Source organism: Platalea leucorodia (genome assembly GCF_965183815.1).
Source record: "Platalea leucorodia genome assembly, chromosome: 11".
In the NCBI taxonomy this organism is placed as follows: domain Eukaryota; kingdom Metazoa; phylum Chordata; class Aves; order Pelecaniformes; family Threskiornithidae; genus Platalea; species Platalea leucorodia.
Window position 1 is genome coordinate 14,297,895 of NC_138833.1, and position 286,763 is coordinate 14,584,657.

Genomic DNA, 286,763 nt, shown 5'->3' on the forward strand with positions numbered 1-286,763 from the left:
GGGAGAGGACATGGCCTCCTTGCTGTCTCCTCCGGCAGAGAGGGAGCCAGTCCAGCTCTCGACATGTGCTGGAGTGGATGCTGTGCTCAGCTGCACCTTGGGGAGTTGTATCTTCTGGGTGAACAGTAAATGAAGCTGCATTTCCATCTTCAGCCTTCATTTTCTGATCCTGTAGGGAAAAGTGTGTGCCAATTTGTATTTAACTTTTCCTAATAACATGCTTAAATACATATGTTTTACACAGCTTGCTCACATAAGGCAAGGAGATGATTTCACTTGATGGGGGTGCCAACGCTGCGACGTGGGGACCCTGTGCTGGGACTCAGGCTGCCTCGCTCCCTGCGCTGCTCCGGGGCATCACCCCGCTGCTGGCGAGCGGGACCTCTCCGTCCCTGCAGCCCCAGCAGCTGCTCTGCAGCAGAGCTCTGAAGTGAAGCATGATCGCTTGTTTACAGCCGTTAGCTGGCATTGCAAGCAAAATTACCCCTATTTTGACACCTCTCAAAAGCTAGCAGCGGTGAGTGACAGCTCTTCCAGAGGAGCAGCAGCTCCGCTCAGACTGCCGTTGACAGTTGCAGATGACAGGAACATGAGGGCTTAATTATTATATAATTAAGTTGAAGTGATCATCTTATGTCTGTTTAGTGCCTAACATAAAATGAGCTGGTGATCTCGGTCTAGTTTGCAGTGGCCTTTGGATAGAAACCACCAGCGTGCGGGATGCGGATGGGTGCCGGCATCCCGGGGAGAAAAGGGGGGCGGGGAGAGGAGTCCTGCCTGGGTGGTGGAGGCTGCACCAGAGGCTGGGCTCCTGTGGTGTTCTGCCTGGATTTGGGTGGCTTTTTCCCTGCCCCACTCTAGGAAAGTCCCAAGGAATAATTTTCATGCCATACAGCTGTGAGAACAGTGGGTTTTCATCTGTTGTAGCATAAAATGCACATTTGTGCAGGACGCAGGGGATTTGCTGTGCAGGCAGTGGCTGTCCTCGGAGCTGGGCTCCCTGCCTGGCCCGAGGTGGGAAGGTGGGGAAACCCTCAGCCTCAGTCATCCTCACTGGTCCTGAGCACCCAGCAGGAGGGCTCCCAGTACCCAGGAATACCAGCAAAAAGCAAACAGAGTTGTAAAAAGCCACTACTCAACCCACCGATGTATACCCCCGCTTCTTGGTGGCCCTCCGAAATCATATGTCCTTGGAAGCAGGGTTCAGAGGATGGTCCCTGTCCAGGATGAGCAGCTGCCACAGGGGTGAAGGGTCCCCGCTGCCCCACAAATGCCCCAAGGCTGAGCCTTGGCGACGGCTGATGCCTTGTGTCACGACTGTACAGGACATGAGTCAAGGCCTGCCTCTCTTCCCATGTGGAACTGGATTTTTCAACCTTAAATTCTATGAATATAGTTTTTCCTATAAGATATTGAATATAGTTGTGCCTATAAGATACTCTTATGAGGCTAAAAACCCGTTTAATTTCAGGTAAATGTGGATGCTGGCACTGGTGGGGATGCTCAGCCATAATGCCTGAAAAGTTTCTGCACCCGCAGGTGGGAACTGCACAAGGAGATGCTCTTTAATCCGGCACCTTCACCACAGTTTTGCTTTTTGGTGGTTGTTGATGCCATCCTGCCTTGTTTTATTGTTTTTCTTTCAGCAAGAGGGGCATAGGAAACGTTATGGCAGGTGTTAGACTATGTTTGTGTTTTAAAGGCATTTCACATTGCGGTTCACATCTGCGTTAGGAAAGCCAAAGAGAGGTATTGCAGGTTATTGTGGGAAATTTACAGTTTAAGCATTGCACTTAATAGAAACCCCTTCTGCTCAGGCTTGGGCTATTACTGTATTATTCCCAGCCTCCATCTGTGCCTGCTGCTCCAACGCGCTGAGTGCCTGCAATTGCTTCCAGAAGAAGTTCAGCCTCTTTCTGAAAGCACCCATTTCCCCCTGGCTCGAGCTGTCCACAGCTTCCATCTGAAAAAGATTTCAAAGTGCTTTTCAAGCTGTGTGACTCTGAGCCGGGGGATGCGGCAGCTCCCGGGGGCCCAGCGGCCAGGCGGCCAAAACGGAATGCTTTCTCCCATCAGGTGGGTTATGCTCGGTCTCTACAGCAAGTGCTGCTTTATATTTATTTGCTCAATTTCTCTGCGTAAACCACACGGGTAAGTAACTGCCATGCAGCTAAGCAGCATTTGTGCCTAAGAAATGCTGCAAACTTCAGTGTCTCCCCACCCTTCCCCTGCGGTTTGCTGCACCGTTTGCTGAACTAATGGTTAATGTGGCATTCAATGAAAGTGCCAAAGCTGGGAGCTGTGGTGGAGCTGCCCCTCCAACAGGCACCGCAGCGGGCAGTGGGACGGTTTCTTCAGCAGCTCCTAGGCTATCCCAGGGGAAGGAAGCTGCTCCGCAGGCACTCGGTGTGATCCCCATGGCAGCTTCAAACCAGCCCAGCGGCACTGCACTTCCAAAAAATGCTTCTCCCGGTGCTGGGACATCTGCCCGGAGGCGGCAGTGCCCGGGCTGGAGCATGCACTGGCGAGGTGTTCATCAGGACAGACCCTGAGCCCACTTTAATGTCACTTGAAGGCACCGACGAAGGAGACGTCTGGACTTTGGCCCATGACCGTGTAGTTCAGTCTTCCCAGCTAACGGCAGGAGAGGTGACACTGACCAAGGGACATGCCACTGGTCTTCAAAGTGGCAGCAAATAAAGTGAGGATGTGGCACGCTGCCTCTTGCGGGGCACAGGCGAGGTGCTGGAGAGGGAGCGAGGCTGATGGTTTAACAGGCGGTTAAACAGGTACGGTGTCGCTGATGCTCAGCAGCACCAGCCCCGCTGCAGCCAAGGGAGCTTTGCCTGTGACCTTGCTGGGGCCTCGTATTCCTGCAGAAAAGAGCAATTCCCATGTGCTGCTACTGCGAAAGCTGCTCCTCCATGCACTCCTCCATGCACGGCCCCGCATCCCTCTGGGTCGCTCCTGCTCCCGTCCGTCCCAGGGGCAGCTGGGCTGGGTGAGCTGGAGTGCGTTGGAGCAAAAGCTACCTGCAACAGGCTGAGTGTTGCTTTTTCTGAGGGTTTTATTTATTTCTGGATTTATTTTGCCAGGTCCAGCCTAGCTCCCACCCACCGGCTTGCCGGGTGGTGAGCCACCAGGACGGATGCATAGAGACAGCTCAGTGTCATTTGGAGGAGCAGCAATGGCTCCGGTGCGCTCTGCAGCGTGATTGCCTGCCTGCGGGGCTGGAGTGCCACTTTGCCATCAAATTAGACTTGAGAAGTCGTCATATAATTGCGGTAACATCTTCACACTGTTTTCTTCAGTAAGCAAAGAGCACGGCATGCACAGAGCACGGAGAAGCTGACGGTCCTCAGGCTCCAGTGATGCTGAACATCCTGGTGTGCCTCAGGTGTCCCCATCCCTGTCCCCGTCCCCATGCCCCCTGCCAGGGGTGGGAAGGCACTCAGCAGGGCTGCGCTGCCAGTGCAGAGTGGGTGTGCAGCGGCGAGGGGAAGCTCTCTTGGAGCAAAGCCCCTCTCCACCACATCAGGCCCAACACAAACTGCTTGGAGAGCTGTGTGTAACTCAGGGAGGGGGGAGATAAGCCCCTGGTTTTCTTTCTGAAGCCAGCTGGCCCAGAGCGACCACAAAAACAAAACAAAACAAAACAAAAAAAACAAAACAACAAAAAACCAACATTCTGAAAAGCATCCTTTCGAGCAGAGCTGGTGGCTGTTGGGGGGGGGGGGGAGGAAGGAAGGAGGGGGCCGGGTGCTGCCGGGAAGCCAAACGCACTCATTTTGGCTGGCTCTCTTCAGCAGCGTGTGGGCAGAGCGCTGGGATCCTGTGTTGCAGGCTGACACCGGCTGCGTGTTGCGGAGATGACTCATGTGTTTCGCGGGGAAGATGATGCTCTCGGTGTCACCGAGCGATGCCTTCCCCTCCTTTCCCTTCCCCAGGTGAAGGTGCCAAAACTGCATGGAGGGGAGATGACAGCCCTGGGGAACGGAAAGGCAGGGGCTGAGCCCTGGCTGGGACAGGCAGCACCGCGGGCTCCTCGTCTCAGTTAGGAAGGAGAGCTTATGTTCCCTGCCTTGATAATTTGGGGTCATAATTGCACATGCTGGAGCGGGAGCCAGGCATCCCTCTGTGCTGCTGAGCTGCACTGAGCTGCGGCAGGGCTCAGCTGTGTGGGACACTCGTGTGGGGCAAAGCCAGCGTGCAGGGGAATTTGGGCCAGTCATTAGAGGAGCAGAGCTGGGGCTGGGTTGGCCACAGCAGTGTTTCAGTCTGGGCTTTTCCTTTGGGTTTACATTTGATGGTGTCACAGGATGAAAAAAAATTCCTCCATGGAGGAGCTGAGCCTGTCAGTCCTCTTGCTCTGATCAGGTCCAAGAGCATCCTACAAGGGGCTGCAGCACCTGTGGGAGGCTGGGCTGGGGAGAAGAGGGGACCGACTGTCGGAGGTCCCAGGCAGTGAGCCAGCGTCAGCCCTCTGCAGCCTCCCCGCTGCCTTTGCTCCCGGGCACGGGTGCAAACCTCCCCCGGGTTTCAGTGTTTCAGGCCCCCCCCAGCCGTGAGTTTCATTCTGACTTTCGGGTTGGGATGAGTCAAAATCTCAGAGCAAAATGTAGACGAAACTGCTGCCTGTGGCAGGGTTTCTGCTTTTACCAGCTCGAGGGAGCAACCTTGGGGGGGACAGCTCTGCACCGAGTGCCATGTCCCGCAGAGGGGACACAGCCCTGGCCCCACGTACCTTCCTGGGAAAGGCAAAGAGGCACAAAGCGAAGCGAAGGGGATGGAGATGTTTTGCCAGCGAGACCTCTCACCTTCCGAGAGCTCCGAAAATTCATTAGAGCTGGGTTTAATCGACAGCTGAGTCTGGGAGATGTTTCAGTTGCTGCTGGGAACTGACTCCTGGTTCTTTCCTGCCATTCAGCAATGAGCTAATTCCTTGCTTATTTACCCCAGCGGTACAGCCCTTCAGGTCCGCACAAGCCCCACTCAGCAAACCTTTCCCCGTGCCCTGATTCCCTCATTTCCAACAAATCCCTTTCATTGACACATACAGAAACCAAAAATGCAAAATGGGTTTGTAAATGCATGATGAGTTCGCTGCTGCCAGCCGCCAGCATCCCATCTCTTCTTCAGCAGCCAGCAAACACTACCTTCAGACTGGGAAATCAGCCAAAATGTGATTTTTGCAAGGGTCCGAGCATGTTTCCTTCTGGCTAGCAGGCAGCACTGTCCTTGGGCTCACTTGGCCATGCGTTCGTTAGTGTAAGATAATTCTGTTTGCTCAAGCAGGCAGTGTTGTCCACTTAATTGTAAGGAGACGGGAATCCTTAGCTATGCCAAAGATTTTATGAAAGTATAAAAATAAGCCAGCAAGCAGTCTCATAAACCGGTAAATGGCATCCTATGTCCCCCCATTAGAAAGCAGAGTTACATGGAGGTTAATATTTCATTCGGGAAATAAATCTGCTCTTTCTCTGTGCAGTCCATAAAAGCAGGCAGGCCCAAGGTACTCCCTGCAGATTAGCAGTCCCCAGGTGCCAGGAGTTTGGAAAAAAGCAGAGTCCCCGCTGCAATTAATGCAGCAGGCACCAGTGCTGCACCCCTCCATCTTCGCTTGTGCATGGTGCTGGAGGAGCCGGGCTTGGCTTACGGTGCGGACAGGGCTGTTCGCTGGTGATGAGCTATCCCGAAGGTGACGTGTTCTCCTCTTGGGTGTTGGCCTCTTCCTTCTGCACCCAGAAGGGAAAGCAGAGCTACTGGCAGAAACCAGTATCATTGGTGCTGAACGAAAACCAGAGAGGAAAGAAAGGGGAAAAAAAAAATCTGCTGATTTATCCAGGCCATTTCCCCTGAAATGAAGGAACAAATATTTTTCAGCATCTTGTCCAGACTCTAGTTTAGTTTTGCTGATTCTCAGGGCATTAGACATTTCTGCCAGGAGCTGCAAATGCACCCATCCTACCCCTGAGTTTCCCCGCTGCTTGCACACCCTGTTCCAGTCCAAAACAATCCTCTCGGTGAAGTTTACAGACTTCAAAAGTTCATTTAGTTTTGCTCATAAGGCACCTTACCAAAATTTGCCTTCTCTCTGAAGAAGTTCAGAGAAAACCACCATGAAAGCTGAGCAGTTCACCATTACTCTCCTGTTACCACCAAACCCAAATGCAACCTTGCAAGCAGAGCTGCAAAAGGGACATTTTCACACAGGCCTTGCTGGGTTTCCTGGTGGTTTGGCGTATCGTGCCCTGCATTTAACGGGCTCTTTTCCAGCTTTCCTGCTGAGACGCTGCCGAGACCCAGAGGGGAGGTGGGCAGGGAGGGCTAGAGCAATAAAACCACCCAGAGCCAACCTTTTTTTTTCCCTTGCAACTGCTATACTCGTCACATGGGAAACAATCCATTATCTTTTCTCTCTGTGTAGAACAACGCTGAATACTCAGCGCATATTTGCCTCGTCCCATACGCATATTGACATTTTTCATCCTTCTGTTATTACAGATGCTGCAAAGGCAATAACCCTGAAATGTCACAGCTGCAGATTTGTATCACACAGATAAGATGGTGTGGTTAAATAAGGAATCACTCAACATCTAAATATTAGGTAAAAGACAACAAAATCTACAAGAACAAGAACAACAGAGTGTTGTACCTACAGGGTTCGCATCCCCGCTCAACCTGGGAAACTTTGAATGGCCTGAGATAGATAAGCTAATTTAACTGTCTGTTAAAGTGCTGGAAGGTATGTAGAGCTTGACCAGGCTTGGAGAGGGGATCACCCCTCTGAGGTTTAAAGCTGATCTCTGCTCCTTGCTTTGCTCCCAGCAGTGTTTGGCGAGCTGTTCAGCAGAGGAGGTTTGTAAGGGACAGGCTGAACAAATGACTTGATGATAGGAAATTTACTCCTCAGACATTTTCTATCCGTGCTGATGGACCATGTGGTGGGTCAGGTTTGCACCATAGCTGGGTTTCCAGGGATCGCTGGATGCCGCGCCGGGCTGCCGGTGCTGTGCCAAGCACCCAGCAGCTCTGCTGCTCCCAACCCGGCGTGGCTGCTGCCGCCCGTGCTGCTTGGGGGCTTTTCCCCAACTCCCTCCTGAAGCATCTCCCTCCTCTTCCTCAGAGAAGGTGGTGGCCCAAGCAGCCACCTCCTGCTGGGCTCTTGCTAGGCACTGTGGGAACACTTAATGCTCCAAAGGGATTTTCAGTTTACCTGTAACCACTCACCGATGCTGAGAATAATCTATATCAGCACTGCAGTTAAGTCTTTTCCCAGCTTGATGGTGTCTTCAATTCATAATTATATTTAGCTACTGCTGTAACACGTGCTGGTGGCTGGTTGCTCCCAAACCAGCTGCATCTCCGCTCCCTTCCATTCAGCTTCGCCTTTGCTGGACGGAAGGGAGCTGGATGGAAATACCTTTGCAGGGTATTTCCCACCAGAGCTGCTCCTCCTGGTAGGGCTTGGAGGACCAGGTCTGCTGAGTTTCAAAGCTCAGGTCACATTTTCCAACCGTAAAAGACAGCTGTGAGCCGGAGGCGGCAGTGACATCTCTCTTGGTGTCAGGTGGGGCAGTTACTTCATCCTCACTGACTGTTTTCTAATGCTTGGGATGGAAAATACTGCGCGTGCCTGGCAGGCGGGCTGGTGGGATGGTGAGAGGCGGCTGCGGTTGCTGTTGGCACGGGGGAGGCAAGGCCGCTCTCGGCACACTCTCGGCTCCAGCTATGCCGGTGCCGTGCCGTGCCCACACTGCTCCCAGCCCGTGCTCCCGGAGCTCGGCTCTTTATAGTGCTTCTTCCTCCTGGTGTATTTATATGAGCCAGTTTTATAGCTGTTGTCTAGCACACGCGGAGGACCGGGGAGACGCTTGCAGGCTTCTGACTGGAGGAGTGACCAAAGTCTTCATGGCTCGGCACTTGTTTGGCTCTTGCCATGCCAATAAACGGCGGCACTGCTGCCCTGCGGCTGACTGTGCCCTGGCATCCTCACGCCTCAGAAAGCCTAAAAAATCAGCCATGGTGCCTTTTGCTGCTAGAGAAGAGCTGGTGCCAAGGAGGCGATGCTCGGGGCACAGGGGATGATGTGTGTCCCCGTCCTGCCTCTGGCTGTGCAGAGATGCTGCCAGGCTCTGCGCTGCTCTGGAGGGTGCTCTCTGTACGGTGGATTTAAGAAGCTGATTGGAACCAGCTCATTCCCCACAGGTCTCCAGAAGCAGCCCCTCAGGGGGACTGGCCCACCCCAGGTCTGTGTGCTGGTCTCTCCGGGTGTCGAGGCCTCCTGTGTCCCCCAGGATGGCACCTGGCTCAAGCTGCCTTTGGGAATGCGCGGCACACAGACTGGCATCCTTGCTGCTATGCTTTATCCTCCAAACTTAGTCATTTTAAAGCTGGAGCTGTGAAAATTGCTGATTTCCTTCTTTTAGAAATGCTTTATTGATCCTGCTTGCTTATTAAGGGCAGGAATTTATCCCCCGCCTGCCGGTCCCTCTGCGCAGTGTGAGTGTTATTTGTGGTATCCCATACAACAAACACCTATTTTTAGCTGAGCGTTCTTGGAAGGGGTTTCAGTACCTTGTTTTCCACAGGGAATTCTCTCACTTGCAGGGTGCCTGGAACTGCTCATAGCACTCCAGCCTGTGCAGGGGGATGCCTGGACAGAGGCAAAGCACGAGGCAGGGCCAGACCTGCGTGGATGGCCGGTGTCCTGCTCCGATGGCAGCAGCGTCCTAAACAAACACAGCGTCTCCCTCCTGAGAATCGTTTTCCTGGGAGTTATGGCTGCAGATGTGTTATTTTGCTTTTTGACCTGCCTGCCTCCCAGGAAAACTCCATTTCATTGATCAGACCATTTCAAGCTCATCGCAGGGCTGCTAATGACCAAGCCGTAACAGCAATATTTTAACCTCTGTGTTTTCTCCTAGTGTTCAGTGTCAGCATTATAAAGTACCACTTAAACTCCAAGCACAGGCAGTCAATTATTTTAATCTTTATTACATTTGAACATGCAGCAGTTACTCCCGAGCAAAAACACTGCACCTGATACTCAGCAGAGCGGGTTTGGCTGGGAAATGCCATCCCAGCACTTTGGGAAACGCCATCCCACCACTTGCACATAATAGCAGAGCTCACGGACACCCCCAGGGCTCATTTCTAAGGGCAGCCACAGCATGAACACCACCCCTAGCACCCGAATCCTGACTTTGGAGGGGATCTATTCCTCCTACCTCCTTCTAGTGCCCCTATAAATTGGTTGCCATTTGTATGATTTATAGCCCTGTGCAGACAAGGTCCAGGATCAGCGCCTAGAGCACCTTCTCGCAGGTGAAGGGCGGACACGGGCAAAGCTGTGGGCTCATCCTATGCCCCCAAAACCGCTTGGCTAGGGGCTGAGCACCTCCCCACCATGGCTCTGTGGATGGTCTCCAGTGTATGGGGTCACCACGGGAGCAGAAAGAGCTGCCCGCGAGCAAAACCAGCCCCATCTCATCACTGCTACTTCCCCATGCTAATCCTCCACGAAAAAAGGTGCCTGGTTAAACCCCGCACGTCGCATGCATGAGTCTATTTTTAACTTGTGCATTAAATGAACAGCGAATGCGTTTGTCAAGTGGAGTTTGGGACGGGCAAGACGTCAAGGCAGAGGCAGTGCCTGTGAAACCCAGCTGGATCAGCCAGGGTCAGCGCTGGCTGGAGCAGGATTTTTCCCTTGTTTTGTGGGTTAGTCATAGGTTTGTTTATTTTTTTAGAGGGTTTTTTTTTTAATTATTCATCTGTTGCAATCACAGCGGACACATCATTTCACAGCCCTACATGGAAATCCAAGACCAACGAACTATTTTTAGCACAGAAAATGTCTCCACTAAATGTATTAACTTTGGAAGAGTAAATATTAAATACACTCTCATCGCATTAGAGACGTTTATGCAGAAGTGCAGCACCAGTATTTGTAATGGTTAGGAGAAATTATGTTATACCAGTAGCACTTAACCAGACACAATAAAACAAGATCTTACTGCAATTCTTTCAGGATAAGTTGAAGGGAAATTAATTCATTTTCACATCCATTGCTGATGATTTACTGACACTGGGGCATAGTTGTACCATTAGTATTTATGGTGGCACTTGCAATCCTTATGCAAAACATATAGGGGATAGCCTAACATTTATTTTGCAATTAAACTGAAATGATTCTTCGCCTGCTCATTCCCGATCAAGGCATTCAGCACCATCTGTGATGAGGGTACTATGGGCAAACCGCAAGCAGGCAACACAGGGAAACTGTATGTGCCTATAAATATATATATTTTTAGTAAGAATGGCTTTTTGTAACTTTAATGGGGAAGTATTTCTCAGGCTGGGCTGCAGGAGAAGGATGCGGTGCTGCTGGCGGAGGACCGGTGCCCCAGGGCTGGCTGTCCCTGCTCTGTTGGGTGCCTGGAAAAACAGCAGTGACCCTCGTGGCCGGTGGCTCGGGGACCGGTGGCTCTCGCCTGGTGATGGTGACGGGCAGCGGGGGTGCTGCCCGGGTTTGGGCCCTGTCCCCACGGAGCTCCTCGCTGCATCTCATTCCTGCAAGAGCCAGCTGGTTGGGTTAGAAGGTGCTTTCCTAAAAAGAAGGATGCCAGAAACATGGAGCCGAGCTATTGTTGGTTTCATTGTCGCCTCAGTTATTGTCTCTAGTATGGGCTCTCTGGGAAAGGAGGGATGTATAGGGGCGACGTAGTCCTTTTAGATGCCCTAAATTTTCTTCTCTCTTCCTTTACTTCCAGGCATTTGGGTTCCTTTTCCCATGGCCATTCCCACAGCCATTCCCACAATACATCTAGCCAGATCAGCCCAGCCGTCTCTGGTCTAATACAGGTGCCAGAGGCTGGGATGCATCTTCCCAGGTATTTGGCTAGGTCTCTCTTCCATGAGGCTCAGATATTTTGGAGACAAAATCCTTGCCGGTTTGTAAGGATGTTGCCCCATGTTGTCCAGCATCAGATGTCCCAGGCCTGGCTGTGCTGTGTGTCTTCCCTCCTTGGACGTTTTGGGAGTATCCCAGGGCCAGGGGCATCGCCAGGGCTTGAGGGCAAATCAGGAGAGTCAAACCAAAGGGGGTTTCTCAAACCAGGAGCACGGCGGGCTGGCCTTACTCCTGCTTTATGAAATCGAACACTTTAATATCTCCCTGCCTAGAACAGGTGAAAAACTTATTACAGAAGACGACTCTTGAACTGGCTCTGGACAGATGGGCTTATGCGTGATGCTGTGGGCATCGCGTCTGCGCCGTGAGGCTCCGTGGACAAACCAGGAGTTTCAGTTCATCACTGGGGTGCCTCGGGCACTGCGAGCAATAACACAGCCCAGTAATAAAATCCTTAGTTTGCAATAAACTGTTCCTCTGCCTTTTCATTTAAGAGCAAAATATAAGGCATATAAAAAAAAAATATATATTTTAAAGGTGGATTTCCTTCTCTCCTTACCCCACTCTCCAGAAGACCCATCTCAGATTGATGGGTTTAGTGCCGTCTTCTCCGTGCACCGTGATTTCCCTGATTAATCACTTCTTTGGTAATAAATTGAACAAAGTATGTCTATTAAATATCTCATTTTCCTTCAGCAGCTTGGGCACTTGGTCAATTTTACAGAAGAAAAATGTGCCAGGAAATGCCAAAAAGGTGAGACAAAAAAGCTGATGGCCGACGATTCCTTGATGACTAATTGCCTGCCCAGATGAAGTGGCCATGCGCTAACAGGTTCCACACCTCATGGGGGGCGGGGGGGGCGTTCCTGGCACCCAGCCCCACCAGGCTGAGTATTTGTCGAAATGAAGGGACACCCTTGCCCATGGCCTCCGAGCTGCCCGTGCATGTGCAGGGAGACGTGGGTCCCGTTCAAGCGACACTTGTTAAAGCTGTCTGGGTGAGCCCTGCCTCTCCTACCACGCTTGGCACAGGGAGGCGCGATGGAGGGTCAGCCCCGGCGCCCACCTGCCCGCAACCCCCATCAGCAAGCCAACACGCAGCGTGTTACAAACAGCAACACATTGCTGTAGTATTTCGCATTTCACAGCTTGCTTTCGCTCCCATGAATAGCAAATGTAACAGCATGTTTCCCCACACGTTACGCCGGCTGCTGATGCAAGGGGCTGCTCCTCCGAACCTCCCATCTCCCAGCAGGGCCCCCTCTGCGTGTTTTGCTCCAAGTCTGCCAAACAAGATTTAAATCTCCAAGAAAAAGGTTATTACCTTGAATTACAGAAACTTTCAGGCACTGGGCACTTTGTGAGCACCCTCTTGCTTGCGCTCTCCCCTCTAGCACTGGCAAACCTCTCCAGTCGTGTGCCCCAAGGGCTTGCGGAGGTCTGGCAATGGAAATGCAATGGAAATTGGCTGTTCAGGGGCAGACAGTGGCTGCATCAGCAGGGACAGATCAGCTCTGCATCCCCATGCCCAGAGCTGCATCCCAGGGATGCTCCGACGGGCCCTCTGGTCCCTGGGTAAATTTGCTCTGCGTGACCTTGCTCACTACACCAACACAGAGGTACACAGAAAACACTGCTTTATTGACTGCATTTGCCAACACATTGAGGAATGCAAAGGGTTTTTTCATAAGCAATGGGCCATGGTCCCAATGTGTATTAAAGCATACACTGTATCTAAACAGGATGAAAATAATGGCAGACAGAGCTATTCCAAGGCAACACAAATAGCATGCATAATACAGTCTCACACAGAACGAGTTTGATAACATTATATTGCTTTAAGGATTAACTAACATGGAAAATGTACAAAAAGGAGAAATAGGTTTTTGCATTAATGAAAAATACATTTTTTCTCTACAAAGGAATTTCTAATACAAGAAAATAAATATTGCAACATAAGCCAAAAATAATTTAAAATTGCTCTTTTCAATATATTTTCAATATTTCTCTTTTATATTAACAAATGGCACATCACGTTCTTTGAAACAAAGAAAACAGAAGGGTTTCTCCTCCTGCGACATTCATATCATTTCCTGTAACTGATGTGAAGTGGGTCTGGTTTGTATGTGGAATGGCGCAAACTGGGGGGGATTGCCTTAAAGAACAACCAAGCCTCGCCCCTGCCCCGCGGCAGCATCCTCCCGCTGGCGGCTGCTCCCGCATCCCGCTCTCCTCTCCCGGCTCTGTTCCGCACCCTGCCGTGGGGTGAGCTCCGTGGGACAGCAGGCATCCACACCCCATAACATAGGTGCCAAAAAAAAAAAAAAAAAAAAAAAAAAGATGGGTGTGGGGAAAATGGGTGCGTGGAATCGGAGCTGTCCTGGGGAAACCCCGCAGCCGTCGGGGCTGGGGCTGATGTCGGGGCTGTGCTCCACGATCAGGGCATGATGCTATTTGCACCCTCATCTCAACTACAACGGCTGCTGCTTCTCCAAGGAAACGGGTGCTCTTACAGTGCAAATGTCGATTCCTGCAGTTTATACATCTTAAAAGACAACATTTCTCTACTAAAATAAACCCTTTTATTTTTTTTCTTTCTATTCATGTCAAAATACATTTACAGTAACATCAAAAATATTTTCCTTGTGCATTTTCTCTCCTGAACAGCAGGCTCGCCTGCTCCGAGGCGGTGGCAAGGAGGCACCGGGCCGGGGACGCACCGGGGTGGCTGCAGCCGTCCTGCTGCGGTCCAGCCCTGCCGGCCCTCGCTCAGCCCCGCGGCTCACGAGAGCCCCTTTTCTCCTCTCTATTCCCCCCACCCCATTCTTCTCCCCAGGTCTGATGAGCCCCACAACCGCCTTTAGCTTTCCCCACCTAAACACCGTCTCCCGATGGCAAAATACGATGCCTGATGTTTTGGGAGCATTTCAAACTATTTTATTGCCTGGTGCTGGTGGCGCCGGGTTGGTTGTTCTTTAAAGTCTCCCCCTCTTCGCTTTCCTGTACTGAGAAGACAAGTAGTGCAGAAGCTGATGAATGAAGCTGTGTACAGTGAAATTTGTGGATTGCTTTTTTTTTAACCATAATTGAGTGAAGCACACGGAAGCAAGATTCATTAAAAGGCAGCATATTGATTATTGTTATGACTCTTATACTAGGATACTGTAGCTAAAGCTAGCAAGCCTGATAAGATAAACTAAGTCCTATTTACTGTATTTAACATTATCTGAACATACTGAGCCTTAATTAATGAGCAATTTTCATTTCCAACTTCAATGGATTATGCTAATTTATAACAAAGGTGGTTCCCGTTTTGTTGATTTTCTGTTGTGGTTTTTTTTTTTTTTTTCTTTGCTAATAACTTGTGTAACATTTTTCCCATCTGAGGAAGATTCCTCCCCAGGCACGGTCAGTCTCAGCCGCGTTAGTGTTGGGCTTAGCCAGGGCTGGGTGCAGGCGCTTGGCATCCGACCCGAAGCCCCGGCCGCTCGCCATGCCTGGGATGAGCTAGGCTGTCATCGCTTATCTTTGCTGCAATTTTATCAATAATAAGGACTTTGGAAGGCTGATAAAGATGATCTACTCTAAAACATCGATTGAAGGAGTCTCAGAGTTTCAAAAGAAAGCTCACAGTGAAATGAGCAAAAAGCATCGGAAATCAAAACGGCAGGATGCGGTCTCGGAGCAGCAGCATCCCTCGGAGCAAGCTTGGAACCTAACGCCGCAGCAGTGTGTTATGAGTGTGTCTTTAGTCCTTTGTTGCTAAATAACTTCCAATTTTTTCATGACAAGTTTCCGGTTTCTGGCTGTGCTGCTTGACTGTCAAAATATTCTTTGGCATCCACAAAATTATTTGACTGATTGGTTTGACAATTGCAAGGTTTTTTGTTTAGTGATGGGTTTAACCGGTTGCAGAAGTGTCCCAGGTTTGGTTTTTTTTTTTTAGTTTTTTTTTTTTAAACATTTTTTATTTTTAAAAAACAACAACAACAAAAGTTTCAGTGAATTCCTTTTTTTTTGTTCCCTGAGCTCACACTGGGGTCACTCCAATAAAACACGTAGCACGACTTAACTGTGACCTTTGAAGCCAAAACCGAAGTAATGGTGCAATTAAGTGCAAACATGGAAATTCGCCTGACTTGTAGGTAACATGGGCTTTTAAACAACATTTAAGGCTTATTGGGGACATTTTATGCATTAAATTATTGTAATATTTATAATGTCAGCTTCTGTGAATCACCCTCCCACAATGAGTCAACAGCTTGTAACCAGGATTTAAGGAATAAAAAAAAAAGGATGGGGAGGAATAAATTCACCATTTCCATTGTAGCGTTTAGTAGGAAAACAAAATGGTGAAGGCAAGCGCTTCCATTTCCCCTCGGTGACGGTACTTTTGGCCTCGGGGCCAAGCGTTTCATTGTGCAAAGGGGACTTCAAACGTGCTGCCCTGGCACGGTGGGACCACGGCGGCCATCGGAGAGAAGCACGGGCAGAAAAACTTCGCTCAACCTCCCGGGTTAAACCAACTCTGACTCCCCACGGTGTTTTTAAAGGATGCTTTTCTCCTCCATCCTGCCCCACAGTTCCATTTTCCAGCTTGCTAACAGCTGAAGAATTCACCTGAGTAAATCACTTCGGTTTTTCTAACAACCTCAACAGGGTTGACCCACAGGGCAGGACGGGGAGAAACTGTGCACCCTGGATGGATCTCAATCAGATGGAAAAGTGAGGGGAAAAATAATGACCGAGTTTTTTTTTTTCTAAAAATAGAAACATAATGTCGCCCTCTTCCACCCCAAGCGCTTTCCTCCAACAAGCTTTTTGTGCTTTAGTCATTATTTATTTTAGTATCGCTTATTTTGCTTCCTCATATACGCGCACACAGGCAGGTATTTCCCCTCCCGCAGCTGGCCGCTACCGTACCCTCCGCTCGCTCCCTGCTCCGGGGGCAACTGTCCCGGGCAGAAATCTGCCCCTTGTTAAATAATGCCCATTAATTAAACTGTCATCCCTGCAGAAAGCACGGATACCGGCACCCTCCGCCCTCTCGGCACCCTCGGCATCGGTCCTGCCAGGTGCCAGCTCGCGTTCCCGGAAAGTGGGGTCCAGCGGGGATCCGGGGAGGGACCACTACTGTCATGGTCATCGATGTCGGTGAAGCTGAAGCTGTATCTCAGGCGTATAGAGAAGAGAAAGACAACAGTGCCGAATTTCCAACTATATACACATATTAAAAATCCCCCTTGCTATGATACCAGGCAGAAATTGGACATGGCAGTTGTAACTGGGTTGAGGCCTCGTCGAGCCGGCACAGTCGGGAGGAGTTAGGATGCCAGGATGCTCATCCTGACGATGTCCTCGCCGGCCGCATCCAGCTGGCCCCGCTGTGCCCGGCCGCCGCGGGACTCCCCATCCGAGTCGCTCATCTCTGCGTCGGAGAAGTAGCCGTCCGTCTCGGCGTCGAAACGACGCAAGGGAGCTCCGCTGGCACCGTCAGGCTTGGGGGGCTGCGACCTCCGAGTCCCTCGGCTCTCCTTTGGTAATTTGAACCGCACGACGGTTTTGGGGCTACCTACGGAGTCAGGCACTTTGGCCGCGGGGCTGGGCTCCGGCTGAGCGCAGCGCGGCGTCTCCTCCTCCTCCTCCTTGCTGACGCAGCCCCTCGCCCCGGCTGGGGGGTGAGGCTCGCCGGCTTTCGGGAGAGAGCCCTTCTTGGCTGCCTTTTTTGCCTCACCCGTCCCCTTGCGGTCGGTGGGAAGCTTCGCCACCCCTTTCTCTGACTTGCTCGGTCTGGAATTGGGAGTGAAGGGCTTGGCGGTGTCATCCGACAAGTCGCTGGCGTTGTTAGTCCAGGGCTCCGAGCTCTCTGGGTGGCTCCCACCCACAGCGGGGGGGCTGCTCCTGGGCAGCTTTTTCTTAGTGTTCGTTCTCGTTTTGCTTTTCACTTTCTTTGTGGCCTCGCTCTGCTTGAACGGGGACCTGAGGGAATGGTCCATCATGAAGCTCAGCAAGGTCTCCTCATCCTGGAGGAGCTCCTCGGAGAGGCCGGGGGTGCTGTCCTCGTGGTGGGCGTTGTTGAGGGACCACTCGCTCATCGCCATGTTCTCGGCAGTGATCTGGACCGACTGCGCCAACCAGCTGTTGAAGAAGGTCCCGTCGATGGGGAAGGAGGTTGACAAGCCTGGAAAAAACAAAAGGGGAAGATTGCCTCAGGAGCCAGAAACAGCCACGCTGCCCTTTGACAACACCACCAACTTCACCGAAACTCCCCAGCACCGGAGAAACACACAAAAGGTCAACCATAATGCACCACATCAGGACAGAGAAGAGGGTTACTCCAGCACTAATGCTGAATTTGGGGTTCACAGCACAACCACCCGAGTGGTCCCCCACATCCAACACTCTGCGAACCTCCCCAAATCTAAACGCGGCACCTTTCCGCAGTGAAGATGCCCCAACCCACCCCAGCGCGGGCAGAAAATGCATTCCCGTGCAAAGGCAGCAAGACCACCAACCCAGGTGTGAGCCTAAAAATTCAGCAACTGCTACCAGAGCGGGACTTGTGCCCAGGCGAGGGGTGACAGGTCCCCCGGGAGCAGCTGCCACCGTGCCACCACGGGCTGCCAAAACCCCGGGCATCACCCAAGCCAGGCGGTCAGTGGGGTGATGGGAGCGGTGCTCGATTTGTGTGCAAAGGCTGGGAGGGAGGGAAGCAGGTCTAAGAACATCTCCAAATACTCGAGAGGTGTGAAAATGAAGAAGAGGAGCAGAGATGACAGGCTGGCATGGAAAAAGCTGAAAAACTTCCTAATGATTATCCCTGAGAGCAAGAGTGAGCACTACAGGCTGGGCTGGGTCTAACTAGCAACTGGAAAGGCGCATACCTGCACAAGCACATGCAGTTTTAATCCCTGTAACAGAAACCCATGGGTTCAACATCAGAGCTGGTTTTATGGATGGAGGAAAAACTAGGTTTGACTTTTGATTTCAGGTAAGAGCCTTCCTTTTAAAGCAGTCAGTCTAGCAACAGAAGAGGGAAAGAGCAGTGGCACGGGCAGGGTGACTCATGTCCGCAGTGTTTGCCGGTCTCAGTGACAGCTTTGCATCGCCCTTCCCTGTAACCAACGATACGGGCCACGACCCCGTGCCACGCGGGCACAAACAAACACCCTGCGCAATGCCAGGGCTGCTCAAGGGCAGCACTGGGGAGGTTGGCCAGGTTGGATCCCCCCTTGGAGGTGACACTGTTGAGGTGGCAGTCCCGCACCTGCTGGCAGGTCACCATGGTCCTTTTGGAGAAGACAGCCTCCCGCCCTAGCAGCAGCCTAGTGCAGGGGAGGGGAAGCCGGAGCAGGGATGAGCTTTGGGCGCCGCGCGGTACCCAGGCACTGAGCAGCCCAAGGTCTTGCTGGCAAGGGCGCTGCCAAGCTCGCCTTCCCCCAGCCCTTCTCTCATGACTACAGACACAAGTGATGCTTCCAGCCCTTAACAAAATCCAGGAGGTTACAAGACCCTGGTGAAGCTTTGCGTCAGCTGCCTCATTTTCCAGGCTTGCAGCAGTGCAGCTTTTCTCGGAGATGCCCCAGCCCTCCATCATTTGATGGAATTTGCCCCAGAAAATCCAGTTTCTTTAGTGGAGAACAGCGCAGAGACAGGATGAGCACAAAAGCCCCATTTCCAAAGGGGCTCCTGCCTAAAAACCAACAGCTTTGAGATGAAAGCAGCAGAGTTGAGGTGTGCAATGGGCAAAGCAGAGCAAGGCAGCGTGGCCCAGACCTCCCACAGAATCTCTGTGTACCCCCAGGAGGGTTTTACAGCACCCCCAGACTGTCCAAGAGCCCCACAGGACCAGTGCATCCCCTGTGCACCTGTGGGGCAGCTGAGCACGCATGAACTCAGCACCTCCTGCCCCACATGCTGGTGGCGGTGACAGTGCCAGAGGAAGTTGAACAAAAACCCAATTTCATGTAAAAACCATATGCAGTTGTCAAGGATCTTGTCAAAAAAGACCTTTTTGTTCTGTTTTTTTACTTCCCCCCCAGCTCCATCTGCTGCTGAGTGGTGGTAGGTTGTAGCTGATGGGGAAGAGCCGGAGGTGGGTGAAGCATCCGCAGAGCCAGCCTGCATCTCCTCACCCCCCCGAGCAAATTCAAGAGACCGGCTGTGCTTTGTGCCTGCCTCCTGGATGCTCCCAGACCGCCAGCACAACCAGCATGACCGCAAGGTCCTGGACAGTGTATGCCATGAAAACGCACAGCCTGTGTGCTGTATTCACCATCGGTGCACAGCACTGAAGATACGGGGGATCAGCCTTGCTGCAGGGTGGGTAAGTCTGATTTTATCACCGGAAAGCGAAATCACTCTTCAGCAGCACATCACAGGTTTTGTAACACACTCTCCCAATCTGGGCGCAAGCCCTGGGGCTGAGGGGGGTGGATTTTACACCCCCTGCCCCACCAGGGACCATGTGTCCTACATGGTCTTTCCTGTAGGACCTCGGTAATTCAGGCTGATGCCCACAAGGGAGAGATGGAAGAGGCTCCCACGGCCTTGGGTGTAACTCCACCGTGTACGTGCAGGAGGGATCAGGGGCTGGGACTCTTAACCCTGCTCCCTGAAACAGAGAGCCACCAGCGGCACGGGTCAACTCTGCGCCCATAAAATCAGACTTACCCAGTTGTCCCAATACAGTTTCGTTGACTGATTTCCTTTTCTCTTTCTTCTCGGGACTACTTTTTCTACCATCTCTTCCTTTCCTTCTTGGGTCACTTTTCTTACCCTTTGTCTTCTTCCCAGTTTGTTCTGGCATTTTTTAGAAAAAAAGGAAAACGCCGTGTAAGACGAGGCATCAGGGATGCTGCGGTGAGCCAGTTCCCCTGGGGCACACCCCTGCGGTGGAGACCTGGACCAGACCTGCACACAACTCCAAGCCAAAGGGAGAACAGCGGCCGCTTTTTGGCCAACTGTAGGCTAAGGTCTCTATAGGTGAAGAAAATCTGAATCCCATAGGTTATATAAAACAGAGGTTTGGGCCTTGGACACAAACTTAGCATGGCTGCAGGAGCAGTCCCACTGAAGGCAGGGGACTCGCTGGAGACTCTGCAGCCATCGACGTGCCCTCCTGGACCAGGGCTTTGGGGTGAGGACCTGTGGGAGCAGCAGAAGGGAGTAACCCCGAACCCTGCTCAGAAACCTTCCCAGAGACACGGGGATCTCCAGACCTGGTGGTCTGTCACCCACCACTGACAAGAGCATCTCCTGGAGGGATTCAGCTGCAAAGCCAGTTTGACAGCAATGGTACTGGCAGCGTTTTAAAGCAGACCTTGATTTGATTTGACCTTTCGGCGATAGTAACAGCTTGCACTCACACTGTGCCGGGGTGGAAAAACCCAAAGCTATAAAACTTAAGGAGTGTATTGAACATAAGTAAATAGAGTAGGAAAGATGACCAGCATTGCCTATGGAAAGCCAGGGATATAACTCTTAGCTATGTAGACATTCAGCTAAAAATCAATATTTCCTAAATGGCTTTGAACTTCTACTGGATTTATTCCTCTTGGGTAAACAGGACAAATACCCTATAAAAGTACAACTTGTATTGCCAAGCAAAATACTTCAACAGTTTTTACTTACTCCGTTAGGTCACTCTCCCACAGAAGTCCATGCTAAGACCTCTATTAATTTTCAGAGGGGGAAGAATATTGCCCTTAAAGCAAAATGTGGGTGGCTAATGGAAGTGGAGGCGAGACATGCAGTTTTCGAGAGTCTGGCCCATAGGCTGAACCTGCACAAGCTGTGCAGCTGTCGGAGCAATGATTTTAAGAAACGAATGGGTTTATTGTGTCAGCCAGCAGCAGACCTGCAAACAGCCTCAGCAGAGAGGCTGCGAACTGGATGGGTCAGAGGGAATAAACTCTGCTCTCCCCTTGGTGTGGCAGTGGAAATGTACTGGGCGAGCAGGGGAGGGAATTCGCATTGCACCTGCCCGAGCCTGGATTAACAGAGGATTTACAGTCCTGGGGTTGCCAAGCCAGGAACCCTTCCTGACCAAAGGACTCACTGAAAGAAAGAAAAGCAAAAGCAAAATTGGTATTTGCTATGTTCCTGCCAAATAAGTGGAGAAATGCAGACAGATTTTTCACTTCGCTTACAAAATAAAAATCTAACTTTGTTTAGACAGCACAATGCGGCTAAAGAGAAACCCGAGCAGTACTTTTTGAAGAGGAACCTGTCAAAATAGTAGCCGTGTTTCAAAGCCAGACAGTGTTTTCTTTCCACTCCATGCAAGAAAAATGCAGGGAGAGAGGTGGGTTCATTTTACATGGGCAGTTCTCACTAATTTTATTAAAAATCTTCTGCTTAAATGATCATTTGTCAGCGGGAAAAATAAACCCCTCCAGTTTCGAGTTTTATGTGGGAGACATTCCAAAAAAACCCTTTGCGCCAAAACCATCTTTGGAATAACCCCACCAGATTTCAGTCGATGACTACCGTAACAGCAGTTAAAAACTGGCCTCATCCAGGCAAAGTAATAGAGACTTCTTCCTTTCTCGAAGAAACCCCAGGCACACAGAGCAGCTCCGGTCGGCAGCTGTGCGGAGGGGATGCTACAGGAACCGTCCCCCCGCTTTCGAACCAGTCAGCGCTTCGCAATGATGGAAAGTGCAGCAGTGAGTTACCCACGGGTTTGGTCCCGCCAGGTGCCGAGTATCTTTAGCTCTAAGTATCATCAACTGGCATGGAGGAGGCTTAGCAAACGCGTGGGTGTTGGGAGCACTTGGTAGCATTGGGGTCTACAATGGTGCGTATTCGGGATGGGACCAGGATGAGACAGCTAGGAGCTGAAGCAGAAAATAAACACAACGCTGCTTTCCATGGCTCTGCTACACGCTGCCACACACGGGCGGCACGGGCATGGCTGTGTAGCTACTGCAGGAAGGGTAGCTGGAGGCTGAGCCCATCTCTGATCTCCTTTACACCGACTGCCCCTCCGTGCCGTGCTGCTGCTGGCCCCAGGGCTTGCTCCTGCTGTCGGGCAGGACCTGGAGATCAGTGTGAGGACCACATGCTGCCCTGGGGAGGAGGTACCTACCGATGCTGTGCTCTGGCCTGCACTATGACTGTCACAGCTAACCGGGCCATCCTCTCTTCCCACATTTGGGATCCCAACTTATGGCCTGATGCTATGTCCCAGCAAGGAAACTCCTCCTGAGCTCAGGAGACCCTATCCACTGATGCCTAAAGGCACTCGGGTCCCTAATGTCCCCCTGGCGTGGGAAGGACCCAGATGCCCAAACCACCTGGAGATCCCAGGACCAAATTCCCACAGCCAGGCCCTTTCCCTGGCAGCAGAGACTCGTGGGAGCCAGGTCCCAGAGGCAGCAGTCCCTGCTCAGCCTCAACCAAAAAGCCCATTCCGGGAGAGATGAGTAGTCAGCTTGGTCGGTTCAGAGCGGAAAATGAACTGGCAAATGCCAGCCATTTGGGGCAGGAGAGAAGAACATTTGCATCAAAACATATGAAGCAATCCTACAGCCTGCACACCAGTCACTGCCTGAGTCACCCTCTCACCGTGGGTTTGTCTCTGATCACTCACCTTTAGGCAGAACAAACATCACGGTAATGGCAGTCCCGCTTTTCCCCGAGTACACACGTAACATTTTCAGGAAGGGCAATTGCACAGCGCCAGCACTCGGTGGTGCAGGCAGCCCCGAAACGCGAGCAGCAGAGCCCCGACAGCTCCCCCTCGCTGGTCGGCACCCGCACCCCGCTGGGGAGGGTCCCGGCCCACCCGCCCCAGCCCTCCCCGGGGGAGCTGCCGACTCCCACCCCATCGCTGCATTAGAGAGAGGGCTGGGCATGCACCGGAGGTCAGGCTCCCCAAGGCATTTCGGAGAATGCAGGTCCCCAAGGGCATTTCCAGCTGTCTAACACCCCGTTTGTGAGGGAGGTGAGCCCAAAAAGCTTTCCTGCCAACTACCCTGTGCCTGTCTCCTTCTGAGAGCTGCAAATGCTAAACCGGGTTTGCCCAGCTGAACTGAAGAGCATCACGAGGTCCCCTGCGATCCCCCCAAAGCCCGCAGAGCCCAGCAGCAACAGCACATGGCATCTGCCTTCAGGATCCGAGTTTGTTGCTCTTGTCTTTTATCCACCCGTTATTCCTGAGCTGGGCCTCCCCCCTCGCCACCCCAGCCAGCAGCATCACTGCTGGGAGCACCAGCCGGCACAAATTTCCCAGGTGCCAGGGAATGGCCCTTGGGATGTGCAGTGCGGAGTCTCCGGTTGGTAGGAACAGCCGGGAACACCATTTTGTGTGTGTCCAGGCTGGTGACCTGTATCGCTGGTTCAGCGAGGACATATGGAGCAACACACAGTGTCACTGATCTGTGTCACGGGGACCGAGATCTACAGGACCCACACTTCCCCGGAGCAAAACCTGGGGTCCCGGCCACCCCTGCCCCACATTGCCACCTGGCTCTGGGCACCGAGAGGAATTTGCACAGACTCCGAGTCACAAACATCTCAATGTACACTTTTCTCAGCCTCCAAAACTTCAGTCAAAGGAAACTTTTGTCAAGGAAAGCTCAGCCCAGACGGTTCCTGAAGAAACCCCAACTATGTGATGGCTTCAAACGCAACTCCAAAGCCACAAACACAACAACTGTCGGAAGACCCTGACAAAGCGCCAGATGCTGCTGCTGGAAAAACTGTTCTGCAGCCATAGGGGTTGGTCTGTGCTGCCACCGAAGGGAAAGGAGGAGGGATCAGGAGCTGTGGGCTCCGGCATTGCTTGTGCAAAAGGAAAAAAAAATAGGACAGAAGGAAACCAACTTTATTTCAGTTCCGTAATAAAAGGTGCCAGAGGCTTTGCATGTGGTAGGTGTGATGTTCCCCGCTAATAGGTGCGTGGAGAGAACTGCAGCCGACCAGAGCTAGAGTAACAGACATCCCGCCAGCAGCTTAACCTTTGATTCTCGACAGCGCTAGAGGCATCTGCAAAGAGTCCAAAGCGAGGGCTGCTGACCCGTGCCAGGGAGCCAGCGGCCGTGGATCAGCCCCAACGTCAGCAGCCCCGTGCCCAGGATTTGCCATCTCCTCCCAAATAGCTCCATCTCCACAAAAGCCATCAAAATGCTGCCTTAGCATCACCACCTAACCAAACACCCAAACACTTGGTCATTCTGACTGATTCCTGGGGAGAGGAGGATTGAGAGGGATCTGTGAAAACAAGGTGCTCCGACACTCCGGTCACCCAGGGTATGGCTTTATTGTGTGTTTCTGAACAAAACTGGAGATGGGCAAAGAGTCAACATATGAACCGTGCTTAAATAACACTGCAGGGGAGGGGGCAGCTCTGGCTTCCTTGGGGTGGGGGGCTGAGGCTTGGGCACGAGTCTTTGGCTTCAGAGGACGGCAGGGACAGCGTCTGCGAGAACAAGCTCTGGTAAGCGGTACTGACCTGGGTAAAGATCTTTTTCAATAAGCTTCATCTGGAGATGGAAGATCTGCTCCTGGAGTTTACAAATGGTGTGTTTCATTTTCTCCCGTCTCGTCACCATGTAACAGAGATTTCTAACCTACAGGAACAAAAGAAACAGTGTCCGTTTTAGGCAGGGTCGAAGCGGGTGCCCTCAAGCTGTGTCACTGCTTCTGCCGCCCAGGAAAATCCCCGCTCCCCAGGATTCGGTCCTCTTCATCTCACCATCATCCACGCTGCACCAAAACTCCTACCAGGGCTCTTTGGATGCGCCACGACTACAGGTGAGGGCTCTTGATCCAAACTGTGTAATATATATGGGAAAAGCCATGCAGTGAATGATTCAAAGCCTAAACGTCTCCCTTCTGGCTCTGACAGCCAGGACCCCATGGGGGGCAAGGAGGGCTGGCTGGCTTCTCCAGCACGTGCGCTGGGCATACAACAGCCATAAGGAAGCACAGTATCTCCAGAGATACAGCTTTGCTTACCCCAACAGCACGTCTCTTTTGTAGCACCAAGTCTCCTGCCAACGTGCCTGGGGTGCCCACCCCAAAGCAGAGCAGCCACCTTGGAAACCCCAAACACAGCTCCACCAGCCTCTGCCCCGGCACCGGGGACAGCTCGGCCACCACTGCTCCCAGTGCCTCGGGCAGCAGCGAGCTGGGACCATCCTGCCCGGGGGGCTGGGGCAGCCCCAGGTCCAAAGCCCCACGCAGAGGGCCACATAGGATGCTGCACATAGGGGAGTCTCTCTCTCTCTCCCCCCATCTTCTTCTGAACATAAACGCTTAATAAGCAAGTTAATCTTTAACTTCTCCCATCAAAGGCCTGAATTCAGAGGCAGGGTTTGCACTTTGGCATCAGTGCTTTCCAGGGCACAAATTCACCCCGAATAACGCAGCACGCAGGGAGTCAAACTGGGCCAAGTGTGCTGCTAATCTGCTCCCATTAGTCAGGATTAACTTTCAGTACTTGTTGCAGCACATCCTGTAATTCTGCTGTTGATACGCATCAGTGCACAAAGTTACCAAGACCCACAAAATGGGAACAGAGACAGGAGAAACAGGTAAATAATTTTGTGATCGTACTGAGGTATGGCCATGGTGTGGACACAGACTGTTTGAATCTCCTGTTAATTGTTCACAGACCTAACGAAGAAGTTAATGTCTCTAAAGGATTTCAAAAATCTTGGAAGGGAAGATGCTGCAGAAGGAGCATTATAACACAGTTATGCGGAGGGCCAGCAGACGCATGGAGCCCCGAGCATCCGAGCATCGTGCTGTGCCCTCAGCCCCGCAGCTGCATCACGCATGTGCCTTGTTCACACCCGACATAGAAACCTGCACAAAGAAATGCCAAATGCTAAGAGGTACTTTGGTCCCCTGGGTCAACAGGCCAGTCCTCATCCACAAATTGCTCCTTTGGCAGGGAAGGAGAGACGGTCTTCCCACAGCCGGTGCAGGGAAGGGGCACAGCTGGGATGGAGCTGCAGGTATGAGGCTACTGATCTGCTGAACATCAGAGCCTTACAAAACTGCCTGTTGCCCTAAAGCAAATGCCAGGACAGAGCATAGAAAATACAGCAAAATATCCAGGTGATGCTGGCCCAGGTCAGCAGCCATGTACCAGTGTGGCTCCCCTGCCCCAAACCTGGGGGAGCATCCTCCCCTCCGCATGGTTACTCACGCTTGCTCCACATCTCCCTGCAAATCACTGGTGCATTTTGTCCCCCGCTCAAGAAATTTTATTAACCAAGTGGGAAGCCCTAAATGCAAACAGCAAAGCACAAGACATAAATGCTCACATGAACTAGCACAGCAGCAGTTAAACTGTGCTCGTCACACAGGGTTGCTGATAAACACCCCCAGCAGCCCCAGATGACAGAGCTACCGTGTGCTACCCGCTGGCATCTGCCTTGGGATGAATTTCAGTGCCGCGCTTTTTGCCAGCCCCGCATAAGGGTGGCTGGAGAGCAGGGCTCTGTCACCATGGCTGCGGTGGGCATCGCGGCTTTCGGAGGAAACGGAGGGTTTCAGCTGTGAAACAGAAAATGCTAATGGCAGCTAACAGGATTTGAGAGCGTTTACTCAGCTTCCTGATGCTCTGAAAGAGCAAAACTGCCCATAATAAGGTAAGGAGGAGGTGGCCTGAATGGAGGCACAAGCCGTAACGTGCGTGGGTATGTCCACGCTCACGCGTGACTCTGATGTCTCCGATTCCTCCCCCTCAAACCCCTCTCTGCGGAGGAAGGCTGGGGTATTTCCAGGCTTGGCGGACTGTCCCCACGTGGTCGGGAGCCTTTGTGCATCTCACAGTGACAGAGGAAGTCAGGGCCTTGTCCCAGGCTTACCTAATGTCTGCCACCAAAGGCTGTGAAGGCAGCAGCACGATCGTGGCATCGGTCTTACCTAATGGCATCGGTCTTACCTAAGGACAATCTGGAAACACGCAGGAATACAGGAGAAAAAGCTGCTCTCTTTTTTTTTTTTTAATCCCCTAGCTGTAAATACAAAGCAGTGAGCTATATGCTGTGTATTTTACTACATTTTCTTTTTTTGTTCTGGATTGGAGAAAACATCAAACTAAAATTTCTTTATGAGGAAAACAACTGCCTCTGGCAAGCTGCATCTCAAAGTGTTTGGCGGTATCTCTTCTCTATGATTTGATATTCCTGGAAGAAAACATTACTTGTGCTCTGCTTAGAGACTGCTGGTATTTACACACACTTACACAGATAAACACCACCCAGCACTGCTTCCCCAAGCCAAGCTTAGATGCTGGTATGAAAGCCTGGAAACTATAGTTTTTTGTTGAAGCTAATTTAAACAACCAGTCGTTGGAAAAAGCTTCTAAAAAAAAAAAAAAAGAAGGCAAAAGAAGGTTAAAAAAGGCCAGAAACAAAATGGGGGGACTGTATTAGGATTCCCAGGCAACAGCTTTCATTTGCTGACACTGTGAAGTGCAGAAATGACAGTGGTTAAGAGATGGCAGAGGGGCCCTGGCTGTGCCCGTGTCATCTGCCCCGCTGCTTCTGCCTCCCCAGCTCTTGGATCCAGACACCATTACCAGCCCCCAAATCACAACCATGCCTGCCAGATTAATTGCTGAAAACACTAAAATAGCAACGTGCTGCCCCATGGACACCCTCTGAAAGCCACCCCTCCAGGCTGCTCTTCTCCGACCCCTATTTGATGTGATGCCTCACTATTTGCAGGTGAAATGGGGCAGCTGTGAGCGGCGCTGACGGACAGGATCAGATACCTGGGATGCACTGGCAGCAATGGGATTTAAACCCGTATCACCCATCTGAGCACTGGACTTCCATCTGGCCAGTGTTTATTGTTCCTTGTCTTGGAAGAAGAGCAAACAAACAGCTCTTCCAGGGCCAGGCAGTGAAACCTGGCAGGGTGTTGCTAAGCAGAGGCTGAACACCGATGGGGAATGACCCCAGGAAGCCTGGAGGCAACCCTGGAAAATGAGAAATCTGGTAAAACCTGTAGTTTTGACACAAAGAAATCAAAGAGAAGCCGCCATGCCATGTCTTTGAATTAGGCAGCTCCTGGAGCAAAGTGCTGTACCCAGAGATACACAGTGGTTCACTGCAGCTGGGAAAGTCAAGCTGGGAGCAAGTGGAAGCAGAGGGAGGTGGAGCAGCCTGGTTTAGATTTACAACATACAGAAGCAGATGAGGGGAAAAAAGCGAGTTGAACTTGTTGCCCTCGGCTCCGGCAGCTGCAGCTTGTTGCCTACAGCTTGGTGCTGGAGACCCATTAATGGTGGCACCAGCCCAGCCCAACACAGGGATGGAAACATGATGCAGTAAAGGCAGGAGCAAAGGAGGGGCAGACTGGCAGAACGATGGCAATGATGTACGCAGGGATGAAGGCCAATACGGCCACAGAAAAGAAACCAATAGCTTGAAATCCAATTGCTTTTACACAGGAGAATGGTCTCAGGCTCCAGGACCCACACAGGGAACTGCAGTGAGGGACCAGGACAGGCTTGTCCAGTGCTGAAACCCCGCCTGGACAAGAACACCCTGCTCACCCACACCGCTTTTCTCCCCATGGGTTTAATTATGCTGCAGCCCCACCGCGGCGTGGAGAGAGGGTTCGGGGTAAGCAGGGGCAGCATCACCCCCACCTTCGCCTCCCAGGGAGCAGCATGTCCCCTGCAGCACCCTCTGTCCCCCTGCCCAGGGCACCACCTCCGCCGGGTCAAAGCAATGCCATTTTCCTGCTTTCCTCCTTCCTTGCCTGCTCCCAGTGATCCCCTGAGCCCTTCCATGGCTTTCGCACCCTGGGTGGGCTGTCAGGAGAGGACCCAGGCAGGGGCCATGGATTCACCCCTCTGGCAGGAGCAGGACGGGAGGACCAGGCAGGACTTGGGTTTTAAGCACAGGAGGAAAGGGAGCTCGGCCCCTGCATGCCAGACTTGGCAGCCCTGCCCTGCCTGTCCCTGTCCCACTGCTGCCCTGTGCTGTGCCTATGTCCCCCCCAAGCAGCATCACTACTGCACCCGTCCCCTCCCTGGCCGCTCTCTGCCATCTCACTCTGGGTGCTGTGCTTCTTCCCCTGCTTCCCCCCCTCGCTGCTTCTCGCCTTCGCCGCCCCTCCTCCTCTCCAGCCTGCCTCTGCCCCATCCCTGCTCCTGCCTGCTCCTTCCCTCCATGCAGCCATGACAGCCAAATCCGCAGGCAGGCCAGCGCAGTGCGGCAGCGAGCACAACCCAGAGGGTCTCCGGCACCGCTGTGGTACTGCTGCTCCACTGATGTTTGTTCCTCCCAAAAAAGCTGCCATGGAGGCAGCCGCTCCCTCCCCCATGTGCAAGGATGCCCCATGCTGCGGGGAGCTGCGGGCGCCTGCATCCTCCGTCTGTGTCCTCCGGCGCAGCTCTGCCTCTGCCGGCAGCTCCCCCAGGAGCCGACCCACTTTCGGCTGCGGCATAGCAGGGAATGCCCAGTCCCGCTGGCCCTGCAGCTCACTCCTGCCATTCACCCGTCTTTGATGTTTAATGAAAGAAAATAATGAAGTGCCTTGCTGCTGGAAAGCATCTGAGGGGCAGCACAGGATAATTTTGTGGTTTGACTACGAAGAGCTCGGTAGAGCAGCATCATCTGCCTCCCAGCCACCCAGCCCCACCGATGCACCTCTCCCCACAGACATTTGCTCTTTTGAACCCCTGGCTGAGACCTCCACTAACTTACTTCATCAATGTCAGTGTTTTGGCAGTGATGGTACACGCACGCTGAGCACCGTTATTCTTCTGAATAACGCTCTGGATGAAGGGACACAACTGTTAGGGAAGTCGAACTGAGTCACCAGGGAAGAGGGCTCGTTCTGTCTATAGGCGCCAGCACACATTAAAGCAGCCCTGATGGAGCATATGGGTACACCATTGAAGGAAAAGCTGTACTCACCCTCTCCAGGTCTTGCCTGAGGTGCATGAAGAGCTTTAAGCGTCGGTAGAGAACGTCCTGTTCTTGCTGGGCCAAGTTGTCCACTTCATCCGTTTTTGGTGTCAGCAGTGGTTTGTTGGAATTTGCTTTCCTCTTCAGCTTCCAGTACTGGTAGACAAAATCCACCAGCGATTCACTTAAGTCAAGGTTCTCTGCCACCTCTGAAGGCTTCACGAGTTCATAGAAGTCCTCCTCCAGCTGCTGGAGTTTCTGCTTCCGCAGTGTGACCTTCTCCAAGTCCAGCTGGGCTTGGTCAGGCTCTGTCCGTGCCTCCTCGGGCAACTTAGTGGCACCAGTGCTGTGCTCAAGGCAGAAGGACTTGAACTTCACTTCGTCGTTGTCTGCTAGAATAGTCCGCATGTCAAGGTTGTGGTCGAAGGCGCAGGTGACGTGGAACGCGGTGACGCAGGCGGGCATGGAGCACTGCAGGGAGAAGGACAGGGCTTACGGCCAGGGCAAAGCACCATTGGTGGCAGGGACGCTTACCACCACAACACGACCACAAGGCTCGACCCTGGCTTACTACAAAAACTGTGACACCTATCTGAGTGACAACACCTAACATGAAGTGATGGATGCTCCACTACAGGTACTCCTTATGGAGGAACACCCGTATTGCCCAAGTCTTACACACCCATGAGCCGGACACCCAAGCAGAAGAAACCCAGGGTTCACTAGATATGAGTGGGCACCTTCCCACCTTACCTGCTTTAATCCTTCTCTGTGATGGGCCCTGTTCATCTTTCACCTACCATAAACAGAGCTTCCAATGGTTCTTCCAACAAGACATGTCAACAGCCAAAGACAACAGCACGGGCCAACGGGCTACTCTAAGACTGTCAACGAATTTCTCCTGATGGAGAAATTTTCATCTGTATTTCACTCCACTCTTTTACCACATCTAAAGCACCCAATACGCCATTTTTATTGAAAGCATACAGAAGATGTCAAGCTTTATGAGTGAATGTGGTATCTCAGAAGCAGCCAATGCTCCCAGAGCACGATGGCTTTCTCCTCTGGAAATTACACAGCCTCTAATTAGCTCAATTAAAAAAGGAAAAAAAAAAAGGCAACTCAGCATATACAGAGCAAAACATCATGAAATGAACTTTTAAGAACTGGTACAGTGGCTAGACTGTTGTCAAACTTATATCAGATTAATTTTTTAACAATTTCCCTAACTTACCTGAGACTTAAATTACTTTGGATTCCACAGGCAACAAACCTCAGCCTGGTTTCCTACAGAGGAACCCCTCCAGCCAGTGCAGTGCCTGCGTCCACGTCAGCACCTTCTCCCCCTCTACTCATTAACTGGTTTTTAATGGCTCAGAGTGTCAGGTAATTATTTCAACCATAACCCATAAGAAATCAGTCTATTCCAGCTGCTAATGACCAGTTAAACTGCAATAATGAGACATTTTAAGTGGGCTATTACTGTAGGCACCGTATTTCAGCATTTATAGAAGAACTGTTCTTGCACGGGATGAAGATGCAGTTCTGGCCTGAAGGACCAGGTGGAGGCACATGAAATTTCCTGGGCGTGGATGACAAACCATTCGGGATGCTGTAGAGTTTTACTGCGGCCCTGCTGCATTTTAATTCTCAAAAAGCAAAAAAAAAAAAAATTCTGGTAGTAGTTGAGGAACAGAAGTTTTATGGCTTTTTATCTTCAACCCATCAGCCCTGAATTCCTGCTCAGTCACCCCGTGTGTGAACTTTTGACATTGCTGCTTTTAGATATTTTCCCTTGACTTTGTTTATGAATCTGCTGGTGCTTATGAAAGCGAGAGACTTGCGTGGCTGCCAGGGCCAAGAAAAGCATAGGCAAGCAGTGTCCAAGTCCTCTGCTTCCAGGGCCCTCCAGGCCCTGCTCCAAAGGCTCTGAAACCAGCAGGAAGAGCTGGATGCAGCCCCACCACGGCCGAGCCCTGAGCTGTACCAGCATGGGTCCGGGCAGCGATGCTGGGCACTAACTCCTGCAGGCACCAAATGCAAGCAAATTATTAACTCCTACCCCCCGCTTACCCTGTTTAAATATGGCCATTTGATCCTGATTTCAGCCTGAAATCGCTTGTGAAAATAGCTGAGAGCTTGCAAAAATCAGCTCCCTCTGCTATGCTGCTGGCGCTTGCATAGAGCCTGGCATCACGTGGGACCTGTCGGTGCTCCCCGCACCAGCCCGGTGCACCCACCGCAGCGGTGGGCAGCGGGTGCCTGCCCTGCCCATCCCGCGGGACAAGCCTTGTCACAGCCTCCCACACGGCTGAAGCACCGGCTCCGTTCTCAAGTATTTATTTTTGGTAACGAAGGAGGGACAGAGGGACCCCAGCCTGACTTGCAGCATCCACATTTATTCAGTGCAGTCAGTATATCACGCACTGGCTTTTAAAGCACAGGCGCTTGCTCCTACAGCCATGGGGCAAGCATTAATACAAGAAGGAGTTGTGATGCACTTTCAGGTTAGAGGCCTTTGCCAGCTGGAAGTGCCTGTGAGCATTCTTCCCTGGTAGCTGAGATGGTAATGGTACTGCATGGAGCTACGGAGCTCCTGAGGTACTCCTGAGGTACTCCTGAGGTACTCCTGATATACTCCATCCTGTTCTGGCGTAACAGCTGGGCGTGCTTTAAACTACAGCATCCTTTTGTGCTGTTATGCACATGAATATCTACGGTAGAGAAAGCGGACACAGAGAACTCGCCGCCGTCGGTGAACTACGTGAGCTAAGGAAAGCCATGCAGCGATGTCCCCTCCCTCCTGTTTGTGTCACCGGCAGTAATATTGGCATGAGTACCACGGTCATGGCTTCTGCCAGGACAAGGGTGCGGGTGCACCCGCTAACAGGAACAACCATCACTCCACCTTAGGAATAAAGCAAATCAAATGACACCCGTCCTGGATCTCTCCTCCGACAGATGGCAAGCAGCACTTGTCAGAAACCATGCCCAAAATGCAAACAGAAAATAATTAGGCAGTTTGGCTGACAGGGCAACAAAGAAAGGTACCTGGTCGGCCGCTGCTACCCAGGGACCTTGCATAAACTGACAATAAAAACATATTGATCCATCCCAGAACGGTGCTGGAACGAAGCCACTCTTTGCAGGAGGGAGGGATCTGCCACACAGAATAAACTGGGCCCAAAAGACTGGCACAGTCCCCAAGTCTGCTTCGTTATCGATCGTGCTTCGTTATCTTACAGCACCTTTCATTCAAAGATTTCAGCATACTTTGCTTATCCAGGCAAATCCATCCCCAAACAGAATTCCATGAGAGAAGGTGAAAACTGCACCAGAGATTAACATATGCTGTTAATTAGTCCTCAAACCACTCTTACTGGGAAGAAATAGAGGGATGATTTTATTTGACAAGGAAATTCAAACAGTTTACCAGCTTACAGAGGTGCTCTCCTGCAGTTTGGGGCTGGAAGGGAAGGAAACGGCTCCTCCAACAAAACTGCAAGGGGAACTCAGGAAGGAAAAAATAATTACCGGTGCTGAACTCCAGCCAAGCCATCAGCCACGACACTTCTGAACCCTTACAAAGACTACCATGTGATTTTTAGTGACCACAGATGGTCTGGATCCTGGTAGTGTTTCTCAGTCGAAATAGGCAGTTTCAGCATCGCAGACATCCTCGGAGGATGCGGCGCTGAGGCAGAGGATGGCCCGGGGGCTGCCCGGTGCACGTACCCTGCTCTTCCCCTGCTGTCAAGCTGTACATTTTCAGGGCTACAGGCACAATCGGATGACAGCACTGGGAACCACCACACCAGTTATCCCAGTGGACGGGGATCAGTGGCACAAGCAGCTCAAGGGGAGCAGGCAGCAGCGGGCAGAGCAGCGATAATGAATGCGTGAGTGGTGGAGGACACTTCCCAGGGCTTTTTCTCCAAAAAACAACAAAAAGAAAGCTGGAAGATGATGACAGCAAAAGACTGTGCCCTTTGGAGAAGCCTGGCAGCAACAAACAGAGACCTGGCATTTTGCACTGCGTTAAAAGGCCTTGGTGAGCTCTTCCAGTTGCTCTGAGAAGCGAGGAGGGAGTTGGTGAGGAGGGAGCTGGGTCCCAAGCAAGCACAGCTGGGACACGGGCTGTGCCGGAGCCCGGCTCCTAGCACTCTCTTTTCCGTCTCAGCAATGCAAAGGAGCACATTCCTGCTGCATCCTGAGCTCTTTTTGGCATCTCTTGATGTCTGACCACAAGAACCACCATGAAGTCATGATTTCCCCTTAACAGGAGACGGGGGAAGCGTGCCTCCAGGCTGCGCCCCTGCCCAGCGTCCCGCAGCTCTGGCTCGACTACAGCCATGCTGAGTTACACTGGGTTCACAGCTCTGCACCAGAAAAGCAAGGGAAGTAATTACATGCAAGCAGCAAGGTCAGAGGCATGGAGAGCAGTGGGGAGCCCTTCCTCAGGCTTCCCCGGGTTTGTTTCCCTTTTGATGGTCAAATTTGGATAGGGAAAAATACCCTGATGCACAGAGGTGCCTATGCAAAAGTATCTCACACTGGTCTCCGTAAATGTGGTCGAGGTGGGTGTTATCTTAAGCTGCGGTGCTGCCTTTGAGCATCCCCATGCCCTCTGGGATGACAGTCTTCCACTCCTCCAGCTTGCCATCCAGATTTTGTGTCCCTTTTCGGAAAGCCTGTTCCAACCAGCCACCTGGAAACCCCCTCCTGGAAGCAACACCCTTCCTTCCCCTGACCTGCCCCACCTGGAGCACCTGATTCCCACTGCCAAGAATAAAAGCCCAGCACTTTAACAGAAAACAACCTTCTCCTTTTAGAGCTGGCTCATAAACCTGAAACGCTGACAAAGGTAGTTAGATTACACCTGTATAAACAGGCACTAATCAAAAATATGCTCCATAAACATAAGCTTTCAAAACAGAGCTCTGTACCGCTGATGAATATGGAGTGTGTTTGTTTATCCATGGGTGAACTTGCTGATTTACCCCATAAATCCTTAAATAAAGGCACTGCCTGCTTTTTTTTTTCCTTCTCCCCCTTTTCCTTGAAGCAAAACCATCCTGAGTGTGCTAGGGTGGCCTCAGCAAATGCTCCGGTGACAATCTCGTGGAGACTTATAAACCGTGAGCTGCCGGCACAGGAGACAATAAAGCTCCTGTTCCATCTCAGGTGACCTTTAATGCAAATCCATTCAGTCCCAGGGATCTCGCAGCTCCCGTGCCATGCCGGCACTAAGAGGATGAAGCCTCAGAGAAGCTGAATTCTTTTTGATGCTGCCAAGCCTGTTTGCCTCCTTCCCTGCCCTTCCGTTCTTTGAAAGCAGTTGCCGTTATGACACAGTATCTCCATCTGGCAGGGTGAATAAGCAGATCCACCCAGAGCCATTAAAAAAAAAGTGAGTCAACGCTAGAGATTTAAAGAAGTATTGTGAGATTTCATTTCAAGCTAAGGGGATTGCTTTTAAATAGCTCCCTTTCAAGTATTAAACCCAAGGCAGTGGCACAAATGCAGCAGTGCCTGCAGACCTCCTATTCCTATTGCCCTTCTGCAACCAGCCAGCTACTCCTGGTCCCCCGTAGTCACTGCTGCCTACACCGACCTCTGAGGTGCAGCTCCCGTTGCTCCACAGGACCTCATCCATCAGGACTGGTACACATCCCAAACTTTCTCCCAATTTTTCAAAGCTTAATGGCTATTCCATCCCCCCCTGCACACCAAGACTGCTTCCATACCTGGTCTGCCAACGAAAGCAACAGGCACTGGCACCGTCGAGCAGCAGATTCCCCAGTCTGTCCCCAGGGACCGCTGGGACATTACACTGCCGAGCAGGGGTAAGCACAGGGAACCATTTGGTGCAGCAAGGCTCCCCAAATGCTCTCACACCAACTGTGCTGCATTTTGGATGGGAGCTTCTGCTCTTTGCTCCCCAAGAAGAGAGATCATGGCCCAGGAAGCTCTGTCCCACTTTTGTAATATGAAAGCCCAGAGCATCCCACTTTTGGTCTGAAATGAGAATGTCTCACCACCCCTTTAGTATGCTGCTGCTGCGGGGAGAGCAGGCAATCAGATGTCTGCAGTGGTTTGCTTAGGTGTGGAGAAAACGTGGGAATGTAATACGTGGTAAATACTCTATTTTCCAAGCCAGCAGGCTAGTGAGGACTACCCAATCCTGGGGTTTCCCGATATCCCCCCAACAGAAAGGCTTTCCAGCCAGCCCTCACTGGTTTGTGAAATACTTGGGCTACGTATCTCATGAGTATCTCACTGTTGTGGCAGCTAGGCCAAGCCTTTCTGCTGGAGGCTCCTGATTTCAAACCAAGGTCATTTGCAGCCCTGGTAATTAGTGTCACTACAGCAACATCACTGTGTTATGCAAAGAAGGTTAATCTAGATTCTTAGCACTCAATACATTAAATGATTGCAAACAACATCTGACGATGTCTGATGGGTGCTTGTGCTCCCTGTTGTTAGGTTTACTCAGAGCAGGAATAAGACTTGCCAAATCGCATCCACCAACAGCCTGAGAATCTCCAGTGGCTATTACAGGCACAACCCCGGAGGTCTGAGTTTCTTCGGTGCCGAGTTACATACCTGAATACACGTCCCAGTGCACTCCTTGCAGAGGCTGCAGGACAAAGCCCATCTGCTTGCTGGGATATGTGAGATCTTCGTAATGGGTTCCATTTTTTCAGGACATCCAATGCTAACCTGGTCATGAAACAGAAGACAAGTTGTAAATACTGGTTACCATCCCAGATCTCCTACAGGGGGATGTCTGTGTCAGTCTGAATGAGGGATGGATTTATTTGTTATTTTTCAGGGTCACTTGTAATTTGGAAAAAAAAAAAACCCAAACCCCAAAACCCAGAAACAAATCTGGATGAAATGGAAGGAAAAATTGATGTCAGTGTTTCCTCTGAACTAATTCCTCATCTGGATGTTGTTCTGTATCTCAGATGGGCACATGACATTAGCTTTACCCTGCCCAGGCAGGTCCTGGAAATGCCCCCCACCTCTCCACCCTTGCACCCCACCTCTGTGTCCTCCCTTAACGGGGTGCCGCATGGCTGCTAATTAAACACACAGCCCGATGACTGACCGGCATCGTGGCTCTGACCTCGGCACGGCTTGATGACCCAAACTGGACTTGCTATTTAGGCCATTAATGAACATCCTGGGCCCGGATCTGGAAACCAGGTCCATGCCCACCTGTGTGTCAAGAGGAGGCTGGAAAACATCTTACTTCAGGTATCCATAAGGCACAGCTAACGTGGACCCATTTCGTCCCGCTCCGGGTGGGCTTCAGTGCTCCCCCTCTCTTCGGGCACAGTAGACACTTTGGCTGAACCCCGAGGGCGCAGGTCCGGCACAGCCAGCTCCCGATGGGGACCTTCAGGATGCCGTAGCACGCCTGCGCAGACACGAGGGAGGCGGGTTAGCCCCAGCAGCCCGGGAAGAGCATCCTCCAGGGCCTCCTCCTTCACTCCTACCTTTATCACTACCGCTGGCTTATCGCCACCACATCTGGGCATCGCAGTAATAAAGAGCAGATGTGACACAGCTCCGCGATCACAGACAGCGAGGTTAAGTTCTTCCTTCCTTGCTACCTTCCCTATTTTCATGCAGATACTCGTGCCAGATCACTATGTCCTGGGTTTTAATTAAAAGCTAAGTATACAAACGTGCTGTGTATCATGCCAAGCATCCTCCTGGCTCTAGGTCGGGGGGGAAAAGCAACCAGGCTGCTCCATCAGAGCCCCCACCACCGGCAGCTCTGCGGTGCGGACGTCTGCCCGCTCATCTCCTGCCCATTTCTGAACAGCTATCAGACCCACAATGACTCGGAGAAGTAAGAAATGCCACGCGGAGAAAACCTCTGAGGTAGTTGAGGGCTGAAAAGCCACAACCCCATGATTGAGAAAGATGGCCACACTGGTTACACACCCAACACAGCCTGAAGGGGAAGCGAAAATAACTACAGAAAGGTAAAAAGGGGAAACCGATAGTCATGATATAAATGAGAAGGGAAGAACCATAAACGATGACAAATCTAAAGGACAATAAATCTAAAGGAAGGAAAGACAAGTCTACGGCCAAGAGAGTGAGAACTAAAGGACCCGGGTCGCCCACGGAGCTCCCTGACCTGCTGTGATAGCGCAGGATGCAGCGAAGCCAAAGCACTTCATAAATATTTCTCTTCCGTACTTGGGGAAAAGCCAAATGATAAGTCATATCACATAATGATGGTGATAAAATACTTTCCACTTCGGCCATAACTTATGACTGTATTAAACAGCTAGTGCTAAAACTAGACAGTTTTTAACCTGCAGGTCCCGACAACTCGCACTTAAAGGGTTTTCAGAGAGTGGCAGACAACTGCCTTGGGCACCGACACGGGGCTGTGTCACTATTTTAAGCGAGGCGATGTAATTAATTCTAGATCTGGCTGCTCTGACGTCCCTCCAGAAGGCAAGTGGGCAGCGCCGATAAGGACACCCGGCGCTGTTGGCTGTAAATTGAGCCCAGGCATTTGTCCACTCCGCTTTTTGAAGTTTACTCCAAAAAAGAAGAGTTTTTCGTCCTGGTGCTGCAGGTCACCGGCACCACGAGTAACAGTGCTGCAGGTGGGGACAGAGGCAGAGGGGGCATGCGGAGATGCCTGAGCGCGGGAAAAGCCTATCCTCAGTATTTACTGGCCAAGAACAGACTTTATAACACGACATTAGCTTGCCTCAAAGCACAAACTGACTCTGATAGTGATTTCCAAGTGGAAAAAGCCACTTCGTGAACAGATTATTGGGATAATAAGGAATTCAGGGAGGTAATATTATTGCTGCGAGTCTACACGGTTCACAGAGACTTAACTGTGTGTTTCACAGCGCCTCCAAATCTGACAGATAAATCATTTCTGTAACTGAGTTTTATAAAACATCTGATTTAGTACCAGACAAAAATCAGTGTGGTACATACTACCAGGAGAATAAACCGTCTGACTGATCTCAAAATCCAGAGGAAAACAGGAATTATGACCAGGTGTGCATCTCTAGCAGACTCTTGGCTCTCGGTTATTTATTCCTAGAGGTTTTAGAGCAGCTGAAGGTGCAATTCTGCTCCTAGGAGCAAATATCACAAGGCCTCTGTCCCGGACAAGGAGTGGCTCTGCAAATGAGGTAGGTTATCAGCTAAACGTGCTCTCCCAGTCCAGCACCAGCCAGAAGATGCTCTGGGAACATGGAGCCAGAGCAATGCCAAGTAGGAGCAGAGCAGCTATTTTTATCACTGCGCCTGTCACGGGCTCAACGTCACGGAGAAGGGGATGCCAAAACACCGGGGAGGATGCCGAGCCACAGAAAAGCTTGGTGTGGTCCACTAATGGAGGGAGGGCTCGGCCATGTCCCCACACCAGGGAATGGGAATTTCGTAATGACAGGACCACGGCACGGTGGCTGGAAGCTGGAGATGGATCATTCCCGTCCTAAAAAGAAGTGCAATGTTGCCACCGCGAAAGTGATGAACCACAACGATTTAGCAGCAGGGGGGAAGATTCCTCCTCGCTGAAAATTTTAAAATGAAGATTGCATGTGTTTTCTAAAAGCTATGCTTCATAGGAATTAATTAATAGCAAGCCTCATGGCTTGTGTTATGCAGATGAGATGACTACAACAATCCCTTCCAGCACCATAGCCCACCAACGTGTGTCTGAGCACAACCCTTCCTCTGCCCCTTCCCGCTGGGATGGAGGAGGATGAGGCATCGCTCTGGCTGCGTCCCCCGGGACCCCAGCTCCCCTCTGCCGCTGCCCAAATACATGGAGCAGGCGGCAGCGGTACCCAGTTCCCCACAGGAAGGCATCATGCCCAGCAGGTTTTGGACCTGGGGCTGGCAAAGGCACAGGGAAGGTTAGATTAAAAGCATGATGCCACGTAACACCCCATGCTGTGGCTCTGGGCTTTGTGGCTTAGGGCGTAAATCGGGGCAGAGATTAAATCACAGGCAGCTTACAGGCTGGCATCGGGCTTAGGGTTGGACTCTGCTCCCTGAAAACAATGGAAAATCTCCCTTTTCTTTCAACAGTCTTGAAATCCAGCGGGCTGCGTCCCCTTCTGCAGCACTGCTCTGCTCCCAGCGCTGGGGCCGCTGCCGAGAGTGGAGCCCGTGGGGTGCCACGGCCCGTGGTGGGCACAGTCGGGGTCGGTACGTCCCCACGGCAGCCCTGCGCACGCTGATCTGCCTCCCCCTGAGCCCCTGCCCGCCAGCACGTGTCAGCTCACAGCCTGACATGGCCACTTGGGCTTGTTAAAAAAAAAACACAACAACACAGAAAACATCCCAACCCCAACCCTGAACCATCCTGCTATTTTGTGGAATCTGATTCACTGATGGAAACCATTCAAAACACCCACCTCCCGCAACTATAGATATCTCCAATGCTCTCCCACCTCCAGGAAGCGCTGATGGAAAAGCTGCCCAAAAGATGAGCAAATGGTCTTTTCAGAGGAAAAAAACCCAAACCCTTCACACAGAGGGTGAAGCCCAGGAGCTGCCGCTGCCATCCCAGCACCGCATGGCCCTTCCCCTCAAAGCACAACCAGCAAAACCACCCCGGACCCACGTGGGACCCAGGAGACCCCCAGAAGGCTGTGTTCTCCTTGTCAAGGTCTCCCTGCCTTGAGCACCAAGCGCAGGAGCCCACAGACCCCCCCCCAGCAAGGGCTTGAAGCATTAGCATTCAATTCTAAAAATAAAATTATTTTCCTCCAGGCAGCGAAATAAAGTGAAATCCTACACTTGTACAGCAAGGAAGCTGGGACAGAAACCCTGCGATGCGAGACAGCGCTAGTGGAGCTGGAAGGTCCTGCTACCCCCAGTATAACGCTGCGGAGGAGGAGGCTGGAGGTCCAGGCAAGCCCACCCCTCCGGCGAGCGCAGGGTGAGTGCAGGGCTGCAGACCCGCATCCCTCCCAGCCCACCACAGTCCCGCACAGGGTGCTGGTCACCCCTGGGTGCTAAAGGTCCTGCGGCTGCAGTTTAACAAAGAAAGATGGGGTAAAGAAAGAAGAATAATGGAAGAGGAGGCATAAAATAAAATATCACAGAGACCACAGAATAAGGAGGAGGGGGCAAAGCAAGCTCACAGGAAGCGGTTTTCAACCTCTGGTTGTGTATTTCTGTGGGCACTTATGAAGGGCTGGGGCTAAGAAAGTAAGAAAAGCAAGTTTGGTGTCTGCCAGCTATCCAAGACCCCATCTGCTATCCTCGCTCCGCTGGAGACGCGATGGGAATCCATCAGAAAAGCTGAACAGGGTCTACAGCAGCTCAGGGAGAGGGGGACGGTGGGGATGGGAGGAACCCAGAGGAGGGTACAGGAGCGTGATGTGCAGACAGCCAAAACCTGCCGCTCTCCCCCGCGGCGGGGGCTCACCTGGTGCACGCAGACGTTGCACTTGTCGCAGAACACCATCTCGTTGCCGTCCTCCCCCTCCGGCGAGCGGCAGACGTCACACACCACGTCCTCGTCGTACTCGATGCCCAAGCCCTCCTCTGTTTCGATGGCGATGTTCATGTTCTCGTAGCACATGGTCTCCAGCTCCTCCAGCACTCGCTCCAGGGTGATCTCATCCAGCTCGGGCTTTTCTGCAAGGCAGAAGGCAGAGGAGGACACTGAGGCAGCTCCGGCACAGGAGCCCACCCGCCTTCAGGGAGCATTTTGCAAAGGGCTGAGCATTTTAAACTGCAACTCTAGAGGCAAATCCATGATGATGGTAAGAGCGGCAATTCAGAAAACAGCTGCTTCTAACTCGGGATGCAGTTTATGTTTCATAGACAGTAACAAAATATTGCTGCTGGCTGAGAGGAAAGACACCCATTCAGCTGAAGCAATGCGGATAATTAGGTCTGACAGTTTAAATGTTCAAGGAGACAAGTTTTGCAAAGATGCTTTCTGCAGCGAGGGCTCAGCAAGCTTTGGCAACACAAAGTCAATGCTTTAATTGTCAAGACTGAAAATTGACCCCTTTTAAGGCCAATTAAACTGAAACTGAGGACAAATGAGGCTTTTTTCCCTGGTTGGGTTTAGTGGAACCAGAAGGTCAGACCCGAAGAGGGCTCAGATCTGCTGTGCTTATTTCCCCCGTACCAGGATCTTTAGTGGAAAGAAGTGGCAGAGGTGCTTTATCAGAGGTTTATCCAGAGTGACAACAAGGAATACAAGGCCAATAACCAGGAAAGGCTTTTTCAGAGCAGCAATCTCCAGCAGCGGGATGCCCGGTCACCGTTCCGGAGGGGATGCTGCTGCCAGGAGCTCGGCAGCACCAGAACGGTGCCACGCACACTGAATGCTGCTCCCAAACGCACTGCCTCTCACCCGCACACAAAGATCCCGGTGCCACAAACGCAATGTGAGGTCACCCCAGGTAAGGAAAAAAAAAAGGGAAAAAATCTGTCAGCAGCAGGGGAGAGGTTCTCTGCGAGGGATAAGAGGCAGAGTTAAATGCCCACCACGCCCCGTCTCCCCATGAGCACTGTTTCATCACCGGGGAAGGCATGGAGATGGGGATGGAGATACCAGCAGGATGCAACAAAAAACATTTAATCCTTGCATTTCATTTGCGTATATTATCTGTGATAACAGCCAGGATGCTCCAGAATGCACCAGACAGCAGAGGAGCCTGACCCACACTGCTGTCCACCTTTCTCATTGCAAGGCAACAGGAGGAAATATCTCATTTATGAGCAGAGAAGGTGAAAAAAAGGCTTGAGGAAGTCCTAATATGAAGCAGTTATTAATTAAATGTTCAGTGAGACATTTGCCATCCTAGGTGTCTGTTGAGCCACAGTGTGACACCCCTGTCCCGGATGAGCTCTGGGACCCTCAGAGGCCCCCAGGGCTGGGGAGCGAGGGGGCTGCAGGGTCCCGGGCAGCGCTCCCGGCCCCTCCGGCTGGACGATGCTGGCAGAGGCTGCACCTTCCCCCGACGGCCACGGACCGGCTGAAAAAACTCTGTTAAGGGGGAAAGCACCCCGTAGGCGAGCTCGGCAAGCAAACACACCATTGTCTGCCTTTTTAAGCTCTTCCCCAATGTTTTGCATTGGCACGGTTTCCCTTGGCTTGACAAGTCTCTGCAAACATCTAGCCTGGCATTTTACATGTCTGTGTCAAGTCTGAGATACCATCTAAGACAGACAACACTGTTCCCTATCACAGCCCTTTCAAGCGCTCGGGCTGCTGTGCCACAACATGCCGAGGAACCTGAAAATACCTGTTTTATTACCGAGCAGCCCCGGCAATGGGCGCGGGATATCTGCAGAGCCCCAGGCTGGCCCAGGCTGCCAGGGGCCGCTGGGGCTCAGCGAAGTGAAGCATCCTGCGCTGGCAGGGTGGGACAGCGAGCCCTGCGCGCCGGAGCCAGGACTGAGCCACCGGCTTGCTCTTGGCACCGTGCCGGTCAGATGCAACAGGGCAGGGAGCGGGTTACAGGCAAAGCCAGCGCATTATTTTTGCATTAATGGCATCCCTTTATAAACACACCACCTGTGTTGCACTTGCTTGATGGAGAGCTGCAAGCCATGACTTCATGCGAGCATGAAATAAGCTCTCGGTCAGTGTTTCAAGTCCACATCTGTGACTATGATCCTGGGCACTGGAGTGTCAGCCTGGAGTCACTCCCTTTCTCCCAACTTTTCAAGCTCAGCTCTCTCTGCTCTTCTGGAAAGCAAAATGACCACTGAAGTGTTCCTGGTGCTTTTCCCAAGCACTTCCTAGAGCCTCCCTGTGCTCAGGGGAGAGGGCAGGCAGAGAGCCGGCAGCTGCAGGCAGCGCAAGGAAGGAAAGGGAGGGGGGTTTCCACCGGAATCATGACCCTAACCTGCCCGCAGGGTTGGGATCACACTGGCATCGCCAGGATCACACTGGCATCACCACCATTCCCACTTCACCTGGAGTGGAAAGAACCGGCTTCCATCCCACCTCTTCTATTTTCCATCCACAGCGACGCTCCGGTGTCGCCATCTTAACCCTGGGGAGAAAATCTCTGCCGATCCCAAAACTCTCACGCCGGAGCAAGACCAGCACCCCAGCGGGGTTTCCGTATCAGCCTACGTGCAATGTAGTTGTTATACCGTTACATCAAAAAATACAGATCCCTCCCTCCCTCCCGCATGCACACGCGCACGCTCTCACACTCCATTTAGATGTAATTACATTAGGAATTCATTTGCCAAGCACCATTCAGAATACCTCGGAGCTTATTGAATTGACAATTGCACTTGATGGGGATGAAGCGATTAATCGCTTATGAAACACTAAACAATGGGGCCTGGGGGTGAAGTGCTTTTTCCATTTGTGCTCCATTTATCTCCTTCTGCATCATATGAAGTTTGTGCTATTAAACTCCATTCATAAAATTGTCATCTTTTTGGCTGCGAAAACACTATCTGTATTGATTGTGGCCACCTAAATAGCAAAACCAAAAAAATACTCCACCAAAACACTCCCTGTGTACACGCACAAGTGACACTGTTCTTGTCCCCAGGGAAGGAAAAGCAAAGACCCAGATACTGATCTTGGCCACGATGAATAAATCCAGCGACGTCCAGGGGTAAGTCACATTTGAGACCATCACCAGGACCGTGGACTCTAACAGCTGACCAAGAGAAAGGTATTTTTACCTGGTTAAGGTATGCCAAGGTCTTGTTTGAAAGGTGGGGGAGTAAAGGAAGCCGTTCTGAGCCTCCACAGAGAAGGGCAGCGTAGCTGCAAACTTCTCCATAGTTTCTGTCCGGAGGGACATGGCCAGAAGTGAGAATTTAAACTCATGCCAATATAACCACTGGCAATTTGAAGCCATGTTCAAAACACTAACGCAGGAGTGAAAAGCTCCACGTCCCATCACCTTTTCTAGGAGTCCACCCGTATCCTCTCCCCATTAACAACGAGCCTGTTAATTAATGATGACTGGTTTTAATGGGACACCCCTGACATCGCCCCGCGGTGGGAAGGGCTGTCACCTCGGGAGCGTTGCCTCCCACCACATCCCAGCCAGAGAAAAGCTACCCTCTCTCGGCCCAGAGCGGGATGCTGGCGGGCAGCGCGTACCCAGCCAAAGGAAGCATCCCCCAGAGGAGAAGGGGGACTTTGCTTCGGAAATGGAGGAGGAGAAGAGGCACCAGAGGATGATGCACTACAGGAGGTCCCCAGATCTGATTCACAAAGGGAAAACGCATAGGAACCCGGCCTTTCGTTTGAACTTAGCAAAGAAAACTCTTCCCTGTTTCTCTGCCAAAGGGATCTGCCACGATCCCTGCAGCTCCACAGCCGCCCAGCATCCCTGTTATCTCCGGGGGGCTCCCAAGGCACCCACCCCGACCCCACGCACCTCAGCTCCCCCAAACTTTGGAGCAACTGCCCATACTGCAGCTGAAACACAGAATTTAAATATTTTATCCCAAAGGAGCTGGGATCACTGGGCTGGCACTGAAGCCACGGCGCCAGGTCTGGGAGAACCACCAGGCACATTCCTTCACACAACGCTGCTCTCCGTTATAATTATTTCTGTAATATCGCAATTTATGTGGCATGAAGGAGCAATATTCTCCTGCTAAATGAATTCTCAGCTACTCCTTATCGTGGTGTGAGCCGACTCACTGCGTGGGAAGAAAAACGTAGCTGGAGAGCCACCTTTCACAAAGCAGAGACCTATTTCTGACTAAACTGCGCTCCACTAAAATCAATTTACTGAAACAATAAATTCTTTTACCCTGTAGAAGATACCTGGAGATAAAACAGCTTATGAACAGTCATCAGGGCTGCAGGCTGTGCCATTAGCTGATTCACAAGCTATAAACCTTGGAGTCTACTTTTCAGTAAAAATACACATAAACAAGCAAAATTACTGGTTTTTTAATTAAAAAAAAAAGAAGAGCACTTGTGAAATGATGTAGGCTTCTCTCCTAATGTCTCTGAAATACTGAAAGGGGGCCAGCTCCCTGATGGGACAGGGGTGTTGGTGCACGGTAACGGGGATCACGGGCTCCTGAGATCTCCTTCCAGCTCAAAGACCGTCGCTCCAGCTTGACCCAGGCGAGTCACTTCAAACCTGCCTGCCTGTGCTTCTGCCTCTGCAAAGCTGTGCAGAGGATCCTTCCCCCCTCGGAGGCCGGGAGAATGAAAGCAATCTGAAGACAAAAAGCACTGGCTAGATGCTAAAACTGAGTTTAGGCACCGCTGTGCAGAAAGACACTTTGGGAGAAGCACAATTTGCCTCTGAATATGGCCGGGAGCTGAGCACCCACGCACTCAAGGCACCCATGGAGACATCAGGCACCCCTGCCCCGGGCTGGGTGCTCCCCTGGGCATCCTGGGTCCTGTCCCAAGCATCCTTTGCAAAGGTCAGGGGATGATGGACAACCACCCGAACGCCACACCAGACTATCCGGGACTCCCCCAGCCACCTCTAACCCATCACCTGCAGGCACACACACAATGCTTGGGAGATGCAGCAATTGTACATTAATCTTTTATCAATATTATTTATAAACAGAACCTTAAAGTAAAGTGTGACCAACAAAACAAACAACAACACGCAACCTGCGTGAGCTGAGCATCCGCAGTGAAACTTCTAGATATTTTGTTACAAACACAGCCTGCTAATGCACTTAAAAGATCTACAGGAACCAATTATCACCCTTTCTTGCCACCCACCGACATCAACTATTGCTCAAATTTAAGATGATGACAAAATGTTTTAGAAGCCACTTTATATGCTGCTGTCTCTCTCCAGCAATGCTCGGCACTGACAGAGCTGTCCTGGAGCACTTCTGATGAAAGCCTCGTTGCTCCATCCAGCAGCAAAACTCAGAATATTGCTGGAAACTACTGCAATTACTGCGAGGAATTTATGGAAATAGCAAAACAACGGCTTGACAGAAAAACTGATAGTGCTGAAAAACGTGGAGGCAAAATGTCTAAAGCTTCTCCCGCTGATTTTCAACCCTGCTAATCTATACATTAACACGGCTTTTCTGCAATGTCTCTTTCTATAAGGGGTTAAATTAGCTCAGCTTTCCCTTCCAGAGGCTCACAGTGTTTTCACCTCTGCCCACAAATTAAGAAACTGCCACCTGAAAATATCGCTGGATTTCCTTGCTTAAAGATAAGCTTAAAGGCCGAGGCTATTTTCACACAAAATCAGCCTAGATTATTATTTGAGCCTGAATTATTATTCCTCTTCCTCCTCCTGTTCCCTTCAGCCACCCCGCGCCGCGCAGGCAGGCTGCGGCACCGCGGCACACTGCTGCGTCTCATCCCACCGTGGCTCCCACTGCTCCAGGAGCACCCCGGCCGGTGTCGGTGGAGACGGTCGTGGGGGACGATGCTGTTTACCCAGGAGAAGGGCAGCAGCCCTGCACACCCACCTCCCTGCACTCGTGGGGTTACGGCTCTCCAAGACCCCCGCCGTGCTGCTCAGCGGCTCTCCGTGGGCCGGCCACAGCCACCTCTTACCTTTGTCATTTCTAAGTGCCATCATTCTGTGCCTCTTTATCCCCTGGGCTTGCTGACTTACCTGTGTACAAGGTGAGTTCTGCCCTTGCATTAAATCGGGGTATCAACCCCTACGTTAGCAGCAAGAGCCTGCCAGCAAGCACCAGCGTGTCACCTGCCTACAGGCAGCCCAGGTGAATCCTCCTCCCATTGATACCAACGGTGTTAATCCAGATCAACAGCGATGTAATTGAGAACAGCTTCCAGCCCTAAGTCTGTTCCAAAGATGCTTCTATGCCGTACATCGGTCCCTCTATTAAACACATCTCTTGCTTGTAACATACCCCAAGTAGTGGAGGATTTGGTGGTTCATCTCTCCAGGCACCAAACCGGTCTGCTGCCGAAATCATTACTTGTGCAATGGGCTTATGATCTCGGTGGAGAACAAAGATTTCAGGCTATGTGCGGATGTTTGTTGTGGGCTACAGCACAGACATGTTATAAAACAGCTCTAAATTGGCAGGATTTCTTCAAAACAAGAAAAAAAAAATCCAAACAAACAGACCCTGAATTATTAATGGGATAAGCTTTCTCAAGCGATGAGCGGCAAGCAGGGTGAGCCTGGGTGCAGGGGCATGGCGGGGAAGGGGGTGGAAGGGCCATTGCTGGCAGCGGTCCCTTATGGCTGCGGGCTGGGGGGACACTTGGAAGGGGGAAGCCAGGCTGGTGGTTAAAAGAAATGGATGCCACTACAAAAAGGACAGACTCTGTACATCCTCCCGCCAGCCGGCGCTGGGGAGCATCCCCATGGGGCGATGGCAGCCCCTGGATCCCCTGCACCGGGGGGCAGCGGTCCCTGTCGTGGGGCTCCCTCCAGCTGGCGGCACTGGCGGGGAATGGGGCTGCACGTCTGCTACCACAGCCCGGCAGGGAATTGCGCGCCAAGTCATTAAAATAACAGAAAAGCTTCAAATGACAGATATGGGGGTGGCCCTGCAGAGCAGACAGAGCCTGGTGATGGTGATGGGCACCAAGGGGGCTCCCCAAATCCCAAAAGGACACGGTGGGATGGGGGCAGCCTTGGACAAGGACTCTCGGCGATGCTGGGTGGCATGCAGCCACTCTCCACGGCATACAATTAACGGCAGCCTCTGCTCCATTGAGCACATCTTCCCCAGGGTTACTCCACCGACTTTGGTTTATTCCACGTCTACTTGACCAATCTCACCTCCGCCGAGGGAGGTATCATCTCATTAGTACACAGACATATCTCAAGTATGCAGTGATGAATTCCCCCCGGAGCTTCAAAAGCAATAAATGTGACCTTTGCATGTTCCTGCCATAAAATACCAGGAACACCTCCAGCTCCCAAGATAGAAGCTGTGGTGGGCATATGTGAGCAGCATACACCATATGGATTAAGTCAAGGGAATACTTAGAAACTTCGACTCTGCCTTCAGCAAAATTGATTCCGGCAATGTTTTTAGCAATTTCTTGAGGATTTTCCATGTGTTTATGAAGTGCCGATCACCGCAAAGGGATCTTTCAGCCTTGGCCTTTGAAGTCTCTCTAGCCCCACTCTTACAATAGCCTTGGATTTAGTGGAGATCACAAAAGACAGAATAAAATGTTAATATAAAACCAAAGATTTTCCTCTAAAAGGAAAGGCCTGTGCTGCCTGGAGGGGCGTACACATAAATCTGGTTCAGGGTTTCATTCAGACTCACTTTTTTTACTATCTCATATTGCAGCAGCAACAAATAAAACATTTAGGCATGCTTAAATATTGATTTAATCTCTAGTGCACCGAAGTTCTTTAAACAGTGCATTTCTACTGAGTACAGTAACAGCTACTGAGGCATCTTACTGAGGGGTTTAAAACTATTTAAAGCTGTTTTACATGAAAAACTTTTGCTTTTCAGAGCAATTCCACCTAACTGGGAGAGGAGCCGGCAGAGTGCAGAGAGCTGGAGCTATCTGGAGGTTTATCTGATCTCGGCGATAAAATTCCATCCTTGGGGTGACCTAAAAAGGACTGGAAAAGGCATGTGCTATGTGCTACGTGGATCAACGCTGTGCTAACGGCAAAGCAAGACGGATGATCTCATAGGTGTTTTCCAGCTCTCCTCCCCGCAGCTCCTCGAGAGCCAGTCAGAGATCAGGCTCCTTCTTTGTCATTAAATATTTTGGGAATGACACATTGTGCCCCTGGACTGCCCAGTGACAACAGCTCAGCCAAACACCCAGGAGGAATTTAAACTTCTGCATATCTCTTGACGCTGGGAGATAACTCCTGACTTCTCTGAATAGGAGGAGAGGCTGCAATTCTCCAGTTAAGTCATGTTAATGATCTCAGAGATTAGCAAAGCTCGTTTGGAAATCTCAGTATGTCATTAATGTCGAGGGCTTCCGGGAGAAAGCGCTATTTATGGACTAGCTTCAGACCAACCTAGGCAGGCGGCAATCTTCCGCATTGGGTGGTGAAGGGCGCGAGCTCCACGTCCCATCCCTGCTGCACCCGGCTGCATGGCTTCTCCCATATGGGAAGCAGAGGGAGCAGAGCCTCCGCTCTGGCACAGCCCAGGAGCAGCGCTAGATTTGCTGCAACAGCTTTCCTCTACGTGCACCCAAAACCCATCACTTCCACTGGCAGGAAAATGCGTCCCCCAAAGAAGCCCGTTGCCCGCGCAGCCCTGACAGCCCGCAGCCCCTGCGGTCCAGCCCCCCGGGCAGCATCAGGCATGGCCAGCGTGGGGTGATGCGACCGTGGTCCCACAGCCAGGAGCAGCACCCATCCCACTCACTACCCGCCAGACCCCCGGCTCCCCGCGGTGCCAGGGATGGGTTATTCATCAAAGCCACATGTTTTCCCTTTCAAGTCACTGGAAAACATGCACTAGCCTTGCACTGCTAGAGAAGTCGGGAGGGCTGGGGGATGGGGCAAGATAGCAGCATCTGTTGGGCTGAAGCCATATCTGCAGTGGATTTCACAGGCCAAACGCTGGTTTTCAAAGCTACGCTCATATTTAAGGCTCAGCCAGTAATTACAGTGCTCTTTCAGCAACAGAAATGGGCTGGAGAATCAGCTGATGGACAGTGAGGCTCTTTGCGTTACCACTGCTGAAATCCCCTGGGCTCGTTATTACCATCTATAGTTGGTTCTGGCAGGAGGGCTCAGGGGCTTCGTCAGAGACCATGGTCCCATCCAGCCCAGTGCTGTACAAGTACTTCCCAAGGACCATCCTTAAAAAAGGTGATAGAATACAAGAAGCTGGAGGAAGAAAAATATAGCTTGCTCAAAATTGCACGGAGGGTCAGCAGCAAAGCATCACCTGTGTCCCACCATCAGGTTCAGGGTGTGCTTGCTGGGGTGCCGCGATGCCAGCCCACCCAACGCGCCTGCAAGGAGGGGGGCTACCAGGGGTATGTGGCTGTGATGATGCTCAGGCTCCCTCCCTAAATCCAACACATTCCCAAGGCAGTGCCAGTGGTGAAGCCACCTCTCTCCCCCAACACAGCCAGGTTTGGCACACGTCAGCCCAAAGGTGACGTGCCACTCGCAGCCACGGGGGACAGCCGCTCCTGTCTGGCCTGGGGCAGGGCCATCCCTGCCCCGACAGCACCCATCTCAGCTCAACCTTCCAGTTATCCATCAGCATGGGAGCTCCACATCTGAAAGCCTTTGAAGACATTGCATTTGTAACTTAATACTTTGAAGAAATAACAAAGTGAGCCAAATTTAACCCAACTGAGCTGGAGAAGTCAAATCTCTGCCCACTGCCTTTCTAGAGACTTATGACATACGAGGGGAAGTGGAAATACAGACAACCCTTCTCTGGCACACAGAGACACCTCTGATGGCCACCCAGCTGAGGAGAGAGCGAGGGAAATGCAGCAGGAGGTAGAGTGAAACGCAGCAGGAGGTAGAGTGAAAGCATGGTGGAGTCAAAAGGACGCCCAGTGTGGTACCAGCTGGTTTCTTGATGCAGTAACAGCAGCTGTCCAGCTTTAGGAGGGTGGATCCTCTGCAAGGCACCCAAGTGGGACCGAGCTGCTCGGCTTTGCCCAGGAGCCCTGTGTGCTCTGCCCAAGGACTTGGCTGTAGCTGCCAGTATCTCAAAACTCGGGTGTGCTAAGGACAGAGCTGAGGTTGCTCATGCAGGACCAGTTAATGAGGGCAAAGCTGACTGCGATTTGCTAGTGATACTATGGGCTCCACAACACCGAGATTATGAGAAATCCAACATACAGGGTATGTATAATAGATAATTAGCCAAACTCTAAAAGCAGCCTCTACAACTTTCTCGAGGTCCTGGAGACCATGGTAACAAACTTTGGTTGCCAATCATGAGTGCATCAGAAGAACATACCTCGTCCCACCCTTGAAAGACCTTTGCAATGGGGAGTGATGCTTCATGTAGGCACATTTCAGCCTTCACTGACCTCACAAGGTGAATGTTTTATTGCATTGTTATTCTTACCTGTGTAGCAGCAGCCACACCACAGCAACCCTTATCTAACAAGGACTGGAAAATCCCTCCACAGTCTGGCAGGACTACACACCCACGTGTCTGCCAACAGATCTGCCCAGCAGACCATGCTAAGCACTAGTGCCAATGGTCAAATTCCAAGTCCAGGTACTTGCACTCAACCGAAATGCGCTAATGGATTTTGAAGAATGTGCAGTGATATAACAGCAGTGACGCGGGCAATGTTATGCTGTGGTATTTGGACACACCTGGGAAAGGAAAGACAACCCAGGACCAGCATTTCTGAGAACTACACGTTTTGATTAGGAAAACCTCTTTCCTCTGACTCCATCTGCCCAGCTGGCTACAGCTGGAGAAATGTTGGAGAAATGCTTTCAGATGTGGCCAGTCAAAGGAAGTGGAGTCAGGGTCAACGCACCCATCCTGATCAACACCTCCTCCTGCAGTACAGGTGCTGCAGGGATGAGTACGGGAGATGACGATGGTCATGAAATCAGAGCATGGTCGTGAGTGATCTGGACCTATCGGTTCTTCTGCAAACCAGAGCCCTGCTCCACAGGGCACGCTGCACTGCTCCTACCATCGTCTGGTTTGCCCCATTCTTCTTGGATCACGTCCCAAAACCCGTACGTGAGTGAGAGGCACTGAAATGCACTCAAGATCCTGCACTGCAGCAATCCATGTGATTTCTTTTGGAGAGTCTGAACAAAAAATTCTTCTTCAAGGCTTTTTGTTCCACATCATTACTTAAAAAGACTGAATGCCCACTCTGGGATGCCCAGGCAAGGAGAAAAACAACAGCAATACTCACCCATCTCCTTGAGCTCCATATTAACAAGTTCCAACCAGCAAGCATCAAGCTCGTCCAGGTCATAGCGGCTCACTCCTTGCAAGTAAGTCCTCGTAGCTTCCGAAATCTCAGAGCCAGGCAGGCTACTCGGTGAAACCTGTGAAGGCGAGTTCTCCAGCTGGGGTATGATCCTGGAAGAAAAGAAGGAAAGGTTGAGAATGAGCTACAACTCACAAAAGCATCCCGTTTCTTGCCATGGAGGGTGCGACCATACTGTGTACAAACCTGACTCTAAGGAGGAAAGAAAGCCCAGCAAAATCAAAGGGGGTTTGTGGGCTCGGTGTTGTCTCCTGTGCCTCGGATGCTCTGAGGACCACAACCTGGACACAAGCACTTTCCCAGAGACTGCTGCTCTGAGCACCTTATGTGATGGTTTGAGTTGGGATGCGTCAAAACAAGCTGATTTTCAGAAAATGCTGGGCACACCCTGGCTGCCAGATCCCCTTCTTGGGACCTCAAACCAGCTGCAAAAGGCTGGACATCCTCAGTATCATGACCAACTTATGAGAATCTCATTAATCTTTTTCTCCAACAAAACAGTAAGAAAGCTTTTGAGGTCTTCAGAGATAAAAATCATGTAGAACCAAAGAAATATCCACCTTTGACTGTGACAGATGCCTGGTGCTCACGGGCCGGGAGTTTGCACTTTTCCCAGTGTCCCAGAGTAAAGCGGCGTGGGAAGGTGGGAGCACAGCAGCATGGCTCCGGCATCGCGCCTGCCGCTGAGAGCCAGCCCACGTCCCGCTGCAGCGCGGCTCCGGCTCCCGCTGGGCTGGCTTCCTATGCGGTGCCTTGCCCACCCACCTCGGGCTGCGATCAGGAAGGGAAGGAGCGGTCTGGGCATCAGGAATTTGGTTTTTGGCCTGTGCCTCCATCTGCCTCAGTGTATTTTTCCCTGCAGATTGATGACATAACACCAATCCCTTCAGAAATAAAACCGGTATCAGTGCTGGATGCAGGCTTTACCACCGCATCTCATTCTTCCTGAACACCCACTGATGCTTTTTGGTACGCATCAACCCATGCCCCACATGGCTCCATGCTGCAGAGCAGCCCCGGGGAAGCACTGAGCGGGCGGCTCTGTGCCGGGCTCTCCACGGGAACACGCCTGCTTTTCAGGAGCTCTGCAATTCCCCCTCACACCATGAGAAATTAAGCCATTTTTCCACTTTGTGTGGCTCCTTTTCTTCCTTCCCACCTTGCATTACTACCAGCCTGGTGGCAGCAACCTCCTATGTGTTTGGATTCCCGAGTCAATTAACTCGACCTACGGCTACAGCCACCGGCATCAACCTCGTGTTGCTCCCCCTGACGTTAGAGGGTTGTTTCTCCCTGTGGGGGCTTGCGGAGAGGCTCACGCACATTAGGGCAGAAATAGCCTGTTTGGGAGAAATACACTGTCCTGCCTGTGAAACTGGGAAATCTGATGTGGAAAGCGCATGCAAGTGCAAGACCAGGGCTGTTACGAATAGCGATGCTCTTGCCTGGAGCCAGTGGTCCTGCCAGCAACGGGGGGACCATGGCACCAACCCATCCCTGCTCCATGGCCGCGAAGGGGCATCCCATACCCCCCAAAAGGCAGGATGCACCAGAGACACGGGATAAACATGGGGACATGGCTACAGCAAGGGCTTCCGCTCACCACGCTGCTGTCTCTGCCACGCTGCCGACCCAGCTCCTTCCACCCTGCAGGCAGGAGAGCAGCACGCAGGCGCTGGGTTTGGCACTGCCATGCACTCTGCACCCTGTGAATATGAGACTCTTTGAATGATGGATGGATGGATCTAAGCGCAATGCTCTGTCCTAGTTACGTTCGGAAACATGAGCTCAGCCAGCGCCTTCTCCCTGCAGTGCCCTGCCCGAAGTGCTCAGCAGGAGCAGAGGCATCTGTCAAGTCCCTCCAGAAGTCTCCGAGGACTGGAGGAAGCCCCAGCTCTGCCAGTGCTTCCCCTCTTGCCTGGCCTGGGACCTGACTGCGGGAAGGATGAGTTACAGTTTGGTGACCAGAAGTCACCCGGCTTTGCTTGCTGCCCTTTCCCCGACGATGCAGGCAGTCTTGGCTGGGCTCTCTGCTTCCAGCCCCATTCCACCAGTCGACTGATGGGCTCATGCTGAGAGCTGGTCCCAGCATGGGTCCGTGGCAACTTTCCTTTACCTACAGCAATAGTTTTCCCATTAATCTATGGAAATTAACTCTTTACATGAGGAAAATGAAGTCCAATGGATACCATGGTCCAATACTGATAGCAACAGTGACTCCTCCAGCCATCAACTCCTCAGAAGCAGTTACTGCTGATGTACTGGGGCACAACAGAGATCGGATCCTCGTTCTGGGCTGCTCAGATGAGATGCCTGACGCACTCTGTGCAGGTATCCACTCCCCAGGGCATCATTTGCAAGCAGAGCAAACCCTGATTTAAAACATCCTCCAGCCGAGCCCTTGCAACCGAGCCCGACGATGCACGCAGGCTGTCTGCTGCTTGCCGCCGCAGGACGCCTTCAGCATGCCATAGACTTTAGTGCCGCATTCACACCGTGCTGGGCACCCCCTTGGCAGGCTCGGCAATGGAGAACATCCCACAGTGGTCTGTGAGATTTGTTCTGAGCGCTCTCTAATCACGGCCACAGGGACGGGGAGAGGAGCTGCCTCATCTGCTGCAAACTCCCTGCACAGAAAGCGAACAGGCGCTGGCTGTCAGCTCTTCTGCCTTTTCTTGGCAACTCTGCGGCAATATGCATGACACTTGCCATGCACACGTCAACAGTGTTGCGCGTAATGACATGCAAGCAGAGGACGAGCTGGAAAAGAAAAGCAGCCTGTGGTGCCAGCTGACAGATCTCTGCGAAGTTGGGAGCTGGAGCTCGCTGCAGTATTTGCACAGCTCACGTTTCCTCCCCGAAATACCACCTCCCGGCACAAATGTCAACACAGAAAGACACTGCAAAGAAACAAACAAGCAAACAACAACCCGCTGCAGCACGTCACCCCCTTCCAAGCAGCTTCTCTGCCGTGCAAAGCCTCCTCTTGCACCAGCACCAGCTGGGAAGCCCAATGGCCCCTGCAAGACTTTTATCTGCCTTCTGTCCTGATATGTAAGTTAATGTCAGAGCATCGAGTGCCTCGTGCTCTGTGATGCGTCTGGGGCAAAGCCATCATGTCCATCACGTAACCAGCTGAACCGTGGTACCAGATGCTCCACGATCTGTAAGCACCATGGGAAGAAATTCATGCACAGCCGCACTCGGGAAGGGGACCCTACCTGCCTTGCCCAAGGTTGGGAAGGAAACCTGTGGCAGGGCAGGAAAATAAACCTGGAGTTTCTCCGGACCCAGACACATAGTTTAATTGCTGTCCTCTGCAGTCACAATCATTGGAGCCACCACTGGGAGAAGCAATAATTTATTGCTTGGAGAGGGAAACATCAAGAAAGTGGTTCTTTTTGCCTCTTTTGCCTTACTTTCCCTACCACTACATTGAAAATAAAGATGTGCCCCAATGCCCTGAGGATATCTCCAAATTTCAGTTCAGGTTCTGAAAATAACTCCATGAAAAGACAGCTCTCAGTCCCCAGATTTTAAAACAAGCTCACTGTAATCTAGGACAGGGCTTGGGGATTCAGTAGTGTCTGTATTTAATGCAGACAGCAGTAATAACATTGAAACTATGCCTGCTCCGGTCAGGCTTCAGGACTGTCATCTAAGGAGCTCCCAAACCCCTAAAATATACAGAAGTTGCTGGTGCAAAGTGCATTGGTGCAAGGACTGAACTTCTCCTTCCCACGAGCCCAGGTCCAGCTCAGCTTTGCAAAGCGCCAGGCCCTTGGTGGATCCGCAGGCAGGCCGGGCACAGTGGTCTTACAGGAGAAAGCTCAAAGCTGTCGAGAAAAAAAAAAAAATCCTCCAACTGCAATGAATATTCCTGTTGGAAAGAGCTGTCTGAGCAGGCACGGGGACGGCACTGTAAGCCTTCATTAAGCCGAGTTACACAAGCTGCTCGCTGAACAGCCGGCTGCAACAGGTGATAGTCTGACACAGGGCCAGCCGGGGATGCTCGGGACGGCGGGGGAAAGGAGCCGCTATTTTTAGCATGGCATAAAAATGCAAAGATTAATGCTCTGTGTACATATCAAAGGGGCAGCCTGAACAGGCCATTTACTGTATTGACAGCCACTGAAATGCACTTAGTTTGATAAGGATGCTGGTAGTGACTGGAGAAATCTCTCTGGGTTATCTACAATGCGGTACACACGATACCGCCCGCCGAGAGCCGAGCCGTCGCGTTCCCGGTGCTGCCGGCGTGCAGGGCACAGTGCCCGCCCAAGCCCAGGCAAGTCAGCCCCGACGTGCATGTGCAGGCTCTGCCGCCTTCTTGCAGGCATCCCGTGGAAAAGGATTACTGCTGGACCTGATGCTCAGAAATGGGAGACAAGTGACTCCCCCCAGTCACGCAGCCGCCTGTCAAACGCTACCAAGCCCCCGAAACCTGGGTGTGTGTTTAGGCTCTCTCAGGTCCCGGCTTTGCGCAGAACTGGTGATGCAGAGACCACAGGGAGCTTCACAGGGTCACTGATGGTAACAGCACCCCTGGCCCAAAAGCTTAATGTTCAGCCCTGTTAAACAGAGTTTGCTTTGGTTTAACGGGAACTGGAATTTACAGAGCGACTCCTCATGTCTCACCACGCCACTGATGACGACCAAGTTAATTAAAATACAAAGATCTAATGGCGTGCTCCACATGCTCACTGGCGCTCAGTTAAAAGGTTTGAAACGTGCCAAGGCAGCGACGGCAGGTGCCTTCCCCCGTCTGGAAGCACAGGTATCGGGGAGGGCTGATCAAGTGCTGCAGCACCCGGCTGCCGCAGCTCCACGCTGCCTGCACAGCTCCTCTCTCACTGCAGTTTGCTTCCGTTACTAATTATCAGCCCTATAAGGAATAAGTATTAATATGAGATATATCTTCTAAAGAGAACCACTAAACTTTTGGAGCTTCCAACCACTCCACTTCTGGAGTTTCCTCTTCACGGGCAGGACCCCGTACCCCCGCACCCATCTGGCAGCATGGGCCGGCATCCCCTGGAGTTAATTCAGACGTGGGGACGCTGGGACGTGTTCATGCCATATTCTCACCATTTCAAATACCAGCAAATGGAGGAGGTCAGAAATGAAGACACTGCACAAAGAAGGCACCTGGAGGAAAACTTCTAACCCCAAGCCTGTTGTGTGTAACTGAGGGAAAAGATGAAAAAAGACAGACATCCCAAAGGGTCTGCAGCCCACCAAGCCTCTTGGCATGAAACCTGCCCCTAACCAGCCTCTGAGGCCAACGCAGCCACAGGGGAGGAAAATGCATCAGCTGGAGCCTCCCCAGGCAATGCCCACGCGGGGGGACATGGTGCCCCTCAGTCCCAGGAAGATAAACGCTGGCGTCAAGACCATCAAGATTATGCACACCCAGTGATGGTCAGACCCAGTGAGGCTGAAACCTGATGTAGGGTACCTAATCGGAAAGCAGAAACTGCAGGTTCAGGATCTGGCTCCTCTTATACTCATTTTCACTCACATGTATTTTCTGACTTTACCATAGCTATGCCTGATTCGCACCAGTGGGAGGTGAGATTCCAGCACCAGGTCTGCACCTCCATAGGGACAGCAGTGCCTTTCGTCAGGACACTTTGCCCTGTTGGGTGGCTCTGAGCTGTGACTGGAGCAGTGCCGACACCTGCTGCCCAATGGCGCCTCAGAAATAACCGCAAAATTATTTTTTTATACAGCGAGCAGCTTGTATAACTCTATGAAGACCTGCTGGAAGCCTGGTCCAGATCAAACCCCTGACTCATCTGCAGCGCTTGGTTAAACATGAGGTTTTTATGGCTCACACACGATTCAGCAAACCGTACAAGAGGCTATGCCTGCTCCTACGAGTGTCCCTCCTGCCCCGAGGGGTGCAGGAGGCTGCCAGGTGCCGGGGGCTCGCATGGGACACCCTGAGCCTCCGGGAAGACCAAGCAGGATGCCCGGGGTTGCACAGCCTCCCGTCAATTCCTGGATTTGCTTTAGTGGATAAAATCATGTTCCTAAAAAGCAGCCTGTTCCTCCCCAACACATGCTAACACATCTGCAAAGAGCTTCTCGGTGTTCAGATATAAAGATCAATGACTGCAGAGACAGTTGCCTTGGGTTAGGAGAAATGGTAGAAGGAAGAGATCCTACAATTTAATATAAGACAGCAATCCTTTAGAAACCCCCATGTCCTGAGACAGCAATACAGAAAACAGACCATGCTGTGTACCCCTCCTTATCTATAATAACATCAAGAAAATTAGAGCCTGGAAAGCTGTAAGCTTTGTGCTACCCAGACACACTGCAGTGGAGACACAGCTAGAAAAAGGGAAGAAACCACCAAGGTCGCCCTCACCAGCATCTCCTGGCCATCTCCCGGCCATCTCCCGCTGGGCTCCAAGAGCTGGGACTGGCAGGGACGTCATCAGGGCTTCACTTTTGTGCAGGAACGGGGCTTAATCCCTTTGGAAACATCCACATTTCCAAACAGCTGCTCAGTGGAAAAAGAAAAACCCAGGCTGAGTGATGAGGATGTCTGCACGCATGCCACCAACTCACACAAATTTGCACTGAATTTTGCATTATATACTACTATTCTTCACATCCCAGGTTCAGGCATCGGTGATCCCATAGGAATCAACCCTTCCTTCTTATTTCTAGTCTTGTTTTCTAGTTTTCCTCTCCTATTCCAGCCTCAGGCATGGCAGGGAAGATGCAGGACTTCCTACCCACTTCAGGTGCTTCAGGATGGCAAGACACTGCCCATGATGCAGGAGGCGGCAGATATGGGATGCCCACCGTCGTTGTTGGGGCCGTGGCAGGCAGTAGGCGCCCGGAGGAGTCCAGCAATATGCACGTACATGCTCGAGGAGATGGTTTTCTAAAGACTGGTGAAAATACCTGTTCCTCACCCTCGGCGAGAGCCAGCAGCGCAGCCATGCTGTGCCCTGGCGTCTGCCTTGGCTTGGGAGAGCGCCCACACCCCTCCTGCTGACAGTACCAATGCAGCCGCCCAGGTGCTCCATTGATTTTTCCTTTCTTGGAGAGAAAGCAAGAGTCAAGCTCTTAATTACCTCAATTACCAGTTTTCCCGTTTCCCTTTATCTGTATCGAAGGGCTTCTGTTGGCTCGTGTAGAAAATTTTCTCCTTTTTAAAAAACCACAAGTAGTCAGGTAAACGGCAAAAGCAGTGCTATGAAATTCATTGCCAGGGCATTTGTGAGGCTGAGAACTCATCGGCCCAGCTCGTTTGTGCTGCCCTACCGTCTCTGTTGGGGCCGGCTCCTGCACAAGCAGATCTCCACAGCACAAGAGGAATTTCATGTGTCTTCGAGGGTTTCTCCTGTTCCCCCAGAGTTCTGATGCTTTAGTTATTCGTCCCTAGACTCGGTTCAAAGAGAGTGAGACACACTCAGCCCCAGGCTGTATCAGCCCTGGCATGTTCCCAATAAATGGTGATGGTGACACATGAGCATCCCTGCAGCCAGGGATCCTGTGCAGGGCATGACCAACCAACCCACCCGGACCGGGTCTGCATGGAAAGCAAGAACATGTTCCAAAAAGCCCCAAACCTCCTCTCTCAACCTAAACTACAGCAAAGGAGTCTTGGGTAGCAAGCAATGTGTTATGAAGCACATGGACGAGGCAAGATCCTGCGCTTCCGAGGCTCTGTGACGTGTTGAGAGAAGAGAAAGTATCGTGCGTGACCCTGGGTTGCGGATGGAAAGTGTCATGAGCCCGGGTGACCCATACCCCAACGGGGAATGTCCCAAATGCACCAGAATGGGCAGGTGGCAGAGGATAAATAATGCCAAAGCAGGAAATGAAAACGCTACAGAAACCAATGGCATAGCCTGAAAATTCATTAGTACAACATAGGCGCGTTACAGAGAATCATTATCCTATTACAGCAACACAAGTATTTTCTCCATCTCAAAAATACCTTAAAAAAATTCAAGCAGGAATCTACTGTCTGGACCCTGAAGTTTTACTCAGGTAAAAAGCTTGCTTTTACTGAAAGTAAAAAAGAAACACTGCACTGCTGAAGAGCACAGCAAGCACCATGCTCCCCAAATGATGCTGTTCTTGGGGAAAAATGCGGCCCTGGGCAACAGCTTCTTGGGGGTGCCACCAAACAGCCCAGAGAGCTGTGAGGTGCCCTGGCCCTCTGCCCTGTGAGTGCTCTTCAACACCATCCCCACCACTGCCCCAAAGTAACCCCCAAAGCCCTGCTCGTCCCTCCAGCCCCAACCGTGGAGGATGCGGTGCTGGGAAGGACAGACCTGCCCAGCTCCGCAGTGGCACAAGGGCTTTACCTGCATCTGAGCACCATCACAGAGCACCCAAACACAGCAGACCCACAACCATGAGATAACTCACTTCTCACTGATCCAGAGTGAGCGGCTGGTGAGTTTGGTTGCCCTCCTTATGCCAGAGCACTCCAGCAAGGTGGCTTCCCATTAGCACCTCGCTGCTGCCCCAACAACCCGGGACGAGGGCAATGCATGCCCTCACTGCGCAACACACTACTGAGACAACTCATTTTCCAAGCAGGGTTTTGATGGTGGGCCCACATGCCTTCCCATGGCAGCTACTGGTACTGGCGTTTGCTGGTGATGTGCCACCACCGAGATGCTGCGGCTCTCCCTGCACCACCATGGCAAAGCATCATGGAGACAAAGCCTCCGCCAAGTGCTGAACCATTCGCAGAAGCTCAATTTATTTAGCCAGCCAGCCAGAGACACGGCATTTTAAAAAAAAATCTGTATCAATCAAGGGCTTATTTAATCGAAGGGTTGAAAATTGGGATCAGCCTGAAAAGCACAACAAACCTGAGGCCATTAGTCTGAAAGTGGGTCTCAAGGGCACTTGAGAAAAAGGAGTAAGTGGACCCCAACACTCTTGAGGATCACATCTATCCCTGGAGAAGATTATGCGGTAATAAAATATACTCGGCAAATTCCCATGGTTAATCTCATCTCTGTAAACTGAATGCTTCACTTGTCTGAAGGGAGAAGGCATTTTTTTATATATGCTCCCTTTTAATATACTAGATAGAAATAATTAATCCTGCATAGTGTTTCTCTTCTGAAAATACTTAGTTTTATTACAAGGAAGGCTTTAGTCAGTCATCTTTTCTTTACCTACATTCCAACCTAAATCAGTCTTGTCCAGTGTCCATAAATAAATCAGCTTAGGAAAGTCAGTGGAAAGGTAACTCTGCCAGCAACCCTCAGCAGACGCTGACACTGTTCTTACCGCCAGCTCCACTCGCGGCAGAATTCTCCTGTGGCACACGACGACTTTAAAAAGGCAATTTAAAGGGATGATTTTCATTTTCTGTTTATTAAAATAGTATCTGGCAGGACCTTCGGACCAGATGCCCAATCTTCTTATGAACTTAAGCTAATGGATTTTATAGGCACTATTGCTCCTTGATAGCGGAGCAGAATTTAAGATGTTAGAAAAAGAGCCTGGTGGCATAAAGGCGAAGGACGGGGTTGCAGACGGTGCTGGATGGTCACAGTAATGAGCTGCAACCCACAAATAAAATTTTCTGACCCTCAGCACACCCAGGCCCAGATTTACTGACCATGTTACACCTACTTATTCCACTTTTACAGCTTCTAGTAAAGCCTGTAAAACCATGAGACAAAAGCTGGGTTCAAAGAAGAAAGGGAACGCCAAGAAGATATTAAATGGGTTAGGTTTTAAATTAACTGGCCGGATGTTTAGACCAGCATGTAAGCTGGCTGGACCAGCTGGATGAGCCTAAAAGCATCGTTAGGATCCAGGTCTCAGTGCTAACGGGTGCCTGTGCACTTCACCACTCCCCTCCTCGACTGAAGATGCTCCCGGTAACATCGGGATCACCCCCGTCACCAGCGCAGGGTGCTGGAGAGCTCACAGCCCTGTGGGCACCCTGCTGTCACCCCTGGCACAAGCCACTGGCAGGAGACCTGAAAGCAGAGACCCAGGACCCCACGGGAGGGACCGCTGACACCCCGTGTCTGCCAGCGCATCCTCCTGCGTGACAGAGCAGAGAAAGGGCTGGAGTCGGCTGGTCCCGGGGAGGAGAGAGGTGACACAGTGTGTCTGGGCAGGCCACTGGCACCAAACCCTTTTATTCAAAAACAAACAAGAACCTCAACAGACTTAAAGCCCTGCTTTTAGTGGGCACTGCTGGGACTGCTTTGTTCAGAAAAGTAAGAATTTACAGTATTTCCTTATTGGCTGTTGGAGCCAAAACCCCTCAAGATTTGGCAACAGCTTTTGCAAATCCACAAAAATTCATATGTACGTAACAGAGTGGCTTCGGGCGCAGGGCTCAGCCTGGGGGTCACAGGTGGGTCCGGGAAGGGGAACCTGCAGTGGCTGTCCAGTCTGGCAGCCCGGTCTGCCACCCTGCTTTGTGCCCTTCATAGGCTATCCTCATGTCAGGGGCTGTAACGAGCACACTTCTAGCAAAAATAGCTGATGGAGATAACATAAGATCAACCCTTCCCATGGACATCTGTGCTCGAGCAAGCAGCCCGCTATAACGGCAGGGTTCATCACCACTGCTGCTGATGGGCGTGATGGATGGCTGGGCTGGCACTACCCCCTGGTATAACCTAAACCTTCAGTAAACCGCTTGTCCCAAAAACCTACGCAGGTGGTAAACACTTGGTTCAGCTCTGAAGCTCTTGTTCGTCTTCTTGCTGCTGTTTTGGGAGAACAAAGCAGCTGGATTTGGCCCCAGGAGGACGCACCAAGCTCCTGTAACAGGAGCACCAGTGCCCAGAAGGCACCCCCTGACTGCCCAAACACTGGTGGCCAATGCTCAGCCCCGTGAAGGTCCCTTTGTGTTACCAAGTGGCACTCGGGATGCTCAGTAAGGGGTTAACGCCGCTTGCAGCAGTGTCCTGCCCTCCGGGTACCAGCAGCCAGTGAGTGTGGCTCCGGGTGACGTAATGCAATGCCTGGGTGGCTGCGCAGGCTGCACACCCCATCCCTCCTGCGCTGGAGATGTGTCAGGGACCCCGGGATTCGTCAGGGACCCCGGGATGTGTCGGGGACCCCGGCGTCCTCTGCCAGGCAAGGACCAGCCCAGGACAGCGCAGCTCAGCTACACCCACCGTTCCATTAGGTGGTTGTTTTTCCCAGCTGAACCCCAGACGCTTGGCACTTTCCAAGCAGTGAATATTATAAATGATCATCATCAGCTTTTAAAACATCCTCAGCGATCGGGAGGGTACCGCGAGCGGTGCTGTGCAGCTCCGCAGGGCACAGCCCTGGCCCAGCCTCGCCGCCCGCGGTGGCCGGCACTGTCTCAGCTGGAAAACTCCTTTTGGCTCCGGGACTGTCCAGGGTCTCGCTGTTTGGGTTTGGAAATCCCCCTGTGACAACCCCGTTTCTGTGCAAAATGTCAAGGACGGGGTAGGGTGGCCCCTCACGGGCTGCTGGTGGTTGAAGATTTATACAGGCAGGTTCTGGAAGTTTTACACAAATGCAGCTGAAGCTCCAAATTGCAATTAACAGGTGCAGTAAGAAAAATGCTCCATTTTCCCCTCTCCATGTAATACCTCCTCCAGTAACAGCCTGTAACCAGAGTGGGTCCTTCCAGGCCTCTGGAATAATGTAATCCTCTAAGGAGAAAGTGATTCACTCTTCTTTGATGTGATAAAAAGAAGAAAACAAGTGAACAGGAGGCACTAAACAGCCATCTTGTTAAACCCAGACAGCTTTTCCAATTTCGTTTCTGAGCTGTTTATCACCATATAAAAAGCCTGATACTCAGCAGACTAGATAAAGACCAGGGTGTTGATGTCCCTGTCTTTCTCACGTTTCTATTCCAGCCTAAATCTCACTGAGATTTAGCTCAACAAATGAATTATTTAAGTCTCAACTCTGATTCAGTGCCTGGAAAATTATTTCCATGTAGACTGGAGAAGGGACCTGGTAAACAAGCACTCAGGTGCAGTGTTGGGAAGTTGCAGAGCAGCGTCCGCCTTCCCGAGGCGGAGGAGAGGACGGGCACCATTTCACAGCAGGGTTCATCTGCACAAATTCTGTGCAGAGGAAAACCACGGCTGCACGGACAAACAGCAATGACCAGGCAGCGGTTTGCTGGTGGGCCGGTTGGAACAACAAAACACAGATGTTTTTCTGGTTGACTAGACAAAAGCAGTGTCTGGGCTGAGAGCAAAATACACACATAATTTTTGATGCTGTGCAAGGATCTTCTTCGTTTTCCTTTCTTGCTTTCCTCTCTGTGCCATTTGGCCTTAACAGTGGCATTGAAGGCAGGAGGAGGTAGCTCTGACCCTTCTGGCTCTGAAACCCAGCAAAACACGGCAGCCCCCGACCCCAGGGCAGCTGCAGAGGATGCTCAGGAAGCATCTGCTCCCCGTGGGCGACCAGGGCAGAGCCAGCACCCATGGGTGCTGCTCTCCTCCTTCTCCCAGAGCACCACTGACCTACCTGGTGGCCCTTCAGGGACTCATGTTGCATGCCAACCTTCTCCAAACCCAGCCAGCAGGTCGCTAGTATTCTGCTCATTTCCATTTAAGCAATATATATCTTGGAATTGCTACTAGGGAAGCCAGGGGCACTTGAGCGTATGTTTTCTGGATATAAAAAGACGAAAAATGTTGCTTCTTTATGCAACTTAAGCCAAGCTACTAACGTTAAAGCATCTGGAATTAATTATCTCAGCCAGATAATGTTTCCACAATTATTTCAGTAATGCAAACAGCTCCACTTGCATTTGTATCCACCTACGAACGGGGAGCAGAGACAGAGGCTGCGAGCGACGGCAGCAGCTCTGCACCTGCCGTGGTCTGAGCGGGGCTGCGAGCACGAGCCACAGCAGATCAGGAACCGGCCAAATCCCCTCAGCCCTGCTGCTAACGGAGCTCAGCATCGGAAAGCTCAAAACACAGACGAGGGCACAAAGCTGATTAGTCCTGTGATCAGCACAGTGCCATCACACGGGTCTCCTTACAGAAAACCAACCCAATGAAAGCAAAGCTTTGAGGAATTTGAAAAGGCAGCAGCCAGCCTTTTTTAATGTGTTTTGAATCACTGCACTAACGGTGAACCCTGAAACACATGAGAACAGTTTTGACGCTGAGTCACTTGAAGTAGCACGCAGCCCATCCCACAAAACCAGGAGGGATCCATCTGCCTCTTGCACCATCCACGTACTGCTTTGCAGCTACGCTTGTTTTGGTGCATTTTCTAGATCTTCAAGTGCATTGAAAAAAACCACCTACCAGCCTTTCTCCGCCTCACCAAGGTCCTGGGAACATGGTAAAGCCCACTTTCCAGCAATGCAGGCTTCACTTAAATTCAACAGGATTATCCACAGCAGCACCAAGAACCGAGTAGCTATTCCTGCTACCGGGCTGTCCTGCTCCTCCCATCACTGTGAAGAGCACTTAAGAGTAATAGTTTCTTGTATTGTTCAATGAGGACACTAGGTGCACTAAATCACTAAGAGGTGATTTAATTACTGCTGCGGTTGCAAGCAGCAGCAATCAGATCTGCTATGGTTTGCCCGGCTATACATTAAATTCATGGTTCTGGATGGAGAGCGGAGGTGATGGAGCGAGATGCAGAGGCTCCCGAGGCTGTACCAAACTGGAATCTGCCCTGAGACCCATAAACCTCATTACGGAGCAGCGGGAATCAAGCTTGCTCGTTCTATACATTTACTGCTGAAATACACTTGACTTTCTGTGTGCTTCATCCAGTATAAACGACAAGCATCCACTGGGAGGATTAGCAAACATTTAAAATAAAAGTCCAAGTGGCTCGGTACTAGGTAAGAACAGCCTGGATTAACACGTTTCCCGTAGCAAACTAATAAAGGTGAGGACTTGCTGAAAGCCCACACGAGAACTTGTCAAGCAGACTGTAAAACAGAAATGATTCCAAGTAACAGACAAAGTAAATCACACTTACTCCTTCGCAAAGCACTCGCAGGCACTGGGCACGAACTAACAATCCTCTACAGTGCTGATACCACCTTTTGCCCTGCCCAGACCCTCTGAACCACTGAACCGCTGCTGCCGTAGAGGCTATTCACCCCATCCTAAATCAGATATCTAGAAGACCGGCAGGACAGACCACCCTGCAGACAACCCGTCCCTCTCCGCAGCTTGCAGGGCGAAGGGCTGACTGAGCAGATCCAACCCGCAACCTCCCTTTCCCAGCGGCAGGGTTGCAGAGGGAGCTCCCTGATGGTACATCACTGGGGTTTTTCTGCTGTCCCTGATCAGTGCCACTGGCCAGCCCTGACCACAAGTGCTGCCAGGGACCCGCAGCTCAGCCCAGCCACCCTCGCCGCGGCCAGGTGTCACCCCGGGGGTCCCCAGGAGCGCGCACAGCGTGCAGGCCGCAAGCTTTCCTCTCCCCACGCTCCCATGTCCCAGGGCTTGTGATCTAAACATTTAGGCCTAGGGCAGTTGGGATTTTTATTTCTTTTGATCAAAGCAGAGCCTCAGATCTTGAAAGGGAAGCGTATACATATTTCTGAAAGCCTACCAGAATCCAGGCATATTTAAGGGCAGGCAGCCACAGAATGGGGATAACTGACCCAAGAAATAGCCCTTTGTAAAATCGCCAGCGTGCCATCTGCAAGCCCCAAACTCACACATTTTTCATGATGAGCTGGAGGGAAAGGATAAAAAAAGGAAAGGGAAAAAAAAAAAAAGGCTCATGTTAAAAAAAAAAGCTCTGCTCCAAAAGATACACAAACTGCTGCAGAATCCTGCCTGCCCCTTCTGCAGCAAAGCCCAAGGGAAGCTGCTGATGAGTCAACAGCCAGCCTGCGTCGCCGACCGAGGAAAGGAAGTCCAATCTCAACACTCGAGAACAAAGTGTGCTGGTTCATACAGTACATGCTGAGAACGAAGCCTCGGAAAGCCCTCCCCGGGCTGGGAGCCGTGCTGCTGCAAGGATCCAGCCTGGCCGCCCTCCAGGGCTCCCGCTGCACATGGAGGAAGAGGGAGAGGTGAAGTCCAGGGATTGCCGGGACGTTTGCATCGTGCCACCCCGCTGCCGGGCCAGCCTGGCCGCAGCTCCTCAGCACTACCACGCTCCACACCACGGCAGAGATTGCTCCCAGCATTATTTTCTTCCTTTGCTGGAACCGCTCCCTCCCTGTGCTGGGTGTTCTGGATGCGGCACCCAGCCCCACTGGGATGAGCCAAGATGTCCACTCACCGGGAGAAGAAGGGAAGAAGGGCAGGGACGTGCCCCAGTCCTACACCCGTTACTGGTACACCAGTTAATTCTTCTCCCCGCCCCAGTACACTTATCTCCAACACTGGTCCCCGAAGCAGACCCGCTGTGTGCCTCCTCTTGCTCCCTTTTGCAATGATGCTGGTATTGCAAAACCACGACATAAATACCCCTGCCGACAACTCTGCGCCCTCTCAAAGAACTGCTGGACCTCCTGGAGATGTTGGGGCAACTCCTTATGGGACTGGAGTCCGCTGAAGAGCAACACAGCTCAAAGGAGATGAATGCCAGGCAGCTCCTCATCGTGACCCAGGCACAGCCAGCCCCGCACCAGCTCGACACATGCCCAGCAGCACAGCAAGGAGCTGCTTTACCTGCGTGTGTGGCTGTTGAGGGAGAGGGGCCAGAGGGGACCCGAGGGACGACAGGACAGTGACACAAGCACCGTGCCGACATGGCAGACAGTGTTTGCGCTGGTGCTGCCTCCATCACCAAGTTGGTACTCGCAAAGGTTGTGCCTTCCCGTTGCCACACCGCTTTCTGTTCTCTGTTAAAACAGGGCCACAGCAATGATGCAAGTACAGATCTGCAACACCAAGAATACCTGGGAAGCCTGCCAGCAAGAAGCAGTCTTCCTGCTCGTCCTCCTGCTGTGTGCAAATTCACAGGAAACAGAACCTACAGCACATACTAATGTGGCTTAATGCAAGATCCAAGAGCCACCTCTAGATCTTGCCTGCATCCCTGTCCGCCTGGGGAAGGAGCCACATGCCAAAAATGTTAAATCATTAAATAAAGGAGGAATTAAAACCTGTACAGGTGCATAAAATCACACATAGGTGCCACTGCTTTATGGAGTGATGCTCTCTGCTGAGCGAGCTCAACGCACTGCTGTGCACGGCACCGGCATCATCGCCAGTGGGTAGGGATGAGCCCGGGTCAGGCCCCTGCACACCCACTCTGCAAAAAGGGCTTCACAGCCTCCTACGAGCACCCATGGCAAAACAGCAAGGCCCACCTTCCTCTTGGGTGTATCACAGTGTGACTCCGGGAAGACAAAGCTCATCTAAAGCTTCTCTTTCCCATTTACAACAAGAGTGGTACCCGCAGCCCCGATGCTCTGAGACCATTGCAATAATTCTTCCTGCTACTTTATCTTGCGTAATCCTTAAACTCAAACTGTGCTGAGATGCTCCGACATTGCATCCAGCACCAAGCTGTGCTCCCACACCAGACTGGGATCTCGGACTTTGCTCTACCACTGACTCACAGCAGAAATCTCAGTGCCTCAGTTTACCCATTTATAAAATAACTGCAGAGGTCCCACAGGAGCTGTAAGGCTCATCTCTGGTCCTGGAAAGCCTGTGGAGATCCTTCAGCTACGGGCTCTAGCAGAGGTGGGATGTACTGTCATCAATGGGATGTCATGTCATCACCACCCACATCCCAGGGCGGGTGACCTGGAGACGCGCGGGCAGAGGATGCCAGCCCGCCGCTCCCTGCCTGTCGGAAGGGAAACTCGCCTCGACTCCTCATTCCCCTGCTCTCAGCTGCCTGCAAGCGGCTTTTCTCACCACGCTGGAGCCCTTCAAGCTTTGGGCAATTCTCAGGCGTGTTACTATACAAAATAAAACCCTTTTCAGTAGCGATGAGCCAGAAATGATTGCAGAGAGGAAACAGCTGATCTCCTGCGCTGCCTGATAGCCCTGGTGTGCGGGTGGCCACCGGCAGCATCTGTGCCTCCCGGGACACCGAGCCAAGAGATGCTGCACCTCTTCCCCCACCGCTTTCCTCCCAACTGCACTGCGATTTGTGCTAACCCAGAAAGGACCCTTGAGTTTAAGGTGGCTCTCAGTGGAGGCATTTTGAGACAGTGGCTTTCTGGGGAAAGCATTCCTTAAAATACAGCTCTTTCCTTCTGCCTCACCCCCAGCTTTTGACATTTTAGAGCTCCAGAAAAATAAAATGTTTCAAAAATCTAATTTTCAGCTTCGGAGGCACAAAACCTAGAGGCAGGCTGCGGGTAGGAAGAGCTGGTTTCCAAGCGCCCAGGCGGGAGATGAAAAGAGCAGCAGCGGCTGCGTACAAGGCACTTTCGGAGGGCGAGATCCATCTCTGGAGTGGGAAGCGACTCTCGCACCCTCCGCGGCAAAATCTGCTCGCTGCCTTTCGCTCAGCCCAGGAACCAGACCCCTGGGATCGCAAGATGATGGGCTGAGTATTATTTTGCAGGCAGTGCTTGCCTGCTCTCCAGCTCCTGGGGCTCTAGTGGCTTCTCCCCCCCTGCCTCCCTCTAGGAATTTCACACGGAAATGGCTGTCAGGAGTGACAACATTAGGACTGGATTACCATGGGCATCCATCCATGCCCTGCTGCCACAAACCTAAGGGCAGGATACTCTGTCATACCCCTGAGTTACACCTTTGAGATGGGGGAAAGCAAAACGCTGCCCTAAGAGCGAGGAAGAGCAGCAGCTGCTGGGCTCCAAATTTCCCAGTCTAGGAAAAAATCAGCACAGGGATTTTTTTCAGCAGAGAAAGGTATTTGGATTGCCCACATCCGACACAGGGACGATCCATCAGGTTTACGTGAAATTTTTTGTTTGAGTAGGGAAAAAGGGATGTTTGGAAGCAAAGGGGGGAACCGGTGCAGAGCCCATGGGGCAGCAGCCGCAGGGTGGTAGCGAAAGCTGAGGTGGGACCAGCAAGGTGCCTGCTCACTGCTGCCGGGATGGAGACAGGGGCAAATTAAAGCAATTAAACTAGGGAGGTAAATGGAGTTGTAAGGCCTTTTAAGGCTGCTCTCTTTAGGCAGATGAAATATAGTCATTTCTTGTGAAAAAATACTTGACATTTCTCCAAAGGAGGGCAAGCTGCAAGAGGGAGTTGTCTAACACTGGAGATACGAAAGGGACTGCAGTCTTCATCTGTCCTTGGCAGTCCGAACGCTGCTCTCTCCATCTCCGACTCTCACATCGGTGACCCAACTGGGAAAACACTGAGGATGCTATCGGAGAGAGAACTGCTCGGGAGGAGCACACCCGCCTCTGCTGTGCCTTCTGGTGTGCATGTGGAGAGATGCTGTCCTGATTAAAAAAAATCTGGCAGTGTCACTGCTTGTCCCCCTGGGACGTGCATCATGGCCACAAACCAGGTGCAACCATTAACACTGCTGTAAAATGAGCTCTTCATTCCACTCACATCGTACTAGCGAAGGCAAAGTGTCCTGAACAGGCTTCAGTCTGAGGACAAAGCCCTTCAGGCCATTCTTGCTGTCTTGCCAGCAGAGAGAGATGGTTCACGCCGATGAGACATGGTGCAGGACAGACAGACGGAGCAATAAGAGAGTAAAGACCTCCGAGGAAGCTAAGGCTGTGGGTAAGGAGCACGATCCCGTAGCAGCCCAGGAGGAGCAGCCTGGGATGAGCGGGGCACGTTGCAACCCAGAGGGGCTGCAGAAATCCACCTGGGATTAGCTGAGAGTGCTGGAGCCACTAATGAGTAACTCTGAGAGGTCACAGAGAACGAGTGAGATTTCAGAAGACCAGAAGACAACACGTTATCTGCCTTTAAAAATAAAACTCGGGGAAAACCACTGAAACACATAAATAAGCAATCTATATGAACGTGCACAGAAAATAACATGGGATAAGAACCATCCAACAGGGGCTGGGACCTCTGCGGTGGGTGGATAGGAGAGGAGCAGATGGGACCCATCTTGACTTAGCAAGGCTTCAATGCTGCCTATCAGGAGATGCTCCCCAGCATCCGTGGGCTGTGTCGAGACCTCTGCAGGGCCAGGCTTCCTCACGCAGACACGGGGTACGCTTGCTCAGTCTGCTGAGTTTAACCCTGATGAAAGGGAAGTCACAAACTCTTTGGAGAGCAAGGCTGGAACTCAAAATGGTGTTGAGGAACTGAAGAAAGAGCTGGAACTATTGCAAGAAGCAATTCATCAAGGATTATGGAATAGTGCCAAGCTTGAGAATAATCAAATGAGCAAAATAACCCCAAGAATTAGGAAATTCTTCAGAGGAAGATCTGATGGTGGAAGTGAAACTCAAACTCAAGGTGAGCAGGCAGTGCCAGGCTGTAGTGGGGTGTCTGATGTGCCCTCCGAAGCCCGTGGGTCCCTGTGGTGACATGGGCTAAACCAGGGGAAGCCTGGAAGATGGTGAGAAAAACGTTGACAACTCCAGAAAACACAGCCTTTGATGGAAGCTTAAAACAACGGATCTGTTCAGTCTAGAGGAGAGAGGACTGAGGAGACACAATAGCGGTCCAAAAAAATGAGATATATTGGGAAAAGGCTGGTGCCGGAGCAGGACAGGGCAGGATGGGGACCTGAGGGGAAAGACCTGTCAGGCGTCGCTTTAGGAGCATCCCTGCACGGGAACAGGCAGCACTGGCAGAGCTGCCCCAAGGATCCCCAAAAACAAGGGCTTAGGGAAAAGCAGCGGGGCACGTCCGCAGCCTGCCCCGTGCCCCGGCAGCCCCCGGCTCAGCGGTCTGGGATGCAAAACCCCACCCGATGGAACGCCGGGAAGCAGCGCCCGTGGGCAGCCCAGCAGCCCGCCCTTCAGGCTGGCTTTACATGGGCACCGCCAGCCCAGGCAGCACCGCGCTATCGCTTTTCGGCTGGAAATAGCACCAGCACAAGCCCTCAGCTGGGGAGCAGAGTGCTTGCGAGTCCAGACTGCGGTTAGCTATCAAAGACAACTAAAAAAAGATATTCCACACATAAGGGCTTTTTTTTCCCTCTTTTTTTTTTTTTTCCTCCCCCCCCAAGGATTAAATCAACTCAACAGCCCCCTTTACAACTTCCCTTTTGATGTGTTCAGACTGATTAAAGTTTCATTTCTTTCTCTGTTTTCCCCGGGGGAGGAGGGGGAGCGTACACAAAAGTTTACTTCAGAAGCGAGGTTGGCAGCTGCAGCAGCAGCTGCTGGTGCTGTGGGACAAGCGGAGCCTCCGCTGGGCTTCACACCCTGCCCAAATCCCTCGGCAAAACGCATCCTCCCGCAGCTGCCCCGCTCCCACACGCAGCCCCAGCGTCACGCCGGCACGATGCTTTCGCGAGCGCTTTCGCAGGATGCACGCCCAGGGTTGCACGCCATGAAGCGAGCAGAGCAAGAGCTGCAAAGCTCCTGCAAACCCTGCGAGTTTTGGGGTTCGACCCTGTGAGTTTTCAGGTCCGACCCTGCAAGTTTTCGGGTCCGACCCTGTGAGTTTTGGTGTCCGTTCCTGACCTGCCCGGTTCCCCCCACCGGCAGCACCAGCCTTTCCCCCGCAGCTTCGGCCATCGCCCTGGGATAATCCCCGGCGCACAGTGAACGGTTAGCAGCTCCCCCACGTTTCTTTTCTGCCCAAGCAGCTGCTTAAGTGTCTATTTTAAAACTCAGTTCCCTATTTTAAAATAGCTAATGAGACACCGATCTAGGCTGATAGACGTCGTCTCTACAAGGTCCAGGAGATGCTTGTCTATTTGCTAGGCTCCTTTTCCCAAGCCCTGAATTTCAGCATGCCTGTCACGTTTCCGATATGCACAAACAGCTTACATGGTAAAGAGGGAAGTTTTTAATTTAAGGGCCAACTCCTGCACCCCTGCCGTGAAATACCAGCAGTACAGCCACGTTTCTAGATGGAGACGCATCAACCAGCCACACAGAAGCTGACGTTCTGAGTGTTTTTCTGTCGGTATTTTTTTATCCTCCCTTTGATTTTATCAGGTCTTTCTAAAATTCACCAACCAAGAGGAGCTGGCCTGCCTGGCATGGCTCCTCACTGCTGCCCAAGAAAAGCCAGGCACGTACGAGAGGGACTTTCAGAAAGCAACTGCCCATGGCAGGGTACGCTGGGAGGTCCCTGTGCATTCCCGTGCATCCCCTTTACACGCTCTCGGAGATGGCGTGCGCCCCACCAAGGCAGAGGGGACCCTGTGGAGGGGACCTGGCGGAGGGGACCCCGCTCGCTTACCTGACCACAGGCTCGGGGATGGCCTCAGCGCTCGCCGGCACCTGGACGCCCTTCTCCCACTCCTGCCTCCAGGGATCAGCCAGGACGTAGTACTCGTCAGGGCTCAGCTGGAAGGAGTCGGGGATCTTCATGGCCGTTATCAGATCCGTACGGAAAACCTGCATCGGAGAAAAAAAAAAACCATCCAACAGGCAGGGTGAAGGGGTCCGGCAGAGACTGGGTGCACGCATGCCCAGGGAGGGTGCCCTGGGGAAACGGTCCCCAAGGGACAGCGTGGTGGATGCCTGTGTCCCCAGTGGCACGGCTTCGGGGTGTCGCTTTATGTCACCTCCGGGGTGAGGTCTGGGCAGGATTCAGGGAGAACAGGGCACGCAGGCAGGGGCTGCCCATGCCTGGCCAGGCAGCACCGAGAGCCCGAGCCCCCGCAGCTGCAAGCCCTCCAAGGTCCCCTAGCCCAGGCAGACGCGAAATCCAGCCACAGGGTGCAACCTCGGCCAAGACACAGACCAAAAATTAGTATTAAACTAAAGAAACAGCAGGCTGCTTTCTCTTAGAGGATCAATGTTTAAACATAGTCACACAAATATCTACTCCAAACGCCAAGGGATGTACAGCAACTGGGCTTCTCCACGTTCAGACTTGCTGGGGGAAATGATGCTTTCTTTGTTCTTGGCATGAATGAAGCTGCGGGAAACACAGAGCCACCTCGTTGCCCCGAGCACCTTCGTGTCCCCACTGCATCACCTCACTGCCCTGAGCAGGGACAGCCAAAAGCAGGAGGCATCCCATCGGGGCTGAACTGCTCCAGTGGTGCTTGCACACCGAGGAGCAAAAGGTAAAACAAAGCCAGGCTGGGTTACGCTGCAGCTGGAAAATATCCAACTAAAAGGTGATCTAGGTGCCTGCTTACACATCCACAGCCAAACACATGGGGATTTCTCCTGACCCAATAAACCTCCTGTGGGATCGACACCGGACCCCTCCTCTATGAAAATCCTCCAGCCACTCATACAGTGAATGGGCTTGTTCTCCATCTCACTTCTGGCCCTGCAGTGTCTTCCCCCAATACACTACGATGAAAAACTCATTCCAAAAATGTCCCTCACGGTAAATAACGTTTTCCTTCCAGGGGGTTGCCTGACAGCAATGACTCGAGCAATCCTGCCTCTTGCAGCATAAAAATAAATTGTACATGAAAATGGATGACTTCTCCTCTCTACCATCTGCTGTTAGCTGAGATAACAACCGACGGTGCCAGCAATCATGCCTGGACACCGTCTCACTCTGTCCACTCCATCCCTGCTACTTCTGCATCACCTTCTGCGGCGCCGGGACGCATCAGGTGTTTTCCTCAGACACTGTCTAACCTGTTCGCAAAGCCTATTCTCCAAACGAGCATTTGTTTGTCAGAACCACAATAAATGATACAACATGGTTTTACACTTTCAATAGAAAGGCAACACGCTTCATAAAGTATTTGGGAAACCAAATCGGCTGAGATGCAAGAAACTAGACATTAACTAAGACCACTGAGACTAGTATTTAGGTCAGTTTGCTTAATCCTCAGAGCCTCAGCTGCTAACCCAATTAGAGTTAAATACAATACATCATGAACAACCTTCTCTGTGTTGGGACCTCTTTTAATTTTACTGGTACCTTCCTCCTGATGCATCTGCTTGGAGACATTTTTGACTACGTCTGTATAAACCTGATTTGAGTTGGCCAGACACAGTCTCAGTGCATCCTTCAATAAACATAATTAACAGCCTACATATTACAGTCAGAATTAGGCTCAGTTTGAGAAAGATCAGGTTCCTTTAAGTCTCTATGTGCTACAAATGCATGGTTATAGATGCCCCAGTAACCTTTTAATATGCTGCCACTGTGAGAAATTTAAAAAAAAAAACTATTAAGATAGACATTAATTAAGCAAAAGAAGGGATATGCGAGATGTCATAGTCCTTCCAGTGTTGTGTCTGCGTATCAAAACAAGCAAAGTAACCCTGCTGCAGCTCATTTTCTAAAACACAGTGTACAAATAGACCCCGTTCTTGACACCCCGGCATTGCCAGGGCCACAACTCGGGCAAACGGCATCTCCGCTACCCAGTTTCAGTGCCCACCTCCAACGAGGACGATGCAAACCCGAGCGAGCCACCTCGCCTTGCACCACTCTGCTTTGGTGGACAAGATGCTCCCCGCTGCCTGGACCACGCATGGTCGAGGGCAGCATCAGGGGCCAGTGCCACCTCCCTGCACCGGCCACCAGCACCAGAGCAGGAGCATCGCAGCACATCTATGCCGCTCCATTTCCAAAACTGTTATAGAAAACACTATTTTGGAGACACTTGCTCTCGGGATTCATGGACAAAGCCAGGTAGGAACGGTTTCCAAAGCTGCTGGGCACCCAACAGGTTTTCAAAACTCCCCGGACTGGACCCTGCTGACATGTAAGTGCCCTTCCACCTCCCTCGCCACCAACTTAGTTGCCTCCTGAGGACATCCCCTTCAATGCCACAGGGTTCAGGAGCATGGCATCACCCTTTCATGGCACATAAATATACACAATTCCTCCATGAACCTGCCCAGCGTGGTGCTGGCAGTGCAGGCAGGGCCCCGCAGGCAGCACAGGGCAGCAGGCAGCAGGCATGCTTGTGCTCCCACTGCAGGGCACACAACCTGGCAGACAGCGCAGGGGCAGCGATGGGGAATGTGGGACTGCCCTTTCCAGGGCAACTGGCCCCCAGAAAAGTCCAGCTGTGTTGTTAACCTGCCCTGAGAGGTCTCCCCCCTCCCCAGGGAGCTGGGACCCACTGCAGCAGCACCCTTTCCAGAGCCTTACCCCAAAGAGGGATCCCCACTTTTCTTTTGCAAAGGGAGCACCAGGCGACAGCCTGAGGTGACGGGCCCCATCACTTCAAGGCAACACTAGGGATGGGTGGCCATGGCGGATTTATGTCAACGGCTGGCCCATCACCTTCCCCCTGCCGATGAAGAGGGAGACGGAGGAGTCTGCACCGACATGCCCCACATGTGCAACCAGCCCAGGGAGGAGTCAGCAGCGTGGTTGGGGAGCCCTGGTCCCCCCCCATCCACGGGCAGGAAAGAAAACGGCTCCATCCGATCCTCGTGTCAGAAACCAACCACATTTTGCTTTGCTTATAGCTATTAGATAATTTCTTTAGTGCTCTCAGCTGTTTGCTGGGGTCATGGCTTTGGTGGTCAAGGCACCCCAGCAGCATCCCACGGGCAGCTAGCCATGCATCCCACGCTGCTCACCACTGCTCTGAACCAGCAAGACCAGCCTCACCCATGCTTTGCAACATCCTCAGCAGATGCAAAACCCTCCGGCAAACCACCACGTGTACCTTGCAGCCTCTGCGTTGGAAAACACAGCAATGGGATCAGCCCTTGGTGTAATTTCTCCCCTCTGCATGGTGTGGATCCCAGGCTTGTGTTTTCCTGCATTAAGTCTTCCCCAAATTCATCCCTTCTGGCTTTTCAGCTCACATCGGCGTAGAAGCTTAGTTTTAATTTTAAGCCAAATAAGCACGATTGTATCTATTTCCCTGAAGATGATAAGGCACATGGCAGGCTGGATTTGCAATCTCACTACTTCATTTATTTAGTCCTTCTTGGAAAACAGATAAGCTCACCCATCCAACAGCAGCACACACGCCCGCACTTTATCACAGTGATGCCTCTGTCTTTTCATGAAGAACTGGAAATGCTCAAATTATTAACTATCAAAGCAGAACACTTTAGAAATGATAGAACGGCACAGAAATTGTAAAGGAAAGCAGATCAGTTGTCTGGAAATCTCCCAACAGCTAATACGCTCAAATTGTAATCTAAATGTCTTTTTGTTTTGAATTGTCTGGGATTAGGGTTGGGAAAAGACTCAATTATTCTACTCAAACTCCTCTGAATTATTTATGAAAACCAAATAAAGGATAAATTGGGCACTGATGAACCGAGGACCTGGTGGTGAAGAGGAAGTTGGGTACCAGAAAACAAGCAATTTTCCCTCAATAGGAGTGTTTACTGTTTCTCCCCATCCGCAGGAGCTGACAAATTGTCTCCGAGGCCAGGCTGCCCCGCTCCCTGCTCCCGCCACCACCGCCAGGCTCTGTCCTTGCCTTCCAGCCCAGCAGCGGTATCCAGTTTATTGCCTATTGATCTGCTGGTGATGGGGAAGGCCAAACCAAGATGTGCACTTTATTACCTCTGCTTGCTCAGGAACCTCAGGCTGGTTTCAGCGATGCTCGGAGATGCATCGCACCGATACCCAGGGCGAGCCTCACCCATGTGTCAGCTTTAAAGATGGGGAAAAAGAACATGAAATTGCAAAATCCCAAGACATTTTTGCCTTTGTATTTCCAAGAAAGAGAGAACAGGAGCCAGGGTCAGCATGCTCATGCAGCCTCAGAGCCCAGGCAGGAGATGAAAAAATGAAGAAAACCTCCCTCTCAGTCCCCACTGATCCCACAGCTGCATGGGTGAGCAATGAGAAGTGTTTCACAGCAGGGCACGGCAAGGAAAAGGAAAAACTAAAGGAAGTGTCCAACATTCCCATGGGAGCTGCAGCAGGGAGGCAAATCCGACGTCTCCTGCCAGGGGCTGCACCTCTCGCTCCCCCTCGCCAGCCCCGGCACCCGCGGCAGGACCATGCCTGCACCCCACCACGGGTCCCACGGCACCCACCACCGCCTTCCCACACTGCCCACAGAGCAACGGATTACAGCATGCAAAATGCAGGTGTCTGTGGATATTACAGTGATGGACAAAGAGTAAGAATTGGTAAAAATACTCCTGAAGATACCACTCCTCAGCACAAGTGTACCCAACGAGGCAGTAGCAGCAAACCGTCAAGTACTGTATGAAAGCAGCAACTGATGCAGCAGCTTCCTTCACCTCCTCTGCCACTGCCATTCCCAAAGCAGCCCATCGGCCTCACGTCTCGGCTTCCCAGCTGGCTTTCCCTAATCACGTCCACATCATTCATACACGAGGTGGCAGGTTAATTCCCAGTGTGATCACACCGACCTCACGTCATGGACCAGGCCCTACCAGAGCAGCCCAAGGAGGACACCGACCTCCCCCCAGCAGCTCAGGCCACCAACACAGAGGTCCTGCTGTGCCAGCTGTCCCACCAGCCGTGCAGAGAAGCTATCTGATCACACATACAGTCCTGTCCAGATCTTTTGGTGTAGGAAGCAACCTCTAGGCAATTATTGCTTCCTGGACCGAAGAACTACCGGGCAGTCACAGACTCAAGCTCACCCCTCCTGTCTCACCACCACCGCCAGCCACAGCCTGGTCCTGCGGATCCAACCGCTCTGGGTCGGCTCCATTTCCACAGTCTGCAAGCCTTTAAGTTACCCTTGGCACTCACATCTCACCGGCCAGGCAAGCCTGTATTACCCATCTCTACTACTTCCCCATCCTTTCAGCCCACCAGTTTGAGGTGCTGGGGTGGCTGCCAGTCCTGGTGGTCCAGAACATGAGAAGTCACTGGGACACCAAAGCCATTGCATTCCCCAACGATACATTGACAGTTTTTGTTATTTCTGCAATTTGCTGTTGTGAAGTAAAAGCTGTATCGATTTTATCTCTCTCAAAAAAAAAAAATCCCCCCAAGCTAATTAAATATAACACATCTTCCGATTTTCACATCCTAAGGCTTCACTCCGCTCCAGCCTGGCATGGGAAGAATGCTCCTGCGGCTATGGCAGAGACCTGCAAGGCAGGGGCTGGATTCAGCTCCTCCTTCAGCCACAGGCACCTCGTGCATCGGCCGTTCCACCTCGCAGAGGATCTGCTGCTTCACCCGCCAGATGCAGCGTGCAGCCGTTCCCTGCACCCCTGAGACGGCTGCAGGGCATCTCCAGGAGCTCTCGCATGGACCAGCATCAATTTGTCCAACACTTGGACAACCTCAGAGAGAAACACCTACCCCTGGGAGGAGATGCCATGGCACACAGTGCCTCGCTGCGCTGGCACGCTGCGATGCATCAGGAACCCTTAGCAAAGGACTCCCAGGCTGTGCTGCTTTGCAGCAGCATTCCTCCTCCTCCTCCTCCATCTCTCCATGGCCAACCAGCCCTTCTCCGAGCCTCTCCACCACCTTTCTGTGCAACCCTCGTATCGATTTCCAGGTTCTTTGACTCACTCAGAAACCCCTCTAATAAAGTGGCTCGGCAATCTCACCACCATTCAGCTCCCACTTTACGTGCTCTGTCAAGGACTCGGCTTTTCAAGTGACTGCACCATAGGTCTGAGCCTGCCAATTATCCCCTTAGCCCCAAATACCGACCTGAAAACACCACATTCAGATCCCACGGTAACAACTGTCTGCTCATATGAAACCAGCCTCTGGGCAAGAGCCAAAAAGCTGTATCTGTTTTGGGCTTTGAAACGAAACGAAAAGAAACACTCATCTAGCGCTGGTTTTAATTAGCTTTTAGAACAGCAGCCAGCCCAGGGACTGCCATGCAGGATCCAGCGCGGATGATCACACCCGGCACGGCCTCGGCATCAGCCAACACAGGTACGCAGCCGGGGCTGCCGGCTTCAGGCGCCTGCTGCAAACCAGCACGGGTGAAAACCGGCTCCAAAGGGACCAGGCAGCTCAGCCAAACACAGATGGGCTCCAGCAGGCCAGGTCCCCGCGCACGAGGTCTTCTGAGCCAGCCACACATTTTCTCCTGCATCTGCACCCAGCTGACCTTGGGGCTTTTAGACCTTGCTCTTGGGGCAGAGGAACAAGCTCCATCCCTGCTCCCAGACCTGGGATGGAATGCAATTTTGTTTATATCCAGAAACATCTGTATCCCTGAAAAGTTTTAGCAAAAAAAAAACAACCTTTCCAAAGCACTTCACACTGCAAGGCACTGGTATGAAACATAAGAGAAATGAAACCCATCGTTTTATTGCTGGAAAGCGCAATGAGCCTGCTAGGGAGAGGGTGGACAGGAGAGGTGGGAAGGGACTGGCCACAGCCTGCATCTGAAGTCTCCCATTTGACTCTGTTCCCTCCTATAACCCAACAAATCTGCAATCCTCCCCCGACACCCTCGCATCTGCCGCAGCGATGCAGGATCTCGCACTGACGACCTCTCTGTAGCGAGCGCAGGCAGCGTGGCACTCTGAGCATCGCTTTGAAGGACGAGCAGCAGCGGGTCACCGCACGAGGGACGTGGGAGTGCTTTTTGACACCAAGATAAGAGGTTTTCTTTAGGTTTTGGTTCAACACTCTTTTTCTCCCCCCTGACTGCTGTCCTGGCAGCCGTGTCGCATGTACACCCCCCCGCCATAACCCCCTTCCTCCGTCCACACCCAGACCAGGGGAGTCTCCAGCTGCCTCACTTGCAGGGCTCCCTCATTTCCAGCCAGCTCTATTAGCCCTTCACCCTCTCAAGCATAAAATTGTTTGTTGTAGCTCATGAGTCACAAGGATTTTTAGAGAAAGAGAAAACAACGGGAACAATGGGAGCCCTGGGAATAGTTTTTGGTTGTACAAACTGTCTTCGTATCAGCTTCAGCCGGCACCTCCGCGGGTGCAGCCCTCGGCTGCCCAGCCCCGCTCCCCTCCCGCCCCCCAGCCCTATTGCCCTGCTGCTGTATCACATTTTTCCAGCCCTTTCCACAATGAGACGAGCGGCGATATTTGGTAGCAAGGCTCCGAAACACGGCAATGCCTGGTGTGTGTTTGTAAGCAGCGATACTATCTGCCTGTGGGGAACAAAATACTTACTCTCATGTTCATTTGGGAGCCAGCCGGCTATCTTTTCATCTAGTCTTGCTTCCTCTCGAAATGCTGAATGTTAAAGATTCAATGAACAACAGAATTTAAAATAGGAACAAGAAGCATTTTTGTCCGGCCCTTCTCAGCATTCAGAAGACAATGGTATTAATCTGTTATCCCCACGATGGCTTGGGAAAAGTGACAAAGCCACTGCAGTCAAACCTTTCAACAGAGACGGATTTTCTCCTCATCCAGCCCAGTAAAAGCATGTCCAGTCTTGCTTGGCCATATTCGTAAAAGCCCTTCTTCAAGCATGGAGAGCCCAGGGACTAAATTCACATTGCACTGGGCCATTATATACCTACTGCAGGGAAAAAACAAGATCTGATGCACTAAGAATTACTTTTTAGAAGGGCAGCAATGAGGATGTTTGTTAAAAGTGTTAAATCCTTGTAAAGAGATATAAAAAGACATCTTTCAAAACACGGAAGTAATATCTAAACAAGGCAAGCAGAAAATAATGTAAATTGTATAAATCTGTGGTTTCCCCTTCATCTTGAACCCTGCCTGCAGCTGCGGTCCCCTCGCCGCCAGAAGGTCCGGGCCGAAGGAGAAGGCGATGAGGATGTCCGGCGAGATGAGCAGCACCCGCAGAGCAGACCTGAGACTGCGCAGGGCTCTTCAGCTTAGAAAAGGGACGGCTGGAGGGGTCAGGCAGGTGGCTTGCACAAAAGAGCAGGGGTTTTCCCCCCCACACACAATATATTCTGGCAGTGCAACTCATTGCAGGGTAGTGTTTTGGATCCCAAATAGTTCAGGAGCTAATGACTAACACATTGGCTAAGGCAGTGACTAAGGCAGCATCTGAGGGAGTCCCCAGGCCACTGATGGCTGGGAGCTGGCAGATAGAACTGGCAACTATCATTACACACTTGCCTTGTTCTTATACGCTCTCCTTAGACGCTGACAACTGTTCCCTGTCAGAAACAGGAGAGAGGGCTTGATGGCTGCAGTCTAACCAGTGAGGCTTGCGCTCATATCCCCAGCAGCCCTATAGCCAGGGGCAGGATTGCACTAATGCGCCACTAAGAGAAGCAGAAATCCATACTTCAGGCACATCTTACTCCCTGCTGCAGATTCAGCATCCAAGACAGGGAGGACCTGAGCAAGCACCCCCCTCCCTCCAGCTCCTGGGGCAGGGAGCACTACCAGCATCTCCTCGCAGGGCTCCTCAGCCGGCAGCACCTGGGGATGGGTACCGGCCACCACGCTCCATTTGAGGCCAGGTTCAGAGACAAACGAGCTCTAATGAGATTAATTAAAATGATCAGATTGGTAGACTGCTATCAGTGCAGATGCAAGAAGCTGCTGGCAGCTGCCCAAGTCCATCCTCTGCCTACAGGCAAAGGCAGGGCAGGAGAGCCATGCCCATGCCTGGGGCACCATCGGCATCGCACCGCACCGGGGCTCTGCCCCGAGGTCTCTGCTGGCCGGGCGTGGGGCAGGGGAGGACGACTGTCACCTCTGCAAGGGGGGCAGCCGAGACCGAGGCCTGGTGCCTGGGACACATCAGGAAAGAGCCCGGGCAGAGCCCCATGACAGACACAGATAAATATAATCACCCACCCTGGCAATGGCCCCCTTCACGGATGTTTACAAACAGCTCAGTACTTTTCCATGTTAAGAAGCTTGTTTTTCCAGATGCCTTGTATCGGGTGGTATTTAATGTGTATAGTTAATCCCTTCTCACAGAGTCTTTCATAATAAACATCACCCCCTGACCTGGCTAATAACTACGTAACACTCATGCTTTTGATTTTTTTATCTCCTGCTCGGGTTGTCGGGGGAATGCGGACCGCAGCTCGCAGAGAAACGGGGACACAACTTTGAGAGGGGCAGGAGTTCTCAGCGGTTCCCCGGGCACACAACCCCCCGCTCCCCCAGCCCGTCCTGCAGCATCGCCTCCCCTCGGGACGTGCCCCGACTCTGCACCTGGAGAGCAGCTCAGCTCCTGATATAGCTACAAGCCGTGTGTAAACCTGGAGTTCGAGTTACTGTTTGAAAAGGCTTGTCCAGCCCCAAAATGTGTGGGGCAGACTGCCCAGGGGGCTTCAACATCTGATAATACACTCATCGTGCTCTCCCTGTTACCCTCCTGTGGTTTCCATCCTAAGTGGGATAGCAAAGAAAAAGGTACTTCACTATTTCATGTGAAGTAGTTTGACAGTGGCGTGGTTTGTGTTTTACACTTCTCGGTACTTGCTCCAGCGGGACACGATGCCCATCCCAGTCTGCACACGAAATCCTCCAGGGTTCCTGCAAGAAATCCCCCAGGATGTGCCAAACCCTGCAGTGTTTCACAGATGACAGGCAGTGGATCCCACACATGGGCCAGACAGGTTCACTGGTGCTCACAGTAAGAGCAGAAGTTGGGTCGCTCATGGATAAGTTTGGAAGATGCTGTCGTAGAGGAAATCCATAAACCAGCACTCACTGGAGTGACCTCCGAACCATTACCACGCACCGCTACAAGTCTTGGATCTGCCACGCAGGGCAATCCTATGTCCAGCCCCAGGGACACATTCTCCTGACCCTGGGTTTCACCCGGAGCTGAATTCAAGCAGACCTGGATGCCAGCAGCTGCCAGGGAGACGCAGGGTAAGGGAAGTAAAGCCGAGATCTGGACCGCTCCCATCTGCTCTGGTTCCCACCATGCTTTTGTAAAAGATGGTTTGTCAGCTTGAGCATCCTGGCCCAACTCCAACTTGAGTAATTACACATCGCCTCCCCAAATTCCCCTGGAGTTTCAGTTCAGATATGCCACCGGGGTTCACTTTCTGTCCCAACTGTTGCTAAGCTGGGCACTGTTAAGCTTTTGCTTCACTTTATTTGTTCCAGAGCTACATTTCACTGAGAACCGTCCTCTGGGCATAACGGAGCATGAAGCAAAGGGATGAGCCTGGCCTCCGCAGGCCCCACATCTGACGTCTCCCCGGGTGCCGCAGACTAAGATCTAGTTTTCACTCCAGCTGTTGTAGAGCAGCAAAACTTGGATCCAGGTCTGACCATCCTTCATAAAGTGCAGAAGCATTTTCACTTGGGAGTCTTGGACTTATATCCAGTAACTTCATTAGCAGCCAGGTAAACTCCTAGCTGGCTGATAAAGCTAATTCATATTACAGACAAAAGCATGTGTGTACCAGTGATGCAGAAAGAGATCACCCAATGCAGGCTCTTTTGGGGAAGGATGTTACTGGGCAGCAGCAGGGTGGCACGTGTGGCACTGTTGGTGACGCATGAGTCACATCCTCGCACATCTAACCAGGTCTAACGCTGGGCATCTCCGCGGGCCTCCTGAAGGCACCTACACGGCTAGCCCAATGCCTTTACGGACACATCGGGCACAGGGATGGGCAGTCATTTCAGAGCTGGGGTAACAGTGCCCACAGCAACAGAAGAGGAGATGCCCTAAATGCTTCACGTTTTCAATGGGGGATTCAGCTCACAGAATACACCCCCTCACCCGTTTCGAGAGACACATCTATAATCAAAAAATGACATTACCAGCCCTAATGCGCAACTTTCCGACAGCCTTGTCAGCAGCCAGTGACATCTGCACCCCTGGTTCTTCGCTCTCTGGAGTGCTTCCAATTACCTCAGCTGGTAATAACAGCTTTTCAGCCCCTCTCTTTACCCAAGGCACAAACAATACGGACTTTTTAAGTCTCCATCCACTGCCAACACGTTAGACACATCAATGTAAATCTGTCAGAGTGATAAGAACTAAATGCAGCTGTAATTCAGGCAGTGACCACAGGAAAACCTCAAAATCTCTATTCAGGCTGATGCAAAGGGAGGATGTTAGAGAGGTTTGTGCTTACCGGGCCACAGCCCCACAAGAGATGGGATGTGGGGGCTTGGGAAGGAGTTTGCCACCCATGAGCAGGCATTAGCCATCCACCTGCTTCTAAACTTAGCTCTGTTTGACTCCAGACCCAGGTCCAGAGGAAAGGGAATGTGAGAACAATGTCCCTCTGGCTTTGCTCACGTTGCTCTTGAAACGAAGATGACCACCGCTAAACACTGCAGTTGCTACAACAGCAGCTCATGCCTGGTATAGTTTCCATGTCCAGTGGAAATGTATCCGAGGCACATGAGAGAAAAGAGGGCACAGCGTTGGGCCCTCCAGCACGGTCCTCGGGAAACACAGCTCCTCCCGACCCGGTCCCAGACCCTGCACCGCAGAGCTGGCAGGGGCAACCTGAGCAATGCCCTCTGGGGTGCGCAGCGCTGCCCACACCAGCTAGGAAGGAGGGAAAACCCTGCAACAAGGTCAGACACCAATGGCCTCAGCTTAATGCCCTTGAGCCCCGTGACAGGAGGAAACCAACGCAACATGACCTCCAACTCAGCTGTGCCGTCTCTCATTTCACGGCTCTCTGTACCTCCCACTTATTCACGGGGAGGAGCCTCCACACCACCGAGCCACCTTCCCCTGGCATCGGTGCTATGACCCGGGCCATTAATGAAAGGGCATCCAGGCAGGCACCCAAACCGGGGAACTTCAGCAGGCAGCCACCCCGATACTGCAGGACCTCCCAACCCCACCACACTCCACCTCCCCCCACTTGCATCACCAGGGATGGAGTGGGCACAAGGACCCCAACAGAGCGAGCACAGGGACCCACCACCCTTCATCAGAGATGCCTGCTGGGTACCTCTGCCTGCTCCCTCCCAGCAGAGCTGAGCGCAAGGCTGAGGCTGGCACTGCTGGTGGGAGCGGTGCCTCTGCAGCGGGGGCTCTGGCTTCTTGGAGGATGCCCTATCCTGGCACCCACCACCCACAGCGAGCCATGGGCATGCTGGCTGCCACCACATCTGGGCAAGCACAGCCCCGGGGGAAAAACTCTTCTTTGGCAAAAGCCTAAAAGCCCACATACCTCAGAAGGCTTCTTCTCCTTCTGCCGTGACCAGGTGGATTTGGTATTCGGAATTTTGGAGCATCTGGAGGCGGATGTCGTGTGACCTGCAATAAGGCAACAGAGACAGGTTACCTGGAAAAGAGACAAAGTTTTTTCTGTATCTTTGTCACTAGCCCCCCCCTGCCCACTACTACAGCCCCAACCAACACTTTGACTCAAGGCTAAGAGGCAACAATACCTTGATATGGCATTATTTTTGTGCACATCCCAGGATACTTCACCAAAATAGAGTAACATCACTTTCCTGCCACTACAGATGATGAAACAGAGGCCTCTGAAATTTAAAAACACTGTTTTCAAATGCAGACATCAGAAATGAGAAACCCAAAGTCATGAGCAAGAACGGCTGCTAAGAGGGAATGAGCCAGGGCTCATTCCTGGAATCAGGAATCTATTGAGATCAGGAATTAAGGAAATAAGACTAAAATTCTTCTAACAAGGATGCTTAAAGACAAGCATCTGAACTGCTCAAGGACTTCAGACCCCATGGTCAAAAATATTGACCAAATTGGGTGAAACTCCTCTGCCTGTGCCAGGACTAAGAATTTCCACGCCTGTGTGCAGTTCAGCATCTAGTGAGAACCACACAAGAGGACACACCGAGCAAATGCACTTTCCACTTCTCGGTAGTAAGAGAATATTTCCTTTGGCATTTGGGATTACTTTACTCCAGGAGTATTATGAATGGACTCTCATCATCCTGACTGGAGCAGTTATCATCACCACCACTACCACCTCCACAAGGAAAGGGCAGCTAAAGCCTGAAATGTGCTGGGACCATTATGTTATTAATCTCTATTTCCAACCCATAGATGTTACTATCACTTAAAAAAAAAAAAAAAGCTGTATATATCTGGTAATAATAAACAATAAACTAATTACTGGAATCTTTTTATGATGACAACAATGGTCGGGTCTTCTGTACAGCAGGATCCCTTCAGATTCCACTATATAAAAATGTTTTGGTGGGGGTGCAACACATTAGCTATCGATAAGCCTATTTATGCTGATTTTATCCTGGGCCGCTGATTTTATCCTTGCATGGCTGAACAGGAGGAAACAACGCTGGGCACATAAGCAAATGCCAAGCACGACGGATCCGTGCATGCGAGGACTTCAGGAGGGGCTCTGGGCTGGGAGCTGAGCTGGCACAAGGGACCAGGGCTGTCGCCGGTGCGGTACCAGCGTGGTGGGAAATGTCCCTCCCTCCACCAGCACAGGCAATTTAGTCCCTCATGAGCCCAGATGAATCTCACATGCCTGTTTTTGCTCGCAGGGGAAGGAACACTAGTTTACCTTGCACTCTTTACTCAATAAACCCACTTTCTTGTACTTCATAAAATGAAGACCAGATCTGATGGCATCAGTCGTTCCCAAAGGACAGCTGTTTTTCTGACTGCAGCGTCAGGCTAGATGTCATTAAAGTGGGCTCCACATAAATGCATTTTTTTTATCATTTCAGTACGTAACAGGACTGCGTAGGCAAAGCCCACAGTAGAAGTCCCTACGCTGCAGCCGCTGGGAAATGCCGCTTTACCCGGCGCATTGCCCAAAGCATTGCAGCAGCAGATCCACAGTTTATACTGAGAGATCGAGTCACTAATTTCCACCTTGCCCCCTCTTCTCAAGCTACAATGTGGTGCTACAACTATGTAGGCTTAGATAACATGCCACTACCATCCTTTCCTGGCGGAGGCATAAAATAGAAGGTCATCACTTTGTTTACAATTATAATGCAGGAGAGCATTTGTCAACAGCTTAGATATCACCTGCAGCATAAATACCCAAGCCCAATAGAGATAAGGCCATGTTGTTTAATACTGTGATTAAAGATGCCTTACCCCCGAAAGGCAGAGAAGCCAGCTAGCATGGCTCGGCTTGGTAAGCCTTTGAACATCTGGGGATTAGGGGACGGGAAGTTTGGAGCACGGCTTCCAAAACAAACCCCTTTCTGCGATAGAGATGTTTTATTTTATGAGAAGTGAGTGGTGCTGACAGAGCCTGAAACACCTTCCACAGGCACAGCTCAGCCCCCAGACCCTCCCAGGGCTCCGGCAGGACAGGGGTCCCCTCCGGCAGCCGAACAGCAGGTTCCCGTCGGCTGTAGTGGTGCAAACTCTGGTCACGCTGACAATTTTTTTGGCTAAAGCTGTGGGAACAGCAGCCAAACCCAGCAAGATCAGCCTCTCCATAACCCCCTGTAATCTCCCCATCATCCTGTTAGGAAAAGGCCCAGAAGTTTAGTGTCTTTAGCAAAGTCCCTTTCGTTCTCGGATATCCAGCAGCCAGATCCTGTAAAGTGTGGAGAGCAAATTCCCAACACGGCCCAGATGAAATTACTGTGACATTCGTAAGAAACCAAGAGCAACTAGTAGGAAACTCCGGAGCCCAGACAAGGGATTAGACTAGTGCCTTGAGGGTACTGAACACTAAGGCACTGCGGTATGTCTGCAGTGGGTGAAACCCTGGAATAAGTGGGAGAGGAAAGCGCTCTATTTATAGCCAAAATTCAGCACATTTGCACATGTTTATTGTTGAGCACATGCTTCTGTGCTTTCCTCAATGAGGATGAAGTGAGGTAGATGTTGAAAAGCAAGCGTGGGCTTGCAAGCTTTGCTGGCTCGAGCCTTATCCCTTTTCCCACATCACTCTTCAGCTTGCAAGAGGGGAACAAGGTGGCTCTGGTTTTACCCTGACTCCAGTAAAAACTTCCCTTTCCCCCAGTACAACTCAGTCAAGAGCTAACCGGTCTCAGGCTGCAGCTCACAGGAAAGGGCAGCTTGTCTACAAAGGCTGTTTGCTTCATCAGCAGACATGCAATCAGCAGCTCTCCCTGGCCCAGACTCCTCGCATGAGGGAGACACTCTCATCAGTTAGAGGAGCCACAGCCAGGGCATTTAAATTGATATCAGCTTGTTGCTGCATTTCTGACAAAACCAGCCCAGCACACAATACATTGTGCAGAGACTTCCCAGTAAATGCAGTTTCCTCCACTCTTCGCAAAGTAATTATTCAAGCGTTTTCCCTGCTGGAGGTGAATCCCTTAGTTATCTCATTCAAAGCCTTGAATTAAAGGTCTTACTGTCAGTGGTGTCTGAGTTATCACTGCTGATCGAGTACTTGCGTCGTTTTTCTTCCATCTGTAACAAAAGAAATTGAACATTACACTTAATGCCCAGGAAACTCATCTCAGCACCAAATCACTGTTATCTCTGAATATCTGCGCACCGGTTATCCCAGCACCAGCCAGTACTTACCCTCACGACAGACAACTACCCAGGGGCTTAAAAAAGGAAGAAAACAATCCTCATAGTGTTTTTTTTAAACTTTAAGGGTGCCAGTGTCTCTCTACCAGCTTTCCCCGCTCCTAGGAGATGCAGCGAGTACACTTCGATCACTCAGCTTTGCATAGCAATTTGCCCATGGAGGATTCACAACCAAATGTCCCTCCCTCTGCAAGAGCATTGCCACTGGAGGATGCCCCACCACTGGAGGATGCCCCACCACGGACCGCGGTGCTGTTGGACGGGACAAAAGCCATCCCATTAACTACCCGTCTGGGCTGCAAATTTGAGAAGTGCACAGATAGAAGAATGGAAACTATGTGCACTCTCAGTATGTCTGCAGGGGGAAGTCCAAGCATCACGGAGCTGAAGAGGACCCCTGTGTACAATGAGACCGGGGTTTTACCCTCTGACTCATCTTCCCACTCAGGCGGTATCTACTTCTTTTAAGACTTCTGACGTATCTGTCACACAGCCAGCGCGCGCTAGCCAAGCCTGAAGCACGCTTCCCATCACCCAGAGCTGCTCTGCCTGCTCCGGCACAGCCACGCAGCCCCCCGCCAGCACCGCCGGCACCGCAGCTCCCGGCAGGTGAGCAAGCGGCTTCTGCACAGCTGCTGTGACTTCTCCATCCTCTCAGAGACAAAACCATGGCAGTGGGTACCACCGCATCGATTAGGAGGACAGGACACCCTTTTCAAGCTCGGCTACTGATTTGCTTTGTGACTATGAATAAGTCACAGAACTGCTTGAAATCAGCAGGTTCTCCTGAACTCAGTCCTCAGGAACCGAGCACTCGGAGCTGAAAGTCAAGTACCTGTACCAGTAGGGGCTGAAAAAGGAGAGGAAAGAGAGAGGAAAGAGAGAGGAAAGAGAGAGGAAAGAGAGAGGAAAGAGAGAGGAAAGAGAGAGGAAAGAGAGAGGAAAGAGAGAGGAAAGAGAGAGGAAAGAGAGAGGAAAGAGAGAGGAAAGAGAGAGGAAAGAGAGAGGAAAGAGAGAGGAAAGAGAGAGGAAAGAGAGAGGAAAGAGAGAGGAAAGAGAGATTTGAACTTTTGAAGACCCCAGTGTACCAATGTGGCTGGTAGCTGATCAATGTGGCCCCCAATACAGGGCTTGGGGAGCTCTGGATGGAAAGGGCTACCCATATGGACCAGACAACTATCCAACAAGCTGTGAACCAAAATACACCACAGAAAACAATTTTAACCTAGTGGAAATCTTCCTAGTACTTTCTGAGATATTTTGTAAGAACCCAAGGTTGTTAACATGGCATACACACTACTGCTTCCGCAAACGATAAGTGGGAATGATAATAAAACACTGGTTTTGTATGGTTCAGTCACAGCACGTACTAGCAGCACACAGACTGGATAGCAGGCTAGAGCATGCCATTTCCCCTTGAACAACATGAAAAGTTCCACATAAGCATATAAAACCCTTGCAATGCTTGTATTTTACAATATATGCGCTATGTTTTATCACACCATTATAAGGGATAGTACTACAAAGTACCATAAACATTTTAACTATCAGTGTAGTGGTGAGGCATTGCCCTGTCAAAACATGATTAAAAATGTTCCTCGAGAATACGGCAATATCAATACTTTCCCCCAGTGATTCAAGGGGAAACAGATGTTATTAAACCAGCGCTGTTCCAAGTAGCCATTAGATTTTGCTTGGGGAAAATGATATTGAAGGCAGCTCTAACTGCAGTTTACTTACTTTTAGTGGAAATCCTGCCTGAACCTTGTAAACTGGTTCCTACTGGTCTGAAGCGGCAAGCAGGCTTTTGGAGCACAAAGCTGGAGCTATGCTTTTATTGATTCTGGAGTTCCTAGTCACAGAGATTAAATAAGCCAAAGTCTTTGGGGAAAAGAAACACCTGAGCTCAAGCAAAGGAATGCTACTTATAGCCAGGGAGATTTCCAGTGTTTCCCATCTTTGCCTTTACAGCAAGACAGTGTCATTGACATCGCTCTCCTTCCAAGGGAGGGGAAAAGGTAGATGATTAATGACACAGGTGTCAGGATGCTGGGATTGGTTTTGGCTCTGATAAATATGGGAGAAGATGCACTGATCATCCCTTTAACTGAAGTTGGTCCCTGCATCCCGCTCCTGTCCAAGCCTACCTACACAACACACTTTCACACGCTTACTATATAACAGTATGAATTTATATTCATATACAGAAGTGGTTCACATTGCAGGTAAAACAGCGGCTCAGCTTCAGTAACTCACTTTGCCACTGTTTGGCAGGATCCAAGACAGCATCCCCTGAACCACACTGCATCTCAATTGCTCTGAATGAAATTCTGGCTTGAGCAAAGTATGGACATCTCTGAACCCAGCAGCACTGAAAGGCAACCACTGCCTGGGCAGAGGACGGCACACGACAGCCCACAAGGGACTGTGTGCCTGAAGGAAGGAAGATTTGAGGCCAAAACCACAGGGTTCAACCAGACCTTTTCAGAAAATGGGTAACTTCCAGGCAGTGCTAAGAGGATGCTGTTTTCTGAGGGACTCATCTTCCAGAGCAGCCAAACAGTAGTAAACCACATGGTACTTAACAGAGGAATTTACCGTAGAAGAAGGGTAATTGGGCCATTTCCCCATCTGGAGCACAGTTATAAAGTCTGAAGGTGGCTGGGCCCGACACCCCCCCCCCCCGCACCCAGCGAGGGGGACCCATCGCCCACAGCTCCGGCCCTGACAAGCTCTCAGGAGCAAATTCACTTGGTGTACTACTGAGCAATTTAAAGTCTCCACAAAATACAGTCTTTGCTCCAAAATTAATCCTTTGCTTACATTAGAAGCTAATTTCACCTTTAACTGACCCATTCCCCGCATGGCATCATTATTAAAGTCATAAACAAATACCAAAAAAATTTGTAATACTTTGAAAAGGTCACCGTTAGGTCAAACTTGGCCCAAAATCTAGTTTTGACAGAGCCAGAAACCAAGAGAAAGGTTTCTATGTATGCTTGCTTAAAAAATTAAAGCAGAAACAGATGTGGGTTTCTTTTATAAACAAATGAACATCCCCCTGAAGTGTCTGCAACTCAAATCCACAGGCATAGCCCGGCCCTAATGCCTGGAAACCCGAAAACGGGGACTGCTTGCAAACTAACACATGTTCAGCATTGCCTTTGTTCAAGCGGAGAAAGGCAGATAAATGCTAAACCAAGGAAGATGATGGCCCTCCATCAGCCTAAACAAATGTAAATCACTAGGGCTTTTGGACAAATTAGCCACAGGATTGGCGGTAAAATTGAGATGATGGCCTCAGGCTGCCTGGTCCTGCCTCGCAGCAGGGAAGGGCTGAAGAAGGGCTTTTGGAGATGCAATTTTGCCCAGCCCACGCAACCTGGGAGAAGGGAAGGCAGCAGTACTCCCCAGCACACCCGGAGATGCATGTGCCCAGACCCTGAGCCCCTGTCCCACCTGGGCACTCCTCCCTGCCTGCAGGCTCCCATCCACACTAAACCAAAAAGCCTCATCCAGCCTTCAGCCAGCAAACGGCTGCTTCCCACGAACTCCTCGCCCTCCGCAAACCCCTCCAGGATCCTTGTGAGCTGGGGAATCCGCTGACGTTCCCCAGCTCCCTCCAAACATCGAGTCCACGTGGGATTTGGAGCTCCTGGTGGCATCACAGCACCATGTGCAGGGGCTGTTTGCAAGAAGGAACCATGCTGGATGGCAGCAAGCAAACTAGAGAAATTCATACATGCCTGTGCAGGCGGGGAACAGGCACAGAAACCTGCAGAAGTTGCAGTAAAAAAAAAAAAAAAAAAAAACAAAAACCAAAGTATTTGGTCATCACCTCTTCCCAGCCCCCATCCACACGTTAAGGGATGCACCGCGCTCGGTCCCCCTGCGCCGTCACCTCTGACGCTGTGACAGTTGAGCAACACCGGCTGAATTCTGTGCTCTGTTTGTGAGCTGCAATGAGACTGCAGAAAAACCACTTCCCTGTTTATTCTTCCAGCGCAGAAATAGGAACACAAACAGAAAATAGTGCCCCCAGCGGCATGCACACCGCTCCGGCCCCCCGGCCCCCGCTCCCATGGACCCCCCGTCCCATGGACCCCCCGTCCCACCGCCTGTGCCCGGCGGTGGCGGGGAGCCGAGGGGCAGCTCATCAATGCTTCTCCTCTGCGTTAACTATTTCTTGGCTCTATCTAGGAATAGCAGCAGGTTGTTAGAAAGTATAATAAGAAGGGTGGAGGGCTGGAAGGTCCCAGCCTTTATACCGCAGGAGGGTTGTCCTCGTCGGATTGCTTTTTCTCATTAACAATTTTGGAGCCAAACGCTGCTATAGGAGGCTCTGAGAGAGGAGCAGCAGCAGCAGCATCCCCCGCCGCAGGCACAGCCCCCATTTCACAATAACAGAAGAACAAACTTTTTGACCGAAGGATGCGCATCGGCTGTGCCAACAGACCGTCAGCAAATCTTGGTGCACAGCCCTTACATCTCAGGGGAAGCCACGCTGCTCTTTCCTTAACCTCCCTGGTAACCCTGCAAAGTGCAAATCCAGAAAGCCACGACCCTGGTACCCAGGAACACTGATTTTCGGGGCAGCAGGAGCCTGCCCCTGCACCGGGGCTCGCCTGCCCCTCCGCCCCCTCCACAGCCTGCTGTCAGCTCCAACACCTTCACCAAAATCTCAGCTGCCCAGGTGAGGACAGAGCCATTCCTCCTCTCCTCCACAGCAACTCTGCTTGCTGTCTTGGTTCCCCTGGGGCAAAATTTAATCTCATTTAAATTTAAAACAAAACAAGCCCTCGTTTACTTCCTGTGCTTTGCCTTTTTCCACAACTACAAGGGGATTTTTTTCTTAGCTACTCACATTTATAACTTTACTTGCCTCTTCTGACTTGTTACCCTCTAATTATCCATTTTTTCTTCAGCAAGCCCAGACAGAGCACAGGTAATCGGAAAGGTTACTGCGGGCACCCGGGGCCACCCCTGCCTTCGGAGGGAGCAGGCAGGGGACACCGGGCAGGGACAGGGACACCGGGCAGGGACACTGGGCACGGGCAGGGACAGGGACACCGCGCACGGCTCCTCGCCGGCTGCCCCATCCCGCAGGTCTCTGAGCATCCGCAACTCAGAGGAAAATCAACAGGAGCTCTGGGCACTCCGATCTTTGTACCAAATACCCAGAGACAGGCAAAGACCAGACCTTATTTACAATACCTTAGTTTGAGGACCACCAACTTTCAGAACTCGGTGTCAAACACTATCAGCAGCCACCAATACTTTAAATGAATTGCATCTCCCTGCCTACACACCTAACATATACCCTCCCATCCTTTGCTCCCAGCCTTCATTTTTGGACATCAGCCTCAATTTTCCTAGGAAAAACAAATTTAACCTTTGATTTAACCTTTCTGCAAGCTATTTTTACTTCTATCTCAAGCTTATTTTAACCTCAGTAGCTAATAAATGCTTAAAGGTCAAACACCATTCCTAAGAGCCGGGCTCCTCGCCCCTGGGAGAAATACTGAGATCATTGATTTTTTTCCCAAGCAAAATCCCCTCTTAGAAATGTCCCGGCGGTAGGAGGGTCTAGGCTCAAACCCCTACGTAAACAATTTTCACTGTAGGTGCTGAGAGAAGGAGCTGGGAATTTTCCCTGTGAATGCCATCCTTCCCTTCCCACTCCAAAAGCGCTCAGGATGCACAGGTATGGAGAGAGGGAATTTTTTTCCCCCCTAATTGCACCCGAGCTTGACGCCCCAGCAGCCCCCCAGCCTCTGCAGCGCTTCCCAACTTCCAGGTGGCTGCCTGCGTCCCCGGGAGCGGAGCGGGCGGGGGGCGGCGGGGTCAGGTACGGCGCTCCCCGCCCCGCTGCAAGCCCCGCATCCCGAAGGCGGAGCGGCTGCCCCGCTCGGCAGGCGGGGAAGGGGCCGGAGCGGCGGGGGGCGGCCGGCTTCCCCCGGAGGGAGGCGGCAGGGAGCCCGGGGAGGGGGCAGGTGGCCGGCTCGGCCCGGCGGGGGGGGGGGGGGTGGTGTCGGAGCCGCCCCGCGGGACCCCCGGCGGGCCCACGGGGGATGTGTTCGGGCCCGGGGAGGGGGGGGCCCGCGGCGGCCGCCTCCCGGGCCCGGCAGCCCGGGGACCCAGCGGCGCGGTGCGGCGGGGAAAGCCCCGAGGCGCGGCGGCCGGGAGCGGTGTGGAGGGAGGGAAGGAGGGAGAGAGGGCAGGCGGGAGCCGGCAGCCGCCACGCCCCCGGGCACCGCCATCCCGGCCCCGCGCAACGCTCCGCGCCCGCGCAGCGCCCGCCGCTCCCCGGCCCCGCAGCCGGCCCCGCGGCAGCGCTGCCCGGCCCCGGAGCCCCCCCCGCCCCGCTGCCGCGCAGCGCCCCGAGCAGCCGCGGTGCCGCCCCCTCCCCCGGCGGGCAGGGCGCGGGGCAGCCTCTGCCGCAGTCATTAATTTGGAAAATAAAAAGGCGAAGCTGCGAGCCGACCCTTTAAAAGTTCTTGTTTACATTCCCGCTGCCTCCCTCGTACACTTTAAAACAAGAGTGACCAACATGCGCAATCCACCCCTGGAAATGCTGCACATCCCCCGCCTCGCAGCCGGGGGGAGGGAGAAAAAAAATAAATAATAAAAAAAAATAAATAAATACATACAAGCAAAGCAGGGGGAGCTGCAAAAATAACCATCCGCTGCAAAATAAGCCCGTTCCCGACGCCAGCCCCGCCGAGCCTTTACCTTTGCCAGGAGAGTGTCCTCCAAGAGTTGAGGCTGTCTCTCGGGTTACGGGCGGGGAGGAGGCGGGGGCGGGGGATGCTCCCGCAGTCCCCGGCCGGGAGAGCCCCCTCGCCGCCTCAATCCGGTGTCATTGCCGGGGCCGCGCCGGCCGGGCCCTCCTCAGGAGCGGCCGCCCGGTAACTCCATGGATGCGGCCCCGCTCCCAGCCGAGATGGCCGCTCCGCGGCGGCCGGGCGAGCCCTGCCCGCCTGTTTCTCTTTCTTTTTTACCCCGCACTTCCTCAGGCTCTCCGCGCCCCGCCGCCCGCCCCGCCGCCGCTCGGGCTCCGGCAGGGAGGCGGGGAAGCGACTTTCGGAGCGGGGACGGATAATGGTGGCGGCGCTTCCACACACACACACACACACACCCCCTCCTCCTCCTCCTCCTCGGCCGCCCCAAATCTTCAATTTCTTCCCCTCCTGCGCCGTCTTCCTCCCCCAGGCGCCGCGGCAGGGCCAGGTGCGGCCAGCGCGGGTCCCATCCCGGGCCGCGCCGCCGCCCGCCCCGCTCCTCACCCCCCCGCCGGCCGCCGGGGCCCCATGGCGCTGCCCGGAGCCCCAGCGCCGCTCGCCCGCAGCCCGCTCGCCCCGCAGGCGTCCCGCCGGCCCCGCGCACACCCGCGCACACCCGCACTCTCCCTCCTCTCCCCCCTCCCCGCTCCGCGCCCCCTCTCCGCGCTGTGCACAGGCGTACACGGGGCCGCTGCTGCAACCTTAAAAAAAAAATAAGCTTATACTTAAAAAAAAAAAAAACCTTTTGGCGCCATATTAATGACGTACTTAAAATTTGCCATTTCTCCTGCGTCAAAAAGACGGTTGTTGCCCATCGCGGAGCGGGCGGGGGCCGCGGCGCGGAGCCGCCCCCCCACCCCACCCCGCGCAGCAAACTTCCGCGGCCGCGGGGCGTGGGAATCGGCGGTGGGGGCCGCGGTGCCTCCGCGCTGCTCCGCGGGCAGGGCCGCCACACGCGGCCGCTCGGGAGGCGCGCAGCGCCCGCGGAAGGGCGAGCAGCGGCGGGGCTGGAGAGGCGGCTGCAGCAGCAAAGCGTCGGGGGGGGGGGGGGGGGGTGTCGTGTCCCCCCCCAAACTTCGCAGAGTTTCCGCGGAGAGGAGCGGAGCGGCTCCCCCCCGGGGTGACCCCGCCGTGTGCTCCCCAAATGGATGCTGTGGGCTCTGTGTGGCTCGGGGCTGCCTATTGCCAGCTGTTTCCCCAGGCTTAAAAACAGCAACAGCGCAGCTGTCGAGATAAAAACACTTTCTTAAATTAAAATAATAATTGGATGGAGCAGTCTGTGCAACGTACATCTTTGCAAACTCTTGGAGGCCCTACGGTAAAACGAATTGCAGAAGTTGTTCTGCACTGTCTTAAACCATCGCTGCAGAAGATTAAAATTCAGGTTAAAGACGGTCTTTCAATCACAATCTGCCATCATCTCTTAAATTCGTTAAGCTGGTCAGCCCTAAAACTGTGAGTTACTGCTTGTTAAAAACCATTGGGACCACAGCTAGAGTCACCACAAGTGAGGGAGTCAGATGCTCCCCACTGTCCATCCCTGTTCTGGCTCCTTATAATTTGCCAAATTTGAATGAATTAGGCTGCAACTTTCTGCCTTGGCAACCTGTGCTGGACGCTTTCCAAATGCTCCAAGTCCTTTGGCTCTTCCAAGGATGAAAGCAGAGGAGGACAGGAGCATTGCTTTGGTCATTCTTGGGCTTGTTGAGGTTTTTTGCTTTGTTTTTAGGGCTGTAACTCTGGAAATAGGGTCTTGAAATTTGGCACGAGGCAGCCTTTTATGGTCTTTTAGATAAACCCACCCAAATTAGTCATGTTATTGGGCTTTGACGAAGAGCAGCTCACAACACAGAGCAAAACTATGCCTGATTCTGGCTGCTGAAGTCCCTCAAGATGCTGCTCTTGGGGCACCTGCTGCCACCCAGGGAATGGGAAACTTCAGCCCTTAAAAAAGCCTTAAAAAAGCCTTTCCTGGTAGTACAGGAGCGGTGGGACTCGTGAGCACGGCCCCTTCTGTCGGTCCCCAGCAGCCCCAGGGACCTCGGCGGACGCTGGCCCCGCTGCTCCGGCACCCAGTGGCATTCACTGCCAGGACTTCACCTACGGATCCCACCCCATCTCTGTGCAGACGCTGCGTTAAGGGATATTTTGAAGGTCACTCTGTTACCTGGTCAGAACGTCAGAAATGCCCAAAGTCAGGCATTCTGTACCAATTTATGGAGACTTTCTTGTGCAAACATATTCTAATGCAGTTCTTGACTATATTGTCGCAATCTGTTTTCCATATGACACCTGTATGCCATGGACCTGCTCCCTAAGTCAAAAAGGAAACAAATTTTGGCCAGATCCTCATCTTATCTGCAGAACCAAAAACTGCCAGCAGAGCAAAGCAAGGGCCGCAAGACGCGGACACAGTCCAACAGTGAGGATAGAATAAAACTCTCCCAAAGAAGAGGACTCTCTCCTTGCCCTTGCCACAGGCTTTGTAACGCTAACAAAGTCGTTAAACCAAACTTTTGGGTGCTGATGGTTGTATTGCCCACATTTCAGGCTCATAGCTTGAAAGCTTTGGCCTGAATTGCTGACATCCATCTTACTACAGCTGGAAGCAGTGGGTGCTGTGCTTGCATGTATGAAGTGCTGTATCATGTTAAATGCTCTGCAAAAAGCAGACATTACGCTTCTCAGATGGAGTACCCTGAATTAGTCAAAACTGACCTTAATCCATCCATGTGTCACCCTGACCCATCTTCATAACGGGTGTTTGGGGAGGATTAATGATGTGCTGAAGCACTGATGCAGCGTAGTAGAAAGTACCGTAAAAAAAGTCACGAGGAAATTAATAATTCTGTCTTCAGAGGAACCTGCCAACGTCCCTGCTCCGGTCCTGGACAGCACACTACAGCCTTCCGACCCTTCTGGCCATTTCTCCAGGATTTCTGGACAACACCTCCAAAGGAGGTCACAGAACGTCAAAATCCAGGTACGTAGATCAGTTCCTCGGTGCAGATGGGTTGGGCGCAGCAGGTCCGCAGCATCCCTAAGCGCAACCTCAGCGCATTTTTGCTAGCCAGAAGATGAGCACCTTGTTCTGCTTTGAAAACTGCACACAGGAATATTGGAGCTGTATTTTCTGTTGCTGTGAAATCCAAAAGTGTTCAGACATGTGAATAATGTGCTGAGCTAAGGCCTAGGATCGTGTGCTGAACAATAGGAACGAGCCAGCATTGCTGAGCCCCTCACTGACCATCTCATGCACTGCACGCCATAGCGACGCAGAAGGAAAATAGTACCTGATCCCGCAATTAAAATCTTGGTCTGCTTCCACAAAAGGGCACAGATTAAGTTGCACTGGCAACAAGAACTCGGACATTTCTGCAGTTTCAGTACTTTCCTGGGCAGTAGCGATCGCATGCTTAACAGATTTTTGGCTACCGTATATGCACACTTAAACAAAACTTGCATACAAATGCATATATGTAACACATATACCTAAAATACACAAAGATAACAGCTGATGGATGGTTCTACAGAAAGGTCATGTATATGATATATATGATACTCAGTTTACATAGTATGACATTGATGTAACACTTATGAAGAGCTCTGACAGGGTGTTGTCAGCTTGCATTTGCTAAGAGAAGAAATAAATCTAATAATAAAAACAAAAAAAAAAAACATTTTGGAAGAAATAATACTGCACAAATCCTCTAAAAGGACAGAATTGTCTACACAACAAAGGCTCGGATGATTGATGCTAAAATAAGCAGTTACGCAACAAGTAAGAAATACGATCTCCAGGGAAGAAACCAGCAACCTTTTCCTTTCATCTTCATTCACCGGTGCTTAATTTTGCACACCTAAAAGAAAAACATAGGCAACCTTTCGATGATGAGCACATAGGTAGAATTAACAGATGTTTTTAAGTGAAGGACGGAGTCTTTCTGAGCTTTGTGCAAGTTGTGCAGAGTTAAATCCCATCACTAAACAGGAGTCCCCCAAAGTGCCGCAGAGCTACTGCTACCACTGCCCGTGCCTCAGGGCTGCTGCCACGCGTTGGGGAGCGCGGTGCTGGCACGACTAGGTGTGAATATGTGGATTTTAGGGGTGAATTGGCTCACCGTAGAGTTATGATTGCAAAACTGGTAAAACACCTTCAGGAGAACAAGCATACAAGAGTTCACCTCCCAACGCTTTGGTTTAATGAAACTTCTCAACAGGACTCGAGACTAGTGAAAATCTCAGTGCAGACAGATCTCACGGGAGAGGAAGAAGAAAACCCAGTGGCCTTGTTGGCATCCAATTTGATTACTGTAGTACATTAGCACCAGACACACAGATAGAACAGGTCCAAGGGAGCGCACTTCCCAGATATAATGAAAATTCAATGTCATTTTGAAGACCCTTAGAAACAATCTATTGAGTGATGTTAGCTAGTGAGAAATCATGAGGAGAGCTCAGCTCCCTCAGCCTGTTCCTGCAGCGATGCCCAGCTGGGTGCTGGAGAACCACTGCAGGGCAGGGAGATGCTCTGATGACAGAGAGCTCGTGGAGATCCTCAGAAGCACCACACATCTTGAAAACAGTGCAAGAGACACGTGGCTGCTAATCTGCTGCCTTAGGTACCCTTTTCTGAGGCCTCCGGTAGCCAGAAGTTGTCAAAATAGCCTCATGGCTACTTTAATTTCTGTCAAGGACCAGAGCAGTACACAGCCATTCCAGGAGGGGAACACAAAGATGATGAAAATCTTGCTACATCTGTATCCCAGGTAGGGCCGTCCACTATCCCAGCTATAATCAGGATATTTAGTTTTTATTAAAATATGTGTTAATTTGGAAAGTAGTAAGCAGATGCAGCAGAAGGAAAAAGAACAAGCTCTGTTCTAAATTACAATAATAATCACTCCCATCTTCAAGAATGAACTACTCCAGAAAGATCAAGGGAGAGATGGCTGCTATGGTCATCATATAAACTAATCCCTTTTCTTTCTCATTCATTCTGCATAATTTTTTTTCCTCTCTGAAGCTAAGGAAAAATACTATACTTACAGGAGAAGAAAATTTGATTTGGCAGATCAGTGGATAGTGAGATTTTGTTTGCAGTCTCAATTACCTTCAGTACCTAGAAATTTGGTATCAAAATAAACTGTAAACAAAAAAAACTAGATATAGGGCTACAAACATCCATCCGTTGATGGATAGCTCAAAAATTCCTTATGTTCTAGCAACAGCTGCTTTAATATGTTTCAAAGAAATGGCAGCCTCTCTCTGTCTGAAGGGATTACCTTTAAGGAATGCATCCGTAAGTGGTTTTGTGCAAAGATGCTCACGTTCTTGTGGGTTTTGTACACTGAATTTTTTCTGCCAAATTTCAAAATTCCTTTTTTGTTGTTGTTGTTTTATCTGTTTTCTCTAAGTTCATTCCTATTACAAAGCACATCTAATTGGGCACACATTTCATCCAGTCCCCAGACTGCAAGAACTGGGGCTTTCAAAGGGCCCTCAAGGGTAGATTTGGGGCAATAAGGACCATCAGTGGTCAGCTGGACAGCTTCAGTGCTGCTCTTGTGACAGGAGACCTGTTGTAGCTCCTCACGCTTTGGACGGATCCTTGGGCATCACAGCAGACTCCCCTGCAGCACACTTCCCCGCTTTCATTCCTTTGCTCCCTTTTTGTTGGCCTTTCAAACTTTCCATGTTTGATGTGGCGATGGGATAACACTGTTTCTCAGACCGCTTGGAGTTTCAGCTTGAAGATGTTTGACTGCTATGGGCAAAGGCTGTAGTTCTGGATGATGGACAATGAAAATAGTAGTAGATTTAGAACAGCTGAGTCGGAAGGGACCTACAAGGATCATCTAGTCCAACTGCCTAAGTACCTCTTCTCTCCCTCGTGAAGGGCTATCCCAAAGGCAGGACATACCATTGCAAGGCATTATCCCACCCCACAACCCAGGGAAAGATCCGCCTAGGTGTAAAAGCAGTCGTGTTTTACTCCCCTGAGGAGGCCAGTAGAGCTTTCCTCCTCCGGCTGCCCTGGCTTGGGAGGGAGGTTAACAGCCAGCTGCCAGCGGGTGTCCTCCTACCTGCAGATCCCACCACAGAACATACAATTACTCTCCCAATTAAAAAAAATAAGAAAACAAAAAAGAGACATTAAAGATCTGAGTCACAATTCAATGCGCCATTTGAGTGAACGGTACATATGCTAAACAATACATGCATCAGGACTGCATTAATCCACGTTTTGTATGGATTCCCTCTAGACATTCAGTTTATAACCGAGTTGGCTATTTCCCTGTATTTCTCTGGAGTTGGAGGGTGTGAAAAAGACATTTCCATTTCATTGACTAAGTTCCCAAGGGGAGAGTTTATGAAAGTGCAAGTGCATAATTTACTGCCTGACAGGATAAAGATGGTATCTGATTTTAAAAAAATAGTGTACCCTGAAAACCAAAATTGCTAGAACAGACATTTGTTTTCCGTAAGTACCGTATTTTAGAAGCATTTAATTTAGCTTAGAAGCACTGTTAAAAATATATGCATTGTAAATTGCAGCTGTATAACATGATATTTATCAGATAATGTCACTGAATAGTCTCCTGTTGCAATATAAATGCCAAGGCATTTCTAGAAAATAAATGTTGAAGTAGAGAGCTTTCTTTTCAAAGTGGAAAACCATTATCTCATCCAAAAGTCATAAATAAAATGATGAGGGTTTGCTTACAGGGTTGGTTTTAACCATAGGGGGGCTGACACGGACACTCCATCGCCTGAGCAATATTCCCAAGCAGCAAACTTAGCTTGGACGCAGTGAGGAGAGAGGGAGGCACGTGGGACTGGCAACGATGGTTCAGAAAGACCTACGAGTAGCCAGAAGGACAAATCGGCTGCTAATGCATTTGAGGAAAAGAGATAAAGATCGAAAGTGAGGGATTTCTTCTGATTTACAACTTCACACAATATTTATTTCAAAATTCATCAGGTCTGAATATAGCCAGGACCCGATACAATACGCCACAATACCAGCTTTTGCAAAGGGTGCCTGAAAGCTGGCTCTGAAAGCCACCTTCAGTCACAGAAATGCATGATCTGATTTTCAGAGGATGGAGCACCTGGCAGCTCCTATAGATTTCTTCAGGGCCTGGATCAAGTTGTGCATGTGCAGCACTATTTATTAGCATAAGGTACAAAGGGTCTGTGAGAGAGGGACAGTAAATAAGATTTTGGATCTGAGCTGTCCACCTTCTGCTCCTCTGAAATTTGAGGACATTGATCTAGTCTTTTCGTCTCCTGTTAGAACAGGACTAAAACGAGGCTCGTGCTGCCATTCACACAGATCGACAGAGTGCTTTGCTGAGCAAGCTGCATGTCACGTAGGCAGCTGGGTCCCATCCCATGTGCGTTTTGCACCACATGTCCATTTGCTGGCATTGCCAAGACTGGAAAACACCACTCCAATGCAACCGGGACCCAACACGTGAACCGCCTCTCCGTTGCCGCTGAAGTGCGATTGCTGGAGGTATGATGCTCGGCACAGCGTGCAGGGCAGGAGGGGAAGAGCACCCACTGCACTGACCACCTGCAGAGTAATCCTGCTAATGTCATTCCAGTTACTCTGGGTTTGACATAGCCAGATAATCCACATTTTATGGGATTTGTAATTTTTAAATCATTTTTAGGCTATATAGTTAGGAGCAAAGTCTGCCTGTAAACCATAACATGTATTTCATTGTGTCTATAAAGCCAGAATGGCCACCCTACAGTCCATAGGCATGCAGTCATCCAGGCCAGGGTGGGCAAATGAAGACCTTTGAATTTTGGTCACAAATCAGACACTTTTCTGATTAACTGTGTAAGCCAGAGCAGGTTCGCCACCCTCAAATGCCTCCAAGAGCAGCCCCCGCTGAAAGCTTGGGCACTGTTCTTCTAAAGGAAGGAATGAGATTCCTGCAGCCATCTCCTGGCTTCATCAGTTCATCCTTTCACGGTTCTGCTCCTCTTTTAGCCACTTCTTGGATGGCTTGCGTGGGGTATTGTCTGCTTCTTCCTTCCTCTGCTACCCACTGCATTTTTCTTTGGAAAATCCAGTCCACTGATCCTCTTCAACAGTCATATTCATACCAAGTTGCTGGTTATGCCTTTCCCCGCTCACTCATCTCTCTCCATTGCAGAGCACGCTTCAGTCTGCCCCATAACATCACACCCCAGGCAACACAGTCAAAACTGAGACTGGATGTGCCGAGACGAGCAGAATCCCTCGTTCTTCTCACCCAGCTTCCTCCGTCCACTCTTCTGGTCAGCGGAGCAACACACGCCTGGCACGGCTCAACTGATATGTTGTCAAAAGCACTTTATACGATTAATGATATGATGAATGCCAGAAATGTGTCTAAAATAACTTTTACATACAAGAAGTGGCTGGATGCATGAATGGATGGACAGCTGATTCACTGGCTCATCAGCCATGGAGGGGAAGGATAATACACCAGCAAGACAGGTTTCTGGGCCACATTCAGAAGAAAATACTTCAGTACTGGTAGCTCCTTGCAGAGGGAATCCCACACTGAGCGTTGCCCTCCTGCAAGCACAGAGGACCTCAAGGTTGTGCACTGTATTTGTAAAATACCACAGCAATGAGAGAAGACTTGTTAAATCATCGAGTCCATCGTCTCCTAGGACAGCATTACAGCCCCTCCGCTGTACAGAGGATGTACCAGCTATTTATTTGAATTTACCTTTGCCCTTTGAAAACAGGCCACTCTTAACAAGCACTGCCAGGCCGCTGAGGAGCTCCACATCCATCTGATCCATTTTCTGGTGAGCTCCACGGATGACAGACAACTACTGAAGCAACAATTCCTGCATGCCAGGACTTTAACACATTGTATATGCAACGCATACCCCCTTTATAGTGGTTATAATCTTCAAATCAATCGTACCTGGCAGCGGAAGTTTAACATTAATGACTCTCTTATTATGGATGGAAAAAACCTTTTGGAGCTAATGAGCAGAAACAAGACTGCTTAGCTCCTACCTGAAGAGGTGACTCCACGGTCATGACCAACACTTGGAGCAGAGCTGTAGCAATGCTGCTTTAGCACAGCAAATCCAGAAGAGTCGGTCTGGCAGGCTACACTGCCTCTGCCTTTGGAGCAGAGACCTGAGTTCAGAGAGGGCTTTAAGGATCTCAACTCATGCCCACCTAACAGCAGGGAGGAGACAGCACAGCAATACCCAGTGCATCGCCCTTCCCTGCAATACGAGCTGGGACTGCAGTCCCAGCAGAAGCCTTGCTCTCCCTAGCCACCACACAGGGACAAGCTGCCGAGGTGTGAAGGCGGCGGGTCAGTTTAATTTTATCTTGACACCCAGGAGAAAACAGAACCTAGCGAGTTACACGTTTAATTTCCACGCTGGTCCCGCAGGGCAGAAGGAGCGGGTGAGCCAGGGAGGGTGTGCATGGCATCGCAGGGTGCCAGGGGGTGGTGGCATCTGCCCTGGCATACCTCGGGGAGCAAGCACGCCTGCAAGCCTGGCTGCTGGAGGGAAAATAAACAAATACAGTGAGTCACAAAGGCAAGCGGCATATGACGGGGACAGGTACTTATGCAAATAGACTGTTAACACCCAGCCAGACAGAGCTGATAAGCCTCCTAGGCCAGCTGGAGGCTGCTTCATCCTGCTGGGGGGAGGAGGAGGACAGCTTTAGGATAACAATAGAAAAAAACCAAAAAGCAAGAGCAAGGCAGCTCTGGGAAGGTTGCACAGGGCTGCCCTGCTTCAGTAGAAATCTGCTGTACCTTGCCTTGCTCAGCGCCAGCCAGGGCAGCCACGCTCTGCTCTGCTTCCAGAAGCATCCTCCCGTGCCGACGTGGGTTAGCGCGTGCCGTGGTGCCCGTCACCGATACCTCCTGGGAGCGGTGGGCACCTGGCCAGCGCGCATCTCCCTGCAGGCCTGCGGCACCAAGGCAATTGATCACGCAGCAAAGTTTCTCAGATTTGTGAGGCTGCAGAACAGGGGGTGCAGGGGGAGCTGCCTTCCCCCGGTCTTGTCCTGTCCCCATAACTCTCCCCCCGCTCTCTGCTGACCAGCCCCCTCCAGGAGCACAACTGAGAGGCAAATTATCCTTCTGCAATGGTGCTGGGGATCCCCCAGGAAGCTCCATATCTGGTCTGGCTAGGCTGCTGATAATCAGATAGAGGGGGTTTAAAATAATCAAGTCTAAGCAGCTGAAATCCAAACGGGAATAGGTAATGGGGTCAGAAAACAAACACTGCAGCCAGGGCACAGCCGGAGGGTCTGTGAGGCCCGATGCACAGGGCACCACGCACGCACTCGGGGCAGGGTGAGCCACAAGCTCTGGTGCTTCTCCAGGATGCTGCCCAAAAACCAGAGTCCCCACATGTGCTTTTCTGGCACTGGGAAACCTGCATGAAAGACCTGACGTGTATCACATGGAGCCCCAGAGAGCTGAGTGGCTCCTTTCCCCACCACGAGCCCGAGTTGTAGAAGAAAGGATTTTGCTGCCCCTGAGCTCCATTAGCCTCCAGGGCTCCAGTCCCAGCACTGCCAGCAGCTGAGAGGATGCAGGACACCTCCCTGCTCCTGTAGCATCACCACGCACAGGCTCCTGGTCCCCTGTCCCACGCTGGCTCTGCCAACACCTTCACCTGCCTTACCGAGGGGCAGGGAAGAAGGGACAGGAGCACCAAGGGAAGGGGGATCGCCAAGTTTATGGAATATTTGTTTCGCCCACCACTGAGATTTCCAGCTCATATTAATGACGTAATGCTCCAACAGTGAGAAGCCAAAGTTTGCCCTTCCTGTGGTATTCCCTTAGGAAAAAAATATTACTGCAATGTAAAACTGAAAATTGAAACAGGCTGGTGATTCACCAGAGAAAATGCCTCTCTCTTTTCCCTATTCAGTGAGGCAGAGATGAACGTTGTGAGGTTTGAAAGAAAAACTGAAAAAGCCTTTAATTAATCCCTGGAGGCTAAACTATGCCAGATATGGACAGGATTTCTCCTCTGCCTCCTTTTTGGAGCAAGAGCATGCCGCTGTCTTCCTGCTGCAGCTCTTTCCAGGGGATTCTCCGGTCCCCTGAGGAGGATCCAAAGCATTTTCAGGGGAGAGGGTGGCTGCCAGGGAAGCCTCGCTGCTGTCCCAGGGCAGCAAGGAGACCAGGAGCCCCCTCCAGCATTTCCCAGATCAGTGCAGACTTTTGGAAGCTCCTGCCTGCTGGGAGGAAACTTTCTAAGTTCAAGGTCAGGTTTGTTTGTCTTCCATCCTGACAGACACAAACTGTTATGCAATATTCAGGAAGTCACTTTTATCAGGCTCTATTCAATTTATAAGATTAAGAGCATGGAAAAACAAATACTAGCGCTGGATGGAAAGTGCTGGCACTAACCGGGCCAACACTGTTTGGACAAGGATTGTTAATAGGGTATCTCTTATTTCCACAAGTCAGTAGGGGCAGGATGCAAAACGTGCTGCTTTTTATAGGGGGCTGGTGATGAGAAAAATGAACCCTTGCTTAGAGAGAGCAGAAACCGTAGCAAAGTTTTTTTTGAGAGCAACTTCTGTGGTTGCTAGTGCAGCTCCTGCAGAAGCAGCTCTGGCTTGGGAGCATCCCGTGATGTATAGCCAGGGTTCAACCCCCAGCAGAAGGCAGAGGACTGCAGCTGCGTTGCTGGCAGTACCTGTGCTGGTCAGATTTGCTTGGATGTAGCTCCCTTAGTGCCAGGCAGGAGTGTGACTGCAATACAGGTAAAGGCTTTGCTCGCTGAAAACCCAACTTGCAAAGTAACAGGTAAAATATAGAGCATGTGCAATTTTCACAGGGATCGACACCAGTTGGCACAGCCAGACGACCTTGTTCAGAAAACGCACTGGAGAAAATAAATCTTACCTTGCAGAGGGAAAACAGTACCAAGTAAGACCCAGGCTGGCTCTACATCTGGTCTGCAAGTCCTGAAGTCTTCAAAGAAAAGCACCAGGAACTGCAATGGAGGAGCATCGATCATTCGTCCCACAGAGCAGAGGCCCATGCCAGAGATCACATCAGCCACAGTCCAGAAAACATATCTGCCTTCTTGATGCTTTTTCCAGCCAAGGCCCTTACAATGTTTCAATAATCACTGCAATTGAGACTAGTTCAGACCAGTGCTTTCTGTTGATATGGGAAAAAAAAATTGGAAATTTAGTTTCCAGCACTGAACTCCCTTAATTCAGTACCATGTATACGTATACAGATATTATACATAGAGAGAGTTAAAATGTAGTAATAAGGAGCTATGGAGTTTGATAAGAGCTAAGGGAGAACCTGAGGTTTGAAAGAAAACTATTAGCAATAGCAGATTTGCAAGTTCAGCTATGGGAAGGACCACAAAATCTGAGCCATGCTATATACTTTCCTTTTATTGACTGCTTTGTGGGGAGCTGCATTTCTTGTTGAAGTTGGGAGCTGCAGACTGCACTCTGTGTTGATTCTGATTATAGAGTGGCGGTAATTAAACCTCTGGAGCATTAAGTTACCATTTTAACCAAATGCCTGCATTTTATCTTGATGGGAAATTGAGAACGAGATTCAGAGTTTCATAGTAAATAAAAACTGTTGGCTGTTTCATAGATAATCCATTTCCTCAGCTTATATATGAGAAAATCCTCCTGTACTGTTTCTTCCCATTTGCAAATGCACACATTCCTTGTGGAAGCTCAGCAGCAGCACTGCCAGCTTCTGCACACTGTTCAGCCTGTAAAATAATCATTACAATCATAATGTGGCCCCTTAATAACACTTTTAATCCAGGGACCACTATCCTTATCTCCATGTAAGAAAACAGAAGCACACAATTTTTTTCCCAGTGATAAAAGCGGCCAAGGCCAAAGTCAGGAATAGCCCAGCACCCAGGCTCAGTCTGTCCATCAGCTGTATCCACTGCCTCGCCCTGAAGTAGTGATCTTATCTACAGAGAGATATTCAAGGTGCAAATCTAGTTTATTCTTAGGCTCAGTTCTGTGATGACAACCACAGGTCTGCGTCACTGCACACTTGTAGCTTAGGAATTGGGCAAATACAGCCGTTTCAGGTCACGTAGATACAGGCTAGCCATCCAACGGTGGTTATTTTCACTGCATACCAACCTGAGCACACTTGAACAAGCAACTTAAACAGGCGAGTCCCTTAAATCCATTCTTTTAATTGCAATTAACAGCCATCTATTGCCAGAGCAAGATTCAGATACTCAGCAGCACTAGCAAAAGGCTGCAAGGCTGCAGTGTGCGCTGGCTCCATTTCGTGCAGGCAGCGGTGTCAAGTGCTTTGGGAGATCAGTTATTCTGATAATAAAACAGTTGCGTGTGCAGACGATTGGGCTCCCTCGCTTTCAAAGCACAGCCGTTGCCACAAAGGCTTTCATCCTTTGCTTTCGGAGTAAAGTGCATCCTCCCTGCCCAGAGCAGCAACAGGTTTACCACAAAATACTTGCAGCATTTGATGTCTGCAGAGGCAGGTATTACTCACCCAGTTGGTTCTTATGCAAATGTGCTACCATCACTGGGATAGCAGGGTGAGGAGTCTGTGAATCCAGGGCTGCTGGAGATGCCCATCCTTATGTGTCATCTGAGTCCAAAGTAAAGACCAGCCGCAGGGCTCTTTTGGGGCCATGTTTCTCAGGAGATAGTCTTCCTGCAGATCTGCGGGTTGACTTGCCACATTATAGCATCAGGAGCTGCTACGTACCAGAGTCTGAGGCTTCATCACTTCACCATCATCATCACTCCACCTCCGGCCATCTGTTGAGTGGAAATAACGGCTGTCACAGCACATAGGTGTATGTACAGACTTCTGCAAAGCCTTGGGAGAGCTCCTGGCTGCGCAGCTGCCTTGGAGAGAGCTGTCAGGAGGAGACATCTGGAGGACGCAGATCTGCTCGCTCCCCAGCAGGCACCAGCTAGGCCATGTGAGCCCAGATGTGATCCAGAGCATCACCTCCCGGAGACCCTGCCCAGCAGAGTGACACCAGCAGCACTGCTTCTCGCTATCCCACCCCATCCACAGTTCGGGAACTCCTCATGGAAACCCAAGCAAACTCAAAGCCAAAGTTGTGATGAAGGTTTCTCCAGATAGAAATGCAATTGTTGCTGGTGTGGTTGAGAACTCAAATAAGTAAGATGGCTTCCAATTTGAAAAGGATCACAAAGAAGTCCCTTATTTTGGAGAAATCAGTGTTTGCTCTTGAAAGAGTATGAATTATTCATATCTAATAAAGGAAATGAAAACTAAAGAATTATTGCTACTGATATCTCTGAATCCAGGATTTCACACCTTCTTTCCATCATCCCATACTGGGATACAATGCTCTCCAAGTCTAACTGATATAAAGCCCCCACCCATATATCCAGCTGTTCTACATCCTGTTTTTATCCTCCAGCATGAGGAAACTGAAAAATCAATATAAAAAGAATTTTTTTCCAACCAAGCAAAATAAGGAAGGAAAACAAATCTACTTCTTAACATTTCTAGATGTAAATATTTGGGGTAGGAGAAAGAAATAGCTGATTATCTTCTGCATTTGACAGAACAAATATAAAAGTGTCTTCTCTGAAAGACTCATCTAGGCATTATTCTGTATTCTGACATTAAGGGGAACATTATTTGATTGCGTCTTTTCTCAGGAATGGGTAAACTGGTCTGGTGGTTTGGAAAAACATAAGTATCTATTTTTCAATTATTTTTCTTTTTTCCACAGACCACTGCCATTTTTTATTTGGGTGACGGCCAGAGTTAGAGAGGATAAACCACCACAAGACAAAATTTTCTCAGAGTGTTCTTCTGCTATGAACTTCTGGAAATAGCAAAAGAAACCTTGTTTGCATGAAGCTGGGGTCAGATGAAGAATCAGGCTGACTGAACAGCCAGGGTACCGCCTGCAGTCACCTACATTTTGTGACGCTGGGTAAGTTACCAAAATCAGCAATGATATAAAAATAAAGATCCATTAATCAAAGAATAAACTGGAAAAATACTCAAATAACTCAAAAAGACTGCAACAGCTCTACAGAACAGCTCAGATCCCTACTTTTCACCCCTCCTGGTAAGCCAGGTGTAGGCAGCTTGCTGCCATCCTCCCTCTTTTCCCCCTTCCCTCTCACCCAGGTGATGCCCCATCCTCCCACCCACTTAGGCCCACAGTCTCATCCACCACATGCACAGACTGGATTTCTTTGGAATCATGTCTCAAGCTTGCTCTTTTTCTTTAACATCTCTAAAGCCTTTTTCTTCAACAAAAAGATATTCTCCTCCAAGCCTCCCTCCTCTTACATCAGTTATTGCAACCTTCAGTTTTAGCAGCTGCTCTCAAGACCACATCAATTCACTCCACAATCACACTGGTCCTTCGTTTACGTAATTTACAAGCTTCTTGCCTTCTCCTCTGTATTCCCATTACCTTTCCACATCTCCTCTTACCTCACTGAACCAATAACCTACCTACCATACAGCCAGCCCATAACCTTTGCCCCGCCAGCCTCTATAATCCGTCTGTCAGCTTCTTCCCTAAGCGCAGACTCGCTTTCTCCCCAGCTTTCTTTTAAGCCTGGGAAAACCTTCCCGATAAAATCTGAACAGCCACTCCTTTCTCCTCCTTCAAAATTATCCTTACAACTCACTTCTGCCAAAAAACCTACCAAACACAACCTTGGCTATGGCTGGGCAACGGGTGAACTAAGATTTTCTTTCCTCCTTCCCTTGCTCCCTACCTCTGCTCTCAGCTAAGCATTAGCCAAACCAAATTACACTACCAAAGAAGGGTCCTCGCCATATATATATATATATTTTTTTATGCTGTATCCCTGTGGTTATTAGTGCCTGCAGAAGATAAGACCCTCAGGGCAGGGATTGCCTTCCCCCCCGCCCCGCTTTTGCAAAGCGCCTAGCACAACCATGGCTCAATTCCCTGTACGTGCTCCCAAAACGCCAACATACTGATAACAGCGCGTTCCCTGGAGGAGAGGTACGGCAGAGCTGGGAACCACCAGTGAACTGCAGTTGTCACTGGCACAGAACAGGAGGGCAAAGAGAGATCAGACAAATTGGACAAGAGTGAAATAAAAGCACAGAGCACTGGTGTTATCATGTGTGGGAGCAAGTGACCACCAGCACTTCCAGAAGCTCCTGCATTTCTGTGCTCCAGCCCATCACAAAGCTTTCAGGCAGTTAGAAGTGTCCCGGTTTCCCTATACTTAAAGCAAACTTTGTTTTCAGCAGAAAAACAGTGCTTTCAGCCTTCACTTCTAAACCAAACCCATATTATGATAGCTAAAATGTCAGAACTAATTAAGAGGAGGAAGCTGTGCATAAACCAGCCAAGATGTGCATCTGCCACCAAAGAGAAAGCGCCGATTTTCTACAACCCTCTCCAGGAGCCGGAGCACACAGCAAGCCTTCCCCTCGAAGCAGATAGCTAGCTGGCAATTTGGTCAACCCTGAATTATATGCTGGAGTGCTAACTTCCCTTGTGGTTGCAAAAAAAGAAAGGCTTTAAAAACATGATTTTAAATGATGCCCAGGGGTATATTTAAAGAATAGCTAGCCAAATTCCACCCCGCCTGTTGGAGTGCCATCGGGCTCCAGTGGGGTTGCGCAGCAGATGAGAGCACTGCGTTTGGCCAATTAGTTTTAACCATCATTATATAATATTGATGTCATCTTGACTACACATATATATTCTGGCATAGCAACTGAAATTACATTGATTTATTAAGTTGATAGCGCGCACCAGCGCCAAGCTACCAGGTAATTGATCAGCTGCCTGGGCTGAACTTCAACATGTAATTTCCAGCGCAATTTGACTGATCAGCAATACCATAATTGGTTGCAAATGTCCTTCCTTCTATTTGTTTTGTTAAGTGGCTTTTTCATTAACGCAGCAGAGCCAAGTAAATAAATATGACTTTACTATTGGACTGAAGGCAGAGAATAGTTGAGAACTGGATACAGACTGGGACAGGACTGTGCGATATTGTCAAGCCAGCACTTTTTTATACATTCTCCATTTTGCTACATTTAGGGCCCTGGTTGCTTCAGAAGAGATATCTTTTAGCAAGAGGGATATGGGCAACACTATGCTCAGTAAACCACAAATTTATTGAATTTATGCCCCCAAATGCCCTAAGTCAATAGGTTTATTATTAAGCCAAGCCTTAATGTCTCTACTACTCCTCAGATGTCCCTGCTGAGAGAGGAAACCAAGCGAAGTGTCTGGGAAAGGGCTCTTTGCTCTGGAGGGCAGCACCCAGGCCTCTGAACGAGCTGGCAAACTCAAAACTGGGCAGAGGGGCTTCACGGGAGGTGGCACCTCCCACCCCCACCCGCTCTAGCACCAAAACCCAAGCTGCGGGTTTCCTCGCACCAAAACCCCAGGTGGCGGGTCCCATCTCCAGAGCCGCATCCCCAGCTCAGATCCGCTACCACGGCACGCTCCCAGCCCTGCACTCTTACAGGACCACAGGGACTGAACTTTGCGCTTTTAAAGACCAAGAAGCATCAGATACCGTCTCAGGCTAAGTAAGTTGCAAAGTTCCTGAAAATATTGACTCAAACGTTGTATCTGGAGCAAGTACAATTATTTGAACAGGAGAAGGGTAGAAGCGCGCTGCTGTGGCACCAGCTATCGCATGAAATAGCTCTGTACATCACCAGATTATCACATGCCATTTCTGATTTCCAATAGATACATAAAACATTGTTTTCTGGGTGTATGATTTGTCAGTACATGCTTTTAGTGCTCTTCCCATCTCTTATTTTACCCTATTCTATCAATGTCAGCCCATTTCTGGCTATATTCTAAACATTTGTAACCATGTTAGACCAGAGGATGAATAGGGTTATCTGGTGACTTCACAGCAATGAAACATTTTTACAGACCTTTCACACTGAGTCACAATGCAAAGGCAATAAAAAAAAAAGTCAAAAAGAATAAAGGCAGTGAGTCAGGAGAGAAGAACTAATACGTTATTTTCAACTATTTTCAGCAGTTTAGGACTTTATACCTTTGATACTTTTCATCCACTGGACGCTGCCAAATAGAGCCATTGTTTTTCTCCTCTTAGCTCCCTGAAAATATCTGACAATAATTTTATTCAGACTGGAGTAAGCCAAAGACTAGGCTACTGAACCAATGTGTGTTCTTTGAACTATCCCATTTAAATCTCCAGGATACCAGCATGTTGCAAGCAGGCATACTTCATTAGCTAATTCTTAAACCTGTCCACAAAAGAAATTGGGATGGAAGTGTTCAGTACCTTTTTTTTTTAAAGCTTTTTCTGTTGCAGGCTTCGAAGGGCTCTGGACTGCAGCTCCGCAGACCTGCAGGGCTGCCTGGAGCCCGAGCCCTGCGCCGGCAGCAGCGCTGGGAATAACACAGCTTGACCGAAGAGGTGGTGGACACAGCATCACTCCCTACCCGTTCAGGGCATATGTGGCACAGGCCTGAGGTTTGCGATTTTGTATACACTTTATAAAGAGCTTAGCATAGTCATTACTCAGCAAATAACCAAAAGAAACAGGCTTGTAATTGGTTTGCTCAGACAGTTGTAAATTATTAGCATTTACTATGCCCTGGTGCATGTACAACCCGGGAAAAACACCCTTCTTGTAAGGGCCTGTCCTGCAACTTCTGCTCAGAGCATTTGCTCCTATGAGTGGGGTCACAGAAACCATCATGATTATTAATGTGATTAAGCAGCAGACACCTTCCCCCTGTATTTAATTCTGAAAGTGCCCTTCAGTGCCCCAGCGCCTGGATCATGCCAAGCGCCCGCCTGCCTCCCATCCTGACCTGGCTGCACAGCAGCTCCTTCCCACATCACTGACTACTTCTGTCCCTTCAAACTGCTTCTTCTGAAGCCTGAATCCCAGCTTCACAGGAGCACAACCTCCCCAAAATCTAGGGCAGTGCTCCCGGCAAAGCACATGGCAAACCAGAAGATTGCTTTTCATGCAAAGCACAATAAATCTGCCCTGACTGATTGGAGGGGATGCATTAACTGAACCTTGAATTTCCTCCCCCCACACAGCTTTTCATGGGGAAGGAGGTTGGTTTGGTTTGCAACAGTTCCAGAAGTTAGACATGAGAGGGAAACGCGCACCAGCTTTCAATGATCTGTCAAGGGCAGCGGCTGCTTCTTGGCAGGAGCCTCTGCTGAAACACCAGCGAGCATCTTTCCCTCCCAGCACAGCACTACTGCCAGTGACTAAGCAGTTTCTATAAATCAAGCTGCAGCAGAGTTCAGAAGCCTAATAATAATCTGAAGATGTAAAATAATAATAATATGGTGGTTTTAGTGTTAAGAAGGTCACAGATAAGTGTAATAGACATTCTGATGTTGAGACTTGCAGCTTGGTTTCGAATAATTTTAGCACTCTATTTGATGTCTAGTTTTACAGCATTAGAAACTGGAATTAAACAATGCAATTAAAACTCAGCAAAGCTGTAATCTGATCTTATTTTCTACTTCTAGCCTTGCTGCTTCAACCTCTTCCTCTGAGCCCTTCGTCTCTCACACGTTAAAAGTACTTGCCGTCACCTATGCGGGGCTTTGGTACCGGTTTGCCTGCTGAGACCCCAGCCATGCTCCTGCTCCCCGTCCCACTCTATCTAGCAGCGTTCAGTCGAGGCCACGGCAGCAGCTGGATGTTCATGGGGTGGCTGCGAACCAGCAGCGTGAGGGTGCAGACGTCCTCCCCAGCACCATAACCATCCAAGGCTCCTGCACAATGCATCCAAAATGCCTGACAGTGCCTCTACAGCTGGCACAGGACAAGCCCTGCTTATTCCATTTACTGTAACTGTCTCATTATTACTTCGTTTATATTGGTACAACTTAATCCAACTAATTACCATCATGAACTGCGGCACATTAAGGCCCTGGCTATAAAGGACTATTGTACTGCACTAAATGTAATCCTTCTTAAAACATCCTGTGTTCATACCTACCAATTTTCCAAGATTACATCTGTGTAACACATCGACACCGAAGCCTTTGCAGACCTTTGATGTACACATGCTGAAGCAAACGTCTCCAAAGCAGGCACGGCTTTGCACTGCCGGCTCCTTTGGGGCAGGAGCAGTTTGTTACACGTATGTTCAGTACTGAGCAGTACCAGACACCGTGGCTGGAAGTAATAGACATTCCCAGGGCAAGATTAATGAAAACCTTACGAAATGCCATCTCTGTATTGCCATTGCTTTAGTTTTTTCAGGAGAAGCCATTTTCCCAGAGTTTCCAACCCAATCTCAAGTGCAGCATGGTCCAGGACAAGGCAAGCTCTCCTTCTCGACAAAGCTGAAGCATCAGCTCTGGGTGTTTGTCAGGGAGGGTGGGTACCAGTGCCAAACACGCCACTGATCCAGTTCAGCCCGACACAGGACATATTTCAACTGTTCACATTAGTGAAATGAAGTTGTTCCTGATGGCACGAAAAAGCAGGTGCTTGGGCAATGCCCAAGCTTTGCGATGGCCTGCTGAGCAGAAGTGATGGAAGGGCAACATCTCCGAATGCATAAAAGCATCCCACAGCAGCAGTATATCCATCAGCTTCGGCAGCTTAGGGACAGATTCCCACATCAACACCAGTCCTTTGCCCAACTGTCATCCTTTACTGCTTGCGTACACCATGCATCCCAAAGCTATGCCATCATTCGGGAATAATAATGAAGAACTTAATCAACACATGGCAGCGTAACATGTCACCACCGTATTACCTTGCAAAACACCACCATGCTAAGCAAGCATCCAAATAGTTCAGCCCCTACAGCAAATAACACATCACACTCCTGCCACATAGTCAAAGGCCTGAAACTTGAACTGGTGTTACTGGGGAGGTCAGCAAGAGGACCACACCTTAGAGCAAGGCCACCCTGATAGCAAGCCAGGATAAAAAGGGTTAAGTTTGAAAATAAGACTTAGTGATTCTGATGACACTACTGAGCTCTGTGGAGCCTGGGACCACCTGCACCCAGAAGGAGCCATTTCCATCACAGGGCCTCAGGTTTTGCATAACTCAGGTTTGAATCAGCATTGTATCCAGCAACAGCACAGCAACATTCAGGTTCACAACAAATCCAGGGTGCAAGAAATAATTTTACTGGAAAATAATCCAGCTTTATGCCACTTTGGTGTGGTGGTTAACTATTACCACACGTGATTTGTGGATGGGGAAACCGAGGCACAGGAGAGCACTGTGTTCGGTAGCTGGTAGATCCTGCAGCCTCATCAGGCCGGTGGGAAGAGCCTCGCTGCTCCATCGCACAACCCCACACGTGCCCACGCACCTCCCCGGGGAGCCCTGCACCCCACTTCTGCCCTGCGTTCACAGGAGCCTGCCTCCTCTGCAGCTCAGCTTCTGATCAAGACCAAGTGTAGCTGTAAGATTAATCAAGCCCTCCACCTCATGTTAATCCCCTGCTCTACCACTAAGTACAACACCATTATTTAAGCACCTAAAACCCAGCCTAATTTTCAGAGGTCCTGGATGTCTGCATTGAGTCCAAAGACATCTGAGGATCCTCAGAACTGCTGAAAATCAGGGCACTACTCTTAAATCAATACTTATGTCACTTAACTATATATAAAGCAAAGAGAACAGCAGAAGTCCACAATACGCTACCTGAGCTATACGCTTATAAGAAGGTGGTGTTATAGTCAAGGCATTGCAGCAGGTTATAGGAAGTGCTGCAGAAATCACTTAATTTCCGTGTGCCCTATTTCCACATCTGTGAAATGGGGATAACAAGACATCATGTTGCGAGGTGCTGAGCCACTAAGAGTTATTATGGGAGCTGCAGAAGTTGCTATAAATACCTGAAGAACGAGGGCATTCGGTGTTACACTAATAGAATACAAAGGCTATAAAAGCCTTTGCATTTTAGAGATGAAAGCTTGAGATAACTACAGGAAGCTGAAAAAAATCCTCCCAGACCTTCGTCCACAGCCACTGATGTTCCCCTGCAGACTGGGTCACGTTGATACGGTGGGAAGGCAGTATTTATTTCTTTACAGAAATGTGGATCTAAGAGCCTTCAAGCCGGTGACTGGTTGAACTTAACTTTCACCAGGGAGAAGGTTATAGTTTCAAAAGTAAGCAGCAGGGCTTTTGAGCTCACTTTCAAATTCAAATTAGGCCAGGTATGGAGAGACTGGAGACCATTTTACCACTCTTGGCCTGGTCTCTTGGCTTTCTCCTGAAGTCAGGCTACATCAAGTCCCCTTCACATCACCCAAATGGTACAAAAACGCTTTAGAAGAAATCCATCCCAGGCTTCCCATGGCAGCTCTAGCCCTTTCTCTACAGCAAAAAGGTGCTCAACTCCTGCATAGCTGTGACCTCCCATTCCTTGGACTTACAGAGTCTCTCCTGCAAGATCCAGCAGATGTAGGCAAAGCAAATGCATGAATCTTAAGGAGAGGGGAGGAGAAAGACCTGCCCCTGCACAGGTGGTGCAGCAAAGCTTGTCTGGAATCATGAACCTCCCTTTAGGTTAAAGAGTCTGTTTCTGTGGGCAGCTGCAGCTGGCAAGTCTCTGCAGCACAGCCCTAAGCCAGCAAAGCAGGAAAAAGCAGACTCAGACAGCAGCAGAGCTCCACCTGGTTGTACCTCGGCTCCCAAAGGAGTGGTCTTCAGCCTCTCCAGCTCTGTGAACCCCCAATATTTCCCCTAAGGGGCCGCAGTAGGCTTGCTTTCCTTAGTTACTCTTCCCAGACCTTTGGAAGGAGCCCATGGACACCTCTCCACTTACCACAAGTGAAAAATTTCTCTGGAGGAGTCTCAAGACTCCTGTAGATCTCTGAGGATCAAAAGGATTTTGAAGGGCTAATCCCCTTTCTCCTCCAGGCAATCACCATCCCTGTGTAGGTTAATTTAGCAAAACGGCAGCAAAGGAACTTCATGTACTGTGGGGTTTTTTTCCCCATGCTGTGCTGGTGGCGTGATGAGAGGCAAGGAATAAAGAAGTGGGGAAAGCTGTCAATAATCCCATCTCAGTGCTATTACCATCGTCTGTCCTGTATATTATGTTGGCAGCAAAAGGGAGGTGCCTCAGGCAGAAAAATACCATGAAAAGTATTTTGCTACCCTCAACCTTGTCAAACAATATTTGTTCCTGGTGAGACGTTTCATTTCTCCGATTCAGCTGTTTTCGCAACAAATGGATCTACGCCTTTTGCTGGGTGCTTCTGCAGGTTAAAAATTGACTGAACACACTGATTTCATGAGCCCTCTGGAGCTGTAGCAGCTTTATCAAAGCTGCGATCAAATGTATTTATTGAGCCATATGTGTGAGAGAGATTAAGATGAATTGTAAGTCTCTACCCGTTAATTGCAGAGCCTGCCCGACTGCCCAGCGTGGGTTTCTGCATGTGCCAGTCAGTGGGGCTGGGGAAACGTGTATACTCAAATAGAGCAGCCGTGGTTAAAACGTGCTGGACAAGGTCAATTGGAAGCACTATCCCAGTGGAGCTGCCGCCCAGCTCCCATCCACACGGGAAACGTTCAGTAGAAGGGAATGAGATCTGGGACCACTGGGCAGAGCTGCTTTAGACTGGTGAAAGTCAAGTGCCTCAAAGAATGAAAACAGTGTATACCATAATGCACCTAAGACCCAGGCAAACCTCTAAATTACAATTGTCAACATTCAGCCTCCAGTGAAAAAATGATGAATTTAATTATCCTCAGTAATATATTCACATATACATGACCAGGAAAATTTCTGGTCTCTTATGCATTAGAATCTGAATAAGCTACACGCTCCAGCAATAGCCTCTGTAAGTGAGGCTCGCAGGTTTGTTGGGAGCATGTTCTTACGTGTTACCAAATGGGGCATTTAACTTTGAGTGTCTCCCTTATTTAGTTAAATTTTAAAATTATTTGATTGGTCTTCTCTATTTCAGTTATTTACAGGCAAGAGAAATAAATACTAGTGTTGACTATATAGTTTGTACTTACTAAAAAAAAAAAATTTATATTAACTATTTAGAAAGCTTTTTTTTTAAAAAAAAAAAAGGTACTTGGACATTTAAGACATCCTAGCAGGATTTTTATAAGTGCCTCAGCTTCTCCAGTCAAGTGACACTTTCAGGTTCCCCCCCGTAATATTTGACACCAGATATTTTACCCAGAACCACAGCAATATCCGCTCTGGCCCATACTCCAAGCCTCTTGTTTGGCCATGGCCTCGGCCCTTCTGGGAACACGCTCTGCCCTTTTCCACCTGCTGTCTGTCCCACATGACAGCAGGAGAAGGGACATTTAGGCAGTACGGACCCATCTTGTGCACAGTACCTTCGGTTGTGTCGTCACACCTATGCTGCATTTTTCAGAGGCATTGTGTGCTGGAGCCACTGGAAAGATATGTTAAAGATTTCTACGTCATTCCTCTGGGCTTAATTCTTATTAATTTGAGTATATTACTATATAAAGGATAATTTAACTGTAATATTGATTAATTAATGGTCAATGAGTGTTCATTAAGGTGAAGCAGCAAACTCAAAACTGATAAAATGTGCTGGGAGATTTGCTAGACGAGGTCATGGATGCTCATAAATCAGCAACAGTCAAGGAGAGACCTAAGTCCTATGTGGATAATTATATCCAGAGCCACAGTCTGGGCAAAGATCAAGATTTAAGCCAGTCCCTAAATATTAGAATAACATCTTTTGGGGGGAAAAAAAATCAAGGGGAACAGACTTTTGTGCATGTGCCTGCCACCGCATCTCTTGCATCCTCTGCTGCAGCATCTGGAGCTGGCCACTGCTGGAGACAGGGTAAGGGAGCCAGCTGGACCACAGTGTGGCATAGATTGAGCCCTTACATACTTGACAAAAGCCAATCTCAATCACATGCCTATAGTTAGGAAAGAACCAGCTTTGAGAGACCTTGACCGCAAAGATATTTAGTTACATCCGAACTGAAAAATGACCTCAGTGAGAGTCCCAGCTTTACTCCATCCTGCACTTGGGAAGACTTGAGAGCAGGGAGGATGCAAGGGGCAGCCTCACACTCTGCAATGGAGCAAATGAAGAGTTTGGATCTAAAAGCATCCAGACTGCAGGGAAGTTCAGGTCCAAATCTATGCTTTCCAACTTTACACTTCACCCTTGTTTGTGGTATCTCATTTCACTTGGCACTGCTGTCATGTTTTTCAAGAAGCAGATGTGGAAGCCTATTGGTTTTGGTTCTGTCTAACATTCTGGGAAACAATTCAGAAACCTGGAATTCGACCAAGACTCATGTCTAAGCTCCACCAGACCCTTAAGTACGACTGCTAGCATTCTAATAATAGTTTCGCCCAGTTCTCATCTTAAAGCCATGGATCCAAACCTCACCCTCCACCAGTCACTTATCACAATGCGATACTGCACGGTGCCGCTGTCTTCGAGGTGCCTCTCCTCTAAAGAATCATCCATTTCTACCCAGTTACAGAAACTGCCAGCTTATTGTTACAAACCCAAAGCAGGATTGGCCACATCTGGCTACAGCTCCGGTGTTCTGGCTAAAACACTTCCCAAAGCCTGTGTGGGGCTCAGGGGGGCTGAGGCCACCGTGGCTGCTCCTGGCCAGCAGCAGGATGCTGGCCCCAAATTGCCCCACCTCCAACCCAGCCCTTTCTCATGCACCTTGAGTAAGGCTCCAGCTATGCAAAATCCTACAGCAGTATTTAAGTGCATTTTTAAACTTCCAGCACATGCATGTTTCCTCTTATTTCATCAAAGACTTGAATTTCTTTTTGGTGACATAATTTGTCAACACATGCAGTTCATAACAGAAAAAAGGTTGATCAAAGAATAGCAGGTAACTCTTATTTACTGCGTGATAGCAAGCTAAATTGCTGCTATAGCTTTGTATTAGCAGCTCCACATTTAGTGCTTTTATCAGCATTTCAGCTGCAACACACTCTTCAACTTCAGATAGACAATTTAATAACCAGAAAAGAGATGTAGTTTTTTTTTTTCCCCCTCTGACAGACAAAGCTCAGTGCCAATGTTAGGATGCAGGAAACTTACTTACAGCCAGTGATTAACCCCAGACAAAATACTGGATTTGTACCCGATGCAGGAAGATGGGGAGCAATGCACAGCTGTCTAACCACGAGACAACGGTACAGGTCTGTGGGTGCTCACGGTCAGCTCCTCTACTTCTGAGGGGAGTAAAGGCAGCAGAAATGGTTGAAAATATAAAAGCAAGCAGTGGATGGCAGTGGCTGTTGAAATTGATATTCACATTTCAATTGGGGATAAACCTTCTGTTATTTGGATTCATCAGTTCAATTATATACCAGTAAAACCATATCATTTCCATATCATAGAGCCTTCTTTAAGAAAATATCAGACATTAAAAGACTGCTTCACAGACATTACTAACTCCATCTCACTTCCTAGTAATACCAACATCCCTGGGTTTCAGTCTTAGTTTGGGTGCCAGTGGGTCAGGCAGTATCTTCCACATTGGTAACCTGGACATACCGTGCCCATGTTTTTAACCATTCATATCACCTATGATTATAATGATTTTTTTTTTTTTTTTTAGGGAATTCATAATTCTTCAAGAGTACAGAGCTTCGGGACTGCATGGTGGCCCTGTGTCAGCCAGAGTCTGTGGGCTCATCTGAACACCCCACATCCCACTTTGAACACCCCATTGCCCTCCTGCACCCAAAAAAAGCCACGTCACACCCCACACTGCATTAGTAAACCTAATCTATCTACCCTCCAAAAGTAGATATTTCAGAATAGAAGGCAGCCCTGGACAACACCATATCCCCAGCACAAACTCCCAGTCCTGGGAAAGAGTCCCATTTTACTGAATTCTTCAATCCCTGCCATGAGTCATCTCACCAAACTTAGTTTAAAACAAACAGATTTAAGGTTTAAAAGTCTTTATAGGGACAGGGAGGCAGGAGCCCAGCCTGGTACCCAGCAAAGCCCTCAGTACCTGAGCAAGGTGAGCAGAGCAGACCCACGGATCACAGCTGGGCTCAACCAAGAGCCCACATCATCGGGTGAGTTCATGGCGATGAGGCAGGTCTGAGGACAAGCCACAGAGTCAGCCCACAGGTCAAGGTGAGATCCAGCGAGGGCAGCCCCGGCCAGGCACCATCCAGCAGTTCTCAGGCAGGTCCCTCACAGCGTCAGGGCTGTTGCCCAGGCAGAGGGTCCACGGATCCGAGCGTGACGGAGGGGGTCCACAGCCAGCACAGGCACGGCTGCAGCTGAGCTGGAGAGCAGCACCTCTCCGACACAGCTCAGGGAGGGACTGAGGGTCCCCAGTTGAGCTGAAATGGGCTCCTGGGCAGAGGGTGTGGGTGAGTCCCCAGCTGGGGCTGCTCAGGGCTGTTCGTGCCTGTTAGTGCCCTCACCTGACACTGCAGCCTATGGCAGTCAAAAGGCTCACTTTCCTTAACAGTAAAGCGTACATGACAGTACCTATACCTGTATCTATACCATGCTCCAAATGATACCAAATCCAGCCTCCTCAGGATTAGCAATGTATTGTAAAACTCTGCTTCTAGTTTTCTATATGAACTGTAAATAGTACCCAACAGTTAAAGGTATCTGTGAAGAAAACACACCATGAGATGAGGCCGCCTCCTGGCTTATGGCTACATCAAAGGCAAAGCTACTTCCTTCAAAGGCAGACAGAAGACTCTTTTTCTGGAGAAATCCACACCCCAACTCCTAAGCATATGTGAAAGGGAGGGTTTTTCAACTTGTGACTTGAGTGACTTGAAACAAATCAGATGTTGAACCATATGGGGTTTTTTGAGACTGTAAACTTTTTTCATTACAGATAAAGTTAATGATGACGCAGCTGTGTGCTCCAGAGCTGCAGGCCAGGAGGTCTGAAGATAGACGGGTGGAGTGAGACGGAGGGTGATGCCATAAGAATATATAGGGAGATAAAATTGCAAAAGGTGATTACGTGTTGCTGGGTCTGGCGTGACAGCAGCTTCATGGACATCACCTAAGGGCTGAAAGGCAAAATTTGCCCCACTGAGAGGCATGCTGCTGGCTGAACAGCAGGCTGCGGGTAATACCTGAAGTCTACAGAAGACAATAAACTGATCTTGCTCTTGGCTTTAGTTCAGCTGAGCAGCCCAGGCAGGTTAGAGGTCTCAGATCACACATTATATCTGGGACAAGTGCCCATTAGTCACTCTGTACAACTCCAGAGGGCCATATTTTGACTTGTAAGCTGTGTATTGGTCATTTATCTCTCTGCTTACCTCTGACTTTTTCTACTGTGTCCATCTTTGCTGCCCCCATACTATTGCATCAAGCCTATTTCAAAAACAAGGTGATTGTTCATTCGCCACAGTCCCACCCATTTTCCATTCCATATTTCCAGGTGTCTCCATTAGGTAGGTTTGTAACAGAGCAGTTGAGAACTGCAGACTTCCAAAAAAAAAAAAAAAAAAAAAGGAAAGAAAAGAAGAAAAGGCGGCTGCGTACCCTTACCTACGCTGGCAGCGTTCAATGGAGTGGTAACATAACTTGATGGAAAGTGTAAAGGAAGGCTTGAAGAGGGGATGTTGCTTATCACAAACCAAACATTGATGCAGCAGCAGAATAAAACTATCAGCACCAAGAAACTTCTGGAAGAAGCAGAGGGAGATGCAATTTTGCAGCTTTCATTCTATCTAGAATAAAGGCAAAGAATCTTTCTGCACTGTAAAATAATGTTCATATTTTGACCAGAAACTACCTCTCTACTAACTGTAGAGAAATTTTAGCAGAATAAAAATTGATTGCTGTAATTAAGCATGACCAGAAGTTTGCTGTTAAGAAAACAAATGCCCATGATGAGTGTTACCACACTGCTGACGTGCATAGGTAATGAAGCAGGAGGGAGACTTTTCACAGTTTTCTGGGAAGTGTAAAGGGGCGTAATCCAACAACCCAACATCTTCTTTCTCATAACTACAACTGCACTTACATCATACCCAAATACATAACATATTTTGTTCAAAATATCACACTTTTGGCTGCTTAAGGAGCAACAGAGGCAAATAAAAATGATCTGTAAGTTGCAGTCTTCTGCTGCATTTTGCATTAATTCTTTTCACTGCCTTTCCAGTGAGCACAGTGGAGATCTGCCCGTTAATCCCCATCAGCTCTGCCAGCCTCACTGAGTTACGGCGAATGTCTCAATCGTGTGTCACACTGAAACTACTACTCCAGGACATTCAACAAAGAAATAAGACATAAGAAAGGCTGTACTGTAAATATTTGAAGAAGTCCAAGGTGCAAGTACAGTTAATGGCATACTTTGGTAACAGATCACCCTATAGTCTATGTTATTTTGGTAACAGAATAATGTTTCATAACTGAGACAAATAAACCTGAGCCTTTTAAAAAAGGGCCATATATTACAAACTGACTATATTTAAAATCCAGTATCCAAATTGCCAAAGTGTGGATAATTGCTCGCAGCATCTTACAGAGAGGAGGTATCAATGTGGCTCCATATGCAGGGTTTTAACTTGAATGCGTTATCCCTTGCGAAGAAATTAACTCATTTTTAACATCCTGACCTAAGCTGAGCCAGGAAAGAATTACTGGGCCAGCCGCCTCTTCTGACATACACCTTATCTTCAGCCAAGCCAGCTACCTTAAATCCTGAGCAATCGTCTCACCAGTAGAGAGAAACTGAATTCCCAGATATTCACTTAGGGGATTCATCTTCCTCACCTTCATCTGTCCAGGTGCTTGTTGGCCAACAGCTGCTGGAGAAGAAGAGAGCCCAGTCCAGCCCACCCATTGGAGACACCTAGCTTAAGAGGGAACGAACTGTCCTCTGGACATGCCCAGAGTGGGCTCTCCATCACCTCTGCCATCTCAGGTGAGATGACCTGCACCTGGGAGTTCTTTGAAAGCACCTAAAAATGAAAGGCTCCTGGGATGTCTTTCCTCCGACCAAAGAATTTCTCCATCTGCTTTGTAGCACGTTGCAAACGAGCCGCCCTCCGCAGCAGAAGGCATGGCATCTCGGTGGTGCTGTCCTTTCTGACCACACTGGGATGAAAATTACCATACAATGGTGAAATATTATTACATATGTAACATAATGTCTTAATTTCTTTCCGTTAACTCCTTTCTCCCAGACAGATGAATGGTTAAACACGAAGGTGGTGATCGCTGAGGGGGGTCACCTCCTCTGCTCCGCAGGAACAGTTGTGCTGTGCTCTCCAAGAAAGTTTACTAAATGCAAAGCGTCTGATTCAGCCCTGCTCACAGGACTGAGCCCAGCAAGTCCGTTGGGGGAAAGGACGGAGCACGAGCAGCTGCCTGCAACAAGGTCTTATCATCCAGGCAGCAGGACCAGGCAGGGAAGAGGTTACGGGGCAAGGCTGTCCTGGCAGGGAAATGTGCTGACTCAGCACCAACTAGCTGCCAATGAGACCACAGCGACACGAAGGCGAGGAGCAGCAGAAACCTTTGGAGAGGGTGCTTGGCTTGTCGGTGTTTGGGTCAGTATTTCTACAAGGCTGAGTTGGACGGGAAAAATGAGACCTTAACATTGCTCTTCCCTAGTGAGCCTGCAATGGGCAGGCATCATGTTCCTCACAGCTTTCCTCGTGTTCACTGATGATAAAGACACAAACATCTCGTCACCTAAGAGGGGATGTAAGTCCCTGTCACCTAAGAGGGGATGTAAGCCCCCATATTAGTTCTTGAGAGGTGTGAAGAAGCTTGCTCTGGCACCCTTCACAAATTCTAATGTTTATCCTCAGTTTTACACATTATATTGGATCATTAAGCTTAAAAGGATCTTTTAAATTGGTTAATATTACATTTTCATTTTCCTCTAGATTATTTTTAAAGGAAATTTCAAAAGAAAGGGAAATGCTACAAGGCACAAAAAGCAAAATATCATCAGTGTCAAAAGCCTTACTGAAGTCAATATATTTGACATCTACTGTTTTTCTTCTATCCACGTGGCCTGTGACTCTTTAAAATGAAATTAGAGTACTTTGACATGATTTGTTCTTGACAAATCTGTATTGGCTGTTGCTCATCTTCTTATTTTCCAGGTATGGGATTATTTGGTCCAGCATTTTTCTGGATTTTGAGGGTAAGCTGACTGTTGTACAATTCTCCTGCTCTTTGTCCTCTCACCTCTCCCACCTTTTAAAGATAAGCAATACATCAGTCTTCTGGTATCACCCCAGCCCATCCATGAATTCAGAGATACCATTAATAGTTCCGAGATTAGTAAAGCCAGTTCTTCAAGTCCTGTAGGATTAAGTCAACCCCAGCCAATTTAAAAACCTCTAACTTACCGAAGGATTCTTTAACCTGGTTTTCCCCTAATCTATGCTGAAATATTTCTTTTTGTTAGTATTAGTTGTGGTAAACACTTAGTCAATGTTTACTTTTTATTGAAGACCAGTGAAAAAAGGCATTAATTCTTCTTATTCTCATTGATCAGGAGCTTTTCCTCTCTACAAAGTAATGGACAAATCCTTCATTTGCTCTTCCTCCCGTTATTAATGGCCTTAAGAATTATTTCTTGCTATCCCTGATGTCTCTTGCTAGCTGCATTTGGTTTTCTACCTTTTCCATTTTGATTTTTCCCTTATGTATTTGAGCTATTCTTTTATGATCATCTTCAGTACTCTTACAAATTATAGTTCTTTCCTCTGATGTCGATAAAGAATTTATGACTTAGTAAATCAATTGCATTTCCTATACTCTCTCTGCACGGGGATAATTCGCATTTCTGCCTTTTCTCTCCAAGGAAAATCTGTCAGTTCTCTGAGTTTACTGAAATCAGGCATTTTGAAGGCCAGTCTCCTTTTCCAAGGACGATAAACGCCATCGTCTCATTGGCAGTGCCACCAAGCTGTCTTCTACCTTTGTATTTCCAGCTCCTGAAAGGAAAAGATGTCCAAGAGCCTCCCCTCTATTTCTTTTGCTCATCTTCTGTATCAAAAAATTGTCTAAAAGTCTTGGAGGAGGCTCTTAAAAGAGTTGGTGGATCCTTTAACAGCCTCAACCTCCTGTCACCATCGCTTTGGTCTTTGGATGATTCCTCTGTCACTGATGAAAGGCATCAGCCATCTGATCTTCCTGACTCCGTAGCAGGCTCAGAGTCTGCTGCATTTGATGGGTGAGCAGCCCATTCTCCTTGTTACTTCATTATTAATAACCCTTTTCTCCCTAGTTTTTCAGCCCTTCTCCAGGTTGCTGTGGGTCATCTATACTGTAGTGTCCTTGATTAATTTTATTTTCTTCTGATGTTGGCATGTCCGAATCTAAAGTTTTCTGCGGGTTTTTTTGGTGGTTGTTTATTTGTTTTGGTGATTTTTTTTTTTTTTTTTTTTTTTTGGTAGTATCAGCTTCATTTATAGAAAACAGCTCTTGAAACAGTCTTGGCCATGGGAGTCAGAGCTCTCTTGGCAATATCGCCCAAACAGCCATGTGGTTTTATGGCCATGCTGTGGGGCTTACGAAGCTACCGAGATAGGCAGAAGTGGACATGCAGCACTTTGCATTGCTTTGCAGCTGTGGCTGCTAGAATAGCTGTGGTACAAGATAAGAGTTTCCAGACTGTGCTATCTGCCTAACTGGCTAAGACTTGTATGAAGTGTTCATGTTGCCAGAATTCAGTCTGAATTTGCAGTTCCCTGGCTATTCATCATTTTTTCCAAGGGTCATGAAGAAGATATCATTGAGCTGGCAGTGCTGATCCTAGGATGCACCAGGGATTTCACTATACCAGAAACTCAGCTGTAAGTCTGCTTTACACATCTGGAGCAATGGAAATAGCCTTAATTGAGGCTATAAACTAGCTCATGATGACATTTTCTGCCAGTTCTGTGTATCACAGAGGATACGCATGCACTGAAAAGTAAATTATTTCTCAGCTGGAACATAAAATCAATCTATTTAAATAAGTTGTTTAAGAGCAAAAGGTTCATTGAAAACTGCCTTCTACTTTCACGAGTAGAAACTCAATGGTGTGTATAGATATATCCTCCACAAAGTTTCTTCCCATAGGTTTTGTCTGAGGAGGTTCTGTATCAAAGTTGAGAGTGGCCAGTTCCCCTCGCCGCATCATTTTCTAGAGGCTTATGTCAGCAGCAGGTTTCAGTCAGGCTAAAGATCAAAGGCTTTGATCTCCATTCATCTTGACTTAACTAAAAGGAAGCCACATCTGGAGAATTTATCTAATTCTGCAAGCTATAAATATGTATGGGTTTGGTACTATGTAATTAATCAAAAGCCTGAAACAGAATACATGTGCTAACCTGCAAAGATGTTGCATTGGAAACTATAGGAACTGATGAAATATCTTCTGATGCATACTTCTGTGTGTAACTAAACCACCCAGCGTTTTAGCACTTTATCTTTCTTTAAAGTGAACTCAGTACCGAGGACGCAAGCCTTCAAGAGTCCTTTAGAAGTCAGTTATTTCTAAGCAAATACAAGTTTCCTACAGGGGAACGTCCCAGAGCCTTTCCTTGCAGAATTTTGAATCAGTCCACTCTGAAGACAGGGGCCTCAGTATAAAACCTGGATTTAAGTCTGGTTTTGAGTCCTGAATTTTTCATTCTCAAAATCTGGATCAGCTTACAAGTCTGGATCCCATCTCTGATTTTTCCCTTTTGCTCCAAATCAGCCATAAACAGCACCAAGTTTAATCTAATCAGGCAGCACTTTTAAAATATGTAACCAGGCTCCAGTGGTGACTACCTGCTTTAGTCTCCTAAATACAACTGATTTGTGCACAGAAACGCCGAGACAATCCGAACTCCTGATTAGCTGAATACGCCACTCGTGTGGTTATTTTTAAGCTTGTGTACTTTTGCTGCGGGTTTTTCAAGAGTATGTAGTTGCTTTATTTGACGGCTGTGCCTAAAAGCTAGTGGCGTATCGACAGCTGTTGAAATGGCTGAAGCATGCGTTCGCGGATTAATGGCCAAAGTCTATGCTGGGAAACGGATGGGCTGGTAGATACGTCGTCTGGTTGGGAACCAGTCCCAAAAATTCTGAAGACAGACTGGAAAAATGAGTAATGAGGATCACCCGAAAGATACTCCCAAAACAAGCAAACAAGCAAACAAACAAACAAGTAAACAAACAAGCATCGTGCTCTACACCCGCCTGTGCTGCTGGCTGTTGCTTCTGCCTTGTGCGAGGCACCATTGCTAACGCATCTCCGCGTGGCCTTCACCTGCCAGACCCAAGACCCAACTGCAAAAAAATAAAGCTCAGATAAAGACTTTTCTTTGCAGTCGTCACTGTCAATGGATTCATTTCTCTCTTTTAAAACTCCTTTTCCACAAGTAGAGGGGGAAATAACTGTAATGAAAGGCAAATATTGAGGAGCAGACCAGGACAGCTCTCAGTTTCCAAGCAACACAGACACTCTGATCATGACTATTATGATTTCACCTTTTAAAGAATCTCCTGTCTATGGCTAATTTTACATAATGGGCTTTATTAATATTAACTAAATCTCACAACTCATGTGTGATGTAGCTAAGACATACAGTTTTGAGGCAAAAAACAGAAAAGTTACACGGTTGTGAAAGGCATGAAGATTGTAATGAAGTCAGAAGAAGTACTCCTCCCTCCTGACTCCCTCGTCTTTGGGTACAAACCTAAACCTGCCTCCTCCCCAGCAGCTAGGATGGCTGCTGCTGCTCATGTTTTCCCAAGGAACGTTTAAGGCTCCATAGCTTCTCATAGCGTCCATCAGTCGGCACCGATAACCACCCGAAGCTGAGCAGTGTCTCCAAACCAGAAGAAATGGAGGAAACAGTATCGTGCCATAAATCCAGCACAAAGAATCACGTCTGGTGGACAGTCCCATCATACTTTTAAGCTTCTCCATGTTTTCTAGAGCAATTCCAGAGCAAGACAGAGTAGACCAATCTACAAAGCAAATCACTTTTCCTCCTCTCTTCAGAGGATGCTTGAGAAAACTTTGTTTCACTATTTTTGTCCCTGCCAAATACTTGCTACAGGCTGCGAACAGATCCCTTTCCTTTGGTGTATCTCCTGCCACACCCAGAAGTAGAGGGTGTTTCTCAAGAGGGAAAAAAAAAAAAAAGTAAAGGAGTTAGAGTCATGCTTACTCATTAGAAGACCAGCCTCTTGGGAAAATCTCTCCTTACTTTGCCGTATTTAAAGCAGGATACTTGCAGATCTCTAATTGATATTCTGTTGACTCAGTATTTTTCTTGTCTGTTCACACCCATCACTGGGTAATGGAAATTTGATTACTGATGGTTTGCACTACAAGAAAAGAAATTTAATGCTTTTAAATGGTATGCTTACATGGAGTCTGTCCATACCACTTTTTTCATTATCTGGCTTAGAGTAATTAATTATCATTAAGCCTTGTGTGCTGAGTTTGGGCAGCCACTTTGAGCAGAAGAGAATTCTGGACAGTGAAAGGCGCATTTCAAACCTGGTCTCTAGGGTTTATTTCACCAGATTTTTGCATGCTTGACTGACCAAGTCTGCAGTATGAAAACCCAGGGGCAACACAGAAAGTTTAGCTTTACACTGGTTTTGGAAAAAATTAAATAAATCTAATACTCTAAAATTTATCCCCAGGGTTGCAAAGAAGAGAGTACTTTATTTGTATTGCATGTTTAATAATTAGTAATGAACAGCAACTGTAGAATCATTCCAGCAGTAGCCGTTAAATACCCTGTACAAGGGAAAGTAAACATGGTGAAAAGACTGCAACAATATAGGTACCTCCCTAAATATACTTCCTTTACAGGACAGAGTCACCAGACCGAAGACAAAAAAAACCACAAGGCGGCCAAAAATAAAGAAAACCGGTCAATGTGCGTGGGTGCATTGGTGAATAGGGTCACACAACCAGCCGTTCTCCAGCCTAGGTGTGTAAATCCCCACTGTAAAACCCAGAGGGTAAAGGAAAACCATCCTTTCACTGAATATAACCTGAAAGCCAGCTTTTAGAGATAACTCTATTGGTATCTTATCAATGTGGGACAGCTCTGACATAAAGCATCATCACAGCTGCGCTTTGCTTCCCTGGTCCCTGCACGAGGAAGAAAAAGTTGACTTGGTGTTCAGTCCATGCCCGTAGGAGATGCAGGCAGAGCTGTATGGAAGAGCTCTCTGTCTCCCATCCACGGTTTTATTCAAGGTCATTCTGCCGTTTCATGGGAGATCCAACACTGCTGATAAAGTGCCTTCATAATATTCACAAAAAGCCCTGTCTGGGACTAATCCCCAGGGAGAAGAAGGTGGCAGCTTGCCCTTCATCATGCAGAGGCAAGAAGTTGGTCACAAAACCGCCTGAGAATCGTGGAGCCACGGTCACCTGCCTTCTTCGTGCAAGGAGTCTGTGTTAGACAGGGCAAGCTCTGAGGCTGCGGGATGGCCCTGGCTCCTGATGGATGCAGAGAGGTCAGTGTCCCGGCTCCCGCATCCCGGGAAGATCTCCCACCCGAGGTGCCTGCGCTGTCTGACGAACTCACTGATGGGACTTCAGCTCACGCTGGGGCACCTCCTGGTCAGCTCTCGCAGAGCTCACAAGCAGCGTGCGAGGAGGCGTGCGGTGCACCCGCTCCCTGCTGACGGTTGCTAAGTCTTGTACAATGATCATCAGCTGGAAACGGCCGAAGGAGGCATCGGCTCTTGGGACGTTCTCCTGGCTTCACACAATTACTTCTTGTATCTGCTCTGGTCCCTGTGCCTATTACCAGCAATGCCTGGCCAGTGCGAAACACCAGGCAAAGGGATTTTGGTAGAATTTAGCAGCTCTGAACTGGGGTCAGTATTTTATTTGTGTATGCTCATGCACAGGAAGAAACACAAGAACTGCACATCACATCATGGTTCATTCCTCGAGCAGCTCCACAGTCCATGAGCACCGAGACGCTGCTCCCAGCAAGCGGAAAATCCTCGCAGTGGTGACACTCTAAGTGGCTTTTTTATTTAGTATTTAAAGACCACTTTTCCTTTTATGCAGGTTAGTACCCTCGAAACCCCTCCAATCAATACCGGAGGTCTTACAACCTGCATAAAACCAAGGAGCTGCTGTGAACGGGTCTCTGCAGACACCAGCCACAGTTTCTGTGCATGGGCTCTGGCGTTACAGCTCGGGAATGAGACTCGGCATTCCAGCTGCTATAAGACTGCTGGATCCTCAAAACCACCCTCACTTGAGCTCCGCACTTGAGGGTACTTCAGTTTATAGTTTAACCCTTGAGGAATAATGCCTGAACCAGCGTGCGAAGCACAGGGCTCTCGGACGAATGGCTGAAAGGATCACAAGGCATTTACTCACCCACAGGCTGAGCGTACACACAGATTTAAGTGGCGTATTAAATATCTCCAGGCAATTCCAAGCCCTTCAGAACCCACACCATCACTCGCCTTCTGCTTTAATTTTGTCGTATGCCTTCTGGGCTCCCTGGTCACAGGCTGCTTTACGATTCCTGCCCGCAACATGTTTGTACTGCTCCTCCCATCGCCAGATACGTCCCCTCTTCGCAGCACTTAAATACACATTTGCCTTTACTCCTTTCTGCTGGGGGTTTTCCACTGCCGTCAGTCACTTGCAGAGACCAGATTTCCCCTGCCTTTCACCCGGGTCAGCAGCCTCGCCTCCTTCCAGCAGGTTATTACAATAAATGACACTGGGTTGCTCCTCTCACAACTCTTTAAACTCAGGCCTGAAGCAGGCAACATAAATTTTGAAGCAAACCTCTGAGTCTTTATATGGCGAGGCATTAAATAACAAAACAGCTTCACAAATTCAGGCATAATTCGTAACTTTGATACAGTTGAACTGTCCTAAACCTTCACTTTATATTTCCACACCTTGATGCCATAGGAGGCTGATGACTCTCCAAGGGCTTTGCTGCACAAGAAAGTTGTATTGCTGCAGAACTTCACGTGAATCCATAAACCAATACAGTTTGACTGGAGCAAGGACTGTGCAGGGACTGATTTCCATATAAAGTAGCTTATTATGGGTTAGTCAAATGTGTTCCCAACCGAACCAGGAAAAATTGATATTACTTGTATTGATTTAAATTTAGAGATTAGCTGTAGTGAGATGGCTTTCTCCTGTAGATGGTCTCTGCGATGTGTCGGTGAGGACAGCACAGCAAGACGTCAGCACGGCGAGCTCTGTCTCTGGCTGCAGAGTAAATTCTCTGCCGTCCCTGCAGCGCCTCATCTTGTGCTCAAAACGCTGGTCCTCCCCCTGGTATATGGCTGCACCGTTGGGCGAAGGTGCTCACGCTGCACCCTAACATCTGTCTTTACAAAACCGCCATGGTTTTACCTTCGCCTTATACACCTCACCTTGACTTCTGATGGGACGTAGCATTGGTAGGAAAAAAGGTTTTACAGGACGGTGTTCAGCTGTTACGTGGATGGAGCAGATAAGTAGCTACTCTTTCTCTAATTTAAATGATTTTTTCATTAATTAACGTCTATCAATCAGATTCAGAATCCTTCAGATTGATAGATAAAAGTCATTTTAAAAGCTCAAGGTACCGTAAAAAGCAGGAGGTCTATGCTTTTATAAAATCACACAGCATACAAATGACTTTGCTTCAGTAAAAACCTCTGAGTTATGATTTTGTATTAGATCTTTTGCTACAAAAAAAACACCTAGGATCGAGGTAGTGGCTAACACAAAGAACGGTGGGTGAGGAAATCCCAATTTGAATGCGTTTTCCTGGTTATTTTACTTGTTGAGTAACAGGGCGAGAAGAACCCGCTCCCTTCCCTGCGCTTGTTTTGAGTCTCTGCACTGTGATTAGCAGTACTTCACGGCACTTCTGTGAAGCGTTCTGCAAAGTTTTCAGACAGAGTAAGTCACAGAATTATATGCATTACCATAATTATGCATGTGTATGCCGATGCATTTTTATTAATTGAGTAGCCAACCAGGAAAATTTCAGTCCTAATAGTAAGTCTTAATAGGTTTAGGCAATGCATTAGCTAAGAATGACTCAAAAATACGTCTCAGAAAGGTGCTGTCCCCTGGTGCTGACAGCTGCGGAGAAGACATTTGCCCAAAGTAGAGGAATTGGGAGGACGGATCCATCAAGGCGAGACACGAGGAAGCCCTCTCCCCCAGGACCAGACTGCGAACAAATGGAAATAATTATTCTGGAGAGTAAGTAACTGAAATTCCTGTTACAAGGACTGTTTTAGCCATAAGCTAGTGAAGAGATGAAAAACTGCCATCAGAATGAAAAGTGCTAGAAGCAGCAGAAACACATGCAACTGAAAGGTTAGCAATTGGGTAGGAAAGAGGAGAAAAAAAACCTGCAGAATCTTCACTCTCAGCAAAAATTTAAGGAAAAACCCAACAGACTCTGTTTAAAGAAATCGTTTACAGCGATTTTCTTTACTCCCAAGTTATAGCATGCATGTTCTCATTCCAGCTGAATAAGGGAGCCTTTTTGCTGATGCAGAACACATCTTACTAGTTCATTTTCAGTACAATGCACAGAGAATTAGGTGCACAATTCCTGGTAACAAGAATGGAGATTGCGCACGTCTCCTTCCTTCCCGCACATCATGGAATAAATAACCAGGAGCGTAGGGCAGAGAACGCCAGACACATAACTCTTGCTTCGGTTATCAGGAGTCGGAGGGCTACGGTTAAAATCTATCCTAAAACAGAGGAAATATTTCTCTGCTACAGCAATTCCTCCTATCTACCATTTACAAGACCGATGACCAGCCTCAATATGCAGCAGTTGAATACAAATCAGGCTGTTAGCTCTGCACTGTGCAAAAACCATCAAAAATAAATGCCTGAATTTTACCTTCTTGGGAAATAATGTAAACATCAGCACAATCACGTGTCTTGCTTCCAGTATAATCTCAATCAGGGTGCAATTCAACTCTGACGGGCTTTTGTAAGTATGTGACTGACCTTTTTAAGCATGTGACATGGGCTTCAGCGAGGCTTCACCGGCTTCAATATCTGCCTGATCCGCCAAGGTGGTGAGTTCTTTCCGCACTCATTGAGCTCGTCAGGATTTAGAGCATGCAGACTCTCTGAGCTGGGCCCTAAGCACTCAATTCAGCATCCATGAAACAAGCATGACATTGATCCTTGACTTTGACGGACAGATGGGTCTAAGCCAGAGGCAGCTACATTCAGTCACTTAGGGAGAGAAATGTGGTTTTTCCTGCAACGGAAAGGCAGAAAATATCTTATTGAGAAGATGTTTTATGACAAAACTTTCAATCGACTTGTAGGATTATGTCTGTTGTTTTATAGCTTCTTCTAATTGGATTTTTTTTCTTTAATCAAGAAAAAAGGGGTACATCTCTCCACCTGAACTGAGCATGCTGGACCCTTCCCTGGCATCGGGGCCAGCTAACACAGGATGGCTATCAATCATCCTTATTATTAAAGCCTTCCCCTCTTTGAGGCAGAGTGGCATGTCCACACCACATACTGCAAATGGCCCAAACTAACTCTTAAGCTCCACCTAGGACAGGAATGGTCTGGGAGAGTGCTGCCCCCAGCCAAAACCATGCCAGGGCCCAGCTAACAGTGGGAAGCACAGACGATGGCACTGTTCCCTATTCTGGCCCAGCTGCAGCCAAACTGCACGGGATGAGCCCCTGGAAGAGCTAGCACCTTCCCAGCAGCGTCCTCCCACCACAGCCCCACATCGCCTTGGACAGACAGCTTCTCGGATGTACAGACTAGCACATTTTCAACCGTTAATTTAATCGTTGAGCCCTATATTAAGATTTCCATCTGCAGGGCCGGTTTCGTGCCAGCTGCGGTAGGCAAGTTTATCGTACAGCCGCCTTTCAGCTGCAGCCCGTGGACTCATTTTACAGAGGTCTCCAAGTAATGATTGTGAGGTTTCTAACTGGCAGGCTGAGCTCTGGAGTTCCCCCTTTTTTTAGGAGATAGCTAAAACATGACACCCTTTTACTACATAACTGAAACAAACACAACCTCTTTCATTTTAATTCAAGCTGATGGTGCTGAGTTAGGTGCAACTGGATTCTGTAATCATTAATGTCTCTTATGAAGAGAAGGTTACTGTATGTAAGTCCTATAACTCTGGTTTCCAGAATTGGTTGACAAGAGAGAGAATCTTCCAGTAATTCAACTGGACCAAATTAATTCCTGGATTATACCCTATCATAATGAGAGGAGACTGCTCTTGGTGTAAAGGATACACAGCATCATTTCATTCTTTCTCTGTAAAAACAAAACACGCTCACCAAGGAACAGAAAGATAAAATTCAGCAGTGTCTGTATTGCTAAAATGTGCTATATTCCAGGCTCTCATCAAAAGCTGCTTCTGTGGCATGTCCACGTGTTCATGCAATCAGGGCACTCTGAGACTGTGCCAGCTACAAATTGTGTTTCGCTTGCAGCTCTGATGAGGAATCGTTTTCATAGCGAAGCAAAGAGTGGCCCTGCCTGGAGTTCCTGCCTGAGCCTCTTCGTGCATCTATAAATAGCAAATCATCGGCTCACCTCCTCTGAGCTCATCGCACACTCCCTCACTTCACCGCCTGCCTCTTTGCTGAAGCTGTCACCGTGACTCAGATCTCCCCTATCAGATTCCCTGTGCAGGGAGATTCCCCATACGTTATATGGCATCGCGAAGCTATTAAGCTACTTAGGTTTATATCACCTAAGCTGCTTAGGTTTCTATCACCAGAAGTGATATGCTGTTGAAGAACCTGACATTTGAAGCAATGTAATTACAATTTGAGGTCTCAGAGCTCCGAACCATTTAAGCTAACAGGGAGGGTCTGCATCGTTTTGACGACAACATTGAGTGAAAATAAAGTGTCAAAATCCCAGACAAATGTCATACACGAAAACAATGACAAACATAAAGCTACGACCATGTAGGACTGCAACATTTCACTGATCCTCTTGCAAAACTCCCTACAGTCTAAGCTAGCAGGCATCAATCCCTTCCCGTTACATCCAGCCCCCTGCTCAACAAAAATATTATTATTTACACTGTAAAACAAAATGCTCCCTTATTCTTTGCTTAAGAAACACACTGATGAAGAAAGATGTTTCTCATTGTAATAGACTGTTAATTTTCAGACTTTATTATAGTTGCTGAAATGACTGCAGCTTCAACACCAATCTAGTCTAGCTTTCGAACTCCTATAACAGTATTACTCACGTATTCATCAAAGCACTGGATTGTTTGCACTAGAAATCTCCAGATAACCTGCTTACTCAGTGACGCTAGAGATATCTGTCAGGCCCTAATATTTCATTTCCTGAATAAATGTTTCATAGACTCCAAACTCTGAATGTGAAAAAAGTAAAATATTCTTTTGATCATTCGTTTGAAATATTTTCCTCATCCTTTAAAAATGAATGTAAACCAGCATGCAGTCAGCAGTAAGACAATTAAGTTGGATAAACTGATACACAGAGATTTAATGACATTTTGTATTCTTTACAGTGATGTAAAACCAGAGAGTCTCGCTCTTCTCCTGCATACACCTGACCTCTATTTTGCCAGGTTTAGGGATGAAACATCCCTGAAGATGCTGCCCAAACCGTCCATTCACGCTGAGCGTTCATAGCTAGCCTCGATGCCAGAGCCAGCTGGCCTGCACCACGCGCTCCGTGTCTGCCCAGTCCCACCCTTCAGACCCAGGGCAGATCTGCAGATCTGTACCCAGACGTGCCCAGCGCTTCACCAGCTGATACTGCCGGGAGTCCTGCCCTGCCCGTACCGAATTCAGAAACAAGAAGTCTCCTGATTGACACAGGGGATCTGTTTCTCATAAAATAAAAATACTAGAAAATTCTGTATTTGTTAATTTAACCCGTACAGGAATGCTGTGACATTAATAGCTACAAAACAGCACGGAAGGCATAATTACAAGAGTTGTGAGCCCATCCTTCCTTGAGTGGCTGTGCATCAGCAGAGCTAGAGAACTAGCGTGAGAGCTAGGCTGCTTTTTGTGTTGATCCTCCCTAACCCTTACCTGCTTGGTAAGCAAATACGCTTTGTGGGAAGGAACAAAAACAGGGAGCAATTTAACTTGTAGTACTTTAGAATACTTTGAGGAATCCTTTTGGAAATACAGGACTGCAGAAAAATAGAGGTGGAGATCACCTGGTCTATGAAATCCGTATTGTGCAACCTGGTTTTGGAGCTGAAATGCACAGACTGAGAACAATTTGGCTTCTTACTTCAGGTGTTCTTAACTCTGTAATTATATTTTTTAATGAAATGTATAAATTGCCAAACTTATCTATTTATTTATTACAGTGTTCGGTAGTTGATTAGCAATATTGAGACCGCTAGCTTTCTTGGCAGTAATTATAATGTTGTTATTTTCTTTCCTTCTGTGCCTGATTGTGTTCCCTGTCATCACCTCCCTTACAGGTGGGCTGAAAGACCGTTGGAAAAAAGACAACGCACTGGTTTTGTCTGTGTAAAGCCCGTAGCATGTAGGCTCCTGGCCATGACCAGGAGTCTGAGACACTGTCATAATTCAAATACTAATATGCCAAAAGAATCCAATGTCATACATTGGGAACTTATTTCCACTCTGCTTTAAAACACCAATAAATAAGAATTTTACTTGCGGTGTTGCTTATTTTGTTATATATTTTTATCAAGGGAGCCAGTTGCAACAAGTAGAACCCTGAGCTGGTTAAAGCTTATTTCACGTTAACTTAAAATAATGCACTCTCTCTCTAGACTCATACATCTTTACAAAGAAAATGGCAAGCAATCCAGAACATTCAAAGCATAACGACATTCAGATGTGTCTAGACATAAATAGCAACTTCTAAACCAAGAATTTGCCTCTGGAGTCTTTTCAGTAGGCCCTCAAATAGAAAATATTTAAAGGGAGACCATGATAGTATAATTTCTCTTTGTTTGAGGCAAGGATGGAGTGAATGTGTCATAAGGCGCTAAGAAAGAACAAGAGAAATCTCAGTGAGCCAAAATGAAAGGACTTCATTATAGACAAAATCCTGACTCCATTTAAATCAATCACAAATCAGTTGACTTCAGTAGCCAAGGATTTCATGACACAGCTTCAACCAAAAACAATTTTTAGCACCATATTGTACAATTTGAGCCCTTGATTTTCTCTTTTTCTGTAAATTACTAAGGATCTTCATAGAGAAGAGCTGCAGGATCTGGCCATATGCCTATTGCAGAGCCCCCACTCAAAGCCGTGGCTGGAGCAGGGCGCACCAGGGGCTTCCAACAACCCCTTGAGCAATACCCCAAGCTTCCAGAACGAAAAAACTCTTTCTAAATGTGAGTATACTTGGGATTTCTTTGTGTATTAGTAAATCATTGGAATTTCACTGCTAACAAGTTAATGTTTTAACAAATTTACATTAAAGAGTGCCCTCAAGAATAGCTGGCACACAACCCGCGATAGGGAGGCGCTAACACTACCTGTGAACAGCACCCAGTTGTACCACCACTGACCTCTCCCAAGCAGGAGACGTGAGAGACTGAAACGCTCTCCTCACATCCCAGTTTCCAAGGAAGGACACCAGCAACAACTGGAACAAGGAGAGCTCTGTCTTTGCCTCGTGGGTTATCACACTGTAACCACACGCACCCCCTTATCTACAAACACGGCAAGCCTGAAGCAGATGAATCGCAATGCAATTACTTGTAATTTCTCCCGGTTTATTTCTTTATACAGAAGAGCAAGCACACAAACAAAACCGGGAACAACAAATTGAGTTCTCCAGTCTACTCCTTTTCCCACTTAATAAAGGGTATGCTTTGCTACCACTTAATTCAACGGAAAAATTCCTTTAGGTCTCCATGGGAACAGCATTGGGTCTATAATACTTAACCATAAGTACCAAATTCTATAAGCTTTGGCTGAAACTTTTTAGTGTCCTTTTAAAGATCTCTGCGGATAAAGAACTTCAGGCTCTGGAGTCAATAAAGTCAATGAAGCAGCTTTCACAGGCATCATAAGTTCACTTTCAAACTTTTCTACAAAATAGTTACTGGAATTGGGGGGAAGCGAGCACAAAGAAAACACTGTAATAACTAACACAATGACCCTTTCAACAAGGAAAGCGAGCAGCCTTTTTAATGAAATTGGACTTAACGTACGTTTGGACCAGACAGTGAAAGGAAATCTCTCACCAGCACATCACAAGGCCAATAATGTGTAAACAGATAATAGCAAGAGCTGTGTGGTTCATAATTAATTCAAAAGAGATGGCATTTCTGCCTTCTTCCCGGTTTTGGTCAGTCATTGAAGACAATTTGCCTCTCAGTCTGCGTGAAGTACCGTATTTCAGAACTAACCCCTTCTATTCCCATCAAGATAGCAATAACATGAAATAATGAAAATAACAGCATTTATATTTACTGGACATTGTACTCGTGTGGCAGAATTCTGGACAAAACCCTGAACCCATAATCTTCTCTTCACACCCAAATAAACTTCAAAATGAACAGAAATATAAATAACAAATGAATGGTGATGATAATGAATAGTGCTATTAATAATCTGACACTGAGACCGAGCAGTTCAAAGTTCAACTCAGCTTTGAAAAGAACGTGGACGTGTTCACTGATTTGGAAGCAAAGGTTTATCTAGGATAAAAACGAGTATGGGTCTCAGATGTTTGGGATGACCTTACTTTGACCAACTATTTGCCGGACGAATACGTCTGAAGGTTCCCTTTGTGCCCGAGCTGCAGGGGTGCGGAGGTGTTGCCGTGCCAGGTAGAGCCTCTGCTCGGGCTGCAGTATCCTTTCCAGCTTGGCGGCTCCCCAGCTCAGCCGATGGTATGTGTACCAAATTGGCAGCTGTCAAAATTCTTCAGCTTAGAAATGAATCAGACACGGCAGTTAATGACCCAAATTGAAAAACAAGGAAAGAAACACAAGATCTTTTCAGTTATATGGGTTGACGACGGATTACCCTGTGCTACAGGTGGAGGCTTGGGCAAGCAAAGTCTACCCACCTTCAATGCTAACGGCCTCTACAGCGAGGCCTCTAATAAATCAGTCAGCGCCATCATACCATAATGCTGCCTTTATCCTGTAGTTTGACCCGGCCCTGGCACATGTTTAAGGGCAAAAATAATTTATTTTATGACATCACAGAATTCCTGATTAAAATGTTCACATACTGGGATTTTAAAACGCACTTTCTTTTACTAACATTTTCACTAGCTCAGAAAATCCCACGCTACGTGCTTTGACAACATCATAAAGAAAAAGGCTTCATTTTGGATGCTGAACCACATACCCTGTTTAAGAGTAGCGTGTTTACTTTCTGGCAGGATGCAGCTTTCACACAGACCAGCTCAGAAATGCGACTCTGACACAAGCATTAAGAATGGATTCACGCAGGCACGGAGGCTGGAACATTACCATTAGTGGGACAGTACCAAATACAGAAGATACCTTGTCTTAAAAATCTTTATTTTCAGTGCAGAAACATGGGAGAATGACAAGAAACCTTTAGGGAATATTGCAATTTCCATGGCTTGTGATGCTAATTACAGTCATTATCAGAAAGTTCTGCATATTTTTTGTTCTCTGCTGATGGTAGCTGCGGTATGAGACAAACTCAAGGTGCAATAACAATGCGAAGCAAAAAAAAAACCCCAAGCCTAAACCCCATTTATTTTCAATACTACTACCTAATTATTTAAAGTTTCTATAATAATCAACTCAAAAAGCCCTCTCCTCTCCCATGTACGTACAGACACATAATCCAAGGTATATTATTTTCTAAAATGACAACTTCTATCCTTTGAATGCACAGAAAAAGCAGAGCAGCATACGGTTTTTAATGGGTTCTCTTCTTTGCTTCTACATGTTTTATTTTTTTTAGGTTCAGCTCCTTTTTCCTTTGCCTCTTACACCATTCGTCTTTCAATATGAAGAGATTTTTAGCGATTAACTGTGAAGACGACTCATGTTCAACAAAACTGTCTGCACGCGTACAATAACACACAATTCTTCTTTGGTCTCTGAGTTTTGGACTGTTTTTATCCCAAAAGCTTTTATGAAATAAAAAGAATGCCTCCTAAATCCCTCACCGCTCTGGCTACATGGTGTTCGTACAGCCCAAGGGCTGGATCCAAGCAAGGGTTTACAACAGTGACTAGTGCCACATCGGAGTTTACACCTTCTGAAGACGTCAGGTGCCCCGAGAAGGAGCCGTAAGCCTTCGCCGGCACGGGCAGCAGGCAGCTGCCTGGCGCTGGGCAGTGGGACATTTGCAGCAGAGGAGAGTGCCTTAAATCCTGCGCTTCTCCGGTCTACGTGGACCAAAGCCAGTGCGTTCAAAACACAGGTGGTGGAGGCACCGTCCTATTTTTCTACATTTACGCAGCAGTCAGAGGCCTGCGTTTATTCCTTGCCTGAGGAATTTTGAACCCTAAACTCTTCCTTTCCAGGAGAATACTCCAACGCTGCAGGGGGGACACACGTATTCAGTACTCTGTTGAAGCTCTTCCGTTAGAAAGGTTAACGAAATCAGGGAGAGAAGGCCAGATAATTGCTTTATCCAGTGACTTAAATAACAAATTAAACAGAATGCTGGAGCTGGGGCAAACAAATCATAGAATCATAGCATTGTTAAGGTTGGAAAAGACCCTTAAGATCATCGAGTCCAACCGTTAACCCAGCACTGCCAAGCTCACCACTAAACCATGTCCTCAAGCACCACATCTATCTGTCTTTTAAATACCTCCAGGGATGGAGACTCAACCCCTTCCCTGGGCAGCCTGTGCCAGGGCCTGACAGCCCTTTCGGTGAAGAAGTTTTTCCTAATACCCAACCTAAACCTCCCCTGGCGCAGCTTGAGGCCGTTTCCCCTCGTCCTATCGCTTGTTACTAGGGAGAAGAGACCGACCCCCACCTCGCTACAGCCTCCTTTCAGGCAGTTGTAGAGAGCAATAAGGTCTCCCCTCAGCCTCCTCTTCTCCAGGCTAAACAACCCCAGCTCCCTCAGCCCCTCCTCCTAAGACTTGTGCTCCAGACCCTTCACCAGCCTCACTGCCCTTCTCTGGCCACGCTCCAGCACCTCCATGTCCTTCTTGTAGTGAGGGGCCCAAAACCGAACACAGCACTCGAGGTGCGGCCTCACCAGTGCTGAGTACAGGGGCACTATCACCTCCCTGGTCCTGCTGGCCACACTATTCCTGATACAAGCCAGGATGCCATTGGCCTTCTCGGCCACCTGGGCACACTGCTGGCTCATGTTCAGGTAGCTGCCAACCAACACCCCCAGGTCCTTTTCCACCAGGCAGCTCTCCAGCCACTCCTCCCCCAGCCTGTAGCGTTGCATGGGGTTGTTGTGACCCAAGTGCAGGACCCGGCACTGAGCCTTGTTGAACCTCGTACAGTTGGCCCTGGCCCAACGATCCAGCCTGGCCAGGTCCCTCTGTAGGGCTTTCCTGCCCTCCAGCAGATCAATGCTTCCATCCAACATGGTGTCATCTGCAAACTTACTGAGGGTGTCCTCAATCCCCTCATCCAGATCATCAGTGAAGATGTTGAATAGGACTGGCCCCAGTACTGAGCCCTGGGGAACGCCACTGGTGACCAGCCGCCAACTGGATTTGACTCCATTCACCACCACTCTCTGGGCTCGGCCGTCCAGCCAGTTTTTAACCCAGCACAGAGTGCACTTATCCAAGCTGTGTGCAGCCAGCTTCTCCAGGAGAATGCTGTGGGAGACAGTGTCAAAGGCCTTACTAAAGTCCAAGTAGACAACATCCACAGCCTTCCCCTCATCCACTAAGCGGGTCACCTTGTCATAGGAGACCAGGTTAGTGAAGCAGGACCTCCCTTTCATAAAATGCCTGCCCGCTCATCTGCAGTCTCTGGTCACTCGTTTCCCACTTACAGTCCAACCAGCCTCTCATTCTTTCCTGCACTGTGGAGCCCCATCAAAAGGAGAGGTGGAGAACGCGGCCTTGCCAACTCACACATTACAGCAGATTGTCTGTTGATTACATCTTTCCTCTTCCAAAAAACAACTCTAAACAAATAAGGCATAGTATTTGCCTGGGACAGCTTCCACAAACAGTAAAATGCTCAAATAAAAACACTAGGTAGGAAAGTCTGGCCAGACGATAAGGCTTCCTCTCCTCTGCATTTTGATACACCTCAACAGCTATTCTCATGGAATCTCAACATGCTAAACACAAACGTATTTTACTGTCTGTGTTACCCTACCTATTTTACTTTCAGTATTTAAATGCCACTGTAGTGATCAGAGAATCTTCCTTTTTTCCTGTAAATTTTTTATTAGGGACCTCCTAATCTCTAAATATTTAAAGCTTTATTTGTTTGACACATTGAATTAATTGACTATTAATACAAAATCTCCTACAAAGAAGTGACAGATATACCACCTCAAGCTGTGATTTCTTCACTTCTCACAGCCTAAGGCCTCGATTCTGCAATTACACTCATTTATCTGTACTACGGCAAAGAATCCCAACGGGACAACTCGCACTAGAGAAGTTAATCATGTTTGTGGAGATCCGAGTCCCGTAGTTTTGGCTTGGGACTGTATTTGGATGAGACATCTGCAGGGAACCAAGATCTGAAGAAAGCAGCACCAGCAGTGCAGCGTTTGATGCTTCTTATGAATAACGTTAGTACGGCAAACCTGAAGGCGAAGGTGCTCTCATACTTGAAACTCAGAGTGGGGAATCGCCGTGAATGGCTCACACCTACCGCCCCGCCACCGCCTTCCTCTTGACCTACACAAACCTGCTGCAGATCTGGATGCCTCCGTCTGTCCATCTGTGAAATCAGGTGAATGACGTGCATATATAGCACAAAAGCACTGGGATGAATAATTTGAAAATGTCTCCAAAGTGATTTTAGATCTTTATATGGAATCCCATGGAAAAGAAGTGATTAGGAACTGTTTAATATCGATGAACCAAAGCCCCCGTGAGAAGCTATAAAACCAAAATCTGTACACCCATCAGTACTTCCTTAATTAATCCCACTGTCCCAGCAAGCTTAGTGTATTACATTTCCTAATTAATTAAAAAACCAAGCATCCCAGTACACTATTTAAGAAATTAACTGTACCACGAAGTTTATCATGACTATACTGTGCTCTTGTGAATTGGTATACTTGAAATTTTTTGTCCTTAAATTTCATCGGACTCCTGTTCTTTGTAGCATAAAGACAGGAACGGCAGCATCTGCTTTCATGCTGTCCGTTATCCACACTCCTTACCCGTTGTTTTGGCAATACAACGTCCTTAGGACGCCCCACCGCACTGCGTTTAGGGCATTTTCACTCTGGGGGTTGGTGGATGACCCCTGACTTGCGGCGCCCGGGGGCCAAGCCAACGCGAGCGCTGGTGAAGCCCAGCCCATGCCGGCCCCGACCCGCTCCTCAGGGAAGCCTTCGCCGGGGGCTCCTCCGAGGCCAGCCCAGCTGTGCCACCGAGCTGCCAGCAGCCACGGCCGGGACGGCGATGGCAGCTCGGCTGACTCCACCTCACCGGGGACTTCCTGGGGCTTCCCCAGGCCGCCTCTGCCAGCGCGGCCTCCCACCGCTCTGCGGCCGCGGCCGTTTGGAGACCCGCACCGCGCCCGGCTCGGGCCCGACTGACAGGCCCGCCCCGCCGGGCAGGCCCGGGGCGGGGTCCGGCCGCCCCGCAGGTGAGGCAGGAAGGGCCTCACGGCCTCGCGGCCTCCCCGCCCGCGGGCGCGGCCTGCAGGGCCCGGCGCCCCCGGAGCCCCCGGTGCCGGCGGGGCCGCGGCCCTGAGGGGAGCGCGGAGGCCTGGGGCGCGGCTGGGCGCAGCGCGCCTGCGCGGCCCCGCCCCCGCTCCTCCAGGGCAGACGAGGCGTGGGGCAGAGCGGCTGGGCGGGCCGAGGCCTTCCGGCCCCTGCGGGCCCGGCTCCGGCGGCGGGGCGGGGCGGGGCGGGGCGGGGCGGGGCGGGGCGGGGCGGGGCGGGCGGGCTCGGCGCTCGCCGGCCCGGGGGGAAGCGGGGCGGGGCGGGGCGGGGCGGGGCTGAGGCAGCGCGGCTGCCCGGGGGAAGGTGCTCTCGGCGCGCACTGCACGCGGGTCCGGCGCGGCGGCGGAAGGCCCGTCCCCGGGGAGCCCCGCGGCCCGCACGGGATGCCCGTCAGTCTGTCGGTCTGTCAGTCTGTCTGTCCGTCCGCTCCGTGCGGCCGCGCTAAATCCCCGGCGGCAGCGTTACTGCACGTACGGGCGAGGCGACGCCGCGGCGGGCCGCGCTCCGGCCGGGGAGGCTGCAGGGCGGGCGGGAGGCCCCGGCGCAGGCACGGCCGCCCCTCGGGAGGGGACGGGGCGATGGCGGGGCAGCGCCCCGGCCCGAAAACGGCACCGCGGAGCCGCGGGAGGGGGCCTCACGCAGGCAGCCGCGGCGCCGGGAGGAACCCGGGGCCCGGCGGGCGAGGCGGCCTCGCCGAGCAGCGGCACCGCGGCGCGTCCTGTCAGTCAGGCGGCGCGGCGCCGCCGTCGGCGGGCTCTTGGCCTGGTAATCCCATGGCTTCTCTAGCGAGTTTTAGCGGCATGTTAATCTATGCTCTGTGATTATTTCTAGCGTGTGCTTTGGGAGGGCTTGCAGAAGTCGCCCATCCTTTTTCCCCCTCGCAGCCCCTGGGATGCCCCGCAGCCTCCTGCCCGCTCCTGCCGGGAGAAAGGCGGGCTCCTCCGCACCGGCATCGACCCACAGGCCGTCACCAAAGCTCGGCTTTCTTGGGCTGTTCTCATCCCGATTCCACAGTCATCACACAGCGGTAACGTACGAGATCGGGTCAAACAAGGGAATGTCCCTCCTCCCATCCCTCCGCACCGCACACCGGGAATACAATCGGGGAATGCAGTCATGACCTTCTCTGGGGGACAGCACGACATTTTCCACCCAGACTGTAACTACACCTAACCCTGCCTACAGCAGAGAACACGCCGATGCCTTCAAACACGCACGTGTGCCTATATATTGTGGGTCCCTGCCCAGGCACTGAGCTTGCAGTGCTGATCACCAATTAAACCTCCTTCTGCTCCAATTACGTCTCTCAGACAGACACTGCCTCCACCCCAGATACACCAAACATTTTCTGAGCATCATCAATCTATAACGAGGCTAAACTGGCTGTTGAGGAATAATCAAATTCATGTGGACTGTAATGAATGGCAAATCTCATCTCACACATGTGTCAAAGGAACAAAAATAAATACTGAAACAGGAGGCAAAATTAAAAAAAAAAACCAACCCAAACTTCAAAGTTTAGACTAATTCTTAGAAACAGGAAGCTTTTCCGTATTATATTTGTGAACAAAAATCTTTGCATTGATGCTGCTTTAAGCTACGTCAGACTAATTTCACTGTAGTCAAAAGGCAAATTGTATCCTTTGGGGTTTCTGTTAATAATTAGACATAGATGGAAGAATTTTTAAACACAAATTCACTGACTCAAGAAAGCAACTGACTTATCAAGATCGTAGTTTAGTATTACTTAGCTCTAACGTTCCTGAGCCTTTGCACACTAACTATGGTTTTCTAACAATTCTTATCTAAGGGAGAAGATTTTTGCTCCACAAGCTGCTAAGACAGAGTGGTTTGACTAGTATTCTGATTGCCGTTTCTAAACTTAATAGTGCTGCTCCTGTAAATTACAAAACAACTTTACGAGCAGGTATGACGTGTAAATTGATACTCCTATTTCACTGCATTAACAGAGACTAACTTTTAGTAATGACTATTGCAAATAAACAACATTTTCTCTTCTAGCCGAAATAAACTTCCACTGCTTTTCAGGCAACACTGAGCTGTATTTTGGTATGAGATTTGGGGGTTTTAATACATACGTAATGCTGGATGGAATTATGACAAAGGGATTACAATTTTACTGCTGGGAGGAAAAAAAAAAAAAAGGCCTAATTCTTTACTGTAGTCATCCAGCCTGGCTTACAGAATACAGTAAGAAATTACCACATCAACATTTACAAAAACAAACCCAAACTTCTTTAAAACTGGCAAGTTAAGAACATGTGGAACCTCTGTGATACAGACAGGAGACCAGACCATGTGGTGCACAGCCAGGTTCCAAAGAATAACTCCATTAAATCTGCAGGCATGTTTTCTTCTCTAGGCGATTAATTTTTTTCCCTACCCCCAAGGGAAACTAATGGGACACCTCTTTAGTTATTAGAAGATATTCAAAACTATATTACAGTATCAGTATGTGAATATAGGACAGGTTTAGATGACAACATTTTACAACGTGGTAAAATACAATCTCCCTGAAAAAGAAAAGTTATTAGAATACATTATCATCAAGCCTGGTCATCCAGGTCCTATTTGCAACTCTGCCACTGGTTTAAAGTGGGACTTTTCACAAAATAGTTACATCTGTTTCCCCGTTCGTAAGTTGGCAGTTACCAATACTTCTCTTCCTCATACAACTGAGGACACACAGAATCAAGTTAAGCTCTGGTGCAGAAGCAGAGACATCCAGTGAAGACAGTTAGATCATGGATTACCTCTTCTGTTTGTAAAGTGCGTGGTAGAATTAGCATGTACCGAAAGGAAAAATGGACTAAAAATGAGCCCTTTGAAAGAGATACAGAGTGAGAGCTGAATGTCTTGCACTAAGGTTATGTATTTAACAGTTTTACATGAAATATTTATATATAAAAACTTTGTTAAGTGCTTTTCTCCAATTTAAAAATCTAAAGAATTCAAAAATAAGGCATTCAATATTTGAAAAAGTACAGATTTACAAAATGTGTGTATTCTGTCATGAAAACTCCACACCAACATTATACACTTGGAAAAAAAATACAAACAGGATATATTACAAATTTATGTAGCAATAACTTAGTTCATACCATGCAATAAAAAGTACGTTAATCAAGATACACAAGCTTTTAAGTTTCCTAAACTGGAGGGCTTAATTTTGTCTGCAAATGAGTTTTTATGCAAATTCATAGAACTGTGGCACTTGAAATTTCTGGTAGCCTTTCTACTGAGAGTTAAATTGTACATAATGATTATGAGGATGGAGAGTAACAAAGCAGCTGTTACGAATCGTTCCAACTTTGTTCGACAATAGCTGAAACTCTTTTCTCATATTCACGTTTGTTCTCCTGATAGAGTTGTGCCGCCTGACTGTTTGCTGGACTGTTTGGATTAGGTTCATCAAGCAGAGACTGTAAAAAGGGGAAAACAAAACATGAGAGAAACCAAAACATTTTAAATCAGGGAAGAATCAACTTACAGCTTTCAATTCACATGTGTTTCAGGAGGCAGACATGACTCAGAAGAGCCCAATTGAGAAAAAAACAAAACCAGTTAAACTCATGGTTAGGCACCCATAATTACACTACTGAACCTCAAATTATACATTGCGTAAGTATTAGCACTGTGTACACTTCCAGGTTCACAAACCTAACAGATACACGGTCATTTGTGCCAGTTAGCAGTATGATGCTGATTGACTGTTTGGTAATTACACTACTATTGTCATTCAGGACTAAAGAGGGGCTTAAGATGCCTCCTACAAAACTGCACTGCAGAAAAATAAAAACAATCACACAGGAGAAAAGAAAATGTACATCTTTGCTTGGAATAAGTAAGAATGGCCTGGCACAGCAAAGTAGGTTTCAGCAGTATTGCCTCCTTGAGGACTCCATAGGGCAAGGCCTCACAATAAAGGTTACTGTTTCAAACCCCAGGCAAATTTCTACCTCTGATGTCCTATCGTGACTAAAAACAGTTAAAAAGGAATTTAAATCAGTAACTGTTTTCCTGTAAAAAATATGTGATGGCAGTTTTGTAGCTCAAAATTAGTAATTACATAGGTCAGCACCTTAGCCTTTACTTGATCTAAAAAGCTACTGCTTGGCTCACAAGTATTGGAAGTCCCCCTTGATACAGACACCTGCTAGCCACATCACTGAGCTGTGTATTCTGGAATAGAGACTAACAGCAACATAATTATTGGCTGAAATAGATGTAAAGTTACCTGAATTGAAGTTAAAATAGATGAAACATCATACGTTGGACTCCAGCGATTCTGAAGAATATCTAAACATATGCTACCATCCGCATAAACTGTAAATACAACACAGATACCATTTAGAAACCGTCAGATTTATTTTATGGTTTGTTCATTACATACTGTTCAAGGCAGAGTTACGGTTCCAATTCAGACTGTGCTTAAATTAATGGTTTAGGAAAGAGGACAGCAGTTATGTCTCACAATTCTCTGTAGTGTGACATCTTATATTTTGAAGGAGAGATATTACTGGAAGCAACGGAACGCTTAAGAGGAAAAGGAAGGTCTAAAGATTATGGCATTGGCACAGGAACTGGTAGACTTGGTTTGCTCCTCTTGTGTGACTGGCCCAGACAGACACAGAGGTGAGGCCTCACAGAGAGCAGCGAGACATTTACAGCAGGGGTGGAATCCCTGCACCAGCCGAGCATCTCACAGTCCCAACAGACTCACACACGAATGGAGGGAGTTCTTACCCCATTTTCACATACTCTACACTCACTGGGAGAGACACTAAGGCAGACAATAGAAAATACTCAAAAGTGTGCCTGAAATCCTACTTCTGTCTGGATACCTATCAGTAGTCTTAATCTAAGAGTCTGTATGAAACAGAGATTGGCCAAACTCCTACACCCTAGTCTTCTAGCTCGTTCGTGCCCATGAAAAGCAACAAATTACAAAAACCCTGTCAGAGGCATAGTGGCCTGCATATCACGTGACAGATGAACGGTTAGACAGCACTGTCTAATTAAGTCACGGAACCGAAGCCAAGGTCATCGCTGTTCAAGGAGGGCTCAAGCTACAAGAAACGCTGCAATGGGCTTATGCTTCGACCCTCAAATTGAATCTATAGCCCCCTTTGCTACAGAGGGGCTTGGAAAAGCAAAAGGCACGGTTTACATTTTCTGCATGCAAGAATAACTGGATAAAACCCATCAAGTGCTGGAGCAGGAACCATGGCGCACTCTCACAATGCTGCCCTCATCACCGAGTTCAGGTCAGCCGCCTCCTCCTCTACGCTCCCCTATGACTGTGCGTTCTCCCCTTCCTCCTTGTGCTGGTTCACTGGTTGGCACAGCGAACCAAAGGCATGGACTTGGCTGAAATCTCACCTGACAGAAGTAAGTAACATTTGGCTCAATCGGTTCCCTACTCCACAATGGGGCTGCACATACACGATTGCTGTTAATGGAAGGGGGCAGGAATCTGCAACCAGAATTGCCTCTTTAAGCCAACCTAAGTGCAGCTGCTGCTGAAAACGCTAACAGGCTTTGCTACTGAGGCTGTATATTGATTAGAAAGAGACAGATAGCTGCTTTTTAATAGCATCATAATTCTTAATTTTTCATCAAGCAGTTGCTGTCCTAGACATCTACTTAAGAGGTGGCAATGAAGAGATATGGAGAGCTCTTAAGCATTCTGGAGCTTCGCAGAATACATGACCACACCACAATATTTAATGGGTATTATGGCTAAATAAAAATGATTTACTCACCATTTGGATGGAACATTTTTGATAAAAACCTTACAGTTGGAGGCTTATTTGGATATTCTTCTGAAAATTCTATTACTAGTTTAAAAGTACCTGTCCAAACAAACATAGATACAATCAGATAACTAACAACAAAAGAACACCTCCAAGAACATACACAACGTAAGTTAATTTATGTGCTCCATGATCAATATTTCTTCTCACCATTCTATAAACAAACAACACTGAGTCTGGTTTCTTTTCATATATTTCAAGTTATAAAGGAACTATGGAACTACTACTTAGTGATAGTACTAAAACCACCAGCAGCAGCTAGGTAGAAGCCTGGAGACTCACTGTATGCGTGGCAAAGGCAGCTAGATCCAGCATCAATTACCCCACTGCCCTCCCCTTTTTCTATGACCCGATGTACCGGTTCCACGGACTTCGGTGACTTTAAGGCGTTTCATTAAGAAGGCACTGTGGTGCCAGCAAAGAAACACTGGAATTTCATTATCAGCAATCTCAGTCTTTGGAGCTCATGACTGCTTCACTGAAAACCTTTATTATGGATCAGTGAATAATTTACTGTAACTCCTCCAACCCAACACAGAGGAAAAACCCATCTGCTGCCGATTACTGCAATAATACTGTAATTATTTAAACTCATTATTCCTCATATGCCTAAGGGAGGTTCATTACACACCAACTTTCATGTTTACGTACAAATTCGGTATTCCCTCCCCCTCACAGAGTTCTATATTCAGAACAATTCAAGATTTTTCACCTGTTCTTCATTAGGAGAACAGAGATGAATCAAACATGCCACAAAGATGAAACCAGAAAAGCACACTGTCTTGTTGAGCTTAGCTATGGAGCTGTGAAAACACATCTGGCAGCATTAGGCCAACTTCCCTCACTAAAAACTCCAGTGTATACCTACAAACAAGTCTTGATATAAGCATTGCTTCATAGCTTTCTAACTAACCATCAACCACTACGACAAGACACTGCTTATATCAAAATACGCATTTTTATAGCCAACAAGACCTTACTCCCTCACTTCCTTGCTTAGTTTGTTCCAAATTATACACAGGTAACATCTGTTGTTTTTTCAAAGCAGAACAATGTTAATACTGGCAATATTTGTAAGAGTGACAGAGGATATAAAAGTTAGCAGCTTACCATCTTCAAAAGGTGTCCCTTCTGGCCTGAAAGGTTTTAAAAATAAACTCCAGTTAAAAATGATCATTGCCTACTTATAAACAGGCACAATAAATTTATATCTAATTCCTCGTCCTCCACAAGATATAGGTAGAGGCAATAATTTAAATACTTAGAGAAGTATCCAGAGGCAACCTCTGGGAGCTTTGTCATATCCAAGACACTTTCCCCACAGTCAATCTGCCAGTCGAGATAGCTACTTTATCATCATCCCAAACAATACATATGCCATTACGTGACTAGATTGGAATTAATGAGCAAATTACTAGCAAGCATACTTCAGTTTTATTGAAGGATACTAAGCCAGTTCCTGTTCTGTAGGATATGTAACGTAACTTCCTAGACAGAACCTGTACCTCGTTCTACTGGGAATCGATCCAATCACTGCTCATACATCTGGATTTAATGGCCAAGAACATGCGGCTCTGATGTACTTTAAAGAGGAAGCCTGCTTTTTCATAAAGCAACTCCTACACAGTCTAACCTATTTATTAAGCCATATGCAAACTTTATTCAACAAAGAAGATGAACAAATTTTAAATTTTTCTTTCCTAGACATTCCGTACTACCCTTGAAAACAGATTTTTACCATAACAGCACACTTCGTCATTTTTCTAAGTTTCCTGACTTTATGTACATAAAAGAGGAGAATAATTGTAAAAACAAACCCCAGGTTTTGTTATATTTAGCCCTTTGATATAGAATTTTATAATGATCAAAAACCCTTACCCAAATATAACCGCATTCCATTGCATTATATTATTCTCAGATGGTGCACCACTGACACCCACAGGAGGGTCTTCTTGCAATCTAAGAATTACAAATATAGAATGACAAGCTTTATATAAACAAATTTTACTTGCAAGTGGAACTATTTAAACAGTAATACCCAGGTTTTGTAAATATCTTCTCATTCCAAATCAGAGAATACAGAAAGCATTACACGCAGATTATCAATACTCCAAAGGACAAACCTACAAGACAACGCACATCAAGATTTTCTCATGTACTACATCAACACACTACAACAGCCCCACAGGTTAGATTAAGTGTGCAGGGAGCAAAGCATTAACCATACAAATAATTTAAAGCACCACGTACAGCTGGGATTTACAGTACTACATAGTGAACTACGAAAGAGCAATTGCTGCTGGCTGCCGCAACGAAGAGGAGAACAAATTGCAGCCACAAACAGGGGCTGAAAACCAGCCAGTGACACTTACACAGCACACTGCTGGGACTAAGCGCAAGGGACTGTCAGCGGAGCTTTTCCTGCGTTCCCGGATCCGTGCATGCGATGGGGCTAAATTTGGTATAAGCCTATTTTGACTGGCAAGCTAATTGCTTCAAAAGGGAGTGAGGGGAAAACCTGTGTACTGCTCCCTCTTACCAGTTCAGCAAATGTGTTTATCTCTAAAGTAATCATAAAAGCATTTAAAATTCTTTTTTAGTTCCTTAATCCTTGGACTAGGGAAAAGCACATTACTTACTGAAGCCACGTAAACTTGGACCAGACAGAAATACATATCGCAACCAAAGAACAGGATCCAGATACTCTCCTTCTGCCCATCCTTCTGCATACCAATGTTTCTGCTTAAGGATCACATAAGACCCTGAACAGCGTAAGCCAGCAAGCCCCAAGCACCGGATGAGCAGTTTGCCCGATCAAGCCCTCCAGTGACAGCTCCTACCCACCCCGCCTATTCAGCCTCTTGAGTTACACAAGAATAAAGAAAACGCAGTGTCTGCCCTTGCTTCAAAAGCAATTCTCTAGTGTTAACACGAGGTTCGACCACATCACAGTACACTTACGAACAAGTCGCCACCAAATTCCAACTAAACGTCGGTGTGTAAATGCAGATTTATTCAGAGCTGACACTGGTATACAACCAGCAAATTCTCCTGCACTTGCACTGCCTAAGTCTGCGATAAAAACGCACGTGTACACAGATGCTGAGCAATGGCGTTGCCCTACAGAGACCGCCCAGAAGCAGGGCTCGCTCCGTTTGCGGCTCAGATCCCCTCTGGACTCTGTGTTTACATCCTTGCTCTCCCAGCACAGGCAGTTCAGACAGCTTAGTATCAACAGCATAAACCACTTACTATTTTGGTCAGGGAGGGCACGAACAGGACTTCTTCCTATGTGAGAGCCAGGCTCCACGCCAACAATAATGCCTAAGCATTCAGCCTGTCAAAAGCACCTGAAGGATGGCTTTGGTCTTTAGATCAATTTAAAAGCTCATGTGCACCCTACTGTCCAAGGGTCTAACTACAGAAAGGTTGCAGCAAGGGCTGGAAATTAGACTGATCCAAAAAGCGCCTGGAAACCTTAAACAGCTAGGGGAAATGTAGTGTTTGTAACCACTTTTTAACAGCAAAAATAAAAAACCCCCACAACTTATTTTTCTGTTGGCTTAGTCAAACAAATTAGAGGAGATACAAAATCTGTTGAACTGCTCTCTCTTCACTGCTCTTGACAATCACAGTATGCAAAAGGAGTTTATATTTAACGAAGTGAATCAGAGTTCACAGCAGACAGTCTGTTTTTCCAGTATGAGGTACAAGTAACATAAGGCTAAACAAAAATACAAGTTATGGTAGGAAAGAGAAAAGTAAAAAAACCTGACATGAAAAAGTTGCATAAGTTTCGGGGTATTAAAGTTATCATATATTTGATAAATCAATTTGATTTACTTTATGTTTATTTGATTATACTTTTCTACAGCTTTAAAGTCTTTTCCTCACCTTAAATTTCAAAATTACTAAACCAGTCCTACTAAGATTATAAAAATCATTAAAAAGCATGCCTCGTTGCAATCCTGAAATGTTACTTAGTTCCTCATCCTGAAAAAATCACTGGTTCATGTCATCTGTGTAACCAAATACAATAAAAAAGACTGAATGTCCTGGTTTGATATGAACAGCAATCAGGCAACACCTGCTTAGCAAACACAAACACCCAAATACAACAGAAGAGGTAGGCTCCACATCTCAAAAACATCCCAATGTTTTGTAGATTCACAAACCAGGCTTTTACCACTGCAGCTTTACATGCAGCCACATAAAGCAACTACAATACGCGTCAACTGTTTACTGATGTATTTTCAGGTACTGGTATAACATAGCTACGCTAAAAAAAGAGACACTATCAAAGCTGACTCACCTCCAACAACTTATGAGCAACTGCAGTCCACAGAAATCATACGACATATTGCAAAGCTGACAAAAGAACCCCCCGCCTTTTTCCATGCTCTCTGTTTTAAGTGTGTTTACATGTCAGACTGGAAATAAATTATTCTAGAGCCTGCGGTTCAGTCATTAACATTTAAAAGAGTGCAACTAATAACTGCTTCTTTAGCAGTTTCTATATATTATACAAAAGATTCCTCATGATTGAAAGCTTTAGACAGAATAGCATGCGCATAAAAACATTAAAGGGCATTTTGGGTTTTATTACATACAGACAAATGAAGCGTTTGCTAGTTCTTTGTGCTTCGTTTTTAGATGTCCATCCCGAGTACCTATTTTCGGAGAAACCGTCAACCCAACAAGCCTCAAACGCATCTAAATTCTGCCTGGTCTCTTCAGAAACGTGGGCCAAACACCTTCGGCGTTCAGCAGCGCTGTGAGGAGCGGGGTGCGGGAAGCAGAGCACAACCCCTCGGCCCCGGCCAGCTCTGCACCGCCGGGCCCTGCCAGGGCACGGGCACCCGCAAGACGCTCACCCCGGCAGCCCCCGGCAGCCCCCGCCTCGCCCCCCGGCCCGGGCCCCCCCGGGGAGGCCCCCGGCCGGCGGAGGCCGGGGGCTGCCCTTGTTTTGCAGGCGCGGCTGCAACTTTTATCCTCAGACGCCCCCAGCCGTCGGCGCAGGGGCGAGGCGGGCGGCCGGGGCCGCGGCGCCCGGCACAAACAAAGCCGGCCCTGCCCGGCGGGACCCCCCCGCTCACCCCCGGCGGCGGCCTCCCGGGGGGCTCCCCGCCGCGCTTCCCGCCCCCGCTCCCCGAGGGGAACGGGCGGAGCCGCTGCCCCGGAGCCCGCCCCTGCCCCGCCGCCCGCCGGGGGAAGGACCCGGGGGACGGACCGGGGGGACAGGGGGGGCTCGGCGCCAGCTCCCGTCCCTGGCACAAAGGCGCGGGGCCGGGCGGACGGCCCGGGACGGCCCGGGACGCGCAGCCCCCCGCGGACACGGCCCCCTCCCCTCGCCGGGGCAGCCCGGCGGTGCGAGCCCGGGCCCCGGCCCCGCAATCGTCCGGGTCAGGCCCGCAGCCGGGCGGCTCTGCCCGGGTAGCGGCGGCGCTTCCCCCGCTGCCGGGCCGGCCCCGTCCCGCGGGCGGGGTGCCCGGTGCCCGCTCCCCGCAGGGCGCCCGGGCCGGGGCCCCGCTCACCTCTTGAAGTCGCGCATCAGCCTGCGCCGCGCCGGGGTGGACATGGTCGCCGCGGGGAAAAGAGTCCGCGGCCGACGCGGCGCCGCCTCCCTCCGCCGCCTGCACAAACAACCCGCAATGGCGTCTCCCTCCGCGGGGGGCGGGCCGCGCCGCTGGGCTGGCCGACGTCGCGGGCGGGGGGGGGCTCGGCCCGGCCCAACCCCGGCGCGGGGGGAGGCGCCTGCGCGCAGCTCCGCGGCCGCGGAGCCCCCGAGCGCCGCCCCGCGCTCCCTCCGCGCTCCGGTCGGTCTGGACGAGCCAGCGGGAAGGGGCCGCGGGGTTGGACACCGGAGTGCCCGGCCTGGAGCCTGTCAGCACAGCTGCCTCACCCCCGTGGAAGGTATCTTCTTCATCCAAAAAAACCCTGGGTTTGTTTTATAAAATTGCAGTTTTGGGCTTGAACAAGGCAGTTTTTAGCAAGCGCCGCTTTTAATTTGGAGTTACTGAAGAGGCTCGAATTTGAAATGGCCGAAGGAGTCAGGGTGTCGGCGGCGCAGAGCCCCTCGGTGGGCAGGGAGGCTGGGGGCGAGGACGGAACGGCCGATGGAGACGGCCTTGGAGCGAACGGATACAGCCAGAAATCGTCCTAGAAAAATACGCGTACCCCCGTGGCTTACGCTTTGAGGCAAGGCAGCGGGGGACCGGGGAAGGGACGCTGCCTTTCTGTTGCAACCCCATTACTCCAACAGACTCGAGCAGATCTCTTTGAAGTCATGAGCCAGGTCTTAGGTGGAGCCCTAGAAGTTAGCCCCAGAACTTGGGTTTGTGTGACTGCCTCTGCCTCCCTGCTTTTCTTTCAGATGATTTTAAGGAGGTCAAAACACCACGAGACTCGCCATGAAGTGACAGAAATAAACACCGTCTTCGTCCTCTGCCCGTGTGTTTCTCCCGCAGCTACCCGCGTGCCTGGCGAGCACCGATCCCGGGCTTCGGACAGCACAAAGCTCCCAGCTGCTTTTTAGCAAAGTTTGTGCCAAGCCGGCGCTGCAGCAGCTCCGCGGGCGCGGGTTGCGTTGGACACAGACCGACCCGAGCGCTGCTCTGGACCGTACTTCACACGGGTCAGGATTTTACCCTGCAAGGACTTACGCTCTGGACGCTTTTTAAGCCAAGGTCCCACCTCGGTGAAAATATTCAGATGCTAAAGGATCCCGGTAAGCACCGGAATTCATGTGAAGGCTGATAGTGCAAGGGAGCAAGCTTTTTAAAAAGGCTTGGTAGTAAGAAACTATCATTCCCAGCCACTAAAACATTCCCCACACTAATAAGAAATGGTTCTCACCAAGCAGTCGTTGTCTTCTGGATTTTCCTCCTCCTCCCATCACACACATGCTTTAATTTTACATTCCACTGCTGCTCCTCTAGCTTTATACAGTTTATATTTAGCTCCAGCTAATTCCTACGGGAGAAGGCAGACTGTAAAAAACAAGCACAAGCTTGGACCTGTATAAATAATTAACATGGGTTGAACAACATTCATTATTTCCCTATTAACACACGCTCTGCTGCACTGCCCGGGCCGGGCAGCGCTCTACCCTTTGAGGCTCAAGTCACCCTCAACGCCTGCCATGCTCAGAGCGCCCCGGCAGGGCAACGCTCACTGCCTGCACACAGGGAAAAAAAAAAAAAAACAAAACCAAACCCCAAACATCAGGCACCAAACCTGTTAAATCTGCAATCCTACGTTGTTTCCACCTGGCTTGGGAACTTTTTCAACAACATCTCAACAGGGACAATATTTCTTCTTCTCTGACACCACCGGGGAACAGCATGTTGACGTTCCCTAACAGAACATTTTCTTTTTAATCCTACCTGGCAGTGATGCAGGTGTGGCTGGTAGTTTTATCAATAAATGGAAAGCTTTATTTTTTTCCATTGAGGAACCAGCTGCAATTTCTGCTCTGTTGATTGTATGGCACATGCGGGTTTTAAAATGAAGTTAACTATATCCCAAGCTAGTTTCAAAAAAATCAGTCCCACTGTAACGATAAATGAGAGGCTCTGCCCTTGCTAAGGTGGTTTAATATGTCTCAAAATGAAACCTACACTAAATAACCACTGATAATAATCTGCTGATCATTATTTCCAGGACTTCCTTGCTTAATGAATTTAAATGCATCACTGCCATGACTGTTGAATTTCACTACGGGCATTTTAGTTGAAACATTTTCAACTTATCATATACTTGTAACTCATCGACTTCAGAGCCAGTTGGAAACGACAATTTCAGAACTAACTTTTCCATTTGGTGTCTGGAGGTTTTTGTTTTTTTTTTCTGTGCAACCATTAAAACTATCCCCTATAACAGTGCTAAAACTTGGAAAAAATCCTTACACAGTGCACAGTCTAGAACATGAATGAACATTTTCCTTCTACAAACTTCTTGAATAGTACTGAAATAGATAGAGCAACTTTCTGATCAGAAAGTTCTTTCAAGTTCTGTTTTTATCCCTATTTTTTCCCAGAAAATATATTTGATAAGGGGTGACATTAAAGAACAAAGTAGCATTTTGCAGCATAGTCACTCTATATTAATCTTGAGTGAACACTACACATTTGTGTAGCATTTTGCAAAACCAAAACATTTCTAAGGTAACTTTGTCCCATCAGAAGATGAGAAGCTTGAGAACTAACAGTGAAAGCAAACTACTTGCTTCTCAGTTTGTTAAAACAATCCATCCTCCTAATAACAATTTTTTTTTTCCTCAGGTCACTCTCTCATGCTGCAGCGTCCCTCTGGGAAGAGTTATTTTTATTAACATCAGCTAAGCCCAGGACTCTGAAATTAGGGAAATGAATAAACCAAGTCACCTGTTGGAAACTGGTTTTGTTCTCATTCATTGCAGCGGCCACTGAGGAGACGATCCTTCTTCCCAAAGCACTCGGGATAATCCACCAGATCACGTGGCAAAGAAATGATTGATTTGCTCATCCTTAGCTCCAATATGGGAGCAAGTAAGCGGTGCCACAGTAAAGAAGAGAATTAAGGAGCTTATTTAATCCACACAGCAGCAGAGCTAGAAGCAGCCTCTGAACCCCCACAGCTTATGGATTTAAGGGTGTTACTTCAATGTACCCCGATCCCCAGGCCGTCTTGGAGAGTCCCTGAGCCTCCTCTGTGCCTGTTACTGTCTCCAAGGCCACTTCAAGGTTTCAAGACAAATACTAGACTCGGAAAAAAACCCCTTTGTGGCCCTACTCAACCTATCCTCTTCTTTTGACAGGAAACTATCGATGATTATTCTTTGACTGCATTTCAGTGAAGTCGTATTTACTTAAGGGCATACCACCTACAGGAACTGTAAGCATGGCAAATCCCCAGAGCTACCACACCTGCCTCTCTCTCTCTCTCTCCACTAAACCGGCTGACCAGATGGTATTTAGCACTTGTTCTAAGTGACATCACTTCTCCACAGGCTCAACGCAGCCACCTGCTACTGGATCTTTCAAGAATCTAAAGGAACTTCCTCAAATTTGATGTACGTATTCGTTTATTTTTGCAAAGACCGGAGCAGGGAGATGGCAGTTCTGCCTCTGGGGGCAGCAGCTACCCCTTTCACCAGCCCGGCGGCTGCTGAACGCCCTCCGTTACCTGACGCCACGACCCGCGGAGGCAAAGGCGGCCGCGTCTGCCCGAGCAAGAGACGTTTAACGACCGGCTCCCGCTGAGGAGAGGGCGGCGGCGGGAAGCGCCGTGCTGAGGGAGCGCGGGGCGGGGCCCCGCCCGGCCGTGCGCCTGACGTCACTGTGCCACCGCCCCGCCCGTTGCCATGGCAGCGGGGCCCGGCGGCCCGGGCCGCGGCGGGCGGTCCGGCGGGCCGAGGGCGGCCCCGGTGCCCGGCCCGGCGGTGCTCTGGGCGGGGGCGCCCGGCCCGCTTCTCCCGTCGTCCCTCCGGAGCAAGGCGAAGCGGGTGCTGGCTGGGGGGGCCGCCGCTCCGCAGCCGACACCGGCCCCGAGGCCGCCGCGCTGCTGGCGGGCGCAGGCCGCAGGCGGGGCCGTTTTCAAACCCACCCCAAATTAGCCGTTTTTGAAAGAGCGCGGTAAGGCAGATAGCCGGGCCCTTCCCAGTCACGCTGGTCGCACCTTTTTATCTTAGAAGATGGGGCCGTGTTTATTTTATTTCAAATGTGGCAGGTGTTTAAAGGTGGGGTTTGGAGATGCCTCTGTGAATGTGTGAGCGGAGCTGGTTCTCGTCTGTCCCCGTGTATGTTTAAAAACAGCTGGGCGAGGGGTTGGGAGCCTCCAGGCCTTGCAGAAGCATTTAGGATAAGGCGAGTGCTGCCGTCTTCAGGTGCGACTCCTCTTTGAACATATATTTATAGACAGTGTTACAAGAACTGTATGTGCCTCAAATTAGTTAAAACTTTTGTCCTTCTATGAAGAAATAAAAGCAGATGAAGGTGCACGAGATCCTTGCCAAAGTGGGAGGGGAAGTTAAAGAACAGCAGCGAAGTGCAAGGACACGGGACACACAGCGGCCATTAAAATATTGTATGAGAAACAGAAAAATCTGTTAACAAAACCACAATGAGAGACATAAAGTTTCTACAGGTTAGCAGCTTTAAATGTGTAAAACAAGGGGGAAATGGCTTGAAAATTAGACCCGCATCATTGCCAGGGTATGTAGTGACTTGTAGGCTGCTTTGTGCATAAAACAGTGTGAAAACAAATTGTTTCTACAATGCTTTGCTGCCAAATTAAAATGAGGATCTAAAGTGAATTTAACATTTGGAGACAAAGTTTGGAAATGATGTTGACAGAAGCAATCCCTGTTTAAGCAGTGGAAGGATATGTGGGAGTTCTGGTGAGTTATTAATTAGCCTGCCTGGGGTGTTGTTGCTGCCGGCGCTTCTGTACCAGAGCTCTTGCCTCTCCTCAGCACAGGAGCGGAAAGCAGAGGTGGCTGAAAGGCTTCCCCTCCTGCTCGGCAACGCGAGGGTCAGCCTTGCAGCCCACGCTGTGTCCTGCCCCAGCTTCCCCAGGTGCCCTTTTTTGTCTGCTGTGGATTACATCACTTTGCTTTGGCTCTCTTCCCAGGATCCTCAGTCCGCATTGGCCGCAAAAGGGGTGGTGTATTATTTATACCAGTTCTGTGCCATCCCTAACAGAAGTGGGATTATCTACAAATATTTCCTGGCAAAGATACTTCATTGTTATGGTGGAGCGGGGAGATCTCCCCTAAAAGCTCAGTGGTAATATTTGAATTTAGACCTATCTCCATGAAAGGTCTGCAAGAATTTTAGTCTGGACATGGGCTGTGTTGGATTTTCCCCTAGCCAGAGATACCAGCTCTAACACGAGCTCACTCTGATTTAATTGAACTTCTGCAAAGTAGTGGAACAATAACTCGTAGTCAAATTATGAGGTTATTAATTTGGATTCTTACTTTTATGCTGTATATTCAGCCCACTCCCACTCTTTGCAGTAACTGGATGTTTTAAAAATTTAGTTCTTAGCCATTTTTAATTAGGCATAATGGCACATTTTGCCATATGGGTCCCTCAACTTCTCTCGAAGTTGGTGTATGCGGAGGCCTTACCTCTAAATGCAGACTGATGCCCTGGGTCTTCGTGGCATTAAGGAGACGTGGTACCACAGAGAGTGTAGCCCTCAATTAAAAAAAAAAAAAAAAAAAAGGTAATTAAAAGGACAGATACTTTTGTACTGAGTTAAAACTAGCTTTGGTTTTAACCTAAAGCTGCTTCAAAATATCAACAGATAGTAATGTAGAAATTAAATGGTAAATGGACCTCAACGTGAAATGGTACATGTGTTTAATGTGATTCTTTTAATATGTGAGTTCTTCTCTATGATTTGTTGGTATAAGCAGAATGCATTCAAGAGGATATTTTTAAGCTAGTGAGAAGAGCTGCCCATTTCTTTGCTGTATTCCTGGCTCAGCAGTCTTAGTTCAGAGCCTGGAGGTGCATTGTGAAAAATAACTTGGTAAATATGTTTGAATATTGGAGGAAGGCAAATGGAGCAGAAACAAAGACTTTTAGTGTATTTTCAAAATAATGTCAATCTTTAATTAAGCAAATGATAGTAGTTCTTTTATCAACCTGGATAGGACCAGGTTGTTATCTTGTTATCAGCCTGGTTAGGACCCGAGGGAACCGCAGGAGAATATGCCAGGGGCTGTTTAGGCTGGACATTAGGAAAAGGTTCTTCACCCAGAGGGTGCTGGAGCACTGGAACAGGCTCCCACGGGAGGCAGTCACGGCACCAAGCCTGACAACATTTAGGAAGCATTTGGACAACGCCCTCAGACATATGGTGTGAATTTTGGGGTTGTCCTATGCAGGGACAGGAGTTGGACTCAGTGATCCTTGTGGGTCCCTTCCAACTCAGGGCATTCTGTGATTCTATGAACCTTTTAAAGAGGAAGTCTATATGAATTGAAATAGAAAGCCATGATAGAAAGTGTTTTTATTCTTTTACCAACAGAGAATATTGTCAACCTGATTCATGTATTTAGACAGAAAAAAAAGACTTCACTTGGTGTTTGAATTTATCTATCATACAATTCGAGATGACCTCCAGCGTTACTGCCATGGATTGGGTAACAAAAGGCTTAAAAATACCTTTTCCAGTTACGCCAAGCAGTTGAGTACCTTCACAACAGTGATGTAAGAACTCACCTGAGACATTGAACATAAATAAAATGTTACTGCTTTCAGATCACACCTTTTCTTTTTCGTAGTGTTTTGTCATACAGATATCAAAAGTGTTAATTCTTTATTGAGAAAAAGGTTTTGCTTCATCATAAGGCTTGAAATGATCTGCAGAACTGAAATGAGACATCGGACCAGATGATCGGAGGAGAACTTGCAAAGCAGTAGTACTACTGCAGAGTATTTGGACCCATCTCTGAAATTCTGAAAAGCTAAAAATATCCAGTCCTTTATCCAGCCCATTGCGTTACCACCTTAGCAGCTGTGTCCCCCGCTGTTGCGGTAGCTTGCTTATCTGTCCCTGCTCCCACCTTGTCCTTCTCCTCATCTCTTTTAATCACTTCTGCTGTGTCCTGCTGTTGATGGGTGGGGTACTGTGCAGCAATCCTGCTCTCTTTCGCTCATCGCCTACATTAAGCAGCTGCTAATTGTAGTAGTATTGGGACATTGATGACTTTGGGAAACGAGGGCACTGTGTGCCTCACAGAGTCAATTCTGAAGTAGCAGAGGGTTTTTTTCAGTCCATGCTTTCATGGCTTGAGAACTTTTAAAGCAAAGAGAACCTGCTTCTTATGAAACGGTTTTGGGGTTTTCTGGGGTTTTTTTTTCCTCCTTTTTTTTCTTCCCTCTGTTATACACCATGATCTCAAACCTGAGAATATTTTCTTAACACAAAGTGGATTTACTGAACTTTGTGATTGTGGTTTTGCTTAAACATTAGCTACTCCTGGCAATGTTTATACAGATTATGTGATTACATGATGGTACAGGGCTCCTGAACCTGTTTTAAAAGACCCCACATATAGAAAATATATGTGGTTTGTTTTTTTTTCTGGGGGGTGGTGGTGGTGGCATCTGTAATTCAGCTGGTATAGGAGCAGCAGTCTCCTGCATGTGAGCTTCTGCATACAATGCAACATTAGCAAAAGGAAAATAATCATATAAAAGCTAAATTAAAATGGTGACATATAATGTGCCTACATAGAAGGTCAAAGATACCATTACACTCTGGTTCCAGATTCAGTGAAAGCAGTGCAAGGTTTATCTCTAAATACAGCACTGTTATTGTATAAACCAAACAGATCATTCATTAATTTTTTATAAATCTTTAGAAGATGGTAATGTATGTTATTCCTAGGTAACCCGTGCCCGTTTGCCCTGCAGATGATTTTCCATATATTCCATATCAAAAATGTCCGGCAGGATTAGTGCTGAGCGCCTGTGATGATCAGTGACAAGGGTTCTCTGAAGAGCCCAAAGCAGCAGTTGAAGAGAAGATGCTGTAAAACGGAGGAAAGAAAGATGTGGAACTTCGGAGATGGTTATCAACATGGTGTTAGTTTTTTTCCAAGTGTGTAATTAATTCCCACTAAAGACTTTATTCTGTATTTTATAAAATTCTGTTATTGTCCACCTCCTAGTATGAAATTCTGTAGAGGAGGTTTGGAATTGTGGAGAGGAGTGATAATTCCTGTCTGTATGCTCCCATTCATGCTGTTAGATATTGATTGCTCTTCTTCTTAGTAATAATAACAGTACACTGCAGCAGTTATTCTGGCAGTGTTGAACTATAAACATAGAGGTAAATAGCTTTTTAACAAGCCAGGAAAATTCCTTTATTCTCAAACCTCAAATATAGTTTATGGAGCAGAATGAGTCAGCGGGAGGGATCTGCCTTTACACATCCTTCTTCTCTGAGAGGAAGCACAGAGAGGAGTACAGCAGTGTTGCGTAGTTGGTTCATTTCAGTTTTGAAGGTAGCAGGCTTTTTGATGAGAGATTTTTAATATATTTTAGCCATCCCCATGTGGATACAAGAATAAGAATATGGTATACAAGGTTTATATCTGTTTTAACCAGCTGATTTATTACTTGTTCATAATGTCCTTTTCATCAAGCAGTTGGGCACCTCTTCTACAGAGTATTTTATAAAGAGCGCAGGATTTTCAGGGATGGTACTTCCTGAAGTCCAGCATCCTAAAAATGCAAGGAAAAGGCTTCCCCAGCTCACTGCCTTACTGGAGACGCTATTTCCTATTAGAAACCCGATTCAGTTACAGTCTGTCGCCCTGCCTCGTATGAGGAGTTCAGTGGGTTTAATTGGGATGTCCCCACATGAAGAACGTGGCACATCAGAAATGGCTAATGAGAGAAGCTGGGATTTTCAGAAATGCCAAGGAGATTCAGAAGCGTAAGTGCCAGTCCACAGTTTCATAAGTATTTGGGTTAATGTCAATTCACTGATGTTATAATTACTGTATTCACTGTGATGCAGTTGCAGACACTAATGGTTTTTAAAAAAAAATGTGTTCTGTTCAGACATTGAATCTTGTTTCCCCTGATGTCAGTGGGAACGGGAATGGACTTAGGTTTTGCCATTTCCATTAAGCAAAATCAAAAATCCAATAGGCAATTTCCTGTCATAAAAAGATCGGAGAGAGCAGATGGAGGAAGAATAATCTAATTGAGATGCACTTTCTTTTTTACTAGCTTGCTCTATTTCATTTTTAAAAGCATACCTAAAATGTCTTCTTCCACAAAGAGAGCTTGTTCATTAAGTCTTAAAATAAATGGCAAGGAAACAGCTCTTTCGCAAGTCCACAATGCTAGTGGTGATACCAGGCATTTCTAATAACCTATTACACCATGAAAACTCAAACAAAAAGTGATGAAGCGCTCTGTTGAGTAAAGACCAGCGAAGCTCTCACCAGCAGCAGGCTTTTCTGACTCATTCTTTCTCTGGCAATAGAAAATGCAGTTGCTGCAGAGAAATGAAGGATCTCATTCATTTGTGGGGGATGGGGAAAAGGAAAGACCAGGGGCCAAGCTTTCCTCCTGTGGCTGAATTACAGCGTTGGAGAGGGTTTACTCCTTCCCTCTCTGCTTCTGCTACGTCCTTCCAAATCTCTGATAGTTGTAATGGGAAACGTGTTTAAATCTCCAGAGTCATTGATTTTGTTGATGATGGGTTGACTTTGTGTTACAGATATATTTTCAGAAGGTGTTAAGTTATGACAACTAAGTTTAATACTTAAAATGAAATGGAGCTTTGAAGTGTATGAGAGAAGAAAGGGAAAGCGGTTTATCCGTTAGGCTACTTAGATTCCTCAGAAGTCTCTGTAACCCTTCAAAATCCTTTCACAAACATTTTGAGAGCTTCCAGGAGGATTTATTTTATTTTGTCTTAGTGTGTTTACTCGTGGTTTTTTTCGGTTTCCTGTGTTTAAGAGGCATCACACAGAGATAGCACAGAGGGACATTATAAAGTGACCCACTTCAGAAGTGGCCACCATCATCCAGCTGTGGTGGCTGGAGACGAAATGGAAATGGAGGGACGGAGGATGTTCTTTCAGAATTAGGACATGATATCCGAAACCGATCTCCTCCTGTGCATTTAGAGGGGTATTAGCCTATCTATTTCAGACATCTGATTTATTTGTTTAGGTTAGATGAGTCTAGTTTTCATCCAAACAGTCAATGGAGAGAAGCAGAGATTCTTGGAAAACGCTTCACATCACCGCAATTAGGCAATAATTAAACTCTTAAATCAGACGTTCTGAACTGCTTATGGAAGAATGTCTCTGTTGGGATACGGATCTTACCTTTCTCACCTGGGCCTTTTAATTTAAGGAGCTCCAGACAGGCAGGCTTACAGTTGGGTGATATCCCTCAAGTATGCAGAAGAGGAACGTATGAATGTGAGATACGGAGCGGGTATGGCAATGTCAGCTCTGGAAACACTGCTGGCAGCGAGCCCGAATCCACCTGCGCTGGGCTGCAAACCCGTTGTATCTTCTGATACGCTCAGAGAAGACGTTACGTGCTGGAGGAAGAATCTGGAGTCAGAGATGCTACATTTTCCTGGCTTGCCAGCAGATCTAAGTTGATGATCTTATGGTACTTGTCTATTGTTTCCTATTCCATGCTCAAAAACTGCGTGACTGTAAGAACGTCAGGCTCTGTTCGTGCATGTGAATCACATCCACAGAAGCGTAAAGGGTAGGGCAGCACATATAAATGCAATTTGGAAATAAAGATATACAGATCATTGGCTATAGAGAGAAAGGAGCAGCATGGGAGATCAAAAAGCCTTGAGTCGATGTATAGTTGCCACAGCTAGTCTGATCATCCATTCATAACCCCTATCTAACAAATTAGAGGAGTATTTTGGGACAGTCCTCTGCCAGCACAGTGCTCCTAAAGGGAATATTTTCTCCGGTATAATTTAGATAAAACTCTGGGGCCCTTACCTACCCTAGAACTGGGAGCTAAAATAATAACTCACCTTCCACCCACCCACTGTGCCAATTCAGAAAGATGAGCCAAAAATTGTGAACTAGGTTACATAGCAATAGAATAAGATCCAGACATCCTAGATGCTACTGAAGTAGGTGCAATGACAAAAAAAATTATGAGATAATTTAAGTAGAGAACAGACACCAAATAGCACTAGATGGAAAAGATTCTTAATAACCTAATGATATGAATTTATGAATAATATAATGAAATAAATAGATATAAATTCATAACTATATAGAATCATGGAATCATTAAGGTTGGAAAAGACCCTTAAGATCATCGGGTCCAACCGTTAACCTATCACTGCCAAGTCCACCACTAAACCATGTCCTCGAGCACCACGTCTACCCGTCTTTTAGATACCTCCAGGGATGGAGACTCAACCCCTGCCCTGGGCAGCCTGTGCCAGGGCCTGACTGCCCTTTCCGTGAAGAAGTTTTTCCTAATATCCAACCTAAACCTCCCCTGGCGCAGCTTGAGGCCGTTTCCTCTCGTCCTATCCCTTGTTACTTGGGAGAAGAGACCGACCCCCACCTCGCTACAGCCTCCTTTCAGGCAGTTGTAGAGAGCAATAAGGTCTCCCCTCAGCCTCCTCTTCTCCAGGCTAAACACCCCCAGCTCCCTCAGCCGCTCCTCCTAAGACTTGTGCTCCAGACCCTTCACCAGCTTCGTTGCCCTTCTCTGGCCACGCTCCAGCACCTCCATGTCCTTCTTGTAGTGAGGGGCCCAAAACCGAACACAGCACTCGAGGTGCGGCCTCACCAGTGCCGAGTACAGGGGCACTATCACCTCCCTGGGCCTGCTGGCCACACTATTCCTGATACAAGCCAGGATGCCATTGGCCGCCTCGGCCACCTGGGCACTCTGCTGGCTCATGTTCAGGCGGCTGCCAACCAACCCCCCCAGGTGCTTTCCCCCCTGGCAGCTCTCCAGCCACTCCTCCCCCAGCCTGTAGCGTTGCATGCACACTGGTATAAGCACACTGCTAAACTAGTCACCCCTGTAGACTGCAAACTGTCCTTGGTTTGTGTGTGTGTGTGCAGCAAAGCAGAGTTATTCAGAGGAGCCTGAATATGTCCCAAAAGGTTTCCACAAGCATGTACTTCCCTAAAGTTCTAGAAGATCTCTCATAAAATGTTAATTATATATTCTCCTACACGAACAAGGGTGGATTCAGAGACACTGGCCAAGTCTTCACTTGTGTTGAGCCTGCTCCTCAAGAGGCATAAATTTTATCATGGAAAAGCAGCAGAACTCACCTTTTGCAGAGCGAGGAGAAATCACACAGTGAACAGTGAAGAAAAAACAGTTTGCTGCTGCCCAGACGGAGGCTGAGTAAGCAAACTCCCCAGTCAAAATAGCAGATAACCTGCAATCACCTTTTAATGTATAAAGAAAGGCCAACAGGTTATGGTAGCTTAGGAAATGAAATTTCTAGTTTTTAACTTGTTGAACACTCAGCTTGGCCACAAAGAGGTTTTCACAAGAACCTCCGTACAACACTTTGTATAACGCTTTTAAAAAATGTTTAACATTTTTCTTATGACATACTGAGGGTACCGCCGTGCGATACAGCATTAAGCATTGTTTCGGAGGGATTTCTCTAAAAATGACTCTTCGCATCGTCTGTGTTGCGCTGAGCCCGCCAGCAGGTGTGGCTGTGGAGCCTTTTGAAACCCAGGGGCTTGCTTCCCCCCCAGGGGCTGCGGGGAGACGGCACCCTGCACCCGCTCCCGGCGAGGATGTCCTACCAGGGTGACGGACCACAGGTGCCGTAGGTGCGGGTGTCTTCTACGCAGCCGGTAATGTCGGTATTTGTCACTGCAAAGGCCGCGAAACTCTCGGTTGCGTCCTTTGCTGACAAGCTCCGTTTTTGATGTATACAATTGGCATTATCCTTGGAACGACTCATGAGGTATTTGGCTCTCTGAGTTCTTAAATAACAGATTTACTTTAGATGCTGGCATATAATTTTAAGACAAAATATTCTCTACTACAACTTAAAAGATCATTTCACTTTTTGCTTTCAGATTCTTACCAGAGCTGAAAGCCAAGTTCTTAGAAGAAATAAAATTAAATTCTCCTTCAAAGCACAGAGGGAATAACAAAGATGTAGAACTACTAAAAGATGAGAAGTGCTGGTTTCAATGCCTGTCAGAATGGTCCAGGATTTGGGAAGGTGAAAACTGCTTTTCTTAAAATATTTATTGCCGCATAAAATTGTTATTGTAATTACAACACACGGGTGCTGGATTAGCTGTGTGTCTTCATGGGGTTCAATCTAATCAGTATCATTGCAGTGGAAAACTGAATGTTGATTTTGAGGGAGAAGTATTTCCAAAATGAAATAAAACAAAGTTAGCAGATTTTTAATCTACTGTCTTGTATTTTGATATTTTAGATCGGACCTCAATTCAGTGGTTCATTTGTATTTAACAAAACAATTGAGCACATATTCAACTACAAGTGCAGTGGATTCAAGCACGCACTTACCCGCTTTTATAGCAGGATGCCTGGACTGTAGGTTTAACCACAGCTCAACTAGAGACTACACACCTGGAGCTAGATAAGTGCAGGGGGGGGAAACGCATGCAGGATCCAACTTCAAAGACTTCTCGGGTTGACACTTCCTTTCTTTTCCTGTCTAACGGTGTTCGTATTTTACAGGTGGTTTTGAACACCAGCATCAAAAACTTCTTCACTTGTTAAAGGATCTTCCAGCTAGGGAATATGGGACATCCCTTGGGGGTCTGTGCATTATTATGGAATATTTCTCTTGCAGATAATCATCTGCTGTTTTATTCCAGGTATGCTAAGATATCGCTGGACTGAGTGTTCCAGCTGATGTTTTGTCATAGTTTCTAAAAATAAAAGAAAGCAAATGAAGATTGTACGAAACCAGTCATGGTTGTGGAGTCAGCAATTGCTGAGCTGACTTACACTTGGAATAACAGTCAGTTAAAAAACCAACAAAACTTGGCTCACAGAAATTTCCTTAACTGGAACAGCCAACAGGATTATTTTTAGTTCGGGTTTTAACGTTTTATCATTTAAAGGGAAAACAGTTGCCAGATGAAAAACATTACGTACAGTTTGAACAAAAGGTATTTTCTTATGTGCTAAACTTTAAACAACAGATTTTTACTGGGTATGGTTTCTCAGCTACCTCTGTTTCTTAAGTTTTCCAGCCCCGGCATCGTTAACAAAAATAAAGCTAATGTGAAAAAGTGAGAGGGGGCATTTTAGCCAAAAGCTACTTTCGGTGTACTTTCACAGTGACATGAGGAGATGCTAGAGTTAGGGACCCACGTTGCCCAGGAAACCCCTTTACTCCTAAACACTGATTGTAGGCTGTAGCTTGGCAAGCAGGATGACAGGCATGAAGGATTTAAAAATATTTATTTAATATTTTTTATTAGTAAGTATCTAGTATTTAAATATTCACTGTGAAATTACCTATTTAGACTTCAGAGAGTCTAATTTTGTATCTGTTTATTCTGTATAATTAGAAGCCATATTTAGCTTTGCCTACAACCTTTTATCCCAACAACTAAACACGTTTCATGTACAAGTGTTCTGAAACTTTATTTCAAAATTGTTTCAAAAGAAATATTTGGTACAGCTTGATTAATGTTTCTTTTGGCAGCAGCGCTGCCTTAGGCAGCCCAAAGTCATGTTGTTTGTTTCCAGTCCCACATCTTTCCCTAAGCTGTGCTGGCGTAATTGCATGTGGGGTTGCGCAGTGAACCCGGTCAAGGACTTGATCTTGACTAAAATAACCTGACCAAAGATGTTTTTTTTGAACTTGGATCCCTTTCCTGCATGACAGCCTCACGAAGATGCGGTGGCAGCAATGAGACAGTAGCCTGGGAAGGGAAGAGCGAGAGGGGCACAGGGAAAAGAGGGACTGCTTCACCTGGCTTTACAAACTGAACCCCCCCTGCAATGACTTTGGCCTGTTCAGTATCTAAAGAAAAAAGGAAAAAAAAAAGGTCATTGCATAGCTATGCTACTGTAGTTGTGTTTTAGTTATGTTTCTCCAGTATCCATGTCTAAATTAACTGAATGTACTATGAATTAATGACATGCTACAGGGATTAGTATACATAGATAACATATAAGGAATCTGCATAATAATGTAAGACTTGGGAAAACATGCAAACATGCATTTCTGGGAGGAAAATCTACTTAGAGAAGTAAATCACAAACAAAAAAATCTAACAGAAAATTAATAGGTATTTTATAGTTATCTTGCTGTTTTCTGTTACCAGCCCTGATTGATGATGGGTCTGCAGAGAGACGAAGGGTTACTCATTAACAGCTGAGTAACTACAGCCTGATTCAAGAGGCCAGGCACTATCCTTGATTGTTGGTATTCACTGGGTGTGAACTGAGGATAAATTACCTGCAGAGGCGGTAAAAGAAACTGAAACTAGAAAAATACCTAGTGGAGGTGCGCTAAACTGCTGTTCCACATGTTTAACTGAAACTGGTAGGATTTTGGGTTATATGGAAACTGTGTTATTGGGGCGCTATGGAAAGCATTATTGGGGCTCTCTTGTTGATCCTGTATTTTTGGGGAGAAGCAATTTCTGCCTGATCATTATGTTACCTGGTATTGCAAGGTGTCTGTAAAGTATTTGAAGAATCTTGCTGAGCAGCAAAGCTAGTACAATAAGGAAACTGAAATAGTTCATGAGCAGTGAACTCTAGAAGCCTTTGTTTATCACAGGAACTAGGAAGCAAATTCCAATTGTTATTGTGATCACTTTTTGTGTTTATTGTCACATATTTTTTTTTTTTTTAATTAGCTTTCCTCTGTTGCATTTTCCAGGTGGTCACTGACATTGCTAGGAAAAAAAAAAGTACAGACACCCCAAGCTAGATAGTAGGACGTGGTAGAAAGCTATGAAAAGCCAGGAATGTCAAAAAACCAAACAATGTTAAAAAACAAAGAGCTCTATTGTTATGTTTAAGTTTAAAATAAGTATTTATTTTATTTTGTGGCTTTATAGCATGGTAACTATTTAAATTCAGCAATTACAATATAAAATCTTGAAATATGAAGAGTTTTGCTTAACAGTTCATGGCAACAAAAAGTCACACCATCAAAATTAGGACAATTTGGGCACATCTTAATTTCTTCCTATGCCACTGTTTATTGAACTTAAGCATCAGGGCAGTGCAGCTCTTCTGATTTTGCTCTCTTGCCTGTGCTTTGCTGCCAGCCCGTTTATGCAGGAGCGATGCCCCTGCTGCGGCAGGATTAATAAAGCGTTGACTGACAGATACTAACTGTAACAGCTGCCTTTATGGGCTGTCACGTGTGGGCGTGAAAAAGCCGCACTGGCCCTCTGAAGAAAGCAGATTTACTGTAGATAAACCTTTAATGACATCACTGGCTGTAACCAACACTTCAGAATGCTTCATAAATTTGTAAGTATTTGTAAAGTGTATATCCTACACATGGCTCGCCCTTACCAACACTAGGCCAGTACAGCTCCACGCCCTGCGCTCAAATACTGAGACAATTAGAACAGATTACATCAAGATTTAGATGTTAGGCTATTTTTAAAATCACTTCCTCTCCTAATACGTTTTCCCATATAATCCTATCTAAAAATTTATTTTGAGGGCTCAGGGTAAGTAGGGAACTGGGGGCTTAAAGTCACCAAATCCAGAAAAAGCTTACATGGGCTAGGGGTCAGAGCTAGAGCTCAGAAAAGCAGATTTCATTCACTGTGTCCCAACTCAGGAGACGGAAGAGCATACCTTGAAGCTCCCAGAAAGAAAAACAGTATCTATGAGGCTCAAAAAGAAAAAGAAAGATGTGAAAGATGGAGGCAGAGCTAGCAAATCCTCCAAGAATAAATAAAAAAATATTTTCCATTTAAAGTGGCCAACTGGACCTGACACTAGCCTAGAAGACATCTGGATTGTGTTCCTTCCTTGCTGTGCTGAGATGGTTTGGGGTAAATAATCTCATTGCTGCACGCATCAGATTCCTCTTCTGTGAAGTGGTATTGACTCTGCAAAGTCCACTGAGAGCTACTGATGGAAAATGCTATTCTAGAGTTGGTATTAAAAGATGATGCTTTCCCTGTAAAAGACTGGTATTTGAATTCTTTTAGAAATGTGCTCAATTTGTTCAGATATAAACAATTATCAGGTTTTAGAAGGGTGCTCAGAGGAGACCAGATAATCAACTAATCTTTGCTGTTAAATGCTTTGCCCCTGGGAAATTAGTAATTATTTGCCTATATGCTGTATGCCTCCCACCACTCTGCGGAGTTAGCAAATACACCACCACTGAAAGAGGAAATCATAACACAAGCAAGAACCTCCTTGCAGGAAAACTGGGGGAAAAAAGGTGCTTCTGTGAGTAATATGTAAATAACTACTCAATTCAGAAATATCTATCGCACTTACTGAGGCAGCTGAAGGCACGTCCAGATCGCAGCATCACCAGCCACGGGCTATGCAACAGGATCTAGCGCAGTTAGACCAACCGTGCAGCTCAAACAGTTCTGCTCTTTGCCATCAGTTTCTATCTGTTTGTTTTCAATTATTTTCTGCGGAGGAATGAATATTAAAATTGCTAAGCATTTTATTGCGTATGTGGATGAATGTTTAAGAAGCATGCCACAGTTGCTTAACTGCAGAAGTGTATTTTCCAAGTGAAAAGACTGCTTTTCAGAGACTGCGTTAGACAAAGAACACCTTACTCTACATCAAGCGTTATTTTGAAGTGTTGCAAACAGATCTCCCTTCTTGTTGGTTGTGTGTTACTGATAGTAAAAGCTGTACTTCTTAAACCTTTGTTCAACAGCATTCTTTAGATTAAATGGAGAAAAAGTTGCACCAGCTGTTGAAACAAAATAGTTATTTTCCTAGTGTAAGTATTATGGACTCATTGGTTAATTCTTTCTTTTGTTCTGTTGCATAGAAAGCTTAGGCAGACTGCGATGAGACAAAATTACATCAGATATACAAACACCCTCTCAAAATTCAGAACTCGAATCTTCCCTTGAGTCACTTGGATACAGCTGCCAATTATCTCACAGAATGCGTTTTGCTGCAGTTTGAAGAGCATATGATGCCAAAGGAGAAACTGTTCAGTAACACCGTAGGCTTTACTTCAACTGTGTGAATGTTTCTCCAAACCAGAAGTCCCTACCTTTTTATGGGGAGGAAGGATAAGCTAATAGTTGAAGTAGAGAATGGAGAAACAGCCAGCGCAGGAGACGTTCCTCCACTGAGAGCTTTTGGAGGAAGTATAGTGAAAGTTTTCCTTCCCTGACAAAGGGAAACAGGGAAAAGGGAGTGATACATCTTGTCTCATACGGTGGTAGGCGAAGACTGAAGCACCACATATCAGGTTCCCTTGCAAAACCCGTTGCCATTAAAGCAATGTTCTGCTTTGTTCTGAGTGAGGGGGGATGTGTTATATTCTGAAAACATTAACCATCCTATTTTTCCTTTCCATACACCGGGTAGAGAAGCGGCAGTGTGTCTGAAATGATGTTTCAGCAGTTGAATGCTGAAAATTTGAAAAAGTGAGATCTCAGTGAGAGATAAATATGTGCAGTTAATAAACGTATTATTCTTTCATTAAGCCCTAGAAGCAAATGCAGCATTACTGAAGACGGAAACAATTTTGTTGATATCACCGGAGTTGAACACACTTAAGCCAGAATGAAACATAAATGTCCACATAATCCTTTGTGACCTCTCAGTTATTCCCACGCAGCGTAACAGTGATTTCACAGATTACACTGAAGGGAAGTGTAATTTAAAGTTTCTATGGTATGTGTGCTCGGCCCTTTAACTTTCCTATTCAGTAGTCATTGAGGCAAGTTAATCCGTAGTGTATTTTAGTCGGAGTAAGGGTTGCAGCAGAGACACTTGGGCCCATTGTGAGTCTTTGTGTTCTTCCTAATACTATTTTCGATAATGATTTCATCCCTATCCCAGTGTCTGATTATTAGAGGAACACCCTTTGTATGCAGAAGACAATGTATTGCTTGCTAGCCATGGTGGAGCTGTGTGGGAGATGAGTATTATGTATCTACAGCTGGAGCTTGCAGGAGTAAAGAATCACTAGTACAAAACATTTGCTTTCCATGGATAAAAAATATTTCAGTAATAAAATACAGAATTCCCAAAATGTAGCTTAGACAAGTTTTACTCAAATATTTACAGTTGAGTATCAATATTTTCTGAGATTTAGGAAAACCTAGCAGGGTCCACTGCTGCTTCTAAAATTCATGCCTCTCTCTTGGATTTTCTTTTTCTGTCTTAACTATAGTAACTAAAAACCCTGTCTCAACAGAAATGCGAAAGTTTTTTCTCTGAACTTTTGAAATTGGTTGCCATCCAAAGAGTAGCATCTTGATTCCTGGAACTGGCAAAACATTCATTGAGTTTTACCAGTATCAATGTTTGGTTTTGATTGTTTGCCTTAAATCTGCTTCTGAAATCACGTCAAACCCAGCCCCTCTTGTTATGCCATTCTTAATACTAGACCAGCTAGCTTGTGCTTGTTAATATCTACTCTTTTTTTAAACATATGCAGTCAGATTACGTTGTCCCCCTTTGGTGTTACATCCACCCCAATCCACAGGTGTATAGTGGAAAAAAGGTTCGCTGTAGGGTGGCATGCGAAATATACTGGCATGAAGAAACACCCTTTTTTAACTGGGTTGGTCATATGACTGGTATTTAGCAGAGACTCATGGCATGACTCAGTGAAATCTTTTAACAGTGAAGCTTCTCATATAGTAAACATTCCCAAGCACTAGACTGTATAGTTTTATTTCACTGAAGTAAAATCCCATTATATTAAATTATAATGTGGAGACATTCTCTACGTTAATTTAATGGATGCAGCTCTTCAAGTTCTCACCATCTGTTCCACCCTTTAATTACAAAACCAAAAAAGTACAATTCACAATTCCATCGTAAAAAAAAAGAGGACTAGAAGTGATTTGGACGCACAGGTATGTATTATACTCAGACTGCCAGCATCTGTTACATATGTGCTTTCACTTCACAGTAAGCTGTACTTTGCTGGTAGCACTTTAAAAATATGTATTGGTAGTTTCAAGTGGATAAATGGTTAGTCACTCCCTCACCTAGAAATCTTATTGTCCAGTGCTGTGGTTCTGACTTCACCTTAGATACAGCTGCTTTTCAGAATAAGTGAAATTACCTTTGTGCCTGCGAGCCATGGAACACTGCAGAATCTTTTGGGGCAAAAGAGGGTACCGAAATGCGGTAATGAAAAGCCATGTTAGAGATACTCTTTGTCAGGATTTTTTAGAGAGGCTATCCTCTCTAAGAGGAATATATATTTTTTTTTTTCTTCTGGATAATATGTAGAAAGCATTTACATTTAAAACAGATTAACAAAATGCAAGTATTTGCATTCAGTGACACTGCACAGAAGCTTTTTCATTCACAGATGTAAGAAAACAATGAGTTTGTTCACCTAATAGTTATGACTTTTCTGTTAAAGATACCTTGTACTTTGAAGATAGTGTATTTCAGTTTAAAAAATCTGCTCATATAACTAGCAAAATTAGTAGTAGCTTTAACACTTCACAGAAGGGGAAGTGGGAGTTGAAATGGCCCTGAAAATCTTTAAACAGATACAAGAGACATCTCCTGTCTCCTGATCTGTTCAGCAGCCCATGGTGCCTCCTGCTATACTGGTTTCATAGTACAGAGTAAGAGCAAGAGCTATTTTCTTGAATACAGAAGTGTATTAAATAGTCACATAAAACCAGAAGAACTTGTTTTGGAAGAAGTCAGCCCTATCTCAAGGCTACTGTAATGTACACACCTTTATTGTGGAAACTCTTTCACTTGGTATATTATCTACACACGAGTAGTTCTTGATAGATTTTGGTACATTTGCTCGGCTGTCTCCAGTTGGACACTGTAAAAAAATTAGAGCAGTAGTAGCTGTACCAATGAAGTTTTTTGGACTACAAGAACGAATATGAATGATTTTCTGCTGTAATAGATACCATTTTTTTAAGGGAAGTGTATCTATAGTAAGGACAGAGAGGGCAATTTATGAAAAGGTACATTGAGGGACTTCATCTAGAAACAGCTGCAACACAAGAATGGTAGGTTTAACACTTACGCTGTTGAGACTGATTTGTATTATAGCTTCGGTGCTCTGCAAGATGCTGTTTCTGGAATAAACATTCTTCTGAGGAAGTTCAGCCAGGTTTTTGTAAGATTATTTTTGATAGTAAAATGTGAATCAAAATTAAACTTGCTGTTCAGTGTCCCAAAGCACTGGGCCAGTGATTCCGTGACCGAGAGCCTCCCTTGTGAAGCTGGCAAGCTTCTCCCTCTCATTCTGCGTGACTGAGATCAACCACTGTTGTAACAGACCCTGCATCGCCTCTCCACTCATTCAGTCCTGTAATAAATATACATTCATTATGGAACTGAAAAATTCTAATTGCTCAAGTTAATGACAGTTTTCTGAAACCAGTTCTTGTCTCTGATAATATACCTGATATTTTTTAATTATGGAGTAATTATTCATCCAATGAAAACAAGTCATAATTTCATTGATCTTTTCAGTTTGTAATCTGAGGAGGAAAACCACACTGGTGAAGTGTACAAATTAACACTGTGCTTGCGCTAGATATGTACTCCGGAGAGTAAATCTCTGTACCATGGCAGCAAGCAAGGTTCGTACCAGCTCCTGTCTTTGAACACATAGAGACTGACAGCTTTTGGAAGCACTTACTGCCTAGGAGTGAAATTCAGCTAGTTATTCAGCCAACACAGCTCAAGTTCAGCATGCACTTGGGCAGCCCAGCAGAAGCTCAGCTTTTAAGCCGGCAAACTTTTAGGATTTGTTGGCTTGGGCTTCCAACAGCTGGGTGTGCGTAGCGTCTGTACGACAGACATGCCATACAACATAGTGGACATGCGCACTCTGGGGCTAACACGAGGAGAGTGTTACTTGGCCAGTGAACGCGCTCAGCAGTTATCACTAACGCTATATATATATCAAAAAGTAAGTTAGACGCTCTGTCAGTAAGATCCCAGTTCCAGCTGGAATGCCAAAACTCTTGGCATTAGCATCTACCAGTGAGATTAACGGGTCACCCTTCATGGCCATTTCTCATTCTTTCGCCAAATGCGAGATTTCTATTAGTCAAATTTGTTACAGTGTGTTTTTTATTTTCATGATATTTATCTTATACACAACTTCAGGGAGAAAAGCCTCTCCGTTGAGAATGACATTTCCAGAGCTTATGAGGTGTTGTGGATCATTTGGCTATATCTGATTCAATGAGGCTGAAAAGGGGGAAGAAAGGAAGTTATGCACAGGAAAAGGGATAGAGAAGAGTGGCAATCAGGAAGAATGATGCTAGCTTTGATGGAAAAAAGACTTCAATCAAGGAGGGAGGTCACAGCTTGCAATGAAATAGGAGATGAAAAAATAAAATTTATTATTCAAATAGAAGAGATGAGGGTTTGTTGTTACTGTGATCACCAGGAGAGCTGGGGAGTTTGTTACAGCTGAAGGGAGGTATCTGATGTTCTCAGGACTCACCACTGCTTCTTCCCAACCATTATTCACCCTTCCCAAATCACACGAGTTTGACGGATATGATGAGGAAAGGTGACCCAGCTCAGAACTGGATGGATAAATAGTATTAGCCAGTAAAAACAGAGACAGTACTTTGCCTATGAACGGTGTTACTAATGAGGAAGCTCAGGTTTATCAAGTGTAGCTCCATCCACCTGGGGATATTCTCTTTCCAAGTAATTTACCATTGCTATTTCATTTTGCATGTTTAAATATTTACTATTATTACACTCACAAATACTTTGACTGTCACTGAGTTGGCATGACTAGTAGTTTCTGCTTGGGCAATATACGATTACCAAGAATGCTTATGCTTGGGACTGAGGTGTGCTGCCAACACATGACTTTATAATGCCAAACCTGAGTCAGTCCACACATTTTTATTTTCATCAATATCTTTATTTTCATGACTATTAAACTGGCTCTCAAACTTTCCTTAAAAAAGAAGAGACAGTTCTATCCAGGCTCTGTATAACCCAGCTACAGCAGTGCAAATAATTTCAGGTTGCTACAGCATGTTCTTCCACTCCACCCTTAAAATAAGGCTTTTGGTGAGAGCACTGTTATGTAAGGCTGCAAAAGAGATTTGGAACAATAATAATTATCCAACTTGCCACCTATTTTTAATACCTAAGATGGAAGGCACTGAAATTCTGAATGATAATATTCAAAGACCAAAGCACAGCAGTGAATCCACCTATTACAATGAAATCCGATTCAGTATTAGGTTAAAAATAAGGTCAGGTTATTATTTGTAACTAGCTATTACTAATAATACACTTGTTAACCACAGTGAAGCGAAATCATGATCTAAGAATAAGTGTGCCTGTGCAGTGAATATATCACGGTTCTCCTTTGTCCTTTAGCACATACACAAATAGATTTCAAAAGAAAATTTCCCTCCCCAGTCTCTCTATTCAGAGGAAGCATTTGAACAGCAGCCAGGACACAGCACTGCTTGGAACTGAGCTTAAGAGCTGCTGCTGAGCTGGATGGCAAGGCAGCAGTTTAGCCAAGCCATCTTTAGCAGGTTGTGTGCACCTGTTTTGTCATTGCAAGACACCTGTGACATCTCCAAAACAACATGGATATGATATTAACACGCTTCTAGAAGTCATGAGTACTCCCCAACTGGGTTCATGCCTCCTTCACTACAAGATACTGGCAGTGCTATGAAGGAAACACACATTTACCTGACAGGAAAGTGAGGGAGGAATGCCTCACATTTTCTAGTTGCAATCTTTTTTTGCAGTCTTTCTATGGCTTAACTCTCTAGTTACTTGGCCCAGATGAAGGTCATTATGTCAGTAACTGTGATGTAGTATTAACTGAAGAGTAAATAGCTGGAAAAAAAAAATGCAATAGCTGTAATATACAGACAATCTCATTCATTCACTCAAATAGGCTACAGAATGGCTACATCAGTTAGGTGTTGCCTAGCTTAAATGTAACAGCATCTCCAGGACAAGACAAGAAAAACAGGCACAGAATAAAGGTAAGAGTCCTACTTATTGGTTGAACTGCACTGTGTACTACTTTCCAAGGGCACAGTTAAAGGGCAGAAATGTTATGACAAGCACAGGCAAAACATCTCAGAGAGCTCAGGCTCAATATCCTTACGTCTGCAGGTATGGCACTTGGTCCTCCTGAATTTATAGGCATTTAATAGGATCACAGTCTCATTCCAAGGAAAACGATCCTCGTTATGGCCCTGAAGCCTCCCCAGCTACATTAGCCAGCTGCCTTCTTTTGGATTAGTTGCTGCATTTTGCCATAAGTCTATGCACCAAGATGAGGAGAGAAAATATATCCTGCAGAGGTTTGAGCCATAATTCAGCTGTCACATTGTGTTTGAGATTTCACAGAAGTGAGCAGTGCAGCCCCTTGCTAAGATGCTGGGACTTGAAAAAAAACACCTCTTAGAAGCCCTACATTTTTCAAATTCCTAAAGCCAACCATCTGAAAGCCAGAAACAGCAGTTTCTCTGTAGCATGCTGGCACAAAAAGCAAAGATATTTATCTATCCCATGCCTAACGCAGGAGACATTATGTAGGAATTGTCTGTAGAAGGCATGTGGGATGCACCAAGTTTGTGTCATTTATTAAAAAAAAAAAGTCACTTTGGATCATATTATCTCCATGACAACTGCTTGTATGTATTAACAATTTGTTGTGTGCTTAAACATAGCTTATGGAAAAGACTGAACAACAGGAGAGCTTTTCCAAAGAAAGTACTTGTAACATGAGCTATGCTGATGGGAGCACCACACCAGCAGTCAGCGAGCCTAAAGCCTCCTAGCACTAGCTTAGCAGGACATTTCACAGATGTTTACATTATTTGTTTAAAAGGAAAGAATTTAAGCGAGTGCCCAACTATCCGTTGAACTGGGGTCTCTACTCCCTTGACTCTAAATGTTTCTGTCATGTTTGGCAAGTTAGTTAACTTCAGTATCTGTTTCCTCAACGGGGCTGAAATCATGTATTTGTCCATCTGGCAACGACAGCGATAGTATTTGTCCTGGCAGTGGTAGTATTTGTCAAGTACTCCAACGATTAGAGCTGTTAGGTGATATGTAGCATTTTCAGAACTGAGGAGGAAGGCGGCCATGGGCTCAGCTGCACGGTGATGTCCCTCCTTCACCAGTGCTCCTGCCCAGCCAGCCTAGAGACAGCGCCAGGCTGCATGCACGAGCTGAGCGCGGCGTTCAGTGCCATGCTCGTGGGGAGAGAATAGGACACAAAATATTTGCAAAAATATTAAAAACCTAGTATTTGTGAATGAGCACTCCTTTCCTAGCTTTTTAAAGGTTCTTGACTATGAAATATCTGTATCCATAGTGATTTGAAAATGTGATTTTCACAGTTACTTTGTAACTTCTTCTTTCAAGAAGACTGTACGCTTCCTGCTTTCTCTACCACAGAGTGAACTATGAACTAACAAATTTCAGGTAATAAGTTTTGTGGTATATAAGGTGATTAATAATGAGATTCCGCCCTTTACAGAAGCCACTTAATTGAACTTTTAAAGTGAGTAGGCCTCTGTTGATAGCGGTATTACTGATGTCACTGATTTTCTCATGCACTATCTGGACTCTGGAATGAGCCAAATATACAGAAATAATATTTGTTCATGCTGATGTAACAGAAATATCTGACGTAAATAGCTTCTCTTCTAGTTCCTATCTTTTGCAATCGTTTTACTAAAGATCAAAAGATTTATCTGACTTAATGGGACTACTAACACACAAAACGTACAATATTTTGTCTCAGTAAGTGGCCGGTATCTGAATATGCGAGAGATTATATGATATATACTTCTGACTTCATCTGATCAGGACAAGACCCTTTCCCCATAGAGGCAGTTGACTTCTACACTGAAGTACCAGTGTCTGTACTCTCTGCTTACAAAAAAATTAATTAGTATTAATCAAAGAAGGCAGCCCTACATCAAAAGGTGGCAACTCATTATTACAATATTGCATAGCCTTTTAATTCTGCACTTAGTATTAAAACACCATAGCAACAGACACTTCAGACATGCATTGACAGATAATTTAGAACCAGTAAAATATTCAGAGAGAGGTAAGTGTGAAGAAAACTAATTTATGCGTTCCTTACTCTACAATGCTTAATCAACACTACATTCGCATCGTTGTACGATGCCCGGCAATATCAATCTGCCTAGTTTAAACACTGACTGATACCTCTTATACTACAATGGAAATGTTGGTGTTGCTGCAGTAACGGATAAGATTGTTGCAATTGCTAACACACACGTCAATGAGCTCGAGATTAATTTCAGACTGTTACAGAATTAGTTGGCACTATAGGTGGTTTTGCAAAAAAGCTGAATAACCTACCAACTTGATGTGTATAAATGTAAGCGCAGTCAGCTTGAACAGTTAACCTTTTTAAGGAATGCCGTACATACGAAACACTCGTCACTGACTCAAGCGCTAGGATTGCGTACGGCAGTATGGACTACCCTTGACTCATCATAGCAGCCACACCCAGTCCATCTCCTCAGTTAAAAACCACACACACACACACACACACCAAAGCCTGGCATATATTCACATACTAAATACGAAGTATTATTACTGCCATCTCACAATTCACAGCTTAATCTTACCGTATATCTGAAGTACTGACAAACCTCCAACTTATGCAACACAGCAGGTATTCTTTCATTATTTTGTTCTCCTTTGAAGGCTCAGATAACTATCTAAGAAAGAAGAGAAAAGCAACCATGATTCTCTAAACTATTGATTATGACTCTCAAGTAGGAGGGAGGAATGAGATCTGACTTCTGATCCACACATAGACTATTCAAAACAATATGAGGATAAAATACAGAGCTAATGCTTGGGACGGAGATGGAAACCAAAATTTTCCCCTTCTCTGTGAGTGTCCAGATAACTGAATCCTGAATTCCCTGTGCCAAGTCCTGAAGTCTCTCCTAGTCAATGGCAGGGCTTCAGTGGCAAGCAGGGAGTGCTCAATCACCTACCCCTTCCAAAGTGGGAAGTGACCGAGTCTTTTCAAACAAAAAAGGTTCCTTTCTTAGGTGAGCACTTTAACACTACGCTCCTGTGAACCAACGGTGGGTTTGCGAACCATCACACTTGCTCTAAAGACAGCAGCGATCATTATTGCAATCCGTAAGGAACCCTGTCTAATCCACACTAGCCGTGCTTTCCCCACCCCTATCAGATAAAACATCACAGCACTTTGGTTGTAGTTTCATAAGCAAATAAGCCAGGTTAATAGTTTCCTGCTGCTGAGAAGGTTTTATTTCAGCTCTCACTCCATCCTTCCTATTCCAGAAACACAGCGGGCAATGCAGTCCTGCCCCGTTTTGAGCACTAGGATTGGTACCCAGCACAGCCTCTCTTCCAGCTGGATCAACTGTCTGCCACAGAGCCCAAGCGTTACAGCTGACAGCCCAAACCCAGGCCCTGCCCGCAGCTGAAGGCTGGACCGGACGATCTCCAAGCTCCCTTCCAACCTGGCCCCTTCTGTGATCCCGACCCCGTGCATCCCCTCCCATGCCAGCTCAAACCATCTGTACACCCGCATAAAGAAGTGGACAAGGGTACACATGCAGCAAAGCACACTTTTTCAAGCAGATCAGGGATTTTTTGAACACTCATTTTTGCTGGCAACAGAGGGGGAATAATGTTGAGAGGGGACTGCCGCCACTGCCCTCTTCCCGTCAGCCTCAAGCAACCACCACCCGAGAGCAGAGAACACCTCGTTCTGGATCAGACTCTAACAAGGTGCTGAAGCACTCATTTCTCTCGAGACTGAGGCACAGAGTAGCAAAATTGTAGGTTCAGATTCTTCTGAACGTTGTGGAAAATAAGTACAAAATAACAGTAATTAGTTAATTTTTGTAGACAGAGGCATAATTAGCTGTAAGATTGACACCAGGAGGAGTTCAAAGATGCAATCTACTTGAGTTTCACCAAGAATTTCACTATTTGTATGGAAAATACAGAGACAAATGTGATGTTAAAACATCTTACTATGCCAGAAGGTCAACAGTTAGCTGGGCAAGTTACACAAGAGATGATGTTATTGCTTCATGTTCTTTGCATTTATTTGTTCAAGATTATTTTGGGAGTACCAAGGAAGATGTGCTACAAAGTAAATTCTTGAAACCTACCATTTTTCAATGAATAACACTTTTCCTTCTACAACTTTAAGAACAAAACTAAGAACATCTGAAGATGGAAACCTGTGTAAAAAGTGCAAAAACGTTCTGGAAGAAAAACAAAACACCTGAGTTAGGTCATTCCAGCAAACTGATGCCTACTAGGAGAGTCTGACATCAAGAAACCGAGACTGACCTATGAAAGCAAACATTCTTTTCCCCTTGCTCACTATGTAATTGTTAATTTGCTTCAATAGCAGGCAAAGAATTTAACAATTTAGACTCTGTATTAGGCAAACCCTGACCGAGACAATTAACCAGGAAAAGTCCTAGTTCATTTGATAACTTCAACAGGATATATTTTGTCCAAATTTTGACCCATTTAAGTGAAAGATTTTTTTTTTTTTTTTTACTGATCATTTAATGTCTTTTGGAAGTTATTTAAGGGAAATCTCGCATTGACTTACACCTCTATAATTTAAGATACAAATTGCAATAAAATACAGAAGTCATTACAGATCACAGATGCATGCTTCTTTCCTTCCTTTCTACTGCGTCTTGTTTGTCTCTGTCTTACTGACATCTTCTCCTTTAGGTAGACGCAAGCGTCCGAGCACACTGAGGGAGCTGAGGTCCACCGCCAGTTTCCTGTATTTTGCTGAAAGCTTACGCTGCGCCTCACCTATTCCTTCTCTCTTAAAAGGTCATAATAAACCCAAGTCTCCCAAGAACTCTTTCAGTATAAATTGTTTTAAAGAAATGCAAGACAGCCTTTTTAATCTAAGCACTACGTGGTGGTACAGCCGAGATAACATCTAACGCTCATGCCTGAGCTGAGAAGATTTATTTCTAGGGACCTAACGCCAGCGGGTGCCCCCCAGTCCCTCGTTCCCCGCGGGACACGGGAATCGCGCCCAGGGCTACAGGAGAGGCACAAGCACCGCGAAGCCAGAGGAAGCGACTACAAACATCCCCCCTCGACCCCCGGCCGCCCTGTCCAGCCCGGGCCCCCCGAGGAGCCGACGCTCAGCACCGCGGGGACGGGCCGGGCCGGGCCCGGCCGCCGACAGGGCCCCTCACAGCAGCGCCCTTCGCTCCCGCCGCGGGGCTGCGCCGCCCCCCTGAAGCGCAGCCCCGCTGAGGAGGGCGCCAGCCCTCAGCGGCACCGCCGGCCCAGCGCCGCCGAGGCGGGGGAGGCCGGCTGCCCCCCCCGGCGGGCGGGAAAAGCCCTTCCCGGCCGCCCCCGCCGCTTTGTGCCGCGCGGGGCTGCGCAGGCGCAGGCGCCTCCGGGCTGGGCCCCGCCGCCGCCGCCCCGCCGGTCGGGCGGGTCCCGCTCGGCCCCGCCAGCGCGCAGGCGCGGCCCCGCCCAGCGGCCGCGCAGGCGCCGTTGCCTCCCATGGCGTCTCCCGCCCCCTCCCCGTAGTGGAAGCCGAGGCGGTGACGTCAGGAGCGGCGGCCATTACACGGTCTGGTGCGAGGGAGCGGGCGGCAGCGCCGCAGCAGCGGAGAGCGCAGCGCCCCGGGCCGCTTCCGCACCCGCCGCCTCCTGCCCTGCCCTGCTCTGCCGCGTCGCGGCCGCCGCTGCCGCCCGTTGGGAGCGCGGATCGGAGGGGCCTCCGGGGCGGTGCGGCAGCAGCCGGTGAGGAGGAGGAGGAGGAGGAGGAGGGGGAGAGCGGGATGGAGGAGAAGGTCTTCACCAAGGAGCTCGACCAGTGGGTGGAGCAGCTCAACGAGTGCAAGCAGCTCTCCGAGGGGCAGGTGAAGAGCCTCTGCGAGAAGGTGAGGGGCGGCGAGCGAGCGGGTGGCGGCGGCGGGGCCGCTCCCCGCCGGCGGGCGAGGGGCTGCGGGGAGGCGGTGGGGGCCGGGGCCGGGACGCTGCGGGGAGGCGGCGGCCGGTGGGGGAGCCCGCGGGGCCGGGGCGGCCTCTCGGCGGGAAGGCGAGCGGCCGGGGAGCCGGGGAAGGTGCTGCCGGGCGGGGGAGGCGCCTCCGCGCCGGGGAGGCGCGGGGGGGGGACGCGGGAAGAGGCGTCGGGGCGAGCGGGCCGGGGCCTCTCGGGCGGCTCCGCGGGGCCGGCTGGCGCCCGAGCCGCCGGCGGGGGTAGCGGGCCGGGGAGCCGGGCGAGCCGCGGGCGGGTCCGCGCCCCCTCTCGCTGCGCTGGGAGCCTGGCTCCGCCTCCCGCCTTTTCATCGCCTCCTAAAATGGCGCCGCGGCCGGGATTCTCGGGAGAGACCCCCGAGCGCGGCCGCCATCCCGGGGGTGCGGGGGCCGCGGACGGGCGGCGCTGCGCCGGCCCCGGCCCTTCCCGGCCCTTCCGCGGGCCCCGCTTGGCGCGGCCGCCCCGGGGCGGCCCCGGGGGGGCGGGGGGGCCGGGTCGCGGCTGCCGGCCCGGGCGGCCGTCGTGTGCGGAGGGTCGCGCGTGAATCGACGCGACATACTGTCGTGATACGGCTAAAATCTTAAGGCAGCCCCAAAAGTGTTAAGTTATCACAATGAAAATAAAAGCTTATGGTAATCACTTGAAAATTACACGGGGTAAAGAACTGCCTCTTGAACGTAACAGCTTTGAATTTTTTTTTTCATGGTACAAATAAGCACAGACGCATTTACAACGAATTGAAGGGTAGATTAGCTTTGCGACTTTGTTTTTTCCTGAATAAGATTCTGGGTTTCATGAAATTCACAGAATAGACAGTTGAGATCCCATAGAGCTATTTATTTTTATGGTGATGGATTGAAAATGTTGAGACTTAGATGTCTGTGTTAATTGAGGTATTTATAGCTTAGAGAGGTCTTAAAATCAGCCCAGGATAGATTGCCTTTTGGAAATTAAAGGAAAAAAAATTGTTCTAGCAGCATCCAGCTGCATTTTCCAATTGGATTCTAATTCTGGGTGTAACTTAATAGCTGAGCAATTTTTTCGGTTACTGAAGGTTTTATGTATTCCTGCCTTTCTAGACTGAAGGAAGTAATATTTGTGGACTGTTTGGGAACTAGAAATTAACGAATATAGGAAGTTACTGATGTACTGGGTTCTGAAGAAGGCTGTGTACCTGCCACGAGAATTAGAATATTCTAAATTTGGCATCATGCCTTCAAATACTACAGCATGTTGTTTTGGAAGCAAATTGTTTCCAGAGGACTGTCCATGAACTTACTAAAGAGCCTGCAGTATTTTTGGCCAGACGGGTTCTCGCTTGAGTACAAATTTTAGTTGCCTAGTATTCCAGCAACTTAAAATTGTTACTATTTGATGCAGTTTGTGTATTTTAAATTGAGTTGCAAGCAAGTGGCAGTGTCGCTGCCTGACTCTTTTTCATGTGTGTCTCCAATGACAGCGGTCCAGCTTCCTCCTTGCATTGCTTTGCTGGAGAGGCGAGTATTCCACTTGCCGTCACTGATAAACCGATGCTGGTACAGGGTCCTGAATACCGCATGAGCGGGTGTATTTTGTAAGCTTGTATGGTAACTTGCAGGAGCGTGAGGAATATACAAAAAGCTTTCAATTTACTGGGAGGTTTCGATAGGCGAAGAGTAGGCATACCATTAGAAATTCCTTACAGAAGATACTGTAGTTCCAGTCATCATTGTCACGCAAGATGACATTTTCATTTTTCCCCAGTGAAGAATGGAAATGAGCTGTATTTCTGGATAAATGCTTAATGCTTGTCACTAAAAGAATGGTGGATAAAAAGAAAGTTTACAGAAAGTTGTGTGTCTAACTGCTGTGTTTTGAGACGAGAGACCACAAGAATGTGTGAGAGAAGCGTACCTGAAAAATATCAGTAACCTCTTTGGCTCAAGTTGGGTGGATATGACCTAGCTCCAGACCAAAGGTAGTGTTTCCCCGGGTAGCGTGACACTGTGCGTGAACTGAAATTCCCTATCTCTGACGGGTTTGTGGTCAGCGCTTTGCAGAGTACAGCCACATGGCTGTTTATTTTAAGGAAAGGTGATTTGTTGCTGGTGACTACAGGTGGATTTACTGGGACTTCCTGCTAAGAGTAGTTAAATTTCTACATGGTTGCTGATGCAAGGAATTGGAAGTAGGCCCCCGAAGTCTGAGTTTTCCATGAAGTCGTCTCTGCCCCCTCAAGTGGGAAGCCATATTCGTGAAAGCATGGCGTTAGTTGAATTCTGTGCCCTCCTGCTGAGGGACAGCATTCGCTTTAACGTGTTTCCATGCTTCCAGCACTGACTCTCAGAATCTTCACGGAGTTGTGATTGTCTTAAGTAGTTTCGTGGATGTAATCACACCCAAAGGTTATGTTTTTCCATAGATAGCTTAATGTGTTAAGGACAGTGTCAAATATAGCTACTGTTCCAAAGGACAGATAAAGACCCTACTAGGTATAAACTGTCATTCTTCACCACATTGAGTTGTAGCTAGGACTAGTTAAAATAAACAAATAAATAAATAAAAAAAATCTTTGCGAGATTTCAAACACTGTGTGATTGGATGATCTTCCTGACTGGTATTTCTTGATCTGCTGGGACTTCATGTGTGCAGACTGGTGCCTGTCTAATAAGAATAAGCCTAAGGGCTCTCTTGTGTTTCACTATTGATATCTAAAGAACATAACAGCTATTTACAAACATAATTATGAAGTGTGGCCATTCATGCATCCCAGTTACTTTCTTAGTGCCTCTTACCTTGCGCCTGGTTACCTGGGTGATGGTGGTAACTGGGCAGAAATGTCTCCTAAGTCTAGGAATAATTTGTAACCATGAATAATACATAATAGTTTCACAGATGATTTGAAAAAAATATGAACCTCTGAGTAGCAGTTAAGTTATTCGAGGCTTAATATGTGCTACGTATTTTATGGTACATCAGTTGTGCGACCAATTGTGCGTGTTTTGCTTAAGGATTTGGTAAGTGTAAGTTTTGAAAAAGCAGTCAAAATGCACGTCACGTAGTCGCTGTTACGTATCAGCAGTGTTTGTCCTGTTAACGCTGAATTGTTTATTGACTGTTGTCTGTGAACAGATGAGAAAGGAAGTCCTTTATTGCCAGGTGAGGGTTTTTCCACTGGCCATTTTGAATGAAAGGATGCTGCTTTGGAGTACTGTTCGTTTCCATACTTTGTGAAGGTAGAAGGCAGTGGTCTTGTCTCCTCGCTGTGGTGTAAAAATGCCCTTTATCACAGGAGAGGGGGGTGTGGTACATTGCTCAGGAAGGTGGGATGACAGTCTGAAAATGCACAAAGGAATGAGTTGAATTTGTGGATGGAGTCTCCATTGGTTATTTCAGCAGGTATCTAGTGCAGGTGGAGGGAGAGGTATCAGAGTCTCTCCCCTGGAAATACTAGTCTGTAATGAAGTGGGTTTGAACATGGCATATGGTTTTTAGAAAAAGAAGGCAATTTGCTCATATATGCTGTGTAGACTGTTCAAGGTTCTCTTCCCATGTACTTGAATTACTAGTCTCCTCCAGCTTTTGATCTGTAACAATGATCTTGGTTACATTTGCTTTTTGATTTGTCACCCGTGCTGATTTTCATAGTATAAATATGTTTCTGGGCCATACTGTTCTCTGGTATGTACCTTGTTAATGGTGTGTTTTTCTAATTATTTTTCTGTTGCAAAACTTCCACCTTTGTTTAACACCGTATCTTCCAAGTTAGATTTTCCGAGACTGATGGCAGATGAGAACTAACCAAACATGCATGTACCACTGCAGCTGTGTGAGCTGCTTGAACTCAATCAGCTTGTGTTAAGTGCCTTAGTCCTGGGAGGGCAGTATGTTACTGATGAAGCTTTCATTTGGGTCAACACTGCCCCCCCCCCCGAGTTCAGTTCCTCTAATGCATAGGACTGGCAAGTTTTGTGAATCTCCTGTTTTTTAACCTATTAGTGCCCTGAGATGTCTGCCCTGCTTCTTTTTCAGGCAGAGAGGCACATGTTCCCTTCTGCCTCCTCTACTGTTGGGGAGTTACCTTTCTTAGCTGATTATTTTTGCCCCGAATTGAATGTTTTAAACTGTCCCCAGCCATGTTTGCAAGGGCTTTTCCATTAGCTAGCTTTTGCGTTCCCATATCTTTACATGTAACCATCGCATATGACTATTCTTCAAACTAGAATGATTGTAAAAGTGAATGTTTCTGTCTGAACTGGCTGTAAATCAACTGAAAAACCTGCCCTGACAGAATTCCCAGCCAGTGAGAGTTTCTGTGCGGTGGGCTGTGTATTGGACAAGCTCTGTGTCCCTCCATCCCTACCCCTGGCAGAAGATGCATGTGGGTCTGGGAGGCACAGCATTTCAGTTCCTCCTTGCTACTGCATTGCCTCCTGTGTTCGCTAACAAGGAAACCCTTAAACTACTGCCGGTGGTGGGAGGGCCCTCTTCAGTTGTTCCAGGGGCTGTGGGAGACCAGAAGATGGTTTAGGACTCCTTTGCTACTGCCTTGTTGAACGTACCCAGGGATCAAGCCATTGATGGGTGCACATAGTTATACCTTCTGTCTCTGAAGAGTTACAGGTGGATTGTGAAAAGCTTTTTGTGACATTTTAATAACTGTGTTTTAGATTATTCTGGAACACTACCACAAAAAAAGATCCTTTCACTCCCAGTGTTCTGTGTTTCTTTTTTTTTTTTTTTTTGTGATGGTTGGTAATATAAAATGGAAATTGTCTCTTTACACAAAAGGCATTTGAAGTGTCAGCCTTGCCAGCCTTCTTGCCTAGTCCTGATTATACTTCTAACGTTTTGATGTGCGTATGAGAATATAGGCTTGTATGTGCCAATTCTTGTAGCATCAGCAGCTTTCTAATTTTTTTCAATTCTAGGAAATTCTGTAAAATTGAGTTGTGCTGGCAGTTAGGTGTTTCTTTTTTTTTTTTTTTTAATTACAACATTAGTTGTGATCAAATAGAAGTGAAAGATATTTTTGTATTGTTTTAGAAGTTATTTTGGGCATAGCTTAAAATAACAGAAGTAAGCACTCTAAGTCAGAGCAAGTTCCTAGTTGAGTTCTACCAGTTTAAGTCTCGGGACATGGATGAGGCTGTAGATTGATGTCCTCCTCCAAATCTACCTGTGGTGAGGCTTTGCCTCCTGAGATCTGATGACAGTGCTGCTCTGTGATTGCTCCCTAGCCATTTTCAGTTAGTCATCTGGGCTGCCTTAAACAGTGTAATAACCTAACCTGTCTGGCTGTGTCTGGCGTGAGTTAAGGAGGCCTTGTACAAAAGGCTGTGTGAAGGGGATCAAAAGACCAGTGGTTGAATTTCCATCCTCACTTAGGGACCCTTAAACACAGCACCTATATTCAGTAACACAGTTGTTGCCCTCGGTTCCTTTTCTTTAGGTAGTATGTGAAGCTGGAAAAACAGTTTATTCCTGGCTAAAGAATACATAGTGGAGCTCAATTGCTCATTAGTCAGGTCTCCAATATTTCTGCTGGGTATATTGAAAATACCTTCCAATATAGGTGTTACATGCTTGCTAGTTGGTTTTGAAGTATATTTCTTGTGACACACGTGCCTACCCCATCCTCCAGGTGGTACCCTGACCATACCTTTAACATGACTGTGCCTATCTGTGGTTGGAGTTACTTGAGCAAAAGGGTTGAAAACCTTTTGAATTTATTACATGAAGCTGGACTTGCAGATATCAGGCACAACTAGTTGGGAATAGCTTTAGCCTATTCCTTTTTTTAACAACTTGAACGATACAAAATAAATACAGCTTGTTCTACAGAGGGGACTGAAGACCATCTCCATGTAAGTGGGCAGCTTCATGCATTACTACTGTTGCTGTGTTTCTTGGAACTCCCATGTAGAGAGGAAGGCATCTGGATTTCCTGAGCTATTTGGCCTCTTACATTTTTTTAAAAAAAGATTTCTCTAGACTTTGTTTTTCTTTTAATTCAAAGTTAAAGACAGTAAGATATTTTGTATGAAGCAAGATAATGACGTTGCGTTCTTTCAGAGGAGCCCCTTCCTATCCTCTTTTTTCATCTGGTCTTGTCAACTACGGATCGTTATATGGCAGTTCCCCTTTCCTTCTCCCAAGTCTGCCTCTGAGGGAAAGAACAGGCCTTTCAGTTATGCTGAGTATGTAAGACTGCTAATGATTTTTCCAAATTGAAGTTTTGAGGGGACTATCAAGGCTGCAAATGTTATCAGTCATTGCTTTGTAATACAAAAGAGCAGAGGATTATTTGGCAAAATTTTACTGCCTGTATGCTTTCTTGGTAGAGCTTCTAGAATTTACAGGAGAATAAGGAAGGTGGTTCTCATTTAATCTTATATGCAGTACTGGCATTAGGATTGATCTTTTGGTTGGCTAACATCTTGTGTTTAACTGGACTCTCTTCTATCGAAACAAGAATTGCTAAAAGAGTAAGGGAGCAGTTGTTGCTGAGTTGTGGAGCAGTGAACAAGGGTACTTTGCTGTGTGTTGTAAAGTAGAAAGCTGATTGGATTTTATGCTTTTTTGGTTAGTTCTTGTTCTTGTTCACTGACATAGTCATTGATAAATAAGTTACTAAACTTTCATTTTGTGCACCTTGAACTAAAGTAAAACTTCGAGTTCATTTGTTAGTTCTATTTGCCCTACCCCAAGAAAATTAAGGGCTACAAATGTAGTGACCACATCGTGACACAGGTCCTCTCAGGAGCTGCATTGTGACTCTTTGACCAGGCATGCCTTGTTTTCCTTCTTCGAGTTCTAAACTTTCAGTATTGCCAGTAGTGAAAGAGGTTAGAAACAGAGGTATAGGCGCTAGTCACAAGACCAGAGAGAAAACAGATTGGTTATCTTCTGTTTCAGTCCTGGGAAAAGAGTATTTTGCTGCTGTGGCTTCTTCTATGTGGATGGAAATCCTGGTATTACTTACTTTGGAATACTAAATAATTAAATGTCGGTAGGGAGCTTTGTATTTTAATTTTTGTTCCTACTTATACATTCACATTGAACTCCTTGGTCGATTCTGAAGTTCAGCATAAATGAGTTTCCAGTTTGTGCCATGTATAATCTGACGGCTGTCGTACCTTCTTCACAGAAGGGTTATATTGGAGGCCCCATTTCTCTAGTTTTGTTTAAAATCTCAGACAGTGAATGAAAATACCTTTTGGTCTAAAAATGGTGAGCCCATCTTTTGTCTGAACATGTTCTCTTTCCTCTGCAAGTAAGAATTGGGGGGAAGCCCTTAAATTGAAGGAAACAAATGTATTCACTCTGCAGAAGACTTTCTGACTGTAATGGGTGACTTTGCTTGGAACTTGAACCTCTTCCAGGCCACAGTGTTTGGCCAGCTAAAACCAGTATTCATCCCAATTAGCTGATCATTGTGCCTTTAGTCACATCCTGTGCATCTTGACGACAGGAAATTATGGGTGTGGTTGAAGTCTTCGATCTCATAAAAATATCTTTATGGTAACTACAAATACCTATTTTTTTTTTTCTTGGTTACAGTGGATGCTTCTCCACACACACTTTACTAGACAGCATGGTGGGTTGCAGGTGTGAATTCTGGTCTGCCAAGAATGACAGATTACCATCTGCAACCATGACTTTGGAGCGATGTTGTCTAATTAAAATAATGGTTGTATTTCCTTTACTGAGTTAGTGGTAATCTTTTGATAAGTGCTTCATAGCACTGGTTCGCTGCTATGCAGCAGTTTCAAGGATTGTTCTACGATTCTACAAAGGCACAGTAATGTTTACTGCATTTTTTTTCCGATGTGCCCCAGAGTTTTTCAGGGTAGGTATTTGGTTTGAGCTGTCAGAGCTCCTGCTAGAATGTATGGATCTAAGGAGGGGTAGGAGTAATTGAGAAATAACTGGCATGTTCTGGACACACAAAGGAATTTGGGTACAGATGAATTCAGAGGACTTTTTAGAAATGGACCACTTGAATTCTGTGAGGCAAGGTTGATTATATACTCTCCTTATGAGGGAAACTCACTTGTCCTCAGCGTAGAGTGCGTTGAGAGAGTGGATGGATGATAGCCTTTATGGCATTTATGACTCAGCCTTAATCTGTGGCATATAGGATAAAAATATATGCAGTGACCAGGGGAAATAGGAGGTACCTCTGCATGCATATAACCACTGCATCTCATTAAATGAAATTGTAAAGATCTGAAAATCATATGGTAGTAGCTTTAATGGTCATGCAGTCTTTATAATTCTTATCCCTGACTGTTCATTATAAAATGCAGAGTTTACACTTGGATCTTGCATTGTCTTAAAACAATGAAGCTAATCTTTGTATTTTAAGAACAGTGTTTTGCATAAAAGATGTGCTTTGTAAACAAAGGCAACAAAACACTGCTTTACTGTTTGTCTGGCCATTTAGAAGATGTGCAGCAGTCCAGGAATGTTTTAATTCTTTAATACTAGGTTGTATTTTTATGCAGTACTACTTGCTTTACAATAAAGTGAAAATGTGTTGTTTTCTTGTGTGTTTAACCTAATATTCGTTTTATTCTTGTTGTGTTTTGGGTGTTTTGGGATTGTACAAATTGCCTCTTTCCAGAGAAATGGCTGAGTAAGCCAGTATTTCAGATATCGAGTAGGAACGAATTGCAGTCACTATGACTAAGCTGAAGTGTGTTTGATATGTGCTTATTGTTTGAACTTTGAGATTGCTCGACGTAAAATACGTAACTTTCCACCTTGGCAATTGTTGTTTATGACAGCATTTTACGTTGTTCTTCTTACGCTTTTCTTGTGCAACTGTCTCTTACAGCTACATTTTTTTTCCTGCATTAGACTTTATTGGTGCTTGGCTGCAAAATTAGCATTTATCAATTTGAAATAATGAGTTCTTTTCAGTCTTAATCTGTATCCATTTGCACTTGGTTTTGAAATCGGAGTCTATAGGGCTGAAAAACTAGTTAAGCTGATTTGGAGATAGGGTCTGATAATTGTAATGTAGTATGCTGTTGACATCAAGCTTTTGCTTAAATTTATTCACCTTTTTTAAATTGTAGAATGCCATCACAAGTTAAACTTTCTGTGGTGTGGGGTACTCCTGAGCATTGAAGACATACAGAAGTTTGGGCTGTCTTAATATTAAGAATTAAGAACTTAAAAAAAGACTGAGAAATAAAAGCACTAATAAGTGTTAAAGAAAAATCTCTTTCAGAATTGTGTAACTGTTTATCCTAGTGATAGGCAATGAAACCTGGATGTTTCAAAATGTTGGTGTCAAAATACTGCGAAGGTATTGCACTGTTATCCTTCTTGGCAGTAGGTCACTGGGTTTTTGAAGTACAAGGAATCAGGCGTGTGTCTCTCTTCCCTAGTTCTCCCTCTTCAGGTGGTTTGACCAAGGAGTACGCTGTTTTGTGTTGAAGGCTGCTGAAATGCTCTGCCGCTTCCTTGCCCTGCGAAAGTGTAGGAGAGCTGCTGGTGGGAAGCCCAGTGGGTTGGCGGGACGGATGGATGGGGATGGGCAGGGAGGGAGTTGCATGATGTGGCTGAGCAAGGAGCGTTGTCGTGGATCTTGGGGAAGGGATCAATAAAGAGGGAGTGGAACCAGATGAGGTTGCACAGGGCGGTGTGTGGTCCAGTACAAAGTCAGGGTCACAATACTTCAGTAATATTAGTGATAGCTTAACTTCTGTGAAACTTGAATTCTGAAATTGTAATATTACCTATACTGTTGTCTTAACAACTTGTGTTTTTGTTATGTTACAGTATATTACAACACTTTTTGCTTTACTCTTTTGTAGGAATTAATTTAATGTGGAAATTTGGGGTATGGTTGACAGACCACTTGTTGGTGGCTTGTTTTCAGGGTGTTATTTTTTTCCACTTTCAGCTCTGCTGAGGCTCCTTTGCAGGGGCAAGGAAACCGCTTAAGCACTTCAGTATACACCACTGTTAATGCTATGGGACATAAGACTGTAAATGGCCTAAGCAGTTCGTGAGGCAGTATATCATGGAACTAGTTTCAGAACATGGAAATATTGAAATCCCTGCACCAGCATTCCTTCGTTGCAGGATTTAAATAGAGATTGCTGTTTTGCAAGTTGACCTGGAACAGTCTTTTTCCATCAGAGTAGCTGTCTGACTTATCTACGTGTTTGGTCATATGCATATCTGAGTGATTTAATATTTCAAGAACTGAGGAAGCAACAACTCCATTGCTGAGAACTATGCCATTTTAATCTCGGTCAGCGTAAACGTTGCATACCTTTGATGAAAAATGAATGCTGCATTCTTTGTGCATTGCTTCCAGTGTGTTAAGAAAATAAAGCAGTAGAAAACATTCTAAATTAAAGAGTAGGGTTTTTTCATATTGAAGTGCTATAAGTATCTGCAATGTTCTCTGTCAAAAGGAGAATTAAGATGGCTAATGCTTTGAATGTAATAGCATATTAGAAGAAGCTAAGGCTGTTGAAACACCTTCAAAACATCCGGTGAGTGTCACTGCATTAAAATGAACTTAAGTCAGGCTATCTTAAAATAAATCTACACTTTTAGCATCTACCACAAGCCAGCAATGACCTATCTTTAGTACTAGACACAGCATGAGTGGAAACTGTCATATGAGATTGACTTTTGACGTAAATATGTCTGTGGAGTGATTTAACTCTGTTGCTCATGCTGTAATATCTAAAGCTCTGTGCCATGCAGGGTGCTTAACCATGATTGCATTTTTGCATTTCTTTCCAGTGCTGAGTGAAATGTTGAATTTTGTCCACCTCCATCATTAAGCTATGTGTTGCTGGCACTTTTTTTGTTTGAAGTGGTGACCGTGGTGGTGAGCCTGGACAATATGCTGGAACAGTGAGACCACTTTTGGAGGTGGGGGTGTCAGTCACTGTCCAGCTAATGGCTTCATGAATAGGGTGGAAACTTGGACACAGCAGCATGTTTCTTAATAGCTTGGTTCATGTCAATACCCAGTATTTAATATACTGTTTAGATTTTAACTTCAAATGTTTCTTTCCTAACTTTTTAAAATGTAATGCTCTTCAGAGTATGATGAATTTTTTCTAGTGTCTCAAAATACTACTTTGCTTAGCAGAACCCCCCCTAAAATGAGTATGCTGCTTTAGTTGTCAGGTTAGGTTTGATAAAGTTGGGAAAAGTGAGCCTAAAATGAATGTGGTGTTGCTCTTCCACCTGTCTCTTATTGATGCGTGCTTCAGAATATTTTGGATTCAGCGTGGTCTGTGCATAGGTGGTATTTGGTGCTGTTTCTGCAAGTCTTGTAGGCATCCCGGGTTATAAAACAGAATACAGGTTTTATATATTCTCTTGTCATTCTGGTAATGAGGTAAAAAAAGGGATCCTTTTCGAATAGCAACATTGGCGCTTGAAAGGCATGGAAATCTTTGTAGATGGTAACTTGTAAACTTGTTACTATTTTTATTTCTAATACCCTCTTGATTTAGAAAATTATTGTGGCATGTGTTTGGTGACTTCTGAGAACAAACCGCAACTGGCAGCGTGATGGTTAGATTAAGGAATTCTTACATTATTTCAAAATTACCTTTCTGATGCCATATTTAGCTTGTGCTTCTTCATACAAATTGCCTTTGTCTGCAACCTTTCTGCACACAATTTTAGTGAAAAAATGGTGATGACAAAGATGTTTCCCTACTTAGGTTTATAAAGACACAACTCGGTGTTACTTGTGTGTACTTAAGCACAAAACTTGAAAGCTTGTGCAGGTAAACTACCTGCTCTGCAATTGCTGATACCACTGGATGTTAGTTACGTTCTCACTTCTGCATCGTGTAGGATTCTGCCTTTGCATTCCAAGATGTATGTTTAGATGGGTAGCAAATTGTCTGCTGACGCGGGATGTCTGAAGCGTAGAACTCTTGGAGCTTTTGCTAGCTGATACGGCTGTGTTCACCTCCCAGAGGGAGAGTCTTGGGTTTGGCCATGTCTGAGTTCAGGCTTTTGGAGGGTTGGAGATAAGACATTGGCATGATTTTGGATGTAAAAAAGTCTGAGTGTTGTTTGGTTTTTTTCCTATTCTGGAAGTTAATTCTAAAATACCCTCCTCGAGAAGGGAAAAAACCACCAAAACAAAAATCTGCTACTAATACAGCATTGCATAAAGCAAAATTTTAAGTAAAGATAAACTCTTATCTCAAGTGCTTCAGACAAGGAAGGGACAAGAGTTGATAAAGAGGGCAGGTAGTAGAGAGCTGGAAGTGATGGAGCATACTTGGAATAAAATGACTGTTTGTAGACAAACTCACAATTTCTGTGTTTTTTGTTTCATAGGCTAAAGAAATTTTGACAAAAGAATCTAATGTACAAGAAGTGCGATGTCCAGTCACAGTCTGTGGAGATGTCCACGGACAATTTCACGACCTCATGGAACTTTTCAGAATTGGAGGCAAATCACCAGATACAAACTATTTGTTTATGGGGGACTATGTTGACAGAGGCTATTATTCAGTCGAAACAGTCACATTGCTTGTAGCTCTTAAGGTAACTTTTCTTCTCATCTGTACAGTTCTGTATAAAACATATATAATTACTATCCTGACTACACTTAATAGATATTATGATTTGCACTACATTGATATTATAGGTACAAAACGTGAAATGTTGGCTGTCTTAGTTTTCTAAGATACTTCTGAAGAGAAAAGTAACGTTCAGGTGCAAGCCTGAACTTTTTCTAAAATGAGTGCTGTATTTATTTTTTACTTGCCTAAGTAGCAATCTTTAAGAATTTGCTTGGAGAGATCAGCTGAATGCACAGGTGTAGTGAAGCCCACCAGTAACAATGAATAAATTTTTAATTAATGTCAAAAGTATTTGGCAGCTGAAGATGTGAATGAATTATTCCTTCTTTTCTCAAAGGTTTTAATTGAATCTTCTTAAAAAGGGTTTGGGTTTTATTGCTTTATTGACATATGACAGGGGGTGAGGGGTGCAAATTCTGGTTTTTTTGGGAAGACATACGTATTTTGATGCCTCTAAAGTAAACTGTTATGTTTAGGTCCGTTACCGTGAACGTATCACAATTCTTCGAGGGAACCATGAAAGCAGGCAAATCACACAAGTATATGGTTTCTATGATGAATGTTTAAGAAAATACGGAAATGCAAATGTTTGGAAATACTTTACAGACCTTTTTGATTACCTGCCTCTAACTGCCTTGGTGGATGGCCAGGTATGTTGAAATTTTACAAAGTTAAATGTTACTACTTGTAAAGGGAGCTGTTAACACTGTATTCTATCAGCTCTCAGGGAATCTGTTGCAGATTTTCTCCTAATCATTTATACTAAACAGTTATAATTGCACGGATATAATTAATGTAAATTAATGAGATAAACTTTCTATATCTAACTCTTCCAGATTTTCTGTCTACATGGTGGCCTCTCTCCATCGATAGATACACTGGATCACATCAGAGCACTTGATCGCTTGCAGGAAGTTCCCCATGAGGTACTGAAAAATAATTTTCTAAACTCATGGTGGGATTCATGATTCAGCATATGTTGGGTATTTGAGTACACAGGCTGAAAATGAAATTCTGAACAACTTAGCAATATGAAAGTGCCTGTCTTCCTGTTCTAGTTCTTTGAAGGAAGAGTAAGGGGCATGTTCTTGCCTAAAGAAAGAAACCTATTTTAGTGTGCCTAGAATCTCAACAGGTACCACTTAATGATCTCCAAGGTGAGAACTACTATGAAAGTTCTTCATTCAGATTAACTTATTGATAATATTTCAAGTGTTAACGGCACTAGCTGTTGTAGTTGATAGGCATTTTTTTTTAAGTCTTAAAGAGCTGCTGCAGCAAGTTGTGCAGGGGTGGTGTGCGTGTAGGTTTTTTGTGGGGTCTCTGTTTCTGAAACATTTGCATCTCTTACAGGGTCCAATGTGTGACTTGCTATGGTCAGATCCAGATGATCGTGGTGGCTGGGGAATTTCTCCTCGAGGTGCAGGTTATACATTTGGACAGGATATTTCAGAAACCTTTAACCATGCTAATGGCCTTACGTTGGTTTCAAGAGCTCATCAGTTGGTAATGGAGGTAAGCAGGATAGCCTGTGCGTTTAAACTCTGGATTGCATAGTTGGTGCATTAATACCGTACTCTGTGTCAGAGATGTGCGTGTGCTGCTGTGACAACTGATGATCCAGCTGCGAGTCTTCTTTTGACAGTATTCATGTGCTACTAAAGGAATTTCTTAGTTTGACAGTGGACTAACCTGTATTTTGGGCTTTTTTCTGAAAATTTGCAGCGATGTCTCAAAACAGACTTTAATAGTATATGTGGTACTGCATTTCTGTGTAGATAAAAAGGTTCTTAAACATAAATGCTGAGTCCCTTGATAAGAAAATGAACACCAATATGTGTGCCTTGAAAAAAAGATGTATTTTTCCTGTTTACCTTGGATGCATGTTTTTGTTCTTAGTCTCTAGTTATCCCTCGCAGTTAAGATTTTTAAATGTATATCTGGATTCTGGTTTGGTGATCGCAGCTGAAGATTCAGCATAGATTCTTTACTTCAGAATTGCTGTTGTAATTTTTTTAATGCTATGGAGAATTGTTGCCGATTTTTTTTTTAAGTATGTTTAGGTCATGCTTACTAGTAAGAAGCAACATAGGAAGGCCAAAATTCCTTTTTACCCTTTTTCTCTCGAGAAGACAAATAAAGATACAGCCTTAATCTTATTTAAAATGACACTACGAATGCCAGTTAGGGTTTTGTGCATTAAAAATTCAGTTTGGTAGTGGTGATACGGGATACAACAAATTAACTTGGCTGTCATAATTTTTCTTTTTTTTTCCTCTCCAGGGGTATAACTGGTGCCATGATCGGAATGTAGTAACAATTTTCAGTGCTCCAAATTATTGCTACCGTTGTGGCAACCAGGCTGCAATTATGGAACTTGATGATACTCTAAAATACTCCTTGTAAGTATATTTAAAAACGAGATTTACATTGCCCATGATTTTCAGATAGTTACTGTAGCAAGATACCACTTAATTATTGTGTTGAGACATGGTTTTTCCCTATATGCTTTTTGGGAGGTGAAGTGAATGTGGAATTGTTGGGTTAGATGCATCTCAAGTCTTGGAGTCAAATATCTGGAACAGTTGTTGTTGACATCTTGTCTGTCAGATTAAAGTGAGACTCCTTGTTTTTGTTTGGTATAACTGCAGTTTAATGAAATACTACAGAGGTATGTGACTTGAGAGTAGGAGTACTCTGTCTTGTCCGAGGTAATGCCCTCCTAAGGGCCAGAGGCTTTTGGAATCTTCGAATTCTTCAGATGTTAGGATGTTGGCTTTTTAAATGAGGTTTCTAATCACCTCAGCAACAACTTTACTAGTAAACAAGGCAAAAGCATTGTGTAAACTGCCCCCTTTGACACTGACTGAAGACTTGAACTTTCTAAATGTATACTAATGCTTGACCAATTTGAGTCTTAAAGCTAAGATTTCTTTCTCTCCAGTCCGTAGTAGTAATCATAAGAGGAGTTTAAAATATGGGTAGTATAAATACATACTAGTAGAAGGAGTGGTAGAAGTTGAACACTTGTTCTAGAACAAGACTTTAATTGGTTGAAAAAACTTGGAAAGACGTACCTGTGTTAAGACCACTGCTACTGTAGTTCATCTATAAAGCATACCTGAATGTGAACCGAACTCTTGCGGTTTCATTAATATCTGTGCTTTTCAGTTTGCAGTTTGATCCAGCACCGCGTAGAGGTGAACCGCATGTTACTCGTCGCACCCCAGACTACTTCCTGTAAAGAGATTTTAGACCTGTACAGTATTGCCATGAACCATATGTTGACCTAAAGAAAATGGGAAGAGCAACAGTAACTCCAAAGTGTCAGAAAATATTTAACATTCAAACTTGTTTTCACATGGACCAAAAGACGTGCCATATTCAAATACAAAGCCTCTTGTCGTCAACAACTGTGACCACTTTAGAATGAACCAGTTCATTGCATGCTGAAGCAACATTGTTGGTCAAGAAACCAGTTTCTGGCATAGCGCTATTTGTAGTTACTTTTGCTTTCTCTGAGAGACTGCAAATAATAAGATGTAGACATTAACACCTCGTGAATACATTTAACTTTCCATTTAGCTATAGCTTTATTCAGCATGACTGTAGATAAGGGTAGCAGCAAACAATCATTGAAGCTTAAAGAACATTTTTAAAATAAGTACCAAGGCCTCATATTTGTTCTGAAACTGTTTGTTTGTTTTATTTTCAGGGAATACTGTTTAACTTAATTGTATTGATTTTTTTTTTTTTTTGTCTGCACTCAGTTCCCTTTTCCACTCTTTGCCCTACCATATTGTCCCTTGTAATTGTCCAAGGATAGTGAATTACTTTAAACAGAACTGTTTTTTTCTGTAAAACAATGTTACTGCAGGACAGAGCTGCAGTGTTTTTCATAATAAACTTGTGAACTAAGTATGGAAAAATGTCAAATCCTAATTGCATCTCAGGTCAACTGTGGTTTAATAAACTAACATACAGCTGGATGGGTTTTATAAACTTGCATAGAAATTTCCACCTTAAATAACTAAAACTGAGGTGATGGGAGTGTGCTGGGAAACTCTGACCTTTTGAATTCTGTCCCAGGGAGGTGCCTGGTCATTGTCATGCAGCTGAGGACGGAGCTTGCTCATTACTGACATGTTGTGTTCTTTCCCTCTTGGTGCTCTACTGAAATATTCAAAAATGGAAGAATATAGGATAACTTAATTGATTGAGTGTGGCTTTTTTCAAGTGTAAATCTAAGTTTGAGTAATTTACAATGTAGGTGCTAATACTTAAAATCATTTTCTGAAAAACTAAGAATAAAATCAGTTTTCTAAATATTAAAGGAAATAACTTGAAATGTAGTACTACGTGTATTGCCCAAGCTTCCCTTCTGAAGAACAGTGGTATGTGTTTTATGTTAACTTCTGTTAAAATATTTCCTTCCTACTGATTTGTTTCAGAATTTGAATCCTGATTTGATTATTTTGTTCAAAACAGAAATTCAAATTTTATGCCTTCTTAAGGCTTGTGCTTGAAACTTAATGGGCATATCTTAAAACAACGGCCAGGTATGTCTTTTTAATAGAGGACTCCTAATATTCCTGTTGTTTAAGAGACTTTAAATTCCTTGGGCACAATGTAGACTCCGCAACAACATAGAGGATTTTTTTTTTTTGTACACTGTTTACTTCTAAGGGAGTGTACAGAAATTTTGCAAATGTCCAACTTACCTGGAGGCGTAGTCCTAGACGTACTTTTGGGGGCTTTCTTGCTTGTCTGCTGGAAGACGGCTGAATTCTCTGACTTGCAGAGAAGGTGCTGCATTTCACCAAGCCTTACTTCATCCCGTTTCTGAAAGGCTTGAGTGGTTGCTTTTTTCTTCAGCAAAAATTCAGACTTGTCCTGTAGGTTGGGTTCCAAATGGTTTCTGGAGAGCGCTCAGGCTTCTGCAGTTTGATCTCTTACAGGAAGAAGTGCATACTAAAAATAAGTGCATCTGAAGTGTCTTTTTTTAGTATATCGGGAACTTCTGCTTTGATCACTACTAAAAAAAATCCTTTGCTGCAGAGAGTAGTTCACTTTAAATTCCTTTCGCTTGCCATTCTCTGTAATTGTTTTTGTAGACAGAACTTTGTGCCTTAATTGACACCATTCCTTCAAGAGTAATGACTTTGCCCTATTTTCTCTTTTCCCTGTGACTTTAATTGGCGTGACTCATCTCCTGCTCTGGGGGGAGCAGTCACTTCATTTGTTCGGTTGCCGTACACAAATGGAAGCAGTTGTCAGTGGAAAATGTTGAAAGTCACTCCAGTTTTTGCACTTTCCCCCATAATTATGCTGTGACTGGCCGCTGGACAATTTCATTGAGAATATCACAGTGTGAACAACAAAGTGTTACTCTGATGGAGACTGGCCAGCAGCGGTACTAACCAGCTAAAAGCATCTTTGGGAGACTCAAGAGGAGAAAGAAAACTTCAAGCAGAAGTAATTACTGTCCGATTGATTGGTAGCCGGTTGATTAAAGTTCACCTGAGCAAAACTTCCTTCACTTCAAACTGTGATGATGCTGGCTGCGGAGAAATGAGCATAATTAGGGTTTGTACTTGGTTCAGAGATCAGTGTTGATGTTTCCCTCTTCACTACAAAACTGGTAAATTCCATGAAATGTGAAATGGGAGTAGCTGGAAATCCCATACTGTGGTGGTTCAACAATATTCTTTGAAGCAGGATAGTTAAACCCAGGGGTCAGGGAGGAGGGCCAGCCTTGGGATTTGACTTGTCAGAAGGCCGGCCTGAATGAAACGTCACACTTTTCTACTAAGAACTTCCCCGTTTTTCTTCTGTTTCTCAGGATTTGGATAGAGTCAGTAGAATCCTGGTGGTGGTGGTGGACAGATGGCGGGGTTGAGCTTTCCGCATTGCATTTTACTTCAGTCAGGCTTGCTGGTGTCCTGTCATTTGGCCATTTCTCTGAATTTGTGTATTGGACTGAAGTAAACACCCTTCAATTGTGGAGGCCTGTCCTTCTGAACTAGGGGGTCATTAGGTCAAAAACAAGAGATGAAATTACACTCCTACACAGGAAAACATTCAGTAATGTTGTTTTTGAAAGGAAAAATGAGACGGATTTGAAGTGCGTAGCTTTGCCGGGTTTTTCCCCTTCGCGCTCTTTCTGCACCTTGCCTCTGCCTGTTCCGATCTGTGCTCTGTTCCCTCCTCCCGCGGCCGCTCTGCCCGTCGCCTGCAGGCCCGCGATCCCCGAGGGCTCGGCTGCCCTGGTGTCCCTCTTCCGCAGAGCCCCCGGGAGCGGGGCTGGCTGCCGCAGCAGCCCTGCTCCCTTGGTGACCGACGGGGAATGCTGTCTGCACAGGTGGACGTTTTCTCCAAGGTAAATCGGCGCACGTGCTCCTGGGCTCTGCTCCTGTCAGATTGTTTCCAGCTGCTGACATTTGCATACACGTTCAGTCTCCCTGCTTCGAATGCGTGGGCAGCGTTCCCTATTTTAGATCTTCTGACAATACCCTGGGAGGATACTTGACGTGCGGGCAAGTGGCGACACACAGAGGCAGTTGCCCTGTTCTTCCCTGTGTCTGGATGATAACGGAGTCAATTCTGCCTTGGGAAAAAGGTGGCGAGCGTACGTACTGCTGATGTAAGCCCTGGCGCTTCATCTGCCTGTATTTCAGTCTGGTTTAGTATCCAAAGTCCATCTGGAAACGTTAGTAGAGAAAAGACATCTGAGCGTTACTGGTATCTGCTAATCCATGTTTTGTGAGAGGGTTTTTTTTTTTTTTTTCTTTTCTATAGTAGTAAGCTTAAACACTGAAAGTAATTTTCATAAAGTAGTTGTTCGTTAAGAGCCTGGGACAAAGTCTTTGCTCTGGCAATTCATAAATTCAGCCTGAATCTTAAAGGCAAAGGATTTCCTCACGTACAATACAAAACCAAAACTGTTGCGCAAGTGCTAGGTTTATTTTGGGCCTGTTTTCATAGTTCCATAAACGCATCCCTCTGTTTTTCCCCTCACCCCTTCATTCCCTCAGTAATACTGGAGCGCAGTTCCTGCTGCTGGAGGAGCTGGGACCTCGGGAGCGGGCCGAAGGGTGCGTGTGCTTCGTCGTTCTGCCAAAAAGGTCTGTAAGAAGAGGCAAGTGTGACCAAGTCACAATTCTGAATTTCAAATTACATGCTGCTCCAAATTCAGTTCCTTGAAGATGTGGCTCCACTCACTGCTTCCTTATGCACCTGTCGCGCACTCGCTTATCACTTACTCTTTAATTGCTGCTTTTCTTTATCTATGTGCTGAGCACTCATGGAAACTCAAGATACGTTTTAGGGGTTAAAGGTTAAAGGAATGGGTTTTGAAGTCTTGCAGAACGCGTAGGGTACCTTCCGCGTGCTGCGGCGGTCACTGCATAGAGTATTGGCTCTCTGCAAGTCCCAGGAGAAGGCTGGAAACAGGTAAAGCGTTAATAGAAACCTTTTGGTACCCGTGAATACACTGAAAAAGCCCTGCGGAGTAAGCATTCGTGAGTCAGCCTACTGTGGTTTTTGAAAAAGTTATTTTGGTGCTCTAATTCGTTTGGCTGTGCTCCTTTTGGATGAGAATAAAGGCAAGCTGCTCTCTTGAGCAAGGGACCAGAGTGCTTTGGCGTATAGACAGGAAAAAAAGGCTGAAACAACACTTTTGGTTTTAAATTAAGCGGTGCTGCATGTTTTAGCCTTTTAAAACCTGTGCTGTGGCTTAAAAGCTTTATTCTTTAAGATGGGTTGAACTACACCTCCTGATCCCTTAATTACTCTATGGTGAACAGAACTGCTTGTGGATGAAGATTAAACTGATTGCTGCTAGTGTATATAACATTAATCGCTAACAGTACCTAAGTATTCTGTATAGATAATTAGCCAACGTACGGGGAACATACGAAACCAGGTTAGATGTAGTAGCTTTTAGAATCGGGGGGCACTGCAGCACGGGAGCAGGTTGACTAGCGAGGCTGCAGGATATCCAGTCTTGGAAGTTTTCAGGGCTGGGCTCGAAAAAGCCACAGCTGAGCTGGCACTGGTGCCAGCGCTGCTTCAGGGGCAGCGCCAGGTCCTGTCCAGCTGACGGTCCTGTGTTTAAAACAGCATCTTACTGGGTTACGGTACGCGAGACTCGCGACCGGTGGTTATCCTCTTGGCTCGTTCTTCGAACTGCTGTGAAGCTGTCAAGACTTTGGTTGTGATTTGCAAAACATCAACTAGAAATAAATGGCGGGGGGTGGGTAGGTGTTCTAATAGCTTCCAACCAGCATCGGTTTGCTTTTGCTGACCTTGCCAACGGCTGCGTCGTGCCAGACTACGCTGCCCTGCGACCGGTGATGGAAGAGGAGCAGCAGGATTAGGGGTGAGAATCCCGGATGAAAACTTGCAGGCAGGTGCTTCTGATGAGAAGACTCCATTTTGCAGACACTTGTAGCATTGCGTAGGGTTGTATAAATCAAACTAAACCTTTGCTATTTGGTCCTCTTGTTGACTTCTGTATACATCTTCCTCATCAGATTTCCCCTAAACACAGCTGTTCTATTTGGAGGGGTTGTTTTTTTTTTTTTTTTTAATTTTCATTAAATACATAAACTGTTTCCAGGATTATGCATTTAAAACCAAAAGGGCTGAACTGTCAAAGAGGAGTGTACTGTTTAAACTGGTAATTGCATGACCGATTGGGCTGAAAGGCTTTAGCCTGGCTCCCAACTGCCTTTATTTTTCAGGAGTTGGAAAAAACACCCACCACCCCCCTGCCTAATCATAAAACTTGCTGTGAAAACCCCTTCTTTATCGTAGCAGGCAGTGCAAGAGCGGTCAGTGACCACCGCTCTCTTCTGCTTCTTACTTTATAAAGAAAAAGGGGGGCCCCTGGAGGAGCCTTGTCTGAGAAGCTCTTACGGTGTCCGTTCCACGCTTGACCCGCTTTGCAGGCAGCTTTGCTCCTTTCCCGCCGTCGTGTTTGTCCTCGGGAAGAGGAACGCAGCCCACCGCTGTGGAAGCGGGGACCCCTGCCCAGGAGAGGGGGTGCCGCAGCTCCGCGGGAGCCTGTTCTCCTTTCTTCCCCTCTCAAAGAAAGGCTGGTGATGGGTTCTGCGTTGTGTCTGGCCGCCAGTTTATCTAGCTTTAGCTCAGCCAGCTCAAAATGGCACTAGACTGTTCCTTTTTCCCTGCAATCTTTTTTTAAAATGCTTTGAATTAGCCTGACTTCTGAAACATGCTCTGTTGATTCCCGTGGTCTTTGAAACCTCAAAACAACTGCTCTTTGTCATCTGTGGCGTCGGAAGCAGCCCGCAATCTGCTTTTTGGACTTGGAACAGCTCCAAGGTTGAAGGCCGGTGCCGTGCAACCCTTTAAAGCCAACCCACTTCACCGACCGACGCTCGGTTCTCGGCGACGGTCACGACTTTATTCCTCGCCGCTCACAGCGGCCCCGCTCCCTGCCTGCAGCCGCCTCCGCTCCCGGGGCGCGGCCCCGGCGCCACCGCGCGGCTGCGCCCCGCCGCTGCCCCCCCCCCCCCCCCGCCGCCCGGGGCTGCGCGCTCCCGCCGGGCCTGGCCGCGGCTCGGCAGCCGGGCCGGGCCGGGCCGGGCCGGCGGCGGGGAGCGCGGCCCCGGCAGCACCTTCCTCGGCACGAACGCGGCCGCAGCACCGGCAGGATCCGCGCCGGGCTCCTTCCGAGCCGTCCCAACGGTTTCAAGGATGCTCGGGCGCCAGCGGCACAGACCCGGGTGTGTTCCAGCACGGGGAGGCGGGGGCAGGATGCGGCTGGGAAGGAGGTGCTGCAAACACGCTTGAGGTAGGTGCGTTTCTATTTTTAATCTCCTCCCCCCCTTAGTCTTCCAAACTATCTTGAATCCCTGTCGTTATGTAAGGGGAACAGGAGCGTTAGTAGAGGAAGAAACAGAAGCTGATAAAGACAAAAAGCAGTTGGTGTCGCCTGCTCGACAGGATTTGGTTACCGAGTTTTGTCAGTCTGCCAGCGTGTGCCGGTTTTGGCTGGGGAAGTGTTCATCTTCTTCAGAGCAGCCAGTATGGGGCTACGCTTTAGATTTGTGCTGGAAACAGTGTCGATAACACAGAGGTGTTTTAGTGACTGCTGAGCAGCGCTTACACAGTTAGGGCCTTTTCTGCTCCTCACCCCACCAGCGAGCAGCTGGGGGGCACAAGCAGCTGGGAGGGGACACGGCCGGGAGAGCTGACCCCAGCTGACCACAGGGATGTCCCACACCATGACGTCGTACTCGGCATGTAAGGCTGGGGAAGAAGAAGGAAGGGGGGGGACGTTTGGTGTGATGGCATTTGTCTTCCCAAGTCACCGTTAGGCGTGATGGAGCCCTGCTTTCCTGGGGATGGCTGAACCCCTGCCTCCCGATGGGAAGGAGGGAGTGAATTCCTTGTCTTGCTTTGCTTGCGTGCGCGGCTTTTGCTTCACCTATTAAACTGTCTTTATGTCAACCCACGAGTTTTCTCACTTTTACTCTTCCATTTCTCTCCCCCATCCCACCGGGGGGGAGTGAGCGAGCGGCTGGGGGGTGCTTAGTGCCGGCCGGGGTTAAACCACGACACAGCGTTAATGGGATTCTCATCCAGCCGGTGGGCTCTGCCACCCACCGACCTGCGTTGCTGCGGTACGACTTCGACGCCTTCTCAAGGATGCTCCTGTAACACAAGTACTGATAAAGTGGAAACACAACAGTTAGCTTTTTCTGGAGTTATATTGAGAACAAGAATTTTCCTCTTCTGCTGTGTTGTTGCAAGATTGCTTTAAACAACAGTGGCACAGGCCTTTGAGCTCAGCAATGTCTTTCTACCATTTATCTCACGTGAGTAATTCCGCTGTTTTCTGTTTTTACAGTGATCCAGCCAGTTCTCATTTTTTTCCCTTGTTGATGTGGCTGTTTATTTTAAAAAATGTTCCCCATCTTTTGTATTCCTGAGAAAAAGGAGAATTTTTGCTGCAAGTCTCATTGCCCCCTACATGTAGATTAGGTTCTTGTTCAGCTTCGACGGTCACGCCTCGCTTTCCAGCAAATCACACCCGGCGCGCTCTGCTAGAGCCCTGTGCTCTCGGGACCCTTGACTCCAGCCCGTGCCAGTCCCCCATCCCGGCGGTTCAGGAATCCAGGCTGAGTTCTGCCAAGTTTCCCAGCTTGTTGACGGAGCAAAGTGGAGATCTCTCAAGCCTGGTTCTCGCTTGGCTTTGACAATCCCCCATCATGCTTGTGGTATTGAAAAACACTCAATCAGTGTGTTATCACCGTAGTCTCTAAATCACCACCAGCAGCAAAAAAAAGTTTCTCTGTAACAGCAGAGGATGCGAGGTGTTTGGAGGCGCTGTGGGGGACAGTAATTTCTGCTTGAGAGAAATAGCCAGGAAGAGAATCCAGGGCTGTGGAGCAGATGCAGTGCTGTGTCCGGGAGGCTGCTCTCTGATGTTCGGCGTGTTAAAACCCCCTTCCCCCTGCGGCTGCGTCGCGGCCCAGCTGGCTTCACCCGCAGCCCAGTGATGCTGCAAGTATGTAGGTCAGAGCTCCTCTGGATCTGGTAAGCGTTCAATCAAGCTTGCACTGATCTTGGTTGCTGCAATCTTTTCAGGTATTTGCTTTAGTGTTAAGCTTCTCCCTTCCTCCTCTGGGTTCTCAGTGGTAAAAGGCCCTTAATTGTAATTTATCTGTGGCTGATACATGGTGCAGTTATCTTTATGGCTCAGGGTGGCAATGCTTAGGTTGAGGATTATTTGCCTTGCAATGATTACCTATGTGCGTAACAATTGAAATTGGGACACCCGTTTTTGAAAAATCTTGTTCTTTGCCTTGCAGCTTTAGTGAAGGATGAGTCTTTTGGGTTATTAATACTGACTTACTCGCAGGACTTTGGCTATCAACGCTGCGGCAGCTGCTTTTTCACGACAGATAACAGAAAGCATCTGGACTAGCTGGGGCGGTTCATTGTACGATATGTAGGGCACAGTGGGAGGTGGCTGTCGTGTTATTATAGAATATCTGTGACGGCCATCTGCCACTTTTTTTGGGTGTGGGGTGTTTTTGTTGTTTTAACTTTCCCTGACTTCTAATCCGACAGCTAAATTCGAAGTCCACCATGGACTGAATTTTCTCCTTTAGAAAGCTGTAGAGAGCTGTATCAAGTATAAAGCTCATCAACAGTGTCGCTTTGAATTCAAATCCATACACGGATCATAATTAAGCATGGAACTTAGCTTTCAGCCTGTTCCTAGATTTTATTAGATTTGTCTTACTGCAGAGAGCAAACCCCATCCCCCCTCTGCTGAGCCTGATTTGCAGCCTGAGAGCTTGTGCTCGCTGATCATGAGCCAAATCAGAAGCCTTGGTCTTTGGCAGCATCGGGAAAGGGGATTTAGGATTTGCAGATACATTTTCCACAGACCACCTTCTGTCATTGTCTGATCCTCCAAACCAAGGAGTTTCAATATAAATTAAAAAAGAACACTTAAGGAATATAAAGGTAGTATTGTTTCTTTTTTTTTTTTTTTTTAGTGTGGTGAATGTGGTTCTCAGCACCGGAGTACAAGATGGAGTGACTGAGAAGAAAGAGGTAAATGTGGTGATACTACAATCAAAAGGTCACGCTAGGCATAGTTTGGAGGCTTCACACATACATATGTGAGACATATATATATTAAAAAATGATAATTAATTCCTCATGAACGGTGAACAAACAGCTTATCTCGTTACTAATACCAGGATCTTTGAGAAACCTCTGTTGGCGTCAAAGTCTGCTGTAAAAGCATCACCTGACATCTTCGGATGCTCACTCAGCTGATATGAAGAGTTCCACTGAAGCGCATGTTACAGAAGCATACAGTAATTCGGGCTGAAAGGGACCACGGAGGGTTTAGCTCCATCTTCAAAGTCAGATCAGGTTCCTCAGAGTCATCTTCAAATGTGCTCTAACTAACGAGCTGCTCGGCATCCTAAAGCCCATGAAACAAGATTCTCAAGTCAGGCAGTCATCTCCAACAGTTCTTTGGAATTTATGTAGAAGCCTCTTTAAGTGATATGACCCGATGTAGAATAGCCTCGCTGTCACCTGAGCTCTCAGAGGTTCTTCCTGGCTGAGAGTCTGTGTTTGAGTCTTCCATCTCTCCAGGGAGTCAGCCCTAACCAACGGACTATTTAATATTACATACTATAATATTTGCAGTCTCACTGGTTATGGCACTCGGGTAGAAAACTAAGCAAAGAAAGACTCGATACTTCCGTGGCTAGGCTACTGTCCTGGGCTGTGGACTCTGAAATCATAGAATCATTTAGGTTGGAAAAGACCTTTAAGATCATTAAGTCCAACCATTAACCTAACACTGCCAAGTCCAGCCACTAAGTCACCACTAAACTAAATGAGCAAAGCAAGCTTCTGAACTGAAAATTTCTGAATTTCAGGAAAATTCTTCATGTTAGAAGATATTTTCTAGTAGGTATGACTGTCATTTCTTCAATAAGGTGTGTGGTGCACAGCCTGGGATTCTCTGGGACCCTAAGGAAAGGGAAAGCTGGGACTTAAGCTGTACTTGTGCTCTGCAGTACAATGCTGTTGCAGGTACCAGTCTGCTTCCAGGTAGCCTGGCTATGTCTGCATTGAAGTGCTGTGAAAACGTACTCCGGTTCTAGAAACGTTTTTGATTAAGATTTGAAGTAAAGCAAATTGTAATAATCATGGGTTGTCACTGTGTAAATATCTTAACTACTTAAAAGCCACTTTGCCATGGACAGCTGATGCAAAACCGGGCTCAACAGAGTAGTGTGGAAAGAGTGCTGTGTGTGACAGCACAACGCAGAACCCCGGGCACCTCACGGTTACTTTGGTGGACTCATACCCTGGTCTGCCTTCCTCACCGAGCAAAACCCTTCAGGATCTCTCTTTTTCTGAAAACCTAATGCCTGTCGCTATCTAGCACATATTCGTGACCCTTCAGGAAACATTACCTGTGCTGGGGTACACCGCTCGGGTGGGCTGATGTGCTAACGCAGCACTGCTTTGGCCGCATTTCGGTGGTTCCTGGCTCCTAGTCCGCTCCTCCAGCCTGGTGGCTCCTTGCGCAGCTGCTGTCCGGAGATGCTCTAATGGGCTCCGGCCATGGGCAGAGCTGTAGCTGTCTAAAATTCCTGGTGGGAGCTGGAGTAGGTGTTCAGTGACTGCTAGTTAGACCTAAATCCATTTCTAGCACCGTGAACTGTCCTGAGCTGTCACTCACGTATTTCGCCTTGAGGAGAGCAACCTGTTATTGTAACAATTTGAAATTAGCCAGTTTTTCAGTGCAGTTTTGTAGTTAAAATGTTTTCTGCTGCCTGAGTAGCCACTGCAGATCGCATTTCACTGTATTTAGATGCAAGACGCTACCGCAAGCAGAGGCAGCCTTACCCAGCTCCCGGCCTGGAGCTCCCCTCGCGGGGCCTCCCGCACCCCTCGGGCCTTGGGCTTTCTCCCCGTGAAACCCCGCTAGAAGGAAAACACCCAACGTGGGCTTGTAGTGACCAGTCTGGGTTACTCTCAGTTACCGTTTTCAAGCGCACACGATGACAGCCGTGCCCGCTGGCCGGTTGTTTCCCGAGGAGAGGGCACCGGGCCGGCCTCCAGATACCGCAGGCCGCCCGCCGCACCGGCACCCTTCGCCATCACGGGTGGTTTCCACAGGGACGCCCCGCTCCCCTTCACGGGCGGCGGCACCGGCCCGGCTCTCCCCAGCGCCGGGCACCGGGCCCAGCGCCGGGCCGGGCCGCGGCCGTGGCGGCCCCTCAGGGGCGCGGGGGGGGGCCGCAGCCGTTGGCCCGCGCGAGGCGCCCCCGCCCATTCTGCGGCTCCGGGCGCGGCCGCGCCGCTGCCTGAAAGACCCGAGGGCCGCCGGTTCGCTCCCCCGCCTCGTTTCGGCTCCGCTTCCCCCCTCCCCGCCTCGCGAAGGGCGGCGCGGGTCCGTTTTTTTACCGTCAGCCGTGCTGCGCGCTGTTCGGGAGCCAGGGCCGGGTGTTTTGCTCAGGCGTTCGCGGCGGACAGCCCGGCGGTTGCGAGGCACTGAGAGGCGGGTCCTTCCCCGCACCCCTCCCGCCATATAAAGCCGCCGCCGCAGTTGGGCCCCGAGCGCCGCCGCCGCCAGGTCCAGTCAGCGCCCAGCCGGACGCCGCCGCCTCACGGTGAGGCCTGCGAGCTCGGGGGGCCGCCCGGAGCCGGCGGGGCGGGGATAGGTGCTCGAGGCGGCGGCAGAGGCCGGGCCCGCTTCCCCCGCCGAACGGGCCCCGCGGCCCGGCCTGGCCTGGCCCCGCTGGGCGCGGGCGGCCGTGGCGGCGGGGCTCCCAGGCGGTGGGCTGGGAGGGCCGCTGAGGGGGCGGGCCGAGGCCTGAGCCCTTCCTGGGCAATGCGGGGCTGAAACGCCCGTGGGCCCCCTTAGGGGAGGTGGGGGGGGGGCGGCGGCTGCGGGGTCTGGTGAATAAAGCGGGGGCGATCCCCGCCCCGGGCCGCGCAGCGCCTGCGGAGCCGGACCCCCCCTTCCCCCCGCCGTGGGGCTGCTCCAGGGCACCCCGAGTATCTCTTCGTGGCGGGGGGAGCTCTGGAGCGGCGGCGCAAGCGGAGGGGCTCGGGTGTGACTTCAGTAAATAAATGCGGCGTTACACGCAGTGACACGGGGAGGTGGAGGCGGAAGGAGCGGGCATCCAGCCGGAATGGTCTGGGAGGCATGGAGCTGCCCAGGAGCGCTGTTGTACAGGGCTGAGCTCCGCGTTTCAGGCTTATTCATGCAAATTACTGTTGTAATTCAGGTTTGTCTTTTGACTAGCTCCCAACCTGTTTTGCTGTTGAATAGAGCTTTTAGGACGAGGCTGCTTAGTCACCCAGTTGTGTTGCTATCCAAGGCCTGTCTATTTGCAGAGCTGTATTGCAGTTTGCTAAAAATGACTTTTTTTTTCTTCCAGGAGGCTGTGCTCTGTGGTCTAAAAATAACGAAATTTGGCTGAAAGCGTGATCTATTATCAGTGATAAGGCAGTAGATTAACTTCATTCTACCTGATTCAGACTCTTAGCAGTAACCTAAAGGTCTTGATAAAAGTGGGCTTGGGTGATACAAGGGTCTCAGTGCAAAGATTCTTGCAGGGGCTGGACTGGTTCGGGCAGCATCCCTGTGGCGCTGGCTCCGTTGTGCAGCATTATGTAATGCTAGACACCAGCACAGGGAGGCTGGCGTCTGAAGCTGGGTTTGTTCTTGAGTGCTCTCAGGCAATCACCGCAAGAACAGATGCGTTAAATCTGAAATGCAGGCCTAGATCGTTATTTTTCAGGGCATCGTTCAAGCTACCAACTCAGAACTATGTTTTAATCAGAATTTTATTTTTGTGTATATGTATTTGTATCTTTGGAGCAATCATGACGGTGTCTCTCCAGAACACCCATCTTAACTAGAAGTTAGTGCTGTCATATAGGGTTACATGACTGTGTAAACATTAACTAGCTACTCGCTCTGCCAAATGGAAATTAAAGCAATGAGGACTTCAAGCCAAATGGAAATTAAAGCAATGAGGACTTCAGGCTGGTGCGAGCTGCTTAATAATGTCCTTTGGCTGGCCTCCATTGGACGGGGTTTGTTGCAGTACTGTCAGGCTCAGCTGTACTGATGAGCTACAGGAGGCCTTTAAAGAGGGATAATGTAAGTTTGCTGAAAGTGGTCCAGCTAATTCAATTTTGGTAGTTCAAGTACTACTGTAAGGAACTGGCATGCCTAGCTCTGAGGTTTGGTTGGGGAAGAACATTTGAAAATTAATTGAAGTTAATTTGCAACTTCTAGAGCTTCTCTTTACAGTGCCTTGCAGGCTGTATTTACAAATACTGCTTTAGAGATGTTTAAGCGGGTAACTTGAGGAAAAAAAATGAAACTGTTGCAATGGTCTGCTGCTAACAAATATTTTGAGTGGTAAAGGAACTTACTGTAGCACATCCTACCAGTTTGTTGAGAACTGATTTATAAAATTTATGTGGCCAGACAGTTATGTTATCATGTCCTTCACGTCAGTTGATTCAAGTGCAGTGATACCCAAACAGACTTCATGTGTCCTTTCAGGCAGAAGTTGTAACCTACTAGCTGCTGTATCAAGTGCATTACTTCTGGGTTAGAGTTGTTAAATATCTGGAAAGATGCATCCTTGTAAGGTTTAATTATTTTCCTGCTAGTGACATCTTTGAAGTCTGCTGCTTCTATTGTAGGTCTTACCACAGTTTGTTTGAAAACCTTTGTTAAAACGCGTAGTCATCTTAGTCTTTCCTAATGCTAACAAAGTGCTGATCTAACTTCCTACTTTGTAAGCGTAGTATTGAGTGCTGAAAGCCTTCCTTCTAGTGGTACGTTGCTTTTTAATCTCTTCAGAAAACCAAACACTTCTGAAGGAAAGCCTTTGGTCCTGAGTAACCTGGTCTGTTTGACTTGAGCGAGGAAGGCTGAACTAGACTCTGCCTAGAGGGGTTCCTTCCAACCTCACTTTTGTGATTCTGTTCCAGAGGCTATCACTTGAAAACCGCTTTTGAGATCTGACTTCATTTCAGTAGTCAAAGTGAGTAGCAGTTGTTTGGATTTGAAGACAAGTAGTGTTTTGGAAGTGGTGTTGAAGGTTAATTGAAGAGAAAGATAGCTCTAGTGTTGCACTGTAAAAAAATGTAAGCACTGTTGACTAATAAATCTTGTGTATTTTATGCTTTCAAATTAAGAAAAAAGTTCTCTTTAAATTGATTTGGGCTTCTTTCTGTCAATCCCTGTTTCTTAAGCATGAGGATTAATGAATTTAGGCCTGTTGATTCAAGCAGTGAATAATCTGAGCGTGCTTTAAGTGGCACTGGGCTGTCTGCTGTTGGTAAGAACCAATATAAATAATAAAGGTAATGTAGATCTGAGTGAGGTAAACTTGTAACTTTTGCTGAATATTGTGTGGAAATAACTGTCCTTCTCTTGTAGATGCCTTCAATTAAACTGCAGAGTTCAGATGGAGAAATCTTTGAAGTTGATGTTGAAATTGCAAAACAGTCTGTAACTATAAAGACTATGCTGGAAGGTAAGAGTACGAAGCCTGAGGATCGCTAGCTTGTGCAGAGATAGCAGTGTGTTCAAGGAAGCCTCCTGAACAGGAATTGTGACCAAAGGAGACAAACCGGTACTGTGCTGAAACAGGATTCCCAGGCCTGTGAAGCAGCTTGCTGTCTTATGTCAGAGCAGCTGGAACAATTGCTGTTGTAGCTTAAACTGTTTTGGGTGGATGTGTTCTTGCAAAAAGCTTGAAGTTCAGTCCTTTTGTTAAGAGGACTTACAGGGAGGCTAGTAAAATACCAGCACCCTGCTGCCTTGCCTGCAGCCTACTTCAGTTTTATAAAAGTTAAGCAAACAGAACATCTAATAATACTAAAAACTAAGTTCATTTAATCATACAAACCAGTCTTACGATGTAAGTATCTTTCAAATGGGGTGGCAAATCATAAACCAGTGCAATGAAGAAAGAGCTAAAGTGAAACCTATATTGGGAGCTTATGGATGCAGTTAAATTATTTGGGATAAATACTCAGTTCTGATCTCCTGCTGACATAAATTTGAAACAAAAGAACTCGTGGCGGGGGAGGGGGAATCTGCCAGATGGCTAGGATACAGAGCAAACTGTGTCTAATCCCTCCAGTGCAAATCCTCATTGTTTACTGGTGTTTTTTTCCAGTTTTTGGGTGTATTCATGAATTAATTTAGGAAAAAAATCTCGCTATAGATGTAATTAAAATGATGTTCTTGGGTATAAATCTTTGTCTGGTTGTGACACCTTATACATCAGAGCAATATAAATAAGGTTGAAATACTCCAACCATTGAACACTTTCGTTCTGGTAATAAGGTGCTGTTGAACGCGACTAGCAACATGAGCAGGAAACAGCAATCGGTTGGAATACATTAGGGAACACAATTCTTCTCAGTTTTCTCATGCAGAAGCTGTGTCGCTGCCAGTGTTTAGTGACACTCAGGTGTTGATGAAAGGGAAGTTACACGAGCACCACAAACTAGCCTCTTGCTAATCTGGGTGAGAACCAGCCTCCTAGTACAGATGAAATGCGTTTGCAGTACAGCTATTCCGGCATCAGTTAATCAACAGTTTTGTGTGTTGGGTGCTGCAGCTGAAAGGGGAAGAGCTGAAAGGTGGGGTTGTATCAAGCATCATGAGATCAGCAATGAAGTATCATCAATTTTCTGATAACAGATGAAATTGCTGTTTTGGAGGTGGTGGGGACAAGTTGAGCAGAGTTGACTAAACTTGAGATATTGCTTGAACTATTTCCCCATACCAACAATTTTGGACTGGTCGCTTCCTACACTAGTATCTGCCACCACGTTCAAAGTATGCATTTGAAGTTTCCATGGATTGGTGAGGTATGCAGTACCCTTTAACGTTAGTATTTTAGTTTCTGAATCTATGAAGTCACTTATTCCAGACCAGTAGTAGTACTAATTAGTATCCCACTAATAATAACAGTAGTTGACTTGCATAAATACAACAGTACATGCTATTTTAATTGTGCACAAATTTGATCAGTGATGATGGTGTGACAGTCGTTTGTTCTTAAAGATTAAGTTAGTTGGTGATGTAGAACTGGCTCATCTGTGCATATAGTGAGTGAAGGTCTGTGTAGTTACTCGATTACATAAGTAATTACAAGATGTTAATTTTTGACAGCTAAGGTGGCATCCAGCTGTTAGCATTTGTGTGTGGTATTTGTTCTGTGTATCAAGTTGAAGCTTCAATTATGTGTTTATCTCAATTTTTACCTTGATTCCTTAATTGTATCAAGGGGGCAAAGTGACAAACTTTACCCAAATCTGCATTGAGCATGCTGACAAGCTTTTAAAACAAGGAGTATCAGAAGCATGCTTATAAATGCTTTTTTGATTGAGGGATTTGTGCCGCTGTCTTAGCATGCAAACTTCTTCAGCTGGTAGGAATCCACACAAGTGCTTCAGAGGCCAGATATGTGGCGTCTCTGTGGCTACAGTATTTGCTGCTCCTATAGAGGACAAAACATGGTCTCTACTTCTCACAGTAGATCTAAATTCTTATTTAATAATAAATTGAATGGGAGATCTCGGTTGGAACACTTTGGTTTAGCTTGTGGATTGAACTGTTGAAAGTGGTAAAAATACATAAATATTTGATTCTTCAACATATCCTATTCCCAGAACACTGAACTAGCAAGTTCGGCTTGAACAAGTAACCGACTGCTTAACTGATGGTTTGTTGATGCTCTCATCTGATGAGGTAGCCTTATTAGGTACTAAGCCTAAACTTAGTATAACCTAATATCTATACAGCAGCCGTGGCTCCCCAAAGCCTCACTGAAGCTTTTTAAAAGCTGCTGACTTCACCAGTTAGAGGTGCTTTGCTACCAATCCATTCAGCCTCAGTGGTGGTACAATAGTGGGGAATTGGTGAAGCGGCGTAGTTCAGAAAGGAGTAAATGGTTTTGCCTGCCAATTGCTTAGTCATCTTTCCATTTTTAGATTTGGGAATGGATGATGAAGGTGATGATGACCCAGTCCCTCTTCCAAATGTTAATGCAGCTATCTTAAAAAAGGTAAGATGCTGAAAGTGGTAGTGTTGTAATGGCAGTAACAAAATGTGAAATTCATGTCGGAGTTGCATGTTATGAACTATTGTATTAAAGATACTTTTCATGTGCTAGTTACAAGCTTAGCAAATTTGAGGTGCATGAACACAGACATTTAGGCTATCTGGGAACTGGGGTGAGGCTGGCAGACAGATAATGGCAGAAGACCTACGGGGGTGACCTTCTGGAACAGCAGCTGGAGGCCAGACAGGCTTCCTAAGGTGCTGAAGTGGGGGACATCTGCGCGCACTAGTATTTCATGGTATGGAAGCACTGATTTTAATTGGATTCTGTGAACTGAGGTGGCTGTTTGTGAGATCCAAATGTTAGGAGAAAGGATTAAGGGACAGGCAGGGGTGAGAGTAACTGGCAGTAGCCATGCCTGTGTTTCAGTTGTGGTGCTTAAGAGACACTGTACACACTCGGTGGTATTAAATTCAGTAATAGACCATGATTATTGTTGGGTCAAGTGAGAAAAGCAAAAAAGTATGTTGCTGTCTTCTAAGATGCTTTTTGCTCTGACGTAGCAAGTGCCAAAATAAGCACTGGACTGTTTTGGGCTAAACACAGGGTTAGGAATTATTTCCTAGTGAACATACACATAAATAACTTCAAACTTGTGACGTCTCTTGGGTTGGCAAAATGGAACAGTATTTTACTTGCAGTAGATCCCTACTCCTTTAATTGTCTGGGTGAGGAGATGGTGGTGGTTAAAAAAAAAAAGGCAATCTTGGGAACACGCAAGCCTTTGCCAGGTGAACTTTGTGCTGTGGTGAACATGTCCTGCTGGTAGCTATTACCACTCTATGCTCTTCCCCTGTGTAGTATTCTGCTTAGTAAGAATTATGTTTCTGCAAACAGATTAAACACTGCAAAATGAGGTTTAGGTTTCCTTTGTACAGTCTTACGTGTGTTAGCACAGGGTTGAATAACTTCAGAACACCAGCAGCTGACCTTTAAGATTGTAAGTAATTATCTAGCTACTGTCTCAGATGGATTCTTGAAGGCTGTTGTACTTCAGGATTGGGGATCAATTGTTCTAAGATGAAAATATTGGGTGACGGAGCGTGTTCATGCAGGATGCTAATATTAATCTAGAGAAAAGGGTACAGTTCTAAAATGAAGTTAAGTTATAGTGGGGGCCTAATGGGAGAATCATTGGGATAAAACTTTAATATCAAACTCCTAATTAGGTGATTCAGTGGTGCACCCATCACAAGGATGATCCACCTCCTCCTGAGGATGATGAGAACAAAGAAAAAAGAACAGATGACATCCCTGTGTGGGATCAAGAGTTTCTGAAAGTAGACCAAGGAACACTTTTTGAACTTATCCTGGTAAGTATGTTGAAGAAGCGTAAAGGCTGTGCCTGTGAAGTGCGCTCTACTTGTGCGCTTGACAAAATCTTTGTGCTTCTTGAGTAACTTCTTCACGGGGGGGATGTGGGGAGGGCAAGTAGTTCTGGCAAACTACTGGCTGAAATTGTTGAGGATATTAGAGTGCTTGTTAACCTAATGGTAGGCATTAATCTATACTTGCTCACTTATCAGTTAATATCCTTTTCTCAATATGGGGCCCTATGGATGTCTTTATTCTTGTGGCTCTTGAGTCTTAATTGAGGGCTTACTAGTAGAAATGGAGTTCTGGAGATCCGCATCCAAATTAAAATCTAGTTTTGACTTTTAAAATTTGTACCGTATGTGGTACTGAGACAACATGACTTGTCTTAGCTAGTTAACAGCACTTCAACACTGAAGATCTTGAATGCTTGTGGGCTTCTGAAAGCCCTTTGTAAGAGGAGGAGCAGGGGGGTGTCTTTCATGGTACAAATGACTTCCCTTCTGTTTAGCAAGCAAGTTTTAGGTCCTGTTACTTCAAGGTTCTAGCTAGAAGCTTCTCAAAGTGGAGATGATCTGTTTGCAGTTACCGTATTCTCTAATTTCAGCATAGGCATAACTTTGGTAGTACATCTATAACAGGCAGAGTATTGATATGGGAGCTTTAAATTTGGAAACTCTTCTACAGGCTGCAAATTACTTGGACATCAAAGGTTTGCTTGATGTCACGTGCAAGACAGTTGCAAACATGATCAAGGGGAAAACTCCAGAAGAAATTCGCAAGACATTCAATATTAAGAATGACTTCACTGAGGAGGAAGAAGCACAGGTACTTGATCTGGGTTTAACTATAATTTAGCTGGTTTTGTGCTGAATGATTGTGTGGTGCTTCATAACTTAAGGTGTGATGCAACTGATTTGTTAACAATAAATGTAAACTAATGCATCAGCTCCTCATGATTGGGTGCTAGTGGTGGAAGACCTTTCAGTGCCTACAGCGCTTGCAGCCCATTACCTGAAAAGGTCAAAACAAAGGACACTGACTTCCTAGCTGAAACGTGTCTGGTAAGAAACCGTGTAGGATTGTTTGTGGCGGCCTTAGTTTGCTGTTTTGGAGCTGTAGTAAGAATGCTGAAGATGCATTATTGCATGTGGCTAGAAAGGTAAGATGTTTGGATTCTCGTCTTTGATGAGCTCATTGATCTTAGAACTTGAACAACAAACCAATTGCAAAATGGCAGAATTGGGAAAGATCGGAACAAGATGCCTTGTTTAAATACGAAGGCCATGAGTTGTACACTTAAGTTTGTCTTCAGTGCTATGTCACGAAACAAGCAATTTAGTCTTAAGCTAGTCCATTTGCTTTACTTGGTTGAAAAAATTCAGTTTTGATCAAATCTAGGCATGAGAAATAAATGTCTTGGATTATATTGATCAACAGCTCAGTTTGGAAGACTGACTTTCTAATTAGAAACCCTGCATGAAAGATCAAAGCTGCTTCCAAGTCTGTGCCTTCCTGGAATAAGTAATCCTGAATGCTTATGGAAATTTACAGCTACCTTTTAGATGTTCACTGCAACATATTAATAGTTAAAATGTTCTTTTAGGTACGTAAAGAGAACCAGTGGTGTGAAGAGAAGTGAAGTATTGTGCCTGACACTCGAACACTGTAAGGATTGTTCCAAATACTAGTTGCACTGCTCTGTTCATAATTGTTAATATTAGACAAATGCAGCAGCAAATGAAGTTGTGTTAGCAGGATATCGGTCCCTTTGCATGTGTAGTGTTTTTTTGAGTACAAATTTAAATCTTCTGAGTTTTTACTAGTGTAATTGGATGTCTTTTTACTTTACTCTGCAATGAATAAAACTGAACTAAGTGTGGATTCTGTATGGAAAGTAGCACTTAAGGTTGTCATTTTCATTACACTTTTAAACTGTTCAAGTCCAGTTGCAATGCTAAAGATAGACTCCATTGTAAATAAAACCACCTATGACTTCTTCCTCAAGAACAAAACACTTGTATTTACAGGGTATCGATAGCTTCAGAAAGAAAAACAAACTAGAATGTGTCTTGGGGAACGACGTAAAGTAAAAAAGTTACTGAATTTCTTCCAAAAACATTGGGGGGGGCGGGGAAATTAGTATTACTTAAAGCTATATAACTTTCAAGATGGTTTTTGTCCTGCATTTAACAAAAAAAAAAAGGAAAAAATATCTGACCACTTTCTTGTCCTGTTAGTCTTGCCTTATAGACCAGTGAAAGATGTGATGTAGAACTAAGCAAGCTCCGGACAGTTAAATTTGAATACTTCAACCATGTCTTGAAGACCTGCCTCTAGCTGGTAGCAAAGGAGAAGTGTGTTGCTTTATGCACAGGATGGGTGTGCTTTTATACATGTTACTGTTAAAAGTGGAGTCCGGGTTTGACCAAAAATGACTGACTTTACCAAAGTTAATATTATTGACCTGTGCATGCCATTAGTGGCTCATTTTTAGGCAATTTTAAACAACCCTTGTGATGTAGCTCTTTAAAACATGGTTTCATGTGTCCACAGGAAATCTTAGGCCTTTGTACGTGATACTTCAGCTTGTAGAGACTTAATTATTGCATACAAAGCTAATGCAATATCAAGCTTAACTTCTTTGGACAAAGCCACTTGCAACTAGTTAAACAGTAACTGGTTTTCTGATTTTTATTTTTTTTTACAGTTCCCTTATAGGGAGTAGGGGATGGTTGTGTGGTAGATCTTTGAGGTGTGCTCTTAGCTTGTATTGCATTCCATTCTCTGTATAAACCTTAGAGTAGAATGAACCTTAATAAACATACTTATCTCACTTTAAATATCAGTGTTTCACTTCTGAATTAATAAAGGGCTTTTAAACTTTTGTTTGCAAATGGTTCTAGTTATTTGAAACTAGACAATCTTACTTATTACTGAGTGTACAAATAGCACTGAGGAAGTAGTTAATTGAAATAAAACAGATGTAAAGACTTTGTTAAATGACCAACGCAAGCCACTAGTCAAGCACAGTGGGCAACTTCTCAGACTAAGTCAGAAGTTAAATAGCAAGCAATCCAGATGGATATATTTTTTGATGGCTTACCAGCTTCTAGGTAATCTTTGATGTAACCATTAATGAAAGCATTCATAGCTTGCTCTAACGCAGCATTCAAACCCCTGCTTTGGATGCAGCTGCTGCTCACATCTGCTAATTCATGAGGTTGCTGGGCTTGCCTTTGTGTGCGTATCGTATGGGCATATTATAGATCGTCAGTGGGCATAAAATACTCCAGTGCTGGACTGGGACCTGAGGGAGCCTTTCCCCCATCCTGTCCTGCAAACGATACACCTCTGGTTAAAAGTGCTACTAGAGAGAATCTTCTGATGACTGTTCCTTCTGTGGCTACATTTGTGGTTTAATATTCAGCTTATCCTGCATTCTTACAAGAACTAAATTTATCTGTGTGTAAAATTAGTGTTCCAGAATACACCAGTTTGTCCTTGGAGTGCTGCGTTGCTACTGGAGAAGCCTATGCTGTAATTGTGTTCGCTGGTGGAAGCCTGTATAAATTCCTTTAGGTGCTGGTCATCAGACTGGGCTCCGTGTTTGTCAGCCGCCGCTGCCTCACACGATGCCTCGCTGTGCTGCGGGGTGAGGAGGAGCCAAAGGCACGCAGTTTCTCCTCCTCATTACCTTGCTTCTGCATTGTTTGCCATGCCTGCGTGACGGGCACCTGCCAGCCCGGGGTAGGACTTGTAATTATTAGAAGAGCTTGCCTAAAACCAAACCCTCGGTGGCCGAATGCTGTAATGGCGGGGCTTCTGCTGAAGCTCCGGGGTTGTGCCAGGTGGCTGTTGATGCTGGTGCCAGCGTGGAGGTACAGCACACAGCGTGCAGGAGAAAGGGCTCCTCGGGGCGCTCAAAGCGCGATACGGCTGTGGCAGGTCCCAGCGCTCTTCGTAGCCCTGGTAGTTAGGATTCCATGCAACTTATTTTCTCTAATTGAAATTCCCCTGTGGTACTGTCTCAGCTGCGTACTTGGAAATTCTCAAAAGGGGGAGAGACTCGGCAATTTCCCACTGTTAAACTCAGTGTTGCTGTTGAACTTGGATGGTGCTGGCTTAAGGTTTATTTTTTTTAAAGCCATGACATGAGCAGGGGTAGCTCTTCTTGGCTGAAGTGATGAAGTGTGGGGGTAGGGAAGGCAAGGTGTCAGTAGGGATTATAGAAGGTATTTTTTTTTAGTTGTGGTTTACTATTTCAGTCTTACCCAGTGAAGACTATTGGAAATTATTCTAGAAACTACTTAACATACAAATGCTCAAGGGGGGAATTCTCTTGAATTCTAAGAAATAGTTATTTGACAGTTGGATAAGATTATAACTTCCAGTGGCCTATTTTGAATAGCCAGTCTGGCAGTTACTTTATTTATAAAGCTATAAACATATTTTGAACATAAAAGCCAAAAAATACAAACTCGAAGTAAAAAAAATTACAACAAATGATGGATAGTCATTGGACAAATGAAAGTACAGCTGCAAAACATTTATCCCTGCTACATACATACAGTGGTTTTACTTGGTTTAATGAAGTGGTACTTCCATAACTTCTACATTCAAACTGATTTCAGGAGTTCAAATATGTATTTCGGGAGGAGTTGAAATTGCTGTAAAAGAACTAAAAAAAAATTCTTATTGCGATAAAAACTTAAGGGCAAAGTTTTCCTTCTATTAAAAAAGAGTATTAACACAGACTAGTAACACTTCATGTAGCATTTCTAAAGACACTTTTTTGGTTTTAAGAAAAGTAACTTTGTTTTGGCATTGGTTATCAGCCATGGGGCACGTAACAGACGTTGGTCATGCTCACTGTTTTGTCTTGGAAAGGGGCAGCTTAAAGTTCTCTTATCTTGTGTGTTTTTGGGGGGGGAGGAAAAAAAATTACATTTTCTCAGCTCCACCAGTATAAAGGGCCCGTGTTGCAGTACAGCAGGCGGCTGGTCGGAGTTCGTACTGCGGTAGCCGAGAGCCCAGGGCAGGGCCTGGCTACGAACCCGTCCGTGCGGAGCCAGGCCAGGACACGGGTGCAGCTGCTCCGGCTAACGATGACGAGAGAAGGCTGGGATACAGCCGGGCCTGCTGCAGGTCAGCGTGCCCTGGACCGAGGCAGGCACCGCACCGCCCTGGAGGGGCCTTGAAATAAAGGGGTGAAAGTCCTGGGGAACGCTGAAATGAGTGACGGCCGGCGTGCGTGCGCCGCTACCACTGGGTCCTCGGTCAGGACGCACAGGGTAATACTGTTCAGGGCTCCCCCCGAAATTCCCTCTGGCGTTATTTAGACACATCTGGTTTTTCTTTTGTACCTGCCTTTGCTTTGCTGCTAAGTTACGTGTTTCATCCAACCCCAAATACCCAGTGGGTATTGAGTTACGCCAGCTTGACACCCAGCGTTGAGTTACGCGAGGCCGCTGTGGCCGATTTGTCATCTGTGGCGTTTACAGTAGCTGACGCTTGAACAGCACCTTCCGTCAGAGGGCCGCAGAGTGACAAACGCTGAGCCCAGGCGCAGCTGGGGGGTTTTAGGCCATTTTTTTGGTTTTTTTACTCAAGTGATAAAAAGGGACTATGTCAGATCTGGCGAGACTCTGCCGAGTTCCTCTGTTCAGCACGGGAGCATGCTGTTGGCTAAGCTTGCTAAAATAATTTAAAACTGAGCAGATTGCATATTGATCTAGTGCTATGTAATTAACCCTCTGAGTGCAGTAAGCACATGCCTACGTGTACAGGTGGCAGTCGCTTCAGGTAATGCTACTTCTCTAAGGGTTAAAATGATTCTGTCAGGCTTTAAAACGACTCTTTTCAAACTTTTCAGGTTTGTGCACGTAGCTTTCAGTCAGTGCTTCTGAAGTTACATTTACACAGGAGAGAAATAAAGCAATAGGTTTAGATCTTCTAAACTAAAATTGGAATTAAAAAATCTACACTACTATAAGCAAAAGTACCTAAATAAAGTGAATAAACCCAAAGCTGGTCTACAGACTAATCAGGTTTGTTTGTTTTTTTTTTTTTAAATTTTCAATTTTTGAGGCATAAACTTGTTTAAAAAGTTTAGTCCAATGTAAAAAAATTAGGGTTTGTGTTTTTGCATTAAGAAAAAAAATATAAAAATATTTTGTACATTATAAAGGTCATCTTAAATTTCTTGCAGTCCTACAATAACATTACTACATAATTTGTTTCAGTACTCTAAAACCTATTCTGTAAAGTAGAAAAAAATAGACCCCCCTCTACCTCTGCGTGGTGGTATTTTTCTCTTCAGCAGTCTAGAATCTGTTTCTTTCAAGCGGGAAGAGCTCTGCCCTGGACTAGACTGTGGTCTCTGTGAGAAGCTGGTAAACCTGAAGCAAATCAAGAACTTGGATTACTTTGGGATTTACATCGGTCCAGGGAGATCGCGATCTGTCCGCAGTGTTTTTTGTTTGTCAAGCTCAAAATATAAATAAACCACCAGGAACTGGTAAATGCTTTCAAGCTGGAGAGAAGACGTTAACATTTGGCATCATCACGGGGGCGGAGGGAGGATCTTTTAGAAAAAGCTAGAATAAGGTTTTTTAAAAAGTTACACACCAAATCATGAAAAAAAGGGTTCTGATCTGGCTGCGGGTAGGCGCAGACGGACGGCTGGAGCGAGGAGCAGGTAGTGTGCCATCCTGCCCTGGGGAAGGGGCGAGCCGAGCGCGGCGGCAGAGCTCGCGCCTCTCCTCCGCCCCGTCCGCTCCGCAGACGGCGGCTTGCTGGACGGCGCGGTGGCTCTGCTGCGGGCCAGCCTGCCCGGGCCGCCGGCTCCCCGCGCGCCCGCCCTGCCCGCCGCCGCCCAGCTGCAGAGCTGGGTCGAGGCCGTAGCAGCAAACTGATTTTTGAGGTTGGGCCCAGCCTGTCTGGTGAGATTTCTGGCTGTCCACGGCCGCAGTGGACGATTCCGAACAGCACGGGAGACCCTGCACCGAGCAATCGACCGTCGGAGCTTCCAGCGGCCGGTCCGAGCTCCTTGGTTAGCGCTCCCTTCCCCTCCGCCGCGCTCTACGCTCGCGGGATGGGACGTGTCAGCACAGAGACCTGGTACCTGTAAACAGCATCTTCCTGTTCTCACACAAGAAGTTTAAAAAATTCACCTTGTTGGTTTAACTATTTCATTTCTCTATTGCCCGGTCAGATCAGAAAGCTAGCATCGCTACATTTAATTTTCAGACTTAAGAGCTTTTAAAAAATCCTCCTATTCCAGCTTTTCCAGCTCCGTGGTATAATGGCTACGAGAGATCTGTGAGTGAGTGACTACACTTGAAAGCGGCTCGGAAGGCAGGGAGTGGAAGCCTGTCTTAGGTTGATAGCACCTACCACCTACTGCAGCAAGCTGGGGAGTTCGTCTCTGCTTTCTGCCATACTTGAAGATAATGCAGTAAAAAAAGAAAAAAACCCAAACAAACAAAAAAAGCAGCACAGGGCAGGGACAAAAGGCTTGTTTACTCATCAGCACTTTAAATTCTGGCAAGTACTTATTTTTTACCTTTTTTTTGAAATCACTTTTCTATCTTTAACACCCCCTCCCCCCCCCCAAAAAAAATCCCAAATGAGTTTTCCAGCATCCTTAAGTCATCCTGTTGCCTAACTTTGCACGTTTTACAGTGAGACGGGGAATTTGGATGGGCCTCTGGTCCTTTTCAGTGGGCAGCGAAACCAAGTGGGAGAGAGCGAAGTGCCCAGTGTCCCGGCCAACGCGGCTGGGCGCGTGGGACTATGTCCCCGTGGAGGCCACGCTGTACGCTGGGGACTCTGCGGGCGCAGAAGAGCACCTGGTGGTCAGTCTGGAGGAGCAGGTGGCCGTTTGGAGGTGAGCGGAGACGGGGAAGGGGTCGGGCTGTTCTCTGTGTGCGGAGTCAGCGGGGGCTGCGAGCTTGTCTGAAGGAAAAGCAGAGGAGATGCATTGGAGTGCGTCCAGAGGAGAGGGAGGGGAGTCTATAGCACTTCCATCGGAAGAAACTGGGCTGGCACAGCGTCCTTCTCCTTGTAAGTACCGAATGCACTTCTTTTTCCTCCTAAGAACAGTGAAGAGAGTTATCTGTGAATAAAGCGTGAGTTCACGGTCACACACGAGACGTAAACCAGCGCTCGGCGCAAGCCAGGGCAGGCAGCCAGCTGGGGATTCCCGGCCCGCCCCCTTCACCCCGGGCCTTCTCCCCGGCCGGGGCTCGCCCTCCACCGCGGGCCGACTGCGCCGGGGCCGGGGCCGGGGAGCGGGGCCGGGGAGCGGGGCCGGGGAGCGGGGCCGGGGAGCGGGGCCGGGGAGCGGGGGTGGCTGCGGCCCCGCTGCGCTGCGCGGCTCCGCGGCGGCCGCCAGGCGGCGCCATAACGGCGGCCCCGCGGCTGCTGCTGTCAGCGGCCCTCACGGGGAGAGGCTTCACCCAGAAAATGCGGAGAGGAGGTCATAAAAACAGCCGTAAAAATCAAAAAACAGTAACGAAAATCCAAACAGTAATAAAACTAAAAACTAATACAAATCAAAACAGTAATAAAAATCAAAACAATAGGAAAAAACAGTAATAAAAATAAAAATAAGAAAAAACAGTAATAATCATCAAAACAATAAGTCAAAACAATAATAAAAATCGACACAGTAATAAAAATCAACACAATAAGAAAAATCGACACAATAAGAAAAATCAAAATAAGGAGGTCACTTCTCACCAGCCCAGCTCTAATGCCACCATCCAGGCTTCTCTACTTCTGGGGGGCTGAGTGGGGCGAACGCGCTCTCACCGCGTTCAAGACTCGACCGTCCCCCAGCCCCGCATACGCCCACGCGCGCCGGCGTTACGGGGCAGGTCGGCCGAGATGCCACGGCACGGGGCCACCCGGGGCAGGGCGCGGGCGCGCGGCATCGCTGTGGTCGGCAGCACCAGGCCACGCGCTGCCAGGACGCTGCCCTCGGCACCATTTTTGGCTTTTCTCCTAAGGCAATGCAAGTCAGCTCAAACTCTTAAGGTCTTAGGAGCGTCTTTGCCTGTGGCCCATCTCCTAGTGCCTTCCTCGACTTGTGCACCATATATCATCTACTTAGCTCTTCTTTCTGCAGCAAAAGTCTCTGATCTCAGCCATCTCTACATCTCAAAATACTTTATATTCATTCCTGGCTCAGTGACACAGCTGAGTTGAAAGTGCTCAACATTCAGGTTCAGGAAGAAATGGCCTGGGACCGGCTGGACAAAGACATGGTCCAAGACTGTCTGAGGTCCTGCTTTGGATGTTAGACTAGTCCTGGGCCCTTCAGAAGACTTATTGGTCTTTGGAGGGTAGATCACCTTTTAAACTGCTAACTAAGCTACGGAAAAAACAGCCCTGACAGCGCCAGCATTCGCCCTTCAGCCCGCGGCTTTTCTGGGCAGGAAACGTTTGCTGTGATCTCTCCCTTAGGAAGCAGAGGCAGGTACAAAATGCAACGTAGTCAGACACTGGAGAGAAAGATCAGGCAGAAGGAGGACCTGAATGAACCTGCAGCTGCGAATGACTCCGTTCCGTGCTGCCTTTCCACGGAGCGTGACAAATAGAGCTCGTCAGCCGGGGAAGATTTACTCACAGAAAGGGTTATTTACAGACAAGTACCTATCGGTGGCAACTCTCCTCCCCTAGCCCCGCTTTTCTAGTAAGAAGCCTGCTGGGCCCAGGAAGATCCCGAAGACAGCAGCGCCGGGGGAGCAGGGCCCAGCCTCCCTCCATCCCCCTGGAGAGGGTATTCAGGTTCCCCACTTGTTCGTATGTTATGATTTGGGCGTCTCAGAAATACAAGTCATGAATCATCCTTGCTGTAACTGGATTTGGGCACGATTTCTCCACATCCCTTGACAATTCTGCTGGTCAGTATCAAAACCAGGAATATTTAGCCTGAGTTCCAGTTGTCATCTCATACGCCCAGATGACTTTAACCACTCCTGGCCCTCCAGTCAGCCCCTCGCACTGTCTCACGTTGCCTTTACATCCTCTGCGTTGAGCTGGTTTTCCTTCTCTTCGTGCGACAGATCCCTCACGTCACCTGCTATGGGTCCTCGAGCATCTCAGTATAGTTTTAAACAAAAGAGCTCTCAAGATGTCACCTTAATAGTAGTGAGGGAACAATTCCTCTCCTGGAGATGGCATTAATGACTTTACAGCTAAAACAGCTAAAAAGAACATCTTCCTCCCGCCCGGCTCCCTGCCTCGGCTGTCTCATTTGAGGAAAACAGATCAAATGGAGAACTTGCTAATGCGGGCATACACCTTTCTTTGATCTTACTAATGAAAAACTAGACAGTGTTAGAATATGTATTAACTAGTCCAGTATTAAACATGACTTTGCACTGGATGTGAACAAGAGAAGTGCTATTACTGCTGTCAGTGTCATCGTTAGCCGTGGTGACCCAATTAATGCAATATGAAACACGACAGCCCTGCTGAACTGAATATTTAACTCGGAGGTGATTTTACACGGGCTCTAATTTCCCAGAGCAGACAAGCCTGAGGAGAAGCTGTATTTCCCATGGACGTCTCAGGAGTAGCTGCAGGATGGGGAGTTGCAATGACCTGTTCAAGATGATACAAAGCTATCCATCGGTTCACTGATTCGATTTAAAATAACAGGGAAAAAACCCAGATCCGATACTACAGATTGCTGGCAATGAACCGGTTAGCAGGCTATGGTTGATGTGGCTATTACACAGCTAGAGGGATTTACCCCTCTCCCTTTAGGAACTACAGCACCCTGGAGCGGTTTGCCCGGGGTGAGCGGGAGAAGGGTGAAAGCTCTGGAGCAGGAACACCCAGTTTTAACCAGTTAACCTCTCCTGTGGAGTGGAAATCCTCCAGTGGAAGTTGCTCTCTGCAGGTGACCAGAGCGGGTACGACAGGAGCCCTTGAGCCAGCAGCAGCATGTTAGTACGGGGAATTGCAGAACAGCTGTGACTAACCCGGGTTTGAGAGGCAAAGGTTAAAAAATAAAAGCATGCTAAGGTCTCCGAGCACTTCAGCAGCCTGTGTTAATTGGGAAGCAGTGCAGAGGAGAAGCCGAATGAAGAGAGTTCAAACGAAGGCAGAGTGAAGTTGAGGAACTGCCCACAGAGCTGCAGCCGTGCCCTGCGCTGCGGGCCTCTCGGCTCGGTGGCATTGCTGTGTAAGCGACGGGGGTCACAAAAATCCCCCTCTGGACACTTAAGGGAAAGTATTGATGAGACATTAAGGGGGCTCTGTCCAGATTCCTAATCAGTTAAAAAATGGTGCTTGATGACATCGCCCAGCGTGTAACAGGCGAGCGGGGAGGTGTGCTGCTGCGGAGCACCCCGAGGTGCGGGACACGGCGGCGGGGGGGAGCTCCCCTCGGGCTCAGCCACGGGGGCCCGAGCTCCCGCCACGGCCGCTCGGGCTGCCAGCAAGGTCAGCGGCCAAGTGCTGGCGGGACGCCGCAGGGCTGCGCTTGGGGGCTCAGATTTGGGCAGACTAAGTGATTTTAGTCACTTTAAGCTGCAGTAAGCACATTAAGCAATACTTTACTTCCAGGTTTTGCTAAAGTCCTCAACACATTGGGATAAAAACGTGCTATGAATTGTAGACCTCTGTCCAGGCTGGAGCCTCGCTCCATGCTTCCGTGCCCAGGTCCAGAAGCCCCCCAGGAGCTTTTTCTGCCCGGCTGCATTTGCAGATCCCCTGCGCCAGGCAGCACTCGGTTCACGCACTAAGCTTTACCATCGCCGGGCCACATCCATTCCCTAGGAGCCCGAGGCACAGAGCGCTTGCAAACTGTCTCACTGCTTGAGGCTCTCCCACCCCACGGTGGGTACTGCCAAACTTCAGGGCCAAGAAGAGGTGGATCTCAAAATACATGGTTAGCCCCAGTATAAAGAGGAAAAATAAAACACATTGACTACTCACTGCTGGCCCTAGGGTGCTATTTATGCAATAGGAAATCTCTAACAGGGGAAAAAAAGCTCCACATCAGCGTCACAGCGGTCTCCACCCTGGAAATAAGCTTTTAACACCAGGGAAGTCCATCAGCCAAGAACATGTACAGCATTACACCAACATCGCCCAGGGGGTTAAGAAACCCAGGGTTCAGCCTGACCCTTGCAGCTCAGACAACAACTCCTGACGATGCCCAGAGAAAAACCCCATCCCCACCTGGCCGAAGCAGCTCTTGCCGGCGCTGGGACGGCTGCAGGAGCATGCACGGAGCCGAACCCGCTCGCCCAGGAGCACCCCAGCAGCAAGGAGATGCTGATACACACCTGCATGGGCCGCACCAGTCCGTTTGTTGGTTGAGGCCAAAGCGAGCTCTGCATTTCTTAGGAGAGGCAGGATCTGAACACAGAAGCATGCGTGGCGGAGAATGGGCAAGGCAGAGGCACAAAGAGGAGGAGGAGCAGGAGGAAGAAAAGAGGCAACATCATTTTAGCCACTTGAACACACGACTAACAGACTACAATTTTTTTTCTGCAACAGACCAGTGCCGGCACCACCTCTCCTGGAAAAAAGTGATCGTTAGGCAAATATCAGTGATCACTGCTGGCAGCTGGAGAAGAAGGTCTGGGAAATGACCTCAGCTCCGGGAAATATGGGCAATTATGGGGAAATTCACAGCTCTTTGAATTTCTTAAGTTTGGAAAAGCTGCCAAATCCCATGGGTGCTGCCTGCCTCCTGTGTCTGCATCCTTACCTGCTCCCTGCCTTTCCAGCAGCGACTAAACGGGGCTGCCAGCGAGCTCGGACTGCGCACGGAAAAGAAGAGGAGGAAACGTTGCAGAAGCAGGCTGAAAGCAGAGTTAGCACCAAGGAGACCCAGGCCCAGGTTATTCTACTCTGCCCCCCACCATTCCCCTTCCAGTTTTAATGGAAAAGCTGTTCTCCATGGCCTTTCCTAAAATGTGGCAGTTCTGCTGTATAATTATGGGACTCATTAGGGTGAAGCCCTATTTGCTTTCAGGCACATCATGTTTTTTCTCTAGTGCAATAAATGGGATTTGAACGGCGCACTTCTGTGCTGGATTCACGCTCCCTCTTTCAGCCACTACTAGCGTCTCCTGTTGTGTACGACCAGCAGTTGGTCTTCAATCCATAACAGGTGAAATTATCATTTTTTGTATCACACAGACAAGGCATAGATATGGATATATAAATATATAGACACACTACATATAAGCCTAAAAGCTTGCATTCCCCTTATCAGTCTAGACACTGAATGAGACCAACAGTGTTAACTAAACTGAAGACGCTACTGGGACACAGTCATGGAATTGCTTTTTATGGACAATTCAAAGAGGTCATCCAACAATGATTCACTAAATTAATGAGATAATCTGAACTTTATGAATTAATGCAGGCTGTGGGATTCTGGTTGCATGGACGTGTAATCCACAGCAATAACACCAGAGCTGGACTCCCATGTCCTAACCAACAACAGAACCACCCAGATGCACCTTGGGGTCCTCAACTCGGGTGTGATAGGTCTTTGCGTGGCTGTGCAAGGCCAGGAGAGCAACAGGCTGACCTGGCACCCTCCCCAGGGAGCATTTCTGGAGGGAGAGAGAACCAGTGTTTTGCTTAGAAAGCCAACAGCCTATCATCTGGCTGACTTAATTTCATCCAAAAGTAAGTTACAGCAGTGAGCAGTAATGAACTGGTAGGCTGGAGAGCAGGAAAAGCTCTTTGTAAGTCTACAGGCAATCACAGAATGGATGTACTAGAAAAAACAGGCTGTCTAACTTCACATATATGTGATGCCATAGTGGGCAAGGACAGTCTCTCAGTGTTTTACAATGAATATTTAGTCGTATAGATATTATTTATTCCTGATATGGCAGCAATGCTTCAGAAACCAGCACAGGAACAGCCTTGGATGAGGGGAACGTGTGTCACCAGCTGAAATCTGTCAAAAGGGCCTTTTCTAATAAACAGTGTGGTGCAGGGAGGCAACTGGTACTGGTTTTTAGTATGACTTTGCTTGAACTCTAGGTGACTTTGAAATGAAAACTAAATTTGGGGTAGTCCCATGGGTGATCTTCAATCCTGTCACTGCATTTAGTCCCACACACAATATTGATGCATTTGAGAGGAGTTTTCTTTAATTAATGGTATCTATGTTTTGAATAGATTAAGTTTAGTGATAATTTATATGAAGTTACACGCTTGCCAAAATCTAGTTTTTCAGTTTTCACAAACTACCCATGTTCTAATTCAAACACGTCTATGAAAAAGGCACAGAAATGTTAACGTACCATGTCTTAAAAAAAAAGCATATTTCTTTCATTAAGCTCAGGAGAATAAAAGAAAACACGGTAAAACACAACAACAGCTTTGCCTTCGGATTATCCCCTCTGAGCAGAAATGAAGGGACAGCCACCGAGCCGCACGCATTTACCTGAGTTGGAATCTTGCTGCTTTTCCCGTGTTCGTCTCTTCTTTTTCCCCTAGGAAATCAAAGGAAAGGCCATTAGTCCGTGCTCCCAGGAGACCGAGGGTGCTGCACAGGGTTTTCGGGGCCGGATCAGGCTGCCAGGGAAAGCTGCTGCTGCCCAGGCGAGCAGCTCAGGTTTATCTACATGGGCATCCCTTTCCTTTCCCCAACTGCCCAGTCCAATGCTCCTGAGAAGGAACCCAGGAGGAACTCTCAAAGCAACCACCCAAATTTGTGTTTGCACACATGCTGGTGGCTGCCTTTTACATGGCACAAATTTGTTCTGGGCATGTACCTTTTCTCAGGAATAACCTCCTCATTTCCAATACCCCCAGATCCAGCACCACAGGCATTTTGACTCATCCCAAAACCACTCTGCACGAGATCCGCACGTATGCAGAAACAGCAACAGAAACTCAGAGGAGACGGCAACCGTGTCCCTGCTCCCACCCCCTGCCTCTGCTGCATCTTCCCAACATGCTACTCCCCTGCTCTGTATTATGAGTACACAACCACACTACAAACACAGCTGAGACCCTGACTTACACTGCAGGCTATGTAAGAAGTTGCAAGAGAAAACATTAGTGGATGCAAAACAACGATAATAAACCCAGAGCCTGTGCCTGCACCGCTCAGCACCTCTGCCGACTCCTGCCAGTCCTCCTCGGCCCACCCTGATGTGTCTCACCTGGGAATCCCACCCATCATTGCTGTCATTAATTAATTATTTAATTAATAGATTTAACTAGATTAATAGAATTAAACAAGATTTACTGCATACAAAGGAGGCAGTCTGATCAACAGCTGATCCTCCTGGCATATTCTTATTCCTCCTCAGTCTTTATGTTTCTAAAAAGCACTTGGCCCATTTTAGCACCTTCCCTATTTCCAATACATGCTTTAATGTGGTGCCTTATACCTGAACAGAAATGGCTCCATAACGTGTTACCAGCAGGAGCACCCCTGATTTCAAATGGGAAAGAAAGTTTTAGGAAATCCCCAGAAATTTATTTTAAAATAATACTTATCTCTCTATTTTAGTGCTTTTGCAGCTCTGGGACCATTTCTCATTCTTCTGTTTTCTTCCTTCACTAACAAGAAAACCCAATTTTATCCCCAAACTGCCTCTCTGACTCACAATACACAACAAATCCCCTCATCTCCTAATGAGCTTATTAACGAGGGCACAGCGGTGCAGGAGCAAATCTGGCCTGCGTGGAGCAGGCAGCTCATGGGGCTGCCTTTGACCTGTGACTTTTTATATGACTTCTTGTGGTTTGAGTGAAGGTGGAAAGCTCCGAGCTGCGGTAAGCTTTTTCTTCAGTGTGGGAGCAACTGTATTTCCTGCCCGATATCTGCATCACGTGTTGCAGAAGTGACCTACATTCCTCCTCCTCCTCCCTGCTCAAGCTCCGGAGAGAAAAGCATCTCCTGCAACGACCATAAGACCCAAAGCAGCTGCTTGCCGGTGCTGGGAGAGCCAACGTGCGCATTCAGAGCCCTCTAGCCACGGAGGAAAAAACTCTTCCGGAGCAAGGAACCAGCCCTTGCCCAGATGAAGGATGCTGCGGGATTGAGATTTCTGTGGAGGATGCACTTGGTCTTGGAGGAAGACGGTGCCTTGCTCTTAGCGATGTTGCTGCCCTCCAGATGCTGATGCTCTTCAGATGCTGCCTCCCTCTGGAGCTGCCCTTAGAGAAACTGGGGTAGCACTTTTGGTTCTTAGAGACTCTTCTTGGTTTCTCTAAGGGCAGCTCCGGAGGGTGGCAGCATCCAGCACTGATCCTGCAAAGCTGCATATGGATGCCGAGCTCCTGGTCTGTGCTTGCAAGGAGACAGGGATATCTGTACTGCTGCAGGGAAACGCAGGCTGGGGGCTTCTGTAACCTCTGCTTTTTCTGCATCATTTCTGCTCTCTGTTTTTTGGGGTTTTTTTGGGGGTGTTTTTGGTCTGTGTAAGGATGTTTTCTCACCCTCAGTGGCATTTGGGCTTTCTGGAAGGAGGGCTCGGGTCAGGGTGGGCTGGATGGGTGCTTGCCATGCAGCTCCCAGGGGTAAACAAGCAGCTGTGAGGGAAACGACAGAGCCTTAGATCAAAGGGCAGAGCCCTAGAGTGGATGGATGGACGTCTGAAGACTTACATGTGCTTTGCTTCAGGTCTCTAATGAGCCTGTTAGGCATGTAAGATCAAAACAGTTGAGAAAGCCACTAGAAAAGACCTGGAGTGTTTCTGGGGCACCGCTACACCTATGACACCTTGTTTAACACGCTGCTGCTGAAGTGATTAATATAGCTAAGAGGAAATGAATTTTTTTTTAAGAGGAACCTGTAAATGTTCCATGGAGTAGCCCAGAGGCTTCCCAAGTGTGGGCCCTACCACCATGAGCCATGAAGCAGCTTTGTCCTGCTGGCCAGCCTAGGAGCTGCCACTGCTTCTCCCCAGGGAGCAGAGGGCCCTGGGAGCCCTGGCCGTGCCAGCGTGGCAAGTGCACCGCAGCCCCCTCCAGAAAGAGACACTGTTTTAGATGTAGAGTCAAGTTGGCTCTCTAAAAACCAAACACATTTTTTCTCTGCTCACGTTCAGGGATCAGTTTGGCATCAATTGCTGCGGCAATGTACCTTGCTACAGCCAAAACTGGGGAAGACCAAGGCTGGAGCTTCCATTCTTTCCCTTGTACGCAGGGAAAGCTCTTCTGGCTACAGGAACGCATGATCCCAACACTCAGCGTGTTTCAGGGCCCTCTGCACTAGATTATTTTTATTGCTGAGAACAACCGCTATTTGCTGCATGGCTCAGCTGCTCCGCTCAGCAGCCAATGCCTGGTTTGGGGGATTTTTTTTTTCTTTTTTCAATCTGGAAAGGTTTTTTTTTTCCCCCAACAGCAAGCTTGGTTTGGAAGAGCCAAAGAGCTGGGTTGAGCTCACAACCCCACAGAGCAAGCAGTGCTGTTGTCTGCGTTTGCAAAAATTGCACTTGAATACTTTCAACGTGGTGTGCTTAATTTGGTCAGGGTCCTCAAATAATGATCGGTCAGGGTGGGATCGATGTCCCTGAGGAACAGACAGAAACTTGATGACTGTTATCCTGTGAGTGCCGCTTACGTGCCCTGCAATATGTGGGGCTGCTGCTTGGGATGCAACCCACGGAGAGTCCAAAATTGGCTCTGAACAGCCTGCGAGAATGAGGTTTGCACTACAACTCATACAAAGCAGCTTACACTTTCCTATTTTGCCTTTTTGACAATTATTTCCCATTATTATTATGCTCCCATGAGCATAATGGCTCAGGCAGACACCCTGTGCTAGTTTTAAACCTGCAGAACAGAGATGGCAGCCTGCAATTCAGCAAATTGCTTCAAACTTACAGCGTGTCCTTGGGCTCAGCCGCACGTGGCCAGGACTACGGAGCCTGCAGTACCCAGCTCCATGATTTCAAGCTGATGAACAAGGTGCTACCGCAAAGTGAATGGAGCTGAGTGCGCTGCAGGTGCCCGCCCAGCCCCCCCGGACATCCCACCCCGAGTTTCTCCTCCCACATCTCTGCCCCATGCTCTGCTCCCACTGGGCTGATGTCTCAGCTGCTGCCTGAGATGCACAAAGCAGTGGGTTTCCATAAAATTGTATTTCCAAAGATCATCCACGTAATTTAGAAGTTCTCTTCATTTCTACTTGTATTTACTCAGACAATAAGCGAACAAATGGTTGTGGTAGCTGGGGAGCTATAACATTTGTGCTATAGATAGGCAATGAGCCAGGACAATGTTCAAAATACCCCTGAAATGGGAATTTCTATAGCTATTGTGCCATCAGGAACGACATTACCAGGGACAGGTGGGTTGTTTGGCAAACACCAGTTGTCAGCCCCCCTGGGTCATTTCTGGCCATGCCATAGGAAGGGGGTCCGAGCTGCGGCAGCCACTCACGTAGTTGTCTCTGGCAGACCAGCCGGGGTAGAGCTGCATGTGGAGCTGCCGTTCCTTGCGAGCCAGTTCATAGTACTTGGCCTGCTCCTCCCGGGACAGCGCGTGCCACTGCAAGGACAAGCGCAGTGGTGAGATGTGGCCCCGCTGTCCCCTCTGGCGTCAACCCTCCCAGCCCGTCCCCACCACAGCCGCCCCGCTCTGGGGCACATCCGACCCCGTGCGTTTAAGGGATAAGAGCACCCGGGTTTGAAAGCAGCTGCTTGTTACATGCTTAAGAGCAGCGGTAAGGGACGGAGATGCTGCACTGGGACGACGGCACCGAACCCCGCGTGCTCTTACCCTCCTCCCCAGGATCTGGTTGATAGCGGCGCTCTCCTTCAGGGTGCATTCGGCAATGACTTTCGCCCGCATTTCTTTCATATACAACATGAAAGCATTCAGGGGCTTCTTGATAGTGGGCTTCTTGGCTTCCTTCTCTCTCTTTGGTTCTGGTTGAGGTTTCCTTGGTGGGACAGAAAGAGGAGCTGTCAGCATCAGAGCCACCCTCCAGCCCGGCTGCCTGGTGGCACCAAGCTCAGCAGAAGACTCGACACCAAACCAACCCGACAGCACGAGTGGGTGGGGGGCCTGAGATCCGCCCCTCGGATGTGTGCTGTTGCCTGATGCAGGCAGAGCTCAGTGTTCATCCATCCTCCCCCCGTGCAAGTATTAATAGGGATAAAGGAAATGGGTATTAAGGCGCTAACGCTGTCGAGCCCTGCCGGCACTTCCAACTTACATGTTTCGGTCATAGTGCTCCATCTCTTGCTTGCCAGAGTGGGGCACGATGGCGGGGTGCGGGATGCCGGTGGTGTGCATGCCAGAGCCCAGCATCAGCGGGTGAGTGAACCTGCAACAGAGAGCGGATGAGCCGCGCCGGGAGGGCTGTGCTGGGGATGCTCGGGATGCTCGGGCAGCCGGAGCGGTGTGTCTCACGAGACGGCACTCTGACGTGGCAGAAGCAGACGGTAAGCGGAGGACACGGAAAGCAAACCCGCGGGTGGTGCCAGGCTGGCGCGGGGCAGGCAGTGCCCACCACCCCGGTGTCGTCTGTGCCATGCTGGCAGCAGGCACGGCCGGCCGAGCCGTGGGCACATGGGTGGAAAGGGTCCGGGTGCCGCACAGTGGAGAGGAAACCAGCCTGCAGCAGGAGTCAGCCTGACCGAGATCAAGGGCGCTTTCAACCAGCGGTTTCAGCTACTCAGATCTCTGTTGTTGCAATATCTTATTAGCACTGCAAAAAGGAACAACAAACTCATCCCAGGGTTTGGATGGGAGTGATTAGGACCACCCCGCACCTTTCTTTTAACAGAAATAGCATTAAGTCTGAACATGAACCAAACTGCAACTCTAGGAGGTGCACCTTGCCTAAGCAATGTTCTCCACCAACATGGGACTGAGATCACGAGAGGTCTCGCTAGGTTTCAAGCTTCATTAGCTCTCTCTCGAGTTTTAGAGGCTAAAGCCAGCACAGTCAGCTTTGCCAAGCTTGCCACTTTATGACTGCAGCTTGAGATGGCAGAATTGCCCATGGGAGATGAACTGTTCATTAGATATGCTGGCACAAAAAGAAAAGCTGTTTAATTTAATCCACCAGCACAGTCTGATCCTTATCTGACCAGGTGTACTTTCTCGGCTGCAGCAGCGCTGCAAAATCCGCCCTGAAATCCTGCAAGTGGAAGCTCCTGCACCGGCCTCAGGGAGGCTGCCAGGCCTCCGCAGGGAACCGTTAGCTCCTCTCTGGCCTTTACCTTCAAGGCTGGGCAAAACGATGCCTCAGAAAGCAAGGAGGTCTGGCAGCGCTCCCTCGCCTCTGCTGCAGGGATAAGGGTTTGCATGGATCAAGGTTTTTGCATGGGTAAAGATTTGCATGGGTAAGGGTTTGCACAGGTAAGGGTTTGCATGATTTTCCTGCAGGAATCCTCCACTAATGGCTCTTCAGGACAACACGAAGCAGAAGCAAAAGCTGGTGCGTGAGCACACAGAGCACAGGCATCCCCGCGGCACTGCCGTCCTTGCTGGAGCCATGGGGGCTTTGCCCACCAGCATGCCCAGAGGGGCTGGGCTCTGTGGTTTCCATCCACAGGGGATGTATTTTGCTCACCAGGACATCACTGGGGTCTGGATATATTTACAGAGGGCAAAATTTGGTCCGAGGTGCTCATAAACTTGCAGTATGAATGGCCCGGGGCTGTGCTATGTGGCTCAGCCCCCTCGGTATTTAAGGCGGGTCGTGGCGCCCAGCCAGGTCCTCGCGGGGGGAAGCAGGGCAGCGACGTGGCCAGCTCCTGCTGACCCCTTCCTGTGCACAGGGTCCAGCCCATGGCCGTGCCAGCCCCGTGCTGTCCGATGATGGGACGGGAGAGGCAGGAGCTGCACTTTCATCTCAGAGGGCTGGGCTGTACTGATGGGAGGACAGCAAATCGCTGCCCGCTGCCTGTCCTGCTTTTAAGGCTGAGACCAAATAAAACAGATCACTCTCTGCAGAGCAAAACTCAGCAGTGGTGGCGGCAGGGATATATTCAGGGTTAGTGACAAGGAGCAAAATCCTGAGCAATGGATTTCACCCCCTTTTCCCAATGCTGAGCTGAAGGCAGAGGCTTCTCCTCCCGGGATGCTCGATATTCCCCTGACTGCCCTTTGGACCAGGCACTGCCTAAAAGCTCCTTCCCTTCCCACGGGTGCCTGAGGAAGGTGCGTGGCCATCCCTGGGTGGCCACGGTCTGCTGCAAGCTCCTACTGCACAAACTGCAAGCTGCGAGACCAGCCGAGCTGCTGCCCTGTCTCACACAGCTCATACTCACCTGGAGAAAGAAGCCCCAGCAGAAAGCGCTGACGAATACGGCTGTCTAAATCCACATGACGGGAGCGGATAGACAGACTGGCTCTGCCTGGGATCGGGAAGAAAGAGTCTATAAAGTATCTACAGCTATGTGGTGTTTTCTAAAGACACCCTTTGCTAAGGGGACTTCAGAGCACCAGTGCGCCAGGAGCTCTGCCTGATGGGACGCTTGGGGTGTCCCCTGGGCTCAAGGGGCAATGTGGGACTTGGACGGTATTTTGGGAGAAGCTAGGCCTCCCTGCAAAGGTTGGATCCAACTCTGACCCCCCCTCCGTTCCCCGTGTTGAGTAACACTGCAGCTTTGAGTTTATCCCATTAAAACGCAAAATGCGGAGGTGTGCTGAAAAATTAGGAGCTGTTGTTATTGCACAGAAGAAGTTGCTTGAAAGAGCAGTTCGATGAAAAAACTAAAGCCTGGTTAGAGTGCCTCTCTGTGCGGTGCACAAGAGCCTGCACGGTTGTGGGATGCACTGGGAGGATGCCCGAGCATGGAAACCTCCTGGTGTTCAGAGAGAAAGCACCTACTCTGCTCTCGTACATGCTGCAGAAATGCTCTTAATTTCCCCAGTGCATCTTTTTAAGGATGCCCGTCATTTTTAAACAAGCCAAAAGCTTGGTCCTACATTTCTTTTGAAAGTTGTTTCATACTGGCGACTGGGCATGTACCAGACCTGGAAATTAATTTTGAGACAGTAAAATAACTATGCAGGAAGTTCCTTGTTGTTCCCAGCAAGGGAAACTCCCCACGTTTTCATATGGAGATAGCTCAAAAATACCTTGGCTTGTTCTGCAAACCTGCCAAAAGATGCTCCCAGCCTAAAACTGCGCATGGAAACTGAGATGCCCGAGGAGGACGCGATGGGGTGCTTAAACCCATGCAGATGCTCGTGCTATCTCTGGCCAGCCTGCACAGAGCTATGCCTAAGACTAGCACCAGCTATTTTCAGCTCTAATAAGCAAAAAAGCCCATTATCATTGAGTGTGGTGCCACCCCGCTGCCCTGTGGGGGACCGAGCTCCTGGATGCCAGGGATTTTTCAGGGCTAAAGACAGTTTCTGCCCTGAAGAGGAATAAGGACAGCGCTGTGGCAGTCAGGCCCTCGAGCCGCACTGGGAAGGAAGGAGGTTTCTGTTTCTGCTGCTCCGGGAGCTGCTGTGTCTCAGCTTGACCGAAATCTGCAGCATCTGTCTGTAGGAAAAGGCAGCCGAGGCGGCGGGCTTTGTTTACACCCTGCCAGGCAGAAGCCCTCTCCCACCCCTTAGATGTCGGCGGGTATAAACACACCAACAAACAGCCAAGTGCTACTGCGCTTCGGGAAACCGAAACAACCTTTGAAGTAGAACGCGCCTGCCTCAGGGCCGAGAAAACACTCGGAGCTAATCCAGAAGCGACATGCGTTACTGCAGGCTGAGATACTGGGATAGAAAAGGAGCCGGGCACTCGTGGCTTCATTCAAAGTGATTCTGACGTGCAAATTAATGCAATTGCAAAATCAATCCTTGATGGTTGGGAATGCATGATTACAGCCTGTATCACCCAGTGATGGGAGGGTGGCTTGGAAAAAAGCCATGGAGGGGCTGCCGTGGCACTGCCACTGCTCGGCCTGGGGCGCGGGTGAGCGACACGGTTCGCAGGCTCCCAGATGATGTTTGCTGCCAGGCTCCTGTGAGCAAAACTCATTCGACTGGACTCTGGGAGGCTTTTATCCAAACGTCATCCCAGCTAATTACAGAGAGAGTGATTGCAGCTCCTCCTCCCGAAGCACTCGGCAAGAACAAAGCCTGTTTCTGCCCATCTCCTGCCTGCTGGCTCGTGGAGGAAAAGCTGCTTCCCGCGTGTGGCCACCCCAGCTCGGCAGCACCGGCACGAGCATCCCCGGCAGGAGCAGCCCAGGCATGCAGCCCCTGCTGCCCGCTGCCTCCTGCACGGGGTCAACGCTGCCACTTCTGCACCCACCTGCACCGCTGTGCTGAGCCTCGGCTGAGGACTGGGCACTTTGGGAGAAGTTTTGGGGCTCTTTCCATAAATTTTGGGCAGGCAAATGGATGAGCAAAGGCTCTGTTGGACACACGCCTTCAAGATGCTGCTCTCTGCTCTGTCAGGCCATTTTTTGCTTTACCGTATCTGCTCTATTAGTCACTAATGAACATGTCTGACGAGGTTGCTTGAGGATGCCAAACCCCGCAGATGCTGGAACAGCTCTCAGCAATGCAAACTCCCTCTGCCACCAACCGAATGACAAAACCTCGCGCAAACCAGACTTTTTCCCCTCTGCGCGCCCAGGGCTGCCCTTAGCAGCATCCCACCCCAAGAGTGGACCTTGCATTTGGCAAACAGGCTCCTTTTTCACCCCCAACTATTTCTTTCATGTTATAGCACAGTCACCCCAGTACTTGTTTTTCCTGAGGATGAATCACATCATACGAGGAGTTAAATCATCGCCCAAGAGTAGCAGATTTAGCACAGAAGGCAAAATGTAATCTCTTTGAAGCTGAACTCTGTATCAAAGGCCTCAGCCTCTGTTTCCTTGTGGTTAAATATCTGGAACATGAAATTCATAAACAAAACAAAAAGCTAACATTTTACTTTGTGTTTTAATATGCTTTGCCTCTCCCATTTTGCAAGAAGTTCTTGTACCTGAAGGTCTCTGCTGGGCTTTGCCGGGGTTTTATCAGCCAGCACCAGGGGAAATCTGGCCGCCTGCCCCTGCAATTACCCTCCCTGCACTCTCCCCCTGTCCCAGCCACCCCTACCTGCCGCCTGCAGCCACCGGCCTCCCCGCAGGCCTCTGCAAGGTCCTTGCGTCACCGACCGGGATTAAAAATTAATCTGGAGAGTGGCGATGCGCATGGGCACCACCCGCCAGACCTGCTCCCTCAGTGTGCTTACGATCACAGTGACAAAAGCCAGTGGCAATGACCACAGAGCACATACCGGAGTATTTTTAACTCATGTCCCTGAGGCAGGTTTCCCAATGGGTTCTGCTTTGCGGGATGCTCCTTGGGGCTGGCTCACGCAGCGGGGACTTTTTGGGAGTGCTCCAGGTCATGGTTCCTCCTTCCCTGTCCCCCCTGGGGCAGCGGGTGCTGCCGAGCCAGCTGTGCCACAGCCAGGCTGTGGGTACCGGGGTCGTTCACAGGGGCAGGTCTCTCCCACAATGTATTTTGTCCCTGCGTCTCAGACCCCAATAAGCACCATGGCCCAGCAGATGGAGCATCCCATTAGATTATGCCACGGTGGCGGCACACTCAGGGAAAGCACTGTTTGTGCCGAAAACCCAGGTGAGGGAGAAAGTTACCTCTTACTCAAAAAGAGAGGATTTTCTTGTGATTAGGAGAGGTGGGTAAGAAGCTCTTCCTGGGTTTCCTAATCTGTACAGGCAGCTAGATGTAAGGCAGGAGGCAGTTTTGAATTGGGCAGGTTGTAACCCCGCTCCAGGGATGCCCCCGCCCAGACAAAGCCTTCAGCCTCTCTGTGGATCTGCTCCCCATCTCTAAAACAGGGCTAAATCCTCCTCCCCATCACACAGCACGCAGAAGGGATGAAGCCAGGGGAAAGCACCGTGGAGGTTACGGAGAACAGCTGCACGCCATTTGTTCAATAACCAGTCCCCCGTACAGAGCAGCCGGCGGACTGGGGGCTGCCCGGGGCCGAGCCCTCCACACTCACCATCCCATCGACGGCGTGATCTGTCCGACTCCACCGGGAGGGAGGGGGTAGAAACCAGGGATGTCTGAGGTCTGGGAAGGACGGTGCACTCCTGGGAGAAGGGAGAAGAAGATGAGTTGGACCCAGCAGCGTGCTCCCCAGCTGACCCAGACTGCTCCTGAACCCCTGGCTGCTCCATCTGTGGGCACTTGTGGGCAGCAGGGAATATATGTGAAAGAGCTGTCTGCAAGTGGCAGGATATTATAACTGCCCTTTTATTGCTGTGGTTCTCTCTGTGGGGATGTAGTGGGTTGTCCATGCTGCTGCAGAATCACAAACAGTGGTGTAATGGGGTGGGGAAGGCAGCTTGCTCCTGCACAAGCATCATCGCTGCTCCATGCCACCCTGAGGCCAACCAGCAACTTGCTTTGGTAAGGATTTGATGGACTCCGGACATCCCTCTGCCCTTCCCAGAGAGCCTGTTCAGGTGCACAACTGATGGTCAAAGCCATTCCTACACCTCTTTCCCACCAGTCATCCCTGGGACCCCCCAGGAGCGGCCAGTGGGGATGCTCCAGCAGGCATCACTTCTATCTCAATTTTAAACAATTTGAGTCCCCGTTCAAAGCAATCGTTTTGCGGGCTCTGTGGGTGCCAAGGAACAGCAGAGGTGGGTATGGTGCCAGGTGGGAATTCACCCTTCACACGGGGAATCCCTGTGTGATCTTCAAAGCCGCTGGCATGGGCGCCATGGCCAGAGGAGACAGTTGCAGCATCCATCCATTTCTATCTGGACTTGAAAACACCCTGCACAGCCCGGGGCTGCGAGTGGGACTCAGACAACTGTGGTGCTGCTGGCAAAAGCAGCCTCCAGCTGACCCCCAGACTGGAAAACTGGAGGGGAGCTGGGGCCAAGGTCTGCCACAGCATCATGTAATGCTGACTCCTAACAAGCCTCAGACAAAAAATTACGTATAGAGATTGTCCAGCAACTGTCCTGGGCCATAAATACATTGAATAAATTGGTGATTAGTTGCAAGCAGTTTGCAAACTCAGAATTCTGGATTATTCTCCTAGGTTTATTAATGATAGATTATTAATTAGGAATGACACCAACAGATTCCAAGCATCTTATTAGGAGATAGCTAAAATAAATATATAACTGAACTGAAAGGAATATATAACTTAGTATGAGATTTACCTACAGCTGTGCTCAGGTGGGACGCAGCAGCCCCCTGAAGGTCAAACAAAACCAGCATCTGTGTTAGGCAGCTGCCAGGATTTCCTGAGATTTGGACCTCCAACAATACAAGGTGCGTAAGCCAGAGCACAAGTTATTCTCGCTGGCCCAGTCGTTGGGGCACCAGCCACTGACTCAGAAGATCCTGCTTGTATTTCCTTGTCTGTGTGTCCTTGGGCTACTGTGAAATACTTTAAAGGGATGCTGTGAGAATGAATACGACGGTGACTCTCAAGTGCTTACACTGGGTGATAATGGGAGATATTTCAGCGATGAAAACAGAGATGGGACACATCCAGAACAAATGGGGAAGGAAACCCTCGCCCCAGCAGTGTAGGAATGGGGGATGCAAAGCTGATCACAGCTGCACCATGGAGGCAGGTCCCAGATGAGGATGATGGTCTGAACCTCTCCATAAGTAGGACCTGGGGGCTCTCCGGGATGGACAGATTCCCTCTGCCTCTGATGTAAATGTACAGGGTAAATGGGAAAGGGGAGACTGGAAAGTGCCTGCACTGAGGGTGCAGGTAGGTGTGCTGCCAGAGGACAGCTTCCCAGAATTACTGACCCACCGCAGAGATGAATGCTTAGGGACTACTTCACTGCCGATCACAGCCTCCACGGAGGGATATTACCAGCTCATCCCTTGGGTGAGCTGCTCCCGTATTGCTTAAGGCTTTCCAGGCTAACAGTGAGTCCCTGGGGGCAGCTCACGGCGAGGGGCTCTCGGTGGGGCAGTGCTCTGCAAGGCATTGGCAAAGGCAGCGTGAAGGAAGGTGTGTCAGGTCGCCTTCCCGGGAGACTTAGAAATCTGCATGCTTCCTCTTGAGATTCAGAAATCTGCCATTAGCTGAGCTTTTAATAGGTTTATTTTGTTAACTCTTCATATTTTTCTGCTGAGTCTGCTGTGCTCTGGTGGCTGACAAGCAACGTGCTGGCTGGAAGAAAACCAGGATGTGCCTGGGTATCTCTTACACCGGACCTAAATCCTCCCCATCAGCATCCCTGATGAGTCCAGAACGTGGCCTCTGGGTTCAGACCAGGGATAATTCAGCACATCCTCCAGCCAAGAGCATCCTCGATACCCTATCAGTTTTAGCAGTGATGTTAACCTGGTGAAGCCAATGTCTCTGGGACAGTTTGGATCACTCTTGGGTAGAGGCCTTTGCCCAAATCACAACAGCTGGTTTTGTGCCTCTGTTTTTGCACTCATTTCTGGGCTCTGACAGACCCGGAATCCCTTCCTGAGTGTAGCTTGACACAAAACTGTGAATTTGCTTGCTTTTACATGAAATCAAGACCAGGTTTGTGCAAAACCCTGGGTAATCTGAAAAGATGTTGAAAGATTCTGTGGCACTAAAGTAAGGTTGAGAAAAGTTTGATTTTACACTCAGCTTGCCAGTAACCCACAAAGAATGATGGCCTGGTGTGAATTCCTGTGCACATACCTATATTTTACAGCTCAGGGTTTAACCTCTACCTACTGTACTTTCCTCTATAGCCTCATGAGCTAATTGACGTGTCCTGGACTCACACAGGAACCCAAAGAGCCAAACCGTGTGACAACCACATAACGTGTGGCTACGGACACATACATATAACAATCCAGTTAGCTATCAGACACCAATCCTATTTAGTCAAAATATTTCCTGTTTCAAGCATTTATTTTCTCAAAATGACAATCTGACAACAGTTTGGGTATGAGTCAAAGGAAAGATTACTTTCCATTTTCTGGTTGACTCTTACGCATCATCTCGCAGGCTCTGGTCTGGTCTCAAGCTACAGGACAGCTTGCACAGAGAACTGAGCACACTCGATCAGCAAGGTTGGCACTTTTGATATCAAACTCCTCTTGACCAAGATTACAAAGCATTGCCAATAAGCTAAATAAACCCCTACTGCTAAGCAATGCCCCAGTTGACCAAAGCTTTTGACTTTTCCTATTGATTCGGGACCAGGAAGGTGACAGCCTTGATCTCAGTGGTCTCCAGCACCGTCCCCCTCCCACCACACAGATCCCCAGTGGTGCCATTACCTTGTTTCTGGTTGATGTCGGCGGGCAAGTGGGGCGAGTGGGACCCATGGCTGAAATGGTCGTTGCTGTAAGGGATGAGCGGGGTGAGCGGGTGGACTCCATGGGATGGCTGCACGACGGGAACTTTGTTGGACTGCAAGACACAAGGAGGGAGAGGGCTCAGAAGTCGTCGAGCTCCGTAAGCAAAGAGGGCCGGTGCCCTTTGCGGTCCTGTTGTTGCAAGCGAGGCTGGGAATTCCTAAAAGTCCCCAGTGCCTCTCAAGGCCAAGGCAGAAAAAGCCGTTGCCTACTTAAATAAACATTACAGCATCCTGCAAGAAAAATCCCAAATGCAAGCAGTGACAACAGCTGGAGACGATTGCATGGGTGGGTGGAAAACAGCTCAAATCAACATGAAGTTTTCAAAATTCAGATGAACATTTCCAGTATCTTTTATTCCAGGATGAATGCTACAAGCATTTTACCCAATGCATTGCTCTTGTTTTCTGCCTTGTGCAGAAAAGGGTCTAAATCTGGACTTTCACATCCTGCACATTCACTCTGAAAGCCACGCCTGGGCTTTCCTAACCGGGGCTCTCAAGCAGGGAGAGCCATGCTGCGGACCATGCCTTTGAAACCGTGACGTGGTCACCAGCGAGCATTCAGGCTGAAATTCCCCTGGGTCCAAGCTCCAGTGCTGGGAGAAGGACTGGAGGGAGCTGAGGCAGTGCTGGGGATGCAACAAACCCAGGAAAATTTAAAAAAGAAAAATCCAGTCTCCTCTTGCAGCTACTCCTCCTGGTTAAGCACAGCAAGGCCATCGGAGCCCAACGTCTTCGTAAAAGGTGCTTTTTTGTGAACACAACGGGGAGTACTTCTGCGTGTCGGAGCAGAGCGAGGGGAACCTGTTCAAAAGAGCTGTAAGGAAAACACACGCACACGCACACGCACACGCTGCCATCTACCACCAGCCTCCTTGCCTCGAGCGTTTCAAGCTGCTCCCTACATGCCTGGTTTCGCCCATGGTTGCCTTTAAACCCAAACTGACTTTGCTTTGGTGGTGGAATGTTAGGATTTGTCCCAGATAAATCCAGAAAGAGAAACAGGACTGACAGCACCCCAAAACGAGGAGAAAATGAGAACAGGCTAGGTAAGCTCCAGGGGCTAAGAGCCAGGTATGGCTAGCCAGACCTCTTGTGTCCCACCAGGACACCTACAGATGATTTGCTGCTTGACTTTTGATAAGTCATTTACGATCTCTGGACTTGATTCACCACTTTGGTAATGATTTTGCTCAGGCAGAGTGAGTACAAAACGCCAGTCAGCTTTGGTGGAGGTGGTGCGGCCGGAGCTGGTGGCTCTGGAGGACCTGTCCTGGACCTCTCCCTGCCACTCCAGGCTGCTTGCACAGCAGCTCGAGATTCCTGGGCAAGTCCTGTGTTTTGCATCACTGCTCCGAGGAGGAAACCCACGGAGTGGAAAGGAAAACAGACTGATGGAGATGCCGCTTTACATGTGTCTTTCCCACAAAGGTTTGCTCATGCAAATAAAACCCAAGAGGCATGCAGGTTTGCATTTAAGAATGAAAACCCTGATTTGTGATGCTTACCAGTTGTAGATTTACTGCGTACAGTGGGATACTGGGAATGTAACCCCCCCCACCCCCAGCACAAACTGGTGCGGTACAGGCGTTCCTATCCTACAGCAGGGCCATGGGCTATGTGGTTTTCCCATTGAGAGCGGGGCTGGCTCCTGCTCAGTTAAATACATGTTTGGAGCTCTGAGCTTTTACTATTCTTGCCCATGAAATGAGATGAAGAATAGCTTTTCAGTGATATTTCTAAAATTAGCTATGGTATAGCTTATTTAAGAGCCAGAAAGCCTAAATTAGGGATATGCAGTTCTACGTGTACATTTTAACATGACACTGGAGCAGAACGAGCTCAGCGCTGAGCTGTTTTGAAAACCTCAACTTAAGCGTTTCTGCCATTCAAAGTGGGGCAGATCTTTCCTTCCCATTCACACCGGGCCTGATCCAAAGCACAGCACCATCCGCCAGCCAGCCTCGCTGCCTGATGACTGTTAACAGCTTTCAGAGCAGTGACAGAAGACACAGACCACTACAAAGGCACTTGAACAGTCCTGATGCTGATCCACAGGATACCTCAACAGTGAAAAGCACAGAGCACATGTGGTTACAGCAAAGGCATGGGCTGTCCTTCTTCCCCATCAAAGCAGAACATGGTAGCTTGGCGGTACAATAGGTTGCAGCCCAGTTACTCAGATTTTCCATCAGTTCAGATGGGAAACAAGATGTTACCAGTAAGAAGAGCTGGCCTTCCCCATGTCCCTTCCACATTTGCACTTGCCTCGCTCAAAAACTTTTCTCCTACTCTTTAAAGGCATAAAAACCTGGTGGGGAAGGATGCTCAGGAGGAAGGCAAGACAAAAATTTCTGCAAGAGGCTATTCATCCCCCTCCCGCTTCCTCCATTTGGGAGTTCATCACAGGAACCTGTCTCCCAAATTGAACCAACCAAGAGAAGAAGGAAACATTGCACAAAGATCTGGAGAAACAGAGAAGACTCCTTCAGTGTTGAACCCCAGTTTAAACACCACAGCTGCTAATGGTCGCAGTCCATGGCCATGTCTGCAGCTCCCGGTCTTCAACAGATATGCTGTGGCTGCTGCATGCGTCTTCACTGTGAAATCACACCTTGTTTATAGAAATCTATATGCCAGAGAAATGGTATCAATTCCTCTTTTTTACAAGGTGTAGGTTTAGTTCCTGCAAATCAGCTGCAGCACATGAACTCTGAAGAGGCTTTCAAAGCCAGAACTTAGCAGCTGACAATGTCTTACGCCATAAAATTAACCTGATGTAAATGTTTTCTGCCGAGCGGACTGATTTAACACGAGGGCAGTTGGTTCGGTGTTCTCTCAGCAGGTCCCCTGGGAGGATGCGGGACGGTGCTGGTCGGGGCATCGGGGCGATGCGCTGTGGTTTGGTGAAGCATCTTATCGCATCTCCTCCCCAAAGCCGTGTTTCAATACAGCTCAGAGCGGTGGTGATGGAGCTGCTGGCTACCCACCCACCCAAAATAACGCAGCTGGTGCCCAGCACCACGGCCCCAGCGCCAAGTCATCCCAAGTCACCCCCCATCCTTTGGCAGCTGCAGTGGGACACGAAAGGCCTCTGAGGACAGCTTTGTCTCACCTCTCCCAGCACACCCCTTTGAGGACAGGTCGGGGAATGAGCTGTGAAGCTATGACCTCGCTACAGAAATGAAGAGGTGCATTTACAGCAACACCAGAATGGTATTTCCAGAGGGGACGGAGCAGCAGAATGGGTTTTGCAAGCCTAGAGGGCCTTTCTCCCTCTCAAATTTGCTGAACTGCAACTCTCCGGAGTGCCCACCTCCCCGGTGAGCAGTGCCTGCTCAGGTCCCCGTGTGCCTCGTGCCAGTAGCCGGTGCCGCTCTGCGCTCGGGCACACACCGACCCCGCACTGCATCACCCTACTGGCATTAATCAGCCCCCATCAACCTGGCTGAAAATAATTAAAAAAAAAAAAAAGATGGTGAGGGAAGAAGCCAAGAAGTGACTTTAATAACTAGAGGTAATTGGATGAGCAAAAAAGAAAACGCAGTCACATCAATTATTAAGAAAGACTAATTGTTGGCAAGGGAAAATTAGGAGACCTCACCGCTCACACATGGGTGTCTGATTGTGACAGAAGCTTGAGGCTAGCTAGAAAACTCTCCTTTCGCTGAACACACACAAACCCAGCAGGTCTTTCGCATCAGGATCACCTTCCCGATCAGAGCTGCAATGTTCTTTGGCTCCGAGGTGCCTGACCAGGCACAGCATCCTTTGCCTTTGCTCCCATCCCACATTACTCGTGCCCAGCAAGGGCCGCAGCTGGGCTGCAGCGTGCTCCGGCCGCGGGCAGCTGCGGGGTTGTCCAAGCCTGCCAGCACGGTGCTGGTTGATCAGAACTCTACATGAGTTTTTTTAAGCAAAATGTGGGTTTTTCATTAGAAAATAGTGAGAGATTGTAATCAAACATTTTCTGGAAAGCACCTTGTGTTAGCAAGTATTTTGACTCATTTTTTAAAGACCGATCTTTTTAGTCCTTACATGTTAAAAATGAGTAGTTTTACTTTGCTGGCTTGACAGACTTTTTTTCTTTTAAACTTTAAAGCTAATCTTATCAAAATGTAGCACAGAAGGTCAAAAGCCAAAATTTGAGTGAAATGATCAAACCGAAAGATTTCCATGAACTGCAATACTCTTTGGGTTTTCAGCTCTGTGAAAATATTAGAAAAAAATTGTAAAGAATTTTTTCTGTTTGGATCAGTTTAGGAAAAGAAACAAATAAAAAAAAAGAAGTGAATGTTTTATAACCTGTGAAAACTATTTCTTGCTACAATTGAGAGCAGCTATCAAAAGCAGCAGTGGTCACACCAACCTGCCTGGGTGGCTGCTCGAGATCCCAGCATCCCGCCAGTGCTGGGCTGCACCGCTGCTCCTACGGACAGGAATTTTTTTAATTAATTTTCTGGTAGAAGACAATTCATAACTAAAATAAAGCAGCTTCATTCTACCGCCCCTTTCAGGTTGCACCAATCAAATACAGAAGCTCATCTGACAAGGCCAATCTTGATCTGCCCTGTTGCACACAGGCACAAAGCATCCTTCCTAGGAATAACCCCTTCTCGGTTTTGATGACTGTATTTCAAGAGTTTTTATGTTTTCTCCAGATTTTGAACAAAAACAACTTCAGTGAAAAGCTGGCTTTTTTATAGTTTGTTTTTAAGGCAAAGTCACACAAATGATGCTGTTCTGTAGGAGAGAAACTTATAGTTTAGAGATTTCCCATATGTTTGAAATAATAGAATGAATTAAGACTTTGCTCTCACTTTATAAAAGTCAGCCCTAAGCCCACAGGAGACGTCAGCCAATTCTCAATGTGCCATATCACCTTCCTGCAAAAAGAGGGTATCATTCACAGCATCACCTGCCTCCCCACTCTGAGTGGGGAAAACTCCACTCAAGTTTCTTCCACAGGATTTCTGGACATCTTAATCCTGCTATGCCACTTCTTTACGTTTTTTTACAAGACGTTTTAACAGCTATTCTGAAATGAGAGACTGTGTGTTTGCAGATGAGCCAGCTGGGGCTTCATTGCGGGAAAGCGGCTCCGGCATTCGGGCTCCAGCTGAGAGCAACTTCTGCAGCGTCAGCATCAGAGAGGCGGGGGGCTCCCAGCTGATGGGGACCCCGAATGCATAGGGGACCCCACAGGCACAGGGGACCTTAGATACATAAGGGACCTGAAACACATGCGAGGCTGCAGGCATTGTGGGCCCCAGAAACACAGGGGATCCCATGCACATATGGGATGCTCTGCACATAGGGGACCCCATGCACACAGGGAATCCCATGTGCACAGGGAATCCCATGCACATGGGGACCCTGCAGGCCAGGGAGCAGGGACAGACTGTCAGGACTGTGCACAGCACCAGTGCAGCTGGGGCCCAGCACCTTTGGGGATGTGACTCCATGGGGTGCTGTGCTCCCCATGAAGGATAACGGGGTGCTGCCTGCCTTGCATGGACCTCAGCTCCTAGGCACCAAACACATTCCACTGGTGCAAAAGCACCAGCCGACACCCTGGAGAGCTGAAATCGCCGTGGTCAGCCCAAAAGCAAGAAAAACAAGGACCGGCCCGCTGGAAAGCCCAGCACCATGGCAGCCGCTGGCCCTCCTGGCAGCCCCTCCATGGATGCAGAGGAGTTTGCAGGGAGAGGAAAGCCCCATAACCCCTCTGTGATGCCCAGAGCGGGGTGCCCCCATCACCCAGGCTGTGCTGGCCCTGGCGGCAGCCTCCCGGGCGAGGGGAGGCTGGAAGCACCCCGGGGGGTGCAGGATCCGTCCCCTGCGGCGCGAAGCACCCTGGTGCACGAGCCGGCGGCCGGCGAGAGCGCTGTGGTTTCCAGCCTCGCCGGGGAGCCGAGCCGCGGTGAGGCGAGATTAGTCACGTCACTTTCAAATTTTCCCACATCGCCAGCCCCAAAAATAGCGAAACGAAAAAGTCGTGGGCCTGCCCGGCGGCGGCTGTCGCAGGGCGAGGGGCCTGGCTGAGGGACGGCAGCTCGGGCTGGCGGTTGTGCCACACCGGTGGCTGTCACCGCCAAGACAGAGGGGGGTTTCAGCGGCCTGAGCGCCCCGTGCCGCCAGCTGTGCAGCCCCCAGGGCCGATCCCGGCTCAGAGCAGGCAGATGAATGGGGTGAGCACTGAGCACATCTCTGCTCCTCTGCCCTGCTCAGGTGTCTCCAGGGTGAAAGCCCTGGGTGCAGCACACGTGCTGCAAACTGCAGTCTGGCCCCAAGTCACCCCAAATGTGTTTGCTTTGACATCACTTCTCAGAGAGGCCAAGATGAGTCGACGGGCCGGCTATGAAAAACAAAACCTACGAAGTTTTGCTGTTGCTGATTCAATGAGGAATTAATTCCTTTTCGCTGCAAAATTAGTCATCGTGCCACAGAAAGAAAGGTATAAGGTCAGGCTGCACCGAGCATGCACTGCTGTGGAAGGTACCCATTACCAGCGGGACTGTGCCTTTTGTTCTTTATCAATCTAAGTTAGCAAATTATTAGGGACATATTATTAGGGACATTATTGGGTACATCCCACAGCATCAGATCTGCTTCTGGGAAGGCTCGCAGGGCAACGCTGTCATTCGGAGTGCTCAGGGATCCGGAGCCTGTGACTCAAACCCAGCCCTGCACAGTTTCAGGGTACCTCTGAGTTCTGATAAAATCTCCCAGCTTGGGGTCCCAGACTGTGTCAGCAGACACCTTCACCCCTCGTTTCCCTGTGGTGTTGCACCCGGAGATGCTGCGATAAAAGATTACCCCAAATACCCACTGCAGACTGTTTTCGGCACCGACTGCAAGTGTCAGGGCTGGAGCCCTCAGCAGCCCGCAGGCGAAGGCAGCGTCGACTCATTTCTCGTCTCAGCACGCTTTTTTCTCTTTTCTCACTTTTGCTGCAGTTACATTGCCCCAGCCCGCTGCCACAGCAGAAAGGAAACAGGGAAAGTTAAAGTCACCCACGCTCAGGCGCTGCCCTTGCCCAGCCGTGCACCCCTCCAGCAAAGCCAAATTTCAGCAGCAGCAGCATCTCCCTGGCCCCTGCCCAGGCCTGGCTCACCCAGCACGGCTGCAGCACGGAGGGCTGGATCTGGCCCTTACCCTCAGCACCACCAAGGGTTCCTCCAGGGACCAGAAGACCATGTCTCCCATGACCCGAAGAGCACCGCTGCCCTGCGCACCCCATCTCTGGCTGCCCAGAAGTGCTGACGAGCAGCAGTCAAAGGGGAAAGTAATAATACGCAGCTATTAATTCTTGCATTAATTCTGCATATGAATTGCAGCAAAGAGCTGATCGGTTTAAGATATACATCACACATACATGCAAATATTGTCCTTGCTCAGGTTTTTATCCCTGCACTCTACATTTTGTGGTTGACGAAGCATTATTCCCTCAACTCTTCTCTTTCCCTCTGATTTCTTTCAGCTTCTTTAAAATCCAGGTCTGCTTTGAAAATGCTAATAAGGCACCTGAGCAGCCCTGCTCTTTTTTGCACATCGAAGGGGACGCACTGGTCTTAGTGGCAAAACTCAGCTCCCGTGATGCTGACTTTCCCCTGCGACTCGGATGTGCATCACAGCCGGCTTGGGGGACTCGGCTTCGGTATCAGGGCATTTAATGCCTTCTGTGCCCCAGCACTCAGAGAGGTGGCCAAACTCCAGACACAATGGGGACAAATACAGGGAAAGAACTTCAAAACCTTTTAAAAGTTCTCAGTGACCTTCTGAGCTGCTGCTGGTTTCTGTTTTTAAGCAATGATGGTTATTATTTTTAAGTTAAACTCTGCAGGGGAAATAGGTGAGCTTTTCACCGTTTACGGGCACAGGAAGAGCCGTTTCACTTCTCAAGTATTTATCTTCTAAGAGAAAGATGTAGGTGGTTCTTCGTGAAAAAAAAAAAAAAAAAAAAGGCATGGAAAAATAAAGATCAAAAGTCCCTCCCAGAGGCTGCTCTCTTACGGTGACAGGGGGCAACTGCGGAGGCAAGTACACCCCATACTAGAGAAGAGAAAGCCCCTGAAAAAGGAACTTTTGGCATCACCGCCCGATGTTTACAGTCACATTCAGCAGAAGAGCCACCTCACTCCAGAAGCCTCCTCAACTGTGCAGAAACTCCCCTTTCGGCGCTTGCCTTGCTTGGGAAACGCTGCTGCTGCGATGCTAAAAGCAGCTTCACCGTGCTGCATCTGCTCAGGAGGGGACAGAAGCACCCCCCGGTCCTGCAAAGGGTGACGCTGACATTTGGCTTCATGGAAACAAATGCCGGGGCAATATAAGCCAACACCAAAACCTGTTGCACTGCAACACCAAACTCCAGCTATTTTCTTCCGAATGCTAGGGTAATGTAATGGCGGGACTGCATTGCCCCCCCAGCTATTTCTCCTGTTCTGCAACATCCATCCCTGGTTATTGCCTCTCTCATGTTATGGGCTACAGAGAAAAAAAATCTCCGTCCCCTTTGTGCTACGTGGTTCTGCGAATTTGAATCAAAAGCCGCGAACCCTGGAGTTACCGGTAACACTTGAGGCTTCAAATGAGAAGGCACTTACTTGACCCACGGAGGCTGATAATATCTGACCTCCTTTATTTCTCTCTGCTTCTCAAAGACAAGCGGTTGGTCTGATACCCAGAATTAATCAGGAAAATGTCCAAGAGGGCAAGGGAGGAAAGCAAAATAAAAGTATGACACAGGGCCAAGGCTTGCCCTTCGGTAAGGCTTGAGACACCATTTCCAAAAGCACCAGAGACATCACCCTCCATGTGCCCGGCTTGTGGGCAACACTGGGACCAGCCAAGCCTCAGGGTGCAAAGGCTTGGTGAAATGCAGAGGGTTTGCACTGTACGAGCTGTGTCCCGGTCTCAGACACCAGCGGCTTGCGGGATTTTCACCGGTTTTGAGAAACCATTCGCAAACCCCAGCCCTAGCCGGGTCCCAGTTCTGCGCCAAGGTGGCTTTGATGCCAGGCTGTCACATCCCTCCCCGCCAAGGACGCGCTGCAGCAGCGGACGGAAAATCCTGTGAGATTTCTGGGTGCATCTGCTGGTGAATCAGCCCAAGAGGAACCCTCCAGGTGTCAGTGCTGCACAGCTTTCTGGAGGCAAATGTTTGCTTACACATCCCCTAGGCATCAGGAGAGGGTTCCCGGCTGCTCAGTTGGGCTTCTTCTTTCCATTTAAAACAAAAACAAAACCAGCCCATGTACTTGAAAGAGCGCAGGGGAGTTAACAAAACACAAACCCCAAAAAAATGCTGATGTGATTTAAGGCGTTTCGATTCTCTGAACATCAGAGGGGGTGAAACTTGCCCCTTCATGCCGCAGCGGTGCTGGGGTACACGGCCACCGTGGGTGACACCGTCCTGCTGGTGTCACCAGTGTCACCCTGGGACCTGGACAGGAGATGTGTCACAGGACTTCTGTCCCTGTCTCTAGGCTTGGGATGGGATGGCTGCCAGCTTCTCTTGGAAGGCACTACACTTCCTATTTTATTTTATTTTATTTTATTTTATTTTATTTTATTTTATTTTATTTTATCTATTCTATTCTATTCTATTCTATTCTATTCTATTCTATTCTATTCTATTCTATTCTATTCCTTTTCAACCTGCTAGTCTCAAAGCTCAGCTTCAGGGGGGATCTCACCATGCGAGAACATCAGTGGTTGAAAAAAAGGACAACAAATCAAAAGTGTCTCACCCCGTCTGAAAGTAAATCCCCAACTTGGTGACTGTGCTGTGAAAAATAATAGTAATAACAGTAATAACAATGATACCGTAATGCTGCTGACTTGTTCAGAGAGAGCTTTCTCCCATGGCATACGACCACAGAGGCCACGCACTCGCCCAGCATCAGACGACACCAACAGAAAATCTTTTAACATGTCGGAGGCGGCCGTGCCCAAGCACATGCCACTGGCTAATTAACAGATAAGACGAAACAACGGTGGAAGATAATTTGTAACTGTTATCGTCGTTCTTGCGTACGCATTTCCCTGCTACGGTGAAATCCTTTGATATTTCTATGGATGTCAAGCACATTTCCAACACGGATGGCCACGAATGAACGAACTGCGCCTGCTCTGAGTCTTCTCTGGGGTCTCTCCCAAAGCTTTCCGCAGCATTGCTGCCGGGCAGGAGCGCTGCCAGGATGGCATGGGGATGGCCGGCTGCGGCTTGGGATGTTGCTCCCACCGTAGCATTAATTTTTCCAACCAGCTGTGAAGCCCAAGGGTCGAGGGCTGGAGCGACAGGCGTCCCTCCCCACCGGGCTCCCCAAAACCCATCGGGGACCCCCGGGCAGGAGCAGGGAGAGCTGCCTGCTGCCCAGCCCGGGGCCGCCCCCACATTATCCTGATCTGTGCTCACACTTGTTTCCCAGTTTCCATGATAAATGGCTCTCTGGAGGATGCGGAGGGAAGATAATCCCCTCCGGAGCCGAAGGGATGCTTTATTGACACCCTGCAGCTGTAAGGCGATAGCAGCTTTCCTTGTTGCTCACTTTCAAGGGTGACATGTTTACAAAGAATGCTACAGCTGCTAATCCTGGATGATACCCTGTGTCTGCCTGGGAGAAATCCTAATTTTCTTGATAGGCAGAATTAGTTCCTTTAATGCTTAATACCCCTTTTTCCCTCTGAAAGCAAGCAAGTGTTATTGTGCAGAGCGGAATAAACATTTTAATTAAAATGTGGAATTTATCTTCCAGTCGAATTTGTACGAGCCCCCGATGATACGTCAAACTCCGCTTTCCCATTTTGAATCTTCCTCTGATCTCTTAATGCGAATGGCTGAACTAAAACCTGGGCTCGGCGGATTTGCATATAATTAGAGAGCAAGGGAAATTAATAGGGAATTGAATGGTTTTCTCCTCTGCCCATCTGATGTTTTTACCAGATTAAAAAGAGTTGATATTTTTAATGACTGTAGAAATGTATTAAATATTATTTAACCTTTTTTTGTTGGGGGGAGGGAAGCAGACAGACTAAAGAAGCAAACTTATACATATGATAATGAACGCCTCCTATCGTGGGAAGCAAATATCATTGTAATTAGGATTAGAAAGCAATCCTAATTAATCTTGTCCTGCCACTTGACTTCTAGAAGTTCCTTAAATGTTACCTCCAATGAGATGTAAAACAAGGAGCAGTTTAAAGGCTTGCCAGCTAATCCCTGCACACAGCGGTGAGAAGCTGCCGTGGCTGTGGCCATCAGCGGCACGGGGCGAAGGCTCCCCGAAGCTCTCGGCTGAGAGCCACCAGATTTAGGACTGACTGGTCTGATCCTGCACGTGAGCTGGATTCAGACTGAAGGCGAACACGCAACTCTGCTGCCTAAATTTCCTAATTCCCCTCAACGAACTAGGTAATGAGATAGCAAGCCAAGAGAGATGGGATGCACCAAGTACAACAGGAATGCCTGACTCCTTACAGGGATCTTTTCAGATCTTTTTCCATGTTTTTTTTTCAGTATTGTCAAAATAGTCTATTTAGCAATACTTATTTGGCTCGTTTTCAGGATGGGACTCAAGGTAAGGGATGGGAATAAACGAAGAAACGCCAGCACTGTGCCATCCCCACCCCATGCCTCGATTTCATCTTCTCTACACTCATGATGATAAAGATTACCTACCGTGCTGGTATTAAGTCATACATATTTTAACTTGGCTCTTGTCATGTGTCATCTAATCCTGTTTTTCAGGTATTGAGATTCATAGATTTAATTGCATAAGATTTTACTACAGGAGTGGATGGTCATGAGATTATTTTAATCTTTGGGTCTCTGTATGGAAAACAGCTCTTAGAGAGTTGTTTTCCAAACTTCAGACCCTGGCTGAAGGCCTCATTTTCTAAATACAGCTAAATACAATCCAAGGAAGTGCTGTAACAGGGGGTTATAACTTGAACTAGTAATGAAACAGAGCAAACTTTATGCTAAGTGATAAATAATAAATTAATCTTGCTAGGTCTAGGCTGACTTCTCAGCATATTTCTTCCAAGAGCTCCAGTAAGTTTTTGGCTATGGCTTTACGAGAGCGACTGGGAATAACAGCCCGGGAATGAAATGGGTTAGTACAGACATGAAAAATTTTCACTTCGAAACCAGAGACCACACAAAATGTGCCCAGTCTTGGATTTCATTTGAACCCAGGCTGATCAAAAGTTCACAAGGCAGGGCTGATCAAAGGCTTCATGTTGAAAAAATGAGAAAGTCACAATTTCATATGGTTTTGATGAGAAAAATAATTGATGAAACTTTGCTCTTTCAACTTGGTTTTGCTTTGAGTTTGGGGTTCATCTGAATACAAGAAGCAACAGGCGCAAAATTGCAAGGGCTGAAATCTTACTACAGTTTTAATGATCTAGTTCTTAGTATGGGAGCTCACCACCTGTTCCAGGACTGCATGGGGTCAGGAATTGTAAGCAACATTATTTATTTTTTGTCAGAAAAACCAAGTCATGGAAACCACAACTCTTCGTAGGGTGCATTTTCACCAAAGTTTTGCTGGGAGAAGTTTATGTCTAGGACAGATTTTTGAGCCACCTCCTGGTCAATGCACTCACAGAAGACCCGGATACAAGCCATGCTCATCCTTTCTTTTTATTTTCATGCTCTGCTGAAATTGCAATAGCAATCTTCTGCTGGACTGTGCTGCTTTACATGAACCACGCTGGCTGACCCCGAAGAGGGTCCCGGTGGCCCGACCCCGACCAGGGAGAGCAGCCCGAGCGTGGCGGCTGGCAGCACGTGTCCGTTCCCCTCACCACAAACTTGAGATATCACAATTTCATGCAGGTGGTGAGGGCAAAAAATGTTAAGATACCAACTTTTCTGGCTGAGGTCAGACTTGTTTTCCAAAACAGCTTGCCCTGGGAGCTCACCCTGCCCTGTGGTCAGCTGCGACACAGGACTCCGTGAAAAAGGTTTTCCAGAAATGTTAAACAAAGCAGAACTGAGCAAACAGAAGGGTGTGTATACAGCCGGTCCCACGCTAGGTAGGAATCAGGGCTGCTGAAGCGCAAGCAGGCAGCTGCGTCCCAGCGCATCCCCATACATCGCTGGCACACAGGTTTCTGCAAGGTCTGCCTCTGCCCGCACTGTGAGACCCCAGAGAGGCCACCACGCAGGACGCTGGTGCCACCAGAAGTGTCCCCAAGGCAGCGGACTGTTTTCCTTTAGGCAGCTCATTTTGGGGGATTTGCTGGGAAGTGGAGGGTGGTTTCTTAGCTCCTCCTGGGGGTCACCTGGGCACAGCATGGGAGCTTCAGCCCTCTCTGACACAAGAAAAGCCTCGGGGTTTCCACGGCGGTGTTTGCTGAACTTGCTGATTTGGGTCCTATTCTGTGCCAGCTGTTGCCATGAAATACAAGCTGATTCACTACAACTGCCGCAGCATTTACACCCACTTAGATGAAAAGAAGAAGAAAAAGAATTCAAGAAGAAGGAAGAACAGATGATAATCCAGGGTACCATCAGTATATCAAGCTTCTGGCATAGAATTTTTCCTAACTAGATAATTAACTAATTTAACCCAATACCAGGGATCAGCTATTTAACTGTAGGTCGTTTTCTAACACAGACTTTTTTTTTAACTTAACTTTAACTTTGTAACGTCCTCTGTTCTATTACAATAATTGACAACAGTAGATGCTGAATGATGAAACTGAGGTTACACAGAACATCAATTATACTAAAAAAATATGTCTACCACACCTACATGCACACAACCTCCACATGCCTACAGTGCAATTTTTAGCTTAGGTATTATTTAGGGCCTGAGCTGGAAGTCCATGTGTCCCACATCTGCTTTCTCAAAGTCTGGGAATGAAAAAGTTCTCTTGCTATCAGGACAGTGATCCACGGGCAAAAAAAAATCCTCAATTCAGGACATTACTACACGATCAAATCCTATACTAGTATTTCATTTTTTAAAGTAAAAGTGCTCTTCATAACCAGTGGATTGTACATTTGCTGAAAAATCCAATTAAAACACTATTTCCATTGGGTTAGGATTTACATTTTTCCCTGGAAAGTCTGCAATTAAAAAATAAACCCATCTATTTTATGGCCATCATCTCAGCTCCTTAGAATGCAAAAGGTAAAAACCATATAGATTATAAAGGATTACGCTTTTTCACACCTCTCTTGGTGTTAACTGAGGTGCTACACAGAGAAAGCAATTTCTTCTTAAAACACATGCTTAATGTAATATCTTCCCTTTAATTTTTTGGCTGGTTCTCTCTACTATTTCAGGACATAAAGCAGCCTGGGACTTTCTGAAGAAATAAATCCCCAAATGCAGCCAAGACCCAGTCAATGGGATTTAGAAGGCAACTCCATTTTAGAACGGGCGAATCCTTAAGTCCCCAGTTGAAGTGTTTGGGGGTGACCCTCCCAAGGGCAGAATAACGTGCCCATATGCTCAAGTCGCTGCTCCCCAGCCTGCACTCGCATGTCCTGCACTGGCCCCTGCAGGGACACGCCACACCGCATCTCCAAACGGCTTTTAGCAGAAGCGTAACAACTGAGATATTCGACTTATAGGACAGAAAATAAGATTCAATCCATGACGAAGTCAATGAAAGTTTTCCACTGATTTATCCCACCTAAGGCCAAAGACATGCCCTTATCTCCAGTGCTGGCAGGTATTCATTCAGGTTTTGAGAGACTGTAGAAGTGGGAAATGCTGTACCTCACAGGCCTGGGAGACTTCGGGTGTTTTATCCGCTGCATTTTCTTTTTGTAAATGTACCTAAACAACGCAAGGTGCTTTCAGCTTGTCAGGGATGCCGATTCTGCAACACCGTGCACAGTGGAAGCACAGTATATAATGAAGAAAATCACTCTTAAACTGCGAGTTTAACAACAGCAGGAAATTTTAGTCTGTTGAGCTCTGCGATGTTTTAGCACCTCTGCTTCGACTCGGATTTACTCATTTCAGAAACCCACTTCACTTCCCGGCTGCGCTCCTTGCCACGAGGAGGCACCTGCCCGCGCCGGCTCTGCAGCTGCAGGCGCTTCGTGCAACGTTCCCGGCTCCGGCTCCGCAGCAGAACCGCCCCGATCCCGGTTCCCAGCCCCACCACATGAAAGGCGCCGGGTTTCGGAGGGGCTGTGTGCTGAGCAAAGGCCACAGTGCTACATCACCGGTTATCTCCGGTGCTCGGGGTTCCTGCGAGAGCCCCACCAGTCACCCAAAGCTTCCCACAAGATAAATACTTGTTTGTTGTGTTATGAGGAGACCGGTGACACAGCCCGTAAAACGTTGCCTGTAGTCGATCTCTCTTATCTTCACATCAATCTGCCTCGGCACAACTGTTTCGTATTTGTACGGAGCTATATTCAGACCAAGAGTTTAACAGCAATTGCATTTCTTAACTGTAAAGTGTTTTTTTAGGGCGGAGACCTGTTATCTCCCACATCTGAACAAGATCGAGCTCAGCAGACTCGCTTCTGGTGATCTTCACCATGCAAACAGTAAATATTGTTTACAACAGGAGATTTTATATAAAATATTTCTATACATTTTATACAATAGTGTAATAATAACTACCATTTACCAACCAAGCTCTTACATTCAGCTCGGTGGTGTTTCTCTGTCTGTCTGTCTGCTGAGCCCAGAAAGAGAAGAGGAGTGGGGCAGTTACCGAGGAACAGAGGCTAATGAGCATTTTTCCTTATTTTATCTTTAGGACAGTGAATTTTGCCACTGATTTCAAGAGGAGTACAGTCTGGCACTCTATAGCTATTAGCATAAAAATTTATGAGAATTAGAAATTGGTTAGAGAGAGCATAAACACGTGCGTGTACACACACGTCAAGGCTCTCCTGCGCAATCCCCACACGCTGTCCCTCCATCCCAGCAGGAGCTGCAGCACATTTCCAGTTTGCAGGCAGTGGTTTTGTGCAGAGAGGTCTTACACCCTGCAATCCGTGTGCTGCAGAAGATGCAACGCTGGCATGGAGATGCTCAGCTGAACTGTTTGGTGGCCTTGTTTCCACACATCTGCAGCATTATAGTCCAACTGTGTGCTGGGGACCGTGTTTTCCGCGCTAACAGAAAACATGCAGCCAATGCAACTGCGATCCGGCCCCCGTAGCCGTCCCAGAGCTGCTGCACACAGTATATCTGTAGGGTGCCTGCACCAAGGAAGCATGAAATTATTTTGAACTGGTGAGAAAATGGCAATGTATCACTTGGTGCTTACAGACAAGTCATGGTGACCCCCCAGCAGCACAACTCCAGTGCAACATTAAGCAAAACCCCGTACCAGGAGGTGACACAAAAGACAAGGTCTCGATGGCCTGTATCCAGCAGCACTGCCGCCTGGCAGCGCCGCGTGGGAAAGGATGGCACATCATTGCCCAGGCAGTTTTTGGATGACGGCGCTGGGCACAGCCCACGGATTTGGCCAGGCTCTGGGGATGGTGCAGCTAGAGGATGATTTGGCCACGAGACCACATTACTGCTGAGACTTCACCGACATTGACACAACTGTAACACGGGGATGTGTACAAACTACCAGGGCCTGGACACCCGGAGGAGAAAACAAAGGAGGAAAGCCAAGATAACATGTACCAGTACTGCGTCACTCCTCTAATCAACGCCCTGGCTCCCAGCGCAGCCCACGGCCCCGTGTGCTGCTGGCCCTGAGCCCCCGACTCGCCTCGGAGGGGCCGGCGTGGGAGGGAGCACCGGAGCATGGGGCACAGAGCGTGACCCGGAACATCGCACGAGCACCTGGCAAGGAGGGAGGAAAAGGTGCCCTGCGTCCCCAGACAGGCTGCTGGGCTTCGGTACGCTCACCCCATCAGTCCCTGAGCACTACGCTTGACATTACTGCGAAGTGGAGGGGGAGCACCCCACCAGCCCTCCTCATTAATCCTCGCACTCATTAGGTTATCAGGACCCAACTATCCCCATTAAACACAATCCACTTGCGTGTTCCCTTTTTTAAAAAGTATTAATATTTTAAATTACTATAATTTGTGCTTGGGACTAATAAATCATAATTATTCAGCAGAAAACAAATTGTAGAGTGGAATTTAATCCCTCATATCTACTCTATCTACTATAAACTAGCTACCAGTGATCTAAGAACGAGCTACCTGGCAATCAGAGATTACATGATTTATTTTTTATTTTCATTTTCCATTGGGTATTATCTGAATACCTGCAGTGCCTCTGTTCTCACGAAACGTGTCCTAAGCTGCGCTGGCTGCAATGACATCTGCTGGTGGTTACAAACCTTCTCAGCTGGCCCAGGTATTTTTATTCACTGTAGTTAAGAGAAGCAGCTATGTGCTCCTGCCCTTCTGGTTTTGCTGTTTGGTTTTTTTTTTAACCCAGCTCAGTGCAGAGCTATGGAATGGTATTTATGTGAAAAAGAAGAATTTTGCTGTATCTGAACAAGCTCCAGAGGTAGAACTCACTGACCCACCCCAGCAGTCCACGGAGCACAGTGCTGCTCTGAAACTTCTCAGTGGTTTCTTTAAAAAGCCCATGTGCCACGGTTAAAAAAGGAAGGGGCGGGTTTCACCGTAATGGAAGAGTCAATATAATTATAAGTTACGGGATCATGGCAAAATCCAGAGCAAAGAAAGGCATTTCCAGTGGCAGATCTCCAGCAGTTTCAAGGAAAGATAACCTCAGTTCTGTTTTCGGGTGGCAAAGACGCATGTTGGGAACAGGGCAACGGCAAAGGACTGCACGGACTTGAGTTTTGTAGGGCTCCTGAGCCCACAGCCTAGAAAACATTTTCCTTTCTCTTGCTCTGGAGTCTGCTACTGAGCGTCCCATATCTCTCAGTGAGGCTGCAGCAACCCCACTGCCGCTGTGCTGGGTATTGCTTCCCAACGTGCCGGAGCACCCAAGGAGCCCATCGGCTCTTCCCAATGGGGCAAGGCTGTGCCGTGCCGGGTGGACCTGGACGGTATGTGGGCTGCCGGGGCTGCAGGGCAGTGGGACAGTCACAGCTTCCCTGCGGTGCCACCCTGCGCATCAGGTGCCCAAGCATCTTTAAAAAAATTTCCCCATAGGGTTTGGGTCTCACTGAGAGCTAATTATCTTTATGCTAATGGCTGAGTCTGAATCCTGGTTCCCTTTGCACCAGGATTCCTGCTACCAAAGCCGAGGTGTGCAGGGAATGTAGATGAGGAGACGCACCAGCAAAGCCAATGCATTTCAAAATCTGGAGGCATGCTGCAGATGCCAATACGTAAAGGAATTTGTCATAAACAATTCTTCAAACAGGCCAGCAGTCACAGAGGGTGGTGTTTGATGGCGTCTTTTTGCTGAGACTGAATTCCTCATGCTTCTGCACCACAGACTTGAATGCTGATTGCAACACCCCTGCCCCGACCAGGGTAAGACAGCTTGGCACCCAGGCAAGACACATAAGGAAGTATTTACAGTCACCCTTGTTGCTTGGGATTTTTTGCTAGAAGGTACATTACTAGAAGAAAAACACTGTAATATTATTTTAAAAATTTCTACAAAAAGTTAGTCCCCAGAGTAGAAAGAAGGGAACATAGCCTGATACCACAACTACTCCACATAAAGGAAATACTTCTCATCACCACTTACTGCACGTGATGGGACCTCTCTCTTCTGTGATAGTGCCATAAGTAAAGAGTAATTTAAATTCTGGGGATAGTCACTTAACGATTTTAATGGGAGGGGGCTGCAGGCAGATTTCTTGCAGGGAGAAACTTTTAAGTCCAGCAGCCATCCCACGCCACAACGTGATCCAGCCACAATCAGTGGACTTACAGGCCATGCCAAGAAGTGAGACGATGGGTGAGATCAGGGCAGGATGGAGACTGAGGGACACGAAAGCATTGTTAAATTTTGCATGGCACTGAAGACTACCAGTCTACCAGCTTGGGAGCTTTGAAGAGCCCGATTTGTAAAATCGAAATAAATGAAAATAAAATAATTAAATAACTCAGATGGCAGCCAACAGACTGCTCACCTAGCATTTTCCCACCTCGGGCAGGAGCTCTGATTAATGCTAATTAGCTTATCTTCACATTAGATCCTGATGATTCATCACTTACTACCCCAGGAATTATGACGCACTGGGGAGAGATATATTTGCAGATTCTATGGGTGTATGCCATGTCTGGAACACTTAAATGATTTTGGCATGAAAAGGGACCAACCACAAGCCCAGCTAATCAAACCAGCATTTCTCAACCTACACCTTCCAGTAGTTATAAAAAAGATTCAGGGCAAAGACAAGACTATGGCACTGAAGACAAATTTATCTGCCTCATCAGTGGTGTACAATCTTTGCAGAACAAAGGGCTTTATAGGCAACCTGCCAGGAGCCTGTGGCTGCTCCTCGTTTGCATATAAATTTAAAAAGAATTTTAATAAGTGTTAAATGCACATGATTATTTTTTATTTATAGCTGAAAGTAGGTGTATGCAGCACTTCATAAGACACAGAGAAAAGAAAAAGTACCTTTGGAAGTCTGAATGGAAATCCATGGAAAAACCTGTGACTGCTTCTCTGAACTAACTTCTGGGTACGCGGCTTTATTCTCCCGTGGCCACGGGCACAGCGGGGATGTGTTTGAATACGAGCCTCCTCCTTTCATACGTGATGCATCAAATCAGAAAGGATGTGCTCACAGACGTGTGCACTTCCCGGGAGAGGTGCGCAGATGGCCGGCCTCCCCATGCCGCCGGGTGACTGTCACTCAGCACAGGTTGGGAAATGGAGAAGCGTATCCTCCTGCAGCTTTCATGGGAGTGGTCTGCAGCACAGGGGCATGCAGTCTGGGGGGGACTTTGGCCTCAAGTTTCTTTGCATTCAGTTGCTAGCAAGCATGCAAACAGCCTGGAGCTTCTCTTCTTCTAATAGTTTTTGAACTGTTGAATACATAAATCCCAAACCCTCTTTTTATATGTAAAACAGGAGTAGCTGTCGTACTCCTTCCAACTGAAATATTCTATTCTATTCTATTCTATTCTATTCTATTCTATTCTATTCTATTCTATTCCTATTTCTTGAGCATTTGTCACCGAGCTGCAAGGAAGGGAAGGTCATTCCCTTGCACTCATTGCAGCACCAGGACACGCCATCTGCCTGAGTTTGTTGTAAGCAGGATTAAAAAAAAAAAAAAAAAAGCTGAATTTTTCTGTGGGGGTTGAAGATTCAGCTAACTTTCAAAAGCGATATGGAGTCATGAAACAGAAGAGATCAAAGACTTATTTGCGAACTTTAGAACTATTATTGGATTCAGTACCTTCGCAGTCAAAGCATCTTTACCTCTTCTGGAATTCAGAAGAATTTCCTCAGAAATAGATCTCTGCACCGCTGCTGAGCTGCAGTCCATCAAAGCACCTTATTTAAAGGAGGTTAATTAAGGAAACTGTTCTAGCCCAGTCATCTCACAGTGATGACATCAGATACTCTTCCTTGAAGCCTGTTTTTTCCAAGGAAGACTTTTGTCAGACTGTGCACCTACGGTACCAATTTTTATTTTATCCGCGTGACAGCAGGCAGGGAAATCTGGGACAGGACGCTCCCTGACCCACTCGCTTGGGAAAGCAGCACCCGTGACCAGAGGCATGCCACATCATCAGCACTCTCCCATTTTTTCCTGGCTCATGGCTCCTGTGAAACTAAAACTAAACTAAACCCTAAACTTAATTTGGAGAACGATATTAACCCCAGACCCAACCCCAGTCCCAGCTCACAGGACCCTAGATGACCCTAGTGTGGTTTCTACCAACAAAAGCATTCTAGCAGCTCCATCTGGACCCCATTTTAAGGGAGGCTGAATATAGCTTGCATCTTTATGGCTCGGGTGAGAGTTTTGATTAGGGTTAGTATTTGACAAGGGGAAAGTGATGGTGTTGAGGTTGGAGTAGGTGTTAGGATTATAATCCAGGATGAACAGATGAAGTAGGGTCATAAGAAGGTTCAGTGGAGGCTGATGAGAAAAGTAAGGGGAGAGGAGACATGGAGCTCTTTGAGACCATTTTCTTCTGGGACTGGTGATGGCTGCATGAGTTTGGGAAGGACTAGAATTACAGTTTTATCGGAAGAAACTGATGGCCTAGGATAATAAAGAGATTTGGGGGTGACAACACGAAAATTGAAAGTGCACGTTGAGTGAATCTGTGACTCCTTTGAAATCTGGGGTCACCAGGAGTCATTGGAGCAGTGAAAGGGCTGAGGTTAAGGTCAGGGTTAGAGTTTGAGTCCCTCAGATTATATGGTGGACTCTGAATGTGCCGCCACAGCTGGAGCCATTATTAATCTCTGAGTATATTTAATGAAGAGACATTCCTAGGGCTGGGCTGACACTGAGTGTAGGGTTAGGGCTTGAACCAGAAGAAACCACTGAGACTCCGCTACAGAGGAGGTCACTGAAGCGATCTGAGAACTGCTGAGTGCCCCTGGGCCACACTGCCAACCATGGCCAGCAAGGCACTGATGACCAAGGCTCAAGGCAGTAGGTAAAGCTCAGAGGGAAAGCGCCAACTAAATAGTGTATCATGGGAATTCAGAAGCAGCTACACTGTCTCTTGGCTTTTCTCAGCCAAACCTTAATCCTAAAATTTTCCCCTGCTACCCAGCGTCTCCTAGCAGCCCTAACCCCCGTGCAGGTCAGTGCTCTGTCCTGGTCCCCAGGCTCACTTCCAGCTGTAGCTTGTGCTCGTTTAGTTCATAGGTCTCTACCAGCCCAAACCTTAACCCTAACACATCTTATCCTAACTCAAAACCAGATTTTTTTTTTTTTTTTGGCTAAACTGCCCATTCAGGCAAAATCCTCACAAAATTGTTGTCATGTGAAAAATGATCATGTCTTGGTTCTCCCAGTTGCGGATGATGTTTTGTATTCAGCTCACTGTGGGTCTCTGCACCAGTGAAGAATACAAGGAGTAAATGAGAATGAGAAACTACACAGGAAATCTGTTTCCTCCAGGGCAGGTTGACTGAACATGTTATGTTACAGATTGTAAACCTTCAACACTGCAGGAGGAATCAAAAGTAAAAGCAATTATGAATGTGGAAGGCAATTCTCTCACCCACCCCATTAATGCGTAATGATAAATACATCCAAGTCTCCTTTGCATAGAGTCTATACTGGGAGATATCTTTTTTTCCCAGTCCCAAAGTGGAAACTTTCCATTTCAGATGATGCATTGTAGATCTGGTCAACCATACTTTTCCCCCTTACTTTTTGAGTAACAAACAAATAATACCACCACTGAGACTCGCATCCTGCCCTGCCTTGCGCAGGCACAAGCCACTGGAAAACAGGCGGCAGCTGTAACTGTGCTGCTAAGTGACAAGACACGGAAGGACTCCTGACCCTCCTTGTATTTTCGGGCTTTACTCCCTGGATCTTGATCTTCAGCATGTTCGGCAGCAGAGCAGAGGCAGCCTAGATGAGTCCTGTGCACAAGTAACTCTTCCCAGCTCTCTTTGCTCCTGCAGAAGGGCCATACCCTGCCTTTTCCCTGCCACATCCAAGCTGGGAAGATACTGCCATCTATGTAGGATGCTGAAGTGTATAGGTCTCGTATGAGCAAAAGCAAGGAAGATTTTTACGCCTGATTTCTGGGAAAGCACTTATAAATTGAAAACTTACAAAGACTTGAACTTGCCTACAAAGATTCACAGAGGCTAAATGTCTGTTCAGGTTTGTACAGAATATGGCTAAGGTAATCCCCGTGAGCGTTGACTCCCTCCCACCGCTGCAGTGAGCTCCTGCCGTGCAAAATCCTCACTCCACGGCTGGGGGGGTCGGAGCTCCGCTCACCCGCTGCTCTGAGGTGGCCACAGGCTGCTGCTCACTACCAACCTAACCGCTCTGCAAACAAAAATGGTACGAGGAAATCACTCTACAGCAGCATGTGTGTGTGTGTGTGTTTATCTGTATTTGGCTGTGCGCACACCGAGGAAGTTAATTTTAGTTTCACGTCTGAAATTCTTCACTGCCCGAGCTACACGGTCTCCTCTGCCTTCAGTCTGTGTGTAGCGAAGTTCAGGTGAAAAACACCATGTCTGTATTTTCCATGGTAAACCACAAGGGGTTTAAATTCACATCACTGTATTTGCAAACAAGCAACTTCTGCATGCACAGAATCCTGTTTCATTTGAAACCCTCACCCCCAAAGCGTCTTACGTTAGAGCGCGTTCAGAAAAAAGAAAGTTAAATTCTCGACCACAAGCAAAAAACCTCACACTGGCCCCACTGTATCCTGTGTACCACTAGCGAAATAGGAGCCTGTGTTTTGATTTCCATGCCATGTTGTCTTTCTGGTCTGGCTAGGGTTGGTCTAGACTGTATTCTGAACAGAAGGAGAAGCTAATCCTTCACCTCCCTCCCTTGTGCATCTCTGTGATACGGGATGAGCCCAGGCATTCTCAGGCACAGGAGCAAGAATAATTACCCTCCAGGACCACACATTAATTTGTTCTGCTCTGTTCCTAAATTCAGTCTCTCTGCTTCAGTTATCACTCTTGTTTTCCACCCAACCCACAGCATGAGATTTTGCAGGCTGGGTATTTCAGGCTCCAGGGCCCAGATCCTAATTCCCCATCTCTGCTCCCAGCTTCCCATGCTATGGGAGCCTTTTCTTTGCTCTATACATTGGCTAAAGAATGGCAAGCAAACCTAAGGCTCTAAAAATACTTTTTACCACCCAGACACTTCATTATATCACTTTCTTTTTAGCAGGTCCTTTTAAACAGAAACATTTGACTGAGGGAAAAGAAGATTAATCCATTTGTGAATGACCAGATACTCTCATTAGTACGGGCTGCTAGTCTTTTCTTCAGAAAGTTGCACCACTGAATCTGGCTTGCCTACATTCTTTGTAGGTAATGTAATCCTCATTTAAAAGAGAGTTTGTGGCTATCCAACGTCACTTGTTACCTCCCTTCCACCAATAGCAGTGGAAGGCAGAAGATGCAGAAATTAGACTTTATCATTGGCTTGCATTCTACGACGTGGTAGAGGCTTAGTTTACCATGACAGAAGTGAACTAAAAAATGGGGACAAATGAGCTGAATTCCTCATCCCAGCTCCTGCAGCATCCGCACTGTGGCGGCTCCAGGCAGCGATGCCCAGCATTTGGGGACAGGATGAATTCGGGATACACCCGGCCCTTGCCACGGCTCCAAGTACCTCCCTGCGCGCTCCCTCTGAGTAATGAGCATTATACCCTGCCGACTCATCCATTACTCATGAGTAAATCCATGCGTGGTGGCTTGGAAATGAAACATAAAAAGAGATTTTTATATAAATATCTATCTAAACATGTTGCTGAGACTATTAGCTAGACTGAAAAGGAAAGTACTGCGCAAGGCCACGTTAGCACGCATTCGCTGGGACGGCGCAGGAGTTATTCCCGGCGTTTTCAAGGAGTGGCCCACTGCTCGCTGATGGATTGTTTCCAGGCATTTCCACTCCTACCTGTGATTACAGCAGCTCAAGCTTCTTCCCTCCCTCTCTCTGGGCATGTTTTTGGGTGACCCAGCAGTAGCTTGGATCTCCACAGCTGGTGGTGGCCCCAGCGACTGAGGAAAACACTTGTGCTCTGTCCATCAGACAGCAGAGTTGACTCTCCCTCCTTTCCAGCTGATTTTACCCATCCTCTTTGCAAGGGAAAATCCAAACCTCTGTGAACCTGTTGTTTAAGGGAGCAGGAGAGCAGAGACCAATATCCAGCAGCTCTCAGCATGCTCTGCTCATCATTTAAGAAGCAGAGTTTTAAAAAATACATCAGACTAGCAACATTTTGCTCCTTTTCTGCTCTCTCCTGATCCAATGCTCACGGAACGTGTTATGTCTTAACTAAACGCACCAACGGGCAGAGTGATGCAGCCCGGTGAATCACCCTAAATAGTACACTACGTCCTACAACCGAAGTGATGAACCTGACAGCCATTTCTGCTGCATATGGAAGTCGGAACATTCCACACATATGAAACACAAGAGATTGCAACAGTTGATATAAAACAGTCCTTTCCATAAAGCTGATCAAGAATACGCTACACTACAACGCAGGGCAATGGGCAGTGCTGTGGAACCAGCAGAATCCCAGAGCGGTACCCGAGGATGCTGCTGTCCTTAGGCATCATCCTCGTGTGCTCCCCTGGGAGTTTGGTACCCAGGATACTGGTGTCACTGGATTAATTCCCTGTTTTGCAAGCAACACTGTGCTGCTGCACCTCCTCCCTTCACGTGTGATCTACCTGCTGTCACTGCACCAGGAATGGGAAAATGGAGAGGACAGAGTGGCCTGGGGATGCAGCCAGGGAGCGAGGTTCCAGCACCAGGCGGCACGGGGACACAGAAGGATGCACTGGAGACACAGTCCTCTGCCCCAGGAAGATGCAAATAAATACCCCTACTGCCACCCTGACCTGTATCTTCCCCCAAGGGGGGAATTCCTCGAAGGACTGGGGAAATCCCACAGCATCACAAGATTTTCTGGGAAGGCTGGAGGACAAAAAAGGCACCTGCCTCCATTCAAGTCTCTAAAACCTTAGAGGCCTCTCTGCCAGCAGAACATCAATGAAATAATACAGAGTGGTTTGTGGGATTGGGATAATTTTATGTAGAGGTATTTTGAAAAAGCAGGATCACCACCACCTGGCAACAGTGTGAGTCAAAGGTACATCTGAAATCCTCTTCAACTGCAGAAGAGGTGCTCTTAACAAAGTGAAGTGGTTAAAAGGAGATACATTTACAGTTGCTTTTCAAAAGAAAGTAGTTAACACTTTTTTCTTAATTCAGGTGGATGAGCATCAGTAAATGCCTCCAAAAAATGCCCATATTGGGTTCCATGGTTGTCAGCTTGTGATTTCATGATGCAATTTCAAGACTGAAATTAAATGGCTGGTTTTTTAATGTTAGTCATGCAGCCTTCCTCTGGGATTTGAATGTCAAGCTGGGTCAAGCTCTCTCCTTCCTCCACATGGTCACCAATTCTAGGGAATATATAGGTCATATTCTACGCAGACACTCCTGTAAAGCTATTATTTCAAATTATACATCAATTATGTACGTTGAATTTAGCAACTCTTCCTTTTAAATGCAAGCTTGCTTGAGGACTTTAAAACTCTTAGTATCTGCAGTAAAATATTTTGCCTTACAGTTGTTGTCCTGAATCCAGACAGGACCAGCAGTGAATGAAAGTTGTCTTCTGCAAGGAGCTGTGTGGTGGCCTTTGAAATCAATTTCTGATGGTCACAAAAACTCAACCAACAGAAAATCTCAGCACCACAATTACTCCTAACACCAAGAGGGAGGCAGAGAACTGAATGGACAGAAAAAAGTAATGAGGCTTGCAACCTAAAAGAGAAGTTGATCTAGAGCTTTCTACCTCTTTAGCAAGAATCTTTACCTTCAACAATGTAGAAAAATTGTACAGTGAAGAAAACTATGTTCACATGTAACTCAGGTGGAGCTGGGGAGGCTGGACTAGAGCTAGGATCTAAAGAAAACATTAAAGAATCATATTCCCTGTTTTGCATAAGGCAGTACACATGAAAAAACACCTAAAGCACAGAAATAAGCATAATTCATTTTCTTCCACCTAATCTGGTCATCTGCAAAGAGACCTGGATAGCATTACACACATGGCAAACCAAAAATGTAAGAACCCAAGCGCAGCCAATGATTTGAACAATTAAATGAAGAAATTCAAGCAGAATGACATGAAGATGAAAGAGAATTTCTGAATGACACCATTTGGAGTGGTTTTGCAGGCCTTCACAGCATCACGTACTGGTTGGCTCCAACAGCAGGACACGAGATTTTACTGCTTCTGTGTTTTTGCTTCATAAACTAGAGATGATAGATTTGTGGGTTAATTAACTAGAACTAATTCTCTTTTACTGTTGAAGCACAATACTGACAAAATGACAGAAATCTGTGATTGATCCACCAAGAAAAAACCCGTTTGAAATGCAGACAGAGTCAAAGCGGGGGGGGGGAAAGGCGCCCCCAACTTTCCCAAGCAAGATTTCATTTAGTTTGATGGTCTAACTGCCCTACACTTAGCGCACAGCAGATTGCAGGCTCCTGGTGAATCTGGAGAATGCACCGTAAGCCCTGCCAGCTCCCAGACCACATGAATCATGCCTTAGGATTTTCAAATTCAAAACTGCAAGAAAAATGATCCCTTTTGATACCACGGAGGTCCTAAAATGTCTTCAGGATTGGGATTTAGCTTTCTCTACTCGGCCTGTTGATGAAGTCCCATCCCATGTGCCAGCTTGCAGCACGTCAAGAAGAGCTTTGGCCCATTGCAGCGATGAGGTGCACCAGGGCGATCACCTGGGAATGTTTCGGACATGCAATGATAAAGAAAATGATGGCACTCAGGGCAGGTTTTTTCCACGTCTGCCAGAGGTAGAGGTGTTGGGCATGTGAGCAAGTGGAGAATTCACAAGCTAATTTAGCAAAGAAAAGGAAGTTTGACAGGCTTTGAGGTAAAGTCAGTTAAAGTAATGGTATAGCACTGAGGTAAAATAACCAAAGATACGAACCCCACATCATCCTAATCTCTGTTTAAGCAATTGCATTGAAAGAGGCTGAGAAAGAAGTATATACTTTATTCTGTATGAAACGTGCTTTTTTTTTTGAGTCTAAATTGCTAACAACACACGATTTGAAATGTTGCATCCTACAGGGAGCTGACCTGCTGGAATATCCTTCAGTTTATCATAAATTTTAAAATGTTATAAACGCCTATGTGTGCTCAAGAGAGGTGTATAAGTGGTTGCTATTGAAATTCAACAGGACTTATGCAGCAGAGACCTCTGAATATCCAGTCAACAAAGCTTTTATGTATCAAAACAAAAAAATTTACAAACTAAGTCCTTGATCTTGCATGTATAAATCCAACACTTGCAAATACAAATACATACAAATAATTTTATGCACAAATTGTCAGGCTGGTTTCGACAAGACCATCTATATATGTGAAATCATTCACCTACGTGAGCATCTGCAGGTCCAAGCCTTACGCACAGCGAAGACTTTGGGAATGTTGCCCATGGAAGAGGCAGTAACCATCAATTTAGCAACACAAGGCATTTATGGCCATAAATCTTTAGTGTCCATACAAATCAGACAAGACCTGAGTTTTTAATAACTAATATATAGGTTGTGCTGCTTGGACTTTGGTGCTCTCTCCGTGGGACCCTTACCCACTGACGGTGAAGCTGCACCAGTTCAAACCTCTCTTGTAGCCAGGCTGTGCAGTGTATCACAACCACAACTTGTATCACAAGCCTATCGCAGGTAGCCTGTATTCATTATTTAAGAGAATTACAGAACTGAAAAGGGATTAAACCAATAAAATACACAGACATTAAATCGTCGCCTTCAGAAACCTACAGTGTTTTTAGAGAATGATACACTTTGTGCTGAGCATGTTAACCGTGGTATGGAAAAGAGTGAAGAATTATATCTCTGAATTGTATTAGAGAATTACACTCCCCGCCACAGAAACCTGTAGACTAGAAAAAACACACCATAAAAAGATGATCTTAGATCCTCTGGGAGTCTTGCACATGGGCACATCCTACCTGGAAGTAAGTTTCTGAGGAAACTGAGGATACGTCTCTGTTCAGGAATAATATCATAAGCAACAAGAATAGCCAAAAAGTAGGAAGAGCTGCTGCCGAAGAGAAAGAGCAAAACTGGACCACACAAACCAGGGGAAAACGCGGAGCCCCGGGATAATGAAAGCTTCAGGGCTTTCCGAGCTGCTGACAGTACGCAGACCATGCCCATGCCAATTCAACTGCAGCTGAACATCCAGCCCTAGCTACAAAGGCAGGTAAACAAGGATGTCATTCCAGCTTCGAAGCTAAAGAAAACAGATTACCCACCAGCAAAGAGATCATTTTTGCCACTAACGTGTTTTGCAAGTGTAGGATACAGCACTCCCAGCTTCTGCCTTTACTTGTCATTTTGTGTGCGTAGCAGCAGATCCAATTCTTTCCTGATGAGATAAAGCACTTCTGTACAGCGCTTGTACTAAAGGCAAATTGTAAATGCAGGGTTATAATTTATTTATGTACATTAGAAACTAGCTAATTTGCACTAGTGACTAGATACCCTACTGGAGGTTTTCATATTTTATGAATCAGCAAGCAAGCTAATGAACAATTAAGGAGTGAACAAAGAAATGTACTTTGTTACTTTTAGTGAGCCCTAATAATATATTATATTAGTGAATACATTTGGCTCAAGTGATGCAGTCTAGACAGTAACCCACACCATGCGCTAAGATATTTTAGAAAAGAAGTGAGATGTCTGCGCGGGGTGTGATAATGAGAAGCCGGCGAGCGAGGCAGGGCTGCCGAGCACTTGTGTGTGAACCAAACGCCGATGGGCGAGAGCAACAGGCAGGCAGGGAATTTCTGTCTGATGGGATGAGCTGACGACTGAAAAACAGGAACGCTGCCTTGAAAGGTCTGGGTTTATATCCTTAAATACAGCTGTGGGTCAGCAAACATGCAGCTGTTATTTGCATAGAGAAAAGCAATATATTTAGAGGAGGTAGAAATTAAAGCAATTTGCGCAGGGTGTTGTTGTGCTGCCCGGGTAAGCGCGGATGCTGCTGTCGGCTGATGATGTGCAGGCGGTGGGAGGGCTGCGACTCTCAGCTCCCAGAAAAGAGGTGAAGGGAGGTGCTCCGGCAGCGCATCCCCCCCTGCTTTCAGAGCAGCCTGGTCCTCTCCACCCCCGGCAGGAAGCGTGGCACATCTGCACCCCACCGTGCACCCCGCGGTGAAGGCACCTTGCCTTCCGGTACGGTGCCATGGGCGTGCAGGCTTCACACGAGATGTGCCCGGCAGCTCCGGGGTGGCTGGCGACGGGACAGCCCAGCCACCCTGACCCTGCTGCCAAAAGCTGGGGCCGCGGCTCCGTGCCAGCAGCTCTGCTCTGCTGCCAGCTCCTGCGCCCGGAATATCCCATCCAGCAAACAAGCCCGGCAGCTCCACTAGCTACCAGCAGCTCGCTGGCTCTTTTTAGGCCAGCTATAAAGCTGGTAAACACTTGGACTCGTCTGACAAAACATTCGAGCAGGAGGAAATGGGGTGTGTGCAGAAATACTCCATTACATATTGTAATGGCAGACATTAATTCAATGTTAATAACACTTTGCACTTTTCAATCACATATTCTAAAACTCTTTAGATAGGTGGGGAAGCATTTGGCTGATGATTACTGGGCAGAGCCCAAAGGTGTATTCTTCCCTTAGGCACGAGGAGATGAAGTGACTTGTCAGAGTGGCAGAGCTGGGAAGAGAATCTACATCTAGCCATTTCCAGACCTACATTCCCATCTAGTTGCCAGAAAGAGGAGTTAATTTAAATATTACCGTTTGCTGACCTACTTACAACGCTACCATCACAACTTAGAAGCCGTGATCAAGTATATTCCCCTCTATATTTGGGCTTTTTTAGGATAACACTATCTTTGAAGTACGCCTTTCAGCTGCATTAAACAGATGGATCATTATTATTTGCTCCACTTTCTTAACGAGTCCCTGTCTGCTGCGATTCAGCCGCTGCAGATTTGGATAGACTAGCTCAGCCTCACAACCCTGAAAAACACCTTGCCAGCGCAGTGACTGCTCGCTGTTATTGTCACCCTGTGGCCACCGTCACACCTTGCCCAGGGAGCCGGTGGTACCTAAAGACACAGCGCCTGCGCAGAAAGAGCAGAAAGTTTGTGACTGTGCCTGTATCTGCTCCTGTTTGTCCTCTTCCCCTCGGTTTTCTTTCTAAACAACCTTCTCCTTCCTCAACCAGCCCATTTTTGGTACTTAGTGGGCCACTTTGTCACCTTTTATTGTCAGCCTTCCTCCCCTTCACCAAAACCCCAAACCCTTTCCTGCTTGCAGAGAGAACTACAGGCACAACCGAATGTCAACAACCACAGCATGCAATGTGAAAGACTAATTCAAAATACATGCTGTCTCCTTCCCGGTGGCCAGCATCACCCATCACGGCTCTCCTCCTGTGGTTTCTTGGGTCTCGATCCCCCACAGCCCGCGGGGCATCCCGGTGCTGGGCCGGGCAAAACCCCAACGAAGGTTTAAGCCACTGCACTAGATTAAAAAGCTGATAGTGCAAATTGGAAGTAAGAGGACAGAGGAAATGGTCAGCGTTGTGCCCAGTTTTCAGGGCTGACCAGTGCTTCCTAAGTAGGTCACACATATCGAGGGGAAATCACTGTTGTCTGACCCCACTATTGCGTGGGCTGAGCTGTCCTAAAGTGCGTCCCCGGGTACGGTCACCCTGACCATGCTCCGCTCATCCCACACGCTGCCTGGAAAGCCGACCTGTGGAGCCATGCCATACAGCCGTGGAAGGGCAAAATCCTGATCTTAATTACACCGGTTTCCCCCAGGCGATTCCAGCCCAACAGAAACACCATCCCCAAAACTCTGCGTTTCTCTCCCTGCACTTGCCTGGGTCGCCAGGAGCCGTTAGATGTCCTCAGCCTCGCCGTAACCTCACTCTATACAAACTGTTTACAGACATTTTATCGAGGTGCACCAGGTGTGGATGCGGTTACTGACTTTGAGACTGTTTACCTCATCCTCCTTTCTGCATCACATTGTCACAGACTGTATATAAAAATCAGATAACAATGGTACTTCGGTCACAGCCAGCTCAGCCTCTGCACACTCGACACACACATGCACTGGAAGACGCGGTGCATATACAATCCTCGCAGCAAACCACACATGAGCTGGTGCAATCAAGTATCTGCCTTATCTCATTTTTTTGCTGAAGTAAATTACACTGAATTTTTTTTTTTTTTTACCCTTTTCAAAGCTAATACACAAATGACAGGATGTTGTTGAAGGAAAATATGAGCTTTCATAAGCTATTATTATTAGCACATGCGCACCTCTCCACTGCTTTGATCTTACTGTAGGTTCGTGTTTATTCCTCCTGACTCTGTACTGGCTGAACTCAAATCCGATGTCTGCTCCGATAGAGATCACGAACAATTAAAGTTGGATTTGTTAGCCACAACATCGCGGAGCCAGAGCTACGGGATAATTACAAGGGTGACATTCAGCCGACTACACTATATATAGTTTTCCCAACGTCTCTCGGCCATGACGAGGTGTTTGCTGTAAAACGGAAGGGTGGTAATGTGTACTGAATAAGCGCTCTTTGATATTTCGCATGTAAGTTAGAGCATGTTCAGGTTTTGTTTGCAGCGGAACTGTGCTTCTTCCATTGTTTTCTGAGCAGAAAAAAAAAACCCCAATGTTCAAAAAAGCCATTACAGGCTACCTTAAAAATGGTGTCAAGGATTCACAGACATCTCAGCTGGTTTCAGTGACCAAAATAAGTTTATATATATTATTATATGTGTTTTTTTTAACACTTCTGCTGGCAGTGCAGAGTCAAGCCCACTGTAGAAAAGTAATTCCCAGGCTGTTTCTGCTTCGGTTATCAGGGGAATTGTTTGCCAAGTGCCAATCAATTACACGTCCACAACCTCAGTGAAGGCAGGGGAGTTGTACAGACAATACTCAGGGCATGATTTGGTGGCGATGCACAGAAAGAAAAAACTAACTTGGCTCTTAGTCCCTGGACTAAACGTGCAAGGCCAGCAATCAGAAACAAGCAAGCAGCTGTTCAGCGAGCAAATATGACTCTATTATAAATTAAGTCCTGGAGACTCCAGTACCTGGCAGGATTCATTTGTGCTTGGTGCTGTACAGGCTTATGGACAAGAGCCCTTCAGCTGTAAAGCCAGCTGAATACAACCCCTTTTACCAAGGTAAATGGAGGGAATGAGTTAAAGAGAATAAAGTAACAGGAATGGGATAGGTGATTCTATCAACTGGCTTTATGTATGATTAGACAATAATTTTAGACAGCCTGTGTTCAAAGCCCAGCCACGCTCTAATACATCAACAGGCCACGAAAAGCAGCGTGCAGGGATGAAATACTGCAGCGGTGGGAGAACCACGTCCGGAGGGGGGACTCATCTGTCCGTCCTTCCCTGCATCTACTGCTGCTACATCCATGTGCCTCAGCTCCCCCTCCTGTGTCCCCATGGGGCCAACGGACATGCATTAAAAATACCCCTGCAAAAGGGGGGTGGTGGTGTATTTCTAAAACGCTGCTCAGCTCATTGACCTCAGAAGTGCTCTGCCAGCAGTCGCAGCCCCAGCCATGCTGGTGGCACGTGAGGGCTTGGGCTTGTGCAGAGCGATGCCACTGAAGTCTCAGTGAATGCCACCAGGTTTGGAGGTGACACACAAGGTGGCAGGCGGCTTACAGCACTGGCACAGGTCCGCTGCAAAACCAGATGCTATTTGTACCGAACGGTGATGGGAGGCTGTGCGACAGTAGCATCAGGAGGTTGGAAAGAGCTATGTGAAAAATACATCAGGGAAAGAAGTACATCAGGGAAAAAAAGATAGTCTTGCTAAATGTTTTTGTGAAAATTCTGACCTGGTGAAAAATGTTACCTATTCAACAAACGGAGTGAAAAACATCAACGGAGCACCGGCAGTTTTTGCAAAATACCAAAGACAAGAAGTTTGCAGAACTCTGAAAATTCCCCATCAGCCCTAACAACTGTGGAAAGGGAATTGGGAACTGCAGCAATCACAGGAGACAGCAGCTGCCAGCGCTGCTGAGTGGTATTTACATCAATGTCCTGCCAACAATACCATTACTGGATTATCAGGGTGGATTAAGCCTTTAGCCAATTACCCCGACTGGTAAATTGTAGATTGTCTAGACTTTTTCATGATGTTCAACAATATGCATGAAGTTTCTCTTTATCGCTACAGCATCACACGATGCTCTTGTGGGATGTAATCCTGCGCTTCCCCAGGAGGTTCAGGTGAGCCCTGCCTGCAGCTCTGGGTTGACTTAGTGTGGCCCTGTGCACAGACAGTTTTATTTCAGACAGGATTCTCATAAATTCAGAACGACTTCCAAATTTCTTGACTAGGAGATCAAAGAGGCAAGCATTTGCTTCATGCCATCTGTGGAGCTGCTCAACAGGGCAACGCAGTCTGGGGAAGGGGGAGGAGAAGGGAAAAAAGAAAGTCTCGGAGATTATGCCCTCAAAAACAAGCTCAAATGCCACCCTCACATTAAAAAGCACTGGTTGGCAGTAACAATTAATTTCTTAACTGAAACCCGCCCAACTGTGTCCAAGTGTTTTAATTTGCCTATTGCTACAATATGCAAGGGAGCTGGCAGTAATGGATTTGCAATTAAAACTAAAACTGGCAAAGAAATCGCAAAGCTGGCAAAAGAGCTAATCTGCAAGCCATGATCACAAGATTACAAAGTGTTTATGCACATGCTAATTACCCAAGTACATAGCTGAGAATGACTTGTAGGAGAGAATACTGGGTTTGCGTGATCTAAATCCCGGGATCCGTATGGCCAGCCCAGCCGGCACTCTACCTGCTTCCCACAGGTCCCGCGAGCCGGGGAACGCAGGGGGAATCGCCACGGTCCTGGCGTGGAAGCAGGGAGGGGGACAAGGGACAGGCAGGCAGGTTTCCTGCAGTGCCATCCTGCATCGCAGCTGGGGAAGGACGGCAGTTACTTCTTGAGCAGGTCAATGCCAGTGGTCACTGGGAGCCATGTCCTCGACTGGAATATGGACCCATCGGTGTGAAATGAAAATCACCCTGAATAAACTAGCACCCAGTTATTCACCCTACTTGCTTTCATCCTACTGTCTCGTGGCTCTAAAAATAGTTATGCCAGCAGGTCCCTGGAGATCGGCGGGTTGCACAGCTCATGGCCTCGTGCTGCAACCGCCGAGGACAAACACGCACCTACTGCCGCGAGCACGAAACTTTTACAAAT

General features: G+C 47.9%; 5 protein-coding genes and 2 long non-coding RNA genes across 32 annotated transcripts in view; 3 read left to right on the forward strand and 4 right to left on the reverse strand.

Moving 5' to 3' along the window:
- Positions 1-12,549: 12,549 nt before the first annotated feature.
- Positions 12,550-158,925, reverse strand: JADE2 (jade family PHD finger 2). 14 transcript variants are annotated; one of them, XM_082324312.1, is made up of 16 exons: positions 158,826-158,925; positions 136,638-136,896; positions 131,827-135,837; positions 110,208-110,479; positions 108,594-108,684; positions 89,710-89,767; positions 86,586-86,671; positions 73,900-74,057; positions 52,598-52,767; positions 41,240-41,451; positions 37,061-37,228; positions 36,409-36,525; positions 29,812-30,273; positions 24,375-24,492; positions 19,589-19,717; positions 12,550-17,096 (listed from the first exon to the last, which is right to left on the reverse strand). In XM_082324312.1, exons 6-16 carry the CDS (start codon positions 89,765-89,767, stop codon positions 16,240-16,242), a joined length of 2,535 nt encoding a protein of 844 aa, XP_082180438.1. In that variant the 5' UTR covers positions 108,594-108,684; positions 110,208-110,479; positions 131,827-135,837; positions 136,638-136,896; positions 158,826-158,925; the 3' UTR covers positions 12,550-16,239. The 14 variants fall into 14 exon arrangements, with proteins under 14 accessions (XP_082180438.1, XP_082180436.1, XP_082180437.1 ...); XM_082324310.1 differs by having other exon boundaries at positions 108,594-108,854; XM_082324311.1 differs by lacking the exon at positions 131,827-135,837 and having other exon boundaries at positions 108,594-108,854.
- UBE2B (ubiquitin conjugating enzyme E2 B) lies at positions 150,328-161,764 on the reverse strand. 2 transcript variants are annotated; one of them, XM_082324316.1, is made up of 7 exons: positions 161,676-161,764; positions 160,147-160,263; positions 155,170-155,250; positions 154,402-154,427; positions 153,241-153,330; positions 151,713-151,801; positions 150,328-150,897 (listed from the first exon to the last, which is right to left on the reverse strand). In XM_082324316.1, exons 3-7 carry the CDS (start codon positions 155,193-155,195, stop codon positions 150,769-150,771), a joined length of 360 nt encoding a protein of 119 aa, XP_082180442.1. In that variant the 5' UTR covers positions 155,196-155,250; positions 160,147-160,263; positions 161,676-161,764; the 3' UTR covers positions 150,328-150,768. The 2 variants fall into 2 exon arrangements, with proteins under 2 accessions (XP_082180442.1, XP_082180441.1); XM_082324315.1 differs by lacking the exons at positions 160,147-160,263; positions 161,676-161,764 and adding an exon at positions 158,826-158,942.
- Positions 159,078-161,684, forward strand: LOC309596297. Its single transcript, XR_014229487.1, has 3 exons — positions 159,078-159,204; positions 159,665-160,018; positions 161,574-161,684. It is a non-coding gene; the product is annotated as an uncharacterized lncRNA (long non-coding RNA).
- A 26,823-nt stretch (positions 161,765-188,587) lies between the features above and the next one.
- On the forward strand, positions 188,588-205,821 carry PPP2CA (protein phosphatase 2 catalytic subunit alpha). The gene is made up of 7 exons (XM_082324232.1): positions 188,588-188,896; positions 201,319-201,528; positions 202,043-202,216; positions 202,403-202,492; positions 202,920-203,081; positions 203,850-203,968; positions 204,738-205,821. The coding sequence occupies exons 1-7, from the start codon at positions 188,795-188,797 to the stop codon at positions 204,808-204,810; spliced, it is 930 nt and encodes a 309-aa protein (XP_082180358.1). The 5' UTR covers positions 188,588-188,794; the 3' UTR covers positions 204,811-205,821.
- A 5,352-nt stretch (positions 205,822-211,173) lies between these two features.
- On the forward strand, positions 211,174-231,369 carry SKP1 (S-phase kinase associated protein 1). 9 transcript variants are annotated; one of them, XR_014229467.1, is made up of 8 exons: positions 214,110-214,160; positions 219,550-219,646; positions 222,120-222,193; positions 223,420-223,563; positions 224,252-224,392; positions 225,171-225,232; positions 230,850-231,116; positions 231,255-231,369. XR_014229467.1 is itself a non-coding variant. In XM_082324240.1 (7 exons), exons 3-7 carry the CDS (start codon positions 219,550-219,552, stop codon positions 225,204-225,206), a joined length of 492 nt encoding a protein of 163 aa, XP_082180366.1. In that variant the 5' UTR covers positions 211,174-211,383; positions 214,103-214,160; the 3' UTR covers positions 225,207-226,452. The 9 variants fall into 9 exon arrangements, 8 of the variants coding, with proteins under 8 accessions (XP_082180366.1, XP_082180364.1, XP_082180362.1 ...); XM_082324240.1 differs by lacking the exons at positions 230,850-231,116; positions 231,255-231,369 and adding an exon at positions 211,174-211,383 and having other exon boundaries at positions 214,103-214,160; positions 225,171-226,452; XM_082324238.1 differs by lacking the exons at positions 230,850-231,116; positions 231,255-231,369 and adding an exon at positions 211,740-212,410 and having other exon boundaries at positions 214,103-214,160; positions 225,171-226,452.
- Positions 214,167-216,344, reverse strand: LOC309596277. The gene is made up of 3 exons (XR_014229468.1): positions 216,122-216,344; positions 215,549-215,841; positions 214,167-214,539 (listed from the first exon to the last, which is right to left on the reverse strand). It is a non-coding gene; the product is annotated as an uncharacterized lncRNA (long non-coding RNA).
- Positions 231,360-286,763, reverse strand: part of TCF7 (transcription factor 7) — a gene marked incomplete at its 3' end in the record, with an annotated part of 71,592 nt that continues 16,188 nt past the window's right edge. For 2 of the 4 annotated variants that reach the window (XM_082324231.1, XM_082324230.1), the window contains exons 4-12: positions 251,765-251,897; positions 248,511-248,601; positions 244,804-244,890; positions 242,739-242,849; positions 242,300-242,462; positions 241,961-242,068; positions 238,002-238,050; positions 235,873-235,945; positions 231,360-231,660 (exon numbers count right to left, since the gene is read on the reverse strand). In XM_082324231.1, coding sequence (XP_082180357.1) covers positions 231,360-231,660; positions 235,873-235,945; positions 238,002-238,050; positions 241,961-242,068; positions 242,300-242,462; positions 242,739-242,849; positions 244,804-244,890; positions 248,511-248,601; positions 251,765-251,897 — 1,116 coding nt within the window. The remainder of the gene's footprint in view (positions 231,661-235,872; positions 235,946-238,001; positions 238,051-241,960; positions 242,069-242,299; positions 242,463-242,738; positions 242,850-244,803; positions 244,891-248,510; positions 248,602-251,764; positions 251,898-286,763) is intronic. The other 2 variants (XM_082324229.1, XM_082324228.1) reach the window with 1 other exon arrangement.

Coding starts and splice junctions, on each gene's coding strand:
- PPP2CA (XM_082324232.1), top strand. CDS start 188,795: ATGGAGGAGAAGGTCTTCACCAAGGAGCTCGACCAGTGGGTGGAGCAG. Junction 202,493..202,919: donor TGCAGGAAGTTCCCCATGAG/GTACTGAAAAAT, acceptor CATCTCTTACAG/GGTCCAATGTGTGACTTGCT. Junction 203,082..203,849: donor CTCATCAGTTGGTAATGGAG/GTAAGCAGGATA, acceptor TTTCCTCTCCAG/GGGTATAACTGGTGCCATGA.
- SKP1 (XM_082324233.1), top strand. CDS start 217,277: ATGGTCTGGGAGGCATGGAGCTGCCCAGGAGCGCTGTTGTACAGGGCT. Junction 219,647..222,119: donor TATAAAGACTATGCTGGAAG/GTAAGAGTACGA, acceptor TTCCATTTTTAG/ATTTGGGAATGGATGATGAA. Junction 222,194..223,419: donor ATGCAGCTATCTTAAAAAAG/GTAAGATGCTGA, acceptor ACTCCTAATTAG/GTGATTCAGTGGTGCACCCA.
- JADE2 (XM_082324307.1), bottom strand. Junction 74,058..86,585: donor AGGAGAAGAAGCCTTCTGAG/GTATGTGGGCTT, acceptor TCTCCGATGCAG/GTTTTCCGTACGGATCTGAT. Junction 19,718..24,374: donor TGAAAAAGATCTTTACCCAG/GTCAGTACCGCT, acceptor AAAAAATGCCAG/AACAAACTGGGAAGAAGACA.
- UBE2B (XM_082324315.1), bottom strand. CDS start 158,869: ATGTCCACCCCGGCGCGGCGCAGGCTGATGCGCGACTTCAAGAG. Junction 154,428..155,169: donor TGGAATGCGGTTATATTTGG/GTAAGGGTTTTT, acceptor AAAACCTTTCAG/GCCAGAAGGGACACCTTTTG. Junction 150,898..151,712: donor CTATTTTAACTTCAATTCAG/GTAACTTTACAT, acceptor CCCTTTTTACAG/TCTCTGCTTGATGAACCTAA.